The 279148-nt window shown below is 41.7% G+C and overlaps 2 protein-coding genes, 1 non-coding gene and 2 pseudogenes across 12 annotated transcripts; 2 read left to right on the top strand and 3 right to left on the bottom strand.

Moving 5' to 3' along the window:
* Positions 1–82921: 82921 nt before the first annotated feature.
* LOC126945889 (coiled-coil-helix-coiled-coil-helix domain-containing protein 2-like) lies at positions 82922–86044 on the bottom strand (annotated as a pseudogene).
* An 8727-nt stretch (positions 86045–94771) lies between these two features.
* On the top strand, positions 94772–94833 carry LOC126947005 (U7 small nuclear RNA). Its single transcript, XR_007722860.1, has one exon. It is a non-coding gene; the product is annotated as a U7 small nuclear RNA (small nuclear RNA).
* Positions 94834–98667: 3834 nt separating this feature from the next.
* Positions 98668–99235, bottom strand: LOC126946704 (histone H3.3A-like). The gene has a single exon (XM_050777346.1). The coding sequence runs from the start codon at positions 99128–99130 to the stop codon at positions 98720–98722; it is 411 nt and encodes a 136-aa protein (XP_050633303.1). The 5' UTR covers positions 99131–99235; the 3' UTR covers positions 98668–98719.
* A 41981-nt stretch (positions 99236–141216) lies between these two features.
* On the top strand, positions 141217–273032 carry THOC2 (THO complex subunit 2). 10 transcript variants are annotated; one of them, XM_050777333.1, is made up of 39 exons: positions 141217–141347; positions 162031–162089; positions 168059–168150; positions 171500–171551; positions 176848–176918; positions 177756–177877; positions 178447–178580; positions 188510–188676; positions 201317–201409; positions 204773–204928; positions 205807–205979; positions 207260–207455; positions 227024–227065; positions 227499–227629; positions 227732–227833; positions 231776–231872; positions 233387–233480; positions 234293–234373; positions 236247–236343; positions 238364–238481; positions 240360–240539; positions 241543–241707; positions 245339–245614; positions 246641–246782; positions 247230–247387; positions 248628–248756; positions 249106–249237; positions 249327–249511; positions 250009–250187; positions 250432–250534; positions 251992–252422; positions 252616–252674; positions 254088–254204; positions 259440–259577; positions 259920–259989; positions 260072–260229; positions 262121–262197; positions 262673–262718; positions 269851–271748. In XM_050777333.1, exons 1-38 carry the CDS (start codon positions 141277–141279, stop codon positions 262698–262700), a joined length of 4875 nt encoding a protein of 1624 aa, XP_050633290.1. In that variant the 5' UTR covers positions 141217–141276; the 3' UTR covers positions 262701–262718; positions 269851–271748. The 10 variants fall into 10 exon arrangements, 9 of the variants coding, with proteins under 9 accessions (XP_050633290.1, XP_050633297.1, XP_050633296.1 ...); XM_050777340.1 differs by lacking the exon at positions 269851–271748 and adding an exon at positions 272261–273032 and having other exon boundaries at positions 141234–141347; positions 231776–231860; positions 254169–254204; XM_050777339.1 differs by lacking the exon at positions 269851–271748 and adding an exon at positions 272261–273032 and having other exon boundaries at positions 141234–141347; positions 254169–254204.
* LOC126945888 (tyrosine-protein kinase Fer-like) lies at positions 269852–273239 on the bottom strand (annotated as a pseudogene).
* Positions 273240–279148: the final 5909 nt, after the last annotated feature.

The following is a 279148-nucleotide window of genomic DNA, read 5'->3' as shown; positions in this document are numbered from 1 at the left end:
GAGGAGGAGAAGGGGCGAAAATGTTGAGTTCTTACTATAGATCAGGTACTGTGTTAGGCATATAACGTGGTCTTTGTTGTAATGTTGACAACCCTGTAAGATAAGCACTATCTCTGGGGATTTAATAAGCCCATTTTACAAAGGAAACTGAGACCCAGAGGGGATAGCTATCCCAGTATCACGCGGCTAGTAAGGTAACTGAGGTTAGAATCGGATCTTTTTCCAAGAAGGAAAGGATGAAGGGGATGACAAGAAAAGGAGACCCTGGGGGAATGGCGGGGGTTAAGATTGGGAGGTGAAGGGAAAATTAATAGAGGAAAAAGAAAGCAGATGGACAGGAAACAAAGGAAGTCTGTGTACATAAAATGCTGAAATAAATCCTGGATTTATTTCAAATGCGTTGTAGGATTGTCAGATCAACATAGGAATTTTTGTTTCAGGAAAATGGGATCTTACAGGGTAATGTGGTGAAATGATGGATTCTGAATATTTCATTTCAAATGAAATCAAGTGATGCAAGATATGATCCTCCCTTCACAACAAGGGAACTTGGGAGGGAGGAGAGGAAAGACTTTTCTTAAAACTCTTAGTTGCATGTTTATTCTCCCCTTGGGCACCCTACCCTATCTTCTAACAAATCAGAACTACTCGTTGTGCCTGCCCCCCCATCCTCGTACACAAAGCCTTCTCTGATTTTCTTAGCTGAAGTTAATCCCTTCATGCTCTGAACTCTAGTGGCACTTCTCTAATTTTTGTTTTTGCTTTTTTTTAAGCACTGTTTTTTTCTTGTGGTAAAATGTACATGACATAAAATTTACTGTTTTGGCTGGGCGCGGTGGCTCACGCCTGTAATCCTAACACTTTGGGAGGCCGAGGCGGGTGGTTCACCAGAAGTCAGTAATTCGAGACCAGCCTGGCCAATATGGTGAAAACCCGTCTCTACTAAAAATACAAAAATTAGCCGGATGTGGTGGTGTGCACCTGTAATCCCAGCTACTTGGTAGGCTGAGGCTGGAGAATCGCTGGAACCCGGGAGGCGGAGGCTGCAGTGCCGAGAGCACACCACTGCACTCCAGCCTGGGTGACAGAGCCAGACTCCGTCTCAAAACAAAGAAATAAATAAAAATACATAGGACGGCCACGGTGGCTCACGCCTGTAATCCCAGCACTTTGGGAGGCCGAGGCGGGCGGATCACGAGGTCAGGAGATGGAGACCATCCTGGCTAACATGGTGAAACCCCGTCTCTACTAAAAATACAGAAAATTAGCTGGGCGTGGTGGCAGGCGCCTGTAGTCCCAGCTACTAGGGAGCCTGAAGGAAGGAAAATGGCGTAAACGTGGGAGGCGGAGCTTGCAGTGAACAGAGATAGCGCCACTGCACTCCAGCCTGGGTGACAGAGCAAGACTCCGTCTCAAAATAAAGAAAGAAAGAAAATTTACCATTTTAACCATTTTTCAGTGGCAATAAGTGTATTCACATGGTTGTGCGACCATCTCCAGAACTTTTTTGTTATACTTGGCACTTAAATTTGTCCCTCTATTATGGAGCAGAGTGCTTTCTGCCATGTAGTATATATGGCACATGTGTACACACCTTATCTCTCCTATGTTGTAAGCTCATTTATGGCAAGATCTATGTTGAACTCATTTTTGTAATTCCTATTCCTCCAAAACCCTTAGAAGTCATCTTTAATTCCTTTCTCTCATATCCCACATCCAATCCATCAGCAAATCTTGTCATCTCTATCTTCAGAATGAATCCAGAATATAACCAATTCTCGACTCCACCATTATGACCTTAGTGCATCTCTCTCGGACTGTAATAGCCTTCTCACTGGTCTCCCATTTACATCCTTGCTCCTCTCCAGTCATTTCACACAATGGCCAGAGTTATCCTCATGAAACATGTCAGTTCATGGCCATTTCACTGCTCAGATCCCTTAATTGGCTTCCCATTTCCCTCAAAGTAAAAGCCACAGATTTATAATGACCTACCAAGGCTATCATAGCCACCAAAATGACCACCAATGGTCTTCACCTCTTGCTATTTACATCCCGGGGTAGTTCTCTTCTATAATGAACCAGGGCTGACTGTGTCATCAGTAGTATATGGTAGAAATGATAGCATGTGACTTACAAGACTAGGTCATAAAAGGCATTGTGGTATTTGCCTTGCTCCGTTTTTTGATTGGTTGCTGTAGGGGAAGGCAGCTATCATGTCATGAAGATACTCAAACAGCATGTGGAGGTTGGTTTGAGTGAAGTGGTGTTTACAACCAACTGATCACAACTAGTTACAGATTTCTTTCTTCCTTCTCTATTCTCACTGCTTTACTTCACTAGCCTTTTTTTAAAAACAGCAGGTAGGCCGGGCACGGTGGCTCACGCCTGTAATCCCAACACTTTAGGAGGCCAAGGTGGGTGGATCACCTGAGGTCAGGAGTTCAAGACCAGCCTGACCAACATGGAGAAACCCCGTCTCTACTGAAAATACAAAATTAGCCAGGCATGGTGGCGCATGCCTGTAATCCCAGCTACTCGGGAGGCTGAGGCAGGAGAATCACTTGAACCCAGGAGGCGGAGGTTGCGGTGAGCCGAGATCACGCCATTGCACTCTAGCCTGGGCAAAAAGAGCAAAACTCCGTCTCAAAAAAAAAAAAACAGCAGGTAGAGACCCACACAAATAGAAACAAAGTCCTTCCCACTCCTCACCCCTTCCTCCCCCATCAACAACCAGCACCAATTTGCCAACCATGTGACTGAGCTGCCTTGGAAGAAGAATCTTCAGGCACAGCCTTCAGAAACTGCAGCCTCTTGGGACCCAGAGCCAGAACCCCCAAGCCAAACCACTCTTGAATTCCTGTGTATTATTGTCAATAGCCAAATTTTAGGGCAATTTGTTACACAGCAGTGGATACTTAATACAAAGACCCTAAACTCTGTTACTTTTATATCTTCATTTCCTACTATTCTCCTTCTTTCTTTAGTTTTCCTGCCTCAGGGTCTTTGACCTTGCTGTTTACTCTGTCCGGAACACTTTCCTCAGATAGCGTATCCTTCTCCTTCAAGTCTTTCCTTAATTGTTATCTTCTCCAAAAGACCTACAGTGACCACCATATTTAAAATTATAGTTCCACCTCCCAGCACTCCCAATCTCCCTTCCCCTGCTCAACTTTCTCCTTTTTCCACGGCATCTGTCACTTTCTTTTTTTGGTTTTTTTTTTTTTTGCTTTTGTTTTTTTGTTTTTGAGACGGAGTTTCGCTCTTGTTGCCCAGGCTGGAGTGCTAATGGCACGATCTCGGCTCACCGCAACCTCCACCTCCTGGGTTCAAGCAATTTTCCTGCCTCAGCCTCCCAAGTAGCTGGGATTACTGGCGTGCACCACCACACCCGGCTAATTTTGTATTTTTAGTAGAGACAGGGTTTCTCCATGTTGGTCAGGCTGGTCTCAAACTCCCGACCTCAGGTGATCCGCCCACCTCGGCCTCCCAAAGAGACGAGCCTGGCCAACATAGTGAAACCCCGTCTCTACTAAAAATAGAAAAAAAATCAGCTGGGCGTGTTGGCTCATGCCTGTAATCTCAGCTACTGAGGAGGCAGAGGCAGGAGAATTGCCCAGGAGGCAGAGGTTGCAGTAAGTCAAGATTGGGCCATTGCACTCCAGCCAGGCAGGCAAAGCGAAACTCTGTCAAAAAAAAAAAAAAAAAACAAGAAAAAAAAGAAAAAAAGAAAGGCCGGGCGCGATGGCTCATGCCTGTAATCCCAGCACTTTGGGAGGCCGAGGCAGGTGGATCACGAGGTCAGGAGATCGGGACCGTCCTGGCTAACACGGTGAAACCCTGTCTCTACTAAAAATACAAAACAATTAGCTGGGCGTGGCAGTGTGCGCCTGTAGTCCCAGCTACTTGGGAGGCTGAGGCAGGAGAATGGCGTGAACCCGGGAGGCAGAGCTTGCAGTGAGCCAAGATAGCACCACTGCGCTCCAGCCTGGGTGACAGAGCAAGACTCCGTCTCAAAAAAAAAAAAAAAAAAAGGCCGGGCACAGTGGCTCACGCCTGTAATCTCAGCACTCAGCACTTTGGGAGGTCAAGGCGGGCGGATCACCTGAGGTCAGGAGTTTGAGACCAGCCTGACCAACATGGTGAAACTCCATTTATACTAAAAACACAAAAATGCGTGGTGGCAGGTGCATGTAATCCCAGCTACTCGGGAGGCTGAGGCAGGAGATCGCTTGAACCCAGGAGGCGAAGGTTACCGTGAGCCGAGATTGCACTATTGCACTCCAGCCTGGGTGACAGAGCAAAACTCCATTTAAAAAAAAAAAAGAACAAAATGCAATTATAAATTAAAGCCCAAATAAATATAATAGATAAAAAGCAAGAGCTCGGGGCCTGGCACAGTGGCTCACACCTATAATCCTAGCACTTTGGGAGGCCAAGGCAGGTGGATCGCCTGAGGTCAGGAGTTTGAGGCCAGCCTGACCGACATAGTGAAACCCTGTCTCTACTAAAAATACAAAAAAATTAGCTGGGCGTGGTGGCAGGCGCCAGCTACCGGAGAGGCTGAGGCAAGAGAATCGCTTGAACCCGGGAGGCGGAGGTTGCAGTGAGCCGAGATCACGCCATTGCACTCCAACCTGGGCAACAAGAGAGGAACTGTGTCTCAAAAAAAAAAAAAAAAAAGCAAGAGCTCTTTGAGTGAAGCGGGATGGGGTGAGCCCTGACTTTCAGGCCTTGTCCTCAGAGCCATCAGCTTTATGAAACGTCTTCTATGAGTAGGGAAATAACAACAATAAAAAACGAAACTTCTTCTGGGAGAAAGGGGTGCAGACTTGCAGAGAATTACTCTTGCCTCACCAGTAAGCAAGCAGCCTTTGTGATGAGCATTCATGTCAAATAGCATCTATTGGCAGCATCTGCCCCTCAGTCTCCTGATTCGTGATCCAGTATCTTGGTCACTAACCTCTCATTCCCTCTTTGCTGCCAGAAAGACTGCAATTGTAATTTCCTCTCTTTGAGTAGTCATAAAGATGCCTGCCCTTAGCTTGTGCTGGCAAAGCTAGCATCTCTAGCCAGCACCTCCTTTCCTTTCTCTGCTTTTATCTTCCTGGGACCCAGTCATACAGAAAAGACCTGTTGCTTGCTTGGGGCGAGGACAGAAGATTACACTCTCATCTCAAACTAATGGAAAAATGCACCTGAGCTTTCTATTAATATACACTAATCTATTCCTATTGTTATACCCAATCTATTATTGTGCAAAAATCCAACAATCCAACAACAATGTCAAGGTCAGAGTGTTGTCATGTTGTCATGGTGTGTCTTGAGTAGGGAGGAGGTGAAAGCTACTGGAGTTGAGGTCCAAGAGAAAGGCTGGCATGTTGGAGACATCATCATCTAGGATGGTAGTAAGATTTGTGTTTAGAAAGGAAGACTGTGATGTCAAAGACCTAATGTATGTAAGGGAGTATAAATAATAATAGTTATTTACACTCCTCTAAATATAAGTAATAATGGTTAGCATTTACTGAATGTTTGCCATATGTCAGGCAATGTCTTAAGTGCTTTGCAAGCTTTATCTCACTTTATCTCTTTAATCCTCTCAGTAACCCTCTAAGTGTTTTTTTTTTTTGTTTGTTTGTTTGTTTTTTGAGACAGAGTCTTGTTCTGTTGCACAGGCTGGAGTGCAGTGGCATGATCTCAGCTCACTGCAACCTCTGCCTCCTGGGTTTAAGCGAGTCTCCTGCTTCAGGCTCCTGAGTAGCTGAGATTACAGGCGTGTGCCATGATGCCTGGCTAATTTTTTGTGTTTTTAGTAGAGATGGGGTTTCACCTTTTTGCCTAGGCTGGTCTTAAACTCCTGAGCTTAGGCAATCCACCTGCCTCAGCCTCTCAAAGTGCTAGGATTGTAAGTGTGAGCCACCATGCCCAGCTGCTAAGTGTTCTTTTTATTCTTATTTTGATTCAGAACCTATGATGCCTGGCATATAGTAGATATTCAAGGCAAGTCAGGTCACTCCTCCACCTAAAACCCTGTAGTGGTTTTTCACTTGGTGGAGGCAGGCACAGGGTGCAGTGGGAGCCCAGAGCGGGGACCCAGATCAGAACTGACTCCAACAGGACTTGTGTTGAAAGACAAGGGAGAATTAGCTAGGTGAAGCAGCAGGAGAAAGGCATTCTAAGCGGACTCCTCAGAATGTGCTAATGCATAGAAATGGAATAAAATAGCATGTGCGTGGGGCATGGCTGTTAATGTCTTATGGCTGGAGTGTAGCTGCTAACGTTTACTGAATGTTTATTGTGTTCACGCTGTGTTAATTATGTTACATAGTAACAAAGACTCTCTCCTTGACCATACCTGAGTCTGGGTCCTCTGAGCCCTCTTTCTGGCTAAGCTCCAACCTTGGGTTCTGTCCTTAACCCACTTAATCTAGTTTTAGCAAAAATACTGCTGAGCCAGTTTAGTAAAAAATGCCTGCCCTCAGTGTCTGATCAACCTCAATATCTGATCAAATTCCTCATCCTCTACTCTCCATATCTTTCGTTTTTTAGATTTTTTTTCTCTGTGTGTGGGTGTGTGTGTGTGTGTCTGTGTGTAACAGAGTTTTGCTCTGTTGCCCAGGTTGGAGTGCAATGGCACAATCTCGGCTCACTGTAACCTCTGCCTTCTGGGTTCAAGTGATCCTCCTGTCTCAGCCTCCCGAGTAGCTGGGATTACAAGCGCCTGCCACCGCGCCTGGCTGATTTTTGTATTTTTAGTAGAGACGGGGTTTCACCATGTTGACCAGGCTGGTCTTAAACTGCTGACCTCAAGTGATCTGCCTGCCTCGGCCTCCCAAAGTGTTGGGATTACAGGCATGAGCCACCACACCCGGCCAGATTTTTTTTTTTTTTTTTTTTTTTTTTTGAGAGATGGGGTCTCCCTATGTTGCCCAAGGTGATCTCGACCTCCTGGCTCAAAAGATCTTCCTGACTTGGCCTCTGAAAGTGCTGAGATTACAGGCATGAACCACCATGCTGGCCTACTCTCCATATCTTATCATTCTAGCCTGCCTTCAGCAAGAATCCTGAGTCTACCTAGCAAGATTTCCCCTAGCCTTAAAACAAAGAAAGAAAAATAAGATAAAATAAAGAGATCCTTCACCTGAACAAGGAGAAAACAGAAGAAAAAAATTCCCCTATCCTTGATGTCTCCTCTTAGTAACTTTCCATTCACTGACTCCTATCCTGTTCCTTGGCTATAAATTCTCATTTTTTCTTGTCATATTTGGAGTTGAACCCAGTCTGTCTCCCCTATTGCAAAATCTCATTGCAGTGGTCCCTATACCTGTCACCATAGTCCTGAATAAAGTCTGCCTTGGCCTGACATGGTTGCTTATACCTGTAATCCTGGCACTTTGGGAGGCCAAGGCAGGTGGTTTGCTTGAGTCCAGGAGTTCAAGACTAGCCAGGGCGACATGATGAAACCCCATCTCTACAAAAAATACAAAAATTAGCCAAGGATGGTGGCTCACGCCTGTAGTTCCAGCTCGTTGAGAGGCTGAGATGGGAGGATCACCTGCGCCTGGGAGGTTGAGGCTGCAGTGAGCCAAGATCATGCCAGTGCTCCCCAGCCTGGGCAACAGAGAGACACTGTCTTGAAAAAAAAAAGAGGGAAAGGGAGAGGGTGAGGGAGAGGGAGAGGGAGAAGAAAGAAGAAGAAGGAGAAGAAGAAGGAGGAGGAGGAGGAGGAGGAGGAGGAGGAGGATACAAGAAACTCCTAATTCCTAGACACTCCTGTGATGCACATTTGGTCAGTTTGGGTTATGTTTTGGGAAAATGTATGGCCTCCTCAACTTCTCAAGCTGACTCTGATACAGCCAGGTTTGAGAACCACTTCTGGAGGCAAGAGAACCATCAAGGCCGGGCACGGTGGCTCAAGCCTGTAATCCCAGCACTTTGGGAGGCCGAGACGGGCGGATCGCAAGGTCAGGAGATCGAGACCATCCTGGCTAACATGGTGAAACCCCGTCTCTACTAAAAAATACAAAAAAATAAGGCTGGGCGCGGTGGCTCAAGCCTGTAATCCCAGCACTTTGGGAGGCCGAGGCGGGCGGATCACAAGGTCAGGAGATCGAGACCACAGTGAAACCCCGTCTCTACTAAAAATACAAAAAATTAGCCGGGCGCGGTGGCGGGCGCCTGTAGTCCTAGCTACTCAGGAGGCTGAGGCAGGAGAATGGCGTGAACCCAGGAGGCGGAGCTTGCAGTGAGCCGAGATCGCGCCACTGCACTCCAGCCTGGGCAACAGCGTGAGACTCCGTCTCAAAAAAAAAAAAAAAAAAAAAAAAAAAAAAATAGCCGGGCGAGGTGGCGGGCGCCTGTAGTCCCAGCTACTCGGGAGGCTGAGGCAGGAGAATGGTGTAAACCCTGGAGGCGGAGCTTGCAGTGAGCTGAGATCCGGCCACTGCACTCCAGCCTGGGTGACAGAGCGAGACTCCGTCTCAAAAAAAAAAAAAAAAAAAAAAAAAAAAAAAGAGAGAACCATCAAAAGAGTTTGAAGTAGGGTAGTGAATTGATCAAAGCTGGGTTTTAGAAAAATCAGCCTGGTAGGGTAATATACAGGAATGGATCAGAGGGAAGGGGTGGGGAGATGACTTAAGACACTATTGCAGTAACCCAGGAAATGAGGAAGCTTCCAGCAGAGGTAGTGGCAGTGTTAATGGACTGTAAAGGAATGCTTTTAAGAGTTGTGAAGAGGAGCTATTTGTGGGAGGAAGAGAGAAAGGTGGGGACAAGTGAAACAGCAGACTTCCCATCTAGGCCAGGCCCCTTTAAAGACCCTTCCCATAAGCCTTATCGTATTTGCACTTACACTTCATTGGCTATTCCCTGCTGCAAGGAAAAATGGAAAGTGTATTCTTTTTTTAATTGCTCAATTGTTCTAATTTTTTTGTTTTTGTTTTTTAAAAATTGATACATAGTTGTCACGCACGTTTGTAAACACCTGTAATCGCAGAACTTTGGGTGTCTGAGGGGGGCGGATTACTAGAATCCAGGAGTTTGAGACCAGCCTAGGCAACGTGGTGAAACCCTGTCTCTACAAAAAAAATACAAAAATTAGTCGAGTGCGATTGTGTGTGCTTGTAATCCCGGCTACTCCGGAGGCCGAAGGATCGCCTGAGCCCTGGAGGTCAAGGCTGCAGTGAGTGGCGATCACACCACTGCACTCCAGCCTGGGTGACAGAGACCATCTCAAAAAAAAAAAAAAAAGATACATAATAGTTGTACTTATTTATGGGGTGCATGTGATATTTTGATACATGCATACAATGTGTAATGATCAAATAAGGGTATTTAGGGCATCCGTCACCTCAAATATTTATCATTTGTGTTAGGAACATTTCAAATCTTCCCTTTTAACTATTTTGAAATACACAATAAATTATTGTTAACTATAGTTACCCTACTGTGTGTGCTTCAAACTGTTATAAATAGTTTCGGTGCCACAAAAGAAATAGTACTCGAATATAAAATTTTCTTTTTAATTCTCAGCAAGGCAAGGTACTTCTACAGAAGGGTCTGCCCTTACAGATGGAGCAATGATGAGCGCACACCTGGACAAGGGAGGGAAAGGGGTTCTTATCCCTGACACACGTGGCCCCTGCTGCTGTGTCGTTTCCCTATTGGCTAGGGTTAGACAGCACAGGCTAAATCAATTCCGATTGGTTAATTTAAAGAGAGTGACGGGGTGAGTGGTTTGGAGGGAAAAAATAGTTATGCAGGGTGGAGAATGAGTCAGGGCGGAGCAGGTAGCAGGTAATCAGAATGAGTCAGGGTAGGGCAGGTGATTGAAATCAGTCAGGGTGGAGCTGGTCATGGAAAAGGGTTGCTTTATGAGTAAGTTAAGTTTAAAAGAAGAAGGCAAAGAATTGAACATACTGACATATTGATTCTTTGAAAAGAAATTTAGAACTCATACCTAACAAAACACTAGAACTTGTAAACCAAAGAGTATGTGTGACAAGTCTCAATTTAGAAAGTTTATTTAGCCAAGGTTAAGGATGCACCCATGACACAGCCTCAGGAGGTTCTGACAACATGTGCCCAAGGTGGTCGGAGCACAGACTAGTTTTATACATTTTGGGGAGACAAGAGACATCAGTCAATATATGTAAGATGTGCATTGGTTAAATCCAGAAAGGCGGGACAACTTGAAGTGGGGGAGGGAGCTTCCAGGTCATAAGTAGGTAAGAGACAAACAGTTGCATTCTTTTTTTTTTTTTTTTTTTTTTTTTAGATGGAGTCTGGCTTTGTCACCAGGCTAGAGTGCAGTGGCGCAATCTTGGCTCACTGCAACCTCCGCCACCCCGGTTCAAGCGATTCTCCTGCCTCAGCCTCCCATGTAGCTGGGATTACAGGCATGTACCACAACGCCCAGCTAATTTTGTGTATTTTAGTAGAGAAGAGGTTTCACAATGTTGGCCAGCATGGTCTCGATCTCCTGACCTCGCGTGATCCGCCCGCCTTGGCCTCCCAAAGTGCTGGCATTACAGACGTAAACCAACGCGCCCAGCCGGTTGCATTCTTTGAGTTTCTCATTAGCCTTTCACTGAATAGGCAATTCACGGAAATACTCCCCCCTTAGTCTGCCTTAGTGAAGCAGTAGGGCAAAGGAAGCAATTGGATATGCATTTGTCTCACATGAACAGAATGCTTATTTGGGGAGAATGGAAGGCAGGTTTGCCCTGTGCAGTTCTCAGTTTACTTTTCTCTTTGACTTAGTGAGTTTGGGGTCCCGAGATTTATTTTCCTTTTACAAACTTATTCCTCTTTTTTTGTTTGTTTTTGTTTTTGTTTTTTGAGGCGGAGTCTCACTCTGTCACCCAAGCTGGAGTGCAGTGGCATCATCTCGGCTCATTGCAACCTCCGCCTCCTGAGTTCAAGTGATTCTCCTGCCTCAGCCTCCAGAGTAGCTGGGACCACAGGCGCACGCCACCGCACCTGGCTAATTTTTTATATTTTTAGTAGAGACGTGGTTTTGCCATGTTGGTCAGGCTCGTCTCAAACTCCTGACATCAGGTGATCCGTCTGCCTCCGCCTCCCAAAGTGTTGGGAATACAGACGTGAGCCGCCGCACCCTGCCCAACTTATTCATTCTATCTAACTGTAGGTTTGTACCCACTAACCAACCTCTCTCTTCATCCTTCCCCTGCTCCTACCCTTCCCAGCCTCTGGTAACTATCATTCTCCTCTCCACCTCAATGAGATCAACTTTCGTTTTTCTTTTTCTTTCTTTCTTTCTTTCTTTTTTTTTTTTTTTTTTTGAGCCAGACTCACTCTTGGCACCCAGGCTGGAGTGCAGTGGTGCGATCTTGGCTCACTGCAACCTCCACCTCCCGGGTTCAAGCCATTCTCCTGCCTCAGACCCCCAAGTAGCTGCGACTACAGGTGCCTGCCACCACAACCGGCTAATTTTTGTATGTTTAGTAGAGACAGGGCTTCACCATGTTGGCCAGGCTGGTCGAGAACTCCTGACCTCAGGTGATCCCCCTGCCTCGGCCTCCCAAAATGCTGGGATTACAGGTGTGAGCCACAGAGCCTGGCCAAGATAAACTTGTTTAGCTCCCACATATGAGTGAGAACATGCAATATTTATCTTTCTGTGCCTAGCCTATTTCACTTAACATAGTGACCTCCAGTTTTATCTATGTTGCTGCACGTGACAGGATTTCATTCCTTGTTTTTTTTTTTTTTTTGAAATGGAGTCTTGCTCTGTTTCCCAGGCTATAGTGCAGTGGTGCAATCTCAGCTCACTGCAACCTCCGCCTCCTGGGTTCAAGCGATTCTCTTGCCTCTGCCCCCATGAGTGGCTGGGACTACAGGCCCCCACCACCATGCCTGGGTAATTTTTTGTATTTTTCTTTTTTTTTGAGACGGAGTCTCGCTCTGTTGCCCAGGCTGGAGTGCAGTGGCTGGATCTTGGCTCACTGCAAGCTCTGCCTCCCGGGTTTACGCCATTCTCCTGCCTCAGCCTCCTGAGTAGCTGGGACTACAGGCGCCCGCCACCTCGCCCGGCTAGTTTGGGGTTTTTTTTTTTTTTGTATTTTTTAGTAGAGACGGGGTTTCACCGTGTTAGCCAGGATGGTCTTGATCTCCTGACCTCGTGATCCGCCCATCTCAGCCTCCCAAAGTGCTGGCAATACAGGCTTGAGCCACTGAGCCCGGCCCAATTTTTTGTATTTTTAGTAGAGATGGGGTTTTACCATGTTGGCCAAGCTGGTCTCGAACTCCTGACCTCAGGGTGATCCGCCCACCTCGGCCTCCCAAAGTGCTAGAATTTCAGGTGTGAGCCACTGCACCCAGCCAACACTTGATTTCATTCTTGTTTATGGCAAAGTAGTATTCCATTGTGTATATATACCACATTTTCTTGATTCATTTGTCTGTTGATAGACACTTAGGTTGATTCCCTATCTTTAGTGTTGTGAATGGTGCTATAATATCCCTTTGATTTATTGATTTCTTTTCCCTTGGATAAATACCAAATAGTGGGATTGCTGGATCATATGGTAGCTCTATTTTTAGTATTTTTTGAGCAACCTTCATACTGCTTTCCATAATGACTGTATTAATTTACATTCCCATCAACAGTGTATGAGTTCCATTTTCTCCATATCCTCACTAGTGTAATCGCCTGACAAGTTCTTCCCACCCACTACACAGACAAAATCAGTCCACTGAGACCATGGCTTTGCAGTAGAGAGTTTAATTGGCATAAGGCCTTGAGGCTGGCCCATGTAGGAAAACTGGGGTTAACACTCAAGTCAGTCTCCTCAAAGTCTCAGATGTTAGCTGGGGTTTTTTGTTTTGTTTGCTTTTGTTTGTTTGTTTTTGAGAGGGAGTCTTGCTCTGTCACCCAGGCTGGAGTGCAGTGGCTCGATCTTGGCTCACTGCAACCTCAGCCTGCCGAGTAGCCAGGACTACAGGCGTGAGCCACTGTGCCCAGCCAATGTTAGGGTTTTTATGGACAATTTGGTGGGCAGGAGGCTATCCAATGGGCGCTGCTGGTTGGTTGGGGATGAAATCATAGGGGTGTGAAAAATGGTCCTCATGCACTGAGCCTCTGTGTGGGGCTACAGGACCTAATGAGTCATGAGCCACAAGTCTGGGTGGGGTCAGTCTGATAAATATCTCAAAACACCAATTTTAGGTTTTACAGTAGTGATGTTATCTATAGGAGCAATTGAGAAAGTCATGAATCTTGTGACCTCTGACCACATGACTCCTGAGCAATAAGGGATTATAGAAACTGTGCCTACAATTTAGTAGAGTTCAGGCCCCTCCCATAATCCTATTCTTGTGACCTTTCATTAGTCTCACAAAGGCAGTTTTTTTTTTGTTTGTGTTCTTTTTGAGACAGAGTCTTGCTCTGTTGCCCAGGCTGGAGTGCAGTGGTGCGATCTCGGCTCACTGCAAGCTCCACCTCCTGGATTCATGCCATTCTCCTGCCTCAGCCTCCCAAGTAGCTGGGACTACAGGCGCCCACCACCACGCCTGGCTAATTTTTTTTTTTTTTTTTTTTTTTTGTATTTTTAGTAGAGATAGGTTTCACCGTGTTAGCCAAGGTGGTCTCAATGTCCTGACCTTGTGATCCACCCGCCTCAGCCTCCCAAAGTGCTGAGCCACCGCACTCGGCCAGGCAGTTTTTGATTTATGAGCAAGGAGGGCATTAGTTTTAGGGAAGGCCTATTATCATCTTTGCTTTCAAGTTAAACTGTAAACTAAATTCCTACCAAAGTTAGCTTGGCCTATGCCCAGAAATGACCAAGGATGGCTTGGATGTCAGAAGCAAAACGGTGTCAACTATGTCATATTTCTCTGTCGTAATTTTGCAAAGGTGGTTTCACCAGCGTTTGTTATTTTTTTGCCTTTTTGAAAGCGTATTGTTTTGTCTGAGCACATTGCCACCCAGACTACATCAGGGTTCTGTTAGGAAGAAAGGGAGAATGGTGGCTCACACCTGTCATCCCAGCACTTTGGGAGGCCAAGGTGGGAGGATAGCTTGAGCCTTGAAGTTTGAGATAGCCTGGGCAACCTGGGCGAGATCTTGTCTCTACTAAAAGAAAAAAAAAAAAAAAGCTGGGCGTGGTGGCTGATGCCTGTTAGATATGAGTTCTAAATTTCTTTTCAAATAATCAATATTTCAATATGTTCAATTCTTTGCCTTCTACTTTTAAACTTAACTTACTCATAAAGCAACCCTTTTCCATTACCTGCTCCGCCCTGACTCATTTCAATCACCTGCCCCACCCTGACTCATTCTGATTACCTGCTACCTGCTCCGCCCTGGCTCATTCTCCACCCTGCATAACTATTTTTTCCCTCCGAACCATTCACCCCGTCACGCTCTTTAAATTAACCAATCGGAATTAATTTAACCTGTGCTGTCTAACCCTAGCCAATAGGGAAACGACACAGCAGCAGGGGCCACGTGCGTCTGGGATAAGAACCCCCTTCCCTCCCTTGTCCAGGTGCGCGCTTACCATTGCTGCATCTGTAAGGGTGCATCCTTCTATAGAAGTACCTTGCCTTGCTGAGAATTAAAAAGAAAATTTTATATTCGAGTGCTATATCTTTTGCAGCACCAAATCTTTATAACACGCCTGTAATCCCAGCACTTTGGGAGGCCGAGGCGGGCAGACTACCTGAGGTCGGGTGTTGGAGACCAGCCTTACCAACATGGAGAAACCGCGTCTCTACTAAAAATACAAAATTAGCCGGACATGGTGGCACATGCCTGTAATCCTAGCTACTCGGGAGGCTGAGGCAGGAAAATCGCTTGAACCCAGGAAGCGGAGGTTGTGGTGAGGCGAGATTGCACCTCTGCACTCCAGCCTGGGCAACAAGAGTGAAACTCTGTCTCAAAAAAAAAAAAAAAAGAAGACAAAAAGAATGGATTTTAGATTGGGTAACCATCTGTCTTTGCCACAATATTCATGGATTGGTGAACTCAATATCATAAATATATTTCCCCAGTGAATCTAAATACAGATCCCGTTGGAATTCCAATAAAAATCCCAACAGATTTTTTTTATTTTTTATTTTTATTTATGTATTTATTTATTTATTTATTTTATTATTTTTTTGAGTCAGAGTCTCACTCTGTCACCCAGGCTGGAGTGCAATGGTGCGGTCTTGGCTTACTGCAACCTCCACCACCTGGGTTCAAACGATTCTCCTGCCTCAGCCTCCAAAGTAGCTGGGATTACAGGCATGCTCCATCATGCCCGGATAATTTTTTTTTTTTTTTTTTTTTTGACACCAAGTTTCACTCTTGTTGCCCAGCCTGGAGCCTTGGCCTGCCTCAGCTTCCTGAGTAGCTGGGATTTCAGGTGCATGCCACCACGCCTGGCTAATTTTTTGTATTTTTTTAAGTAGAGAAGGGATTTCACCATGTTGACCAGGCTGGTCTTGAATTCCTAACCTCAGGTGATCCTCCCACCTTGGCCTCCCAAAGAGTTGGAATTACAGGCGTGAGCCGCCTCGCCCAGCCCTACTTTTGTTTTTTATCATTTCCACACTGTATTCTTTGGTTGAAAGTTACTATGCCCAGTTTTTAGTAGGAAGTGGGTAGTTGTGTGCTCCATCTCCTGAAAGGTAGAGTATCTACATACATTATTTAGAATACTCCTGCATGGTGTACTTATTCCTTCTCCTTCATTACTTTTTCTTCTTTTAGAGACAGAATCTCAAGAGCCCACTGCAGGCTTTGAACACCTGGACTCAGGTGGCACTCCCACCTCAGCCTCCCAAGTAGGTGGAATTGCAGGTGTGTGTCACCATGCCTGGCTTCATTTCTTTATTTAATCATTTCTTTTTTTCTTTCTTTCTTTTTTGAGACAGAGTTTTGCTCTTGTTGCCCAGGCTGGAGTGCAATGGTACCATCTCGGCTCACTGCAACCTCCACCTCCCAGGTTCAAGTGATTCTTCTGCCTCAACCTCCTGAGTAGCTGGGATTACAGGCATGTGCCAACACACCCGGCTAATTTTGTATTTTTAGTTTAGATGGGGTTTCACCATGTTGGTCAGGCTGGTTTTGAACTTCCAACCTCAGGTGATCCGCCTCCCAAAGTGCTGGGATTATTAGGCGTGAGCCACCGTGCCCGACCTCAATCATTTATTTCTATCAGTATGCACTCATGGAAAAATACTACTTTATTTTGTTGCTCAAATTGCCCAGCTTTGGCTGAAGGGAATTATTTCAGCTGACTCCTGTGTTCCTTTCACATACCTCCATCATTGTGGGTTTTTTTTTTTCCCTTTGTTTTCTTATTTCTTTTTAGCACATCCTTACTTTCTGGCAGTACAAGATGGTCCAGGCTCACCTTATATATTTCCTGTACCATTTCTGGAATTAGCTATTTCTCCAAGGAGCCCTGGTTCCTTTTAGTGGGGAGTGGGATTAGAAACCAAGATCTGAGTGGTAGGTGTGCCTGTTGCTACTGGGTTGTCATTGCTTTTAGACTCAAATAACAGAGCAAGAAGATATGTGTGTATGTCTACTAACCCATGTATATACACATACTCGAATATTTCTGATGTAAACATCAGTATCTATCCATCTATATATATACACATATACATATATACACATATACATATATATACACATATGTGTATCCACCTTGTGATCCACCCGCCTTGACCTCCCAAAGAGCTGGGATTACAGGCGTGAGCCACCACGCCTGCATAATTTTTTGTTTTGTTTTGTTTTGTTTTGTTTTTTGAGACGGAGTCTCGCTCTGCCGCCCAGGCTGGAGTGCAGTGGCCGGATCTCAGCTCACTGCAAGCTCCGCCTCCCGGGTTCACGCCATTCTCCTGCCTCAGCCTCCCGAGTAGCTGGGACTACAGGCGCCGCCACCTCGCCCGGCTAGTTTTTTGTATTTTTTTTAAAGTAGAGACGGGGTTTCACCGTGTCAGCCAGGATGGTCTCGATCTCCTGACCTCGTGATCCGCCCGTCTCGGCCTCCCAAAGTGCTGGGATTACAGGCTTGAGCCACCGCGCCCGGCCTGTTTTGTTTTTTGAGACAGAGTTTCTCTCTTGTTGCCCAGGCTGCAGTGCAATGACATGATCTCAGCTCACTGCAACCTCTGCTTCCTGGGTTCAAGAGATTCTCCTGCCTCAGCCTCCTGAATAGCTGGGATTACAGGCATGGGCCACCACACCTGGCTAATTTTGTATTTTTAGTAGAGACAGGGTTTCTCCATGTTGGTCAGGCTGGTCTCAAACTCCTGACGTCAGGTGATCTGCCCGCCTCAGCCTCCCAAAGTGCTGGGATTACAGGTGTGAGCCACCACGCCCAGCCCCGGCTAATTTTTTTTTTTGGTATATTTAGTAGAGACGTAGAGATGGGGTTTCACCATGTTGGACAGGTTGGTCAAGAACTGCTGACCAGGCCGGGCGCGGTGGCTCAAGCCTGTAATCCCAGCACTTTGGGAGGCCGAGGCGGGCGGATCACAAGGTCAGGAGATCGAGACCACAGTGAAACCCCGTCTCTACTAAAAATACAAAAAATTAGCCGGGCGCGGTGGCGGGCGCCTGTAGTCCCAGCTACTCAGGAGGCTGAGGCAGGAGAATGGCGGGAACCCGGGAGGCGGAGCTTGCAGTGAGCCGAGATCGCGCCACTGCACTCCAGCCTGGGCAACAGCGTGAGACTCCGTCTCAAAAAAAAAAAAAAAAAAAAAAAAAAAAAAAAAAAGAACTGCTGACCTAGTGATCTGCCAGCCTTGGCCTCCCAAAGCACTGGGATTACAGGCGTGAGCCACCGTGTCTCGTCCCCCCCTTTTTTTTTTTGAGATGGAGTCTCACTCTGTCACCAAGGCTGAAGTACAGTGGCACAATCTTGGCTCATTGCAACCTCTGTCTTCCAGGTTCTAGTGATTCTCATGCCTCAGCCTCCCCAGTAGCTGGAACTGAAACCACAGGTGTGCACCACCACATCTTGCTATTTTTTTTTTTTTAATTTTTTTTTTTTTTTTTTTTTTTTTGAGACGGAGTCTCGCTCTGTCACCCAAGCTGGAGTGCAGTGGCCGGATCTCAGCTCACTGCAAGCTCCACCTCCCGGGTTCACGCCATTCTCCTGCCTCCGCCTCCCGAGTAGCTGGGACTACAGGCGTCCGCCACCTCGCCCGGCTAGTTTTTTTGTATTTTTTTAGTAGAGATGGGGTTTCACCGTGTTAGCCAGGATGGTCTCGATCTCCTGACCTTGTGATCCGCCCGTCTCGGCCTCCCAAAGTGCTGGGATTACAGGCTTGAGCCACCGCGCCCGGCCTCCACAATTTGTTTACCCATTCAGATATTGAAGTTTACCTTGGTTTCTTCCAGTTTTTGGCAATTATGAAAAAAGTGGCTATAAACCTTCACATGAAGGTTTTTTTGTGGGCATAAATGTTTAAATCAGTTGGGTAAATACCTAGGAGTATGACTGCTGAGTTAAATGATAAGAATATACTTATATTAATAAGAAACTGAGGCCAGGCCAGGTATGATGGCTCACACCTGTAATCCCAGCACTTTGGGAGGTCGAGGCAGGTGGATCACCTGAGGTCGGGAGTTCGAGACCAGCCTGACCAACATGGAGAAACCCCGTCTCTACTAAAAATACAAACTTAGCTGGGCTTGGAGGCATATGCCTGTAATCCCAGCTACTTGGGAGGTTGAAGCAGGAGAATCTCTTGAACCCGGGAGGCAGAGGCTGCAATGAGCCAAGATCATGCCGTTGAACTCCAGCCTGGGCAACAACAGCAAAAACTCCATCTCAAAAAAAAAAAGAAAAGAAAAGAAAGAAAGAAATTGAGTCCAGGCACAGTGGCTTAGGGCTGTAATCCCAGCACTTTGGGAGGCTAAGGTGGGTGGATCACTTGAGGTCAGGAGTTCGAGTTCAGCCTGTTCAACATGGTAAAACCCCGTTTCTACTAAAAATATGAAAAATAGCTGGGCATGGTGGTGCACACCTGTAATCCTAGCTACTCGGGAGGCTGAAACAGAAGAATTCCTTGAAGTCCGGAGACGGAGGTTGCAGTGAGTGAGATTGCGCCTTTGCACTCCAGCCTGGGAGACAAGAGTGAAACTCTGTCTCCAAAAAAAAAACTGTCTCAAAATATGTGTACCATTCTGTATTCTCACCAGCAAAGGATGAGAGTACATCCTCACCAGTAAGTGGTATTGTCATTTTATTGTATTTTTAGCCTTTCTATTAAGTATGTAGTGTTCTGTCAGTGTTTTTTTGTTTGTTTATTTTGTCAGTGTTGTATTAATTTGCATTTCCCTAGTGATGCAACATTGCTTTTAATAGTGACATATTGAAAATGACCTACATATGTACCAATACTAGACTGAGTAAATACATTGTGATATATTTATACAATGGAATTTTTTTCTTTTTTTTTTTTTTTTTTTTTTTTTTGAGACAGAGTCTCCCTCTGTCGCCCAGGCTGGAGTGCAATGGCACGATCTCGGCTCACTGCAACCTCCGCCTCCCAGGTTCAAGTGATTCTCTTGCCTCAGCTTCCCAAGTAGCTGGGATTACAGGTGCTCACCACTATGCCCAGCTAATTTTTTTTGTTATTTTTAATAGAGACAGGATTTCACCATGTTAGTCAGGCTGGTCTCGAGCTCCTGACCTCACGTGATCTGCCTGCCTTGGCCTCCCAAAGTGCTGGGCTTACAGTAGTGAGCCACCATGCCCAGCCTGGAATTTCATATGATAGTTGAAGGAATGACTTGCATGTGGCTGGGCACAGTGGCTCATGCCTGTAATCCCAGCACTTTGGGAGGCTGAGGAGGGTGGATCACCTGAGGTCAAGAGTTTGAGACCAGCCTGACCAAGATGGTGAAACTCTGTCTCCAGTAAAAATACACAGAAAAAATTAGCCAGGCGAGGTAGGGGGCGCCTGTAATCCCAGCTACTTTGGAGGCTGAGGCAGGAGAATTGCTTGAACCCGGGAGGTGGAGGTTGCAGTGAGCCGACATCCCACCATTGCGCTCCAGCCTGGGTAACAAGAGTGAGACTCCGTCTCAAAAAAGAAAAAAAGAGTTGCATGTGGTGGCCAGGCATGGTGGCTCATGCCTATAACACCAGCACTTTGGGAGGCCAAGGAGGGCAGGTCACCTGAGGTCGGGAGTTCAAGACCAGCCTGACCAACATGGAGAAACCCTGTCTCTACTAAAAACACGAAATTAGCTGGGCGTGGTGGCACATGCCTGTAATCCCAGCTACTCGGGAGACTGAGGCAGGAGAATCGGTTGAACCCAGGAGGCAGAGGTTGTGATGAGTTGAGATCGTGTCATTGCACTCCAGCCTGGGCAACGAGAACCAAACTCTGTCTCAAAAAAAAAAAAAAAAAAAAAAGGGCATCCCGCTCGGGTCCTCTTCCACACTGGAAGCTTTGTTCTTTTGCTCTTCACAATAAATCTTGCTGCTGCTCACTTAAAAAAAAAAAAAAAAAAAAAAAAAAGAGTTGCCTGTATCATGATCAGGTGAGGTGACTCATGCCAATAATCCCAGCATTTTGGGAGGCCAAGGTGGCCAGACTGATGGAGCCCAGGAGTTTGATACCAGCCTGGGCAACATGGGGAAACTTCATCTCTACCCAAAATACGAAAAATTAGCTGGGGATGGTGGCAAGTGCCTGTAGTCCCAGCTACTTAGGCAGCTGAGGTAGGAGGATCACTGGGGCCCAGGATATCGACACTGCAGTGAGCTGTGTTCACACCACCGCACTCCAGCTTGGGTGACAGAGCAAGACTTTGTCTCTAAAAAATAAAAAATAAAAAAGAGAGAGAGAATGAAACATATACCACATATACTACAAGATGCATATACTATAAGAAAAACGGATACCAAGTTACAATTATGCATCTATAACTATGTATACAAATGATAGATACCAAATTATTCTAGTGGTGTTTTTGGGGGAGGGAGAGGGAAATGGGATAGAGAAGAGATACACAAGACAATTTAAGTCTATTTATACTTTTCTTGTACTATTAATGTTTTGTTTTTAAAACAATCTGAAGCAAAAATGGCAAAATGTAGGCCCAGGTGCGGTGGCTCACCCCGGTAATGCCAGCACTTGGGGAGGCCGAGGTGGGTGGATCATGAGGTCAAGATATTGAGACCATCCTGGCTAACATGGTGAAACCCCGTCTCTACTAAAAATACAAAAAATAGCTGGGCATATTGGCGCGCATCTGTAGTCCCAGCTACTCAGGAGGCTGAGGCAGGAGAATCGCTTGAACCCAGAAGGTGGAGGTTGCAGTGAGCCAACATTGCGCCACTGCACTCCAGCCTGGCAACAGAGCGAGACTCTGTCTCAGGAAAAAAAAAAAAAAAAAAAGGCAAAATGTTGAGATTTGTTAAAATTGAGTGGAATAAAAAAGAAAAATACTTAGATATAAACCTAACAAAATATGTATAAAAGTTATGTGAAGAAAACTACAGGTCCAGGCGTGGTGGCTCCAGAAGGCAGAGGTTGCAATGAGCTGAGATTGCGTCACTGCCCTCCAGCCTGGGCAACAGAGCGAGACTCCATCTCAAAAAAGCAAAAAAAGAAAAGAAAAAAGAGAAAACCACAGGTGGGGTGCAGTGGCTCATGCCTGTGATCCCAGCACTTTGGGAGGCTGAGGTGGGTGGCTCACTTGAAGTCAGGAGTTCTAGACCAGCCTGGCCAACATGGTGAAACCCCGTCTCTACTAAAAATACAAAAATTAGCTGGGCATGGTGGCGGAAGCATGTAATCCCAGCTACTCAGGAGGCTGAGGCAGGCAAAAGTGCTTGAACCGGGAAGGCGGAGGTTGCAGTGAGCCTAGATAGCACCACTGAACTCCAGTCTAGGCAACACAGTGAGACTCCTGCTCAAAAAAAAAAAAAAGGGGCCGGGCGCGGTGGCTCAAGCCTGTAATCCCAGCACTTTGGGAGGCCGAGACGGGCGGATCACAAGGTCAGGAGATCGAGACCATCCTGGCTAACACGGCGAAACCCCGTCTCTACTAAAAACACACAAAAAAATTAGCCGGGCGAGGTGGCGGCGCCTGTGGTCCCAGCTACTCGGGAGGCTGAGGCAGGAGAATGGCGGGAACCCGGGAGGCGGAGCTTGCAGTGAGCTGAGATCTGGCCACTGCACTCCAGCCTGGGCGACAGAGCGAGACTCCGTCTCAAAAAAAAAAAAAAAAAAAAAAAAAAAAAAAAAAAGGAGCCAAAGACCTGACAGATAATCTCAACAAATAAGACATATAGATGTCAAATAAACATATTAAAAGATGTTCTACATCATATGTTGTTAGCTGAATGCAAATTAAAGCAACAATGAAATACCACTGCATACCTAGTTAGAGTGGTCACAATTCAGGACACTGACAACACCAAATGCTGATGAGGATGTGGAGCAACAGGAACTCTCACTTCTTGTTGGTGGGAATGCAAAGTAGGACAGACACTTTGGAAGACAACTGACAGTTTCTTAGAAAACTACACATATTCCTACCACATAATCCAGCAATCATGCTCCTTGGTATTTATCCAAATCAATTGAAAATTATTGTCCACACAAAAACCTGCATATGTGTGGTTTATTTTCTTTTTTCCTAGTCCTTAACCAATCACAAATAAAACACATATGTATGTTTATAGCAGCCTTATTTATAATTGCCAAAATTTGGAAGAAACTGAGATGTCCTTCAGTAGATGAATGGATAAATAAACTGTGGTATATCCAGACAATGGAATATTATTCAGCACTAAAAAGAAGTGAGGTGGCCGGGTGCAATGGTTCCTGCCTGTAATCCCAGCACTTTGGGAGACTGAGGTGGGCAGATCACCTGAGGTCAGGAGTTCGAGACCAGCCTGGCCAACATGGTGAAACGCCATCTCTACTAAAAGAAAAAATACAAAAATTAGCTGGGCGTGGTGGCAATGCCTGTAATCCCAGCCACTCAGGAGGCTGAGGCATGAGAATCGCTTGAACCCAGGAGGCGGAGGTTGCAGTGAGCCAAGATAGTGCCACTGCACTCCAGCCTGGGTGACCAATAATGAAACTCAGTTTCAAAAAAAAAAAAAATTAGGCCAGGCGCGGTGGGCTCCTGCCTGTAATCCCAGCACTTTGGGAGGTCAAGGCTGGCGGATCACAAGGTCAGGAGGTAGAGACCATCCTGGCTAACACGGTGAAACCCCGTGTCTACTAAAGATACAAAAAAAAAAATTAGCCAGGCATGGTGGTGGACGCCTGTGGTCCCAGCTACTCAGGAGACTGAGGCAGGAGAATGGCATGAACCCGGGAGGTGGAGCTTGCAGTGAGCAGAGATAGTGCCACTGCACTCCAGCCTGGGGGAGAGAGCGAGACTCTGTCTCAAAAAAAAAAAGAAAAAGAAAAAAGAAAAGGAAAGAAAAAAAAAAGAAACAAAGAAATGAGTTGGCTGGGCGCAGTGGCTCATGCCTGTAATCTCAGCACTTTGGGAGGCCAGGGCGGGCGGATCACTTGAGGTCAGGAGTTCAAGACCAGAACATGGTGAAACCCCATCTCTACTAAAAATTTAAAAATGGCCAGGCGTGGTGGCTCACTCCTGTAATCCCAGCACCTCGGGAGGCTGAGGCAGGTGGATCACCTGAGATCGGGAGTTTGAGACCAGCCTGACCAACATGGAGAAACCCTGTCTGTACTAAAAATACAAAATTAGCTGGGCCTGGGGTGGCACATGCCTGTAATCCCAGCTACTCGGGAGGCTGAGGCAGGACAATCACTTGAACCTGGGAGGCGGAGGTTGCGGTGAGCCGAGATCGTGCCATTGCATTCCAGCCTGGGCAACAAGAGCGAAACTCCGTCTCAAAAAATAAATAAATAAGTAAATAAATAAAAATAAATAAGTAAAAAGGGGGCTGGGCACGATGACTCACGCCTGTAATCCCAGCCCTTTGGGAGGCCGAGGCGGGCAGATCACGAGGTCAGGAGATCGAGACCATCCTGGCTAACACAGTGAAACCCGGTCTCTACTAAAAATACAAAAAATTAGCCGGGCTTGGTGGCGGGCACCTGTAGTCCCAGCTACTGGGAGGCTGAGGCAGGAGAATGGCGGGAACCCGGGAGGCGGAGCTTGCAGTGAGCCGAGATCGCGCCACTGCACTCCAGCCCGGGGGAACAGAGGAAGACTCTGTCTCAAAATAAATAAATAAATAAATAAGCCCGGCACGGTAGTGGGTGCTTGTAATCCTAGCTACTCAGGAAGCTGAGGCAGGAGAATCACTTGAACCTGGGAGGCAGATGTTGCAGTGAGCCAAGATCGCCCCCCATTGCACTCCAGCCTGGGTGATAGAGTAAGACACCATCGAAAGAAAGAGAGAGAGAGAGAGAGAGAGAGAGAGAGAGAAAGGAAGGAAGGAAGGAAGGAAGGAAGGAAGGAAGGAAGGAAGGAAGGAAGGAAGGAAGGAAGGAAGGAAGGAAGGAAGGAAGGAAAGAAAATTATTAAACCATGAAAAGACATATAGGAACTTTTTTTTTTTGAGTCGGAGTTTCACTCTTGTTGCTCAGGCTGGAGTGCAATGGCACCATCTTGGCTCACTGCAACTTCTGCCTCCTAGGTTCAAGTGATTCTCCTGCCTCAGCCTCCCGGGTACCAGGGATGATAGGCATAGCCACCATGCCCGGCTAATTTTGTATTTTTAGTGGAGACAGGGTTTCTCCATGTTGGTCAGGCTGGTCTCAAACTCCTAGCCTCAGATGATCCGCCCGCCTTGGCCTCCCAAAGTGCTGGGATTACAGGCATGAGCCACCACGCCCGGTCTAGACATGTAGGAACTTTAAATGCATATTACTCCCTGACAAAAGCCAATCTGAAAAGTCTACATATTGTATGGTTCTAACTATGTGACATTCTGGAAAAGGCAAAACTATGGAGATAGTGAAAAGTTCAGTGGTGATCAAGGGTTAGGAAGGAGAGAGACAGGGATGAATAAGCAGAGCACAGAGGATTTTCAGAGCAGTGAGACTATTTTGTATGATATTGTAATGGTGGATACATGCCATTATTCATTTGTCCAAACTCATAGAATATACAACACAAGGCCAGGCGCGGTAGCTCACGCCTGTGATCCCAGCACTTTGGGAGGCCGAGGTGGGTAGATTGCTTGAGGCCAGGAGTTCGAGACCAGCCTGGCAAACATGGCAAAACCCCGTCTCTACTAAACATACAAAAATTGCCAGGCGTTGTGGCAGGCGCCTGTAATCCCAGCTACTTGGGAGGCTGAATCAGGAGAATTGCTTGAACCTGGGAGGCATGGATTTCAGTGAGCCTAGATCATGCCATTGCACTTCAGCCTGGGCGACAGAGAAACTCCGTCTCAAAAAAAAAAGTATATACAACACAAAACGTGAACCCTCACTTAGTGTCAGAAACAGCAACAGCCTCCTGTAGAAAGGAGTAATCAGACGTTGTCAATGGAACCAACTGTGTTGTCTTTTTGTTTTGTTTTGGGTTTTGTTTTTTTGTAGAAATGGGGTCTCACTATGTTACCCATGCTGGTCTTGGAGGCCTAGGCTCAAGTGACCCTCCTGCCTTGCCCTTCCAAAGTGCTGGTATTACAGGTACGAGCCTCTGTGCCTGGCCCCAACTATCTTCTTCACCTGTCACGCTTTGGACTCAATCACATCTTGGTTGTGTGGACTGGTTTAAGGGTTGTCAAGCTCACATATAAGACAAGGTAAGGGCCGGCCAGGCGTGATGGCTCATGCCTGTAATCCCAGCACTTTGGGAGGCCGAGGCAGGTGGATTACAAGGTCAGTAGACCATCCCGGCCAACATGGTGAAACCTCGTCTCTACTAAAAAAAAATGAGCCGGGTGTGGTTGCATGCGCCTGTAGTCTCGGCTACAGGAGTGTGAGACCAGCCTGGCCAACATGGTGAAACCTTGTCTCTGCTAAAAAAATATATGAAAATTAGCTGGGTGTGGTGGCATACTATGCCACCTCAGGAGGCTGAGGCAGGAGAATCGCTTGAACTCGGGAGGCGGAGGTTGCAGTGAGCCAAGATCGTGCCACTGCACTCCAGCGTGGCGACAGAGGGAGACTCCGTATCAAAAAAAAAAAAAAAAAGGGCAAGGCAAGGGCCAAGATCTGACTAATTTAGCTGGTAAAGAAACAATGAGTCATTCTAGATATAGACATTTTATTACTTAGACAGCAAAAAGAAGACGAAACCCAAGGTGAGAGCTCCCTGTGAATCATTGTCCCCAACACTAAAAATACAACACTGGCTGGGCATGGTGGCTCACACCTATAATCCCAGTGCTTTGGGAGGCTGCGGCTGCAAGACCACTTGAGCCCAGGAGTTCAAGACCAGCCTGTGCAACATAGTGAGACACCGTCACTACAAAAAATAAAATAAAAATTAGCTAGGCATGGTGGCAGGCACCTGTGGTTCCAACCACTCAGGAGGCTAAGGCAGAATGATCGCTTGAGCCCAGATTTCAAGGCTTCAGTGAGCTGTGATTGCACCATTGCATTTCCAATCTGGGCAACAGAGCGAGAATCTGTCTCAAAAACAAACAAAAAAACACGACAATGAGGCAAAAAGGGGCCAGATGACTGCAATGTGTGTTGTGGGACATTATATTTGGGAGGAGTCCCTTCACAACTGCCACTTGGAGGTTTTATATTCTGCAGCTTTATAGTATGCAGGATATATATTTGTATAAATTTATATTTAATATTTATACAAAATGTGCATTTTATAAATTTTTATTTATATATTATATTTAAAAGCAGCTTTATATTATGTGGGAGTGAGGCAGAAAGCTCCATTCCTCATCAGAAGCTGAGAGCTGATGGAAAGTTGTCTGACAGCCTCCCATGGGAGATTTGAGAGGTGGGATATGGCCTTGTAGACTCAGGCCTCTTGTGATTGATCAGGCGATGACCTGGATTGGTCATTATTTGGAAGAAATCCAAGTTCAGACTTTTCAGGTAACTGGCTACAAATTCCTAGAATCCTTATGTTGTCCTAGAAATTGCTTCACTTCCCTTAGCCATTTCTTGCTAAGGACGAGGAGGAATTAGTGGTAGTTCATTAGTTCATAAATTAGCCTTTACGTGAATTGCAATATGCTTTAATTTTTTTTTTTTTTTTTTTTTGAGACAAAGTCTCACTCTGTCACCCGGGCTGGAGTGCAGTGGTGTGACCTTGGCTCACCACAACCTCCGCCTCCTGGGTTCAAGTGATTCTCCTGCCTCAGTCTTCTCCTGAGTAGCTGGGATTGCAGGCATAGCATGCCACCACACCCAGCTAATTTTCGTATTTTTTTAGTAGAGAAGGGGTTTCACTATGTTGGCCAGGCTGGTCTCGAACTCCTGACCTCAAGTGATCCACCCTCGGCCTCCCAAACTGCTGGGATTACAGGGGTGAGCCATAGCGCCTGGCCTCCTTCTGGTTTGCTTTAGAAATTCCTGAGCAAAGATCTGTTCTGTGTGAAGTAAAGAGCTCTTAACTGGTGGATGGGCTTAACTCAGTTACAGCCAGGTTTCTGACCAGAGAGAGCAGACTGAGTCAACAATCCTGCTTCGGGATGGTATCTGAACAAGGCTTATTCCTGTTTGGGTATGCCACATGTTACTAGACCTTAGGACAAATTAAGATTAACATTCAAAAAGTCAATAACCCACAGGAAGCCTGCGGACTACTTTAAAAATACCTTATTGGAAGCCTGAAAAAAATGTATGCCAATGATAAAAAATACTATGCACTTGGGAAATAAAACCTGCAGCTTGGTGAACTAGCAAAGTGAAAGAGGCTATTGTAAGGGGGAAAAAGTGTTTTTCAAAAAATGGAAATATAGCCGGGCGCGGTGGCTCACGCCTGTAATCTCAGCACTTTGGGAGGCCGAGGCGGGCGGATCACAAGGTCAGGAGATCGAGACCACGGTGAAACCCCGTCTCTACTAAAAATTACAAAAAATTAGCCGGGCGCGGTTGTGGGCGCCTGTAGTCCCAGCTACTCGGGAGGCTGAGGCAGGAGAATGGCGTGAACCCGGGAGGCGGAGCTTGCAGTGAGCCGAGATCGCGCCACTGCACTCCAGCCTGGGCTGGGCGACACAGCGAGACTCCGTCTCAAAAAAAAAAAAAAAAAAAAAAATGGAAATATAGTTTCTAATGGGGAGAACGGGGAAGTCTGGAAAAGATGGCAGCTCATATACAAAGTAGAAATTACATAGGCTAAAAATGAATGATGAGTTCTTTGCCAGGGACTCTAAAGCTCCTCTCTGAAATATATCCAAGAGAAAGCCAGCTAGAGAATCAGTGGGATAACAAGGCTTAAAAAGGGATTTGACATGTGGCAGGAGCCTGGGAGGTGGGGGTTTCAGGTTGCTGGTGGCTTAAATGAAAGGGCTTTGGCACAGCTTTTGGTGAGGCCCTGGAGAGGTGACTGAGTAAGAAAAGTTTTATCTTTTCCTCTCTCTAAATCTCTTCTTTCCTCCTCCTATTTCATTCTCTCCCTGGCCTTTTCCTGATTCAGCTTTTTTGCTCTTCTTTGCCTTGAACATTCTTTTTCTGTTTTTCCTTGACCTTATCTTGGTCATTTCCAAATTTCCATGTCTAGGGAGACTGCGGAACTGAGTTTAGTCTGTAGGCAGGCAATTCTCACCTAAAATGGGTACTAAGATATTTCTGGGCTGGGTGCGGTGGCTCACGCCTGTAATCCCAGCACTTTGAGAGGGCGAGGTGGGTGGATCACCTGAGGTCAGGAGTTCGAGGCCAGCTTGGCCAACATGGCGAACTCCCCGCCGTCTCTACTAAAAATACAAAAAATTAGCTGGGCATGGTGGCACACGCCTGAAGTCCCAGCTACTCGGAAGGTTGACGCAGGAGAATCGCTTGAACCTGGGAGGCGGAGGTTGCAGTGAGCCGAGATTGCGCCATTGCACTCCAGCCTGGGCAACAAGAACGAAACTCCATCTCAAAAAAAAAATTGATACTGATATTTGTGCACCTAAGTAGCTCAGAAAAGGAATAGGTGAAAGGCAAATCATCACATCAAGATCCTTTGCTCTTTCCTCTGGTGTTGGAGAGGATAGACAACCTGGCCACCCTTCACCTGGTAGGGTTTGGCTAGGGGAGGCTGACACCTGGTGGTCACATTTGGGAGGTGCAGAGAGTTCATAATAGCCTCATGCCTTTACCGTTTACTGACCATATATATATATTGAGCTATTTGCTGTACATTAATGCTCTCCTTTAAAACTCAAAACAATGTTTCCCTGTGAAGTGGGTGTCATTACCTCTACTTGATATTTGGATGATTTATGTTAAACAGTTATGAACTAATTTGAGCAATGGGATAATGTGGTCTTTTCTTTCTCCTTTGTTCTCAGCTTCTGGGACAGTACCTAGCATGTAGTAGGCTCTCAGGAAATATTTGATGAAATATTGTTTTATTTATCAACATCATGGAACTTTAATTCAATGTCATCCCTTTGTAATAGAGTTGATTTGAATACATTCTTGCCTAGACTGTCTGCTGCAACTCTTGCTTAAACACCCTTCCCAGACACTTCCCCATATAAGATACTTGGATATCTAGTCAGCCGCTGAAAAAAAATTCAGAATTTTTTTTAGAACTGACATCATCCTCTACTCTCTATACTGGACAACACAAGACTGAGTCTCTGTTCAAATGCAGTACTTTTATAATGAGAAACCACCAAGAAACCAGAAGGTTAAGTCGGTGAAGGCTGTTCAAATGCTGACATCTTAGACTCCCCAACCTGGACATTAAGTGCCCAAGATGGATGTTTATTGATAAGAACACTGAAGTCACCCAGGTTGATGGCCAATTTAGTAGAGAGGAAAGAGAGGAAGACTGTGATACAGGTGCAACATATCCAGTGAGAGACTGACTGGTAGGTTGTTAGATGACTGCAGTGAAGAAGAGAAACTGAGTGGCATGAACTTCAAAGACACAATGTTGGAAGAGTTACAGCTTGGAAATAGTGACAAAGTAGTAGGAGCATATCAACCCTACCTCTGGGTCTTTTTTTTTTTTTTTTTTTTTTTTTTTTTTTTTACAGAGTCTCACTCTGTTGCCCAGACTGGAGTGCAGTGGTGCAATCTCAGCTCAATGCAGCCTCCGCCTTCCAGGTTCAAGTGATTCCCCTGCCTCAGTCTCCCAAGTAGTTGGGACTACAGGCATAAGCCACCACGCCTGGCTAATTTTTGTATTTTTAGTAGAGACGGGGTTTCGCCATGTTGGCTAGGCTGGTCTCAAACTCCTGACCTCAAGAGATCTGCCTGCCTTGGCCTCCCAAAGTGCTGGGATTATGGGCGTGAGCCACTGCGCCCACCCTCTGGGTCTTGTAATATGTAGAAGACAAATAAATGTGTGGCCTCCCCTGGAGGGAGATGCAGGGCAGTGGTGTCTTGAGAGAAGAGCAATGTTTCATTTAAAGCTGGAAAGTCGGAAAGTTTCCATGGAAAGGAGTTTGTCTGTCTTTGAATGAGAATTCCCCATGGTGCAGTGGAAAAATCTGAGAGGGAGAGGTGCATTGTGGATTTGTGTTGGGGAGGAAACGGAACAGTGTGGAGATGAAAGGAAGGGAAAGGATAGATGATCCGAGGGGCTTCTCTTGGCCAGTGACCAAATGTGATAGAATGTAAAGAACAGGCCGGGCGCGGTGGCTCAAGCCTGTAATCCCAGCACTTTGGGAGGCCGAGACGTGCGGATCACGAGGTCAGGAGATCGAGACCATCCTGGCGAACACGGTGAAACCCCGTCTCTACTAAAAAATACAAAAAACTAGCCGGGCAAGGTGGCGGTCGCCTGTAGTCCCAGCTACTCGGGAGGCTGAGGCAGGAGAATGGCGTGAACCCGGGAGGCGGAGCTTGCCGTGAGCCGAGATCGCGCCACTGCACTCCAGTCTGGGTGACAGAGCGAGACTCTGTCTCAAAAAAAAAAAAAAAAAAAAAAAAAAAAGAATGTAAAGAACAGTGGTATGCTTTCCTCAAAGCTGAGGCAAGGGCAGCTATGGTGGGGGATGGGACATTTGGAGCCATTATTTTGAAATTTATCAAGGAGGGGTCTGGAGTCATCAGGATAGGAATGGTGGTTGCAAAGATAAAATCAAAGCCATCTGCTTTACGCCTGTAATCCCAGCACCTCAGGTGGATCACCTGAGGTCAGGAGTTTGAGACCAGCCTGGCCAACATAGGGAAACCCCGTCTCTACTAAAAATACAAAAATTAGCCAGGTGTGGTGGCGGGCACCTGTAATTCCAGCTATTCAGGAGGCTGAGGTAGGAGAATCGCTTGGACCATTGTGCCATTGCACTCCAGCTTGGGTAACAGAGCAAGACTCAGTCTCAAAAGAAAAAAAAAAAAATCAAAGCCATCTGAGTGATTAACCTTGGAAGGTAGAAAAGCTAGGGCTCGGAAGGTGAGGAGTACCTTTAAAAGGCTGAAGAATGAAAGTCTTTACATATTGGGCGACCTTATATGAGAAAGAAGGGTATTTTTCAGAAATCAGTAAGCTGCCCCACAAGAAACAATTATGTTGTTTTTTGTTTTGTTTTGTTTTGTTTTTTTCATTCAGCTGAATTTAAGATTCAAAAATGTTGGTCGGGCGTGGTGGCTCACACCTGTGATCCCAGCACTTTGGGAGTCTGAGGCAGGTGGATCACTTGAGCTCAGGATTTTGAGACCAGCCTGGGCAATATAGCAAGTCACCATCTCAATTAAAAATAAGTAAATACAATAAATAAGATACAAAATATTATGCTTTTAACCCGGAAACCTTATTGGGCTCCTTGTCTTCTGATTTTAGGATCTCCTTTGGGTGAAAACTTTCTGAATTTTCTTGGAAGGCTCTTGGTGCTTCCTTTTAGACATCTCTTTTGATCCTCCTGGACTCTATTAAAGGTGTGTGCTGGCCAGGCGCTGTGGCTCATGCCTGTAATCCCAGCACTTTGGGAGGCTGAGGCGGGAGGATCACCTGAAGTCAGGAGTTCAAGACCATCCTGGCTAACATGGTGAAACCCCGTCTCTACTAACAATACAAAAATTAGCCAGGCGTGGTGGCAGGCTCCTGTAATCCCAGCTACTCGGGAGGCTGAGGCAGGAGAATCACTTGAACCCGGGAGGCGGAGTTTGCAGTGAGCCAAGATCGTGACATTGCACTCCAGCCTATGTGACAAAAGCGAAATTCCATCTCAAAAAAAAAAAAAAAAAGGTCTGTGCTTCTTGAGACCATGGACTGAGTATGTCTGTCTCTCAGATGCCTCTTTATTTCTGTCTCTGTCTAGTTAATATTTTTTCACAATTGGAGCAAAGGAAGTGAAGCAGAAAATTTCCAGAGAAATTTTGAGATGGGTAAGAGAGGAATTGGGGAAGCTTATGTTGGATGGGCTCCTTCTTTCCCACATTATGGAAGGCATGATCATTGGCGGAAGGCGAAGCGGTAATTCATGCTTCATAGGGTTGTGAGCTAGGGATAGGGATGTGATGCATTTAGTAGAGTGTGTGACTCAATATACAGGAGTTTTAAAAAGCTCCCAGTGGGCCAGGTGCGGTGGCTCACACCTGTAATCCCAGCACTTTGGGAGGCTGAGGCAGGTGGATCACCTGAGGTCAGGAGTTCGAGACCAGCCTGACCAACATGGAGAAACCCTGTCTCTACCACAAATACAAAATTAGCCAGGTGTGGTGGCACATGCCTGTAATCCTAGTTACTCGGGAGACTGAGGCAGGAGAATTGCTTGAACCTGGGAGGCGGAGGTTGCGGTGAGTTGAGATCATGCCACTGCACTCCAGCCTGGGCAACAAGAGCGAAACTCCGTCTCAAAAAAAAAAAAAGCTCCCGGTGGGGCCAGATGTGGTGGCTCACACCTGTAATCCCAGCACTTTGGGAGGCTGAGGGGGGCAGATCACAAGGTCAGGAGTTCAAGACCAGCCTGGGCACCATGGTGAAACCCCGTCTCTACTAAAAATACAAAAAAGTTTAGCTGGGCGTGGTGGCCCACGTCTGTAATTCCAGCTACTCGGGAGGCTGAGGCAGGAGAATCGCTTGAACCCGGGTGGCAGAGGTTGCAGTGAACCAAGATTGCGCCACTGCACTCCAGCCTGGCGACAGAGTGAGACTCCGCCTCAAAAAAAAAAAAAAAAAAAAGAAAAGAAAAGAAAAGAAAAAAAGCTCCCGGTGGAGAAGTTAAAGTCCTGACTTAGTGTGGAAGTAGTCAAGGCAACCGACAAGGGTTGGGCAAGGTTCAGTAACTGGAAAATGGTGTGGGTGGAATAGATGGTGCGGCATGTGGCGTGGGGCAGCACTCAGCAAGGGATGAGTGAACAAACAGAAACTGAGACCTGAGCAAAGAGTAATCAGTAAGCTACAAGAGTTAAAGGAATACGTTCAAGTTCCACCTTAAGCCGTGGGTTTTAAGTGATGCATGGATCCTGGCAAACCATTTGCTAGCCAGGAGGCTGTCTTAGACCCAAAGACTATTCCTTTCCAGAGTTGGATGTTAAGGGCTATCCATTGAGAACCTGACTTTGTATGGAATCTGGGCAGTATGATTAGAATTTCTTTCTTTTTGAGACAGTCTCTCTCTGTTGCCCAGGCTAGAGTGCAGTGTCGTGATCTTGGCTCACCGCAACCTCTGCCTCCGGGGTTCAAGAGATTCTCCTGCCTCAGCATCCCATGTAGCTGGGATTACAGGTGAGTGCCACCACGCCTGGCTAATTTTTGCATTTTCAGTAGAGACGGGGTTTTGCCATGTTGGCCAGGCTGGTCTTGAACTCCTGACCTCAGGTGATCCACCCACTTCGGCCTCCCAAAGTGCTGGGATTATAGGTGTGAACCACTGGGCCCGGCCTGATTAGAATTTCTTTCAGAACACTTAGTAGGTAGGAAGATAGTCAGTCAGGCACTGTGGTGCACTCATATAGTCCCAGGAATTCTGGAAGCTGAGGTGGAAGGATCACTTGAGCCCAGGAGTTAGAGGCTGCAGTGAGCTATGACTATGCCTGTGAATGGCCACTGTCCTCCAACCTGGGCAACACAGGGAGACCTCATCTCCTAAGAAAAGAAAAAGGAGGTAGGAAGATGAAGGAGAGAAATTGTGATGGGGTGGAAGACTGTCAAAAAGGAAAGTGAATGAGATAGAAGCCATATTGTTGAAGTGTTTGATAATCAGATGAAGCCAAAAGAGGGAAAGCATTTTGAAGGATAAGAGATGACTATAAAAAGAAAGGAAGGAAATGGAATAAGATGCTGTATATTTGGTTTTCCTCCATCAAATATAGTATCTAGACCCCAAATATGTAATTGCTGGAAATTTAATTCTAAATAAGAACACTACAAATCCATAAAATATGAAGTAAATTTACCTATTAAAATGGATTAAAACTACACTATCATAATTACTAAGGTAAAAAAACAGAGCAAGCAGGATGGATGCAAAATATTTCCCCTGATGTTAAAATGGAGAAAGGTCTTTATTTATTAATTATTATTATTATTATTATTATTTTTCGTGACAGAGTTTCCCTCTTGTTGCCCAGGCTGTAGTGTAATCGCATGATCTCAGCTCACTGCAACCTCCACCTCCCGAATTCAAGTGATTCTCCTGCCTCAGCCTCCCGAGTAGCTGGGATTATAGGCATGCGCCCCACACCTGGCTAATTTTGTATTTTTGGTAGAGACAGGGTTTCTCCATGTTGGTCAGGCTGGTCTCGAACTCTTGACCTCAGGTGATCCGCCTGCCTCGGCCTCCCGAAGTGCTGGGATTACAGGGGTGAGCCACTGTGCCTGGTCTTATTTATTTATTTATTTATTTATTTATTTATTTATTTATGAGACGGAGTTTCACTCTTGTTGCCCAGGCTGGAGTGCAATGGCATGATCGCGGCTCACCGCAACCTCCGCCTCCTGAGTTCAAGCGATTCTCCTGCCTCAGCTTCCCGAGTAGCTGGGATTACAGGCATGCACCACCATGCCTGGCTAATTTTTTGTATTTTTAGTAGAGACAGGGTTTCTCCATGTTGGTCAGGCTGATCTCGAACTCCCGACCTCAGGTGATCCGCCAGCCTCGGCCTCCCAAAGTGCTGGGATTACAGGCGTGAGCCACCGTGCCTGGCCTATTTATTTATTTATTTATTTTGAGACAGGTCTCAGTTTGTCTAGGCTGGAGTGCACTGGCGCCATCTGGGCTCACCACAACCTCTGCCTCCAGGGTTCAGGCGATTCTCTTGCCTCAGCCTCCTGAGTAGCTGGGACTACAAGTGCCCGCCAGCACCCCTGGCTAATGTTTGTATTCTTAGTAGAGATGGGGTTTGCCATGTTGGCCAGGGTGATCTCAAACTCCTGGTCTCAAGTGATCTGCTTGCCTTGACCTCCCAAAGTGGCAGGATTACAGGCATGAGCTACCGCACCTGACCTTTCTCAGGAATTTTTTTTTTTTTTTTTTTTTTTTTTTTTTTGAGACGGAGTCTCACGCTGTTGCCCAGGCTGGAGTACAGTGGCGCGATCTCGGCTCACTGCAAGCTCCGCCTCCCGGGTTCCCGCCATTCTCCTGCCTCAGCCTCCTGAGTAGCTGGGACTACAGGCGCCCGCCACCGCGCCCGGCTAATTTTTGTATTTTTTTTTTAGTAGAGACGGGGTTTCACTGTGGTCTCGATCTCCTGATCTTGTGATCCGCCCGCCTCGGCCTCCCAAAGTGCTGGGATTACAGGCTTGAGCCACCGCGCCCGGCCTTTTTTTTTTTTTTTGAGATGGAGTTTTGCTCTTGTCCCCCAGGCTGGAGTGCAATGGCACAATCTTGGCTCACCGCAACCTCCTCCTCCCAGATTCAAGTGATTCTCCTGCCTCAGCCTCCAAGTAGCTGGAATTACAGGCGTGCGCCACCACGCCTGGCTAATTTTTTGTATTTTTAGTAGAGATGGGGTTTCTCCATGTTGGTCAGGCTGTTCTCGAACTCACGAACCTCAGGTGATCTGCCTGCCTCAGCCTCCCAAAGTGCTAGGATTACAGGCGTGAGCCACCGCGTCCGGCCCTTTCTCAGGAATTTTTAAAGGTCTTTCTTTCTCAGAACAAGTTTGTGTGCTTTAAATCTGCGGTAAATTAAACATTTTACTTGTTTTACTATTAAAAAAAAATATCTGCTGGGCGCGGTGGCTCACGCCTGTAATCCCAGGACTTTGGGAGGCTGAGGCGGGCAGATCACCTGAAGTCAGGAGTTCGAGACCAGCCTGGCCAACATGGTGAAACCCTATCTCTACTAAAAATATAAAAATTAGCCGGGTGTGGTGGCGGGCACCTGTAGTCCCAGCTACTCAAGAGGCTGAGGCATGAGAATCGCTTGAACCCAGGAGGCGGAGGTTGCGGTGAGCCGAGATCACACCACTGCACTCCAGCATGGGTGACAGAATGAGACTCCATCTCAAAAAAAAAAAAAAAAATTAGCTGTATTCTAAATTGGTACCACTTGGTACTATTTCAGCTGTCCTAATTGCTTCACTAATGAAGATGTTTGATGAAATCCAGTTGGTGGCCGGGCGCGGTGGCTCAAGCCTGTAATCCCAGCACTTTGGGAGGCCGAGATGGGCTGATCACGAGGTCAGGAGATCGAGACCATCCTGGCTAATATGGTGAAACCCCGTCTCTACTAAAAATACAAAAAACTAGCCGGGCGAGGTGGTGGGCGCCTGTAGTCCCAGCTACTCGGGTGGCTGAGGCAGGAGAATGGCGTAAAACCCGGGAGGCGGAGCTTGCAGTGAGCTGAGATCCGGCCACTGCACTCCAGCCTGGGCGACAAAGCGAGACTCTGTCTCAAAAAAAAAAAAAAAAAAAGAAATCCAGTTGGCATTATACTCACTTTTTCAAAGAGGAATGAACTTACTAGTGAACTAGTGAAAAAAAAAAAAAAATCCTTGGTGTTTAGACAGGGTCTAACCAAAAAGAAAGGAAATAGAAACAAGTTGTATTAGTTTCCATAGGCTGCCATAACAAATTCCCCCTGAGTGGCTAAAAGCAACAGACATTTATTATCTCTCATGGTTCTGGAGGCTAGAGGTCAGAAATCAAGGGGTCAGCAGGGCCTCTAGGGGATGATTCATCCTTGCCTCTTCTTAACTTCTGGTGATTGCCACTAACCCTTGGCATCCTTTGGCTTGTAGACACATCACTCCGATCTCTTCCTTCACATGGCATTCTCCTCTGTGTGTCTACATCCAAATTTCCCTCTTCGTGTATATATATATATACATATATTTATTGAGACGGAGTCCTACTCTGTTGCCCAGGCTGGAGTGCAATAGCAGGATCTTGGCTCACTGCAAACTCCGCTTCCCGGGTTCAAGTGATTCTCCTGCCTCAGCCTCCTGAGTAGCTAGGATTACAGGCATCCCCCACCACGCCTGGCTAATTTCTTTCTTTCTTTCTTTTTTTTTTTGAGATGGAGTCTCGCTCTGTCGCTCAGGCTGAAGTGCAATGGCACGATCTCAGCTCACTGCAACCTCTGCTTCCCAGGTTCAAGCGATTCTCCTGCCTCAGCCTCCTGAGTAGCTGGGATTACAGGCACACACAACCACGCCCAGCTAATTTTTGTATTTTTAGTAGAGAAGGGGTTTCACCATCTTGGCCAGGCTGGTCTTGAACTCCTGACCTTGTGATCCACCCACCTTGGCCTCCCAAAGTGCTGGGATTACAGGTGTAAGCCACCGTGCCTGGGCCTTTTTTTTTTTTTTGAGATGGAGTTTCGCTCTTGTTGCTGAGGCTGGAGTGCAATGGGGTGATCTTGGCTCACTGCAACCTCCTCCTCCCGGGTTCAAGCAATTCTCCTTCCTCAGCCTCCTGAGTAGGTGGGATTACAGGTGTGAGCCACCGTGCCCGGCCACATTTTCCTCTTCTTAGAAGGACATCAGTCACATGGGATTTAGGGCTTACTCTAATCTGATATGACCTTCTTTTCACTTGATTACATTTGCAAAGACCTATCCACAGGTTCTGGGTTGACATGAATTTTGGGGGGCACTCTTCTTCCCACCTGTTAGGGAAAACTAACCATGTTTGGATTCTTCGGAAAAAACTCTCAAACAGGTTTTTCCTCTGCTCTCACACCAACACAGCAACAATCAATGCAGAAGAATTCTGTGACCAAATGTAGGGGATTTCTCCTCACCAACAAACAAGCAATCAATTCTGCAGCTGACACTAACTGGGTGTCCTCTAATTCAATTCTAACTTTACCCTGAGATAGCATCAGATCCCATATATTTTGAGGGCTGAGTCCCCAAAACTGCCCCCCACCCCAGATACCAGTCGCAAGTCCAGGCCTCCAGAACTTCTGACTAACCGGCTTCAAGTTGGGGTTCCCACAACTGCCTCTTTGGGTTTAATTTGCTGGAGTGGCTCACGGAACTCAGAGAAACATTTACATTCACTGCTTTATTACAAAGGATGCAGATGAGATACATAGGGCGAGGTATGCGGGAAGGACTGCAGAGCTTCTGTACCCTCCTTGGGCACACCCCACTCCAGGAACTCCCATGTATTCAGTCATCCAGAAACTCCCTGAACTCTGTCCTCTTGGGTTTTTATGGAGTTTTCATTACATAGGCATGATTGATTAAACCATTGGCCGCTGGTGCTCAACTTGACCTTCAGCCACTCTCCACTCCCTGGAGGCTGGCCTTTGTCTTTCGGGTGAGTCATATCCTGAAGCTATCAGTCAATCATTAGCATACAAAAAACACATAACTGGAGAGTCCAAGGATTTTAGTAGTTGTATGCCAGGAAACCGGGAGGAAGACCAAATATATATATTTCACAGTATCACACCGGTACACACGGGAACCAGGACGGTAAGTATGTACTCTGAGTTTCTGAAACTACCGTGGGGAATGACAGCAGTGACTGATAGAGAAACTAAAGAAGGAAGGCAGAGAGTTAATGATAGCAGAGAAAGGGATCATACTTGTTACTTGTTTGCTCTCCAGATTTTTTAGTATCTAGGCATAATGAATGTTTAGGAGTACTCCTTGGCCCGCAGGTTGAAGCTATTGATATGACAGACGTGGCCAGAGTAAAGTATTGCGCGTGGAGACAATAACTGCTTTAGGATGGGTCTGCTCTGTGGAGTACAGGGTTATGCTGTTCCAGCAGAAATTGAGAGTGTGAAAGAGAGCAGTTTGGTTATTTTTTTTTTTTTTTTTTTTTTGAGACAGAGTTTCGCTCTTGTTACCTAGGCTGGAGTGCAGTGGTGCGATCTCGGCTCACTGCAACCTTCGCCTCCCAGGTTCAAGCGATTCTCCTGCTTCAGCCTCCTGAGTAGCTGGGATTACAGGCACCTGCCACCATGCCCGGCTAATTTTTGTATTTTTAGTAGAGATGGGGTTTTGCCTTGTTGGCCCGACTGGTCTCGAACTCCTGACCCCAGGTGATCCACTCGCCTCGGTCTCCCAAAGTGCTGGGGTTACAGGCGTGAGCGACCGCGCCCAGCCTGGTTGCACTTCTGATGGAAAGTGTAGCACCCACCCGGACAGGGACCCGTATTCTGCCACCACTCAGCATATTAAAATATAGCCCCTTCCCAGAGCTGGGTGGGCCTATAGCTATACCACTGCTTGAAAAACTATGAGGCTCACTCTTGCCCAAACACAGACTCAGGCCCATGCATAAAAGATCACTTAACTTTTCAGGGCCGCCGGGCGCGGTGGCTCAAGCCTGTAATCCCAGCACTTTGGGAGGCCGAGACGGGCGGATCACGAGGTCAGGAGATCAAGACCATCCTGGCTAACACGATGAAACCCCATCTCTACTAAAAAATACAAAAAAAAACTAGCCGGGCGAGGTGGCGGGCGCCTGTAGTCCCAGCTACTCGGGAGGCTGAGGCAGGAGAATGGCGTAAACCCGGGAGGCGGAGCTTGCAGTGAGCTGAGATCCAGCCACTGCACTCCAGCCTGGGCGACAGAGCCAGACTCCCTCTCAAAAAAAAAAAAAAAAAAAAACTTTTCAGGGCCAACCTGGTCCTATGTCCCACCTCTAGTCAATATATTGCCAGGCAGTTCATGTAGGATCCCTACCACGATTCAACAAGTCTAAGTCAGGTGCTCATGCACTGACCACAGTATGTACACATCTCACCTCTCAACACATGTGGAGACAGCCCTATCTTGTGGGAACCTACACTGACTTCAGCCTTCTTTTTTTTGAGACAGAGTCCCGTTCTGTCGCCCAGGCTGGAGTGCAGTGGCGCCATCTCTGCTCACTGCAACCTCCGCCTCCCGGGTTCAAGCAATTATCCTGCCTCAGCCTCCTGAATAGCTAGGATTACAGGCTTGAGCCACCATGCCTGGCTAATTTTTGTATTTTTAGTAGAGACGGAGTTTCACTATGTTGGCCAGACTGGTCTCGAACTCCTGACCTCAGGTGATCCGCCTGCCTCTGCCTCCCAAAGTGCTGGGATTACAGGCATGAGCCAACACACCTGGCCGACTTCAACCATCTGATCTTCACACTGAGAACAGTCTCCTGCTTAAAAGAGGAGCCAGACAAGTGACCAGTTGGTACAGACAATGTTATCTCAGAGGGTATGGGGTTATGTCTCACGGTGGGTAGGTTTATGCACACCTGCCCCAAAGTGCGAGGCAGTTCACCTTGATAGAGCCCTGCTCAGATCACTGCTCATACTCGTGCATTGTTCAGCAAATTATGAGACAGCTCTTGCCTTAGAATCAGGCCTCTACCCATCCATCTTAAAAATTTTCCATGAAATAGCCTTCTGCCAGGCTGGAATCTATGTTCAGATATTCAGATGTGCGTAGCACATCAGGGAACAGATGAACTCAAACAGGAACACTAGTCATACTACTATGTAGCAAGAGCTTAGTACACAGACTTGCTTCAGCACATCATGGGAAGGATTAGCACAAAGACCAAAACCTATCTGTACTTTATCCCAAACTCAGTGTTCTACAGAACGTACAAAGCAGAGACCAGGAAACACACTTATCTGGGCATTCAGTAAATCAACAGGAGCTCCACATCCAGAGCAATCATCAGGAATCATTCCCTCACTCATTACACTAGAAGACCTACCATAACAACACTATATTGCAGATCACTTGTCAGCAAACCAAGAGAAAAAAGTCTTATACGGAAAAGAGATAATACTATATATACTGCCATTGAACACCATAACATGAAGTCCTTGTTGACCAAGACTGATAACTATACTCACACTTAGCCCATCAGGAAACAGCTCTCACTTGGATAAAGGTCTACATCTATACCATTAGATAGATCAAAACTGAAATCTGAACTAGGCCATAAAACTCCCCACTAGGAGAGATTCATGAGCCGAAATGGGGCCTAGATGCCTATTCAGAAAAGAAAGAATGAGCCCTGGCTGGGTGCGGTGGCTCACGCCTATAATCCCAGCACTTTGGGAGGCCGAGGCAGATTGATCACCTGAGGTCAGGAGTTCGACACCAGCCTGACCAACATGGTGAAACCCTGTCTCTACTAAAAATACAAAAGTGGCCCGGCATGTTGGCTCACACCTGTAATCCCAGCACCTTGGGGGGCCGGGGTGGGTCGATCACCTGAGGCCAAGAGTTCGAGACCAGCCTGTTCAACATGGTGAAACCCTGTCTCTACTAAAAATACAAAAATTAGCCAGCCGTGGTGGCAGACTCCTGCAGTCCGAGTTACTCAGGAGGCTGAGGCAGGAGAATTGCTTGAACCCAGGAGGTGGAGGTTGCAGTGAGCTGAGATCATGCCACTGCACTCTAGCCCGGGTGACAGAGCGAGACTCCGTCTCAAAAAAAAAAAAGGAATGAAGAGATTTATTGAAAATGAAAGTACACTCCACAGTGTGGGAGCGGGCGTAGGGGCTCAAGAGCCCCGTTATAGAATTTGTGGGGGTTTAAATACCCTCTGGGGGAAAAAAAGAAAAATTAAAAAAAAAAAAAAAAGAACAAAGAAAAATAAATAAATAAATACTCTCTAAGGGATTCTATTGGTTACTTGGTGTATGCCCTATGTAAATGAAGAGGATGAAGTAAAGTTACAAAGTCATTTTCTCAGCGTACACCCTATGGAGAAGATATGTCCTGTCATAGCTGAAATGTGTATTGGCCTTATGTTACCTGCTTCCAAACCCCATTTTCCTGCCTCATTGCCACACCAGTATGTGGGCCACTGTGAGACAGCACCAACCTAGAAACAGAGACTACACCATGCCACGCATCCAGCACACCAGAAGACCAGAAATCAGTCCCTGCCCAGACGACCCTTTGTGGTAACATCAAGACTGGCACATACCAGGACAAAGCACTCACAGAGAAAAACGAACTTATACCATCACTCAGCCCATATGGTGATCCCCACTTCTCAGCTACCATAGGATCTAGAGCACATATTCTCATTTTCTCTCAGCACCACTGCTACCTACCCCTTCTCAGACAAAGGTCAACATCCACACCATCACTGTGCACTCAAAAAAGCAGCATCAGGCCGGGCGCAGTGGCTCACGCCTGTAATCCCAGCACTTTGGGAGGCCAAGGCGGGCAGATCATGACGAGGTCAGGAGATCGAGACCATCCTGGCTAACACGGTGAAACCCCGTCTCTACTAAAATACAAAAAAATTAGCCGGTGTGGTGGCACGCACCTGTAGTCCCAGCTACTCGGGAGGCTGAGGCAGGAGAATCACTTGAACCCGGGAGGCAGAGGTTGCAGTGAGCCAAGATTGTGCCACTGCACTCCAGCCTGGGTGACAGAGTGAGACTCCGTCTCAAAAAAAAAGAAGAAAGAAAGAAAGAAAGAAAGAGAGAGAGAGAAAGTAAGAAAGAAAAGCAAGCAAGCAAGCAAGCAAGCAAGCAAGCAAGCAAGAAAGAAAGAAAGAAAGAAAGAAAGAAAGAAAGAAAACGCAGCATCTGCCCTCGGAGAGACCATTCTTTCCTTCCCACACAAATGTTTCACACATAAGGAAATAGCCCAGACGAAACCAGGGTCTACACCACCATTTGATGAACCAAGAGACAGCTCTGGGCAAAAGCAGAGCCCAGGAACACATCTCTGCTCAGTGAGTCACTGGATAGTTGGGGTGATCAGATCACTGATCTGCACACTGAGAACAGTTTCCTGCCTAAAAGATGACCCAGGCCGGGCGCGGTGGCTCACGCCTGTAATCCCAGCACTTTGGGAGGCCGAGGCGGGCGGATCACGAGGTCAGGAGATCAAGACCATCTTGGCTAACACGGTGAAACCCCGTCTCTACTAAAAATATAAAAAATTAGCCGGGCATGGTGGCGGGTGCCTGTAGTCCCAGCTACTGGGAGGCTGAGGCAGGAGAATGGCGTGAACCCGGGAGGCGGAGCTTGCAGTGAGCCGAGATCGCGCCACCGCACTCCAGCCTGGGCGACAAAGCGAGACTCCGTCTCAAAAAAAAAAAAAAAAAAAAAAAAAGATGACCCAGACAAGTGAACACTTGGTACAAACAGTGTAATCTCAGATGGTATAGGCTTATGTCTCATGGTGGGTAGGTCTGTGCAACCTGCCCCAAAGTTCGAGGAAGCTAAGGGGCTGAGAAAGAGGCTGACAAATCCACTTTCTTATTTTTTTTGAGACAAAGTCTTGCTCTGTCGCTCTAGAGCCGGCAGGTAACCTTTGATATGCAAATGCAGGCCATTGGAAACTGGGTCCACCCAATATGGGGATTCCCACCCTTGTCCTCTTGCCCTTTGCCCCCACCTGTGCCTGGCAGTGTAGTCTTCCTCACACCGGTAGAACATCACAGGGCCCTGCATTTGCATATTAAAGGACTAGGGTGGGAGGGACAGTTTTTTCCACGAGCTACGTGAATGACACACCTGGTCAAACCAATCCCCTGAGCCCTATACAAATCAGACACCGCCTCCTCCAGCCCCTCATATAACTGGCTGGTGTCTGCATCCTGCAGGGTCTCCACTCTCGGGTTTGGAGCCCCCCTCCCTCTTTCTCTGTAGAAGGGAGCTTCTTTCTTTCTTCTCCCTTCTTTCTTGCCTATTAAACTTTCTGCTCCTTAAAACCACTCCACGTGTGTCCATGTCGTTTTATCTAATTCTCCTCAATAGGAAAAACCCTGGTGGTCCTCCACTCATCAGAGCCGTATCAAAATGACGCCACTGCACTCCAGCCTGGGCAACAGAGTGAGACTCCGTCTCAAAAAAAAAAAAAAAAAAAGGAATTTATGAACAAAAGCCAGGTCTGTGTTTTGGGTGACAGCAAGACAAAATGGTGGATCCCTGCACCATTTTCCCCAGACCTAGGGTTTATGTACCATAGGGTAGAGGGTAGTTCAGAAGGGATGTGTAGGACAGCTGAAGTATGACAACATCAAGGTTGTTTGACCTAAGGGCGGGATTTACGGTAAACATTAGTACATGTTCCTACACTAGGATCAATACATAAACTGGAAATCTTAGAGACCTTCCTTGAATAGGGGTTGATGGGAAGCCAACACGGTGAAATATCTTCCAAGATAGAGTTGCTTTAGCCTCCACGGGCTAAGTTCACACACTCTCATTTGGCATGCCAGGAATTATCAGAATATGAATCATACCTGAGCCATTGCTCAGGACACTATGAGGGCCTCCCTGTAAATATCATGGCCCAGTGTTCACCAAACATGACACAGCTCCTAGACATACCCCATGTGACCACTTGATCAGCAGATCAGAACATGATGCGGGTTCTGACACTGCCATTGCAAAATGGTAACTGAGATAGTGAAAGTGATCTAACCTAACCAACCCCATCTTGCTTCTAACCTCCAAGTTGTCCTTGTTCATTCCTGGCTGTAGGCTGAAGTAATTTTTGGGGGAACCTAGTTTATAATTTAATTTTGGAACAAAGATTATAACAGCTCTTTCCCTTTTTGCCTGTGGACTAGACTGTCTTTGTAGGATTAATAAATTAGCCAAAAGATGAGAAATTATGATTTAGGCTGCCGGGGGGGTGGGTGGATCATGCCTGTAATCCCAGCACTTTGGGAGGCCGAGGTGGGCAGATTATTTCATCTCAGGAGTTTGAGATCACCCTGGGCAACATGGCAAAAACCCATCTCTACAAAAAATAAAAAAATTAGTCTGTTGTGGTGGTACATGCTTGTGGTCCTAGCCACTCAGGAGGCTGAGTTGGGAAGATGGCTTGAGTCCCAAGAGGTCGAGGCTGCAGTGAGCCAAGATTTCGCCACTGCACTCCAGCCTGGGTGAGAGAGGGAGACACTGTCTCAAAAAAAAAAAAAAAAAAGAAAGAAAAGAAAGGAAATTATGGTTTAGGAGTCATGCAGCTGGAGGCTACAAGATTCTGACCCTCCCCACTGCTCCTAAGATCAGTGCTTGACATATTTTTCAGACCCTGCACCTGGCACCACCCAGATCGATAAACTGGATTATCTGATCTTGTGGCCCCCATCCAGGAACTGACTCAGCACCAGAGGACAGCTTCAACTCCCTTTTATTTCATGTCTAACCCAACCAATCAGCACTTTTGACTCACTGGCACCCCACCCACCAAATTATCCTTAATAACTCTGATCCTGGAATGCTTGGGGAGACTGATTTGGGTAATAATAAAATTCTGGTCTCCCATGCAACAGGCTCTGAGTGAATTTACTCGTCCTCTATTGCAATTCCCCTGTCTTGATAAATCGGCTCTGTCTAGGCAGCGGGCAAGGTGAACCCATTGGGTGTTTACAGTTCCAACACCAGCTGAGACAACTACCTGCAGGACAGCACTCTACCTATATCCCTGCCCAACAAGGCACAGGACAATACTTAGGCCAGGATCTGTACACATGTCAACCCTCAAGCAAACTCTATGATAGCCAGCTCTTTCTCTGTACAGGGACCCAGTGTTCTCAGCTGCTCAGATAAAGAATAAGAGACTTGGTTCAACACATGATGTGAACTCTTACTACCTTGCAGCATACCTGGACCCAGCCCCCAACAAGAACCTTCTCTCTATCTCTTCATTCATTTTATTTTATTTTTTTAGATAGAGTCTTGCTCTTGTTGCCCAGGCTAGAGTACAATGGCACAATCTCGGATCATTGCAACCTCTGCTTCCCGGGTTCGAAAAAGAAAAAGAAAGAAAGAAAAGAAAAGAAATTATGGTTTAGGAGTCATGCAGCTGGAGGCTACAAGATTCTGACCCTCCCCACTGCTCCTAAGATGAGTGCATACCTGGACTCCCTGCCTCCCTCCTGCCTCAGCCTCTTGTGATCCACCTGCATTGGCCTCCCAAATGGGATTACAGGTGTGAGCCACCGCACCTGACCTATCTCTTCATTCTTTATTCACTTTCACTCCTTTTCTACTGCATCCTTCCCCAACCTCCTCCTCCTCCTCCTCCTTCTTCTTCTTCCCCTTCCCCTTCCCCTTCTCCTTTTTTTTTTTTTTTTTTTTTTTTGAGCAGCAGCAAGATTTATTGTGAAGAGCGAAAGAACAAAGCTTCCACAATGTGGAAGGGGACCCCAGCCGGTTGCCCTAACTTCCTTCTTATAATCAACTACATCTCTTCCACTTGAAATCCCAAAGTTAGCTCTTCCCTCCCTCCCTCCCTTCCTTCCTTCCATCCTTCCTTCCTCTTTCTCTCTCTCCTTCCTTCTGATTCATGTGTCCGTGTGAAGGGACCACCAAACAGGCTTTGTGTGAGCAACATGGCTGTTTATTTCACCTGGGTGCAGGTGGGCTGAGTCTGAAAAGAGAGTCAGCAAAGGGTGGTGGGATTATCATTGGTTTGTATAGGTTTTGGGATAGGCAGTGAAGTTAAGAGCAATGTTTTTGGGGGCAGGGGGCGAAGCTCATCAAGTACATTCTCAAGGGTGGGGAGAATTACAAAGAACCTTCTTAAGGGTGGGGGAGATTACAAAGTACATCGATCATTTAGGGTGGGGCAGAAACAAATCACAATGGTGGAATGTTATCAGTTAAGCTATTTTCACTTCTGTGGATCTTCAGTTGCTTCAGGCCATCTGGATGTATACGTGCAGGTCACTGGGGATATGATGGCTTAGCTTGGGCTCAGAGGCCTGACACCCACCCTTCCTTCCTTCCTTCCTTCCTTCCTTCCTTCCTTCCTTCCTTCCTTCCTTCCTTCCTTCCTTCCTTCCTTCCTTCCTTCCTCCCTTCCTCCCTTCCTCCCTTCCTCCCTTCCTCCCGCCCTCCCTCCATCTCTCCCACCTCCCTCCCTCCATCTCTCCCACCTCCCTCCCTCCATCTCTCCCACCTTCTCTCCTTTTCTTCTTTCCTTCTTTCTTTTTTGAGACAGAGTCTCATTTTGTTGCCCAGGCTGGAGTGCAGTGGTGCCATCATGGCTCACTGCAGCCTCAAGCTCCCAGGCTCAAGTGATCCTCCCACCTTAGCCTCCTTAGTAGCTGGGACTACAAGCGCACAACACCAAGCCAGGATAACTTTTGTATTTTTGTAGAGATGGGGTTCTGCCATACTGCCCAGGTTGGTCTCGAACTCCTAGGCTCGAGTGATCCACCAGCTTCAGCTTCCCAAACTACTGAGATTACAGGCATGAGCTACCATGCTTAGCCCCAAAACTAGGACTTTCTATTTCTATGTCTATAAATGTCAGAGCCAAGCTTTTAGAAGAGCAGTCTGTAGCCCCTGTCTCTTCATTCCTGTTCACCACTCTACCTCCTGTAAGCTGGCCTCTGCCTTAATGCCTCAACTGTGAAACTCCTCTCCTAAGATCAACACTTGCTATATACCCAAAGGCTGCTTTTCCAGCCCTCACATACTGGACCTGATGGGGATGGGACATGTGGGCCCCACCTTCCTCCATGAAACGCTCTCTTCCCTCAGATCCCCGGAATCTGCTCCTGCCTCTCCCACTCTGCAAGTTCCCCTCCCCTGCTCCCATGGACACGTCTCTGGGCCCCTGAAGACCTCCCCCGCTACTTCACACAACTCCCAGGTGACCTGTGAGTCTCTGCTCAGGTGTCCCCTCCTCGAGAAGCCTTGGACGGTCCTACCCACAGCACCTGGACTTGCCTCTGTGTCACAGTGTGACCGTGTGTTCCCGGGCGCCTATCTCTCTTTTGAGAGCTAAGGTCTTCAAGGGCAGGAAACCACTGCCACTCTCCTCCAGGTCTCCAGCGCCGAGCATGGTGCCCGGCTGTGAGCCAAGGCTCCATAAAACTGGGTGCCTCTTGAGCTGGAAGCCTGCGTGTGTGGAAGCTCAGGGAGCAGCTGTGACCTGCACGTGGGATTCCTGAGCTCCCATGAACGGGCAGGAGAGGAGACACAGGCCTGCACGTTGCTGTGGAAAAAGCCTTTGCAGAAGGCAGGAGGGGCTGTCAAACCAGGCTTGCTCTGAAAATGTGGCAGCAAGGGCCGCCTCTAATAAACCCCGTAAAGGCTCAGTAAACGTGTGTTGAATCAGCAGAGAGGCGTTGCTGCAGACTTAGCCATCATGAGAGGGATGAAGGGCCCTTGAGTTCCTCTGTTAGTAAGGATAACTTAGCAGGCAGAAGAGAGGGAGGCTGCATCAGTGGCTTGTAGGGAGAAGCACTCGGCGCAGCAGAACGGGCAGTGATGGCCCAACAATTGCAGGTCAAGTGATGGCTTCTGAACACACAGGGGATCCAGGCCCCTCCCTGCACGCAGAGGGGGAGCACTCTCTGCAGTAGCCGGTGACACACATTTCATCACAGGGATGAGGAGTGGCTTCAGGGTGACTGACTGTCTTGGCTTTGCTGGTACTAGGGGATTTCCTGAGTAGCCAGACTTTCCAGTTTAAAGTCAGGCCAGTTCCGGGCAAACCGGGACAGCTGGTCACCCTCTGTGGCATTGGAGGGCATGTCAGCCTCAAGCAAGGGTCTCTTTCCTTCTGCTGTTTAGAGTGGAGGAAGTGAAGGGGCCCTGGGTCTGAGTTGTAGCTCAGTGGGACTATGGGCCTGCATCCAGTTCTAATGGGGGCTCCTGGAGGTGGCATGGGTTGGGCCCTCTTCTGGAAGGCTTGCCCTAAAGGGGCTTGGTCTCAGCTCTGCTATGGGCACACTGTGCTTGACAGTTATGCTGTGAGGGTTAATGCATGTATTAACTCTCTGTAAAAGCCATGCCTTATATGGAGATGGCATATATTGAGGTATGCAACAAGGCTGAAATTAGCCTGAGCGTTTTGCCAAAGTTCTTGACTGGCACTGATTCCTGGTCAAAGCATTCAACATATTATCTAATAGTGTGGCTTTGTACCCATGGGTCTGATGAGTTTCAGGGTAGTTTGTACTACAATGACATCATTGTATTGTTTATTGATTTATTTGTTTTGGATGATTCGCATAACATAAAATTCCCCATGTAAACCATTTAAAATGCACAATTCGACCGGGCGCCAGCACTTTGGGAGGCTGAGGTGGGTGGATCACCTGAGATCAGGAGTTCAAGACCAGCCTGGCCAACATGGGGAAACCCCATCTCTACTAAAAATACAAAAATTAGCCAGGCGTGGTGACTCATGCCTGTAATCCCAGCTACTTGGAAGGCTGAGGCCGGAGAATTGCTTGATCCCAGGAGGTGGAGGCTGCAGCGAGCTGAGATCACATCACTGCACTCCAGCCTGGGCAACAGAGTGAGACTCAGTCTCAAAAAAAATAAAAATAAAAATAAATAAATAAATAAAATGCACAATTCAGTGGATTTTAGTATATTCACAATGTTGTAATCACACCTATTTAACTTCAGAATATTTTCATCACCCCAAAAAGAAACACTGTGCCTCCCAATTTCCCCCTCCTCACATCCCCTGACAACAACTAATCTACTTTGTCTGTATGGATTTTCCTTTTTGTTTTTGTTTTTGTTTTGAGACAGAGTCTTGCTCTGTTGCCCAGGCTGGAGTGCAGTGGTACAATCTGGGCTCACTGCAACCTCCACCTCTCAGGTTCAAGCAATTCTCCTGCCTCAGCCTCCTGAGTAGCTGGGACTACAGGTGTGCACCACTACACCTGGTAATTTTTGTATTTTTAGTAGAGACGGGGTTTCACCATGTTGGTCAGGCTGGTCTTGAACTCCTGAACTTGTGATCTGCCTGCCTTGGCCTCCCAAAGTACTGGGATTACAGGCACGAACCACTGCACCCAGCTCCTTTTTTTTTGAGACGGAGTTTCACTCTTTTGTTTTTGTTTTTGTTTTAGATGGAATCTCACTCTGCTGCCCAGGCTGGAGTGCAATGGCACGATGTTGGCTCACTGCAACCTCCACCTCCCAGGTTCAAGCGATTCTCCTGCCTCAGCCTCCCAAGTAGACAGGATTACAGGCTCACCCCATGACATCCGGCTAATTTTATATTTTTAGTAGAGATGGGATTTCACCATGTTGGTCAGGCTGGTCTCAAACTCCTGACCTCAGTGATCCACCTGCCTTAGCCTCCCAAAATGCTGGGTTTACAGGTGTGAGCCATCGTGCCCGGCTTTATTTTCCTTTTTTGAAAAAATATAGCCATCCCAGTGGGTATTAAGTAGTATCTCACTGTGATTTTGGTTTGTATTTCCCTAATGATTAATATGTTGGACACATTTTCATATAATTGCCAGCCATTTGGGTAGCTTCTTCGGACATATATCTTTTCAGATGCTTTCTTTGGCCACTTTTAAATTGTGTTGTCTTTTTTATTGCTGAGATTTAAGTCTCCTTTAGATATTCTGGATACTAGAGGATTTACTTTCATTACTAGTGAGATTAACAATGCTCCCTCTCCTTCCTCTCCCGCACTCCCAGGGTTCTGGGGTGGAACTTCTGTGGTTATTGCTGGGTGAAGTGGCTCATGCCTGTAATCCCAGCACTTTGGAAAGATCATTTGAGCCCTGGAGTTTGAGACCAGACTGGGCCACATAGCAATTCCACATCTCAAAAAAATAAATAAACAAACAAACAAATAAATAAATAAACTAGCCGGACGTGATGATGTGCACCTGTGGTCCCAGCTACTTGGGAGGCTGAGGTGGGAGGATTACTTGACCCAGGGGGTCAAGGCTGTAGTGAGCCATGATAGTGCCACTACACTTCAACCTGGGTGACAGAGCAAGATCCTGTCTCAAATAAATAAATAAATAAAAACTTAAAAAAGAGGAAAATAAGAAGAACTTCTGTGGTTCTTTATCTCAGAGATAAAACGCATCCTCCCAAGGCCATTACAGAGGAGGACAATTGGAGCTTGCTCCTGGCTTCTCCAGACCCCTTGCTGTGAGACAGCCTTTGCCTATGATGCATATCCTTCCTTTCCTGCTATATGTATCATTCTGCTCTAATCCACTGTGCATTTGTGGGTTTTTTTTTTTTTTTTTTTTGGACAGAGTTTCGCTCTTGTTGCCCGGGCTGGAGTCTAATGGTGTGATCTCAGCTCACCGCAACCTCCGCCTCCTGGATTCAGGTGATTTGACTGCCTCAGTCTCCTGAGTAGTTGGGATTACAGGGGTGTGCCACCGTGCCGGCTAATTTTGTACTTTTTAGTAGAGATGCTGTTTCTCCATGTTGGTCAGGCTGATCTCGAACTCCTGATCTCAGGTGATCTGCCCATCTCGGCTGCCCAAAGTGCTGGGATTACAGGCATGAGCCACCGTGCCTGGCTCAACTGTACATTTGTAAACACTGTCATGCTGGGTCTCCTGGGTCTGCTATAGCAATCCAACCCTGTTTAACTATTGGGAACTTATAGTAGGGGAGTTGTGCCTGATTCTTGTCTGTTAAATTTTGGAAGCAGGAGAATTGTAGAACTAAGCCACACCAGTGTGGTATGAAAGAATTGTAATGTGACATCTAGACACTTAAACATCTAGACACAAGAGAGGCCCAAGATCACTCTGATTAATTATCTGTACTGCCTATCTTCTTGTTAAGAATTTCTGTCCTGAAAGAATTCTTCCCGTTTTACACCCTTGTCTCGCTTCTCGAAACTGATGCTTGGCATGGTTTTTCCTCCTTTCTTCCTCTCTCCCTGCTTTCCTCTCCTTCTTTCCTTCCTATCTTTCTCTCCTTCTCCCTTCCTTGCTTCTTTTTCTTTCCTCCTTTTTTTGAGACAGAGTCTTGCTGTCTCGCAGGCTTGAGTGCTATGGCACAATCTGGGCTCACTGCAACCTCTGCCTCCCAGGTTCAAGTGATTCTCCTGCCTCAGCCTCCCAAATAGCTGGGATTAGAGGCACCTGCCACCACGCCCCACTGATTTTTGCATTTTCACTAGAGATGGGCTTTCACCATGTTGGTCAGGCTGGTTTCGAACTCCTGACCTTGGGTGATCCACCCACTTTGGCCTCCCAAAACGCTGGGATTACAGGCATGAGCCACCATGCCCAGCCCTTACTGGGTATTTTTCATGGATTCCCCTTGCCTCCAAAATTTCTTCTCCATCCTTCTTCCTCTTGCTCCAAGAAGCTAACTTTTCCATGATGTATGTCACATGAGCTCCCCTGCCCATTGGCTTCTGACTGGGTTTGGCCAGTGGCAGACACTGACATGAGTTTGGAGGGTAGAAAGAAAAAGAAGTCAGGATGTTTATTCTCCTTGTTCCCTTCCTGTGCAGCCATGGTTCTGGAAGGGGCAGGATTCCTCAGTGGCCACAATGGCCATTAAGCCTTTCTCTTCCACAACTGCATCTCTCACCAAGCTCTGATAGTGCTTTGCTCTCATTGACTCTTCTGAGAGAGGGGTGGTAATAAGTTCCCTCCATAACTAATCCATGAAGACTTTGATATCCCTTATTGCTTCCCTTATTCTTACTTCATTCAACTCGCCTCAGATAAATCCTTTCAATGTGGTGTCTGTTTCCTGCTAGGACCCTGCCTCATACAAGTAGGGCAAAAAGGTGCCCTAAACCCAGGGCCAGGATAGTGGCATTTCAATTAAGCATGGGGCTCTCCTTCCCATCAAGTGAGCCATGAGATTGGGTCCTAGAAAAAGAGATGAATACAAGGCCGGGCGCGGTGGCTCAAGCCTGTAATCCCAGCACTTTGGGAGGCCGAAACGGGCAGATCACGAGGTCAGGAGATCGAGACCATCCTGGTTAACACAGTGAAACCCTGTCTCTACTAAAAAAAATACAAAAAACTAGCCGGTCGAGGTGGCGGGTGCCTGTAGTCCCAGCTACTTGGGAGGCTGAGGCAGGAGAATGGCGTAAACCCGGGAGGCGGAGCTTGCAGTGAGCTGAGATCCGGCCACTGCACTCCAGCCTGGGCGACAGAGTGAGACTCCGTCTCAACAAAAAAAAAAAAAAAAGAAAAAGAGACGAATACAAATCTGAAGTATGGCTGTAAGAGCATTGATTCTTTCTGATAAAGCTCTGGGACTTTTTGTGAAAAAGTGAAGTGAGAAGGTCAGGCTTTGCTGAGACTATCAGATCCTAAACAAAGAGGATGGTACAGAATCACTATTCTCCTGCTTGTCTCTGGATGACTGGTTTGTCGCAGAAATGCTCAGGAGCTCTCAAATCTACACTTCATGGGAATGAATAATCTTATCCAAATCAGAGAGTGATAAATCAAGATGTCATTTTAGTCTTTATACGGCAGAAATGGTACTGGATGTTGCCTTTGGACTTGGCAACGGGCCTGCATTATTCCCAAGCCAGGTATATGGCGTCCTCTATGACCTCCTGGAATGACAGTAATCATCTAAAAAGATAACTATTATGAACCTCCTGGTTTATGTAATTGTTCCCATGGCTGGAATTGAACTGTTTGGGCATGTCTCTTGACTTGGAGGAGTAGGCAACTCAAAGATATTATTTGGAACAGTATCAAATTGCATAGTGCACCTATGTAAAGGAAGTTTGAATGGGCACCTGGGGAAAGATGAAAATAAAGAGGACGGTACCTTATTTTTCTTGGGTATTGATTTCCCTGCCCAGCCTCAGAGACATATTTGAGCCCTATGGAGACGGAGACAAATCACAAAAGCTGATGGATCACGGATCTAGTTCCTAGCTGACATCTGATAGCATGGGAGGGAGCACTTTCCTGACACCTCAGTAATTTGCAATTTCAGCAATATAAAAAGTACACAACCTTGGCACTGATGTTGTTTTTTTTTTGAGACGGAGTCTTGCTCTGTCACCCAGGCTGGAGTGCAGTCGCACAATCTTGACTCACTGCAACAACGTCCACCTCCTGGGTTCAAGAGATTCTCCTGCCTCAGCCTCCTGAGTAGTTGGGATTACAGGCGCCTGCTACCATGCCTGGCTAATTTTTGTATTTTTAGTAGAGATGGGGTTTCACCATATTGGTCAGGCTGGTCTCGAACTCCTGACCTCAGGTGATTGGCCTGCCAGGGCCTCCGAAAGTGCTGGGATTACAAGCATGAGCCACCATGCCTTGCCTAATTTACTGCTTACTATTGATTAAGATCAAGTCTCTGTCAATTTGCATATTAACTTGCAGACTTCTTTCATGCAAATGTTTTCTGTCTGGTGGAAAAGATAATCCCAAAGCTAACAGCTGTGTTCCCCTATGGGATATCAACCAGTGTTGTATCTAATTTAGTAATCTTATTCTAAAATTCTTTTAGTATCAATATCTATCTTTCAGATTTTCCTCTGAACCTACTTACCATACTGCTGTATCCTCATTAATGAGTTAAATACGAATTTTAAGGCTGGGCATGGTGGCTCACGCCTGTAATCTCAGCACTTTGGGAGGCCAAGGCAGGTGGATTGCTTGCACTCAGGAGCTCAAGACCAGCCTGGCCAATATGGTGAAACCCCGTCTCTACTAAAAATACAAAAATTAGCTGGGTGTGGTGGCACGTACCTGTAATCCCAGTTGCTCGGGAGTCTGAGGCAGGAGAATCGCTTGAACCCAGGAAACACAGGTTGCAGTGAGCAGAGATTGTGTCACTGCACTACAGCCTGGGAGACAAAGCGAGACTCCATCTCAAAAAAAAAAAATTCATTGGTGCTCGCTTTATATTTTGTATGAGTCAGATTTTTAACTTCCTAAAAACTATACTTTGACAGTGAACACTAACTGTGGCAAGGGTAAGGCACTCAGGTGTCTTATTGAACTATCCATATCAGTGAGAGGGCTGCAGCAGATGAGGAGAATGGTGGGTGCTACATGTTCACTATAGCTAACAGGTTCATGAGGTTCATGAGGACATTAAAAACACCTCCTGAGGACTCCCAGACATAATTTGGTAAAGCAAATATTTTACCCAGACTTCCTGGTTTCATCTTGATTGTGAAAGCAAAAGGAAATTAGAAGAGGGAGACTGTCCACGTTTCTTTTTTCTTCTTCTTCTTTTTTTTTTTTTTTTGAGATGGAGTCTCACTCTGTCGCCCAGGCTGAAGTGCAGTAGCACGATCTGGGCTCACTGCAAACTCCGCCTCCCTGGTTCAAGGGATTCTCCTGCCTCAGCCTCCTGAGTAGTGGGGATCACAGGCGCGTCACCACGCCTGGTTAATTTTTGTATTTTTAGTAGAGACAGGTTTCATCATGTTGGTCACGCTGGTCTTGAACTCCTAACCTCGTGATCTGCCCGCCTCGGCCTCCCAAAGTGCTGGGATTACAGGTGTGAGCCACCACGCCCGGCCTTTTTTTTTTTTGTTTAAGATGGAGTCTCCCTCTATCGCCCAAGTTGGAGTGCAATGGCGTGATCTCGGCGTACTGCAACCTCCGCCTCCCGGGTTTAAGTGATTCTCCTGCCTCAGCCTGCTGAGTAGCTGGGAGTACAGGCGTGAGCCATCACGCCTGGCTAATTTTTGTAGTTCAGTAGAGACAGTGTCTCACCATGTTACCCAGGCTTGTCTTGAACTCCTGAGTGCACAGAATCCACCTGCCTTGGCCTCCCAAAGTGCCGGGATTACAGGCTTGAGCCACCACTCCAACCAACTTTTGCTAATTCTATCTCATAGACATTTATCTCTTTTTGTCCAATCTTCCTGCTACTGCCTTCTTAATTCAGTTCTTTATCGCCTTTTATTTTCTGAGCCTCCTTACCTGCCTCTGGTTCTACCATTCTTATCACTTATTCTCCTAGTCTAATCCATACAACATTGCCAGTTTCCTCTCACTAAAAGAAAATTATAATTCTGTTACTGCCCTGATTAAAAAACCTCAAGGTTGCCGGGCGCGGTGGCTCAAGCCTGTAATCCCAGCACTTTGGGAGGCCGAGGCGGGTGGATCACGAGGTCAGGAGATCGAGACCATCCTGGCTAACATGGTGAAACCCCGTCTCTACTAAAAATACAAAAAACTAGCCGGGCGTGGTGGCGGGCGCCTGTAGTCCCAGCTACTCGGAGGCTGAGGCGGGAGAATGGCGTGAACCCGGGAGGTGGAGCTTGCAGTGAGCCGAGATTGCGCCACTGCACTCCAGCCTGGGCAACAGAGCGAGACTCTGTCTCAAAAAAAAAAAAAAAAAAAAAAACCTCAAGGTCCAGGCACAGTGGCTGACACCTGTAATCTCAGCACTTTGGGAGGCTTAGGTGGGTTAATCAATTGAGCTCTGGAGTTTGAGCTCAGCCTGGGCAGCATGGTGAAGCCCTGTCTCTACGAAAAAAAAAAAAAAAAGATTAGCAGGGTGTGATGGCCTGCGCCTGTAGTCCCAGCTACTTGGGAGGCTAAGGTGGGAGGATTGCTTGAGCCCAGAAGTTCGAGGCTGCAGTGAGCCATGATTGCACCACTGCACTCCAGCCTGGACGATAGCATAAGAGCCTGTCTAAAAAAAGAAAAAAAAAAAAAAGGGTGTCGGGTACAGTGGCTCACGCCTGTAATCCCAACAGTTTGGGAGGCCAAGGCGGGGAGGTGGATCACCTGAGGTTGGGAGTTTGAGACCAGCCTGACCAACATGGTGAAACCCCCCATCTCTACTAAAAATACAAAAATTAGCTGGGCGTGGTGGCACATACCTGTAATCCCAGTTACTCGGGGGGCTGAGGCAGGAGAATCGCTTGAACCCGGGAGGTGGAGGTTGCGGTGACCTGAGATTGTATCATTGTGCTGCAGCCTGGGCAACAAGAGCGAAACTCCGTTCCCTGCCTCCGCCAAAAAATAAAAATAAATAAAAAAAAAATTTTAAAAACCCTTCAAGAGGAGCCATCGTGGAAGTAGAGTTGATGGAAACTGATGACTGAGTGAATATGGCAATATTGCAATCAAGGGTGTGGAAAATATCTTCAAGGGTTTCTTCCTGCCTCTAGGATAAAGTCCAGGCTCTTAGCACCTAATGCAATTCATAACCCAGCCTCCGCCTATTCTATTAGCCTCATCTCCAGGCTCTCCCTAACAAACATTCTCTACTTCAGTTACATTACACTTTTTCACAATGCTCTTTCATGCTTCCTTGCCTTTGCACATACTGTTCCTTTGTCCTGTCTTGATCCTCTGCTAGGTGTATACCTATTCACCTATCAGATATCAGACTCCTCCAATCAGAGTTCACTAGTGTCTCCTTGAATTTTGCGCCCAATATGCCTTACCTCACCCTAGTCCTGACATTAGTAGACCTTAAAATATCCCTATTTGGCAGGGCATGGTGGCCAAGGTGGGAGGATCACCTGAGGTCAGGAGTTCAAGACCAGCCTGGCCAACTTGGCAAAACCCTGTCTCTACCAAAAACCCAAAAGTTAGCCGAGCATCATGGTACATGCCTGTAATCCCAGCTTCTCGGGAGGCTGAGGCATGAGAATCGCTTGAACCCAGGAGGTGGAGGTTACAGTGAGCTGAGATCGTGCCACTGTACCCCAGCCTAGGTGACAGAGCAAGACTCTGTCTCGAAAAAAAAAAAAAAAAAAAAAATTCCCTATTAATGTTAAGCAAAAGAAGAAAACGAAAAAGAGTGTATGTAGTAGTTTTCCATCTGCTCAACAAAGAAGGAAAAATAAGAAAACAGTCATATGTCTGCTTATCTTTAGGAAAAGAAACACAGGACAAATAAACCAAAAAACAACAATGCAGATCACCACACAAGAGGTTGGAGGAGCAATGGTACAGAAAGGATATGGATGGGAGGAAGTGACACTCCTGAGTATGAATTATTACATATTTTTGACTTCTATAAGCATATTAATGTTTTATATAATCAGAAAATTCAATAAAGGCCGGGTGTGGTGGCTTACACCTGTAATCCAAGTACTTTGGGAGGCCGAGGCAGGTGGATCACCTGAGGTCTACATCTCTACAAAATTAGACGGCGCATGCCTGTAATCCCAGCTACCCGGGAGGCTGAGGCAGCAGAATCACTTGAACCCGGAAGGTGGAGATTGCGGTGAGCTGAGATAGGGCCACTGCATTCCAGCCTGGGCAACAAGAGCGAAACTCCTTCTCAAAAAAAAAAGAAAGAAAGAAAGAAAGAAATTAATTCAATAAGAATTGGAAGGGGAAAAAAACTGAAAGAAAACTGAAACAGGCCTGGCACAGTGCCTCAAGCCTGTAATCCCAGCACTTGGGGAGGCCTAGGCTGGTGAATCACTTGAGCTCAGGAGTTCGAGAATAGCTTGGGCAATATGGTGAAACCCTGTATTCAGGGTTTTTGTATTTTGTAAAAATACAAAAATTAGCCGGGCGTGGTGGCTCAGGCCTGTAATCACAGCTACTAGGGAGGCCAAGGCACCAGAATCGCTTGAACCCAGGAGGTGGAGGTTGTGGTGAGCCGAGATCGAATCACTTCACTCCAGCCTGGGCATCAGAGCGAGACTTCGTCTCAAAAAAAAAAAAAAAAAAAAAAAAAAAAAAAGGGCCAGGCGTGGTGGCTCATGACTGTAATCCCAGCACTTTGGGAGGTCGAGGATGGCGGATCACGACGTCAGGAGATCAAGACCATCCTGGCCAACTTGGTGAAACCCCGTCTCTACTAAAAATACAAAAAATTAGCCGAGCATGGTGGCGGGCACCTGTAGTCCCAGTGACTCGGGAGGCTGAGGCAGGAGAATGGGGTGAACCTGGGAGGTGGAGCTTGCAGTGAGCCGAGATCACGCCACCGCACTCCAGCCTGGGCGACTGAGCGAGACTCTGTCTCAAAAAAAAAAAAAAAAAAAAAAAAAAGACAAAACAAAAAATTAATACCTTCATTAGGGTACTTATATTGTGACTATGGCTCCACTAGTCTGTGAGCAATCACAGACGCGAACTATGTCTTACTCATCATTGCCAGGGCCTTGGTGTGGGAGGGTGTCTTCACAGGACAGGACAAATAGTAGGTGCAGTAGGAATGTTTGCTGATTTATTGACCAGAAGCATCTGCAAATGAATGCCCTGAAAAGTGTGTACTGATGAGTATTATTTCCTGAGTGATGTGTTAGGTAAGGGCACAACTAAGTCAAGGATTCTCTGCTAGTGCTCTATCAAAAGCATTTACAGGTTTCTTAATGTTATTACCTTTTCCCTTCAGGGACTCATTTGATATTACAGGCACACCCCTGCAAAACATGTGTTATGAGTTCCTCAGCTCTGAATAAGGCTTTAAGGCTTTCCTAAAGTCCACACAATTTTGTTCAGGCTATGTTGAAATTTACCATCTCATGTTATCTTTATAATTAAGCAGACACCCTGAAAAATTTGTGAACACTCCCACACCACCTTCACAAAACGATATAATTGTAAGCCATAAATAGGTCACATGATTCACTAAGGACGCTATCCAAACAAATGCCTGCCTCATCACATCTGCGTGTAATTAAGAGAGTGACTCATCAGTAATCCATGATGGTTAATTGTTGTTATTACTACTTTTGACTTTTTTTCACTCATTAAACTTAAAAAAAAAAGTCAAGTATCTACTATTTGAGAGTTACCGTCCTCATCCCTGAGGATACAGCACACAACAAAACAGACATGTCCCTGTTCTAACAGAGTCATGGAATTTAGTAGGGGACATAGACATCAAATAAACACATCAGAGATTATCTTTGTGAAATTCAACATTTTAAAAAAGATATTAGGCCGCGCATGGTGGCTCACGCCTGTAATCCCAGCACTTTGGGAGGCCAAGGCAGCCGGATCACTTGAGGTCAGAAGTTCAAGACCAGCCTGGCCAGCATGGTGAAACCCCCATCTGTACCAAAAATACAAAAATTGGCCGAATACTCAGGAGACTGAGGCAGGAGAATCACTTGAACTCAGGAGGCGGAGGTGGTGGTGAGCTGAGATTGTGCCACTGTACTCCAGACTGGATAACAGAGCAAGACTCCGTCTCAAAAAATAAATAAATAAATAAATAAAAATAAAAAATTTAAAAGATATTACAGATTCCTGAGCTTAGAACTCAGGAAAAAAAATATGATTTCTTTTCTTTTCTTTTTTTTTGAGACGAAGTCTCGCTCTGTCACCCAGGCTGGAGTGCAGTGGTGTGATCTCGGCTAACTGCAACCTCCACCTCCTACGTTCAAGCAACTCTCCTGTCTCAGCCTCCCGAGTAGCTGGGACTACAGCCATGTGCCACCACGCCCGGCTAATTTTGTATTTTTAGTAGACATGGGGTTTCTCCATGTTGGTCAGGCTGATCTCGAACTCCCGACCTCAGGTGATCCACCTGCCTTGGCCTTCCAAAGTGTTAGGATTACAGGCGTGAGCCACCACACCCAGCAATTTTTGAATTTTGGTACTTTTTTTTTTTTTTTTTTTAGATGGAGTCTCGCTCTGTTGGTAGGATTATAGGCGTGAGCCACCACATGCCAAATTTTTGTGTTTTTTAGTAGAGATGGGGTTTCACTATATTGATCAGGCTGGTCTCCAACTCCTGACCTCAGGTGATCCGCCTGCCTTGGCCTCCCAAAGTGCTGGGATTACAGGCGTGAGCCACCGTGCCAGGCTTTTTTTGTTTGTTTTTGTTTGTTTGTTTGTTTGTTTGTTTTGAGACAGAGTCTTGCTCTGTTGCCCAGGCTGAAGTGCACTGGCAAGATCTCGGTTCACTACAACTACTGCCTCCCAGGTTCAAGCAATCCTCCTGCCTCAGCCTCCCGAGTAGTTGGGATTACAGGCTTGCAACACCACACCTGGCTAATTTTTGTATTTTTAGTAGAGACAAGGTTTTACCATGTTGGCCAGGCTGATCTCGAACTAATGACCTCAAGTTATCAGCCCATCTTGGCCTCCCAAAGTACTGGGATTACAGGCGTGAGCCTCCGCACCCAGCCTGGATATGATTTCTTTAGGAAATTTGGGTGTAAACATTTTGTGGTTTCACATTATTAGAGTGTCTTTTTATATATCTCTTCCTTGAATTGAAAGTTAATGAGTTGTCATTTAATAGAAGTAATGGAATTATTTTGTAAGGAATTTTCTCAGTAATACAAAAAGGAGTTCTGGATCAGTTAAAGTCCAGTAGGAACAGATGGCCTAACCAATTTTTTTGAAAGAAGCACTGAATAAAACAACGATTTACAACATTTGCTTTTTATTTTTTTATATTTATTTATTTATTTATTTATTTATTTATTTGAGACGGAGTCTCGCTCTGTGCCCAGGCTAGAGTGCAGTGGCCGGATCTCAGCTCACTGCAAGCTCCGCCTCCCGGGTTTATGCCATTCTCCTGCCTCAGCCTCCCGAGCAGCTGGGACTACAGGCGCCCGCCACCTCGCCCGGCTAGTTTTTTTTTTGTATTTTTTAGTAGAGACGGGGTTTCACCGTGTTAGCCAGGATGGTCTCGATCTCTTGACCTCGTGATCCGCCTGTCTCGGCCTCCAAAAGTGCTGAGATTACAGGCTTGAGCCACCGCGCCTGGCCTTTTATTTATTTTTTTGACACAGTCTCACTCTGTCACTCAGGCTGGAATGAAGTGGCGTGATCTTGGCTCACTGCAAACTCCGGCTCCCAGGACTAACAATTCTCGTGCCTCAGCCTCCTGAGTAGCTGGGATTACAGGCCTGTGCCACCAAGCCTGGATGATTTTTGTATGTTTAGTAGAGACGGGATTTCACCATGTTGGCCAGGCTGGTCTCAAACTACTGGTCTCAAGTGGTCCACCCGCCTCAGTCTCCAAAAGTGCTAGGATTACAGGCTTGAGCCACCGCTCCCGGTTTATTTACAACATTTGTATAGGATGTAGAGAATCCATAAGTGATATTGCAGAACCTAGGTTTAACAAAGTAAGAGGCAAAGGAAGGGGGTGGTTTCTTGCATTTGGGTTGGAGAAGAGCAAATATTGTATGGAAAGGGCTAATTCACAGGAGAAACTATGACCTTTATTCAGGTGAGAGAAAGGGCCAGCCAGCATGCTGGAAACCCCTCAGTAAAAAAGTCAGGGAATAAGTACCCTAACTTCATTCTCTGCCCTTTCTGAAAGTTCTTGCCAGTCTCTCCCATTGACCAAACTCAGCTGGAGAGGCTGGGCGTGGTTTCTCACGCCTGTAATCCCAGCACTTTGGGAGGCCAAGGCAGGCGGATCACCTGAGGTCGGGAGTTCGAGACCAGCCTGACCAACAAGGAGAAACCCCGTCTCTACTAAAAATACAAAATTAGCCAGGCATGGTGGCGCATGCTTGTAATCCCAGCTACTCGGGAGACTGAGGCAGAAGAATCGCTTGAACCCAGGAGTCGGAGGTTGTAGTGAACTGAGATTGAGCCACCACACTCCAGTCTGGGCGACAGAGTGAGACTCTGTCTCAAAAAAAAAAAAAAAAAAAAAAGAGAGAGTGGATCTAGAGGAGCAAATCAATAAAGGACATGCAGCACAGGTCCCTACTACTCTTTCCTCTTGTTTTTGCTTTGTTTTGTTTTGTTTTGTTGTTGATTTTTTTGAGATGGACTGCAGTGGAGCAATCTCGGTTCACTGCAACCTCCACCTCTTGGGTTCAAGCAATTCTCCTACCTCAGCCTCCTGAGTAGCTGGGACCACAGGCACAGGCCACCATGCCCGTATAATTTTTTTATTTTTAGTAGAGATGAGGTTTCCCCATGTTGGCCAGGCTGCTCTCTAGCTCCTGACATCAGGTGATCCACCCACCTCAGCCTCCCAAAGTGCTGGAATTACAGGCCTGAGTCACCACACCCTCTCCTCTTTTTTCAATTCAGCCCGGGTCTTGAGCTGTTTGCCTCAACTTATCTTACATTTTCTTTTCTTTTCTTTCTTTTTTTTTTTTTTTTTCTGAGATGAATAGATTAAGATCACCATGAACAAAGACACTGAACTCCAAACAACCAGGTTCAAAGGCTACCTCATCAGAGGAGGGATGAAAACGATTGGAGAGACTATATGAACTTGAAAAACTAGTATTTCTTGCCTATGCTGGATGATGAAATTAAAAAAAAAAAAAGGCAGGCTAGTTAAGAGTTCTGGCACACACAGGAAAGATAAGCTCCAATTTCAGAATAGTGGTTACCACTGGAGAGAGAAGGAAAAGAGATCCAGAAGTAAACCGGGAGTTTCAACTGAGGCTGTATTTTAGTATTTTTTATTTTTTTAATTTTGATTTTAATTTTTTTTTTTGAGGTGGAGTTTCACTGTTGTCGCCAAGGTTGTAGTGCAATGGCACGATCTGGGCTCACTGCAACCTCTGCCTCCCAGGTCCAAGTGATTCTCCTGCCTCAGTCTCCCGAGTAGCTGAGATTGCAGGCACCTGCCAGGGCACCCGGCTAATTTTTTTTTTTTTTTCAGACGGAGTCTCACTCTGTCGCCCAGGCTGGAGTGCAGTGGCTCAATCTCGGCTCACTGCAACCTCTGCCTCTCAGGTTCACGCCATTCTCCTGCCTCAGCCTCCCAAGTAGCTGGGACTACAGGCGCCTGCTACCACACTCGGCTAATTTTTTGTACTTTTAGTAGAGATGGGGTTTCACCGTGTTAGCCAGGATGGTCTCGATCTCCTGACCTCGTGATCTGCCCGCCTTGGCCTCCCAAAGTTCTGGGATTACAGGTGTGAGCCACTGCAACCGGCCAATTTTTGTTTTTTTGTTTTTTTTGAGATGAAGTCTTACTCTGTCGCCCAGGCTGGAGTGCAGTGGTGCAATCTCGGCTCACTGCAACCTCTGCCTCCCGGGTTCAAGCGGTTCTCCTGTCTCAGCCTCCCTAGTAGCTGAGATTACAGGCGTGTGCAACTACGCCTAGGTAATTTTTGCTTTTTTTTTTTTTTCTGGAGAGACAAGGTTTCACCATGTTGGCCTGGCTGGTCTTGAACCCCTGACCTCGTGATCCACTCCCCTCGGCCTCCCAAAGTGTTGGGAATACAGGCGTGAGCCACCGAGCCCGGCCTGTATTTTATTTTTTAATAAATGAGATTCTGAAGCAGATATAAAAAAAATGCTAGAATTTAATAATAGTTAATAAATAAGTGTTACTTATGAAATTCTTTGTTCTTTCTTATTAGAGACAGGGTCTTGCTCTGTCACCCAGGCTGGAGTGCAGTGGGACAATCATAGCTCACTGCAGCCAAGTGATGTTCCTAAGTAGCTAAGTCTTTGTCATTTTCTACGTGTGGAGCGTATGGCTGAGGAAAGTAGAACAGGGAGGCCTTCACAGATGTGACAAGGGAACTCAGATAGGATGTAAAGAATAGCGCAATTATTTGTCTGCAAGGGTCCAGATGTTGCACTGGAGCATGATGCTTTGGTCCAGCTGAGGCCTCAATTAACTCTGGAATCATGATAGTGCTAGCAGGGTGGAGGCTGTATAAAGGCTGCATGTCTAGCCTTCTTTACAAAGGAGACAGTTCTCTGTAGTAGATAGGAGCCAGTCTATAAAGCCAGCCTGTTTGGGGCCAGATCTTGATTCTGGCACTTACTAGCTGTGTCACTTCACTTCTCTGTATCTCAGTTTCCTCATCTGTGAATGTGATGAGAACGTTACCCTACGTCAACGGGTTGTTGTGAGGATTATGGCCATGAACTAAATTTTATGCTCTTTTTTGCCATCTATTATCCTTCCAGATGAGCCGAACAAATGGAAATGGAAACAGTCCTCTAGCATAAGGATTGGCAAACTTTAAATTTCCTTTTCCTTCCTTCTTTCCTTCCTTCCTTCCTTTCTTTCTTCCCTCCTTCCCTCCCTCCCTCCTTTCTCCCTCCTTCCTTCCTTCCTTCCTTCCTTCCTTCCTTCCTTCCTTACTTCCTCTCTCTTTCTTTCCTTTTTTCGAGACCGAATCTCACCTTGTCACCCAGACTGCAGTGCAGTGGCAAAATCACTGCAGCCTTGACCTCCCGAGCTCAAGCAATTCTCCCACCTTAGCATCTTGGGTAACTGGGACTACAGGTGCTCACCAGCATGCCTGGCTAATTTTTTTTTGAGACATACTCTCACTCTGTTGCTCAGGCTGGAGTGCAATGGCACGATCTCAGCTCACTGCAACCTCCGCCTCCTGGGTTCAAGTGAGTCTCCTGTCTCAGCCTCCCGAGTAGCTGGGATTACAGGCATGCACCACCACGCCCAGTTGATTTTTGTATTTTTAGTAGAGACGAGGTTTCGCTATGTTGACCAGGCTGGTCTCGAACTCCTGACCTCAGGTGATCTGCCTGCCTCAGCCTCCCAAAGAGCGAGACTCTGTTTCAAAAAAAAAGAAAAGAAAAAAAGTGGTGAACAGCCTAGATTATTTGGGGTGAGTGATACACATGCCTAGGCTCTGTTTGGACCCTTACTAAAAACTATACCATCCCTTTCTTCAATAAAGAAGACATTTTGTTTCCTTAATACAAACTGGGGACCAAATCTCCACCATTGTGACCCTCCCTAAGCAGATTCTGCTCGTATCCCTCCAGTTGCATTACCCCAAGATTCAGGACTTGCTTTCAAAACAGGATCTCCTCAGTCATACCATTAATACTTCAGAAAACTCTCCATCCTGTTGAAGAACTATAGAGAGTCTCAGCCAGGTGCGATGGCTCACACCTGTAATCCCAGCACTTTGGGAGGCAGAGGTGGGTGGATCACTTGACCTCAGGAGTTCAAGACTAGCCTGGCCAGCATGGTAAAACCCCGTCTCTACTAAAAATACAAAAATTAGCTGGGCATGGTGGTGCACGCCTGTAATCCCAGCTACTCGGGTGGCTGAGGTGGAAGGATCACTTAAACCTGGGAGGCGGAGGATGCAGTGAATTGAGATTGCACCAGTGCACTCCAGCCTGGGCGACAGAGCCAGGCTCTGTTTGAAAAAAAAAAAAAAAAAAAAAGAAGAAATACAGGGAGTCTCTAACAGGGACACTTGAAACCTGCCCAGAACTCAGGTTGCACAGCCCACGCAAGTTCTAAATCACAGCATGAGTCAGCCATTATGGTCAGGGACAGACATGGACTATGAGACAGACATTGTCTAGAAAAGGGTAAAAATTACCACTAACATGCCAGGGGACTGCCACAGTACATATCTTTATCTCAGGAGACACCACCAGCCAAGATGACACCATGGCACATCAGTGCCAAGGACATGATCTACATATATACCCACAGAGAGCACTTTCCAAACCAGCTCATGGCTACACCAGGGTTTATGGCCAACCTTCAGCTAGGCATACTGAGACAGCTGCCCCTCAGATACCTGCTCATGCTTCCACTTAGGGGGCAGGCTTTGTTGAGACAGGATGTGGACATCTCCCTGCTCAACAAACCATGACACTGACTTGACACAGGCCTGCACACACACTGATCCCTAAACCAGTCCAGAGTGCATAACCATAACAAGATTAGGGATTCCCCAAGACAGACTTTGGCCATACACAGAGCCCAGTTTAGGACAAGACAGACCGGTCTTAGCTCAGTCTTGGGTCATTATGAGTACACCTGCCAAGAACAATGTGCCCATAGCAGAGCTGAGACCAAACTTTTCTAGGGCAAGCCCTCCAGAACAGGGCCCAACGTTCCAGGCATGGGTAATGTCAGCACTTTGGGAGACTGAGGCAGGAGGATTGCTTGAGCTCAAAAGTTTGAGACCAGCCTCAAAGGCAACATAACAAGACATCGTCTCTACTAAAATTAAAAAATATATATAGCACCAGGCATGGTGGTACGCACCTGTAGTCTCAGCTACTTGAGGGAGTTGGTGGCTGAAGGAGGAGGATGACTTGAGCCTGGGAGATCGAGGCTATAATGAGCTCTGATGGCACCACTGCAGTCCAGCCTGGGCAACAGAGAGAGACCTGTCTCAATAATTAATTAAAAAAGAAAAAAAAAATCGCTGGGCGCGGTGGCTCACGACTGTAATCCCAGCACTTTGGGAGGGTGAGGTGGGTGGATCAGGAGGTCAGGAGATCGAGACCATCCTGGCTAACACAGTGAAACCCCATCTCTAACAAAACTACAAAAAAAAAAGAAAAAAAATTAGCCGGTTGTGGTGGCGGGCGCCTGTAGTCCCAGCTACTTGGGAGGCTGAGGCAGGAGAATGGCGTGAACCCTGGAGGCAGAGCTTGCAGTGAGCCGAGATCGTGCCACTGCACTTCAGCCTGGGCGACAAAGCAAGACTCCGTCTCAAAAATAAAAAAAGAAAAAAGAAAAAAGAAAAAAAAGAAAAAGAGGGCCCAACCCATGCCACCTCCAGGCAGTCCCCATTAGAACTGGATGCAGGCCCATAGTCCTGCTGAGCTACAACTCAGACCCATGGCCCCTTCACTTCCTCCACTCTAAACAACAGAAGGGAAGAGACCCCTGCTTGCGACTGACATGCCCTCCAATGCCACAGAGGGTGACCAGCTGTCCTGGTTTGCCCGGGACTGGCCTGATGTTCAACTGGAAAGTTTGGCTTCTCAGGAAATCCCCTAGTACCAGCAAAGCCAAGACAGTCAGTCACCCTGAAGCCACTCCTCATCCCTGTGATGAACTGTGTGTCACCAGCTACTGCAGAGAGTGCTCCCCCTCTGCGTGCAGGGAGGGGCCTGGATCCCCTGTGTGTTCAGAAGCCATCACTTGACCTGCAATTGTTGGGCCATCACTGCCCGTTCTGCTGCGCCGAGTGCTTCTCCCTACAAGCCACTGATGCAGCCTCCCTCTCTTCTGCCTGCTAAATTATCCTTACTAACAGAGGAACTCAAGGGCCCTTCATCCCTCTCATGATGGCTAAGTCTGCAGCAACGCCTCTCTGCTGATTCAACACACACTTACTGAGCCTTTACGGGGTTTATTAGAGGCGGCCCTTGCTGCCACATTTTCAGAGCAAGCCTGGTTTGACAGCCCCTCCTGCCTTCTGCAAAGGCTTTTTCCACAGCAACGTGCAGGCCTGTGTCTCCTCTCCTGCCCGTTCATGGGAGCTCAGGAATCCCACGTGCAGGTCACAGCTGCTCCCTGAGCTTCCACACACGCAGGCTTCCAGCTCAAGAGGCACCCAGTTTTATGGAGCCTTGGCTCACAGCCGGGCACCATGCTCGGCGCTGGAGACCTGGAGGAGAGTGGCAGTGGTTTCCTGCCCATGAGGACCTTAGCTCTCAAAAGAGAGATAGGCGCCCGGGAACACACGGTCACACTGTGACACAGAGGCAAGTCCAGGTGCTGTGGGTAGGACCATCCAAGGCTTCTCGAGGAGGGGACACCTGAGCAGAGACTCACAGGTCACCTGGGAGTTGTGTGAAGTAGCGGGGGAGGTCTTCAGGGGCCCAGAGACGTGTCCATGGGAGCAGGGGAGGGGAACTTGCAGAGTGGGAGAGGCAGGAGCAGATTCCGGGGATCTGAGGGAAGAGAGCGTTTCATGGAGGAAGGTGGGGCCCACATGTCCCATCCCCATCAGGTCCAGTATGTGAGGGCTGGAAAAGCAGCCTTTGGTGCTGAGCAGCGGTCATTACAGAGGTCTCGCTCCAATGATTATTTCTTATATGGTGAGTGATGGTATAGTGAGTTTGCCTGGAGGCTATCACATTCTGTGCTGATCTTTGGTGTGTGAGTGTCTCCTCTGTGGAACAAGGGCTGCATTTGTGTGTGCTGGGGAGTGGATGGTGCATGGGCCTCATTCTTAGTGAGAGCCATCATGTAGCTGCTATGTTACAGCAAGTGTGTGTTTGCGTGTGTGTGTGTGTGTGGGTCTCAGGCCTGGCATTTCCATGATATGCTTGGTATGTATAGAGGCATAGATGCAACCTGAGTGGGAGACTGTGTCCTGGTGGTACCTGTATTGGCTCTGATGTATACCATGGTTCACTCTTATTTGAAGAGCCATGGGGTGGGTACAGGGTTAAGCCAGGCCATGTGGTATCTGTTTGTGGTCTGAGTTATTCTGTGGGCGTGAGCTTAGGTCTGTGTGGGGGTCTGTCCCCTGTCTCACTGTGTGATGTGTATGTGTGAGTGTGAAACTTATAGGAGTAGGTGCATAGGAGTTTGCTGGTATAGATACAGCTGCTTGTAGATATAAAGCCTCACCAGAGTGGTCCCTTGTCAGTGTGCTGAAGCCTGCTGTGCTTCAAGGGCTCTCTGTGAAGCAGTGAAGAGGTGTATTTGATGTTTAGGTATTTTGGGGGGAAAAAAACATTTTTGAAATGGTAGAAGCACACAGTGTCTCTAGTTTTTTTGTGTGTGTGTTTTTTAATTTTTTTGTCTCAAACTTCTGGCCTCAAGTGATCCTCCCACTTCTGCCTCCCAAAGTGCTGCGATTACAGATGTGACGCACCAGGCCGAGTCTCTTTCTAGTTTTGTTAATGAAACAAAAGTCACTCTTCCCACTCTGCATTGCTAGGACGTGCATTTCTCCATGGCATGGGAGAAATCCATTGATAGCCAGTGGAAGCTAGAATGCTTGATTTTGTAGGACTCAAGAAAGGATTAGGGGAGCAAAGACTTATGATCCCATGGAGAGATTGCATACATCCTAAGGACAGAGTATGAGGACAGGTGTGGGAGAATGGCTTTTCTTTTTTTTTTTTTTTTTTTTTTTTTAGACGGAGTCTCGCTCTGTCGCCCAGGCTGGAGTGCAGTGGCGCGATCTCGGCTCACTGCAAGCTCCGCCTCCCGGGTTCACACCATTCTCCTGCCTCAGCCTCCCGAGTAGCTGGGACTACAGGCGCCCACAACCGCACCCGGCTAATTTTTTGTATTTTTAGTAGAGACGGGGTTTCACCGTGGTCTCGATCTCCTGACCTTGTGATCCGCCCGCCTCGGCCTCCCAAAGTGCTGGGATTACAGGCGTGAGCCACCGCGCCCGGCCGAGAATGGCTTTTCAATGGGTAACAGCTTAAAAGGGAACTATTATCTGGGGAAGGAGAGAAGGGGAAAGTTAGAGAAGAGTTTCCCAAATGGTGTGCCTCTGCACACTGGTGTTCCCCCTATGGATTATAGGGGTCCCAAGGTATTGGCCTCCTCAGTCCTCAGGACTGCCCTGCAGGGTCTGATACGGCAGAGCCCCCAGGCTGATTGTCTTTGGCTATGAGCTTCCTGTCCATTTATCACAGCGTGCCCCAAAAGACTTATTTATTTTTATTTTTTATTTTTTTGAGACAGAGTTTCACTCTTGTTGCCCAGGCTGGAGTGCAATGGCCCGATCTCAGCTCACTGCAACCCCTGCCTCCCAGGTTCAAGCAATTCTCCTGCCTCAGCCTCCTGAGTAGCTGGGACTACAGGCGTGCGCCACCATGCCTGGCTAATTTTTGTATTTTTAGTAGAGGCGGGTTTCATCATGTTGGCCAGGCTGGTCTTGAACTCCTGACCTCAAGTGATCTGTCCGCCTCGGCCTCCCAAAGTGCTGGGATTACAGGCGTGAGCCACCATGCCCAGCCCAAAAGATCTATTTCTGTGAATACTATGATAAGAAAACAACCTGGAAGCACCATATTAGGAAACAGGACATACCCAAGGCACCACTCCTGATCTTTCTACCAGCCCGAAAGCCTTAAGTCAAGAGCTGTTTAAGGTCTTCCACATCAGGTGAAGGCAGACCAGGTAATTCAGACCAACCTTATCTTTACTTTCTTTTTTTTCCTTTGTTTTTTTTTTGTTTTGTTTTTTTGTTTTTTGTTTTTTGAGACGGAGTCTCGCTCTGTCGCCCAGGCTGGAGTGCTGTGGTGTGATCTCGGCTCACAGCAAGCTCTGCTTCCCAGGTTCACGCTATTCTCCTGCCTCAGCCTCTTGAGTAGCTGGGACTACAGGTGCCTGCCATCACGCCCAGCTAATTTTTTGTATTTTTAGTAGAGATGGGGTTTCACCATGTTAGCCAGGATGGTCTCGATCCCCTGACCTCATGATCCGCCTGCCTCAGCCTCCCAAAGTGCTGGGATTACAGGCGTGAGCCATCGCGCCCAGCCACCTTATCTTTACTTTCTAAAGATAAGTAAAAAATTGATCAAAGCACAAGAAAAGATGTTTAGAATCATCAAATAGCTACTAATGAGCAATTTATTGGTTCAAGATCTAAGAGATAGATAATAAGAGGATAATATCACCAACTTTATGTCGTAAGCTAACATGTAAATAAAATGGATAAGTTCCTTGAAACACAACTTATCAAAATTGATACGGAAAAAATAGAAAACTCAAATAAAAGTAAAGCTCCAGATCTATACGTCTTTACAGTTGAGTTCTACTAAACCATTGAAGAAGAAATAGTTCCAATCTTCTCCAGAGACTAGAAATAGATAGGCTATTCATCAACTCACTTTATGAGGTTACTATAATCTTGATACCAGAACCCACAAACAGTTTGAAAAAGGGAACAGACATGTCAATTTCACTTATAGGTGCAAAAATCCTAAACCAAATTTTAGCAAACCAAGTCCAGTAATATATGAAAAGGATAATATATCCTGAATAAGTTGGGGTTATTCCCAGAAATGCCAGGATGGTTTATTATTAAGGACTCAATTGTTTTAATTGGTCATCTTAACATATTAAAAGACAAAATCATATGGTAATCTCAGAAGATGAAAAAAAAATACTTTCTACAACTCAATATCCCACTCATGATAAAACTAATGGCAAAATAGGGATGTAAAGAAAAGTCCTTAATTTAATAAAGATATTCAAATGACTTACAGCCATTATCATACTTTATCATACTTACAGCCATTATCATACATTATCATACGAAACAAAAGGTTTTTCCTTTGAGATCATGAACATGACAAAGATGCTCACTACAATCATTTTTCTTCAACATTGTAGCTGAGGTCTTATGCAGTGTAGTAAGGGGAAAAATAGCATAAGGTTTTGCGAGGATATGCCAGAATTTTTGTTATTTGCATAAGATATGACTATATATGTAAACATTCCAAAAGTATATACAGATCAATGATTATTATTATTATTATTATTTGTGATGGAGCCTTGCTCTGTCACTCATGCTGGAATGCAATGGCATGATCTTGGCTCACTGCAACCTCCACCTCCCAGGTTCAAGTGGTTCTCCCACCTCAGCTTCCCGAGTAGCTGGGATTACAGGCACCTGCCATCATGCCCAGCTAATTTTTGTATTTTTGTAGAGACAGGGTTTCACCATGTTGAGCAGCCTGGTCTCAAACTCCCGACCTCAGGTGATCTGCCTGCCTTGGCCTCCCAAAGTGCTGGGATTATAGGTATGAGCCACTGTGACCAGCCGGGTTTAGACTTTCCGGTCCAGTGCTGGCTCATGAGTAAGGCTTATGTAGTTTGGGCCTATTATGAGTAGGGACTACCCTTTGCTAAAGAGTTATATGGATATACACCTTAATCTAGACAGAAGAAGTGTCCAGTAAGATTTGGGCTTACCTGTAGTCCTGGGTTGAGAGAAACTGTTTCATAGTTTTTGTTGTTGTTGTTGTTGTTTGAGACAGCGTCTCACTCCGTCGTCACCCAGGCTGGAGTGTAGTGGTGTGATCTCGGCTCACTGCAACCTCTGCCTCCCAGGTTCAAGCAATTCTCCTGCCTCAGCCTACCGAGTATCTGGGATTACAGGCACGGGCCACTGCAATTAGCTAATTTATGTATTTTTAGTAGAGACAGGGTTTCACCGTGTTGGCCAGGCTGGTCTCAAACACCTGACCTCAAGTGATCCTCCTACCTCAGCCTCCCAAAGTGCTGGGATTACAGGTGTGAGCCACTGTGCCCTGCCTGTTTCATGTTATGCTACTCTTTGTCTAATCAAAGTTTGCTAAATGGCTATGATGAGCAGAGCCTCTCTGCTGAACTGCATTGGATATGTAACAAGAACAAAAAATAAACCTTTGTAGTTTTAAGCCATTAAGATTTTTTTTTTTTTGAGACACAGTCTTGCTCTGTTACCCAGGCTGCAGTGCAGTGGCACGATCTTGGCTTACTGCAGCATTGACCTCCCAGACTCAAGGGATCCTCCCACCTCAGCCTCCCAAGTAGCTGGAACTACAGGTGTGCACCACCATGTCCAGCTAGTTTTTGTACTTTTTGTAGAGACGGGTTTTGCCATGTTGCTCAGGCTGGTCTCGCACTCCTGGGTTCAATTGCTCCTCCAGCCTCAGCCTCCCAAAGTGCTGGGATTACAAACATGAGCCACCATGCCTGGTCACCACTAAGATTTTTCAAACTTGGTATAATCTAGCCTAACCTGATTGATACATCAGCTCTCACCATACAAGACATTCTGTGTTCAAAACTAATCCCATAGGTGATGCCCCCATTCTTCCATTGCTATAGTAATACTGGACACAGGGTAATTTATACAGAAACGATGTTTAATTGGTTCATGGTTCTGCAGGTTGTATAGGAAGCACAGCAGCTTCTGCCTCTGTAGAGGCCTCAGGAAACTTATAATCATGTTGGATGGCAAAGCAGGAGCAGGCACGTCTTACATGGCTGGAGCAGGAGGAAGAAAGAGATGGGAAAGGAGCTACACACTTTTAAACAACCAGATCTCGAGAGAACTCTATCACGAGAACAGCTAAAGGGGGATGGTGCTAAACCATTAGAAACTGTCCCCATGGGCCGGGCGCGGTGGCTCAAGCCTGTAATCCCAGCACTTTGGGAGGCCGAGACGGGCGGATCACGAGGTCGGGAGATAGAGACCATCCTGGCTAACACGGTGAAATCCCGTCTCTACTAAAAAAATACAAAAAACTAGCCGGGCGACGTGGCGGGCACCTGTAGTCCCAGCTACTCGGGAGGCTGAGGCAGGAGAATGGCGTAAACCCAGGAGGCGGAGCTTGCAGTGAGCTGAGATCCGGCCACGGCACTCCAGCCTGGGCAGCAGAGCGAGACTCCATCTCAAAAAAAAAAAAAAAAAAAAAAAAAAAAAGAAACTGTCCCCATGATCCAATCACCTCCCACCAGGCCCCACCTCCAGCACTGGGGATTACTTTTCAACACGAGATTTGGGTGGGGACACAGATCCAAACTATATCACCTACCTAAAGGTAAGTGTATGGATTCAGACTACAGCCCATTCTCATACCATCACTCAGCTTAGTGTGAAACAGCTATCAATATATCGAGTTCCTGTATCCATGCCATAGTTCAGAAAATCATGACAAGATATAATTCTAGGTTTGTTGTTGTTGTTGTGTTTTTTTTTTTTGAGACGGAGTCTCGCTCTGCCGCCCAGGCTGGAGTGCAGTGGCCGGATCTCAGCTCACTGCAAGCTCCGCCTCCCGGGTTCACGCCATTCTCCTGCCTCAGCCTCCCGAGTAGTTGGGACTACAGGCGCCCGCCACCGCGCCCGGCTAGTTTTTTGTATTTTTTAGTAGAGACGGGGTTTCACCGTGTTAGCCAGGATGGTCTCGATCTCCTGACCTCGTGATCCGCCCGTCTCGGCCTCCCAAAGTGCTGGGATTACAGGCTTGAGCCACCGCGCCCGGCCTAGGTTTGTATATAATGAACTGTGAAGGGTCTATCTCAACACTCTAAAAATGATCTGTCTAGTGCAGACTGTATCATGTGTAGTGAAAGGGTAGGATGAATATAGGTTTTTGGTTTTTATGTATTATCTTCTGATTTGCCAAATAGTGGCGTGTTTATGTATCATGATCTATGAAGATCCTGTTTCAAAGTCTATTGAGTAATGAATTGGGGATATCTATATGACCACTATTTTTGGGGATGCTGTCTTCATTTTGACTGAATATAGGTAGAGGATTAGGCCTATATCTGGATAGGTAGCTGTATGGCCATATTCTTGGAGAGGACTGTCTGATAGTTGCTGAGCAGCAGGATTACTAGTTCAGATGTCAGCAGGTAAATGAACAAATACTGTAGGCTGAGTATCTACACATTTAATTGCAGAGGAATATTAATTACTTTCACAAAGAAATTAGCACTGCCCCATTTTTCCTGAAACACTCACCCCTCATGGAAACGGGTTCAGAAAACAACCTGTAATATGAGAGAAAAATAAACAGTATAGGCTGGATGTGGTGGCTCATGCCTATAATCCCAGCACTTTGGGAGGCTGAGGCGGGTGGGTTACCTGAGGTTGGTAGTTCAAGACAAGCCTGACCAACATGGAGAAACCCTTCTCTACTAAAAATATAAAATTAGCTACGAGTGGTGGTGCATGCCTGTAATCCCAGCTACTCAGGAGGCTGAGGCAGGAGAATCGCTTGAACCTGGGAAGCAGAGGTTGTAGTGAGCTGAGATCATGCAACTGCACTACAGCCTGGGCAACAGAGCAAGACTCCATCTCACAAAAGACATAAAACAGTATTTATTATTATTATTATTATTATAATATTTAGTGGAGATGGTAGAGATGGGGTTTCACCATGTTGGCCAGGCTGGCCTTGAACTCCTGACTTCAAGTGGTCCACCCACCTCAGCCTCCCAAAGGGCTGGGATTACAGGCATGAGCCACCACGCCTGGCCTCTTTTTTAAAAATTATTATTATTTTTTATTTTATTTTTATTTTTTATTTTATTTATTTATTTATTTTTTTTGAGACGGAGTCTTGCTCTGTCAACCAGGCTGGAGTGCAGGGGCGCCATCTCGACTCACTGCAAGCTCCACCTTCCAGGTTCACGCCATTCTCCTGCCTCAGCCTCCCAAGTAGCTGGGACTACAGGCACCTGCCACCACACCCGGCTAATGTTTTGTAGTTTTAGTAGAGACCATGTTATTCAGGATGGTCTCAATCTCCTGACCTCATGATAGTGATCTTCCCACCTCAGTCTTTCTAGTAACTGGGACTACAGGTGCACACCACCACACCTAACTAATGTTTAAATTTTTTGTAGAAATGTGGTCTTGCTATATTTCCCAGGCTGGTCTTGAACCCTTGGGCTCAAGCAAATCTCCCACCTCTGCCTCCCAAAGCACTGGTGGCATGGGCCACTGTGCCCTGCCATAAATATTCTGATTTTTAAGTCTTGGTTCAATTTGAAAAGGGGCTGTGTGTGGTGGTATACTCCTGTAATCCCAGCACTTTGGGAGGTTGAGGCAGAAGGATCACTTGAGCCTGGGAGTTCAAGACCAGCCTGGGCAACATAGCAAGACCCTGTCTCTACAAAAAAATTATTAAGAAAAAAGAAACATTGTGTGTGGAGAAAAGTGTGCAATGTGTATCAAGAATCCACTCAAGGATACCACTTTGCCATTCCTGATATAGATGCTGAGTGGTGTCTATCTCCTATCGAACTGTGTTAGGGGTCTGGACCTTGGCTGAATTGCTAGTGTCTGCTCAGAGGATTGTCTGCTTAGTAATTTGGGGAGCATATGTCTGTATGAAGATCCTCAACCAGACAGAGGGTAATTTCCCACCTTGCTGGCTCCTATTGTTAAGGACTGTGAACTGTGTGAGGGCTCCTTTGTGTTGGACCAAGACATGGTATGTGAAGGAATCCTGAACTGAGCAGGGACCATGCATGGGATGATGGGCTGTGCTATGTCTTTGGGCTCTGTATCCTGATAGTGATGGTTTGGAAGGGGAAAAAAAAATCAGTCAAGAAAATGGGGTTGCCGGGCGCGGTGGCTCACGCCTGTAATCCCAGCACTTTGGGAGGCCGAGGCGGGCGGATCACAAGGTCAGGAGATCGAGACCACGGTGAAACCCCGTCTCTACTAAAAATACAAAAAATTAGCCGGGCGCGGTTGTGGGCGCCTGTAGTCCCAGCTACTCGGGAGGCTGAGGCAGGAGAATGGCGTGAACCCGGGAGGCAGAGCTTGCAGTGAGCCGAGATCGCGCCACTGCACTCCAGCCTGGGCGACAGAGCGAGACTCTGTCTCAAAAAAAAAAAAAAAAAAAAAAAAAAAATGGGGTTGCTCAAAATAAGTTTGATGAAATAACTTAAAAATATTGCTGGCTGGACGTGGTGGCTCACGCCTGTAATCCCAGCACTTTGGGAGGCCGAGGCGGGTGGATCACCTGAGATCAGGAGTTTGAGACCAGCCTGGCCAACATAGTGAAACCCTGTCTCTACTAAAACTACAAAAATTAGCTGGGTATGGTGGCAGACACCTGTAATCCCAGCTACTCGGGAGGCTGAAGCACGAGAATCACTTTAACTTGGAAGGCAGAGGTTGCAGTGAGCCAAGATTGCACCACTGCACTCCAGCCTGGGCAACAGAGTGAGATTCCGTCTCAAAAAACATATATATATGTGTATATATATACATATAAATATCTGCAAAAACCCTGATATGATATTTAACAACAACAACAACAAAAATTGTGCACTAACCATGGCCAAGTGGAATTCATTCCAGAAATTTAAGAGATGGTTCAGTATGATGAACTATATTAATTTTATAGTATTTATTATATTAATAGACAAAAGGCAGAAAACCACATGATCCTCTTGATATATGCCAAAAAAGGCACCTGATAAGTTCAATGTTTATTTATGATAATAGTTTTTAAAAACCTTAGTAAAACAGGCTCAGATGGATATTGTGTTAACATGATAAAAAAAAAAGACTAAACAAAAAGCCAACGTCATCTTTTAGTATACATTTTTTTCTGAACAACCTCCTGTCTGCTCTTCCATGGCTTGAGTAGCAAGCAACTGAGTAAGCCCTAAAGCAAACAGTTACTATTTAGAATTTAAACAAAAATCTTGGTTGGGCGCGGTGGCTCATGCTTGTAATCCCAGCACTTTGGGATGCCCACGCAGGCAGATCACCTAGAGATCAGGGGTTTGAGACCAGCCTGGCCAATGTGGTGAAACCCCATCTCTACTAAAAATGCAAAAATTAGCTGGGCATGGTGGTGGAAAAAAAAATTAGCCGGGTAGCAGAGTGTGCCTGTAGTCCCAGCTACTCAGGAGGCCAAGGCAGGAGAATGGCTTGAACCTGGGAGATGGAGGTGGCAGTGAGCCAAGATCGCATCACTGCACTCCAGCCTGGATGACAGAGTGAGACTCCGTCTCAAAAAAGGAGAGAAACCACAAGGATCAGAGCATGAACAGGCTTACAGGATAGATGAGGTGGTCGATACCAGCATAGCTAAGGGTCTCAGCTCTTAGCCCTCATCTTTCTTTCTTTCTTTCTTTCTTTCTTTCTTTCTTTCTTTCTTTCTTTCTTTCTTTCTTTCTTTTTCTTTCTTTCTTTCTTTCTCTCTCTCTTTCTTTGTTTCTTTCTTTCTTTCTCTCTCTCTCTGTTTCCTTCTTTCTTTCTTTTCTTTCTTTCTTTCTTTCTCTTTCCTCTTCCCCTTCCTTCCTTCCTTCCTTCCTTCCTTCCTTCCTTCCTTCCTTCCTTCCTTCCTTCCTTCCTTCCTTCCTTCCTTCTTTCTTCTTTCTTTCTTGACGGAGTTTCACTCTTGTCACCCAGGTTGTAGTGCAATGCCACAATCTCGGTTCACTGCAACCTCCACCTCCCGGGTTCAAGCCATTTTCCTGCCTCAGCCTCCTGAGTAACTGGGATTACAGGCACCTGCCACCACACCTGACTAATTTTTTTGTATTTTTAGTAGAGATGGGGTTTCATCATGTTGACCAGGCTGGTCTCGAACTCCTGACTGCAGGTGATCCACCTGCCTCGCCTCCCACAGTGCTGGGATTACAGGCGTGAGCCACTGCGCCGGGCCAGCCCTCATTTTTCTTACCTAGGTTTTTACTATTTGGTTTCCTAATTTTTTATTTTTTTTAGTTAATTTTTTTAAGAGATGGAGGTCTTGCTACATTGCCCAGGCTGGTCTACGAACACCTGGGCTCAGGCTTAAGTGATCCTCTGGCCTCAGACTCCCAAAGTGCTGGAATTGCGGGCGTGATCCTCTGTGCCAGGCTGGTTTGCTTGTTTAAAAGATATGCTTTAACTTTCACCTTTTACCTGTGCTTAATCATTGAGCTTATCCTTCTACATTTCTTCTTTGCTCCCATTTTTAATTGTATTTCTACTTTGCCAGAGAACATTCATCAGCACTTATTCTTACATTTGTTTTAGTCTTAGATTTATATAATTGAACATGTTCAATTCTTAAGATCTGTTTTTTTTGGCTAAAATTTTTCAAACATCTTTTAGTTGCATGAAACTTGACTCCTAGTAGAATCCTCAGAAAGAGTCCTTGAATACAAAATTACTTGAGTTCTTGAAAGTTTAAAGATGGAATCTTTGGCTCACACTTTTTTCTTTTTTTTTTCTCTGATATGTTTGAGTCTTCTGAAACTCAGACTTTTTAAAAACTTGAGTTTCTTCAAGAGATTTCTTCACTGTTATCTTACTTTCTATAATTCTGTCAAGTACTTTGATGCCAACTGATTTTCTTTTCCTGTAGGTCACTTAAGTGTTTTTTTGTTTATTTTGCCTATAGAGTCAAAGGATTTTTTTTTCTAATCACTATTGTCTGTTTTACTGAGCTATGTCTCAGAGTCCTTAAGTACACCATGGAATCTTTAAATATGTAGAAGTGGATGTTGCTTTATTTCTAGAAAGTTTTAAGTTATAATTTTAAATATCATAACAGTTCTGTTCCATTGTTTGTTTTGTTTTTGTTTTTGTTTGAGACAGAGTCTTACTCTATTGCCCAGGCCGGAGTGCAGTGGCACGATCTCAGCTCACTGAAACCTCCATCCGTTGGGTTCAAGCGATTGTCCTGCCTCAGCCTCCCAGGTAGCTGGGATTACAGGTAGGCGCCACCACGCCCAGCTAATTTTGTATTTTTTTTTTCTTTTTTTTTGGTAGAGATGGAGTTTCTCCATGTTGGTCAGGCTGGTCTTGAACTCCTGACCTCAGGTGATCTGCCCGCTTTGGCCTCCCAAAGTGCTGGGGTTACAGGTGTGAGCCACTGTGTCTGGCCGTTTGTTTTTTTCTTAAGAGCTTTCAGGCTGGGCTCGGTGACTCACGCCTGTAATCCCATCTCTACTAAAAATACAAAAATTAGGTGGGTGTGGTGGCGTGTGCCTGTAATCCTAGCTACTCGGGAGGGTGAGGCAGGAGAATGGCTTGAACCTGGGAGGTGGAGGTTTCAGTGAGCCGAGATCACGCCACTGCACTCCGGCCTGGTGACCAAGCGAGACTGTCAGTTTGCTCTTTGCCCCTTTAATTTGTTTTGGTTGTCTTGGTTCTTTTTTTTTTTTTTTTTTTTTTTGAGACAGAGTCTCGCTCTGTCGCCCAGGCTGGAGTGCAGTGGCCGGATCTCAGCTCACTGCAAGCTCCGCCTCCCGGGTTCACGCCATTCTCCTGCCTCAGCCTCCCGAGTAGCTGGGACTACAGGCGCCCGCCACCTCGCCCGGCTAGTTTTTTGTATTTTTTTAGTAGAGACGGGGTTTCACCGTGTTAGCCAGGATGGTCTCGATCTCCCCACCTCGTGATCCGCCCGTCTCGGCCTCCCAAAGTGCTGGGATTACAGGCTTGAGCCACCGCGCCCGGCCTATCTTGGTTCTTTTTTATTCACATTCTTTCTTTCCCTTTACGGCATTTTTCAATGATACCAATTCTCCCTTGGGCACCTCGTAATTGAGTTTTCTCTTCTGAGATGATTTTGTCTTTTTCTGCAATTTCTTTCCTGAGTTCAGTCAGCACGCCACATGTTCCTGTTGTTTGTTTCTATTGTGTGTGTGTGTGTGTGTGTGTGTGTGTGTGTGTGTGTGTGTGTGTGTCTTGAGACAAGAGTCTGGCTCTCTCGCCCAGGCTGGAGCACAGTGGCGCAATCTTGCCTCACTGCAGCCTCCACTTCCCAGGCTCAAGCAATTCTCCTGCCTCAGCCTCCTGAGTAGCTGGGATTACAGGTGCACGCCACCACACCTGGCTAATTTTTGTATTTTTAGTAGAGATGGGGTTTTACCATGTTGGCCAGGCTGGTCTAGAACTACGGGGCTCAAATAATCCACCCACCTCAGCATCCCAAAGTGCTAGGATCATAGGTGTGAGCCGCTGTGCCCAGCCTTAAATTTTTGATTCACAGTAGTCTTTCATATCTGCAATTGCGTGTTTAATTATATTTAAGGTTTTCTCTCCTTTACTATGCTTTTTTTTTTTTTTGAGGGTATTTATTTTCATCAGCTGAAAAGTTTTGGTTCTTGCTTTTTTACCCCCTTATAGTAACTCTGTGAAGATAATCATTTTCTGATTATTGTAAAGTATCCTGGATTTTCCTGATTCGTTCATAACGTTTTGATTAATTCTATGTGAAGAAAAGGATTCAGATACCTTATTTGGTTTATTGGCTCAAGAGCACCCTCTTCTGTTGATACAATAAAGTATAGTGGCTTTAATAAATGATACTTTTGGAGAGAAGGATCTTTTGATCTTCTGAATGCTATTCCTCCAATGACTACTTCTTCATGTCTTGCCTTCACAAGACTACTGTCTCTTGTACTGTGCAATTCTTAGGCTCCTTCCTTTTTTTTTTTTTTTTCCTAACACATCTTTCTTTTTCTTTTTTCTTTTCTTTTCTTTTCTTTTTTTTTTTTTTTTTTGAGATGGAGTCTTGCTCTGTTGCCCAGGCTGGAGTACAGTGGCACAATTATGCCTCACTGCAACCTCTGCCTCCCAGGTTCAAGTGATTCTCCTGCCTCAGCCTCCCGAGCAGCTAGGACTACAGGCATGCACCACCAGGCTCAGTTAATTTTTGTATTTTGACAGGGTTTCACCATGTTGTCCAGGCTGGTCTTGAACTCTTGACCTCAAGTGATCCACCCACCTCGGACTCATGAAGTGTTGGGATTACAGGGCCACTATACCCTGCCAACACATCTTTCAAATACCACCCTTCCGGTCGGGCGGAAGGGTCACAATTTCTGCTTCGCATTTCAAATAAATGGAACTATATAATATGTGGTCTTTTGTGAGTGATTCCTTCACTTAGCATAATTTCTTTGAGATTCATCCATGTTGTAGCATGTATCAGTACTTCATTCCTTTTTATGGCCAAATAATATTCCATTTAATGGAATAAGTGGAATATTTGGTATAAATATACCACATTTTGTTTATTCATTCATTAGTTGATGGACATGTAGATTGTTTCCATTTTTTCCAAAGTAGCTAGATTATTTCACATTCTCACCAACAATGTATAAGGGTTCCCATTTCTCCACATTGTCAGCAACACTTGTTATGTCTTTTTTGGGCGAAGAAAATCACCTTATTCTAATTAACTCACAAACAAAACAACAACAAAAAAATCACAACAGCTGGTTTAAGGAGGCCACACAAACATTTGACAAGCCCCAAATTCTATACTATCTTAATGAAATTCTACCAAATAAGAACACTCTCTTCTATTGCAATTCTGAAGCAAGAAAGTAATGAATGACAGAGGATTGGTTTAACTGATGGTTTTACACTTTATACCTTCACTATTAAATATATAAATGTGTGTATATATATGTGTGTGTGTATATATATATGTGTATATGTGTGTGTGTGTGTGTGTGTGTATATATATATATATATATTATTTTTTTTTTTTTTGAGACGGAATTTCGCTCTTGTTGCCCAGGCTGGAGTGCAGTGGTGCGATCTCGGTTCACCACAACCTGCAGCTCCTGGGTTCAAGTGATTCTCTTACCTCAATCTCCTGAGTAGCTGGGATTACAGGCATTTGCCACCAAGCTAATTTTTAGTATATTTTTTTTTTTTAGTAGAGACAGGGTTTCTCCATGTTGGTTAGGCTGGTCTCGCACTCCCAACCTCAGGTGATCCGCCCGCCTTGGCCTCCCAAAGTGCTGGGATTACAGGCGTGAGCCACTACGCCCGACTATCAATTATATTTTTACACTAAATTAACTTAGTTATGAGAGCTGATTTTCCATTTCTTCAATTTGAACTTCTTGATTAGATAAATCCATTTGCAAGTCTGCACTGCTTCGACACCTCATGGAAACCCTCACAGAACTTTGTCTCCCTAATTCTGGGCACATTCCAAAAACCATTTTATCTCATACAAGCAAGGTTACTGCTGCTGGGCCGGCTGGGTTCCCTGAGGCTCCTGGTAAGTGATGTCACCACTTGTGGGCTCAGCATCATTTGCTCCACTGAAGCTCCCATTGATGGCATGACCCAGTGTGTGCCCCATAGCAGAGTCCACAGCCATGCTTGCTGCAGTGATTGCCACCTGGGCCATCAGACCTTGCTGCCGGGGAGTGCAGCAGCAGGAGAGCCAGCTGCAGAGGGTGGGGCTGATGCTGGTGGCTGACCTGCTGGTGCTGGACTGGGTGTAGTTCTTATCTGAGGTGCTCAGCTGGCCAGAGGGGCCACGTCGGGGGTGCAGCTTCAGCTTCCACATGACGTTGCGAATGTGGAGCGGCTCAGCGTCTAGACTTGTGAAACTCTATCTTTTTAAAATTATAGCTATTCTTCTGCATGTAAAATGGTATCTCGTGATTTTGGTTTGCATTTCCTTAATGATTAGTGATGTTAAACACCTTTATTTTATTTATTTATTTATTTTTGAGATGGAGTTTTGCTCTGTCACCCAGGCTGGAGTGCAATGGCTCAATCTCGGCTCACTGCAACCTCGGCCTCCCAAGTTCAAGCGATTCTCCTGCCTCAAGTAGCTGGGATTACAGGCGCCCGCCACCATGCCAGGCTAATTTTTGTAGTTTTTGGTAGAGACGGGGTATTGCCATGTTGGCCAGGCTGGTTTCAAACTCCTGACCTCAGGTGATCTGCCCGCCTCGGCCTCCCAAAGTGCTGGGATTACAGGTGTGAGCAACCGTGCCCAGCCTTATTTTTTGTTTTTATATGGAGAGAGGGTCTCACTATGTTGCCCAGGCTGGTCATGAACTCCTGGGCTCAAGATATCCTCCCACCTTGGCAGCCCAAAGTGCTGGGATTATAGGTGTGAGTCACCACATCTGGCCCTGAACATCTTTAAATGTCTTTATCGGCCATTTGTATATCTTCTGTGAAGAAATGTCTACTTAAGCCCTTTGCCGCCCAGCCCCCCGCCAACTTTTTTTTTTTTTTTTGAGTAGGAGTCTCACTCTGTCCCCCAGGCTGGAGTGCAATGGGGCGATCTCAGCTTACTGCAACCTCTGCCTCCCAGGTTCAAGCAATTCTCCTGCCTCAGCCTCCTGAGTAGCTGGGATTACAGGTACCCGCCACCACGTCCAGCTAAGTTTTGTATTTTTAGTAGAGACAGGGTTTCACCATGTTGGCCAGGCTGGTCTTGAACTCCTGACCTCGTGATCTGCCCACCTCAGCCTTCCAAAGTGTTGGGATTTCATGCGTGAACCACCGCACCTGGTCCCTGGTTATCTTTAGTTATGTGTTGGATATCCTATTTGAATTATCATTATTATTATTATTTTTTGAGATGGAGTCTTGCTCTTGTCACCCAGGCTGGAGTGCCGTGGCGCGATCTTGACTCACTGCAACTGCGTCTCCTGGGTTCAAGCGATTCTCCTGCCTCAGCTTCCCGAATAGCTGGGATTACAGGTGCCTGCCACCACGCCCAACTAATTTTTGTATTTTTCGTAGAGATGGGGTTTCACCATGTTGGCCCAGCTGGTCTCAAACTCCTGACCTCCAGTGACCCACCTGCCTTGGCCTTCCAAAGTGCTGGGATTACAGGCATAAGCTTCTGTGCCCGGCCCTGAAGAATTATTTATAGAAATAATTTGAGACTTGGAATAATATTATCTTTTCCCAGAAAGGATTTTTTTTTGTTTCTTACCAAGTGCCTGGGGCACGAATAGTATGGGAAAACTATGGGATTACCTTATTCCAAGTTTAAATCTTGATATTTTGTGGGCCATTCAAATGATAAATCTGGTCTATGGAGGTCATGAAGGCGAATTTACTTCTGGTTCGTTCTTACTCCTAGGGTGTAGCTATCTAGTTTCCAAACCCAAAGCAAGGAACAGTACCCCTTAGATTCCACCTTTTGCCCCCAGCCCCATAAACCAACAAATGAGCAGCTCAGCTTCTCACATACCTCTTTGGAATGGTCAAACACCTTAAGGTTAAAAGCTATCCCTGCATGCTATGCTAACCTCTCTGGGTTTCTGGCCTCTCTCAAAGCTTGCCTTAGTCATGACTCACCATCTGAAAGCATTAATGATCTGGAAACAAAGCTTGAGGATTTTTCTGTTTCCATATTCCAGAGCGTAGTCCTTTGAGTTCTCTCTGCACAAGAGTGTAATTTGCGCTAGGAGTCCCCTTTGGCTGGTGCACAGCTTCAGCTGCTTTCTTCAGTTCCCAGTGTCCACCCCAAAGCATTGCTTGCCTATCAGTTGTTTCCTGGGGTAGGCAAATGACCCCTAGGGCAAAGACTACGACAGAATCCTAGTTGAGTGTGTGTGTGTGTGTGTGTGTGTGTGTGTGAGAGAGAGAGAGAGACACACACACACACACACACACACACACACACACACACAGATATTACCCAGAGTCCAGGGTCTACTTTCCTGGCAGCTGCAGGTCACTAACTCATTGCCTCGTGTGTCCCTCTCACTTAAGGAACACCTCTTGTTTGGTAAATGCCTCTGGATGGAAGAGGCCCTGGCTCACTTCTTTCTGTTCTGAGCACAAATTACCCTCCCCACCACCCTGGCTCAAGCTACCATCATATGTATCTCCTGGATTTAACTGAGTTCCCAACTTCCACCTTTGCCATTCTATTCTCCTCATAGAAGTGACAGTGATCCTTTAAAAGAATAAATCAGACATGTCGCTTCTTAGTTTAAAACCTCCCAGTGCCTTTTAAACCCACTCAGAATAAAATCCAAAATCGTTCTCATGACCTACAAGGACTTATATATAACCTGGTCCCTGGTTAGCATTCAGATCTTATCACCTGTACTTCAGTCATACTAGCTTCCTGCTGTTCCTCAAACAAGCCAGTCACGCTTGAGCCTTAGGGCTTTGTACTTACTGCCTGCAATGCTCTTTACCTTGATATCCTCATGGCTGATTCATTCACCTCCTTTAAGTTTCTGCTAAAGTTTTACCTATCAGAAAGGCCTTCCCTGATCAGCCTATGTAAAATAGCATTCCTTTCCTTTTATTCTTTATGCTCTTACCTAGGTTTATTTTCCTTATAACACTTGTCACCAATTGTCATATTATATTTGTTTTTAATTTAATTTTATTTTTTTTGAGACAGAGTCTCACTCTGTTGCTCAGGCTGGAGTGCAGTGGTGCGATCTCGGCTAACTGCAACCTCTGCCTCCTGGGTTCAAGTGATTCTCCTGCCTCAGCCTCCTGAGTAGCTGGGACTACAGGCGTGCACCACCATGCCCGGCTAATTTTTGTATTTTTAGTAGAAACGGGGTTTCACTATGTTGGTCAGGCTGGTCTCAAACTCCTAGCCTCGTGATCTGCCCGCCTCGGCCTCCCAAAGTCCTAGGATTATAGGCATGAGCCACCGTGCCCGGCTGTTTTTTTGTTTTTTGTTTTTTGTTTTTTGTTTTTTGTTTTTGAGACGGAGTCTCGCTCTGCCGCCCAGGCTGGAGTGTAGTGGCCGGATCTCGGCTCACTGCAAGCTCCGCCTCCCGGGTTCACGCCATTCTCCTGCCTCAGCCTCCCAAGTAGCTGGGACTACAGGCGCCCGCCACCTCGCCCGGCTAGTTTTCTGTATTTTTTAGTAGAGACAGGGTTTCACCGTGTCGGCCAGGATGGTCTCGATCTCCTGACCTCGTGATCCGCCCGTCTCGGCCTCCCAAAGTGCTGGGATTACAGGCTTGAGCCACCGCGCCCGGCCCCGGCTGTTTGTTTTTAAAAATGTTGTCTCCCTCCCCAGCTAGATTGTAAACTCCATGAAAACAGGGATATATTCTTGTATGTCCAGCATACAAGAATAAACAGTGCCTTGCACATTACAGGTGACTCATAAATACGATATTAATGAAGAAATTGTGTAACACCTATACAAAGGAGACTAAAATTAATCCAGAGGGACAGCAAAGGATTGAATTTTGCAAAAGTAGTAATTATTCCCAAATTAATTTATAAATTTATCACCATTCTGATTTTAAAACTCCACAGTACTTTTTGGATAGCTGACAAAATCATCTTAAAGATTCATCTGGCCGGGCGCGGTGGCTCAAGCCTGTAATCCCAGCACTTTGGGAGGCCGAGACGGGCGGATCACAAGGTCAGGAGATCGAGACCAGCCTGGCTAATACGGTGAAACCCCGTCTCTACTAAAAAATACAAAAAACTAGCCGGGTGAGGTGGCGGGCGCCTGTAGTCCCAGCTACTCGGGAGGCTGAGGCAGGAGAATGGCGTAGACCCGGGAGGCGGAGCTTGCAGTGAGCTGAGATGCGGCCACTGCACTCCAGCCTGGGCGACAGAGCGAGACTCCGTCTCAAAAAAAAAAAAAAAAAAAAAAAAAAGATTCATCTGAGTGGAAATATGCAAGAATGTCTAGGAATTTGTAAAAATAAGTTTAATAGAGAAAAATCCAGCTCTACTAGGTATTAAAACTTATTGTAAGGTGACAATTTTATTTTATTTATTTTTTTCAGATGTTTCTGAAAACAAGCTTATTTAAATAAGGGTTTAAATACATTATGGCTGGGGGTGGTGACTCTCACCTGGAACCCCAGCACTTTGGAGTGCTGAGGTGGGAGGCTCATTTGAACCCAGGAGTTTCAGACCAGCCCGAGCCACATAGCAAGACCTCGTCTAGAAATAAATAAATGAACAAACAAGCAAATAACACACAACATTAAAATCAAAGGGAAAAAAACCCCCAAAAACCAGTTTGTTACTGCTGCTAATTTAAGTTGAAAGCTCTATAGCTAGCTAGCTACATGACTGATTTCATCAGTTTGAGGTTTGTTCTCCTGTCAAAAGTTTAAGTCTGATGGGAGGTTGGCCTCACATTCCGTTGCTTGGACATCCCTTAGCTAGGATATGTCTGGTCAAAAAGATCTTTGTGGGCCGGGCGCAGTGGCTCACGCCTGGAATCCCAGCACTTTGGGAGGCCGAGGCGGGCGGATCACGAGGTCAGGAGCTCGAGACCATCCTGGCTAACACAGTGAAACCCGGCTCTACTAAAAATACAAAAAAAATTGCGGGCTGTGGTGGCCGGCACCTGTAGTCCCAGCTACTCGGGAGGCTGAGGCAGGAGAATGGCGGCAACCCGGGAGGCGGAGCTTGCAGTGAGCCGAGATCGTGCCACTGCAGTCAGCCTGGGCGACAGAGCGAGACTCCGTCTCAAAACAAATAAATAAATAAAAAATCTTTGTGGCAAGCCAGATATCCTGTCACCTCACCAAAGGGTTAGGTTGGAGACATCAGGGGATCTTTCTTTTACCACCAAAGGCTCCCTCTAGTGGTACTGCTGCTGTTGCTCTCAGCAGGTGGTGACATTCTCTTAGGGCAGGGAACTGCAGAAAAGGAGCTGAGGAGCTTCCGGCCAGACACAGCCTAGTCGTCTGTGATCTTAGGACTCTGGGCTTGGGTGAAACATCACGTTATTGCTTTGTTTCAGGCTTGATACTACCAGTTGCCTACTCCTTGACCTCTGTTTAAATGAGGAACTTCAAGAATAGACAATTTCACGCGCATCCGTGTGAAGAGACCACCTAACAGGCTTTGTGCGAGCAATAGAGCAATAAAGCTTTTTAATCACCTGGGTGCTGGCGGGCTGAATCCGAAAAGAGAGTCAGCGAAGGGAGATAGGGGTGGGGCCGTTTTATGGGATTTGGGTAGGTAGTGGAAAATTACAGTCAAAGGGGGTTGTTCGCTGGTGGGCAGGGGCCGGGGACACAAGGTACTCAGTAGGGGGAGCTTTTTTTTTTTTTTTTTTTTTTGAGACGGAGTCTCGCTCTGTCGCCCAGGCTGGAGTGCAGTGGCGCGATTTCGGCTCACTGCAAGCTCCGCGTCCCGAGTTCACGCCATTCTCCTGCCTCAGCCTCCCGAGTAGCTGGGACTATAGGCGCCTACCACCACGCCCGGCTACTTTTTTGTATTTTTAGTAGAGACGGGGTTTCACCGTGTTGGCCAGGATGGTCTCGATCTCCTGACCTCGTGATCCGCCCGCCTCGGCCTCCCAAAGTGCTGGGATTACAGGCGTGAGCCACCGCGCCCGGCCTGTAGGGGAGCTTTTGAGACAGGATGAGCCAGGAGAAGGAATTTCACAAGGTAAGGTTCACAAGTTAAGGCAGGAATAGGCCATTTACACTTCCTTTGTGATTCTTCAGTTGCTTCAGGCCATCTGGATGTACACGTGCAGGTCACACGGGTTATGATGACTTAGCTTGGGCTCAGAGGCCTGACAGACAACATGACTCTTTTCAGTTTATTGCATGAAGGAGTTACACTAGTACAAATTAAAAGTAGATCACAGCCAGGCATGGTGGCTCATGCCTGTAATCCTAGCACTTTAGGAGGCCCAGGAGGGTGGATCACCTGAGGTTAAGAGTTCGAGACCAGCATGGCCAACATGGTGAAACTTCGTTTCTAATAAAAATACAAACATTTGCCAGGAATGGTGGCAGGTGCCTGCAATCCCAGCTACTTGGGAGGCTGAGGCAGGATAATTGCTTGAACCCAGGAGGCAGAGGTTTCAGTGAGCCAAGATCATGCCACTGCACTCCAGCCTGGGTAACACAGTAAAAACCCCATCTCAAAAAAAAAAAATTTTTTTTTTAAATTAAAAGATTAGGCGGTTATGGTGGTGCATGCCTATAGTTCCAGCTACTCTGAAGACTGAGGCAGGAGGATTGCTTGAGCCCAGGAGTTCGAGGCTACAGCGAGTTATGATCACACCGCTGCACTCCAGCCTGGGTTACAGAGAGATTATCTCTTAACTGCAACAGCAAGGACAACAACAAGAAGCAAAAAAAAAAAAAAAAAAAAAAAAAAGCAGGTGAGGGGTTTCTAAGCATGACAAAAGCCAAGAAGTTTTTTGTTTGTTTGTTTGTTTTTGAGATGGGGTCTTTCTCTGTCTGCAGGCTGGAGTGCGATGGTGCGATCATTGCTCACTGCAGCCTCGGCCTTTTGGGCTCAAGCTATTCACCCAACTCAGCCTCCTGAGTAGCAGCGACTACACTTCAGGTGGGCACCACCATGCCCGGCTTTTTTTTTTTTTAATTTTTAATTTTGTAGAGACAGGGTTTCCCTACTTTGCCCAGGCAAGTCTTGAACTCCAGGGCTCAAGTGATCTTCCTGCCTCAGCCTACCAAATTACTGGGATTTCAGGCATGAGCCCCCATTCCCGACCCCAAGAAGCTTTGAAGGAAAAAAAGATGTAAATTCAACTACACTAAAAAAAAAAAATCTTGCACAGCATAAGGCAGCACAAATAAATATTTTAAAAAACAAATTGTGAATAAATACTTGCACTACAGGCCAGGTGCGGTGGCTCACACCTGTAATCCCAGCACTTTGGGAGGCCGAGGTGGGCAGATCACGAGTTCAGGAGATCAAGACCATCCTGGCCAACACGGTGAAACCCCATCTCTACTAAAAATACAAAAAAGCAGCTGGGCGTGGTGGCGGGCACCTATAGTCCCAGCTACTCGGGAGGCTGAGGCGGGAGAATGGCGTGAACTCGGGAGGCGGAGTTTGCAGTAAGCAGAGATCAGGCCACTGCACTCCAGCCTGGGCAACAGAGCAAGACTCCATCTCAAAAAAAAAAAAATTTGCACTACATATGAGAGAGAAAATCTTATTTACTTAATACAAAAAAATTTCTTACAAATCAATGACCAATGACGCATTAGAAAAATAGACAAAGGTTATGAGAATATACATATACAGATGGCTAATGTATGAAAGACACTGAACCTCATTAATAACCAAATAAATGCTAATCAAAATATTTCTTTTTTTTTTTTTTTTGAGACGGAGTCTCGCTCTGTCGCCCAGTCTGGAGTGCAGTGGCCGGATCTCAGCTCACTGCAAGCTCTGCCTCCCGGGTTTACGCCATTCTCCTGCCTCAGCCTCCCGAGTAGCTGGGACTACAGGCGCCCACCACATCGCCCGGCTAGTTTTTTCTATTTTTTAGTAGAGACGGGGTTTCACTGTGTTAGCCAGGATGGTCTCGATCTCCCGACCTCGTGATTCGCCCGTCTCGGCCACCCAAAGTGCTGGGATTACAGGCTTGAGCCACCGCGCCTGGCCCCTCTAATCAAAATATTTCATTTGATCTGTCAGATTAGTAAAGATTTGAAATATTGACAGTTTCCAGGGTTGGCTTGAATATTGATAAATAGCCATTCTTTTAACACTGTCTGTAGGATTATACATTGGGTTAATATTTTGATGCCATTTTATCAATATCTATAAACATTTTAAAGGTATAGACCTTTTTTTTTTTTTTGAGACGGAGTCTCGCTCTGTCATCCATGGTGGAGTGCAGTGGCACAATCTTGGCTCACTACAACCTCCGCCTCCTGGGTTCAACCAATTCTCCTGCCTCAGCCCCCCGAGTAGTTGGGACTACAGGCGCATGCCACCATTCTCGGCTAATTTTTTGTATTTTCAGTAGAGACCGGGTTTCACCATGCTAGCCAGGCTAGTCTTGAACTCCTGACCTTGTGATCCGCCCTCCCCGGCCTCCCAAAGTGCTGGGATTACAGGCGTGAGCGACTACGCAGGGTCGGTATAGACCTTTTGATCTAGCAACTACACTTTGGTGAATATATCTTGTAGAAATACTTAAAAACGGATACATAGTAATGATCATTGTAGAATTATTTGTAACGATGAATACTTGAAGGAAGAAGCCCTAAATATAGGGCACTGGTTAAATAATTTTTTTTTTTTTTTTTTTTTTTTTTGAGACGGAGTCTCGCTGTGTCTCCCAGGCTGGAGTGCAATGGCGTGATCTCGGCTCACTGCAAACTCCGCCTCCCGGGTTCACGCCATTCTCCCGCCTCAGCCTCTCAAGTAGCTGGGACTACAGGCGCCCGCCACCACGCCCGGCTAGTTTTTTGTATTTTTAGTAGAGGCGGAGTTTCACCATGTTAGCCAGGATAGTCTCGATCTCCTGACCTCGTGATCCACCCACCTCGGCCTCCCAAAGTGCTGGGATTACAGGCTTGAGCCACCGCGCCCGGCCTGGTTAAATAATTTATAGTAATCCATGTAGTACAAATGACAAAACCATTAAGAAAATTAATAAACTATTTTTTTTGAACACTTTTAGGTCTACGAGGAAAATTGAGTGGCCACAACTTTCTCTTGGTATTGTAGGGATAAAAACCTTCTTCTTCGCTAATGCTTTCTCATGGAGTGCTAAATGTTGATATGAATATAAGTCATGGTTGTATCAGAGATTGGCTCCTAGTAAATTAAGTGATGGTACGATGGCCTTGATTTTAAAAGGTGCTTTTACTTGATGTGGTGAAAGTTGGTATGGGTTTTATTCTGGTGCTATGAGTAGGGATCTCAGTAGTACTACCTTATGGTTTTCTTGAGTAATCAAAAGAGTGGTGATGTAATTCCTCATTTTTTTTTTGTTTTTTTAGATGGAGTTTCACTCTTGTTGCCCAGGATGGAGTGCAATGGGATGGTCTTGGCTCACCGCAACCCCCACCTCCCAGGTTCAAGTGATCCTTCTGCCTCAGCTTCCCAAGTAACTGGGATTACAGCCACCACCCCCGGCTAATTTTTGTGTTTTTAGTAGAGACAGGGTTTTACCATGTTGGCCAGGCTAGTCTCAAACTCCTGACCTCAAGTGATCTGCCTGCCTTGGCCTCCCAAATTGCTGGTATTAAGCCCGGCCATAATTCTTCATCTTATTGCAGCCTTTTTACTGTATGGTGAGTGGTGGCATGGGTACAGGTTCAGCTCTAAATGTTGGTTGTATTGCATTGTGGTTAAAAATGTAGCTCTGGTTTGGACTGCATTTTTGACTGCAATGTACGCTGGAGCTGAGTAGCTTGCCTTCTGGAATTTGCTGCCATCCTCACCACTCATACAGTGAATACTTATGCATTTATACTTGGTCCCTTCCTTCACATACTTACCTGCTTGACCCTAGTCTTTGAGTTTGCCACCCCTGCTTCAAGTATTTCAGTTTAGTCATTAAGATGTTGGGCCAGGCGTGATGGCTCATGTCTGTAATCCCAGCACTTTGAGAGGCTGAGGCAGGTGGATCACTTGAGGCCAGGAGTTCGAGACCAGACTGGTCAAAATGGCAAAACCCCGTCTCTACCAAAAATACAAAAATTAGCCGGGTGTGACAGCACATTTGACTCACTCTGTTTATTCTACCCTCAACAGGGACTGTGCAGATATGCTGCAGTGACCACTCTGTAACAATGCAACCCCATCAAACTCATGCCTGCTTTCTCTAACCCGACAATTGGAAGGGAACTCTGATTTGATAGTATCCTGGGCCCCAGTGAATGACTCATTGCATAGGTCTTCTCTGTTTCTCACTCCCCTCTCACTGGTTTGACAATCTGCTTGTTGGCACCCTTCTTCTCTCTGGGATCTATGAGTAATAAACTCCTTTTGTTTTTCATGTGTTTTTGTTGTGTTGTCTTCTCTGTACCTCACCTGACTGACACACACAGACCTAATTTTACTCCCAGTGAAAGCTCTCCTAAAGAGTGGCTATCTTGGCAGGAATAAACTGAACACAAGTCAGGCAAGGACCTCAAGGGCAGTTGACAGTATAAACAAGTTTCCTATGAGAGGGACACCTGACCATGGGTCAGATACCTAGGTATTAGTCCATCTGATAGGATAAAGAAGTATCCTGTGAAAGGCACAGTGTAAATATCCGCAAAGAATCCCCTGGAACCTGATCAGGGCAGGGCTAGAGTTTATACTTCCTCTGCAGAGAAAGATCTCAAGATCAAACTAAAGAGAAATACAACATAATTTTTAGGTCTTGGAAAACCAATAGCAATGCTATTCCTACTTTCTTTCATTCTTCTCTTTGAAATTAGCTTGGCTGCAATGTTTCTATAGTATGGAAGGTTAAACAAGGAAATAGTATCCTCAAGTTCTGGGATGATAAAAGCTTGAATAAATGTTCCTGATACACTCTTCCTCCTGAATCCTGCTGGAGAGTAACTCAACAGTCAGGATAGGTAGCATGATGGAGCCTAAAATCTGTATTTAAGGCTATATTTCTTTTAGTATTTTCTAGTGGGGATGGAGAGTAGATTTGAGTAGCATCCAGCCTATGACTGCATAAGGCAGTGATGTTAGCATCTGACCATTTCTGCCCAATGTGGGACACTTCATTTTATTTTTTAAATTTATTCTAAATTAAATTAAATTAATTAATTTATGTTTTGTGACAGGGTCTCACTCTATCACCCAGGCTGGAGTTCAGTGGCGCGATCTCGGCCCACTGCAGCCTCTACCTCCTAGGTTCAAGTGATCCTCCCATCTCAGCCTCCTGAGTAGCTGAAACTACAGGCATGCACCACCACACCTGGCTAATTTTTGTATTTTTTGATGGAGATGGGGTTTTGCCATGTTGTCCAGGCCGGTCTCAAACTCCTGACCTCAAGTGATCCACCCAACTCAGCTTCCCAAAGTGCTGGGATTACAGGCGTGAGCCACCACGCCTGGCCAGTGAGACACTTCAAATAGACAATTTTGGCTCTGGAGTTCCCCTGCTGAATTGGCTGAGACTGATGTGCTTAGTGCCAGGAGAGAGTCAAGGAGTAGTGGTAAGGGCAGGGTATCTCTCTTAAAACCTTTGGGGGGGGGGGACGTGTGTTACAGCTCTTTTAGAATTTGTCTAGCAGGCTTTCCAGTAAACACCGGAAAGCCCTCAATGAATTAAAAAAAAAAAAAAAAGAAAGAAAGAAATCTGGAACAAAGACTGATTCTGCTGTATGAAGCCTGTTCTATGAAGGTTCAACCTGCTCACCTGCCTTCCTGAAGACCTAAGGGAACTGACCGATTCACATGACCATGATGGAACTTGAGGAAAATTATTTTGCTGGCCTGAATTACTTTCAGCTCCTATGATTGGAAGAGATTGCCACGTATGCTCAGGGAGGCTTGGGGCAAAGAGGCTTCCTTCCTATGTCTCAGCAAAGGCATTATATCTCTTCATCTAGTTTACTTCTCACATACAACAGCAAAAACTACTTAGTCTTCCACCATTCACTGGTTTACCACTGTTCAGGAGACCCTAATCTGACCTAACTGCTAATAAGTCAAAACCATGAGCAGGTAAGGAGAAATGACCCCTTTGAGGACATTTGTTAACCAGAGGGAGGAAGACTAACTCACACAACTAGACAGATGGCTTCTATTGATGCAGAATCACAGGAAGAGTCAGAGAGAATTAGTAAATGATTAAACAAGTTAATATTTGTAAAATGTTTAGAACAGTGCTTGGCGTATTTTATATACATGTGTGTCAAATGATAAAGTGTAACAAGTAATGAAAGCTCTCAAGGATGTGCAATTAGAGCACAATAAAAAGACATTCTAGAACTGGAAAACATGATTTCAGAATTTAAAAAAATTAGTGCACAAACTGGAAAAGAGGATGATCCTTAACTGAGAATCAAATTAGTAATCTGTAAGATCAAGCGGAATAAATAGCTTTCAACAGAGAACAAAAATGTAAAGAAATAGAAATCATTGAGGATTAAGAAACTCAGGAGATCTGTTGTGAAAATGATAGGAGTCCAGAAGGACAAAGTGAATATAAGGAAGCGAAAACCTAACTAGATAAATAATAGAAGAAAATTTCCCTGAGATGAAGAAAGATTTGGGTTTGCAGATTAAAAGTGTTCACTGAGTCATATGAATGATAATCAAAAAAGACACACATCAAAATTTATCCTTGTGAAATCCTTGAATTCCAAGTATAAAGAGAAACCCTTGTTAAGTTTCCAAACAGAAAGAACACATTCTGGCTTCCAGCTGGCTTTGGCCACTGGGAGGCACTGGTAAAAGGCTGAAGACTGGGAACAAGTAGAAGCTTGGATATTTCCGTAGACCTTCCTCTCTGTGTTGGGTAATATGTCTGGTACTGGTTGCAGCTCCTCTGTAACCCCAGATCCTGCCAGACAGGCTTGCACTGGATAACCCTGATTCTTGGGCTCTGGTAACACCACTTTCTTCCCCTCCCTTCTTTCCTTTCCTTTCCTCTCCTTCCTTCCTTCCTTCCTTCCTTCCTTCCTTCCTTCCTTCCTTCCTTCCTTCCTTCCTTCCTTCCTTCTTTCCTTTCCTTTCCTCTCCTTCCTTCCTTCCTTCCTTCCTTCCTTCCTTCCTTCCTTCCTTCCTTCCTTCCTTCCCTCCCTCCCTCCCTCCTTCCCTCCCTCCCTCCCTCCTTCCCTCCCTCCTTCCTTTCTTTCTTCTTTTATTTTATTTTTTTTTGACAGTCTCGCTCCCAGGCTGGAGTGCAGTGGCGCGATCTCAGCTCACTGCAAACTCTGCCCCCCACCGTTCACGCCATTCTCCTGCCTCAGCCTCTCGAGTAGCTGTGACTACAGGTGCCTGCCACCACACCTGACTACTTTTTTGTATTTTTAGTAGAGACAGGGTTTCACCATGTTAACCAGGATGGTCTCGATCTCCTGACCTCGTGATCTGCCTACCTAGGCCTCCCAAAGTGCTCGGATTACAGGTGTGAGCCACTGCGCCAAGTCTTGTCTTGTCTTTTGTTTTCTCTTCTTTCTTTTTTTTTTTTTTTTCCCAGGGTTTCACTCTGTCACCCAGGCTGGAGTGCTGTGGCGCGATCACAGGTCACTGCAGCCTCAACATGTCCAGGCTCAGGTGATCCTCCTGCCTCAGCCTCCCAAGTAGCCAGGACTACAGGTGTGCACCACCATGCCTGGCTAGTTTTTTTTGTATTTTAAAAATCTACAACACAGAAAGGTACAAAACAGTGGAATACCATCTGCAGAAAATTGGGAGAAAAGAACTGTTAATTAAAAATCCTGTATCTTGCTCATATTCTGTCTCGGGCTCTTCCTGAGTGATTACGCTGATGCAGAGGGCCCCCTGGCAAGGAACTGAGGCCTTTAGTCCAACAGCCAGCAAGAAGCTGCATCCTTCCAGCAACCATTTGAGTTATTTTGGAAGTGCATCCTGTCACAGTGAGCCTTGAGATAAGACTGCAGCCCCAGCTGACACCTTGATTGCAGCCTGTGAAAGACCCTAAATGGACACCTTGTTAGCAATCTTATAAGAGAAACTGGAGCAGAAGACCCAGTTAGGTCAGGCCTAGAGTCCTGACCTACAGAAACTGTGAGGTTATAAATGTGTTGCTTAAGCCATCAAGCTTTATTAGAAAAAAGTGGAATTCAAGATCAAATGCATTAAACAAGACAAAAAGGGGGCATAAATGGTTCAATCCTTGTTGAAGTGATGAATCACAAACTTTTATGTACTAAATTATTATAGCAGCTTAATATTTACAGCAAACTCTCAGAAACCCAAGAATATTTTGATAGAAAACCACCACCATAATGGGAGATTATAATATATCTCCTTCAGAACTTGAATGATCAAGTAGATGAAAAATAAGCTAGAGAATAGATGATTGAATAATGTGACAAACAAGTTCAACATATAATCATATATATGTATATTTCCACACACATTTTAAAATGTAAACTATTTTGTTTTCCAGCTCTTGGGAACTTGGAAAAAATTTTTTTAATGTAAATTATGTTCTAATGTCCATCGACTGTGTGCTTCATCACAGAGGAAAACGTCATGAATTTAAAGAAGCAGCGATTTGTACAGGCTACACCTTCTCATTATAATCCACTAAAATTTAAAATAAATAATAGAAGATGGTCAAAATATCTTTACTACTTAGAAACTGAGGAACAGTCCCCTAGATAGCCCTAGATCATGGCTGGGTACAATGGCTCGTGCCTGTACTCCCAGTACTTTGGGAAGCCAAGGTGTGAGGATTGCTTGAGACCAGGAGTTTGATACCAGTCTGGGCAACATAGCGTGACTCCTGTCTCTACAAAAATTTTGTTCAAGATCGAAGCCTGGGCAACATAGTGAGAGCCCATCTCCAAAAAAAAAAAAAAAAAAAAAAAAAAAAAAAAATAGCCAGGCATGGTGGTGCATTCCTGTAGTCCCACGTACTTTATTTTTTAATTTTATTTTATCTTATTTATTTATTATTATTATTATTTTGAGATGGAGTCTTTTTTTATATAGTTTAATGTATTTTAATAGCAAACTTACAGGAACAGCACAGAAGACAGACAACATTAAAAACACGTACTTGTATGTAGGACAACTCAGAAAAGTATAGTGAATGGATGGAATCTACTGTATGATAAAAATGCTACAAACACCATTTAGTTGCCGTCAATAAGAAATTTACTTGTTTTAAAAAAAATCCAAATGCTGGCATTGTCCAGAAAAATTTAACAGGTTTATTTATAATTATTATAAAGTTGAACCGCTGAAACTTGTTCACTGAAACATTTTAACTTGCATTAATGCTTTACGCCTCTGCATTTATATTAAAAATTCACACACAAATGAAAATGGAAAAACTGCCAATACCTGATTTCTGTCCCCTATTTTTCCACTCGCAATCATATACTTAAGTACCTTTTGACCCCATGGAAAAAAAATATCTAACGTTCAGAACTACCAATAACAGGAAGAAGATAATTTGTTTTTTTTTTTTTTTTGAGAATGAAATGTTTCCCATCATAGTGGATTCTTAAGCACGTTCTCCACGTATGTGGCGTGCTAGCTGGATGTCTTTTGGCATAATTGTTACACGTTTGGCATGGATAGCACACAGGTTGGTGTCTTCAAAAAGGCCAACCAGATAGGCCTCACTTGCCTCCTGCAAAGCACCGATAGCTGCGCTCTGGAAGCGCAGATCTGTTTTAAAGCCCTGAGCAATTTCTCGCACCAGACGCTGGAAGGGAAGTTTGCGAATCAGAAGTTCAGTGGACTTCTGATAACGTCTAATTTCACGGAGCGCCACAGTACCAGGCCTGTAACGATGAGGTTTCTTCACCCCTCCAGTAGAGGGCGCACTCTTGAGAGCGGCTTTTGTAGCCAGTTGCTTCCTGGGTGCTTTACCACCCGTCGATTTGCGGGCAGTCTGCTTTGTACGAGCCATGGTACAGAGACCTCCTTACTTACCTCCCTTCTCCTTCGGCTGGAGCTCGGCGAGAGAGAGGCGGCGCTGGCGTTAGAGAGCGTCGGACGCGCGGCGGCGGCTGCGAACACAGTTCGAGACCGAGTCTTGCTCTTTCGCCCAGGCTAGAGTGCAGTGGTGCGATCTCGGCTCACTGCAAGCTCTGCCTCCTGGATTCACGCCCTTCTCCTGCCTCAGCCTCTTGAGTAGCTGGGGCTACAGTCACCTGCCACCACACCTGGCTACTTTGTTGTATTTTTAGTAGAGACGAGGTTTCACCCTGTTTGCCAGGATAGCCTCGATCTCCTGACCTCGTGATCCATCCGTCTCGGCCTCCCAAAGTGCTGGGATTACAGGCTTGAGCCACCAAGCCCGGCCGAGAAGTTATAAATTTTGTAGGAAGTAACAAAAAGGTAAATGCTTTGTAACAAAACCTATGGGATCATCTAAGTCTCTATTTAGAAGAAAATGTGTATCTTTACATCAGGAATCACAAATGTGTCCAGGGCCTATGTAGGTGATGTAGAGGTAGGAAGTGGTTAGATGTAAAAATAGGGAGAGGAAGGGCCTATGGAGAATTGGAGAGTACGTGACTGCCCTAAAAGCATTCAAATCCAGCGGTTTGCAATACTCCACTATAAATGCTCTTATTACTAAAAGTGGAAAATATGTACACTGAGTAGTATACTATAAGCACAGTTGCAAAGCCACAAAATTATCCAAAAGAAAATACAAATAGGGAATTAATGAAAGAAAAAGCTCAAATGAATGAACTAGAAACTCCTCACAGGTTGGGTTGTCAGGGAAACAGATACCAGGGAGTTAAGGGTACAAAAGGTTTATAGAGAAGTAATATCCATGAAAAAAAAAAGGTCAGGGGGTGTTGTACGACTGCAATGTAGACCTGAGAAAGTCTCTGTCAGTCCACTGGGGAGCTCTGGAGCAAAGATTGTCCCTCAGATGAGTTCTGCATTGAGCAGAAAAGGCTATATCCCAATACCTCCTTTTGCTCCATCGTTAGCCATGGGCATCCTGAGGATGATCTCAGCTTAAAACCTGAGGTGGTCTGACCTTGGAGCTACTAACAGCTGATGGCAGTAACAGCTAACCACACTCCTTGCAGCTGGACAGTGAGAGCCTTCATGAAGTGGGATCTCAGTAAGCCTCTCTGTTTCTGCCACAAAAATAAACAAAAATGCATAAAGCCAAAACCCAAAAGTTAGCTTTTAAAAAAAGTCAATTCAGGCCGGCGCGGTGGCTCATGCCTGTAATCCCAGCACTTTGGGAGGCCGAGGCAGGCGCATCACTAGGTCAGGAGATCGAGACCATCCTGGCGAACACGGTGAAACCCCGTCTCTACTAAAAATACAAAAAAATTAGCCGGGCGTGGTGGCGGGCGCCTGTAGTCCCAGTTACTCAGGAGGCTGAGTCAGGAGAATGGCGTGAACCCGGGGGGAGCGGAGCTTGCAGTGAGCGGACATCACAGCCACCGCACTCCAGCCTGGGCGGCAAAGGGAGACTCTGTCTCAAAAAAAAAAAATAAAATAAAATAAAAATAATAAATAAATAAATAAAACATAAAAAAAGTAAATTCAACCTATTAATGCTTCCACCATTTTGTGTCTCTGTGCAATCTGCAAAATTGTTCAAGTGGAATTCATGTGCACAAATTTTCAAAGAGTGGACATTCATTAAATTATATTAGGCAGGCCGGGCGCGGTGGCTCACGCCTGTAATCCCAGCACTTTGGAAGGCCGAGGCGGGCGGATCACAAGGTCAGGAGATCGAGACCACGGTGAAACCCCGTCTCTACTAAAAATACAAAAAAAATTAGCCGGGCGCGGTTGTGGGCGCCTGTAGTCCCAGCTACTCGGGAGGCTGAGGCAGGAGAATGGCGTGAACCCGGGAGGCGGAGCTTGCAGTGAGCCGAGATCGCGCCACTGCACTCCAGCCTGGGCGACAGAGCGAGACTCCGTCTCAAAAAAAAAAAAAAAAAAAAAAAAAAAAAAAAAATTATATTAGGCAAAAAGCAAGTAGCATTTAAAGGGCTGCCTGCCATGGTGGGAACTGTAAGTCAACATATTTTCATGTTGGCCTTTCTTCCACTGCCCTAAACGAGGAAGAAATTTGTAATCAATTCAAATTTTAAAAGGACTACTCCTGCTAGAAAACAAGAGAACATTCTATTAGTTTGAGGTTTCAGTGTCCCCTAAGATCAAAAACAGTATTTTGGGAAGGGCAGGGCTGGGCTGGGCTGGGACCGTGGACAGAATATGTGTACATGCAGTGGCATCCCTGAGGATCCAGAGCTTCAGTGCTCCAGCTGCCCAACTTATTGGGCTTTCCCGCCAATTTCTACACTGGGCTGAGTGGGCATAATTCAAGCAGGAAAAGGTCATAGTTGTCTTAATATTCTGGAGCTCCATGAGAGCATTTACTGACACCCAATGGGATATATTTCACATATTGTAGTATTGTATTTCTTTAACTGCTAAAATATATGTGGTCCAGTTGCTCTGTAGTACTTACTCTTACATGTTTTATCTAGATTAGATTGTAGATAGTCAATATCTTTTCTTTTTCTTTCTTTTTTTTTTTTTTTTGAGACGGAGTCTTGCTCTGTCCACCGGGCTGGAGTGCAGTGGCCGAATCTCAGCTCACTGCAAGCTCCGCCTCCCGGGTTCACGCCATTCTCCTGCCTCAGCCTCCTGAGTAGCTGGGACTACAGGCGCCCGCCACCTCGCCCGGCTAGTTTTTGTATTTTTTAGTAGAGATGGGGTTTCACCGTGTTAGCCAGGATGGTCTCGATCTCCTGACCTCATGATCCGCCCGTCTCGGCCTCCCAAAGTGCTGGGATTACAGGCTTGAGCCACTGCGCCCGGGCTTTTTTTTTTTTTTTTTTAAGATGGTGTATTGCTCTGTCACAGAGGCTGAAGTGCAATGGCACGATCTCAGCTCACAGTAACCTCCACCTTCCAGGTTCAAGTGATTCTCCTGCCTCAGCCTCCCAAGTAGCTGGGATTACAGGCGCCTGCCACCATGCCCGGCTAATTTTTTTTTTTTTTTTTTTGAGACAGAGTCTTGCTATGTCGCCCAGGCTGGAGTGCAGTGGTGCCATCTTGGCACCCAGGTTCAAACAATTCTCCTGCCTCAGCCTACCTAGTAGCTGGGATTACAGGCATGCGTCACCACACCCAGCTAATTTTGTATTTTTGGTAGAGATGGGGGTTTCATCATGTTGGCCAGGCTGGTCTTGAACTCCTAACCTCAGGTGATCCACCCACCTCAACCTCCCAAAGTGCTGGGATTATAGGCGTGAGCCACCTCGCCTGGCTTGATAGTCAATATGTTTCTAAGTCTCTCCTGGAGATTCAGCAGAGTAACTGTCCAGAACTTTTGATCTCAATGGCAGAAATAGAAGAAAGAGCACTGTCCAAAATGGTGGTTGCTATTGAGTACCTGGAATGCAGCGAATCTAATCTGATTGGAAATGTGCTGCAAGTGTAAACACAGACAAGATTTCAAAGACTTAGAATGCAAAAAAAAAAAAAAAAAAAAAAAAAAAAAAAGGTAAAATATCTCACACTTTTCATATTAATCGATTATGATCTATTTTGGATATGTAAGATTAAATCTATTACGATTTGGCCAGGTGCGGTGGCTCAAGCCTATAATCCCAGCACTGGGAGGCTGACGTGGGTGGATCACCTGAGGTCAGGAGTTTGAGACCAGCCTGACCAACATGGTGAAACACCGGCCCTACTAAAAATATAAAAATCAGTCAGGTGTGGTGGCACACACCTGTAGTCCCAGCTTCTCCAGAGCCTGAGACAGGAGAATTGCTTGAACCCAGGAGGCGGAGGTTGCAGTGAGGTGAGATCGTGCCACTGCGCAACAGCCTGGGCGACAGAGCGAGACTTAATAATAATAAATCTATCAAGATTTATTTTAGCTGTTTAACTTTTTCTAATGTAACTACTAGAGCATTTAAAATGACACTCATAGCTCACGTTTTTGGCTCATGTTATCTTTCTATTGGATAGTGCTGCACTAGCTACGTATTGTAGAGTTTCCTATATTCCTCTTTTGACTCACTCAAAGTTCCAACCAGTACAGAAATGATGGTAAGCTCATTCTTATGGTTCTCCATGGCTTTAACAGTATAAGGCCAATGTATGCCATACTGTGTTCAATTTTTGATTCTCCGTACATCTTTTGCTCAATAGGGAGCTCATACAGAGGTGTCCTGTCCCCATACCAGAAAGTGCACATCGACGGGGGACACATGATGCGAAGGCCATAAGCACCGGCAACAAAAAGACCCATGGAGTGCGATAATGGCTCTAGAGTCTTTTTGTTAATCGACCCTGTGAAAGTCACCCTTCTAGCTGTGCTTTCAGTTGAGGTCCTGAGACTGACTGCCACTGTGTACAGCCTCATCACTCGATTGGCCATCTGGTGCAGGAGGATGAACCGAGTGGCCGAGGCGGCGGCGGCGGCGGAAGAAGCGGCTCCAAGAGGAACCAGGCACCGCGAGCCCAGCGCGGGAGGAGGAGAGGGGGGAGGCGGAGACAAAGGAGGATAAGATGACATCCGGGGCGGCGACGCCGGAAGATGGGGCCCGGAAAACCCTAGGTCCGGCCCTAGGAATTCTCCTTGGCGGGGCTGAGTCCGCGGAGCCGCCTCGGTCGCTCCTTCCTTCGGCTCAGACTGGCGTCATCTCCCGACTCTCAACTAACGCAGCTCTCTACCCTGGACTGAACCCTCCCACCCAGCCCCTAAAGCAGGTGTTTTTTTGGCTTTTTTTTTTGAAAGGACTAATAAAATAGACAAACTGTCAGCTAGCCTGACTGAGGTAGGAAGAAAAAAAAAAAAGGAAAGAAGGGGAAAAGAGGGAAAAAATTAGTAATGAGCAAGTCGATAAAAGCACAGATATATGATAAAGATGTTAAGAAACTATTGTGGGTAACAAATGTGAATATGTAGAAGAAATTATTGCTTTCCTAGCAAACTATGAACTACCAAAATTGACCCCAAAAGTAGAGAACCTGAAAAGAGCAATAACCATAGAAGAGAATGGAGAGTCACCAGGTCTAGTTGGGTTTTAGCTAAGTTTTAGTTAACCTTTTTTTTTTTTTAATGCTTTGATTAGAAAAAAAAAAAAAGAGAGAGACTATGTTCCTCAGGCTGGTCTTGAACTTCTGAGCTCAAGTGATCCTCCCACCTCCGCCTCCCAAAGTGCTGGGATTACAGGCGTGAGCCGCTGTTCCTGGCCAATTTTAGCTAACCTTTAAAGAACAAATAATTTCAATGTTACCTGGTCCATTCTAGATAGTGTTTTTCTTTTTCTTTTTTTTTTTTTTTTTTTTTGAGACGGAGTCTCGCTCTGTAGCCCAGGCTGGAGTGCAGTGGCCGGATCTCAGCTCACTGCAAGCTCCGCCTCCCGGGTTCACGCCATTCTCCGGCCTCAGCCTCCCGAGTAGCTGGGACTACAGGCGCTGCCACCTCGCCCGGCTATTTTTTGTATTTCTTAGTAGAGACGGGGTTTCACCGTGTTAGCCAGGATGGTCTCGATCTCCTGACCTCGTGATCCGCCCATCTCGGCCTCCCAAAGTGCTGGGATTACAGGCTTGAGCCACCGCGCCCGGCCTAGATAGTGTTTTTCAAAATATCTGCAGTGAAGAACAAGTTTTTTAAAACTTAGAATTATTGTGGACATATACTTTTGCCATTTCTTTCTTTTTTTTCAGACGGAGTCTTGCTCTGCCACCCAGGCTGGAGTGCGGTGGCACGATCATAGCTCACGGCAACCTCTGCTTCCTGGGTTCAGGCGATTCTCATGCCTCAGCCCCCTGAGAAGCTGGGACTAAAGGTGCGCCACCACACCCGGCTAATTTTTATATTTTTAGTACAGACAGGGTTTCGCCATGTTGCAAAGGCTGGTCTCTAACTCCTGGCCTCTGCCCACCTCGGCTTCCCAAAGTGCTGGGATTACAGGCAAGAGGAACCGTGCCTGGCCTACTTTTGCCAATTTTAATTTAAAAGACTAGAAAAATTAAATATTAAGCAGACATAAAGTACAAGGCCAATTTTCAAATTTTTAGAACAATCAGAAATAAAATTAAATTTTCTTAAAAAATAATCAAAATAGGCCGGGCATGGTGGCTCATGTCTGTAATCTCAGCACTTTGGGAGGCCTAGGTGAGTGGATCATGAGGTCAGGAGATCCAGACCATCATGGCCAACATGGTGAAACCCCATCTCTACTAAAAATACAAAAATTAGCTGGGCGTGGTGGCCCAAGCCTGTAGTTCCAGCTACTCAGGAGGCTGAGGCAGGAGAATCACCTGAACCCGGGAGGCAGAGGTTGCAGTGAGCAGAGATTGTGCCACTGCACTCCAGCCTGGGCGACAGAGCAAGACTCCATCTCAAAAAAGAAAAAAAAACCAAAAAACAAAAAAAACTTAAAAAAAATAATAATCAAAATAAATTTAACATAGGGCCGGGCACGGTGGCTCATGTCTGTAATCCCAGCACTTTGGGAGGCAGAGGCACATGGATCGCCTGAGGTCAGGAGTTCGAGTGCAGCGTGGCCAACACGGTGAAACCCCATCTCTACTAAAATTACAAAAATTAGCTGTGGGGGGGGGCACGTGCCTGTAATCCCAGTTACTCAGGAGGCTGAGGCAGGAGAATTGCTTCAACCTGGAAGGTGGAGGTTTCAGTAAGCCAAGATCGTGCCACTGTACTCCAGCCTGGGCAACAGGGCAAGACCTCGTCTCAAAAAATAAATAAATAAATAAATAAATAAATAAATAAATAAATTGATCAAGACCATCCTGGCATCCTGGCTAACATGGTGAAATGCCGTCTCTACTAAAAAATACTTAAAAAAAAAAAAGTTAACATAGGGACAAATAAGATAATTACAAAACCTGAATACACTACTCTTTGATGAGTCCGATGATCACTGCTTGGATGTCATAATGATGTTAAATTGCTATAACAGTTTCTAAACCCTCTCAATTTCTGTATTTATCTCATTATAGATGGTAACAGGTTAGGGACAGGCACCAGTCCTCAGACCACAGAAAAAGATGAAAAGATCCGAAATTTATTTTGTAAAGCTAGCATAGCCTTACATGTGGGAATATTAAAATATGACAATATTTGCACAAAAGATACATGTAGAAATTCAAAATAAAATATTAATAAACTGAATCTAGCAGTGTAGCAAAGAATAATATACCATGACTAAACAGAGTCTATTTAAGGAAAGCAAAAAAAAAAAAAAAAATTGCTGAGCACAGTGGCTCACACCTGTAATTCCAGCATTTTGGGAGGCCCAGGTGGGAGGATTGTTTGAGGCCAGGAGTTTGAGACCAGCCTGGGCAATGTAGTAAGATCCTGCCTGTACAAAATATAATTATAAAAATAAAGAAAGCAAAAATGATTCAAAATTAAGAAACCTATTAACATTGCTGGGCATGGTGATATGTGCCTGTAGTCTCAGCTACTCAGGAGGCTGAGGTGGGAAGATTGCTGGAGGCTGGGAGTTCAAGGCTGTAGTGTGTACTATCAATGCACCTGTGAATGGCCACTGCACTCCAGCCTGGGCAACATAGTGAGACTCCAAAAAGTCTATTAACATAATTCATGACCTGAAACAATTAAAGGAGAAAACTCATGTTATTATGTCAATAGAAACTGAAAAAGCATCAAAAATTCAACAGCCATTTCTAATAAAACTTCAAAGTAAAATAGAAATTAAAAAGAAACTACAGGCCAGGCATGGTGGCTCACGCCTGTAATCCCAGCACTTTGGGAGGCCGAGGTAGGCAGATCACTGAGGTGAGGAGCTCGAGACCAGCCTGGCCAACCATTTTGTCTCTACTAAAAATACAAAAATTAGCCAGGCATGGTGGCACATACCTGTAGCCCCAGCTACTCGGGAGGCTAAGGCACAAGAATCGCTTGAACCCGTGAGACAGAGGTTGCAATGAGCCAAGATCGTGCCGTTGCACTCCAGCCTGGGTGGCAGAGTGAGACTCTATCTCAAAAAAAAAAAAAAAAGAAAGAAACTGTTTAAACATGATAAAGACTCCTTTCCGAAACTCAACAGCAAACATTATGCTAAATGAAAATGTGAAGCCATTTTCACTAAAATCAGGAACAAGAGAAGGATGCTATCACCACTATTATTCAACATTGTTTTGTATGTTCTGAACAATCCAATAAGACAAGAAAATGAAGTGATATGTGTAGAAGACTGTTAGTTGTCCTCCAAAATCTATTCTCCCCTTCCTCCTCAGAAGTACGGCTTTAAAGCACATGACTGAGAGAGACTACATTTTCCAGTTTTTCTTAAAGCTACCTGCAGCCACATCACCGTGTTTGCATCAGTAGAATATGCACAGAAGAGATAGGTTTCAATGTACCCCTCAATTGCTTAAAAGGAAATTGCTTGTCCTAGACTTTTCTCCCACCCTGCTCCCCACAGGCTATAATATAGGTACAACTGTAATTTAGCTCCAACCATTCAGATGAGCACAATACCCCAGTAGATGGCTGGACAGTAATGGATCACTGAATAACCTAGTGGAGCAAGGATGTCCCACCAGCCTGAATTGGTCATATGGATATGTAATAAATAAATAAGCTGGACAGGTGTGGTGGCTCATGCCTGTGAGTCCAGCACTTTTTGAGACAGAGGTGGACAGATTGCTTGAGCCCATGAATTCAAGACCAGCCTGGGCAATGTGGTGAGACCCCATCTCTATTTTAAATAAATAAATAAATAAACAAGCAAATAAATAAACTTCTATTTTATTTTCTCTCTCTCTGTCTCTCTCTCTCTTGCTCTGGCTCTCGTTTAGCTTTTAGTAAAACTAATATAATAAGAATAATTATCAGAAAAAAAGATCCAGAAATTATCAAATTTTTATTATATTCATAGAAAACCTAATAGACTCTGGTTTTACAAAAATTTCCAGAATAGTTTTCCTCACACTATTGACATTTTGAAAAAACTACTAGAATTAATAACAGTTCTTGGCAAGGTGGTTAGCTACATGACAAGCAAAAAACCAGTAGAATTTCCTAATGTTATGAATAACCAGCTAGAAATAGCAATGGGAAAATATTCCATTCACAACACCAAAAAAAAAAAAAAAGTAAAATAACCTAGGAATGAATGGAACAGGAGATATACAAGATTTATATGAAGAACATTATAACTTCTTTTGGAAAAACATAAAACAAGATCTGAGCAAGTTGAAAGATATAAAAACACTAATCCTCCCTCAAATAACCAATACAATAAAATTCAAATAGGAATATTTGTAAAAATCTCATTGAACTGGATAAAACAACTTTATATTATAATTATTATAGAAATTATAATTGTATTTATTATTTTGAATGAGTAAAATTTTCATATCATTCAAATTCAAAAGGTATCAAGAGGGATGCAGTGATAAAGCTCTTTTCCGGGCCTCCCTCAGCCACTCAGTCCACTCCACATAGGCAGCCTAGGTCACCAGTTTCTCCCATAAACTTTTAGAGATATTTACATCATTATTATTATTATTATTATTTTGAGACTGAGTCTTGCTCTGTCACCCAGGCTGCAGTGCAGTGGCACAATCTTGGCTTACTGCAACCTCTGCCTCAAGTGATCCATCCACCTTGGCCTCCCAAAATGCTGGGATTACAGATGTGAGCCACTGTGCCCCCACCGTGCCCAGCCTGCATCATATTTTTTTACACAGGTGATAGTGTGATATACAGATTGTTCTGCATATTGCTTTATTTGTCTTAGCAGTGTAACTCTGAGATGTACAGAGCTTGCTTCTTTTTTTTTTTTTTTTTTTTTTTTTGAGACAGAGTCTCACGCTGTTGCCCAGGCTGGAGTGCAGTGGCGCGATCTCGGCTCACTGCAAGCTCCGCCTCCCGGGTTCCCGCCATTCTCCTGCCTCAGCCTCCTGAGTAGCTGGGACTACAGGCGCCCGCCACCGTGCCCGGCTAATTTTTTGTATTTTTAGTAGAGACGGGGTTTCACTGTGGTCTCGATCTCCTGACCTTGTGATCCGCCCGCCTCGGCCTCCCAAAGTGCTGGGATTACAGGCTTGAGCCACCGCGCCCGGCCCAGAGCTTGCTTCTTATTTCTTTTTTTTATTTCTATACATTTATGTCTATGATGCTGTATTAGTCCATTTTCATGCTGCTGGTAAAGACATACCTGAGACTGGGCAATTTACAAAAGAAAAAGGTTTAATATGGACTTACAGTTCCACACGGCTAGGGAAGCCTCACAATCATGGCAAAGGAAGGGAGGAGCAAGTCACATCTTTTTTTTTTTTTTTTTTTTTTTTTTTTTTTGAGGCGGAGTCTCGCTCTGTCGCCCAGGCTGGAGTGCAGTGGCGCGATCTCGGCTCACTGCAAGCTCCGCCTCCCGGGTTCCCGCCATTCTCCTGCCTCAGCCTCCTGAGTAGCTGGGACTACAGGCGCCGCCACCACGCCCGGCTAATTTTTTTGTATTTTTAGTAGAGACGGGGTTTCATTGTGTTAGCCAGGATGGTCTCGATCTCCTGACCTCGTGATCTACCCGTCTCGGCCTCCCAAAGTGCTGGGATTACAGGCTTGAGCCACCGCGCCCGGCCGGAGCAAGTCACATCTTACATGGATGGCAGCAGGCAAAGAAAAAGAGCTTGTGAGGGAAAACTCCCCCTTATAATACCATCAGATCTTGTGAGACCCACCCACAACCATGAGAACACCATGGGAAAGACCTGCCCCCATGATCCAGTTACCTCCCACTGGGTCCCTCCCACAATAAGTGGAAATTAAAGGTGAGATTTGGGTAGGGACACAGCCAAACCATATCATTCTGCCCCTGGCTCCTCCCAAATCTCATGACCTCACATTTCAAAACCAATTATGTCTTCCCAACAGTCCCCCAAAGTCTTAACTCATTTCAGCATTAACTCAAAAGTACACAGTCCAAAGTCTCATCCCAGACAAAGCAAGTCTCTTTTGCCCATGAGCCTGTAAAATCAAAGGCAAGTTAGTTACTTCCTAGATACAATGGGGGTACAGACATTGGGTAAATACAGCCATTCCAAATGGGAGAAATTGGCCAAAACAAAGGGGCTACAGGCCCCATGCAAGTCTGAAATCCTGTGGGGCAGTCAAATCTTAAAGGTCCAAAATGATCTCCCTTTACTCCATGGCTCACATCCAGGTCAAACTGATGCAAGAGGTGGGTTCCCATGGTCTTGGGCAGCTCCACCCCTGTGGCTTTGCAGGGTATGGCCCCACTCCAAGTTGCTTTCATGAGCTGGCTGAGTGTCTGTGGCTTTTCCAGGCGCATGGTGCAAGCTGTAGGTGGATCTACCATTCTGGGGTCTGGAAGACAGTGGTCATCTTCTCATAGCTCCACTAGGTAGTGCCCCAGTAGGGACTCTGTGTGGCAGCTCTGACCCCACATTTCCCTTCTCACTGCTCTAGCAGAGGTTCCCCATGAGAGCCTCGTCTCTGCAGCAAACTTTTGCTTGGACATCCGAGTGTTTCCGTAAATCCTCTGAAATCTAGGCGGAGGTTTCCAAACCTCAATTCTTGACCTCTGCTCACCTGCAGTCTCAACACCACATGGAAACTGCCAAAGCTTGGGGCTTGCAGCCTCTGAAGCCATGGCCCGAGCTGTAACTTGGCCCTTTTTAGTCATGCCTGGAGTGGCTGGCACACAGGGCACCAAGTCCCTAGGCTGTGCACAGCACAGGGACCCTGGACCCAGCCCACAAAACCATTTTTTCTTCCTAGGCTGCCAGGCCTGTGATGGGAGGGGCTGCCGTGAAGACCTCTGACATGCCCAGGAGACATTTTCCACATTGTCTTGGGGATTAACATTCGGCTCCTCATTACTTACACAAATTTCTGCAGCTGGCTTGAATTTCTCCTCAGAAAATGGGATTTTCTTCTCTATCACATTGTCAGGCTGCAAATTTTTCAAACTTTTATACTCTGCTTCCCTTATAAAACTGAATGCATTTAACAGCACCCAAGTCACCTCTTGAATGCTTTGCTGCTTAGAAATTTCTTCCACCAGATACCCTAAAACATCTCTCTCAAGTTCAAAGTTACACAAATCTCTAGGGCAGGGGCAAAATGACGCCAGTCTCTGCTAAAACATAACAAGAGTCACCATTGCTCCAGTTCCCAACAAGTTTCTCATCTCAATCTGAGACCACCTCAGCCTGGATCTTATTATTCATATCACTATCAGCATTTTTGTCAAAGCTATTCAACAAGTCTCTAGGAAGTTTCAAACTTTTCCACATTTTTTCTGTCTTCTTCTGAGCCCTTCAAACTGTTCCAACCTCTGCTTGTTACTCAGTTCCAAAGTTGCTTCCACATTTTTGGTTATCTTTTCAGCAACAACTAATACAATTTATTGTATTAGTCCATTTTCACGCTGCTGATAAAGACATACCTGAGACTGGGCAATTTACAAAAGAAAGAGGTTTAATGTGGGCTTCCAGTTCCACATGACTGGGGAAGCCTCACAATCATGGCAGAAGGCAAGGAGGAGCAAGTCACATCTTACATGGATGGCAGCAGGCAAAGAAAAAGAGCCTGTGCAGGGAAACTCCCCTTATAATACCATCAGATGTTGTGAGACCCACCCACAACCATGAGAACACCATGGGAAAGACCTGTCCCCATGATCCAGTTACCTCCCACTGGGTCCCTCCCACAACATGTGGAAATTAAAGATGAGATTTGGGTGGGGACACAGCCAAACCGTATCAGATGCATATTCTTACTTTCCTGCTATGTTGTATCATTGTCCTCTAATAAACTGTACATTCGTAAGCACCCTCATGCTGGGTCTCCTGGGTCTTCTATAGCAATCCAACCCTGTTTAACTATTGGGAACTTATAGTAGGGGAGTTGCGCCTGATTCTTGTCTGTGAATTTTTTTTTTTTTTTTTTGAGACAGTGTCTCACTCTGTCGCCCAGGCTGCAGTGCAGTGGTGCAATCTTGGCTCACTGGAACCTCTGCCTCCTGAGTTCAAACGATTCTCCTGCCTCAGCCTCCTTGGTAGCTGGGACTACAGGATCATGCCACTATGCTTGACTAATTTTGTATTTTTAGTAGAGGCAGGGTTCCACCATGTTGACTAGGCTGGTCTCAAACTCCTGGCCTCAAGCAATTTGCCTGTCTCAGCCTCCCAAAATGCTGGGATTACAGGCATGAGCCACCACGCCTGGCCCTGGCTGATTTTTAATTTTATTTTATAAGCAGTACTCTTGTTGGCTTCTATTATGGGCTGAATTGTGTCCCCCTCAATATCATATGTTGAAATTCTAATCCTCATTTCCCCAGAATGTGACTGCATTTGGAGACAGAGCTTTTAAAGAGGCAATTGAGGTAAAAAGAGATCTTATAGGTGGGCCCTAATCCGATATGACTGGTGTCCTTAGAGGTAAGAGATTAGGACACAGACAATATGGAGCCCATGGGGCAACTATGTTAGGACAGTGAGAAGGAGACCATCTGCAAGTCAATGAGAAAAGCCTCAGAAGAAACCAAACTGTCCCCACCTTGAATTGGACTCCTGGCCTCTAGAACTGTGAGAAAATACATTTCTATTGTTTAAGCCACCTGTCTGTGGTATTTTGTTATGGCAGCCTTAGCAAATTAATTTAGCTTCTCATCTATCTTGTTCCTGGGAATGCCAGTTTATTAACCATCTCTGCAGACTCCTGCAGGTCATAGTTCCATCTTTGCCATTCCAGACTTGCTGTCCATTCTGGTTATTACATTCACCTTGACTCTGACAGTTAACTGCAACTACCTGGCCTCTGCTCTTTCCGAATCCTATTATCTTCATTGACAGACACCAAGGAGCCTAATTACATAGTAATCTCTCCTATCATGCACCCTGACCCATAGAAGACAGCCACCATGGAGTTTTTCAATATTGCTAGTAGCACGTTCCTTATTGCCTTAACAAAACAAGTGTCCTCTGGGCCCTCTCAGGAGACATTGTCCACTGATGTATTTTCTGGTTTTACATAAGCAAGCTGTGCTAATTTGCCTACCTTTCTGGCCTTTTGACCCTTCTCTCAAGTCAAGGCAGTTCCAGCAACTCCCCTTCATTTACTATAGAGGCATTGTTTTCTCCAAGTTTCAAGGAGCCATTCCAGCAGCGTACTAGGATTGGCTCCAGATGCCCTTGCCAGGATGCTAAATCCTGAGTCATGGGAGAGTGTTCCAATAACTATAAATTCTCCCATATCCAGCTTTCTATCCCTTCCTGGTCCAGCACCCTCAAGATCTATTCCCAGTTTATTCTCCTGATTCCTGCAAATAGAAATTTTCCAAGACTGACAACTCTTCAGTGGATAATCTATTTTCTCCCATAGTAGAAACACTGTTTCTCTTCTTGGGCTATGCTAAGAATCATCCCTTGTTATTTGTCTATAGAAGAAATGTGCTGAGGTGGGGGCAGATCTTGTGGAAGACAAGTATCATTCTTCTGTGTAAGTCCATCACTCTCACAGTTGAACCTGGGGTCTATTAGAATAGACTATTCTTTTCTGGAAGAGATAAAAAAAAGATACAATTTCTTATGAAGGCCTTTTGCTTTTACATCATTCTTTAAAAAAAATATTTTTTTTTTTTGAGAAAAGGTCTTGCTGTGTCATCCGGGATGGAGCACAGTGGCATGATCACAGCTCACTGCAGCCTTGACCTCCCAGGCTCAAGCAATCTTCCCACCTCAGCCTTGTGAGTAGCTAGGACCACAGGCATGCACCACCATGCCTAGCTATTTTTTAAAAATTATTTGGAAAAACAGAGTCTCACTATGTTTTGAGACCTGCCCAGGCAGGTCTCAAACTCCTGGGCTCAAGTGACCATACCACGCTGGCCTTCCAAAGTGTTAGAATTACAGGTAAGCCACTGAGCCTGGCCCACACTATTCCTTGAGTTAATAGCTGGCTGACCATGGCTGGGCGTGGTGGCTCATGCCTGTAATCCTAGCACTATGGGAGGCCAAGGCGGGTGGATCGGCTGAGGTCAGGAGTTCAAGACCAGCCCGGCCAACATGGCGAAACCCTGTCTCTACTAAAAATACAAAAATTAGCCAGGCATGGTGGCACGCACCTGTAATCCCAGCTACTTGGGAGGCTGAGGCAGGAGAATTGCTTGAACCCGGGAGGCAGAGGTTGTGGTAAGTTGAGATGGTGCCATTGCACCCCAGCCTGGGCAACAAGAGCAAAACTTCATCTCAAAACAGCAACAAAAAAAATGTTGGCTGACCAAACTTATCATTTTCTTCCTTTAGGGTTTCTATGGCCACTAGCAACAGGAAACTAACTCCATGATTCTTAAAATTTCCACTTTTCAAGTGCTAGAATTATTGCATAAACTTCCTTTCACTTGTACCCTATACCAATCTCAGCAATTGTGAGACGACAGCATGCTGGGGATTACCAACACTCTGCTTACCATCAGTATTGAGGTTCTTGTTTTCATACATTCTACAAGTGATCCGATTCCAGAATTCCATTCTGAGGGTCTATTTTAAATGACCACTTCTGGTACCAAAAGTCTTACTTGGGGTGAAACAGGCCCTGAGGTAAATGTTTGAGAGCAAGTGGTTTACTTGGGAGGTAATCCCAGGAAGCAATGGAAGGAATTGAGATAGGGAAGAAATGGAAAACAGTACATGGTCTGCCAAGAAAAGAAAAGAAAAAAAAAAAAAAGGCCATATGCAGTGACTCACTCATGTAATCCCAGCACTTTGGGAGGCCGAGGTGGGCAGGTCACCTGAGGTCAGGAGTTCGAGACCAGCCTGGCCAACGTGGTGAAACCCCGTTTCTACTAAAAATACCAAAATCAGCTGGGCATGGTGGCGGGCACCTGTAATCCCAGCTACTTGGGAGGCTGAGGCAGGGGAATCGCTTGAATGTGGGAAGTGAAGGTTGCAGTGAGCCAAGATCATGCCACTGCACTCCAGCCTGAGCAACAGAGTGAGACTCCGTCTCAAAACGAAACAAAACAAAACAAAACACATGGTCTGCTAATGAACAAATTACACTGAGGCAACTGGGACTCAATTACACTGGGACCTCAGGAAGGGTAGATAGGACATGCATCAAGTTTTCTGCCCAGGGAACAAGGAAGCTGGGGGGCATTTTCCCTTCATTTGTGTCCATCATTGATTGAGGGTTTCTCCCAAGGGCCTTAACTCCCTGGCACTTCTGGCCTGCCTTGTATACTGGCTAAGCACACTCCTGTGGTCAGAAAACCCTTAGGCAGAGAGTCACAGGTGCTTGCAGTAAGAAAACAGTGGCCTGTACAGAAACATTGAGTGCCTAGAGGATATTGGGAGAAACATCCAGAGTCTGTTATGAGGGGGGATGGTGAGGAGGAATTATTAAGTTTTTTTTGTTTTGTTTTGTTTTTGAGACAGAATCTTGCTCTGTTGGCCAGGCTGAAGTGCAGTGGCATGATCTTGGTTCACTGTAACCTCCACCTCCCGGGTTCAAGGGATTCTCCTGCCTCAGCCTCCCCAGTAGCTGGGACTCCAGGCACCTTCCACCATGCTTGGCTGGTTTTTGTACTTTTAGCAGAGATAAAGTTTCGCCATGTTGGGCAGGCTGGTCTCCAACTCCTGACCTCAGGTGATCTGCCTGCCTCAGTCTCCCACAGTGAGGGATTACAGGCATGAGCCACCGTACCTGGCCAGAATTGTTAAATTTGTTTTTAAATAGCCTTGTTCCCTTTTTCTGGTTGAGGTGAGCTTGTGCCTGTACACTGGTTGCCATGGAGCAGCTAGATGGAAGATTTTCTCATTTAGATTTTGAAGTAGGAGTTTCAGTACTACAAAGCTGTACATACTGGGGGATTCTTCCCCAAATAGGGAGAGGGATTGGATGTTGAGCAGCAGTCAGTCAATCAGTCAATAGAACAAGAAGAAGAAATAAAAATTGGAAAATTCTACTACCCACATTATTCATAACTACCAGTCCAAGTTTCTGTTATATTCTCTCATAGCCTCATACTTTTACATTCTTATCACTCAGAGGTGTTTTTGTCTGTAACAGAATATCTACCTACAATGGCTTTAAAAAATGGATTTCTGGGTTTATTTTCTCACAGAACTGGAAAGCTAGAGATCAGGAGCTGCTAGCAGTTGTTCAGCAGCTCAACAATGTTAGGGCTGATGGCTTTACCGTTCTTTTGGCCTTTTCCTCAATGTCGCTAGATGACTTTTACAGCTCCACATTGAAGACAAAAATAAGAAAGAAGAGGGAGAGATGGTGCCTGTTATCAGGAAAGCAAAAGTTTTCTGAAAGAACCCCTGCATTCGTTTCCCATGACTGCTATAACAAACTACCATAGACTTAGTGGCTTAAAAGAACACAAGTTAGTTAGTTAGTTAGTTAGTTTATTCTATTTTGTTTATTTGAGACGGAGTTTCACTCTTGTTTCCCAGGCTGGCGTGCAATGGTGCGATCTCAGCTCACTGAAACCTCGGCCTCCCGAGTTCAAGCGATTTTTCTGCCTCAGCCTCCCGAGTAGCTGGGATTACAGGCATGTGCCACCACGCCCGGCTAATTTTTGTATTTTTAGTAGAGACAGGGTTTCTCCATGTTGGTCAGGCTGGTCTCGACCTCCTGACCTCAGATGATCTGCCCGCCTTGGCCTCCCAAAGTGCTGGGATTACATGTGTGAGCCACCAAAACTGGCTATAAGAACACAAGTTTAATATCTCACAGTTCTGGATGTTGGAAGTCTGAAATGGCTCTCTCTGGGCTAAAATCATAGTGTCTGCAGGCCTGTGTGCCTTCTGGAGGTTCTAGGGGTGTATTGGTTTCCTTTTCTTTGCCGACTTCTCAAGGGTGCCCATATCTCTGGACAGGGAGCTCCCTTTCGCCTTCACAGCCAGCAACAGCAATCACAATCACATCGCTTTTGACTTTTTTTTTTTTTTTTTTTAAGATGGAGTCTTGCTCTGTCATCCCGGCTGGAATGCAATGACAAGATCTCAGCTCACTGCAAGCTCCACCTCCTGGGTTCAAGCGATTCTCCTGCCTCAGCCTCCCAAGTAGCTAGGATTATAGGCACCCACCACCACGCCCAGATAATTTTTGTATTTTTACTAGAGATAGGGTTTCACCATGTTGGCCAGGCTGGTCTCAAAATCCTGACCTCAGGTGATCCTCCTGCCTTGGCCTCCCACAGTGCTGGGATTACAGGTGTGAGCCACTGCGCCCAGCCTACATCACTTTGACTTCTGTTTTCATCATCACATCTCCTTCTCTGACTCTTCTGCTGCCAGCTATCTTCCACATTTAAGGACCCCTGTGATTATTTTGGACCCACCTGAATAATTCCAGCTGATCTCCCTATTTTAAGGTCACCTGATTTGCAAACTTACTTCATAATTCTCCTTTGCCACGTAACCTAACATATTCACAGGTTCTGGAGACTAGGACATGTACATCTTTTGGGGGCCATTATATTGCCTACCACAACCCGCTGTGTCTCTTTAGCCAGTATTCTAGCTGGGAGGAGGCTGGGGAAAATGGGACTGGGAGTGAGAGTTGGGTCACTGAACAACAGTGTCTCCCATACCTTGCTAGAACTTTAGACAGTTTTTTACTAGGTACTAATGGTATGATACTCTCCCCAGTAGATTATATGTTCCATAAGAGCAAGAATCATGTCTGTTTTGTTAGTCATTGTATTTTCAGCACATAATACAGCACCAAACACATAATAGCGACTCAATAAACTTATAATGCGTAAAGGAATGCATGAACAAGTACATACACACACATATACACATGCCTGTTACAGCATTTCTTTCTTTTCTTTTTTTTTTTTTTGAGATGGAGTCTCACTCTGTCACCCAGGCTAGAGTGCAGTGGCGTGATCTTGGCTCACTGCAACCTCTACCTCCTGGGTTCAAGCAATTCTCTTGCCTCAGCCTCCCAAGTAGCTGGGATTACAGGCGCATGCCACCACGACTGGCTAGTTTTTGTATTTTTAGTAGGGACAGGGTTTCACCATGTTGGCCAGGAATGGTAACAAACTCCTGACCTCAAGTAATCCCCCCACCTCGGCCTCTCAAAGTGCTGGGATTACAGGTGTGAGCCACTGCGCCCAGCCTGCTACAGCATTTTTGAGGTCATAGCTAAGACCTGGAAACAATTTATTCATCTATGGGAAACTGATTAAAGAAATAATTGAGGCCAGGCGCGGTGGCTCAAGCCTGTAATCCCAGCACTTTGGGAGGCCGAGACGGGCGGATCATGAGGTCAGGAGATCGAGACCATCCTGGCTAACACGGTGAAAGCCCGTCTCTACTAAAAAAAATACAAAAAACTAGCCGGGCGCGGTGGCGGGCGCCTGTAGTCCCAGCTACTCGGGAGGCTGAGGCAGGAGAATGGCGTGAACCCGGGAGGCGGAGCTTGCAGTGAGCTGAGATCCGGCCACTGCACTCCAGCCTGGGCAACAGACCAAGACTCCGTCTCAAAAAAAAAAAAAAAAAAAAAAGAAAGAAATAATTGAGGCCAGGTGCAGTGTCTCACACCTGTAAATCTCAGAACTTTGGGAGGCTGAGGCCGGAGGATTGATTGAGACCAGGAGTTTGAAACTAGCTTGGCTGTAGTATGACCCTATTTCATTTATATATATATAAAAGTTATAGTTGAGCAAAATTAGTTGGGCATAGCGGCATGTGCCTGTAATCCCAGCTACTCAGGAGGCTGAGTCAGGAGAATCACTGGAACCTGGGAGGCAGAGCTTGCAGTGAGCCGAGATCGTGCCATTGCACTCCAGCCTGGGCAACAAGAGTGAAACTCTGTCTCAAAAAAAATAATAATAAAATAATAATAATATATTTTTTCCCCCAAATAAATCCCTAGTGCATTTATATTATAAAATACTATGCAATCGTTATAAGCCATGAGGCAGATCTTAAATGTAGTGACATGGAAGGATGTTCATGATTTATCATTAACGGAAAACGCAAGTTGCAGAACAGCATGTATTGTATGACCCTATTTATGAGATAGAGAATAAACTGAAGCTTATTGCCCAAGGGAGAAAAAAACACAAAGAACCAGAAAGAACAAAGAATCAAATTCTTGGCCTTGAGTTATTCCAGGAACACATACCAAGCATATTCCTGTCTCATGGGTTTTGCACTGATTTTTCTTTCTGCCTGTGATACTCTTCCCTCACATATTAACATATTGACATGAATTATAATTAATAGCTTGCTCTTTGTTCATTAAGGTCTCTGTCCAATGTTTTCTTCTTTTTTTTTTTTTTTTTTTTTTTTTTTTTTTTTTTGAGACGGAGTCTCGCTCTGTTGCCCGGGCTGGAGTGCAGTGGCCGGATCTCAGCTCACTGCAAGCTCCGCCTCCCGGGTTCACGCCATTCTCCTGCCTCAGCCTCCCGAGTAGCTGGGACTACAGGCGCCCGCCACCTCGCCCGGCTAGTTTTTTGTATTTTTTAGTAGAGACGGGGTTTCACCATATTAGCTAGGATGGTCTCGATCTTCTGACCTCGTGATCCGCCCGTCTCAGCCTCCCAAAGTGCTGGGATTACAGGCTTGAGCCACCGCGCCCGGCTCAATGTTTTCTTCTTAGAGATGCCTGATTTGACCACTCTATCTAAAATAGCATTCCCTATCACTCTTCATCTCATTGCTCCACTTTATTTTTATGATATTTTCTTTCTATTAGTTTAATTGCTTATTGTATCTCTTCTCCTTTAAAACTGACACCTCAGGAGGCCAGGGTTCTTGGTGATTCGGATTTAGGTTGCTGGAGTATCTCACTTTAAGAACCACTTTTTTTTTTTTTTTTTTTTTTTGAGATGGAGTTTCGCGCTTGTTGCCCAGTCTAGAGTGCAGTGGTGCGATCTCGGCTCACTGCAACCTCTGCCTTCTGGGTTCAAGCGATTCTCCTGCCTCAGCCTCCCAAGTAGCTGGGATTACAGGCATCTGCCAAAGCGCCCAGCTAATGTTTTGTATTATTAGTAGAGACGGGATTTCACCATGTTGATCAGGCTGGTCTCGAACTCCTGACCTCAGGTGATCCACCCGCCTCGGCCTCCCAAAGTGCTGGGATCACAGGCATAAGCCACCACGCCCAGGCTTTTAAGAACCACTTCTAATGTTTAGGGCAGCAGTTCTCAAAATATTGTCTCTAGACCAATAGCAGGAGTATCCCCTGGGTACCTGTTAGAAATGCACATTTCAAGACCCACCCTGGACCTACTGAATTAGAAACCCTGTGAGTAGGGCCCAGCGGTCTGTTTTAATAAGCTTTCTAAGGGATTTTAATAAGCTTTCTAAGGGATTCTGGTGCACACTAAAGTTTGAGAACCACTGACTGAATAAAAAAATTAGCCGGATGCATTGTAAGTACCAGCTACTCAGGAGGTTGAGGAGGGAGGATTGCTTGAGCCCAGGAGGTTGAGGCTGCAGTGAGCCATGATCACAGCACTGCACTTCAGCCTGAGCAACAGAGAGAGACCTTGTCTCAAAAAAAAAAAAAAAAAAAAAAAAACGTTGAAATCCTGTGTTTAACTTAAGTTTAATTTTTTTGAGTGTCTAGACCTCTCATTACTGATCCCCTTTTCCTTCATGAGTTTCACTTTCCAGTAAACTCCCTGCACTCCTAATTTCTGCTTCTTCTTCCTAAAGAATGCTATCGGCTTGATGACCTCTTTGCTAGAGGAAATGGGACATTTTTAATGTGTGGCATGAATTGAATGGTGATTACTTAAATTATCACCCATGGTGGCTTCAAATGGGATGCAATTGTAAGACAAAGCTTTGCAAAATGAAATGGCTAGAGCACTTAGTCCCTATGGTGACAATGGTGATTGCTAACGTGGCTAAGGCTGTTTCTGATGACCATAAAGAACTTACATTGAAAAGAGGACAAATTGAAAGACTTGAATGCACACCTCATACCCCAATGGAAAATCAAAGAGCCACAATGCCAGCATTAAAGTAGTCTTAATTTTCCTGGAACTGCAGGACAGATATGCCTGAAGATCACACTCAGGGACTGATTATAATTTTTTTATTTTTTTGAGATAGAGTTTCGCTCTTGTTGCCCAAGCTGGAGTGCAATGGCACCACAAGTGATTCTCCTTCCTCAGCCTCCCAAGTAGCTGAGATTACAGGTGTGCACCACCATGCCTAGCTAATTTTTTGTATTTTTTTTTTTTTTTTAGTAGAAATGGAGTTTCACCATGTTAGCCAGGCTGGTCTTGAACTCCTGACCTCGGGTGATCCACCCGCCTCGGCTTCCCGAAGTGCCGGAATCACAGGGGTGAGCCACCGCACCCAGCCGGGACTGATTATAAATGTTGCAGATGTGCGGCATCAGTTAAAGGTACAGGCTTGCCAGGACTCAGGCTAAGTTAAAGGCACTTCTGGAGAAGGAATAGGACCCTAACACATTGGATGGAATTATTTGGGCATAAACAGATGAGGTCGAGAAAAATTTAACTTCCAACTCCCCTTCCTTGCCTGTAGAAGCAGCCCTATATTCCTTGTCTAAAGGTACCAGGCTTCCCCTGCATAAAAACCTTTTATGGCCAGGCACGGTGGCTCACGCCTGTAATCTCAGCACTTTGAGAGGCTGAGGTGAGTGGATCACCTGAGGTCAGGAGTTCAAGACCAGGATGGCCAACATGGTGAAACCCTGTCTCTAGTAAAAATACAAAAATTAGCCAGGTGAGGTGGTGAACGCCTGTAATCCCAGCCACTTGGGAGGCTGAGGTAGGAGAGTTGCTTAAACGCAGGAGGTGGAGGTTGCAGTGAGTGGAGATCATGCCACTGCATTCCAGCCTGGGTGACAGAAAACACACACATACACACAAAACCACAAAAAGATCTTAGTGTAGCCTAGATGCTCAAATGCCCAAGGGGAAGGGAATGTTAAAGTGGGATTATTATATGCCACCTGCTCAGTGCCTACTTGCAATTATATTCTCAGAAGAACTGGGTGATGGGGTGACCCACTCTCTTGATTTGCCTAGGACTTACAGGTTTCCTAGGTTGTGACATTTTCAGTTTAAAAGCGGTACAGTCCCAGGAAAATTTGGACAAGTTGGTCACCCTACTGGGAGGGCAGTCTCTTCAATAAGGCATCAAGAAATACACTGATGAAATGAGCATTAGTATTATTGAAAAGCTCCACAGAATATCCTTTGTAGGCCAGGGATGATGGTGGGAGAAGCTTCAGTGGGAACAATAGGGTCCAAAAGGGTACAGTGCATGTGATGGTACTTAACTTTGAGAACTAAGGTGGGTGCAAGTAACATAATAAAGTGCAGGGATAGGATGACAATAGAGTGTTTTTGCCTCCATCTGTTGCAGTGGTTGATTATTTATGGAATTCCTTTGGAATAAAATAGATATGACTTTCAGAAGCAGAAAAATTCTAGGTCTAATAGGCAGAAACTTTGCAGACTCCTTGACTCTTACTCTGTTCCCAGATCTACTAAGCCAGTTCACAGATCTGGAGCCCATTGATTAAGAGGGAGGCTGGATCTCTCTGAGAAAGGACTCTGCTTTGATGCTATCACAGATGTATATTGCAAATCTTCTAAATCTCCATCAGACTGGGACCTGTGGCCATTTACTAGGGGACTATGACCAAGAAAAAGGAAATACCCAGAACTTGTTGAAAATTATTAGATACTGTCTCTGAATTGATGCTAATTCTTATAGACATAGTTTGCCACTGTCGTCCACCACCAGAGTGGGGATTTATTGAGTCAGGTGCTAAATAAAGTCTTGGTGTGAGTCAATTTCAGTGGGAACTTGCACCCATCTTTGCAGAATCACCACACATTGTTTTTCTGACCCACATATCCACAGAGGGAAAGCTCTTATTATAGGGAAGTAGCAAATAGTAACCATTTTAACTGTACCTCCTCCTCTCACCCCTACCACTAAAGCAATACCAAATCCCTGACACAATGCAAGAGATTGGAACCAAAACCAAGGATTTGAAAAATGGAAATGTGAAGATTCCAACTACTTACCCCTGTTTAACTGACCCGTTTGGCCTATGGAAAATGCCATATAGGTTTTGGAAAACGATTGTGAGCTACTGTTAGTCAGGTAATGATGCCGGTCACGGCTGTGGTTCCCATTTACTGGAGCAAATGAACATCGCCTCTGGCACCTAATTCCCTAGCAAATGTTATCAGCAAAGATCATCAGGAACAGTTTATCCTCATTCTCTTACCTCAGGGCTATCTTAAACTATGTTGTTTTCTGTCATACTCTATTTCAAAGGGAACTGCTGTCTTTTCATCCCACAGACATAATGCTGGTCTATTACATTGATGACATAATGATAACGATTCCTATGAGCAGCAACAATCAAGCACCCTAATTGACTAGTGGTCACAGGCTAGGAGACGAATACTGTGAAAGTTCTGATTTTTGCTAAATAGATGACATTTCTAGGGGTCCAGTGGTCTGGAGCATGTCAGGATACCTCCTCTTAAATACAAGACAAATTGTTTTTCCTTGTATCGCCCACCGCAAAGAAAGAAACCAATCCTCTGTGGGCCTCTTTAGATTTAGGTGGCAATGTATACCATATTTGGGCATGCTGTTCTGGCCTATTTACTGAGTAACCTGTAAGGCTGCCAGTTTTGAGTGGGATTTGAAGTAAGAAAAGGTTCTGCAGTAAATCTAGGCTGCCCTGTTGCTTGGGCCTTATGACTCAGCAGACCGAATGGTTTTGGAAGAGTGTGGCAGAAATGTTCTGTGAAGCCCAATAAAATTCTCACAGCACAGAATCTTAGGCGATTGAAGTAGGGCTATACTTCCCCTTTTTATTTTTTGAGACAGGGTCGGGCTCTGTTGCCCAGGCTGGAGTGCAGTGGTGCAATCTTGGCTCACTGCAACTTCCACCTCCCAGGCTCAAGTGATTCTCCCGCCTCAGCCTCCAGGGTGGCTGGGCCTACAGGTGCACACCACTGCCCCTGGCTACTTTTTGTATTTTTTGTAGAGATGCAGTTTAACCATGTTGCACAGGCTGGTCTCGAACTCCTGAGCTCAAGTGATCTGCCTGCCTCCGCCACCTAAACTGCTGGGATTGCAGGTATGAGCCACCACACCTGGCCAAGACTATACTTTCCTTGCTTGACAATTATTCTCCATTTAAAAGGCAGCACCTGGTTTGCTACTAGGCCCTTTTTCCTTTTCTTTCTTTCCTTCTTTCTTTCTTTCTTTCTTTCTTTCTTTCTTTCTTTCTTTCTTTCTTTCTTTCTTTCTTTCTTTCTTTCTTTCTTCCTTCCTTCCTTCCTTCCTTCCTTCCTTCCTTCCTTCCTTCCTTCCTTCCTTCCTTCCTTCCTTCCTTCCTTCCTTCCTTCCTTCTTTCTTTCTTTCTTTCTTTCTTTCTTTCTTTCTTTCTTTCTTTCTTTCTTTCTTTCTTTCTTTCTTTCTTTCTTTCTTTCTTTCTTTCTTTCTTTCTTTCTTTCTTTCTTTCTTTCTTTCTGGATCTTGTTCTGTTGCCCAGGCTGGAAAGCAGTGGTAAAATTATAGCTCACTGGAAACTTGAACTCCTGGGCTCAAGGGATCCTTCCACCACAGCCTGCCGAGTAGCTAGAACTACAAGTGTGCACCACCATGCCCAGATAATTTTTATTTTTTTTGTAGAGACAGAGTCTCACTATCTTGCCCAGGATGGTCTCAAACTCCTGTCCTCAAGTGATCCTCCTGCCTTGGTATCTCAAAGTGTTGGGATTACAGGTGTGAGCCATCACTGTTGGCCATGACTGAATTTCTGACTATGGAACACGAAGAGATTTTGTGACTTGAACTGTCCATCATTAAACTGAGTGTTATCTAACCCATTCAATCATCAAATGGCCATATGCAGGCAGCATTCCATTGTTAAATATAAATTGCATATAATATTGAATCCTAGAAAAGTGGGAAGGTAGAATTAAACTGAAGGAGTAAGTGGCTCAGACTCTCATGGTACTTGCAACTACTTCTCCATAAGTCCATACATACAGCCTCAAAGAGAGTTCTCTATGACCATTTAAGAAAGCAAGAAAATGTAGGTCTGTGGGTCTATGGATGTGTTTGCATAGTTGGCTTGCAGCTGCTGGAAGTGGGCAGCAGTTGTCTTATAGCCCCACTCAGGAATGGCCCCTAAAGACAGAGGTATAGGAAAATCTTCCCAAATATGACATCTGATTGTTTACATTGAAGGAAAGAGAAATGTCCTCATATACTGATCTATGCAGATTCATGGGCAGAGGCTAACAAGTTGGCTGGCTAGTGAAGAGTGTGAAAAGGACAAGGTAAGAATTTGGTGATGAGAAGGCTTAGGAGAGAGATACATGGATGGGCCTCTTAGAGTAGGCCAGAGTGTGAAGGTGTTTGTATTCCTCGCAATTGTCCCCAGAGGGCATTCTTTGTAGAGGAGACTTTCAGCAATCAAGTGGATGAGATGATCTATTCTATTGATGTTAGCCAACCTTTTCCTTCAGCTACCTTAATGTTTGCTCAGTAGACCCTTGAACAAAATGGTCATGGCAGCTGGAATGGGGCCTATATGTGGACTCGACAGCAGGTTCTTCTCACTGGAGCTGATCTCTCTAGCATCACTGTTTAATGGGCAATCTGCGTATCAGCAGAGACCAAAGGCTGAGGCATCAGTGTGATTCCATTCCACAGGGAACCAGATAGTCATCTGGTGGGAGGTTAGTTACACTAGACTCCTTTCATCATAGGAGAAGGCACAAAATGTCTTTACAGGAATAGATACATAATCTGAATACAAATTTGCTTTTCATACTTGCAGTGTTTTTGCCAGCACCACTATGTGGACTCATGGAATGCCTTATTCATCAACATGGCATCCCACCGAACAGTGCCACCAACAAAGGAACTCATTTTATTTTAGAATGAAGAAAATGTGATAAGCTCATCTCCATGGGATTCATTGATCTTATCCTGTGTCCCATCATGCAAAAACATCTGTCTTGATATGTCAACTGAAGAATCACATCAACTGAAAAATGATGAGGTTTATACATTTGGAAAGGAGAGTTTTTATGGAACCTCACTCCATTGCCCAAGATGGAGTACAGTGGCACGATCTCAGCTCACTGCAACCTCCGCCTCCTGGGTTCAAGCCATTCTCCTGCCTCAGCCTCCCAAGTAGCTGAGATTACAGGCACGTGCCACCACACCCGGCTAATTTTTTGTATTTTTAGTAGAGACAGGGTTTCACTATGTTGGCCAGGTAGGTCTCAAACTCCTGACCTCAGGTAATCCACCCACCTCGGCATCCCAAAGCGCTGGGATTACAGGTGTGAGCCACTGTGCCCGGCCGCTGAGAGTTTTGTTTCTCAAAAGGGGGTTGTGACCTGCAGGCTGGCAATCTTGCACGCTGAGAAGCAAAGTCTCTAGCTGGACACATCAAGGGAGGAGTAGAGGGAACAGGAATTGAAGCGAAGCAGATTGGCTAAGTATACACATTCGACAGGTTATAAGAGGAGCTATGATTATTCATGAAGGAGAGGCACAGGCATGTGTAGTAAGCTAACATGTAGGCAACAGGAGTCCCATGTTCACATTGGGATAGAGACTTAACATTTAGATGTATTACAATTAGGCTCTACACATCAAAAAGTGAAGCAGAGGACATGAAATTCCTCTGTGTGCAGCCTCTGTAGACTAGTCAGAACTACCCCACGGTCAGTGGTCTCTGATCAGGAAGAAATTCTAGTCAGTTGTATCAAACCACAAAAGGGAGGGGCAGCATCATGTGTCAGGTGGTTGGTTGATATCAGTGGTGGAGCAAATCTTTCAAAAGCGCTGGTTTCTGTTTAACTCTTAGGGAAGAAAGCTTAATGGCAGTTAGCGAGAGAGGGGGTAAAATGAGGCGTGTCCTATCTCTTATCCCATTATGGCTGGGAACTAAGTTTTGAAAGTTTCTCTGGGACCCACTTAGCCTAGAGAGGGGCGGTTTAGTTGGTTGCAGGAATTGGTGGGGGGCATAGAATTTTATTTTATTTTATTTTTTGAGACAGAGTCTCACACTATCAGCCAGGCTGTAGTGCAGTGGTGCAATCTCAGCTCACTGCAACCTCTGCCTCCCAGATTCATGTGATTCTCCTGCCTCAGCCTCCCAAGTAGCTGAGATTACAGGTGCCTGCCACCAAGCCTGGCTAATTTTGTTGTATTTTTAGTAGAGACGGGGTTTCTCCATATTGGTCAGGCTGGTCTCGAACTCCTGACCTTGTGATTCGCCAGCCTCAGCCTCCCAAAGTGCTGGGATTACACGCGTGAGCCACCGTGCCCAGCCTGGATTTTATTTTATTATTTTTTATTTTTTAATTTTTTTTTTTTTTTTTTTTTTTTTGCGACAGAGTCTCGCTCTGTGGCCCAGGCTGGAGTGCAATGGCACGATCTTGGCTCACTGCAACCTCTGCCTCCTGGGTTCAAGTGATTCTCCTGCCTCAGCCTCCCGAGTAGCTGAGATTACAGGCGCCCGCCATCATGCCCAGCTGATTTTTGTATTTTTGTAGAGATGGGGTTTCACCATGTTGATCAGGCTGGAATCTAACTCCTAACCTCAGGTGGTCCACCAGCCTAGGCCTCCCAAAGTGCTGGTATTACAGGCGTGAGCCACCGCACCCGGCCAGGATTTTATTTTTATTTCTTAGAATGGTGAAATTTCCTGCTGAAAGCTCAGTAATGACACCAACTGGGTGGCAGCACCCAGCAAGTTTGGGATTCTGTCCTATTGAACCTACTACGTGCTTTACATCATAGGCCAATATGTCATATTCTCTCCATTGTCGCCATAATGTATGGGTCCAAAATTCAAGGAGTAGAGGTAGGAGTGACCCCTCTCACTGAAAAAATACTTGCTTTCCATTTCTACATTTTTTTTTTTTTTTTTTGAGACACAGGCTCGCTCCGTCTCCCAGGCTGGAGTGCTGTGGCGCGATCTCGGCTCACTGCAAGCTCCGCCTCCCGGGTTCAGGCCATTCTCCTGCCTCAGCCTCCCGAGTAGCTGGGACTACAGGCGCCCGCCACTGCGCCCGGCTAATTTTTTGTATTTTTTAGTGGAGACGGGGTTTCACCGTGTTAGCCAGGATGGTCTCGATCTTGGACTCAGTGGGTTAGGAAGTTCTAGTGCAGGAGAAATGCTTCCACCAGGGAATGTGACAGGATTCGGATATTTGCGAAGCTGACACCCTGCTCTCTGGCCATTTTATGCTCCTCAATACGTCGAATAGCAGCATGATGAACAGGGGGCAAATAAGGAGTCACTACTGAGCAGGGTGGTCTACTTTGACCACTACACAATGAAAGAAGAAGGACTGTGTCTAGAACCAGGGGCTTTCAGTGGGCTTCCTCTCATCATTCTCTTGCTCAATAGTATTGGTCAATGAAAACTGGTAATTCAATCAAGGCAAGATTATAAGGACCCAGATTCAGTGGGGATAAAGGTTTCAGGAACTTCATCTGGTAATGTATCCTGTCCTGCTGAGATGCTGGAAGAGGATAAGGGAAACATGGAGTGAATGGTAGAAAAAAGAGGTATGATTATCAAGTGAAGGCTTGCTTCCCGTTCTAGAAGCAGGGATTGTAGCTATTATGCTTATGTTAATAGCTCCTCCTTTCTCTTCTACTTTATGTAAAAACCACTGGTGGTGGCTAATATTTTAGATTTCATGTGGGAGTATGAATGAATCAACATCACCCTGTAATGATACAGTAGCTGATAGGACTTTGCACATTCTGTTTTGAGTACAAGAGTTTTTCATCCAGACAAAAAGCAAGAGTGGATGTAGAGGGGACAAAAGGAATGGGCAGTACTGGAAATTCTGTTTTCCCTTTCAAGATCCACTTTTAACCTTTCTCCACCCTGCTCTGTCCCCTGACCCACAAAAATTGCATTCACCAGCATTTTTTGCACTGTGACTTCTTCTGTCCTTTAGCCCATGGGAGGTATCAGCAGGAGATCAGATGGTGAAGGAGAGAAAGATTGGGGTATTTTCCAGACTCCCTCCCTGCTGGGATATGAATTGGTAGTGGCTATATTTCTCTACAGAAATCCACAGTTCCCATTGGGTGTTCCTTTCCTTACAGTTACTGCTACAGCTCTCACTAGTTTTTGGTAAACGACTCCCTCCCCTTGCCCCTTGAGGCTTAGGAGTGCTAATGTTTTCTAGTGTTGCTATCCCAGAGGTGCTTCACCACCTCTTGTAGGTTTCCCTTAATCCTGCCCATATCCTTGTGCATGGTTATTTCATTAAACTCTCTTTAATTATTCCTTTTGAGTATGTCATCTGCTTTCTGTCATGAACCCAGTGATATAATTCCTAGTACTGGTTTATATGTACCTTCTCTCTTCTTTTTATGATCAGTCTTGCCAGAGGATTGTCAATTTTATTAGACTTTTCAACCAATCAATTTTTTGTTTTATTGATCATTTATCATGGATATTTTCTTTTTCATTAATTTTTTAAAGATACCTGCTTATTCTTAGCCAGGCATGGTGACTCAATACTATAATCCCAGCACTTCGGGAGGCCAAGGCAGGTGGATCGCTTGAGGCCAGGAGTTAGAGACCAGCCTGGCCAACATGGCAAAAAACCTGTCTCTACTAAAAATACAAGAAAACTATCCCAGCTACTCTGGAGGCTGAGGCATAAGAATCGTTTGAACCCAAGAGGTGAAAGTTGCAGTGAGCCAAGATTGCACCACTGCACTTCAGCCTGGGTGACAGAGCAAGACCCTGTCTGAAAAACAAACAAACAAGCAAACAAACAACAAAAAACCCCCCTGCTTATTCTGGAATTTTATGAATATTTGCTATTTTAAAGTTTCTTTATTTCTATTTTCATTTACTCTGTTTACTCTGTTATTGGATGCTTAGCTTTTGAATTTTCAACCTTTTTTCTTTAATAATACAAAGGTGTAAGAGCATATTTTTTTTAAAACATCACTTTAGCTGCAACCCATAATTTCTGCCATTAGTTGTGATATGTAATATTTTTGTTATTATTTGGTGCTAAGTATTTTATAACTTTTGACTTTTTCTTTGACCTGCGATTTATTTCAAAATATGTTTTTAAATTTCCAAAGATGGTCATTGTCTTTTTTATAATTTTCTTTCTTTATCTTTTTGTTATGGATTTACAATTTAATTGCATTGTGGTCAGAAAATGTGAACTGGTTAAGATTGATTCTTTGAAACTTGTTGACTTTTTAAAAATTTTTTTATTTTTATTTTTCTTTTTCTTTGAGACAGAGTCTCACTCTGTCACCCAGGGTGGAGTGCAGTGGCGCAATCTCAGCTCAGTGCAACCTCCACCTCCCAGGTTCAAGCAATTCTCCTGCCTCATCCTCCTGAGTAGCTGGGATTACAGGCTTGTGCCACCACCCCTGGCTATTTTTTTTTTTCTTCTTTTTTTTGGTAGAGAAGGGGTTTCACCATGTTGGCCAGGCTGGTCTCAAACTCCTGACCTCAAGTGATCCACCAGCCTCTGCTTCCCAAAGTGCTGGGATTACAGGCATGAGCCATTGCAGTTGGCTGACATTTGTTTTTTTTTAAACCTAGTATATGGTTAATTTTTTATATGTTTGATGTGCTGGACCACCAGGATGACACATTGCCTTTGTATGAATTAGGAAAATATGCTCTATCTTCCAGCTAAATGCAGTACCACACTTGAACATGTGGTTTGGTAAGTGGAGCATGGCATGGAGTTTGGCCCCCACTTTCCCCTTTGACGAGGTCCCTTTGATCTGTGAACACGGCCCTGCTTATTTGTTTTTCTTTTTTTTCTTTTCTTCACTCCCTCCCTCTACTTCTGTTCATGTGTTCTTGTAAAGGATGTTTATTTTCCAGTTGCTAGGTACAGTGTTCTATGTATAGCTACCAGATCAAGCATATTCATTTGTTCAAATTTTCTACATCATCACTGATTATTTTGTCTGCTTCATCTGTCAATTTCTGAGAGACATGAACTAAAGACCCTGTCTGTGGTGGTGAATTTGTCAATTTCTTCTCCTAGTTCTGTTAATTTTTGCTTCACATGTTTCAAAACTGTAATTGAGTACATTCAAGACTAGGATTGTTATATTTTCCCAGTCAATTGAAACTTTTGTGAATACATAGTAACCCTCCTTAAACATAGTAATTATGTTTCTTTTACTTTCTTTACTTTTGAGACAGAGTCTCACTCTTGTTGCCCAGGCTGGAGAACAATGTTGCCATCTCTGCTCACTTCAACCTACGCCTCCTGAGTTCAAGCGATTCTCCTGCCTCAGCCTTTCAAGCAGCTGGGATTACAGAGATGCACCACCATGCGTGGCTAATTTTGTATTTTTAGTAGAGATGGAGTTTCACAATGTTGGTCAGGCTTGTCTCAAACTCTTGACCTCATGTGAACCACCACCCTTAGCCTCCACAGTGCTGGGATTACAGGCGTGAGCCACCGCGCCCAGCCTTCTTTTTCTTTCTTTCTTTTCTTTTGTTTCTCTCTCTCTCTCTCTCTCTCTCTCTCTCTCTCTCTCTCTCTCTCTCTCTCTCTCTTTCTCTCTTTTGAGATGGAGTCTCGCTCTGTCGCCCAGGCTGGAGTGCAGCAATCTCAGCTCCTTGCAAGCTCCGCCTCGCGTACTCACGCCATTCTTCTGCCTCAGCCTCCCGACTAGCTGGGACTACAGGCGCCCGCCACCACACCCGGCTAAATTTTTGAATTTTTAGTAGAGATGGGGTTTCACCGAGTTAGCCAGGATGTTCTAGATCTCCTGACCTCATGATCCACCCGCCTCGGCCTCCCAAAGTGCTGGGATTACAGGCGTGAGCCACTGTGCCCAGCCTTATTTTTATTTTAATGTTTATTTTATCTGATTTTTACCTTAATATCAAGAAGAAATTGAAAGACAATTAAAAGAAATTAAGTTACAACAGCTTAATTTTTGTTGATCTTAGTATTTGGCTGGTGTATTTGCCCCATCATTTCACTTTCAAACTTCTTGTGTCCCTGTGTTTTAGGGATGCCCCTTAAAAATAGCTAGATTTCAGCCAGGCACAGTGGCTCACGCCTGTAATCCCAGCACTTTGGGAACTCGAGGTGGACAGATCGCTTTAGCTCAGGAGTTTGATGAGACCAGTCTGGGCTGTCTTCACAAAAAATACAAAAATTAGCTGGGTGTGGTGTCCCAGCTGTTCGGGCGGCTGAAGCAGGAGGATTGCTTGTGTCTGGGAGGTGGAGGTTATAGTGATCCAAGATCACACCACTGCACTCCAGCCTGGATGATAGAGCCAGACGTTGTCTAAAAAAAAAAAAGCTAGAGTTCTTTAAACCCAGACTGATAATCTTTGCTTTTCAGGTGGAACATTTAGTTTATTTGTATTTCATGCAATTACTGATATACTTAGGTTTAAATCTTCCTTTATTCTATTCTGCCACTTTTCCAAAAATTTTTCCTATTTTCTTGTCGTCTTTGGATTGATTGATTTTTTCTTTCTTTCTTTCATTTTTTTCCCCTTTGCTGGTTTGAAAGATACACTTTTATGTTTGTAGTGGTTATCCTAGAAATGTTAATATTTATATTTAACTTAACTAAGATTAGTTTTAAAAAATACATTACCAATATCCAGCATTCTAGGAGACAGTCCCACACAGACTACAGTTTATAACAATGTTCAGCATACCAAAGACAGGTCCTAAGCACATTAAAGAACATATCCACACTACTGTGGAGTCCATTAGCAAACAACCCCTGCCTATGCATAGGGCTAGGTCTAGATATTTTGAATCCTTCTAATCAGTTCTGTGGGCTCATCTCCTGTCCTGTGTGATTTTCTTTTTAAAGTCTGGCACCATCAACCTTCTTTAGCAGACTGCCATTGGGCTACAAGAGCAACTTATTGCTGTAAATATGTGGAGAGCTGGAAGTGTCTAGGAGTTTATGTTTCTGCTGGGATAGCCTGTAGCCAACTGGCCAACTCCTGTGAAAGTATGAAAGCTTTCTTGCCAGCTCCCTTGCCTCAAGCTGGACAAATCCTGAATAATCTATGTTCCATATATATCCTGACAGGATCAAGCAGAGGCTGGCACTTCATTTTGCACCCATGCTTGGTCTCATCCTCTCTTCTGTCCTCTTTTCCTCACTCCCTTACCTGTTTCTCCTGGGAGCACTTCCTTAATAAGCCACTTATGCTCAAATCTTCATTTCAGGGTATGTATCTGTTTTTTTTTTTTTTTTTTTTTTTGACAGAGTTTTGCTCTTGTCGCCCAGGCTGGAGTGCAATGGCACAATCTCAGCTCACTGCAACATCTGCCTCCTGGGTTCAAGCGATTCTCCTGCCTCAGCCTCCCAAGTAGCTGGGATTACAGGCGTGCACCACCGCGCCTGGCTAATTTTTGTGTTTTTAGTAGAGACGGGGTTTCTCCATGTTGGTCAGGCGTGTCTCGAACTCCCGACCTCAATGATCCGCCCGCCTCGGCCTCCCAAAGTGTTAGGATTATAGACGTGAGCCACTGCACCAGGTCAGGTGTGTATCTGTTAAACCTGACCTAAGACAGAGCCTATGCATATGACAAAGCTTAGTGTACCATACAGCTCCCACCCAAACAAAGACTGTTGGCCTATACAAACAGTCTCCATGCAGCGCACATAGAGATGTATCATTCTGGTGAGGGTGAAAAGTCTTTCTCTATAGATTAATATTAGTTCCTTTCCCTTTGCTCTCTCCCTCCTTAATTTCTCCACCCTTCCTCCAACTGCCTTCCTTCAGGAGGCATGACTTACTTGATGGATCCTTTTTGGAAAAAGAAACTGGGCATGTGTAGCCCAGCCTTTACCTCTCTATATAATCTTGGGAAGAGAGTAGTTGTTCTGCTCTGTTCTGCTCTTGTCCAGTGCTGCATGTGACTTGGTGGGTCAGTCTATTTCAGGAGTTTACTATTAGGAGGCCCAGTTGCTTGGAGATTTAACCACATTCTCCTAGATACTTCATCCTTTCCTCTTTTTTTTTTTTTTTTTTTTTAATTGATTTAGAACTTGGACAAAGAAAAGGAGTGTGTCATTTGGACTCCTCCAATCCCAGTGGATACTATTACCTTCATTTGATAGAGGAAGAAACAGAGGTATAGAGAAGTCAATTAATTTGCTAAAGGTCATGCACCTAAGTGGTAGAATCTGGGTTCAAACTCCTGCAGTGTAGAGTTAAGAATGTGGGCTCTGGTCTGGGCGTGGTGGTTCCTGCCTGTAATACCAGCACTTTGGGATGCTGAGGCAGGTGGATCACTTAAGCTCAGGGGTTCAAGACCAGCCTGGGCAAAATGGCAAAAACCTGTCTATACAAAAAATACAAAAATTAGCCGGGTGTTGTGGCACACACCTATGGTGCCAGCTACTTGAGAGGCTGAGATGGGATGATGGCTTGAGCCTGGGAGGTGGAGGTTGCAGTGAGATGAGATCACGCCATTGCACTCCATGCACTCCAGCTTGGGTGACAGAGCCAGACCCTGTCTCAAAAAAAAAAAAAAAAAAAAAAAAAGTGGGCTCTGGAGCCTGACTGCGTGAGTTTGAAGTAGGAGAGAAGAGGTAAATGAAATGGAAGGGCAGGGAAAACGACAATAAAAAACTAAGAGGAGACAATGAGAGTTTTTATAATCTGGGCCCTATTTACACCTAGAAGACAGGTAGTTCTAACACCTCACCTCTCACTTGCCAAACTGTGGTCATCTCTTCCCTGTGACCCTGACAAACCTCTCCCTCACAGGGGTCTGGACCAACCTCTCTGCCGCCCCTCCCAGGCTCAAGTGATCCTCCTGCCCCAGCCCCCTAGCAGCTGGGACTACAGGCACACACCATCATGCCCAGCTAATTTTTTTCTTCAATTTTTATTTTAAATACTGGGGTACATGTGCAGGGTGTGCAGGTTTGTTACACAGGTAAACGTGCCATAGTGGTTAGCTGCAGAAATCAATCATCAACTAGGTATTAGTATGTCTGGGCATGGCATGACCCTTCTTCCCTCTCTGCCTCTTTTGTGGGATTCCAGTTCCCACCTGAAGGTCTAACTCTACCACCTGGCACAGATAATGAAAAGACCTTTTTCTGGCCAGGTGTGGTGGCTTATGCCTGTAATCTCAGCACTTTGGGTGGCCAAGGTGGGCAGATCACCTGAGGTCAGGAGTTCAAGACCATCCTGGCCAACATGATGAAACCTGTCTCTACAAAAATACAAAAATTAGCCGGGCATGATGGTGGGTGCCTGTAACTCTAGCTACTCTGGAGGCTGAGGTGGGAGAATCGCTTGAACCTGGGAAGCAGAGGTTGCAGTGAGCTGAGATCGTGCCATTGCACTACAGCCTGGGCTTTTATTTTTTGAGACTCTGTCTCAAAAAAAACAAAACAAAACAAAACAAAACAAAAAAAAAACAACAACAAAGAAAGAAAGAAAGACAAAGGAAAAAAGAAAAGACTTTGTTTTCACCAAAGGAGCACTGTAGACGGGAAGGAGACAGTAGATTGGTTTGGCATAAACAGCCTTAGCATAAAATGCAGAAATTATCAGGTAGTTTATTCTAAAGAACTTTTCTTCATTTTAAATCTCAAAAAAACCCTTTGCATTCATTCTTTAATTATTTTGTTATTTTGTCTTGTTTTGCTTTTATGTGCTTCCTTTTTGGTCCCATTCTTTGTCTTTACTGAGATGGTAGGTTATAAGATTGCTTGACCTTACAGTAACCTAAAATCGACCTATCATTCCATGCATCAGACTGTCAACATTGAAACTACCCAATCCCTGGCCTCCACCACAGCCCTCAGTCCCTGAATAGCGCATTGGTATCCATGAGCTTGTGAGATCACCAGAGAAAAATCCCCCCAGCTGTTGAGATAATACCAGATGCAGATAGCAAAGAGCAGGCAAGCCAACAACAAGGATGCAGAAGATTTCATAGCTTTGCAATCTTATAGATCAAAAAGCCAATTAGCTCTGAGTAATTCCTAAAGGAGTCATCATACCATGTAAAAATAGTTCTGCAGTTTCTGGAAGAAGAGAAAACCAGGCCTCAAAGGGCATCATTGCACTCAGGTCATATCACAAGTGTGACATATTGATTACTATGCATACTGCACAGTTCAATGTTTGGAAGAAGAAATCACTGTGATACGTGGCAAGGTAAGTCACAGTACAGGAGAATACTGTAGCTCAATGGTTCTCAAAAGGGGACTATTTTGCCCTCTGGAGAATTTTAGCAATGTCTGCAAATGGTTGTAATAACTGGTGTGTGTGTGTGTGTGTGTGTGTGTGTGTGTGTGTGTGTGTGTATGGAGGCTGATACTGACATCTAGTAAGTCAAGTACAGTGATGTTGCTAAACATTCTACAATGCAGAGGACCCCTGCCCCCTAGCCCCCATCCCCCCTATTCCCACAAAAATGTATCTGACCCAGGTTGAAAGCCCTTGCTGTAGATTACACAGAGAAGTATACATAAGTAGCAAGATAGTGCTTCTTGTATCACAGAAGCTACCTTGTAATAATGACTTCAAAGTTTTCCAGGGGGGATGATGGTACACGAAGATTCATTGTATCATTCTGTTTGCTTTGTATACATTTTAAATTGTCCATAATAAGGAAACATTAAAAGATCAGAGGGCACTATATTTGACCCCCCTCGAAATGGCAGAAGGTTTTTACAAGCAGAAATCACTGAAATTGAAAGGTGGATATTTTCTAGTGCGTGGCTTTAGAATTTCAAAGTCAGACAGGACACTAGAAGACTAGATACAACTGGTGAAAAACAACCATAAACAATGGAGCATTTTCCCAGAACCAGTTCTGAATACAGCACATAACTTAAATAGTTTTTCAATGCAAGTGAACCTGGTTCATCTGACAAAACTTGCCATATTTAGAAGATACTAGCTCTAAAGTTCATATATAGGGTAGGATTTCTTCATTTGGATTGTCTGTGTTTTCTGCCAAACATGTGTTTTTTTAAAAACACCTTTTATTTTGAAAAGTTGCTGTAGGGGTCAAGGGAAAACTTTCCTTTCATCCTCTGAAAGCTCACTGAAAAAACAATTACCAAAAGGCAGATTAATTGGAGAAAAGGCATACAAATTAATTTAACGTGTATACATGGGAAGAACCACAGAGTGATCACCGACCCCACAATGTGGTTCAGGTCTTGGTCAACCAGATTCTGGGAGAGTGGAGACGAGAAATTCTGTTGAGTGGATTACTGGGACGAATGAGTGGATCAGGAAACAGAGATTAATTGTACATTATCTTGTGAAAGAGTCTTTTCAGGTGTGGTTGCATTCTTGGTCCTACAGGGAAAGGAAAAATAGACAATTATTCTTTTTGGTGGGTCTGAATCTTAGCCAGATAAAGGTTTGGGGTGAGGCAGTGGGGAGTGGAAAAGGTCAAGAGGCCTTGAGGCTTCTTCAGTTCAGCATGTCAAAGTGCTGAATTTCAGGGTATCAGCTTCTGAGCCCCAATATTGCACAAGTGGAACAGAGAATCCCTATATGTCCTTCATTCCTTCATCCTGTAGGGTAGGGAAAACTTTTCCTTTACTCTCTGAGGATTCAATAATTGAGTCTATGAAATAAACTGATTGTAGACAGATTAAGAGGAGAAAACGTATAACAATTCATTACATGCATGGGGGTATGTCATGAAAGAAAAGTGAACAGCCCCAAACCCAGTAGATTTAGAGGTTTATATACCCTTTTCATAGGGGCGAGAGGAGGGAGGATATAGGGAACTTAGGATAGAATAAATGATTTTGGGAAAAGATGAGTGGGCCCTCAGAATAGGTGACAGACTGTGACAAAGTCTGTCTGGGCATGGCATTGACTTCCAGTCTCCTCTCCTGTTTAATTTTCTCTGGTTGGTGAGATTCCTGGGGAGGAGATTCATGATAACTGAGTTAGTTTTTGAGGATCTGTCTTTAGGCAGATTGAGGAAGTTCAGAGAAAGCCTCTCCCTGCATTTGCTCTTCCCCAAGAGCCCTAAGTTTAAAGTAATCAGCATACTAAAACAGCATATTTTGGGATGGTATTTACAGAACTCCTTCAATCCAGATTCCTAAAGTTAATAGTTTACATTTGCTTAATCATCCTATTACTTTTTTTCTTTCTTTGAGACGGAGTCTCACTCTGTCACCCAGGCTGGAGTACAGTGGCACGATCTAAGCTCATTGCAGCCTCCACCTCTCAAGTTCAAGCAGTTCAAGCAATTCTGGTGCCTCAGCCTCCCGAGTAGCTGGGATTACAGGCATGGGTCACCACATCCAGATAATTTTTGTATTTTTGGTAGAGATGGGGTTTCACCATGTTGGCCAGGCTGGTTTGAACTCCTGACCTCAGGTGATCTGCCTGCCTCGGCCTCCTAAATTCATAGGATTACAGGTGTGAGCCACTGTGCACGGCCTTATTACTTTTTTTCTAAAATATTTTAGAGTAAGTTGTAAAATAATGCCCCATTAACTCTAAATACTTCTGTGGTTGTTCTTTATTTTTAAAATGTAAAATTTTTAATTAATTTTTTAAATAGACAGGGTCTTGCTCTGTTGCCCAGGCTGGAGTGCAGTGGCCAGATCATGGCTCACTGCAGCCTCTAACTCTTGGGCTCATGGGATCCTCCCACCTAAGCCTCCTGAGTAGCTGGGACCACAAGTGTGCACCACCCCTTATGGTTAATTAAAAAAAATTTTTTTTTTTGTAGAGATAGGGTGGGTCTGTTGATGTTGCTCAGGCTGGTCTTGAATTATGGCCTCAAGAGATTCTCTTGCCTCAGGCTCCCAAACTGCTGGGATTACAGGCATTAGCCAGCATGCCCAGAGGTATATTCTTTTTTCTTTTTCTTTTTTCTCTTTTGAGACAGGGTCTTGCTCTGTCACCCAGGCTGGAGTGCAGTGGCATGCTCACAGCTCACGGCAGCCTCAACCTCCCCAGCTCAAGCAACACTTTTACATCAGCTTCCTTAGTAGTTGGGACTACAGGCGTGCACCACCAAGCTGAAATAATTTTTGTATTTTTTGTAGAGATGGGGTTTCACTCTGTTGCTCAGACTGGTCTTCAACTCTTGAGCTCAAGCAATCCACCTGGCTCAGCCTCCCAACGTGGTAGGATTACAGGGGTGAGCCACCACACCCGGTTCCAGAGGTGTTAACTCTAAATACGTCAGTGGGTGTTTTCCCATCACCATGGCACACGTTTATCTACATAACAAACCTGCACGTCCTGTACATGTAGCACATGTATCCCAGAACTTTAAATTAAATTTAAAACAATAAATAAGAAAGAAATTGCCACAACAGCAGCCATCCACATTGAGACAAGACCCTTGACCAGCAAAAAGGTTATAACTCTCTGAGGGCTAAGATGACTGTTAGCATTTATTAACAATAAAGTATTTTAAAATTACAAAAAAAAAAAAAAAGAAAAACACGATGTTGTAGTATGTCAAAAAATTGCATAAACTTAATTTAATCGTGAAGGAACATCAGACAAACAAATACTGAGGTACAATCTACAAAATTACTGGCTTGCACTCTTCGAAAATGTCAAGGTTGTGGAAGACAGACTGAGGAATTCTTCCAGATTAATGGAGATGTGATAACTGATACGCAGTCAGAAAAAATTTTTTTTGTTGTTGCTATAACAAGCATTATGGAGGTGGGGTGGGAGCACATGTTGTCAGGACTTCCTGAGACTGTGTCATGAAAAAAAAAAAAAAGTATTATTGGGGTGAGCAGGGTGGCTCACGCCTGTAATGCTAGCATTTTGGGAGGCTGAGGTGGGCAGATCACTTGAGGCCAGGAGTTCCAGACCAGCCTGGACAATGTGGTGAAAAACTGTTTCTAGAAAAATACAAAAAATTTAGCAGAGCCTGGAGGTGTGCATCTGTAGTCACGGCAACTCAAGAGGCTAAGGTGGGAGGGTAGCTTGACCCCAGGCAGGTAGAGGCTGCAGTGAGCCATGATTGTGCCATTGCACTCCAGCCTGGGCGATAGAGTGAGACCCTGTCTCAAAAAAGAAAAGAAAAGAAAAGAAAAGAAAAAAAGATCAAATTTGAAATATCTGTAGATTAAGGAATAATACAGTGTTTGTCTTTTTTTTTTTTTTTTTTTTTTTTTTTTTTTTTTTTTTAAGATGAAGTCTCACTTTATTGCCCAGGCTGGAGTGCAGTGGCTCCATCATGGCTCACTGCAGCCTCCGCCTCCCGAATTTAAGCGATTTTCCTGCCTCAGCCTCCCGAGTAGCTGGGATTACAGGAGCGTGCCACCACGCCCGGCTAATTTTTGTATTTTTAGTAGAGGCGGGGTTTCACCATGTTGGCCAGGCTGGTCTCAAATTCCTGACCTCAGGTGGTCCACCTGCCTCGGCCTCCCAAAGTGTTGGGATTACAGGCGTGAGCCACCGTGCGCGGCCCATTTTGTTTTTCATGGTACTTAGTCCCTAGTTTAGCCTAAGGTAACAATGATAGCAGGCCAACGCAGCGTGTCAGAACTCGTGGATCCATGTTTCCCACGGTTAGGTCGTATCCCTCGCATTAGCGTAATGCTTGGCACACAGACAATGGCTACCACCTTCCCGATTATTTCCTTTTATCTCAGCAGTCAGCAGGGCGTAATGTAATTTATCTGCTTATATTTATGTCTTTCCCAAAGACTGTATTATTTCTCTATCCCCAGTGTCTAGCACATATTAGGTGCTTGAAAAATGCGTGTTTGTATTAGTGGTTGGGGTAGATACTATGGAAGAAGATAAGGTCTACTTGTTGGCCCGTGGATGGCATTTTTCTGTTCTAATGGAAAGGCTGAGGACTTCGGACGGCGCAGCCCGCGGAGTAACTTCGCAAAGGAGCCCGCGAGTCTCCACGTCGTTGGCTGCCGGGCCTCGGGTTTCCGCTGGGTGGGGAGGAAAGTGGGGCGGGAAATCGAAAAACGAACTCTCAGCTCCCGGCATTCCTCGTGGGCGGTGCTCCCCTTTGACCCTTCGCTCGCGTGCTACACATCCGGGCCTCTGCTACTAGTGAGAGGAAGATGGCGGCCGCGGCTGTGGTGGTTCCTGCAGAGTGGATAAAGAACTGGGAGAAATCAGGGAGAGGCGAATTGTGAGTGTTCGGGCCGGAGGCAGGCGCACTGCCGGGCCGGGCCAGGGCGTCAGCTGCACTCTCACCTGTGGTGGGAGGTTGGGGGGGGAAGATGTACCCCCTCCCCCACCCGGGCGGCGGGCGTGGATGGTCGGCTAGGAGTTTCGAACTCGGGGAGAGGTGCTGTTAACCGCCGCGGACCTCTTTCCTTCCCTGGCCTCCCAGAAATCGCTACTGCCTGCGGTAGCTCGGCTTTCTTTAGCCTCTTAGTAGAACTCCTGTTCCGCCCCTGCAGGTCTCTGCGCTCCCTCTTGGTCTCTTTTTGTGTCCCCCTTTTCGCTTGATCTCAGTGGGCTCCTTTATCTTTATGGGGCTGCGCTGGGGCGATTCGGACTTTCCATCTCTCTCTGTCCCATTTCTTCACTCTGCACCCGTTGGACTCCGCAGTTTGGAGCTTGGCGCCTCCTCTGCCTGAAGTCCGAGGAGGGCGAACCGTCCCGGATTCCCTCCCCTTCTCTTCGCCCGCTGCCGCGAAGCCCGGGGCGCCGCGAAGAACCCGGTTTGGCACCTCTCGTCCTCCCGGGGAGCGGTCTCTTGACTGTCCCGGCCTCGCGTAGCGCCGTGGGGAAGTGTGGCAGGGATTGCCGCTTTCCCTGAAGAACTACAGACATTTCTTTGCTCCGTCTGTTCACCTTAGAGCTATTTAGGGTTGGATTTAACTTTCGTCATTAAATGTTCCCTAAACCCCATTTTATCCTGGGACTGCAACTAATTCTGGCAACTCTCCAAGCTTCTCGAGTACCCAGGATAACGCGTTTCCTTTAGTCGTGAAACTTTTCCCCCGTAACGCCGAAAACAGTAATTTGCCATACCCCTAGTCTTCTCGCCCCCACATTAGAGCGCTCCCTCCTCCCCTCTCCCTGAAAAAAGTCGTTTAAGCAGCAAAGCAAACCTCAGATTTAAGAAAACATATTAATAACAGCTTCTCATTTCCTTCTCTGGATCGCTTTTAGATGCTAACGCTCAACCCTGGATGAAATTAACTCTTGTTAGCCATTTTTGTCGTCCTTGCCCACCCCTCTCCATTTCTAGTAGCCAGTTTACCGTGGCTCATGCTAAAGATTCAGATCTTTGTAACTTCATTACTTGGAACGAAACACGAGGAACGCGTTGCCGGATCCCGCGCTTGTAATAGTGCCAGCCTATGTGGCTTCCTCCCCCGCACCCCCCGCACTGCTGTATGAAGTCTTAACAGTGCGAGCGCTAGAATTCCCTAAATAAGCGGCTGTCTTAGCCACTTAACTAGCCGAGTGACCTTGGGTAAGTTCCTTAACCACTTGGACTGTTTCCCCTTGAGTAAATTGGGAATAATAAGTACTCTACTCAAAGGATTGTTGTGAAGACTAAATAATGCCTGTAAAGCACTTGGCTTATAGTAAGTGCTCAAGTGATAGCTATTAAAAGTAATATTATTCCAACCTTTAGATATTTAAACTTCTCAGGACAGCTCATGCACTTAAAGTCTGTACCACTCTGGTTAGCAATTAATTGGTCTCTGACTCCTTCATGTGTTTTTACTCTTGCACTGTAATGAATTGAGAGGCCCTTGAAAGATAGGGACTATGTCTCATATTTCTTTCGGTTCCATGCACGCCCACCCCCCCCCCCCCCAGCATATGCTTAGAGTGCTTATTGGTTTATTAATTGTCAGAGAAGACTATTTGATAAACCTTCGTTTTTAACTGTAATGAACATTTTACAAATCCTCATACATGCTAGTTAACAAATAGCTATCAAGTTTGTTAGCTAGTTGACAAATAGCCATCACGTTTGATAGCTAGTTGACAAATAGCCATCAAGTTTGGGGAAGGCAAGATGGGAAGTTACCCAGCCAGACCATCATCTTCATCCATATTAGGGTAATCCACCAAAACTCGTAAAGCAATTCACTGTTTTGTTTACTTTTAAAGCCAGCTCATTTATTTAGGGGCTGTTATCTTTGTAGATTGCTCAGCTTCCTCCTTTCAGCTACTGTTTTTTGACAGTTTTGCTTTTCTTTTTTCCCCTTGAGACGGAGTCTCGCTCTGTCGCCCAGGCTGGCGTGCAGTGGCGCGATCTCGGCTCACTAACCGCTGCCTCCCGCGTTCAAGCGATTCTCCTGTCTCAGCCTCCCTGTCTCACCCTCCCGAGTAGCTGGGACTACAGGCACGTGCTACCACGCCCGGCTAAGTTTTTGTATTTTTAGTAGAGACGGAGTTTCACCGTGTTAGCCAGGATGGTCTCCATCTCCTGATCTCGTGATCTGCCCGCCTCGGCCTCCCAACAGTTTTACTGTTATTGCTCCCACCTTAGAATGAGTGGTATTAGGGCTACAAGGTGAAATTCTGCTTGGCTTCTGACTGGTAATGGTTGGAGAAAAAGTGATGTAGGAGGTCGAAATACCTAGAAAAAATGGAATTTTAGGTTCACATTATGTGTATTTATATAATACATGCTACCTGTCATAGTTCTTATATTTGAAGAGCTGCTTCAAAACTGTTATTAGAAGCCGGGTGAGGTGGCTCACGCCTGTAATACCAGCACATTGGGAGGCCGAGGTGGGTGGATCACCTGAGGTCAGGAGTTCGAGACCAGCCTGACCAACATGGAGAAACCCCGTCTCAACTAAAAGTACAAAATTAGCCAGGCGTGGTGGCACATGCCTGTAATCCCAGCTACTCGGGAGGCTGAGGCAGGAGAATCGCTTGAACCCGGGAGGCGGAAGTGGCGGTGAGTTGAGATCGCAGCTGTCGCACTCCAGCCTGGGCAACAAGGGGAGCGAAACTCTTTCTCAAAAACAAACAAAACAAAAATAACAACAAAAAAACTGTTATTAGAACTTACATGTATGTAGTTATTGCATGACTTGTGGAATGTGGATTGAATTATAGTAGATCCAAATCAGTATAGTCAGTTTTATGATTGCATTCTGTTACAGGAAGAGAGTTTAAAATTGTGTAACATAATAAGCTATTTTAAATAGTTAAACACATCACCATTCAGTACTTAGTTTCAGTTTATTTGACCTGTTTTCCCTCTATGAAAACTTTGTTGCATGTAGCATGTCTTTGGAGTTTTTGTATCTTCTTAAAGATAGGTGTTAGCATTTTCATATTACTAGGCAGAATACGTGGTGGTGCAAATATATTACAAAAAACATTTTTCATTTGTCTGAAAACAGCCTCTGAAATATAAAAGAGCAACGGGAAAATTTAAAAATGAAGGTAGTGTGCCACCAAATTATTAGTGAATCTATTTATAGATTTGGCGTTTAGAATATGACCAATATTTAAAATTATACCTTGGGTGAATTTTTCCTTTTTAACAAGATAAATTAGCAGATAAGCTTTAACTTGACTGAAAATTACCTTTTTTAAAAATAATGTGATGTATTTCATGAGGTTGTTAATTCATTTCTTGTCTGTCAGTTCTTACCACCATAAATCTTTTCTGGGGGTGGTTGTCAACTAGTGTTGAAAGCAACATATGAGATGTATGGGATATTTTATAACTTTCAGATAGGGCAAATTCTTAATTGTATGCCATGAAAAACAACTGTCTATTAAATGGAAGGTCTTGGCTTTGAAGAATGTTTTATTAGGTAATTAGGGAGAAAAGTAAAACTGTATTTTGCCTATCTGAATGGTCCATCCATCGCATACCTAGATATCCCATTATGTTTCCAGATACCAATTATGTTTTTAATGCTAAATTATAGAACTCTTAAAGAATGACCTTTTCCAAGAGGGCTCAGAAGGGCAAAGGAGGGCTACCAAAATGTAATTGTAATTTCCAATAATACTTATATCTAAATGCAAACTCTTTCAAATTCTGAAAGATATGTATTTGATCACTTAATTTTGGAATTAGTTTTAGTTTCTTGATTATTTTATATTGACGTAGAACTTGCCATGATTAAGCTAATAAACTTGCATGTACTGGTAGATCCGGTGGAGAATTCTGGTTTTGATAGAAATCATTAACACAGTGAACTCAACATTTCTTTATCACAAGCAACCTTAATGGAGAATTGATATTCGAAGCTCTTAATCTGAAGATGCTAGCCTCATGTTAATACTTAGTCTAATTTTGAAATACTTATGTTTGTTGAATATCATCTGTTTGTTTGAATAGCTTATTTTAGGTATCTCAATTAGAAAGTTTTGTTAGGTCTTACCTTATTAATGGTAGTTATAATAAAGTTTTAAAATTTAATTGCCAAATGTTTTGATTGCTACTCTTTTTCTTCTGCTGCTACGACATTATTTTAAACATTCTAGAACTTATTTAAGTACATTTCGTTGTTCAAAACATGCCATATGATCTGAATTTCTTGGAGAATTCTAGGTAGAGGGTTATAATCATTCTAAGAAATTTTAGTCTTGGTGGTTGAGTCTTTTTTTCCTCGCAAAGTTGCTCCAAATTCAGCCAAAGCTTTATCTGAAACCTTTTCTTGATGTCTCAGTTTTCATTTCGTATTTAATTTCCCATTTCGACCTGTATTCATAAACTAAGTATAAGTCTTAGTCTGTTTTCCTGGGAAGAGAAACATTCTTCAAGAAATGTTGAAGCAATGTCAGGAGGTTGTATAGGCTACTGCCTTGTTTGTTAAAAAAAAAATATATATATATATATATATTCTGTAATGCTTTAATGTTTAGGTAGGGTGAGTGCTGTCAATATACTTGTGCTTTTTTCCTGCTGTAAGTGCGGCAACTCCTGTTGTCTTTTTTTCTTTTTCTTTTTTTTCTTTTTCTTTTCTTTTTTCTTTTTTTTTAACATTTCCTGTTTCTTTTTCTTTTAAATGCATGTTTCTACAAGATAAAACTATATTGTCCCAGTATTCATTTTTGTGGGTTTTGTTTCTGTTCTACAAATGATAATAGAGGTAGCACTTTGCTTAACTACATTTAACCTTTTTGTTGTCTTGTTTTAAAGAATTAAGTGAAGCGTAAATAGCATCAGCTTTTTATATATGAAAGCCACATTTGCGATGTGAGCATAATCAAGTAATTTAAGCTTGTGACTCTGTTTCCTTTTTACTGGAAAATGGGAACAAGTAAGATGAAAAGCCGTATACCCATGTTAAGAAGTATTCACAAAATACCTTTTAAGTCCTTGAAGGAACCTCAGACATTTTATTCAGTTTTCCATACATCTTTTGACAGAAAGTAGATTCTGTCCTCGTTCTCAGGGACCTGAGACAGCATCTCCATAATAGCACTAAACAATTTTAAAAGTGGAAAAAAACGAATGCCTGGCATGGTGGCATGTGAGGTGGTGGTGGCGTGCACTGTGGCACACACCTGTAATCCCAGCTACTTGGGCAACTGAGGCAGGAGGAAGGATCGCCTGAGCCCAGGAGAGCTCTGGGTGACATAGCGAGAACCTGTCTCTATTTTTATTTAAAAAAATAAAAAGTGGAAAAATGGTAAACTCAAGTATTTGAAAGTTATTAAGGGATTAAAATAATTTCAATTTGGACTAAGACAGAAAATTTGATTATTTTTAAGCCATATTAAAGTGGGCAACTATTAGAGGTAGTTTTGTTTGTTCCTTTCCCTATAATTTAGGTTAGTGACCTAAAACCATTAGGCAGGTGTATAGTAAGACAAATGTAACGTTCAGAAACAGTTTCTTTAAGAATCCTTGGTGGGCTTCTGTTAGTGAATCACTTAGGGAGAAGAGCACAGATACATCTACTTGTTGGCGGAAAATTCTTAGTGTTTGTTTTTAGTTTCTTGTTATAACTAAGGAATACCTGTTTTATTTTTTTATTAAAAAAGTTATTTTTAACTAATTTTTTTTTTTTTTTGAGACAGGGTCTTGCTTTGTCACCTAGGCTGGAGTGCAGTCATACGATCACGGCTCACTGCAGGCTTGACCTCCCAGGCTCAAGGGATTTTCCTGCCTCAGCCTCCTGAATAGCTGGGGCTACAGGAGCATGCCACCATGCCTGGCTAATTAAAAACATTTTTTTTGTGTGTGTGTATGTATAGGGATGGGGTTTTGCTATATTGCCCAGGCTGGTCATAAACTCCTGGCTTCAAGTGATCCTTCCCCCTCACCCTCCCAAAGTGCTGGGATTACAGGCATGAGCCACTGCGCCCAGCCAAAGGAATACCTCTTTTATACTAGGGAAATATAAGTATCTATTATGCAAACAAATTGCCTTGTTGTAATAACCTTTCAATGGTTCCATATGCAACTTGAGCAAATCTTTGAGATTCTAATAGTTCATGATGACATTGTCATCTGTGTCCTAATGAACATGTTTGTAGCCTGGTGACTGACAATATAGAATTATATTTCAGTTATTTCTTAAAGTTATGTAATGATGACTGTACCATTAGTCTAGGTAGGAGTTTGCAACACTGACGCAACCTCTTCCCCCCAACCATTGGAAGGCTTTTTGCAAAAGATGTGCATTAAGATTGTTAAATAGAAATAAAACTGTTGGAAATGTGAGGAAGCAAATGCGTTGTTATAAGGAGAAGTTTTTTTTTTTTTTTTTTAAAGACAGGGTCTCACTCTGTTGCCCAGGCTGGAGTGCAGTGGCATGATCTTGGCTCACTGCAGCCTTGACCTCCCAGGCTCAAGTGAATAAGGAAGAATTTTAAACAATTATTTTGTTTCTCTTTCTTTCTCATCCTTTCCTTTTCCTTTCCTCTTTTTATTTTTCCTCTTTTTCTATATGAAGGAATATTTGAAATTGCATTTTAGTAGCCTGAGTACAAAGGGAAAGATGAGTTACTTTATTCTCTTAAATTCTTCTTTCAAAGACATGGTGCTTCCTGCTATTATTATTATTATTATTTGAGGCAGAGTCTCACTCTGTCGCCCAGGCTGGAGTGCAGTGGTGCGACCTCGGCCCACTGCAACCTCCGCTTCCTGGGTTCAAGTGATTCTCCTGCCTCAGCCTCCCGAGTAGCTGGGGTTACAGGCATGCTCCACCAAGCCTGGCTAATTTTTGTAGTTTTAGTAGAGACAGGGTTTCACCATACTGGCTAGGCTAGTCTCCAGCTCTTGGCCTCAAGTAATCTGCCCTCCTCGGCCTCTTAAAAGTGCTGGGATTATAGGTGTGAGCCACTGTGCCTGGCTCCTGCTATTATATTCTAAAGGGAATTGACCCTATAGGGGAAATAGGAACCCAAAGAAGGAATTGTTTTAATACTTCATAGTAAATATTGAAGCAATCTTGATATACTTATATATCTCCTCTCCGCAAAAGACCTAGATGGCATTTTTAGGTTATATCTTCTGATGCTAATCTGAAGCAGATATTATTTCTATGTTGCCTACTGGAAGGAAGATTGATTTTGTTTTATATTCCAGATAAACTTAGGTTTAACATATTTTGTGAAAATAGAAGCTTAATCAGTGGTTTTTTTTTTTTTTAGATAGGGTTTCACTCTGTTCCCCACGCTGTCCAGGCTGGAGTGCAGTGGTAGGATCACCACTCACTGCAGCCTTGACCTGCAGGCTCAAGTGATCCTCCCAGCTCAGCCTCCCAAGTAGCTGGTACTATAGGCACGCGCCACCACACTCGGCTAATATTTTTTTTCTGTTTTTTTTTTTTTTTTTTTTTTGAGATGGAGTCTCGCTCTGTCACCCAGGCTGGAGTGCAGTGGCTGGATCTCAGCTCACTGCAAGCTCCACCTCCCGGGTTTATGCCATTCTCCTGCCTCAGCCTCCCGAGTAGCTGGGACTACAGGTGCCCGCCACCTCGCCTGGCTAGTTTTTTTGTGTTTTTTAGTAGAGACGGGGTTTCACTGTGTTAGCCAGGATGGTCTCGATCTCCTGACCTCGTGATCCGCCTGTCTCGGCCTCCCAAAGTGCTGGGATTACAGGCTTGAGCCACCGTGCCCGGCCTGTTTTTTTTTTTTTGTAGAGATGGGGTCTCACTTGTTGGCTAGGCTGGTCTTGAACTTCTGTGCTCGAGTGATCCTCCCACTTAGGCCTCCCAAAGTGTTGGGATTATAGGCATGAGCCAGCATACCCAGCTTTAACCAGTGTTCTTTTTTTTTTTTTTTTTTTTTGAGACGGAGTCTAGCTCTGTCGCCCAGGCTGGAGTGCAGTGGCCAGATCTCAGCTCACTGCAAGCTCCGCCTCCCGGGTTTACGCCATTCTCCTGGCTCAGCCTCCCGAGTAGCTGGGACTACAGGCGCCTGCCACCTCGCCCGGCTAGTTTTTTGTATTTTTTAGTAGAGACAGGGTTTCACTGTGTTAACCAGGATGGTCTCGATCTGCTGACCTTGTGATCCGCCCGTCTCGGCCTCCCAAAGTGCTAGGATTACAGGCTTGAGCCACCGCGCCCGGCCTTAACCAGTGTTCTTAACCAACTACTGTTCTCTTCTCAACCCATTAGAAGGCCTGTCTAGTCTCCAGGAAAGTAGTTGAAAGTGCTTGGGACCAAACTTACACCAGCTTACCATTCATAAGGTATTCTCAGAATAATTTTTTTTTAGTGAGAAATGTTTAATAGCTAAATGACATTTTCTTTCTTTGTTTTTGTTTTTGAGATGGGATCTTGCTCTGTCACCCTGGAGTGCAGGGTGGAGTGCAGTGGTGCGATCATGGCTCACTGGTGCGATCTTGGCTCACTGCAGTCTCAACTTCCTGAGCTCTGGCGATCCTCGCATCTCAGCCTCCTGAGTAGCTGGGACCACAGGCGCGTGCCGCCATGCTCTGCTAATTGTTTGTGTTTTTGGTAGAGACGGGGTTTCACCACGTTACCCAGGCTAGTCTTGAACTCCTGAGCTCAGGTGATGTTACCAGGCTGGTCTCGAACTCCTGAGCTCAAGCAATTTACCCAACTTGGCCTCCTAAAGTGCTGGGATTACAGGCGTGAGCTACTATGCCTGGCCTGACATTTTCAAACTAAATATTTAATTTAGTAAATGCTCTCCATTGCCCTTAGTTTTTATTTTTATTTTTTCTGAGACAGAGTCTCGCTCTGTTGCCCAGGTTGGAGTGCAGTGATGCAGTCTCAGCTAACTGCAACCTCTGCCTCCTGGGTTCATGTCATTCTTCTGCCTCAGCCTGCAGAGTAACTGGGATTACAGGTGCGCACCACCGCAACCAGCTAATTTTTTTTTTTTTTTTTTTTTGAGACGGAGTCTCACTCTGTCACCCAGGCTGGAGTGCAGTGGCACGATCTCGGCTCACTGCAAGCTCCGCCTCCCAGGTTCCCGCCATTCTCCTGCCTCAGCCTCCCGAGTAGCTGGGACTACAGGTGCCGCCACCACGCCCGGCTAATTTTTTTGTATTTTTAGTGGAGACGGGGTTTCATTGTGTTAGCCAGGATGGTCTCGATCTCCTGACCTCGTGATCCGCCCATCTCGGCCTCCCAAAGTGCTGGGATTACAGGCTTGAGCCACCGCGCCCGGCCATCCAGCTAATTTTTATATTTTTAGTGGAGACAAGGTTTCATCATGTTGGCCAGGCTGGTCTTAAACTTCTGACCTCAAATGATCCACCCACCTTAGCCTCCTAGACTTCTGGGACTACAGGTGTGAGCCACAGCTGCCGGCTTCCATTGCCTTTTTATTCTTTGGTTTTGAACATACTTTTGTGAAACCTGGAAGTGAATTGTTGACTAGCAAAAGTTTACTCTGCTGACTTTTAATAACCTTACCCTGCTCATCCTGATGATACAGTATTGACACAGTCAGAAGACACAGAGGTGAGCTGCAAGGTTACGTGTAATCTGCAAAGTAGATAATCTCTCTGTGGATGATTGTAATCTGGCATCTTATTTAGCCTTAGATGTGATATATAAGCAGGTTCTGTTAAGTCTTTTTTTTTTTTTTTGAGATGGAGTCTCGCTCTGTCGCCCAGGCTGGAGTGCGGTGGCCTGATCTCAGCTCACTGCAAGCTCCGCCTCCTGGGTTCACGCCATTCTCCTGCCTCAGCCTCCTGAGTAGCTGGGACTACAGGCGCCCGCCACCACGCCTGGCTAATTTTTTGTATTTTTAGTAGAGACGGGGTTTCACTGCGGTCTCGATTTCCTGACCTTGTGATCCGCCCGCCTTGGCCTCCCAAAGTGCTGGGATTACAGGCGTGAGCCACCGCGCCCGGCCGCTCTGTTAAGTCTTAAAATTATTTGTTTCATTGACTAGAAAAAGGATTACATGATATATAAACAGGTTCTGTTAAGTCTTAAAATTATTTGTTTCATTGACTAGAGAAAGGATTACTAGATACAAAAGAGTAAGAAACTCTTCTATATGAATTCATTGGCTCTCTTTAAAGCCTTGTGCACCTTGGAAGAATTTTTTTTCTAAATTATGAAATGTAACAAAAATACAGAGAAGTCATGAAACCTCAATATAGAGCTTAAAGAGTCATTGTAAGATGCACCCCCATGTAACTTACACCCAGGTTAAGGCAACATACCATTTGTTCCCAATCAAACCTTTCCCACCTCCCATGTAGTAACCATTATCCTGACATTTATGGTTTTCCTCTTTCTTGATTTTTCTCTTTTTTTAACCTTGCATCTTCAGCTCAAAGGAACTTTCTTGCTTTTCTTTGCAGTGTCATTACCAAATATGTTTAATTTTTTTCTTGAACTTCATATAAATGAAATTGAATATTTATCCTACTGTATCTGGCTGCTTTTGCTCAACAGTTATGACTTTAAGATTCATCCATATTGTATGTTTGCAGTTCATTGATTTTCCTTTTTTTTTAGTTCATTCATTTTCATAGTTGCAAGATACTCCATTGTATACCAGTGTTTATTTTTATGCTGTCTTGTTGATAAACATTTTTGTTGCTTCTAGTTTTTGGCTATTACTAACAGTGCCAATAGAAACATTATACAACAGTTTTGGTGTATACAAGCATGTGTTTTTGTGGAGTATATACTAGGTGTAGAATCTCTGGGTTATAGGTTACACTTTAGCTCTGTTAGATATTGCCAAGCTATTTCAGTGTACACTCCCACCAGCAGTGTATGAGTTGACCTTGTTTCACATTGTCACTACATTTGATATTGTCAGACTTAAATTTTTTGTAAATATGTATGTAATTTTACTGTGGCTTATATTTTCATGAGCATCTTTTTATATGTTGTTGGTCATTTGGAGTACTTATTATTATTATTTTTTGTTGTTTGAGACAGAGTCTTGCTCTGTCGCCCAGTTTGGAGTGTGGTGGTGGCGCAATCTTAGCTCCCTGCAACCTCTGCCTTCCGGGTTCAAGCGATACTTGTGCCTCAGCCTTCTGAGTAGCTGGAATTACAGGTGTGTGCCACCACACCCGGCTAATTTTTGTATTTTTAGTAGAGACAGGGTTTCACCATGTTGGGCAGGCTGGTCTTGAACTCCGGGCCTATGGTGATCAGCCCACCTTGGCCTCCGAAAGTGCTGGGATTGCAGGCATGAGCCACCACGCCTGGCCTGGAGTTCTTGTTTCTTTTTGTGAAAGGTCTCTGTCATATCTTTTGCCTTTTTTGCTGTTGAGTTGCTTGAGTTTCTTTCACTGATTTGTAGGGGTTCTTATTATAGTCTGTATTTGAGCCCTTTTTGGGTTACACTGCATGTGTTACAACTGTCTTTCTTTTTTTTTAAATTTTACGTTCTGGGATACATGTGCAGAATGTGCAGGTTTGTTACATAGATACACATGTACCATGGTGGTTTGCTGCACCTATCAACCCGTCATGTAGGTTTTAAGCCTCGCATGCATTAGGTATTTGTCCTAATGCTCTCCCTCCCCTTGCTCCTCAACCCCCAACAGGCCCCAGTGTGATGTTCCCGTCCCTGTGTCCTTGTGTTCTCATTGTTCAACTCCCACTTATGAGTGAGAACATGTGGTGTTTGGTTTTTTGTTTCTGTGTTAGTTTGCTGAGAATGATGGTTTCCAGCTTCATTCATGTCCCTGCAAAGGACATGAACTCATCCTTTTTTATGGTTGCATGGTATTCCATGGTGTATATGTGCCACATTTTCTTTATCCAGCCTATCATTGATGGGCATTTGGGTTGGTTCCAATTCTTTGCTATTGTAAATAGTACTGCAGTGAACATATGTGTTTATGTGTCTTTATAGCAGCATGATTTATAATCCTTTGGGTATATACCCAGTAATGGGATTGCTGAGTCAAATGGTATTTCTGGTTCTAGATCCTTGGGTAATCGCCACACTGTCTTCCACAATGGTTGAACTAATTTACACCCCCACCAACAGTGTAAAAGCATATCATCAGCAGCAAATACTCTGCTGTTTTCCTTGAAATGACAGGCTCACTTGGTTCATTTTTGAGAAAATGCACGTGGAAGACCCATGTCTGAATAACCGTAGTTTGTTTTTCTTTCAAGTAAAAAATGGTGTTTCATAAAATCAAGCTGGTTCAGCTTACAATTCTAATAGTCGCACAGGTGCGTCACCTGTAGACAAATACTGTGGTTGTATTTGGGTGTGTGGCAGAAATTACTTATGCAAACTTCTAAATTTCATCACATAGGCTATTAAAAGGATGTGTTATTTTTAATTTTTAATTTTTTTTTGTTTTTTTTGGAGATAGAGTCTCGCACTGTCGCCTAGGCTGCAGTGTAGTGGCGTGATCTCGGCTCACTGCAACCTCTGCCTCCTGAGTCCAAGTGATTCTGCTGCCTCAGGCTCCCGAGTAGCTGGGACTACAGGCATGCACCACCATGCTCGGCTAATTTTTGTATTTTTTAGTAGAGATGGGGTTTCACCATGTTGGTCAGACTGGTCTTGAAGTCCTGACCTCAAGTGATCGACCCTCCTCAGCCTCCCAAACTGCTGGGATTACAGGTGTGAGCCACCACACCCAGCCAAAAGGATGTGTTCTTAAAAAAAGACATGCTTTCCCAGGCACAGTGGCTCACTCCTGTAATTCCAGCACTTTGGGAGGCCAAGGTGGGCAGATCACTTGTGGTCAGGAGTTCGAGACTGGCCTGGCCAACATGGTGAAACTCCATCTCTACTTAAAATACAAAAATTAGCCAGGCATGGTTGTGCACACCTGTAATCCTAGTTACTCAGGACGCTGAGGCGGGAGGATTGCTTGAGCCTGGGAGGCAGAGGCTGTAGTGAGCCAAGATCGTGCCACTGTACTCCAGCCTGGGTGACAGAGCAAGATTCTGTCTCAAAAAACAAACAAACAAACAAAAAAACCAAAATATGTTCTTAGGGTTCAGGATTTAACAAAATTAACAACTTTTTAAGTAACTTTTTTATTGTGGAAAAAAAACACCCAACATGAAATCTACCTTCTTAGCAAATTTTAAGTGAGCAGTACAATGTTGTCAACTCTAAGTACAATGTTAGCAGATCTTTTGATCTGATCTTTTTCATATTCTATGAGCTGAACTTCGTATCCCTTATACACCAACTCCCCATTTTCCCCTTCCTGCAGCCTCTGACAACCATCATTCTACTTTTCACTTCTGAGTTTGACTACATTAGATACTTTATATAAGTAGAATCATACAGTGTTTGTCCTGTGACTGGCTTCTTACCTTAGTACACTGTCCTTAAGGTTCATCCACGTTGTAGCACGACGGGATTTCCTTTTTTTTTTATGGCTGAATAATGTTTGCTTTCATTGATATACAACACGTTTTCTTTATTCACTCTTCTGTTGGTGGACATTTAGGTTGTTTCTACCTCTAGGCTATTGTAAATAATGCTGCAGTGAACATAGGAATGCAGCTATCTCTGTGAGATCCTGACTTAAATTTTTTTGGATAAATACCCAGAAGTAGGAATGCTCGATCATATGGTAGTTCTACTTTTCATTTTTTGAGGAATCTCTATACTGTTTTTCATAACAATTGCATTATTTTATTTAATTTTTTTCGAGAGACAGGCTCTTGCTTTTTGTCACCCAGGCTGGAGTGCAGTGGTGCAATCATAGCTCACCGTAACTTTGAACTCTTGGGCTCAAGTGATCCTCCTGCCTCAACCTCCTAAGAGGCTGGGACTATAGGGATGTGCCACCATGACCTGCTAATTAAAAAATTTTTTTTGTAGAGATGGAGTCTTGCTGGGTTGCCCAGGCTGGTCTTGAACTCCTGGCCTCAAGCAATTCTCATGCCTTGGCCTCCAAAAAGGCTGGGATTAGAGGTGTGAGCCACAGGCCTGGCCTATTTTTTTTTTTTTCTTTTTTGAGACAGGGTCTCACTCTGTTGCCTAGGCTGGAGTGCATGGCGTGATCTCAGCTCACTGCAGCCTTCACCTCTGGTGCTCAAGTGATCCTCCCACCTCAGCCTTCCAAGTAGCTGGGACTATAGGCCTGCACCACCATGCCTGGCTAGTTTTTGTTTATTTTTTGTGGAGACGAGGTCTCTTTGTTACCCAGGCTTATTTATTTTTTATTTTTATTTTTTGTTTTTGAGATAGCATTTTGCTTTGTTGCCCAGGCTGGAGTGCTGTAGTGAAATCATAGCTCATCATAACCTGGAAATCCTGGACTCAAGCAATCCTCCCACTTCAGCCTCCCGAGTAGCTAGGACTCACACCACAATGCCTATTTCTTTTTTTCTTTTTTGTAGAGACAGAGTCTTGCTGTGTTTTTCAGGCTGATCTCCAACTGACCTCAACGAATGTTCCTGCCTCGGCCTTGCAAATTGCTGAAATTACAGGCATGGGCCACTGTGCCTGGCTGGCATCACCATTTTCTTTTATTTTGAGAATATGTTTAATTTTTTAATTTTTTTTTTTGAGACAGGTCTCACTCTGTTGCCCAGGCTGGAGTGCAGTGGCTGATCTCAGCTCACTGCAAGCTCCGCCTCCTGGGTTCACGCCATTCTCATGCCTCAGCCTCCCGAGTAGCTGGGATTACAGGCGCCCGCCACCTCGCCCAGCTAATTTTTTTGTATTTTTTAGTAGAGATGGGGTTTCACCGTGTTAGCCAGGATGGTGTTGCTTTCCTGACCTCGTGATCCGCCCGTCTCAGCCTCCCAAAGTGCTGGGATTACAGGCGTGAGCCACTGCGCCCGGCCCCTTGACTTCTTTATATATTTTGGATATTAAACCCATATTTGATGTTTGGCTTGCAAGTGTTTTCTCCGAATCCATAGGTTGTCTCCATCACACTTAATTGTTTCCTTTCCTGTATAGAAACTTTTTTTTTTTTTTTGAGACAGAGTCTCGCTTTCCAGGCTGGAGTGCGGTGGTGCGATCTTGGCTTGTTGCAATCTCTGCCTCCTGGGTCCAAGCGATTCTCCTGCCTCAGCTTCCTGAGTAGCTGGGATTACAGGCATGCGCCACCATGCCCGGAAAATTTTTGTATTTTTGGTAGAGAAGGATTTCTCCATGTTGGTCAGGCTTGTCTTGAACTTCTGACCTCAGGTTATCTGTCCGCCTTGGCCTCCCAGAGTGCTGGGATTATAAGTATGAGCCACTGCACCTGGCCTCCTGCATAGAAACTTTTTTTGTTTGATGTAATCCCATTTGTCTATTTTTGCTTTAATCACTTGAGCTTTTGGGGTCAAATCTAAAAAACTGTAGCCCAGACCAATGTTGTGTAGCTCTTCCCCTGTTTTTTCTTTTAGGATTTTTATAGTTTCAGGTCTTACATTTAAGTCTTTAATTCATTTTGAGTTGGTTTTTGTATATGGTGTGAAGTAAGTGTCCAGTTTCATTGTTCTGTATGTGGATATTAAGTTTTACCAGCATTCTTTATTGAAGAGACTGCCTTTTTCCCCATAATGTGTTCTTGGTACCCTTTGTTGAAAATCGACTATAAATGCATGGATTAGTATCTGGGCTCTCTATTCTATTCCGTTAGTTGATGTGTCTATTTTTATGCCAGTGCCATGCTGTTTTAATTACCCTAGTTTTGTAATATATAGTTGGCTGGCCTTACATTTAGTTGGTTGGCCGCATCCACAGATTCAACCAACAACAAATCAAAAGCTGTGGATATGGAGGACTGACTGTAAGTGTTTTCTGTCTACAGTTGGTTGAATCCGCAGATGCGGAACCTGTGGACACAGAAGGATGACTGTATATATGCCATATATAAGGGACTTTTGAGCATCTGTGAATTTGGTGTGTGTGGCAGATGGTCCTGGAACCAATCCCCCTTGGATACAGAGGGCCAACTGTAGCTTGAAGTCAAATAGTGGGATACTTCTAGCTTTTTTCTTTTTGTTCAAGATTGCCTTGGCTGCTATTCGTTTTTTTTCTGGTTCCATATAAATTTTTAGGATTTTTCTGTTTCTGTGAAAAATGTCATTGGTGTTTTGATAGAGATTGCATTGAGTCTTTATATCTCTTTGGGTAGCATGGACATTTAAACAATCTTAATTATTATAATCAATGAACATGGAATATCTTTTCATTTATTTGTCATCTTCAGTTTCTTTCATCAGCATTTGATAGTTTGTGGTGTATAGATCTTTCACCTCCTTGGTTAAATTTATTCCTAAGTATTTTATTTTTTGTAGCTATTTTATTTTTATTATTATTTTTCTCTTTTTGCCATTCTTGCAATGCTATAGCTATTTTAAATGGAATTAAAATTATTTTTCAGGTAGTTCATTGTTAGCATATAGAATCACTACCTATTTTTGTGTGTTGATTTTTATATCCTGTAACTTAACCCTATTTATTATTTCTTTTTTTAAAATTTTTTTTGCCTTGATGGATACAGCATATTTATTTCTAACAATTTTATGGTGTAGTCATTAGGATTTTCTAAATATAAGATCATTTTGTCAGCAGAGACAATTTCACTTTTCTTGTTTGGATAACTTTCATTTCTTCTTTTTGCCCAGTTGCTCTGGCAAGGACTTTTAGTACTCTGTTGAATAGACATGGAGAGAGTGGGCATGTACCTGATCTTAGAGGAAAAACCTTCAACTTTTCACCATTGAATATAATGTTAGCTGTGGGCTTGTTATTTATGGTCTTTTTTTTGTGTGTGTTGAGGAACATTCATTCTATAGTTAGTATGTATATTTATTTGATAGGGAGTCTTGCTCTGTCACGCAGGCTAGTTAATTGTTGAGAGTTTTATCATAAAAGGGTATTGAATTTTGTCAAACGCTTTTTCGGAATCTAAGGAGATGATCAAGTGATTTTTATCCTTCATTTTGTTAATGTAATGTGTCACATTTAGTGTATGTTGTACCATCCTTGCTTCCCAGGGATAAATCCATTGTAATCATGGTGAATGATCTTTTTAATGTGCTGTTAAATTCCGTTTGCTGGTGTTTATTGAGGATTTTTTCATCTGTGTTTATAAGAGGCATTGACCTGTAATTTTCTTTTCTTGTAATGTTTTTGTCTGGCTCTGGTATTATGGTGTACTAGCCTCTTGTATTCCTTTTTGTTTCTGTGTAATTGGTTGTAATGTTTTTTCTTTTGTTTCTAATTTTGTTTGCATTTTCTTTTTCTTTATTAAATGTCTAGCTAAAGATTTGTCAGTTTTGTTAATCTTTTTTTAAAAAACAACTTTTAATTTTATTGATTTTTTTTTCTTTTTTTTTTGAGATAAGTTCTCACTTTGTCACCCAGGCTGGAGTGCAGTGGCACTATCTTGGCTCACTGCAGCCTTGACATCCTGGGCTCAAGTGATCCTCCTATCTCAGCCCCTCAAGTAGCTGGGACTACAGGTGTGGGCCACCATGCCCAGCTAATTTTTTGTGGTTTTTTTGTAGAGACAAGGTTTTGCCATGCTGCCCAGGCTGGTCTCGAACTCCTAAGCTCAAGCTATCTGCCTGCCTCAGCCTCTCAAAGTGCTAGGATTACAAGTGTGAGCCACCGCACCCGGCTGATTTTTGTTTTCTTTTTTAATTCTCGATTTCAGTTGTTTCTGCCCTAATCTTTATTATTTCCTTCCTTCTATTAACTTTGGGCTTAGTTTATTCTACTTTTTCTAGTTCCTTGAAGTTTTGAGTTAGGTGGTTTATTTGAGATTTTTTTAAAAAAAGGCATTTATAGTGCTGGCTTGGTGGCTCACGCCTGTATTCCCAGAACTTTGTTGGGCTGAGGTGGGCAGATTGCTTGAGCCCAGGAGTTTGAGAACAGCCTGGGTAACATGGTGAAACCCATCTCTTCAAAATATACAAAATTAGCTGGGCATGGTGGCATGCACCTGTGGTCCCACCTAATGGGGTGTTGGGGGTGGGTGCTGAGGCTGAGGTGGGGGGATCACTTGAGCCCAGAAGATCGAGGCTGCAGTGAGCCAAGATTTTGCCATTGCAGTCCAGCCTGGGTGACAGAATGAGATACTGTGTTTAAAAAAAAAAAAAAAATTATTGCTACAAATTTCCTCTTTTGAACTGCTTTTGGTATATCTTGTAAGTTTTGGTATTTATGTTTTCATTTTCATTTGTCTCAAGATAATTCCTAATTTCCTTCTTGATTTTGTTCTTTGATTCTTTGGTTGTTCAAGAATGTGTTTAATTTCTACATATTTGTGAACTTTCCAGTTTTCTTTCTGGTATTGATATCTAGTTTTATTCCATTGTGTTTGGAAAAGATACTTGGAATTTCTGTCTTTTAAAATGTGTTATTTTTTTGTGATATCTAATGTGATCAGAAGGTTAGATCACATGTTAGAGCCTGGAAAAAGGTTTGTGTGTGCTTGAGAAGAATGTAGTCTCCTTATCTTGGGTGGCATGTTATGGATAGGTCTGTTAAATCCATTCGGTCTGTAGTATTATTCAAGTCTTCTGTTTCCTTACTGATCTTTTGTCTAGATATTCTATGGAAAGTAGTGTATTGAAATTCCCTACTATTACTGTGTTGATGTCTATTTATTTCTTCAGTTCTGTGTCACATATATTCATATGCTTTTGTCCTCTGATGTAGTATGTGTATATATTTATAATTGTTATATTTTCAAAGTATATTTTGTCTAATATAAGCATAGGCACCCCTGTTCTCTCTTGGTTAACATTTGAATGGATTATCTTTATCCATCCTTTCACTTTCAGCCTGCCTGTGTCCTTAAATTTAAAAGAAGTTTCTTGTAGACAGCATACAGCTTTAAAAAAAATAGCTTGTCTTAAAAAATATCAATTTAGATACTTTGTCTTTTGAATGTGGAGTTAGATGTTACATTTAAGGTAATTAATTACTGACAGGAAAGGACTTAACTACTGCCATTTTGTTAATTGTTTTTCTGTCTTGTAGCTCTTCTGTTCCTCTTTTCCTCTCTTGTACTCTTCTTTTATATTTTATTATATTTTTCCTTGCAATTTGTTTGTTCAAGAGATTGGGTCACTCTCTGTTAGATTTTCCCACAGTTTGAATTTTGGTGACTGTATCCCTATGGTATCTCTTAATATATTTCTCTGTGGTCTTTTTCTGTAAATTGGTAGTTGGATCTAGATGGCTTGATCAGATTTTGATTTACACTTTCCCCCCCCCAAGACAATTTCATAGGTGGGTGATGCTTTCTTTTCTTTTTTCCCTTTTTTTCTTTTTTCTTTTTCTTTTTTTTTTTTCCGTTGCCCAGGCTGGAGTACAGTGGAGCGAGCAGTCATGGTTCACTGCAGCCTCAATTTCCTGGGCTCAGATGATTTTTTCACCCCAGCCTCCCGAGTAGCTGGGAGTGCAAGCGTGAGCCACCATGCCAGGCTAATTTTTGTATTTTTTGTTGAGACAGGGTTTCACCATGTTTCCCAGGCTGGTCTTGACCTCTGGGCTCAAGCTATCTGCCTGTCTTGGCCTCCCAAAGTGCTGGGATTACAGGTGTAAGCCACCATGCCCAACCTGCATGGTGTTTTCTTTCATCAGAATCTGGAGGCACATAATGTTTCATAGTCTCTTTTTCTTTTCTTTTCTTTCTTTCTTTCTTTTTTTTTTTTGTAGAGACGGAGTCTTGCTCTGTTGCCAGGCTGCAGTGCAGTGGCACAATCTTGGCTCACTCTGCCTCCTGGGTTCAAGCAATTCTCTTGCCTCAGCCTCCCTAGTAGCTGGGACTACAGGTGCATGCCACCACGCCCAACTAATTTCTTTTGTATTTTAGTAAAGACGGGGTTTCATTGTGTTGCCCAAGCTGGTCTTGAACTCCAGAGCTCAGGCAATCCTCCCGCCTTGGCCTCCCAAAGTGCTAGGATTACAGGTGTGAGCCACCGTGCCTGGCCTCTTTTTGTAATGTGAGCAGCCATTGGTAGATGCCTAGATTCTGTAATTTTTTTTTTTTTTTTTTGAGACGGAGTCTCGCTCTGTCGCCCAGGCTGGAGTGCAGTGGCGTGATCTTGGCTCACTGCAAGTTCTGCCTCCCGGGTTCACGCCATTCTCCTGCCTCAGCCTCCCTAGTAGCTGGGACTACAGGTGCCCGCCACCACGCCTGGCTAGTTTTTTTGTATTTTTAGTGGAGACAGGGTTTCACCGTGTTCGCCAGGATTTTCTCAATCCCCTGACCTCGTGATCCGCCCGCCTCGGCCTCCCAAAGTGCTGAGATTACAGGCGTGAGCCACCGCGCCTGGCCTAGATTCTGTAATTAATTAGGGATCTTAAAATGGTGATATTCTAATTTCATAATTCCTTCTTTATTACTACAGAGATAGTTTTAATCTTCTATGAGTTACCAGTGGTACAGTTTGTATATGAAAGGCAGAATAAATGCCTGATTAAAATTTTTTTTTTTTACTTGCCAGTTGATATAATTTGCTCTATAAGCATCATCTCATGTTATGGTGGAAATTGAAATGTTTTCTATTTTATTCTAGTTTGCATTTATGTCGGATCCTCAGTGAAAATAAAAGCCATGATAGTTCGACGTATAGAGGTAAGATTTTTAAAAGTATCTTAGTTATTTTTGGCTTGATTAAAATTAGTAACTGTCTGCTTTCTATTCATTGTTAGGTATGAAAACAAAAGGTGTAAGATAGTTCACATTACATAAAGGTTTTACATGGTTATATTATAGTCAGGATTAAAACTGTAATTACAGTAAGACTATATCTCTGTATACCGATGTTATTTGACCTGCATTATAATGATATGATATTGCTTGACTTTTGTAATTGGGGCTTGGTATATTTAGCTAAATTTCAGCAGTTGTTAGCTGTATCAATCATAAATATGACAGAAAAGATAGCATGGAAAGAAAAATTGTTCTGATCTTATTTGCACTAGAAAATTTCCAGAAACTGAGGTTCAGTGTTTTTACTACAGCTGGTTATGTTTAGGTGGTGTCTGGGGATCTTGTTAAAGGCAGTTGTCATGGAAAACATTCAAACAAAGGAGTTGTTTATTGCATATCACAGATATGATTTATTAAATAAAATATTATATAATTAAATAGTATATATTATAATTTTCCAGTATCTTTAGTTTCAAAAGATTTTACTATTTAACGTTTTATTAATTTAAAATTAGACATGTGGATTTGGCAAAGGAGGGACAAAACTAAAAGCGATTGTGTCTAGTAAGTGTAAAGCATTTACATTTGTAGTATTGTTGGGGGTAAAACTCACAGTATTTTTTTAAATTAGAAAATACATTTTTATAACTGATATTCTATTTGAAGGCAAAAGCATTAGATAAAATGTATTATGGTCATTTAAATTATGCTTTTGTGAATAGAAGATTAAGAACATAATTTTACATATATATATATATATATGCTTATTTTTGTTCCACCAAAAGTTATAACTTTCATAAGAGAGAATATATTTTCTTTTTTTTTCTGTCTTTTTTTTTTTTTTTTTTTTTTTTAAAGGAGACAGGGTCTCTTTCCATTGCCTAGGCTGTAATGCAGTGGTGGTGTAATCATAGCTCACTGCAGCTTCAAACTGGGCTCAAGCGATCCTGCCACTTCAGATTCCCAAGTAGCTGGGACTGCAAGTGTGCAACACCGCTCCTTGCTTATTTATTTATTTATTGTTTGAGATGGAGTTTCACTCTTTTTGACCAGGCTGGAGTGCAATGGTGCAATCTCTGCTCACTGCAACCTCTGCCTCCTGGGTTCAAGCGATTCTCTTGCCTCAGCCTCCTGAGTAGCTGGGATTACAGTCATGTGACACCATGCCTGACTAATTTTGTATTTTTAGTAGAGATGGGGTTTCACCATGTTGGTCAGGCTGGTCTTGAACTCCTGACCTCAGGTGATCCTCCCGCCTCGGCCTCCCAAAGTTCTGGGATTACAGGTGTGAACCACCGTGCCCAGCCTTATTTTTTTAATTTATTTTTTTGTAGAGATGAGGTATCTTGCTATATTGCCCAGGCTGGTCTCATATTGGCCTCAAGCAGTCCTTTCGCCTCAGGCTCCCAAATTGTTGGGATTACTGTCATGAGCCACCTTGCATAGCTGAGAATATACTTTTTAAAGAACATTTGGGCAGGGTGTGGTGGCTCATGCCTGTAATCCTAGCACTTTGGGAAGCTGAGGTGGGTAGATCACTTGAGGTCAGGAGTTCGAGACCAGCCTGGCCAATATGGTGAAACTCCATCTCTACCAAAAAAAAAAACGAAAAACCAAAAAACAAACAAACAAACAAAATAGCTGCGTGTGATGGCGTGCGCTTGTAATCCCAGCTACTCAGGAGGCTGAGGTACGAGAATCGCTTGAACCCGGGAGGCAGAAGTTGTAGTGAGCCAAGATCACACCACTCCACTCCAGCCTGGGTGACAGACCTTGTCTCATAAAAAGAACATTTGGATGTGTGAGTGAAAAATGTTTTTTTTTAACAAATGAAAAAGCCATTTTTTACCCTGTCATATGGGTAAGACCTGTTTTAAGAATTAACATTCCTAGCCTGCCATCCCCAAATTATTTTCTTGTTTATCCTGCTTATAAAATTGCATGATCACTCAAAAGATTTTTGAGGTTGATAGACAGTAATGTATTCTTGTTTAAGTTAGTTGACTGTCTGAAGTGTAAGAATGTACAGAAAGACTCCTTTCTAAAAATACTTGGGTACTTTATCTTTTTTCTTCCCCGTGTTTAAAATCAGTTTTTAACATCTCAGTTAACTTTGATCTTGTTTAATAGAAACATTAGGTGGATAAAATAGAAGAATTTTCAATAAATGATAGTGTAAATAGTGTAACAATGTGACTCTGGATCTTTAATAACTATTAGGTTATTGTTTATTTGCATGGTTCTGATTCACATGTGAAACCAGAAATAGTTATGAGTGTGGCCTTATTGGCAGAAGTGCCAGTGCTCTCCTTCTCTTACCCTTGCTTGTTTCCTTAACACATATACTCACTCCTTGGCTGATCTCTGTCAACAGTCAGGCTTTGGTTTGAGGGGCTCCAGTTTGTTGTCCTAGCAGGAAACTGACTGAATGTCATTCCTTCAGAATCTCTTTTCTGTCTTAGGGGTTTGTGTTTGGGCAGTGTTCCCTCTGACCTTTCTCTTTCTGCCCTTCCTTTGAATTAATTTCATTTCAGGCAGGCAGTTTCCCTTGCACACACTGCTTCTCCTTGTTTCTTTTATAAATCACCTTCCCCCCATCCCAACCACTGCCAATGAAACAACACTGTAAGGATGGCTAATAAACATGAGTAATTGGGGTACAGTGTGATATTTTGATATGTGTATATAATGTGTAATGATCAAATTAGTATAATTAGTGTATCACCTCAAACATTTATCATTTCTTTGTGTTGGGAAAATTCAAAATCCCTTCTAGCTATTTGAAAATAAACAGTACATTATTGTTTAAAAAAAACAAACATGAGTAGTACTAGTAATATTATTAGACATAACCAAGAATTGGTGTCTTCAACATTCAAACCCTGCAAAAACTAAGAATCTCTAGAAGTACCTTCTAGTGGCCATTCTTTTTTTTAATTTTTTTTTTTTTTTTGAGATAGAGTCTTGCTCTGTTGCCCAGGCTGGAGTGCAGTGGTGCGATCTTGGCTCACTGCAAGCTCCACCTCCTGGGTTCACGCCATTCTCCTGCCTCAGCCTCCCAAGTAGCCGGGACTACAGGCGCCCGCCACCACGCCCGGCTAATTTTTTGTATTTTTAGTAGAGACAGGGTTTCACCGTGTTAGCCAGGATGGTCTCGATCTCCTGACCTTGTGATCCGCCTGCCTTGGCCTCCCAAAGTGCTGGGATTACAGGTGTAGCCACCGTGCCTGGCCTCTGGTGGCCATTCTTAAAACTACTCTTTCTGAAGTGTTAGCGTTAAGATAAAATATTTTATTGAATTTTTTGTGGATAACTATAAGGGTTATAAGTTTTCCTCCTCATTGTAAATGTAAAGTTTTTCACCCGCAATATAGATTTTATAGGTTTCTGTGGAACTAGCCTGATAGTTTTAAACCACCACTTACAGTTTCTATGGATAAAACACAGTAGGAGTTCCCAACCATTCTTAAATAGGCATTTAGAAAACTCGTGAATTAGGCCAGGCATGGTGGCTCACGCATATAATCCCAGCACTTTGGGAGACCAAAGCGGGCAGATCACTTGAGGTCAGGAGTTCAAGACCAGCTTGGTCAACATGGTGAAGCCCTGTCTCTACCAAAAATATAAAAATTAGCTGGGCTTGGTGGCGGACGCCTGTAATTGCAGTCACTCGGGAGGCTGAGGCTGGAGAAGCGCTTGAACCCAGGAGGCAGAGGTTGCAGTGAGCCAAGATTGCGCCACTGTACCCCAGCCTGGAGAGCGAGACTGTGTCTCAAAAGAAAAAAAGAAAACTTGTGATTTGAGAACTATCGTTGCTGCTGTGTGGATCACAGTATGATTGTTTTTATGTCACTTTAGTGTCAGCAAAATGACCCAGGTCACTTGTTCTCTATTTTAATCTCCTTCTGTGATTAAGATTAGACTTCCCTGGTTCGCTATGAGTACCAGAGGACATATTCTCACGGGACCTTAGTTTTTGATAATTGGCTATTTTGTTCCTCTGATTGCTTAAAAAAAAAAAAAAAAAAAAAAAACCCACCTTAATTGTCTGGAAAATTTTAAATAAGTATTGTTTGTTGTAAAGCATTTTATTCATGGAAATACAAAGCATGAAGTTGACCTCTTATACCTACAATACCAAAAAATAGAAATTTTTTCCTTTGTTTTTATATTGTTTATTTAAAAGCACAATGAAGATATAGTTGTAAAATAGGCAGAATATATTTAATAAATAATTCTTCATAAATACTTGGAATAATTATTAGCAATAGCAATAGCAAATGATTTAATGAACAAGTTAATTTTACTGCAAAATAGTATTTTCATTAAGGGGGGATTTATATACATTTTGATTTCTATTATGTTCTTTTTTGTGGCTAGGAGTCATAGCAGGGGAGAAGTTTTTTTTAAATTTTATTTTTGAGACAGTGGTGCTATCACAACTAATTGCAACTTCCGGAAGTCTCCTGGGCACAAGTTCCCGCCTCAGCCTCCCAAGTAGCTGGCATAACAGGTGCACGCCACCACACCTGGCTAATTTTTTTTCTCTTTTTTTAGTAGAGATGAGGTCTCCCTATGTTGCCCAGGCTGGTTTCGATCTCCTAGGCTCAAGCCATCCTCCTGCCTTGGCTCCACAAAGTGCTGGTATTATAGGTGTGAGCCACTGCACCTGGCTAAGAAGATTTTTAAAATATTTGATTTTTTTTTTTTTTTTTTTTTTTTTTTGAGGCGGAGTCTCGCTCTGTCGCCCAGGCTGGAGTGCAGTGGCGCGATCTCGGCTCACTGCAAGCTCCGCCTCCCGGGTTCCCGCCATTCTCCTGCCTCAGCCTCCCGAGTAGCTGGGACTACAGGCGCCGCCACCACGCCCGGCTAATTTTTTTGTATTTTTAGTGGAGACGGGGTTTCATTGTGTTAGCCAGGATGGTCTCGATCTCCTGACCTCGTGATCCGCCCGTCTCGGCCTCCCAAAGTGCTGGGATTACAGGCTTGAGCCACCGCGCCCGGCCAAATATTTGATTTTTTAACTTGCTGTTTGGTTCTGAAAAAAATTTGATTCTGCTCAAAAGTAGATTATAAATAGACTTTATTTTACATTAGCATCTTTAAAGCTTCTTGTTTAACTACTTTCTCATGATTGGAAGGAGGTAGAGTTTTTAGTACATGGGACTTAAAAAAAAAAGATGACCAGAAAGAGGTGTTCACCTGGCCACTAACTACCCATTCCAAAACCAAAATATCTTTCTTCAGGAAAGGGGACTGTGGTAATTAATAGTGAATGTTGCTACTTGTGGTTGACAGTTATCATAGAACTACCATTTTATACATGTATTTTTTGTTAGATTTTTATGGGACAAAGAGATTTTAGATTTGGGGAGAAACTTCTCTCACTCTAGGGTATGGTTAAAACTCGGTAGTATATTTACTGCTACTCTTTATCTGTTGTCACTATAGCCCTGAGATTGAATTGAGAATATATCCGAAGTCTACTAGTGAGGAGAATGATTGGTTTAAATCCACTCGCTAGAGTTCATTGAAAATAATTAGAGAGACTTGAGTAGCATGAAAAAATGCTTTAAAAGTGTTTTGGGGGGAATCAGAATGCTATATGATGTGCATGGTGAATTTAAATATGTAAAATCTGTAGACATACAGAAAAAACTGGAAAGGAATGCTCAAGCTGTAGTTATAGTAGTGGAGAGGTGGTTAACATTTTTCTAACCTTTTAATTTTATGTTTTTGTGAAAAAGAAAAAAGTGCTAGAGGAAAAGTGTTAGAATTATATTTTTTCATTATTGATGTTTATAATAATTCTGAGAAGTAGGAAATATATAGATTTACTTTTCATGTTCAAGAGACTGTATCCTTACATTTATTTCTCTTATGTTCAACAGATTTCCAGCAAGCTCTCTATGAGTTGTCATATCATGTAATTAAAGGAAATTTAAAGCATGAACAGGCATCTAATGTTCTTAATGACATTAGTGTAAGTATGTATATACATATTTTTAAGTTAATAGTTGTTATATATCTTTTGCTTTGACACAAAGATCCCTGAAGTTTATAACTTGTATTTTATTCAAAATTATAGTAGTGGATGGATTTTTAAAATTTTCTTTTTTTTTTCTTTTTTCCCCTCAAAACTATGGAAGGGAGTAGTGGATGTTTTAAGATGATATTGGTAAGCCGTTTTTGCCAGACAGGAACACAGATAGTTTAATCTTTTTATCTGGTTGTTACTAAAGTAGGAAATATCAGGTAAGCTGGTAGGGGAAAAAAAAAAAGGCTGTGCTGTAATGAAATTAAGGTATCCATGGGTGGGGGTAGGGGAGAGGGATAGCATTAGGAGATATACCTAATGTAAATGATGAGTTAATGGGTGCAGCACACCAACATGGCACATGTATACATATGTAACAAATCTGCACATTGTGCACATGTATCCTAGAACTTAAAGTATAATTAAAAAAAAAAAAAGAAATTAAGGGATCCTTAATTAAAAACGCCACTCTAAAAACATAAATTGGCTAAAATATTTTTCTCTCAATATAAGTCATTTTTTTGTTTGTAGTTATGTTTAGAAATTAAATATATTTTAAAAATTGAGGATTAAATTATTTTAAATTGCTATTGCTTGGCTCTAACATTCACTTGGTGCCAGTTTTCATTTACTTATGGTTTAAAAAAAATTGACTAGATTAAAAAAAACCCTTTTACATGGTTATTCTGTTTCACTCTTTCTTTGGAGAATTTAAGTTAGATTCAGACCAAATGTTTTTCATGGTGGTTTGGCATTTGAATTGGAAGATGGGCTTTCACATTGTAAACCAGTAGTTAAGCTTGAGGTTTTATGAGTGGTGTGCTGTTCTTTTATTATTAAGCTGGTTTTTAAACTTGTATATGAATAAAATTATCTTGTGTGTGTGTATGTATATATACATTTATAATGAACTTGTATATAAATAAAATTCAGAATAGCTTTTATAATAGGTTTTATTAAGGTGTGGGAATTGAAGCTTCTTGGTCTCAATCTGAACTTCTCTTACTGTGTTTCTTTAATCTTCTGTAGCCTTTTTTTCTGTCAGGGGAGGTAATATTTGTATGTTTTTTGTGCTTTCCCAGGGATAGTCTTAAGGAAATTCTAAGTTTAGCTGTTGTGATTTCCACCCCATATTGGGGTGTATTTGAGCAGTAGGAATTCAGTGAATTTCCCTTTTGTCTCTAAATTATCTCCAACTGATAACAACAGCATTAGTTCATGCTGGAGTAGTCTATTTCCTTTTTTTTCTTTTAACGTTAAAAAAATTCAGTTGCTGCCAATCTTTCTTAAATAACTAATTTTTCATTTTTGAAAACTCTTATCTTACTATATTTCTGATCTTCAAGTGGCCTGAGTACTTGCATTTAAATAGACGTAACCAGAGTTCAGAGCCCTTAAGAAATTTGAGGCTAAAATCTGATTGACAAGGTTATTTCATTTTGTAAATTGAGCATTGGTATAGGTTTTAGTTTGTTTATGGGATCTGATTCTGATTCTTTTTCCATTTATTGAAAATGGATAGTTCAAGTGAATTTTATGTATGTATGTTTGGTTCTTACATAGCTTCTTTCTTTTGAATACTTAATGATGTTTTTATAGATACTTCTGCAGCTTAATTGTCTTTGTCATGGCTTTCTCTTAGTACTATACACTGTCCAGTATCTTACCCACAGAAGAGTATCTTGTGCATTTCTTTGCAGCTGCCAGATTTTTCTTTAGAATTTCCTTTAGTTTCTGAAAATAGGCTAATTTTAGGGTTGCTGTACTGCCAGCAAACTGTTAACTGCAATAAGTGAACTATGATCCCTTCTAATGGAAAATAGCCCTAAAATTGAGTGTGGGAGTAGAAAGTCAAGAGACAAGTCTAGAATAATACTGAAGTTTTTATTCAGAAACAGGAGGGTCCTTTTCTTTTCTTTTCTTTCTTTTTTTTTTTTTTCCCCAAGACGGTGTCTTGCTCTGTCACCCAGGCTGGAGTGCAATGACACAGTCTCAGCTCACTACAACCTCCGCCTCCCAGGTTCAAACAATTCTCCTGCCTCAGCCTCCCGAGTAGCTGGGATTACAGGCGCATGCCACAACACCCGGCTAATTTTTGTATTCTTAGTAGAGACAGGGTTTCACCATGTTGACCAGGCTGGTCTTGAACTCTTGACCTTGTGATCCACCTGCCTTGGCCTCCCAAAGTGCTAGGATTACAGGTGTGAGCCACTGTGCCTGGCCCGATTTTGGGTCATTTTCCCCAAAGGCTACAAGAGTGAATAAAGAAAATAAAGAGAACATTGAGCTCTAAAAAAGGGGAGAGGGAGGAGGAGGAATAAGGGTTGAAAAACTACCTATTCAGTACTGTGTTCACTATTTGGATGATGGATTCGATAGAAATCCAAACCCCAGCATTACGAAATATATTCATGTAACGAACCTGTACATGTACCTCCTGAAACTAAAAAACAACCCCCCCAAACCAGCTTTTAGCTTTTTAGCTGGTTTTGTATTTTCAAGATTTCTGTTTTTCTGATACCATTATGATTTTTGCATAGATCAAATGTTGACTCAGGCATGAGCACAACATTTAAAGTCTTGGGTGAAAAATGTACCATTTTTAACAGTCTTCCTTTAGGTAGGTATGAGGTACTCTAAATTCATGTGATTTCTAAAATGAAACCTCATTGGAAAAATGTTACTCGTTTGTGCTCTTTAATATTTCCCAAAGTGCTTGTTTAGGTTTCCGTTTTTTAATCAAGTTATTTCATGGCAGACATAAACATTTTTTGCAAACATTATCTTCGTCTTTGTTATGAAAGTTTACTTGAAGAATTTTAATATTTGTCAATATAATGATGGGGTTTTTGGTTTTTTTAAAAAATTTTTTCAGCTTCACCTGGAAATAAATTTTTTTTTTTTTTTTAAAGTCAGAGTTTCCTCTGTTGCCCAGGCTGGAGTGCAGTGGTGCGATCTTGGCTCACTGCAGCTTCCACCTCCCAGGCTCAAATGATCCTCCCACCTCAGCCTCCGGAGTAGCTAGTGCGCCATCATGCCTGGCTAATTTTTTTTTTTTTTTTTTTTTTTTTTTTTTGTAGAGATGGGATTTCATCACGTGGTCCAGGCTGGTCTCAAACTTTTGGGCTCGAGTCTTCTGCCCTCCTTGGCCTCCCAAAGTGCTGGGATTGCAGGTGTGAGCCACTGCTCCCAGCCGTTTTTTGTTTCTAAGTTTCACAGAAGAGTGTTATTATGAAACCCTAATACTTGCTGTGTGCTTTTTTGCTATTTACTGTAATTATATTTTTAAAATTAGGAATTTCGTGAGGATATGCCCTCCATTCTTGCTGATGTATTCTGCATATTAGGTAGGTATTAAGCCTTTATTTCACCTGTAATGTGCTGTTTGGTAAGTCAAATGTTTGTTAAATAAAATGTTTTAAACTAAGAATTTTACAAATGTTTCTGCAAATCTCGAAGCAAATTGATTCTTTGTAGAGAATATAGCAATATAAGTCAAATGTCATAATGTTATAAACAAGCTTTAGAGGTATAATTCAGATTGTTTGAGTTTTTGACAATGTAGATTTGTATAAATTTGAGCTAAATTAAGTTATTTCAAGTTAAAAGGCCAAGTTTTCTGAGATTTTGGTAACCAAATAATCTTATTTAATGCAGGTTTTCAATGAATGATGTCAGAATCTCATACTTAGGACACTCAAGAAATACTTTGCTATTGTACTCTTTTGATTCTTCTTAATTTTAGAAAGAGCAAGAAGAGCCAAAGTAATCAAAAGTACTTTTGTTTTGAGGATGAGAAACCAGCTTTGGGAATAGCAACTTCTTTATTTTTCCAGAATAAATACGGATTCATGCAAGATAAAAAAAGGAGTATTTCTGTGACTTAGAATGAAATGTAGTGTCCCATGGCATGGATTTAAAAAATAATGTTTATTATAATTTTTTTTTCTCCAATTTTAGATCTAGATGAAAATAACTGAGCACAGGTTTCCCATCAGTCAGTCCTGTGCTTTCTTTTCTTTTCTTCTCTTTCTCGAGACACGGTCTTACTCTTTCGACCAGGCTGGACTGCAGTGGTGTGATCTTGGCTCACTGCAGCCTCAACCTCTTGGGCTCAAGTGATCCTCCTATTTCACCACCACGCCCTGCTAATATATATATACACACACATACATACACACACACACCAAACATATATTTATATATAAACAAATATATAAATATAAATATATGTGTGTATATATATAAATATAAACAAAAAATGTATATATTTTAGTAGAGATTGGATTTCACCGTGTTGCCCAGGGTTGTCTGGAACTCCTGGGCTCAAACAATCTGCACACCTGAAGCTTCTAAAGTGCTGGGATTATAGGCATGAGCCACGGCACTAGGCCCAGTCTTGTGCTTTCTGTTACTTTGAATCTAATAGAAGACGTTGCCAAACATTATTGTATTCATTTTATTTATTTAGTTAGTTTTTAGAGGCAGAGTCTCGCTATTTTGCCCAGGCTGGTCTTGAATGCCTGGCTTCAAGTGATCCTCCCACCTTGGCCTTCCAAAGTGCTGGAATTATAGGTGTGAGCCACTGCACCCAGCCAATATTCACTTTAAAATAAGACATCCTCTGAGGGTTTGTGAACCTGGAATGAATTGTTTTAGCTCATTAATCTTAATTCTTAGAATTAGATACATTACTTAAATGTCTTACTGAGAATTTAGAATTTGTTCTTGACAAATGTAAATGCTGGTGCTTGATCCTTCAGGAAGTTTCAGATTTCATAAGTTCCCAGTAATGTTGGGAGTAGGTCAACATGTATGTGGACTGGGAGTGATAAATGAAAAGAGAAGACCGTTGATGAGATGAGCACATGTCCCAGTTTTGTTTTCACTGGCTAATTATTAATAGTGCCCCCTTTTACTCATATGTTCATGCTATCTGTTGGATTGATTTAAGCCAACCAAAAAACCTTTTAAGCTAAAATTTTTAGTGAGACACTAAAGATATTACCTTTTTTTTTTTTTTTTTTGCAAATAAATATATCATGAAACAAATTTCAGTTAAAAATATTTTTACTATAAATTTGTAAAACTGTAAGACTGATTTGTAGGTAACATTTTGTGGAAGCTATTGTTCCTTGATAGTGTCAGGAGTATATCTTTCTTTGGGTAATCATCAATTATCAGCTTATTGGCCCTAGTAATTTCTTTATTGACTTATTAGGTTATATTTTTCCCTTCGTAGTTATTTAGTAATATGAATTATTGTTACAAGTCATTGTCTTTTACTAGTAACATGAATTCATGAAGATGATGCTTGGTTGCTCTTGGGAAATTTCTCTTAGCCTATCCAGTCCATTTTTTGTTTGAGATGGAGTCTTGCTCTGTCACCCAGGCTGAGTTCAGTAGCACGATCTTGGCTCATTGCAACCTCTGCTTCCTGGGTTCAAGTGATTCTCCTGTCTCAGCCTCCTGAGTAGCTGGGATTACAGGCGCATGCCACCACGCCTGGCTAATTTTTTTGTATTTTTAGTAGAGATGGGGTTTCACCATGTTGGCCAGACTGGTCTCAAACTTCTGACCTCAAGTGATCTGCCCACCTAGGCCTCCCAAAGTGCTGGGATTATAGGAGTGAGCCACAGTGCCTGGCCTATCCAGTCCATTTTTATAAGCAATATTATGATGGCAAACTTGGGAAGAGGATTTTCCTCACCTGCCCCCTCACTCACCCACCCTCACCCTTGGCAGAAAAAAAATGATTAAAGTGTGACCCCAGATCAAGGCTGGGGAATAGGAGTAAGAATGTGAGCTACCTCTAATAATAATGATGATGATGATGATGATGATGATAATAATAATGATAATAATAACAATTTAAGTTCTGCTTTTAGAGTACCTTCCATGTTCTAGGCATTGTGTTAAGCATTTAATTTTTATTTTAATCCTTACATCAACTCCTGTAATGGTGGTAGGTGTACAGATCAGAAAAATGAGGTTCAGTGAAGTGGTGATTTTTCAAGGCCACACAAGCCAGTAAGGCAGAATTTGAACCTGGGTCCCTTTGGCTCCACAGCCTGTTATCTTTTTATTACATCATGTTGTCATTCTAAATGTTAACAGTTATAAGGGAAATTAGTGCTGCGCTTTCCAGGTTAAGATAGCAACTCCCCCCTGCCCCCCCAAGCCTGCCCCGAGATGGAGTTTCACTCTTGTTGCCCGGATTGGAATGCAGCGGTATGATCTCGGCTTGCTGCAACCTCCGCCTCCCAGGTTCAAGTGATTCTCCTGCCTCAGCCTCCCGAGTAGCTGTGATTGCAGGCATGTACCACCACACCCAGCTAATTTTTGTATTTTTAATAGAGACAGGGTTTCGCCCTGTTGGCCAGGCTGGTCTCGAACTCCTAACCTCAGGTGATCTGCCTGCCTTGGCCTCCCAAAGTGCTGGGATTGCAGACTTGAGCTACCGCACCCGGCTGATAGCGACTTTAATAGACTAATCATATGAAGGTGAGGGGACGTGAGAGCTATAGAAAGGGGGAGTCTGCTGTAACTTGGTATGCTGATGGGACCTCTGGGCTAGAGTAGGTAATTGGTGATACTGGGCACTAGAGTTGGAAATAGCTGAGGGCTTTTTATTAAAATCAGGGGAAATTAAAGAGAATTTATTCGAAGTAGAGGAGTCAGGGATAATAAATGAGTTTATTAGAATGGTGTTAATGAGTTAGAGCAAAAAGAATAAAGAAACCAGGGAAGGTACAGTTGGGATAATAGAGTCCTGTACTGATTGTTGAGATAGTTCAGCTAAGAAATTTACTGAGACCCTATTAAGCATTTCCTAACATTGTCAGAACCCAAGAGAATGGTTAGACATTTAAGTAATTTATCCAATTCTAAGAATTAAGATTAATGAGCTAAAATAATTCATTCCAGGTTCACAAACCCTCAGAGGATAACTGTCTTAATCAGGTTAGGTGGCTGAGAGGAGAGAGACTTGACTTGAACAGGATGAATCTGCCATCCGTTGCCTCTGATCTTAGGGACCTTGAGAGGTAGATCTTAGGGACTTTAGGGCCCTGGAGTATAGATAGATGTTGGGTAAAAGAATGAACTCAGTTTAGCCCCGGTCTCTTAAAATCAGTATCTTTAAAGTTCTAGACTGAGGAGGGACCAGAAAACCAGATAGCAGGGCAACAATTGGGAGTCCCTGAAAAGGATTGGTGAGGTACACATGGGTTAAAACTCTTAATGAGAAATTGAGATTATACTGTAATTTACATTGCATAAATTACACCCTAAAATTTCCTTAATACACATGAGCTAACTGCATGCTTAGCTACAGTGGCCAGGATATGTAGAAATGGCAACTGTCCAAGAAGGGAAAGTCAAGGGCCAGGAAAATGTGGATATGTTTGATGAAAAATCCCCTTCTCTTTTGATTCTCAATGTTGGCAGTAGAGCGTGTAGAGGACAATTTTTATTACTTCACTAAAACCAGTGCTTCTCTTTATAGCATATTCTAAATTATGAGTTGACTGTAAAATTAGGTTAATAGTATATAATCAGTTAAAGCAGTAATCCTGAGATTAGCCTTGTTTGTAATCCTGCCAATGCTGGTTGAAATTTTTGGTGCTTGGCATTTGGCACTGTTTTCTTTCTTCCACACTTCAGATCAGAAAAATTTTTGACAAATTTTCTGAATAATTTACTGAAACTCACAGTCTCAGTTTTTAAATATTTCAGTAGGAAGATAAAAATTTTGAATAATTTCTATTTACTGACTAGAATTATAATTCAAGATAAGATGTTATTTATTTTATTTTATTTTATTTTATTATTATTTTTTTTGAGACAGAGTCTTACTCCGTCACCCGGGCTGGAATGCAGTGGCATGATCTCGGCTCACTGCAACTTCCGCCTCCCAGGTTCAAGTGATTCTCCTGCCTCAGCCTCCCTAGTAGCTGCACTTACAGATGGGTACCACTGCGCCCAGCTGATTTTTGTATTTTTAGTAGAGACGGGGTTTCACCATGTTGCCCAGGCTGGTCTTGAACCCCTGACCTCAGGTGATCCACCTGCTTTGGCCTCCCAAAATGTTGGGATTGCAGGCGTGAGCCACTGTACCTGGCCAGAACTATTTTTTAATACTGTCTTTTCATAAGGTTGGTGGCCAGGTAGCTTGGTTAGGACATAGTAATTTGACCAGGGTGGCGAAAGTCATGGGTTTGATTTTCATGAGTATTAGGATCTTTAGAGTTAGAAGAAATCTTTGTTATAACCCTATTCAACTTTCCACCTAAAATAATCTTTTTTTTTTCTTTTTAGCATCTCTGACAAGTAGTCATTTAAACTTTGAGTGTTTCGTTTTTTGCGAACAATTTTTTATGAAGCTTTGTTGCTTCCAGTGCCATAGCAGGCAGCTCCAGTGTAATTGATGTACCATTTTATGGATCTGTCATAGGTCACAGGGTCAACCTCCAGTTTTAGGAGAAATTAAAGCATTCATATAATATTTCATGTTACCATAGTTTTGAATTTTTCCAAATTCAGATTGAGGCATTTTGAAATTAGTTTTTAAATAATTATCTTACTTTAGTGCTGGGGAGTGTAGAAAAATCAATCAAACTTTTTTCGTCTTCATCATTATAGATATTGAGACAAATTGTTTAGAAGAAAAAAGCAAGAGAGACTATTTTACACAGTTGGTATTAGCATGTTTGGTAAGTTTTTAAAAATATTTTTCCCTTTTAAAAATCTGCATTAAACAGCTGCGATAGAAGTTAGTCATGTTAATGGAGGAGGATATTGACATTCAGTTGACTTTTCTCATAAGGTGAGATTTGCGTTTTGAAATGGAATGTTTTGTGAAATTAGACATGCTGTTTCTATGAAATAAGCATGTAACCATATCCATATCACTCAAACTATCTAGACATTTAAAACCTTTGGTGATATTCCTGACCTAGTAAGTTCCTAAGAAAAAGGTAAGCATTTATAAAGTAAGTAGAAATGATTGTAGACAGCTTTTAAATGGATTTTTTTTTCTCATAAACTGATAAGCAAAGAGTAAAAGAGTAGAGGTAGTTTAAAAATGATAAACTCTAGAACTCGCCATGATTGTTGTCTGGTAAACCATTTGTGTTCATAAATTTAGAACCAGGGAGAACTGCCATGGTTCAGACCTGGAAGAAGGTGCTCGTCTTTGCTATACTAGAATTTAACTTCAAGTAGGAGGCTATTAAGTGCTGTATTAGGTGAAAATCCAGTTAAGCCAAATGCAATCATATTGAAAATTTCATCTGTAGTTCTTGTCATTTATAGGCAATATACAACATGCATATAATTTTGTAGGGAATTTTTTGAAAGCTATTTATAAAATATTTCAATATTTGGAGTCATAATATTTGTTAAATTGAACTTCCAAGCCTTTTTATAAATTGTAGGTTGTTATATAATGTTATTTTTGTATTCTTATTTAGGAAGCTTTAGTTTGAATATATTTAACGTTGCGGATGCAATGCTAAGGAATAAATGACTTTTAATATTTTTTAATACAGTATTTAGTTTCAGACACAGTTTTAAAGGAACGCCTGGATCCAGAAACACTGGAATCATTAGGGCTTATCAAACAATCACAGCAATTCAATCAAAAGTCAGTTAAAATCAAGACAAAACTCTTGTAAGTACACGTATCTTACGTTTCAGATCAAGTAGCTGAGTATGTTTTTTCATTCATATTTTGAATGCTAGTGGCTTCTAAGGGGACTTTGAAGACTGTTTTTTTGTTTGTGGTTAGCATGTCTTGTGTTTTTTGCCTTCTAAAAGTAGCCTAATATTATTGAGTCATCAGTGACCTTTACCTGTGTAAAACCAATGTTACTTTTGCCCATATTCAAAGTTAAAATAATACTCATGCTTTCATCATTAGCAATAAAATGATTTATGACTATGACTATACTCGGGGTATATTCTTAGAGATGGAAATAGTGATATGTTATTGTTCCCTGATATTAACAATATCCTTTTCTTGTGTTACTGGTTTTCCCCGTGTAATTAATATTGGGGGTTCTCATATGAACCACTGTTGTTTTCTACTCTAAAAGGCACACAAAGAAGTAAACTTTAAACAACTATTCTTACGATTGTTGTAGGTTGGAGATAAGAAAATTCAGTGAGAATACAGTACTCTGTGCAAGCTTGTTAATTGAGATTAATTTTATCCCCTTAATGGTATTTATCTGATTTCAGTTATAAGCAGCAAAAATTCAATTTGTTAAGAGAAGAGAATGAAGGTTATGCCAAGCTGATTGCCGAATTGGGGCAAGATTTATCTGGAAGTATTACTAGTGACTTAATCTTAGAAAATATCAAATCTTTAATAGGTAAGACATATATCTGTATAGTATGTGTTGTTAAGATAAGTTATTTTAATTGTTGGAGAATATCCATAAAGACAAAATGAGTGCATTCCATATACTTTTTTTTTCCTGGTTAAGGAATGGGAGAGGTGTTTAGCTTTTACTTTTAATGTTTTATCAGTAATTATAAAATTTAGCATGATATTTGTGAGAAATCTTTTTGTCACTATTACTTGTATGTTAATATTAGGTCCTGCTCTGTCTAGTCTTTCTTTTTTGTGGAGGGGATCCTGAGTGGTAAGCCAACGCTTTCAAAAGACAATGGATGACAAAGAACAGAATGGACTGTTCTGATACAGTGCCCTACGTTTCTCTGGTATTTCTATTTTTAAGTATTTCTCAACCATTTTATGGAGGACCGAAAAGCAAACATGAAAACTTTAATACAGTAAATCTTCAGTGAACTTTTGAAACCTACAGATGTGTAATTTTGAACTTTTTTCAAAATAACTTTACAAGGGACTTTGATGCATATTTTATCTTTATAATAGCCTTTTAAAGTAAGTGCAACAGCTGTTGTAAAAGTGTAACAGGAAAGTTTTTATTCTCCCTACCCTTTAAGTAGAATTCCTGTAGCATTACTTTTTTCTTTTTATTTGCATTGAGCATTTGGAAGAAGTAGTTGACTTCTTTTTTTTTTTTTTTTGAGACGGGGTCTCGCTCTGTCACCCAGGCTGGAGTGCAGTGGCCGGATCTCAGCTCACTGCAAGCTCCGCCTCCCGGGTTCACGCCATTCTCCTGCCTCAGCCTCCCGAGTAGCTGGGACTACAGGCGCCCGCCACCTCACCCGGCTAGTTTTTTGTATTTTTTAGTAGAGACGGGGTTTCACCGGGTTAGCCAGGATGGTCTCGATCTCCTGACCTTGTGATCCGCCCGTCTCGGCCTCCCAAAGTGCTGGGATTACAGGCTTGAGCCACCGCGCCCGGCCCAGAAGTAGTTGACTTCTGTGGAAAAGATGAACGAGCACCAGAAAAATAGGGTAATCTCGATTTTCCTAAGGTGGAAATAGTTTTTTCTATTATTTGCTAGGTGTTGTGCTATCGTAGGGAAGATTTTGCGGTACCTGGGTCTTGAGACCTGCCAGAGGAGTCATATTTTGTGCCTCACTAGTTACATCTTAGGGGTGCTTATCATCAGCTTCTTGATTCTTTCTCTGTTTTTTGGAGTTTATATATGACTACGAAAGAGGGAGAAGGTGTCCCAATCCTTATCTCCTTCCTCTGGTGCTTTGTGTAGGAATCCAATTAAAACTAGATTTACTATAATCACCCTTGTTCTTACCAGCAAGTAAGTAGCTTTCAGTTTATTTTTAAAATTTTTATTTATTTTTTTAAGAGATGGGGTCTCGCTATGCCCAGGCTGGTCTTGAACTCATGGGCTCAAGCGATCCTTCTGCCTTGGCCTCCCGAAGTACTGGGATTACAGGCATGAGCCACTGTGCCCGACTAAATAGCCTTTTGTTTAAATACCCTTTTCTTTGAAATTATCTAGTTCTGGCAGCTGATGTAGTTTCTTTGCTGTTTCTTCCAGTTGTCAATTTAACATCAAGATGGGTGGCCCCCTAGGGCTGTGGGACTCTTGCTTACCTGTGTGGCCGTGACTTATTTTTAGAAACCTTCCTGTGGTGGTTCCTTAGTTCCTTTCTGTTCGTTCTTTTGGCTTGGCTTGTCTTGTCTTTTCTTTCTATGGAGTCTCACTCTGTCGGCCAGGCTGGAGTGCAGTGGCACAATCCCAGTTCACTGCAACCTCTGCCTCCGGGGTTCAAGCAGTTCTCCTGCCTCAGCCTCCCGAGTAGCTGGGACTACAGGAGCCTGCCAACACACCCAGCTAATTTTTGTATTTTAAGTAGAGATGGAGTTTCACCATGTTGGCCAGGTTGGTCTCAAACTCATGACCTCAGGTGATCCGCCCGCCTTGGCCTCCCAAAGTGCTGGGATTGCAGGCTTGAGCCACTGTGCCCAGCCCCTTTCTGTTCTTTCTAGGGTAGGCACCACACTTTCCTGAGTGTTTTTTGATCTAGCTTGAGAAGCTTGTCAGTGCTGCTTTGCTATAAGTTTGTCTTTCCTTGTATCCTGTCATGTACTTACTTAAGATAGTATTCCCCACATAAAAATTCTGTGCTATGTTTTTTTTTTTTTACTTTATATCCTTTTTTGTTGACATCTGTTTCTTCTATTTCTTGTGAGTTTATACCTTTTCGTTCCTTCGTTATTTTGGGAACATTTCAAAGAGGGATTTTCTTGAAGGTGTGCTTTTATCTTACTAGAAAATGTACACTACTTACTTTTCTTGAACTTTGCTCTCAGGGAGAACAGGCTATGATCCTATTTCTGAAAAACAGCGTAACAAACACAATTGTAAGCTCATGAAGTATATGGACAGTCTATGAGTATAAACAATTTGATTTATTGGGCTAAACCTATATTCTGACCCACCAAGTAGTACTCAAATGTCACCTTCTTAGTGAAGCCTTCCCTGCCCACCCCTGTCAAAACTCCCTATTATTCCCTGATTATTTTTCTTTTTTGCACATATCACCATATAATATGCTCTGTACCTCCTCCCCCTCCCCCTCCCCCTGTGATGTAAGCTCTGTGAGGACTAGGGTTTTGTTTAGTACCTTATCCTTTCTTTTTTTTTTTAATTGAGACGGAGTCTTGCTCTGTTGCCCAGGCTGGAGTACAGTGGCGTGATCTCAGCTCACTGCAAGCTCCGCCTCCCGGGTTCACGCCATTCTCCTGCCTCAGCCTCCCGAGTAGCTGGGACTACAGGCACCCACCACCACGCCTGGCTAATTTTTTGTAGTTTTTTAGTAGAGACAGGGTTTCACCGTGTTAGCCAGGATGACCTCGATCTCCTGATGTCGTGACCCGCCCGCCTCGGCCTCCCAAAGTACTGGGATTACAGGCGTGAGCCACCGCACCTGGCCAGTACCTTATCCTTAATACTTGGTATGTAGGTGATAAATAAATACTGGGTATAAAAGGAATGAATATTTCCTCTATTCTTGTACAATCTATACTGACTCTTAGCCTCTTTTTCCTGACATGGAGAATTTTAGAAAGTTCATCTCCCTGTCTCAGTGTTTATTTATCTCTGACTAGGTGATTTCCTCCTCCCTTTAATTGTCTGAGAAATAAACTTTTATTTTTTTGAGACAGAGTCTCGCTTCATTGCCCAGGCTGCAGTGCAGTGGTACGATCTTGGCTCTCTGCAACCTCTGCCTCCCAGGTTCAAACGATTCTCGTGCCTCAGTCTCCCGAGTAGCTGGAATTACAGGCGTGGGCCACCCATGCCCAGCTATTTTTGTGTGTGTGTGTGTGTGTCTTTAGTTGAGACGGCGTTTCACTAAGTTGGCTGGGCTGGTCTCGAACTCCTGGCTTCAAGTGATCCGCCTGACTCAGCCTCCTAAAGTGTTGGGATTACAGGCGTGAGCCCCCACACCCGGCCTGAATGAAACTTTTCATTGATGTGAAAATAGAGGTTGAAACTTCAGTTCCAATTAGTATTCTTTCAATGTTGTTAGCATTTATTGGAGTCCCTCTTAGTGCATACTTCATCCAGGCCTTGTCTTATCTGTCCAGAACAGCTCACTGACCAGCATCCTATTTTTCATGGCCTCTTTGGATGGGTTTCTCTGTGTTTATTCCCATTGTTTTCTGTTTAGGAACAGTCTAGACAGGTAGTTTCTGACACCTCTTTCACCAGCCAGTGTCAGAAACTGATACCTAGTTTGGGCAGTATACATTTTAGGTGCACATACTTTCAGGGTACTTGGTCTGACCAGGATAAATCCTTACTTATCGTCCTTTAGTTAAAAGACAGTTATTTGGCTGGATGCAGTGGCTCAAGCCTGTGATCCCAGAACTTTGGGTGGCCGGGGTGGGCAGATCACCTGAGGTCTAGAATTTGAGACCAGTCTGGCCAACATGGTGAAACCCTGTCTCTACTAAAAACACAAAAATTAGTTGGGCATGGTGGCACGTGCCTGTAATCCCAGCTACTATGAAGGCTCGGGCAGGAGAATCACTTGAACCCAGGAAGTGGAGGTTGCAGTGAGCTGAGATCACGCCACTGGACTCCAACCTGGGTGACAGAGTGAGACAGTGTCTCAAAAAAAAAAAAAAAAAAAAAAAAAAAGGCAGTTATTTGCTCCTAAAAGATTCTGGCACATCAAAATTTTTATATTCTGCCAGATAACTTGGGGCTATTTAGTGCATGTGCAAGCAAGGAAGCAGAACCATTGTGCATCTGCATGGTGATTGTGATCTGACACTAAATTTGAACAACTTATTAAATAGTAATGAATAGTGAACAGTAGACTGTTGAGCTGCCAAGTCATAGACACCATACAAGTGACCATTGCTTGAAGATGGCAAAAAAAATCTTTTAGAAATAGAGGAAAGGATATCACAGGTGGACTCCTTTGTTTGCTGAACTAAACTGTAAGAACTCTTTTGGATGCCCTTCAAAAAAATCAGAGCATCATGCTGTACACTTTAAGTATATATAATAAAAACAAGTGGTTGCTAAGTGTTCTTTCCTTTCTTCTGAATCAGTGGTAAGCAAGTGTTTCTATAAAGGGTGAGATAGTAAATATTTTTTGGCTTTGTGGACCGTATGGTTTCTGTTGTAACTACTTAATTCTGCCATTGTTGTGTAAAAACAGCTATAGATAGTACATAAATAAAGTGACTGTGTGCCAATAAAATTTTATTTACAAAAACAGACAGCTGAATGGATTTAACCCACAAGCCATAGTGCTGATTCTTGCTCTAAATCAAAAGTTCTGGCTAACAACTAATTACGGAGCTAGCTTATTTGAGCGTAGCTTTAGAGAGTGAAAATGGTTCTTCCTGGTTTTAGGTTTTAGTGGTCCAAGACCTTTCTGGCGTAGGCTCTAACCCCTTTACCTTCGCTCGCAGAACCAGAGCTTTCTTCATCAAACCTCAAGACCTTCATTTGTTGCCTGGTGTCAAAGGGTACAGATTTGGCTAGGGAAGGGTAGAGTGAGAGTCTTTGCCTTTTCAGTCTCTCAAGTGACCAGAGTAACATTAAAAACAAGATAAATCCTTAAGCCAAACGATTTTTAGTTTTGGATAGATTATGGGACATTTTACCCCTTTGACTACATTATTTTGAGTGTACTTAGTATTTTATCTTTGGTTCAATCTGAATATAGGGTCCATTCAGCTTAGACACATCTTATTATGCCACCTTTCTCCTATTTCTTTGAAAGGGAAGTTGGCTGCCTTCTTTACTTAAGTTTTTACATTATTGAAGTTTCTTGGCTATATGTTAGAAGTTTTCCCTTTGTAGTATGAAAAAGAAGACAGCAATTGGTGTTTCCAACTATAGGGGTTTTTTGTTGTTGTTATTTATTTTATTTTTATTTTGAGACAGGGTCTGGCTCTGTTGCCCAAGCTGGATTGCAGTGGTACAGTCTTGGCTCACTGCAACATCTGCCTTCTGAACTCAAGCCATCCTCCCACCTCAGCCTCCCAAATAGCTGGTACTACAGGCACACACAACCATGCCCACTAAGTTTTGTATTTTTTGTAGAGACGGGGTTTTGCCATGTTGGCCTGGCTGGTCTCAAACTCCTGAGCTCAAGCTATCCACCTGCCTTAGCCTCCCAAATTGCTGGGATTACAGGCATGAGCCACCGTGCCTGGCCTTCTTACTGTTTTTTAGATCATACTTTTATTTTGTTATTCATTGGTTCTTGCTTTGACATGTGCAGGTTTTTTTTTTTGGTTTTTTTTTTTTTTGCAAATAGTGTTTCTTAGAAATAGTCTAGCATAGATTTTTATTAGCTTGCTTCTAAAGAAATTCTTTCTACATGATAGATCATTTCATTTTGTTAAAAACATGATTTTCTTTGTCTCCTAAGGTCCATTCTCTTATGAACATGATGATTGAGGCTATAATTCCGTTTTCTTGCCTGAAATTTATAGGCTGGACATCTCTCCTAGTTATGTCTGCAATACTCTCTTGGTCTTTTATTTTCCTGTTAAGATCTCAATTTGGCCTAATTTCTACAACGGTCATTGTCAGTTTGACCATATTTCTTGCCCCTAGTCGGTGTCGCTGTAACATACTGGCCATTTTTTCTATCTTTGGGAAACTCCAGTTGCTTTTTAGTGCATTTCTTCAAAGATATATCATTCAAAAGGTGTGAACTCTCCTCAAGGGTAGCGTAACCATTTTACTAATCGCTCTAAAATTTGAGCTTTATTGAGGCTTCATTGACATATAGTAGAATGCTTGTATTTAAAGTGTACAATTTGACTTTTACATCTGTGAAAACACCACAAACGAGATAATGCACATTCCTTCCACTACCCCTGAAATTTTCTCTTGCCTGTGTGTTTATCCCCCCTCTCTCCTCTCTTTATTTTCCCGGAGAATCACAAGCACCTGGCACATGGTGGGTAGTTATTTAATACTTATTTAAATGAAGGAGGGAATCTATGGCCGTTGTAGATTTGCAGTTTCTTTATTTTTCGACTTATTCTCTTTAAATATGGTTTCTTGTTTGTTCCTCAAAAGGCATAAAGGCATATGTGTGTGTGTGTTTGTGTGTGTGTGTGTATGTATGTATATGTAAATATATATATGTACATATATAAGTTTGTGTGTGTATTAATGTAGCTGGTGGTAAAGTTAGGGAGCTAGGTTTATGATCTCTCTAAAGATCACATGACTATCAGTGCTTGGGCTGGACAAAAGCCTTTCTAAGATGTTTGCATACAAGACTGCTTGTATTCTATTACAGCTGCCATTAGGGAAACATTTTGGATTTTCAAACTTACTGATTATTATTAGAGTCTCACTGTATATGAACTAGTTTAACTGTTACTTAAAACACTAAGACTTTAAAAATAATTTTCAGCTGGGCATGGTGGCTCATGCCTGCAATCCCAGCACTTTGGGGAGAGTAAGGCAGGAGGATCACTTGAGACTAGGAGTTTGAGACCAGCCTGGGCAACATAGTGAGACCCCATCTCTACAAAAAAGTTACCCAAGCGTGTTGGTGTGCATCTGTAGTCCTCGCAAATTGGGAAGCTGCGATGGGAAGATACTTGAGCCCAGGAGTGTGAGGTTGCAGTGAGCTATGAATGCACCACTACACTCCAGCATGGGCAACAGAGCGAGACCCTGTCTCTAAAAATAATAATACATAAAAATAAATGAAAATAGTTTTCTAAACCTTCAATTGGCTACCTTTTCTATCTGATGGATAAAATTAATTGGACTTACGGCACCTGAGATAGTAATAGAAAACTCATGAGCCAGATTTTCTGTAATGAAAGATGCAAAGGTGATACCTGTTATAAATAAAAGTGCATAACTCTTGTTTCAGATTACTGCATTAAATTGCACCTAGAAAGAAAGTGGGTAGTTGACAGTAAAGGTCACTGATAGAATAGCCTTGATGGAGTAATGCTGTTAAATAAAATATAATGCTAGTGGTTCACATTTCAGCATACTGAAAATGTAAACTTAAAAGCAATGTGAATGAAGCACTTAAAAGATTTTAATCTAACTTGTTGCTATTCTGTTCTTTATGAGTTTTGTGTATGTAGCTTAATGGGTAATTACAAGCCAGCCAGTTTGTCAAAAATTATATTCAGTGTCTCTTTTGTCTTCTATGATAGAGTGTTAATTCATTTTTATTTAGTGATTTTTTTAATATTTAGTTAATGTAGGAGAAGTTACATGATTTGAGAATTTGCTAGATCTTACTTCCATAATATATCATCAGTGTTACAGCAGTGTGAAGGCATTTTTCACCTTTGTTCAGGCTTCATTGACATACAATAAAATGCACATATTTAAGGTGTGCACTTTGAGTTTTAACATACATATACATCTGTGACAACACCACAAACAAGATAGTGCAGATTTCTCCCATTCCCCCTCAATTTTCTTCTTCTTGGCTCACTGCAACCTCTGCCTTCTGGGCTCAAGTAATCCTTCCGCCTCAGCCTCCTGAGTAGCTGGGACTACAGGCATGTGCCACCATGCCTGGCTAATTTTTTGTAGTGATAGAGTTTTGCCATGTTGCTCAGGCTGGTCTCAAACACCTGGACTCAAGTGATCTACCCGCCTTGAACTTCCAAAATGCTGGGATTACAGGCGTGAGCTGCCGTGCCCGGCCTGATCTGCTTTTTGTTACTGTAGATTAATTTGCTTTTTCTAGAATTTGTCTATAAATGGACTCATACAGTGTGTACTGTTTTTGTCTGGCTTATTTCATTCAGCATAATTATTTTGTGATTCTTTGATACTGTTGCCTGTATCAATAGTTCTTCCCTTTTTATTGCTGAGTATGTCCACTGTACTTATCCTTACTCCACTTATCCTATACGGCAAGTTGTTTATCCATTTATATGTTGATGGACATTTGAGGAGTGTTGTATATTACAAATAAACCTGCTGTGAACATTTGCGTACAAATCTTTGTATTGACATAGACATTTATTTCTCTTGAGTAAATGCCTAGGCTGGGTCATATGGTAGGTGTAAGTTCAAATTTTAAAGAAACTTGCCAATTTTACAAAGTGGTTGTACCATTTTACATTGCTATCAGCAGCATTTAAGGATCTTAATTGCTATTTTGGAATCACTTTTATATTCATAGGCCGTACTTTTTGGAAGTACAGGGGTAGATAAAAATATTTAGAAGTTTTCTTCCTAGAACTTCAGGGAAACGTCTTTTTGGAGAGTTTATGAAAATATGGAACTTTTTTTGAGTAAGACATGCTCACTGCCTTAGTCCTTTTCCTTAGTATGATGAGAAGCAGAAGAAAATGTGTTCTTAAGTTTGGATCTCATAAAAAGAGGGAAAACTTGCATTTGGAGGATTTGGTTTTCTAAGTGATTGCTAAGGTAGTATGAAACATGAAATGACATTAGTTTTATAGCATTTAATATGAGTAAGTGTGGAGTTAATAGAAGTAACTGGAGATACCATCTTACAAAAGGGTTTGGACAGGAATAGGTTATATAAGAATTTTCTTGGAAAAATCCCCTAACTCATCCATAAGGTATAAGTGTTCAGATCTAACATACGTCCCTAAATTTATCACAGTTCTTTTCTCCTCCAGTATTAGAAGAAATCAGTGTTTATTTTTTGGCCCAGTGAAGTGGTTAGCTTGCATTTAGGGACTGTGTTTAATGAAATATACATATTTTAAAATACTAGAATCCCATTCAGCTTGATGAAAGGCATGTAGGAACTGACGTAAACCAGGAGCCTCCAACTCCCTTGGTATTCTTTGATCTATAAGTATCAATAGAATACCACTTTTCCCTTTAGAATGCTACTAAAAGCCATGGATATAAATCAGTGTTATATTTTATAGTTCTGTAGTATATGTAAGATAAAATAAAAAAATGATTTTAAAAATGATTGTCCACTTTTGTGAACCTGGACTTTTAACTGTTTATCAATATTCCAAATACTTCTGCCTAAAACATTAAAAAAAAACCCCTTTAGTTGCTTAATTTGTAAAATGCATTGTTTGATTTTCGTGTTTTTCCAAGAATTAATAATGTGGACCTGTTTCAGTAGCTCGAGTAATCAAGAACTGATGAGGCAAAGTGTGGCATAGAGGAATGTTTATTTGACTGGTATCACAGGTCCTGGACTATACCAACCCAGGTCTGTCGTTAACCCGTTCTGTGATTCTGGGAAAGTCACATTCTTATCTGCAAAAATGTGTAGCGGATTTATTTCCTTCTGGGAGAGGGGAAGCAAATTTGTAAAGGAAGTTGTTTTTAAAATCATTTTTATCTTGCTATATGAGTTATCCCTGAAAGTTAATGGCTTCACTAGAAATGATGTATAATCATTTTTAAATTTTTGTATGTCTCATCTGTTGCAGGATGCTTTAATCTGGATCCCAATAGAGTTTTGGATGTCATTTTAGAAGTGTTTGAATGCAGGCCAGAACACGACGACTTCTTTATATCTTTGTTAGAATCTTACATGAGTATGTGTGAACCGCAAACACTGTGTCATATTCTTGGGTTCAAATTCAAGTTTTACCAGGTAAAGAAAAACGTGTATGTATGTATATTTAGAGATTAATTTCTTAATCTTGTTTGTATAATTTAAATTTGTTTTATTTGTAAATGATTGGTCTCATCTCAGACATTCTAGCAGAAGAGATAGATAAATGGATAGCTAACAATGCAATGGGATAAGTACTATATTGGTAGTATGAATGATGTTATGTGAAAGCCTAGAGGAAAGCATTATTAAGTTTTGCCTTGGGAGAGGTGGAGTCAGGGAAGACTTTGTAGATGTATCTTTTTTTAAACCTGGTCCTTGAAGGATGAGTAGGAGTTCATTAAGATTTTCTCTGCGTAAGTAACAAACAATGGGAGAATAAAGATGTGGCAGTGTGAATATATTTAAGAGATAGAAGGAATGGTTCATAGTCTAATGTGGCTGGGTTGTAAGATGGGAAAAGAAGGGACAGGAAATGAAATTGGGAAGGTATGTGTACTTTGGATGGTCACAGACTTTGAATACTGTGTTAAGAGTTAGAATCTTATTTTTATTTAATTATTTTTTATTTTGAGATGGGATCTCACCCAGACTAGTCTCAAACTCCTGGGCCGAAGTTATCCTCCCACCTCAGCCTCCCAGGTAGCTGGGACTTACAGGCATGTGCCACTGTGCTTAGATCAAGAATTTTATTTTATAAACAATGGCTATTGGAATTTTTTAGGGACATGAATAAATATTCAAGGCACATCTTGTATCATTTGCTTAAGCCACTAAAATAGCTGTCAAGCTAATCTGTGTCTCTGATTATTTCTACTTCAATCCATCTTTCATATTATTGTTACTGTTGCTTTCTAAAAGAGACCTAACTGAGGCACTTCACTGGTCAAAAACCTTTACTTGTAGGATGAAATTCAAACTTCTAAGTGTGGCAGAAATAGCTCTTCACAATTTGGCATTGTTCTTTCTGGCCTTATCTTTATAGTTATTTTTTTTTTCTTAAATCTAATATTCTAGTCATATTAAGTGACTAGCCATTTCTTGAACTTAGATATAGATATTGCTGTGAACCTTTATTCCTGTAGTTCTTTATAACTAAAAAACTATTCTTACCCAACCCTCTCACTTCTCCTTTCTTCATCTTGTGAACTCCTATTTATTCTTTAAGAGCAAATGCTGCTTGCTCTGTAAAGGCTTAGCTGACTCTTTACCCATGCAGAATTAGTCACTTCTTAATCTGTATTCTCCTAAAACTTGACACATAACTTCTAACACCCATCAGATTATCTTAGAATAAATTGTATCTATCTCCTTTGCCAGATTGTAAACCATATAGGGCAGGTTCTATGTTTTACTAATTCCTATGGATTAGTTTGTTGCCTAGCCTATAGTAAATGCTCACTAATTATAAATGAGTGATCTATGTTTTAGGAAGACAATTCTCTTGATAGCATGGAGGATTTTAATGTAATAAGGCCTCCATTTACCTTTTGGTATAACTCTGCTAATTTGTTTACTTGCCTGGGATAGTCAGCTAGTCAGAAAGCATTCATTGAATGTTTATGATTATGCTCTTTGCTAGGCACTGAGGTTACTCTGGTGTAGAGGAGTGTCTGTTTCTGTACTCTTGGAGTGTGAGGTCAGGTTAATAAGATAATTCCTTTTAGTATTCTTAAATGATATAGTACCTACTGCCTTTGCTAATCTTTTATTTTCTATGATCTGGGGTGCTGCAGCAGACAGAAGAGAAAGCAGACAAGAGTTTAAAAGCATATAGCTTTTCAATACCAAACAAGAGACATGGTAGGGTTTTTGGGCAGGAGCACAATACCTTTGTTCAAAAATGAGCAGTGGAGGCTGGGTGCAGTGGCTTGTGCCTGTAATCCCAGCACTTTGGGAGGCTGAGGCAGGCAGATCACCTGAGGTCAGGAGTTTGAGACCAGCCTGGCCAACATGGCAAAAACCTGCCTCTGCTAAAAATATAAAAAAAAATTAGCTGGGCGTGGTGGCGGGTGCCTGTAGTCCCAGCTACTCTGGAGGCTGAGGCAGGAGAATCTCTTGAACCTGGGAGGCAGAGCTTACCATGAGCCGAGATCGTGCCGCTGCACTTCAGCCTGGGCAATAAAAGCGAAACTCCGTCTCAGAATGTTCACTGTTGGTATTGGGAAAGAGATTCAAGCATTCTATCAGATTTTAAGAGCCACCATGATTGCTTTGGGCTTGAGTACATGAAGCCAACTGCTTTAGTGACAGGTTGGCTGAAATTTAACTTGTGCATGATTAATTAAAATATAAATTAGGGCTTTGGAGACTGTAGGTTTGAGAGCATATGACAGTGAATAATGATGACCTACTACATAACATCAAGTTAGTTGAATGTAAGTTTTAGAATTAAAATCTTTTTGTATAAAAACATTCCTTATAAATAATATAACTTTTTTGAGCTGAATTAAAATATACCCGGGGGGGTTGACAGTATTTGAATAATCCTTTTTTTTTTTTTTTTTGTAGACAATGACCATTTTTCTTATATAAGAAATGCTCAGCCAAGAAATACTTAATTTAGAAATAACTTGTTCTTGGAATGACTAACCCTCATATTGCTCTATGTAATACCATCCCTTTGTTTCTATTGTTAGAACTGTCTTATGGGCCGGGCGTGGTGGCTCACGCCTGTAATCCCAGCATTTTGGGAGGGCGAGGCAGGTGGATCACCTGAGGTCAGGAGTTTGAGACCAGCCTGAACAACATGGAGAAACCCCGTGTCTACTAAAAATGCAAAATTAGCTGGGCGTGGTGGTGCATGCCTGTAATCCCAGCTACTTGCGAAGCTGAGGCAGGAGAATTGCTTGAACCCAGGAGGTGGAGGTAGTGGTGAGCCGAGATCGCGCCATTGCACTCCAGCCTGGGCAACAAGAGCGAAACTCTGTCTTTTAAAAAAAAAAAAAGTCTTGTCATTGTGAGAATCTGCATTCTTAAGGGCCGTGGAGGGTAGGGGAAGAAATGTCAGATATTTTTGAAAAGTTGTGGCCTTGAAGGTAAAGTAAGGAAAGCTGTGAAAATCAGGAACTGCTTAGGTGATGTAACCTTGAGAGTTGGCTCCCAAGCATGTATGGCCAATCTGTGTATTGGTCCCTGGCGTAATTCCACCATCCATCCCCCTTTCCCATCACTACCGGAAAATGTTCACAATCCCTTTCTCCAACTCATATTTTGACCATCTGGGTCTTATTTGGATTAATAGGCTTCTTTTTTTCCCCCTTAATGCTAGTATTACACTATGGTATCAACGACAGTGAGAGGTTGAGCATCCCAAATCCACAAAGCTCCAAAATCCAAAACTTTTTGAGCACTGAATGATGTTCAAAGGAGATGATTGGAGCATTTTGGATTTTGGGTTTTCAGATTTGGGATGCTTAACCAGTATGCAAATATTCCAAAAGCTGAAAAAAAAAAAAAATTCCCAAATCTAAAACACTTCTGGTCCCAGGCATTTTAGATGAGGGATACTCCACTTGTACAGTAGAGGACTTGGGGACAGCATGAGAGACAGCACAGGAAGGGAGTACAAGAAAGTGTGAAGGTACCAGAAGACAAACTTGTCTGGATTGTCGTTACAGGAAAGGAGGAGGAGGTGATAGGTCTCATCTGTATTGCCCTTTGATTTCTGGATTCAACACACAGTAATAGTAATGGTAGTACCATGGTTCAGCCCTATTATACATACCCAAATTCATTCATTTAAGAAATAGAGATTGAGCATCTATATTTGTGCAAGGTAGAATACTAGGTACTAAGGCTTCATCTGTAAACAGAAATTCTTTTTTGATGTTTACATTCTGAGTAAATTATATGTTAGAAAATAATTAATGAGATGGGGAAAAATAGAGAGCAAGATAAGATCAGGAGTGGTAGGTTGCAATTTTAACTAGAATAGTGAGAATACTCATTGAAAAGATGAGATTTAAGCAAAGACATGAAGGATATGAGGATGTAAACTGTGTAGATGTCTGAGGAAGAGCCTCTAGGCTAAGGGAACAGTCACTGCAGTGGCCCTAAGGTGTCAGCATGCCTGACATGTTGAAGAAAAGTAAGGAGGTCAGTGTGGATGTATCAGAGTGATTGAGTAGAACAGTAGGAGATGAGGTCAGAGATGCAGGGGATGAGATCACAGAGTCAGTGCAAGGTTTTTGATTTTGATACTGTGTGAAGCCAGTGGAGGGTTTTGAGTAGGGTAGTGATGTGATCTAACTTAGCTTTACATTTTGTTTCTCTCTTATTTTATTGTGAACATTTTCAAATGTAGAAAAGAGTGAATAGTATAATGAATACTTATAACCCCATTATTTACAATTGAGTTTATTAACATGTTGCCATATTAAAAATTTTAATTTGTGTTACAAATATCATGAAAGCTTCTTCCTAAATACTATAGTTTACAGTTTTTAAAAGGAAGGGCATTTTCCTTTTTTTTCTTTTTTGAGATGGAGTTTTGCTCCTGTTGCCCAGGCTGGAGCGCAATGGTGCGATCTCAGCTCACTGCAACCTCCGTCTCCTGGGCTTAAGCGATTCTCCTGACCCAGCCTCCTGAGTAGCTGGGATTACAGGCGCCTGCCACCATGCCTGGCTAATTTTGTGTTTTTAGTAGAGATGGGGTTTCTCCACATTGGTCAGGCTGGTCTCGAACTCCTGACCTCAGGTGATCCTCCAGGTTCAATTTCATAACATAACTAGATTACTGTCATATAATAAACCTAGACTGTATTCATATTTTCTAAATTGTCCCCAAAATGCATTTTACAACTGGTCTGTTCAAATAATGATCTAATCAAAGACCACATGTTGTATTTGATTGTCAAGATTCTCCTTCTCTTTTAATTTAGAATAGTTCCCCACCTTCTCCATTTTTTCATGGCGTCGACTTATTGATGAGACTATTCCTAGAAGACCCCATCTTTTGGATTTATCTAATTGCTTTTTCATCTTATTTGTTCTTTATTTCCTGTATTTGTTATATACTTGGAGTGAGGTCTAAAGACTTGATTATGTTCAGGTAAAATATTTAATGGCAAAAATACTTTATAGATTGTGATATTATGTAACATCTAATGTTTGACTGTCTTTAAATGGTTCAGTAAGTTTGTGACAGTCTGATCCCTCAGTTATACAATGGCACTCCCCCTACCCCCATCCCCACCGTCTTTCCCTTCAATAACAAATTATCTGCAGGTTGATACTTTGGCAACCTGGGAGTATCCAGTTTCTCATCAACTTTACGTTAAATGGTTTAGAATCCATGGATGACCTTTGCTTGAGCCAGCTTTCCCTTTAGGGTTTCCAAATTGATGATTTACTAATTTTATCATGCCCTATATATTTATTAGCTGTCATTCTTCTAATAAAGAAGAGTTGTCCCTTACTAACTCAGGCTGTTTGCTTTCCTTGAAATACAGTTCCTACTGGAAAGGCAGGACAAATGATTAATATGTTCCCACTAATTGCGAGCTATCAGAGTAAGGAGTTTCTTTAATAGCAACCTCCAGTGGTGACGTGAGTCGGGGGTGTGTGTGTGTCTGTGATGAGAGAGAGACAGAGAGAGACAGAGAGAGAAAGTGTGTGTGTTTGTGTGTGTGTGATTACTTAGATTTTCAGTGGATCAGTCTATGTGTGGCAGCAGTGGATATCAATGAGATTCTGAATGTATTTGAAGGTAAAGCAATAGTGTTTGCTGATGGATTGGATACAGGATGTGAGAAAGTAGAGTTAAGGACTATGCTGAAGTTTTTTGGACTGAGCAGTTAAAAAGATAGTGTTGTCACCAACTTAGGGAAAATTTCAGGTGGATCGGGTTTGGAGTGTTGGAAGTGAGAATTAGGAATTCCCTTTGTGCATGTTAAGTTTGAGATGTCTCTTCGACATCCAAGTGTAGATAATCAATTTATGGATCTGAGTAAATAATTGGATATATGGACCTGGTGTTCAAGAGAATAGACTGGGCCAGAAATAGAAATGTGGGTATCAAAAGCATGTAGATGCTATTTAAAGATATGACATTGGATGAAATCACTAAGGGTTGTATACTGAGAGGCAAGAGAAGAGAGCCAAGGACTGTGTCTTGGGGCACTCCAGTGTTAAGGGTCTAGGAGAAGACGAGGAACCAGCAAATAATGTAGATGACGAACAACTTGTAAAGTAGGAGGAAAACAGAGAATGTGGCATTTTGGAAGCTAAATAGAGGAAGGAATGATTAACTGTCAAATGCCTCTGACAGGTCATTGAAGGACTGAAAATTGACCGTTGGAGGGAGGTCAAAACTAGCAGTTTTGGTGGAATTGGGTGATATTAAGAGATAATGGGAAGAGTAGAATTGGAGACATTGACAACTGACAACTTTATCAAGCAGTTGCTACAAAGGGGTACAGACTAAATGGGATGGTAGATGGCAAGGGAGTGGGATTGAGAGATTTTTTAAGATGAGAGAGAGAACGTGTTTGTATGCTGATGGATACGACTGAGTGGAAAGGGGAGAGCTGGTGATACAGGGGAGAGAGTTGAGAATTATTTGGAGCGGTGTTCTTGAGGATAGAGAAAATGGAGTTTGGTGCTTAAGTGGGTGGATTAACATTTTATAGGAGGATAGAGAGTTTATCATAAGAGGTATAAAGGCAATATATGTAGGTATAGTTGGGTAGGTGTGATTGGGAGTTTGTAGAAATCCAATTGATCTAATTTTCTTACTGAGAACAAGGACATCAGCTGTGAGGATGAGAGAGGAGGTATTGGAGGTTAGGAGAGGAGGTAGGGAAGTACAGTTATGTGCTGCACAATGATGTTTCGGTCAACAATGGACCACATATATGACAGTGGTTGCGTTAAGATTATAATGAAACAGGAACACATAGCTGAAAAAGAGGCCCAAGAAAAGGAAACTACAGGAGAACAACCCCCAAGAAAATTCACAGTAAAGGGTTTAGCAGAAGCTTTTCAGCAAGCTCCTTAAAAAATTTGAAAACATGGGCCGGCCTCGGTAGCTCACGCCTGTAATACCAGCAATTTGGGAAGCCGAGGCGGGTGGATCACTTGAGGTCAGCAGTTCGAGACCAGCCTGGCCAACATGGTGAAACCCCGTCTCTACCAAAAACAGAAAAATTAGCCAGGCATGGTGGTGCATACCTGTAATCCTGGCTACTAGGGTGGCTGAGGCAGGAGAATCACTTGAACCCGAGAGGTGGAGATTGCAGTGAGCCGAGATCATGCCACTGCACTGCAGCCTGGGTGACAGAGCAAGACTCCATCTCAAAAAAAAAAAAAAAAAAAAAAAGTTTGAAAACATGGACCCCAACACTGACCAAGGTTTTTATTAATAGAGAGGAATGTACATGGTGCATTATCTACTTACAAGCAAATCTGTGACAGGCAAACCATCATGGCATGGACATATTTCTGAAAAGAGTGGCACCTCCTCAAGAAGAGCCTCAGGTCCTTCAGGAGGTATTCCAGAAGAAGACATTGTTATCATAGATGACCACTTCATGAGTGGTATTGCCCCTAAACATCTTCTAGTGGGAAAAGATGTGGAGATGGAAGACAGTGATATTGATGATTCTGATCCTGGGTAGGGCCTAGGCTCATGTGTGTGTTTGTGTCTTAGTTTTTAACAAAAATGTTTAAAGAGCTTAAATCTTTTTTTTTTTTGAGATGGAGTTTTGTTCTCCTTGCCCATGCTGGAGTGCAATGGCGCAATCTCGGCCTCACTGCAGCCTCCGCCTCCCGGATTCAAGCCATTCTCCTGCCTCAGCCTCCCGAGTAGCTGGGATTACAGGCGCCTGCCACTAAGCGTGGCTAATTTTTTGTATTTTTAGTGGAGATGGGGTTTCACCATGTTGGTCAGGCTGGTCTTGAACTCCTGACCTCAGGTGATCCACCTTCCTCGGCCTCCCAAAGTGCTGGGATTACAGGTGCGAGCCACCGCACCTGGCCAACAAGTCTTAAAAATACAAAAAAGCTTATAGAATAAGGACATAAAGAAAAAAATTTTTGTACAGCTGTACAAAGTGTTTTAAGCTAAGCGTTATTACAAAAAAGTCAAAAAGTTAAAAAATATTAAAAAGCTTATAAGGTAAAAAAGTTACAGTAAGCTAAGCTTAATTTATTTTAATTTATTGAAGAAAGAAATATTAAAAAAATTTTAACCTAAATATATAGTGTTTATAAAATATAGTGTTAGTAGTGTCCAGCAATGTCTTAGACCTTCATATTCACTCGCTAACTTACCCAGAGCAACTTCTGGTCCTGCACGCTCTATTCTTGGTGGGTGTCCTACACAGGTGTACCATTTTAAATCTTTTATACTTGCTACATAATATTAAATATGTCCAGTTTTTTTTTGAGGTGGAGTCTCCCTCTGTCACCCAGGAGACCCTAAGCTTTCTCTTCTGGGTCTGAGTAGGCAGGAAGTGAAGACCGAGGCAGAGCTGTGAATGGTCTGGCCAAACTTTGAGGAGTCTTCTAATGCACTCTCTTTTCCTATTTATTTTTGCTCCAGGTCTTTAAAAAAACTGTCAATATACTAGTTGGTCACTAAGCTGACAGAACATAGATTCAAGTGGCCACACGTGATGAAGAATACAGACTTTACAAAAAGGGTTTATAAAAGTCACTAAACACACACACACAACAATAAATGAACAATGAGCAGCATCAACCAACCTCTGGGCATTTGGGGGTGGATAATAATCTGATCTCCATACTTGCTACATAATATTAAATATGTCCAGTTTTTTTTTTGAGACGGAGTCTCCCTCTGTCACCCAGGCTGAAGTGCAGTGGCACAATCTTGGCTCACTGCAACCTCTGTCTCCTGGGTTCAAGTGATTCTCCTGCCTCAACCTCCTGAGTACAACTGGGACTACAGGTGCACACCACCATGCCTGACTGATTTTTGTCTTTATAGTAAAGACGGTTTCACCATGTTGGCCAGGCTGGTTTTGAACTCCTGACCTCAATTGATCCGCCTGCCCCGGACTCCCAAAGTGCTGGGATTATTACAGGTGTGAGTCACTGTGCCCGGCCTAGATAAGGAATTTAAATCAATAGTCTTAAAATGCTTTATGAGCTAAAGGAAACCAGGAGTGTGCTGTCTCACCAAATAAATAGAGAACATCCATAAAGAGATACAAAATTATGAAAAGGAACCAAACAAATTCCGGAGTTGAAAAGTACAATAACTGAAATAAAAAATTCACTTTAGAGGTTCAACAGTAGATTTGAGCAGGCAGAAGAAGCCAAGCCAAAGAAAGAACACTGTAAGTAACTCTAGGTAAAATATAAAAGCCAGTATTATTACATTTGTGGTTTGTAACTCCTTTTTTTCCTATATGACTTAAAAGACAAATACATAAAATAATAATTATGAATCTTTAAAAAAATAATTTAAACTTTTATTTTAGACTCAGGGTACATGTGCAGATTTGTTACCTGGGTATATTGTGTGATGCTGAGGTTTGGGGTACAATTCATCCCATCACCCAGGTTATAAATCTGTCAAATGGCATACTATAAAAATGTAATTTGTGACTAACAATAGATGGGGAGGGGCAGAGATGTATAGGTGCAGAGGTTTTGTACACTATTGAAGTGAAGTTGGTATTAATTCAAACTAGGTTGTTTTAAGTTTAAAATGTTAATTATTATACCTAAAGGAACCACTAAGAAAATAATTAAAAACTAAACAGAAAAGAGAAGAAGGGGATCAGAATGGTGCACACACACAAAATCAAACAAAAAAGGCAGTGATAGAGGAAATGAGGAACAAAAATATGACAGAAAACAGCTAGCAAAATGATAAAGTTCATCCTTATCTATAATTATTTTGAATGTAAATGGATTAAACTCACCAATTAACAGGCAAGAGTTTGGCAGAATGTATAAAAAATCATGATCCAGCTATGTACTGTGTATGAGGAACTTGCTTTAGATTTAGAGATACAAATAGCTTGAAACTGAAAGTATGGAAACATACTTTGTGCAAGCATTATGCTGGAGAGACCTGGGGTGGCTATACTAATATCAAAGTGGACTTTAAGACAGTAAGTTTTTACAAGAGACAATGAAAGACATAATGATAAAATGGATAACCCATTGAGAAGATATAACAGTTATAAACATACATGTACCAAACAACAGAGCCCCAGAGTATTTGAAGCAAACATTGGCAGACTTGAAGGAAACATAGTTCTGTAATTATTGGACATTTCCATACCTTACTTTCATTAATGGTTAGAACAACTAACCATTACTTGACAAAAGATGAGTAAGAAAATAGAAGACTTGAACAACGTTATAAACCAATTAGACTTTTTATATATATAGAACATTACACCCAACAACAGAATCTACATTCTTCTCAATGCACATGGAACATTCTTTAGAATAGACCATATATTAGGCCACAAAACAAGTCTCGGTTGAAATCATACAAAATATCATCTCTGACCACAACAGATTGAAACTAGATTGCAACAATAGTGAGGGAGTAGTGAGTGATATGAAATTCAAAGCTGGGAGGATAGAGGGAGAATAGCCTGGAAGCAACAATAAAAAGCAAAAAGAAAACTGCCACATCACCTCTAGGCCTGGTAGTGTGAGGTGTCTGAGGAAAACAGCTACCATTTAACTGGGTTACAATGGCAGTGCTGTTCTCAGGGTGAACCAGGTTCTGTGTGAGCACCATGGTGAAAAGAACCTTTAGATGAGAGGTTTGGATATAGGGAATTTTGCTGAGGATGGATCATGAATTCCATATGATTCTGTGGAAGTATTTCAAGGATGTGGAAAGGTATGATGGGACAGAACAGGGATTGTGCATAACAGTATGTGGATGAGAGTGTGGGGCATATTGTGGTGATTTATTTAAACAAGAATGAAGGGAGTAATGAACATGGCTCTGGTACATTCAAGTCAGGTAGTGGAGGAGAGGTTGTCAATAAGTTAAATAAGCTTTTGTGAGTTTGTTTTGAAACCCTGGCAACAATTGGTTTTTATGGGAAAATGTTTTGATACTAAATAACCATTTATAAACATTTATTTTTATATGTTTTAAAAAGTTTTTTGAGATGGAGTCTCTCTTTGTCACCCAGGCTGGAGTGCAGTGGCATGATCTTGGCTCACTGCAACCTCCGCCTCCTGGGCTGAAGTGATTCTCCTGCCTCAGCCTCCCAAGTAGCTGGTATTATAGGTGGCTGCCACCACGCCCGGCTAATTTTTGTATTTTTAGTAGAGACGGGGTTTCAGTGTGTTGTCCGGGTTGGTCTGAAACTCCTGACCTCAGGTGATCTGCCCACCTTGGCCTCGCAAAGTGTTGGGATTACAGGCTTGAGCTGCTGTGCCTGGCCTGCAAACAAATTAGAATTAGGAAACTATTGTTACATTGAAGACATCTCATCTGTTTTTTAAAAATAGAGTGAAACAATGCCTTCTATAAATGATAAACATTAGTTTGGTTAGCTTTGTATTTTATTTGCGTAATATCACAATTGTGGGAAGAACCTTACATACAAAGGTCTCATTTTCAGTATTGAGTATAAAAAGAACATAGTGTATTGTTATTGTTTGCTTTTTATTTACATTTGGCCAGTTAGTTATTGCCAGTTATTCTCACGTCACTGTTCCATTCATCTGACCTCAGCAGTATGCAAATTAGATTTGAAAATTCATAGCATTCAAAGATTCTTATGTTTCTATGTAGGGTCCTCATGGCTAGCCTGGAATTGACTTTGACATTCTGTACTTTAAAACATCGATTTATTCATCTGTAATATTTACGTACACCTGTTTTGTGGGGAACATCAACTGACAGCCAGATATACTTAGTATAAAACCCAAGAAATAAAATTAAAGGAAGAAAAATATAAAGCAAACGCTGATGGTTCTTCTGCACTTGTCAGTTTGTCTCTCTGCGTCTCCACGGAGAACTAATTTGAAAAAGCAAGTTAAGAAAACACACATGTATCAGCCAGGCGTGGTGGCTCATGCCTGTAATCTCATCACTTTGGGAGACTGAGGTGGGAGGATCACTAGAGCCCAGGAGTTCGAGATCAGCCTGAGCGACGTAGTGAGACCCCATCTCTATTAAAAAAAAAAAAAAAAGTCGAGTGTGGGGGCATGTACCTGTAGTTCAGCTACTCAGGAGGCTGAGATGGGAGGATCGCTTGAGCCTGGGAGGTCAGGGCTGCAGTGAGCCATGATCATGCCACTGCACTCCAGACTGGGTGACAGAGTGAGACCCTGTATCGAAAAAAACCCCTAAAACCAAAAAACACACAAAGAACAGAAAAGAAAACACAGATATAAACAGAACTGCAGACTAAATCTTGTGCATTATAAAATATCACTCTATTCAGTTGTGAGGTTTTATTTAAATGTTAACCTGCACTGTAAATTGTGTCTATTTTTGAAATTACTTTCCTTGTGTTCTTCAGAAGATGTTCCAATGTGAAAAGGGATGTTGGCATAATAATCCTTGTATTGAATTCAGATGTTTGGTAAGATAAGGAAGAGCAGTGAAGCACTTTCTTGGCCTAGAGTATTTGATCTAATTGTTCTTAATTATTGGTAGGTGAAGGATGTTGCTTTAATTGTCCTTTCTGCACTAAGTGGAAACTTTTTTTTATATTTCTAGGAACCAAATGGCGAGACACCATCATCTTTATACAGAGTTGCAGCAGTACTTCTGCAATTTAATCTTATTGATTTAGATGATCTTTATGTACATGTAAGTCAAGTGGGCTGCTAAGAATATTTGGTTGTCTGTCCCAAGGGTAGGGAAGAGGAGTAGGTAGCCACATAGCACCCCCAGGATTGGGTTGGTTCTAGGTTCTCAAGTCTTACTCTTTGAAGCCCCACTACATTGTTGCTTTTTGTTTATTTTATAAAGTGAATGAATTTAGTTCTTTGGCAGTCTATGAAAATTACATACCTTTTTGGTCACCTTTACGGAGTTTGAGTTTGGATATGAAGTTCAAGTTCTTAACTGTCATCAAGGAGTAGCTCATGGGGAGAGAGGCCAAGTTCTAACCAATGTGGTTTTTTAAGCCTTTTTATTATCTACAAATGATGAGAAATACGGAGTTACCTATATACTGCTTCTTTCTCTCTAAACTGTTAATTTTAGGCATTCAGGATGAATGGGGAACTTCATTAGTGTATTTTTATGTTTAGTATATTTAAAAAATATTTTTCTTGTGTTATTTGTGTGCACTAAATGACTACTATTATGCTTTTATTGCTGGACCCAGGATGTAGAAGAGTTCATGATTGTGGCAGTTGATCTCTAGTGTAACAAAAATTTAGCCATCAGTTTGAAAATCTAGGCTAATAGTGTATAAATTCCTCTTCTATTAGGTTTTGCATTAGGATATCTATTATTTTAAAACAAATATGTCCAAAGGTGATATCATCTTCACTGCCTTTGAAATCACTTTATTAACATCATTGCCTATTTTTGTATACTGTGGCTACAGAGTTGAGTAAAACTTGGTCTCTACCTTGGAAGCAGTCATAGTCTAGCAAAGGAAAAAAAAATTTTGCATTATTTAATAGGTACTCTATTGGAGATATTCACAAAGCTCAGAATAGATAGTGACCATATCTGTCTTGGGGGGCTTTTGGAAGACTTTCCCAAACTAGTTATGTTGAACTGGGATCTTGATAGACAAGTAGGGTCATCTAGGCTGAAATGGTAGAAAACTTTGTAAGTAGAATTAACTGAGTATAAAGACAGGAGGAGTTGTTGTTGTTGTTGTTTTCTTGAGACAGAGTCTCACTGTTACCCAGGCTGGAGTGCAGTGGTGCGATCTCAGCTCACTACAACCTCCGCCTCCCGGTTCAAGCGATTCTCCTGCCTCAGCCTCCCAAGTAGCTGGGATTACAGGTGCACGCCACCATGCCCAAGTAATTTTTGTATTTTTAGTAGAGATGGGGTTTCACCGTGTTGGCCAGGCTGGTCTTGAACTCCTGACCTCAGGTGATCTGTCTGCCTCAGCCTCCCAAAGTGCTGGGATTACAGGCATGAGCCACCATGCCCAGCCAAGGCAGGAGATTTGAAAGGGCTTTTTTATCCCTTTATGGGACTGTCAGGAAGCTCAGAGTGGTTGGAGCCTAGGGTGATATATAGGGGGAATGAGGATGGAATAGAGAAGAGCTAAACTGCTAAGGGCTTAAGTGACATAGTAAAGAATCTGGATTTTTCTGTTGGGAGTGGAGAACCATTTAGTATTTAAAGGAGAGATGTGATGTAGAAACTGAGAATATGGAAAATTGGACAGAAAAGGGAGAATTTAAAAACCTAGGTATGACTTTACAGGGAAGTATAGACCGGCATATGTGGAAAGTACAAATTGATGATAGATTTATTACTCATTATGATTGCATTTAACAGTAAATGTAAGCAGACTAAGTGGTCCTGTTAATATGACAAAGATTGTCAAATGGAATTAAAAATGAGTTTATTATTTTTATGAGAAACAGCTTAAACCTAAGGATAATGAAATGTTGATAGTAAAAGGATGAGAAAATATATCAGCAAACTTATTATTGTTGGACAAAATAGACTTTTTGGCAGAAGGAGACAAAGAGGGCTACTTCATAATAACAAGATTGTGCTCACTAGGAAGATAAAAACAGTTCTAACTTTACATGTATCTAATGACATATTCTCAAAATACACAGAAATAAAAGTTGAGAGAACTATAAGAAGAAACAGTTTGCCCATTAGAGGGAGTTGTAATTGTCTGGGTAAAAGGTAAGGACCTATGGCCGGGCGCGGTGGCTCACGCTTGTAATCCCAGCACTTTGGGAGGCCAAGGCGGGCAGATCAGCTGAGGTCAGGAGTTGAAGACCAGCCTGACCAACATGCTGAAATCCCATCTCTACTAAAAGTACAAAATTACCCCGGGGGTGGTGGCCCATGCCTGTAATCCCGGCTACTCGAGAGGCTGAGACAGAATTGCTTGAACCTGGGAAGTGGAGGTTGCGGTGAGCCGAGATCGTGCCATTTCACTCCAGCCTGGGCAACAAGAGCGAAACTGACTCAAAAAAATAAATAAATAAATAAATAAATAAAAAATAAAACAAGAGGACCTGTGCCAGGTGTATAAGTACAGCAATAAAAATGTGTTTGATTGCCAGGGGAGAACATACAGAATGAGAAAAAGTCTTGCTTACTTCCTTGCACCAGTCCATAGTGACTTTTCTCTTTCCTTCCTTTTTTTTTTTTTTTTTTTTGATTAATGGAATGGAATCTATAATGTTTAATATTTCATTATTATTTTCATTTACTGTTTATGTTAAACCTAATTAATGAAATAGATTATGCATTTTTAGGGGGCAGGAACATTTCTTTTATAGTTTATAGTGACTAGCAGAAACTACTAAGTAATGGTTTGTTGCCTGAATTTTTCTTTGTGTTAGGGTTATTTTATAAATGTCTACATTAATCATCTTTCACTCATACAAGGTGACTGTACTTGAGATACTTGAGCCTTTTTCATAATGGAGGGTTGACTATGCACATAGTACTTTTCCTTTTGCAATAAACTAGTAACTGGCTTGTGACTTAAGTTAAATAAGCTTCTAGAAGAAGTGAGATGTCAAGTTACTAATAATTTTTCTACCTAAAATTTTTCATTTAGATGATTTAAATTTATCCCTTCGTGTTATTTAGTAGCTCACCTTTCCCATATTGGATCCATATTGCAATGCTTTATTTAATTTGGAGTTTAGCCTTTAATGGGGAAATTTGTAATGTTTTTAATGGAACTGCTATATATTTTCTTGGGCAAACTAATAAATTCAATGGAAAACATCACTGTTGTGGTATTATATTACTTTAGGGACTCTATCAGACAGAAGATGTGAAACTTTGAGCTGCGACTTGATTTTAAAAGGGGTACAGAATTCAGGTACTTAATTCTGTCAAATTATAAGAAAATAACTGGAATTTACTTAGAAGGCAAATGGTCATGAATAAGTTAGACTTCTTATTTTTAGTTTTATCAATTGAGAATAGTGTTTGCTTTTTATGTGAACAGGTAGTTGGTATTAGCTGTTTTATGAAATTTTAATGTACCATTTTTAGCTTCTTCCAGCTGATAATTGCATTATGGATGAACATAAACGAGAAATTGCAGAAGCTAAGCAAATTGTTAGAAAGCTTACGATGGTTGTGTTGTCTTCTGAAAAAATGGATGAGCGAGAGAAAGAAAAGGAAAAAGAAGAGGAGAAAGTAGAGAAGGTATGTAATTCATTCTAGTAAGATTAAGTGTCTTCTGGATTTTGAATTATGAAATTTAACTTCTAAATAGTCATTTATGGAAGAATAATTTCTTAGTTTTCATTTTGCTGAAACCTCATTTTCTGGATCATTTGCTCCAGTGGTTTTATTTTTAATCTGAATGGCTCCTTTTTAAGAGAAGCTGTCATATTTTTTTCTTGTATAAATTTCAAAATGTTTTCTAAGTAAAATCACAAGAGGTATTGACTTTAATTGTCCTCTGTGTATTAGTGGCCCTCAAATCCTAAAGGGATTCTCATAGATGATGAATTCTGGTTTCCTGTGGCACGACATAACATTAAGTAGAACTTAATTCCAAGTCTATGAACTGTAATGCCTGTGTCTGTTTTTTTTTAAAATTAATTTATTATTATTTTTGAGACAGGGTCTCACTCTTTCACCCAGGCTGGAGTTCAGTGACATGATTACAGCTCATTGCAGTCTTCTGCTTCCTAGACTCAAGTAATTCTCCCGCCTTAGCCTCCTGAGTAGCTGGGACTACAGGCATGCACCACCACACCTGGCTAATTTTTGTATTTTTTGTAGAGATGGGATTTTGCCATGTTGCCCAGGCTTGTCTCAAACTTCTGAGCTCAAGTGATCTGCCCGCCTCAACCTCCCAAGTTCCTGGGACTATAGGTGTGAGCTGCTGCGCCTGGCCCTGATGTTTTTTCAATAGCTAAAAATTTTGATTGTACTTTCAGGAATATATTGTTTAATTTCCCATGAATAACAAATATTTTTGATGTGTTGCTTAGGTCAATTTTTTAAGTGATGAAGTATTAAGATTTCTTGATGTCTGTATCCTGAGTATCTTAGTTTTGACTATTCATTTTTAGCCACCTGATAACCAAAAACTTGGCTTGTTGGAAGCCTTATTAAAGATTGGTGATTGGCAACATGCACAGAACATTATGGATCAGATGCCTCCATACTATGCAGCTTCACACAAGCTAATAGCCCTTGCTATTTGCAAGCTCATTCATATAACTATTGAGCCTCTCTACCGAAGGTATGTATCTGTATACTTTACTAATCATTGAGGTAGAAATAGCTTAGGACTACAACAAATTCTGTATTTATCTTATCTCCTCAAACCAAGCATGTATTATAGTACCTTTTATCAAAAGATAAGAACTATTCACAGAGTGTATCAGTCTGATATATATTAATCAGTGGCTTGTCTTCTAACGTCTACACCAGGGGTTCTAGAATGTGTGCTGCAGTGTAGTCTAAAAACTACAAGTTAGACTTCTAGGTTACGTTTGTTCCATTGAGAGTTGAAACCCCATTCTTCTGGTTTTGACTTTTCCTCCTCTCAGTGGTTGGGAGGGGCAAAGAAGAATTGCTGAAGTTTTTTCTTAGTGTAATTTTTCTCTATCCTGGCTGAGTGGCTCTGAGTGAGGACATTGCCTTTCTGATTCCCTTACCTTTCCTGGCATATAGGTTGCTGTTCTGGAAATTACTAGTGCAGCCTCTCTTATCATCCCTGGTTACTATGTCGTCTAGTCCTTTAGCTTTCTGCCTACTTGCAGGATACGTAGGAGCAGTATTGATAGCGGCTCTGGCTACAGCCCCATAGATGAGAGCCTGCCTCAAAAGCCTCAGCCTTGTGACTTTTGTGTAGCTGCTGGTTGCTGCCGTCAGTGTCACCTCATGGGCCATGGACCATGCAGGCTTCTTAGAGAGTGACCCCTGTGACTCCACAGTGGGACACCTGCTGAGCAGGTGGGAACTCTGGGTGTGATCTCCTGAAGTGACCCTCTTTAATTACGTGACTCACTTTCCCTACCACCACATTCTACATACTCTAGGTTGTGGAATCCAGATTGAGAAATGTCAATGTCAATTGACTTGAATCAGTGTTGTTATATCCATATTTTTCTGTTTCATCTTTCAGTGTGTCTTAGGTCCATCCCTTGTTTCCCATTCCCACATCCAAGTTCACGATACTGGCCAAGTTTAAAAGCAGATTCAGTTGGTGTATGTTAGATGTTCCTTGAAATCCGCATTTCTCTGGTTAAGCAGTTAATTTGGAACATTCTCCTCTGAGTTCTGATTCTTTTTTTTTCTCTAATGACTGTTGTTTTTATGTGTTTCTACCAGTTGAGAATTATCTGGTATAATAAAGTTAGGCACAATTGAAATGTAGAAAGCAAATATGAGCAAGAAAACATTTCGCTGATTAAGATAACTTTGTTAACTTAAAATGATAGATATTGTAGTGTGTGTGTATATAGTTATATTTATTATATATATGTATTTATTTATTTATTTTACTTTTTAAAATAGAGTTGGTGTTCCTAAAGGTGCTAAAGGCTCACCTGTTAATGCTTTGCAAAACAAGAGGGCACCAAAACAAGCTGAGAGCTTTGAAGATTTGAGGAGAGACGTGTTCAATATGTTCTGTTACCTTGGTCCTCACCTTTCTCACGATCCCATTTTATTTGCAAAAGTGGTGCGCATAGGCAAGTCATTTATGAAGGAGGTAAGTAAGATTTTTCTTACAAACCTAAATTTTGAAATGAAAATGTTCTGAGTGTACTTGTGTTATGAGTATCTTTAGAAATAAAAATATGAACCTCAGTTAATAAAGGGTTATGTTGAGTGAGGTTTGTGGAAAATTCCAGTGTGTCCTAACCATATACAGTCACATGTTGCTTAATGACAGGTGAGAAATGCATCATTAGGTGATTCGTCATTGTGCAAACGTCAGAGAGTGTACTTCTACAAGCCTAGATGGTGTGACCTACTACATAACCTAGGCTATATGGTATGACCTGTTACTCCTAGGCTACAAATCTGTACAGAATGTTACCATACTGAATACTATGGGCAGTTGTAATACACTGTTAAGTATTTGTGTATCTGAACATATCTAAACATATAAAAGGTAATACCTTGCACTAAGTTGTTAGGACAACCATGATATCACTAGGCAATAGGAATTTTTTAGCTCTAGTATAGTATTATATGACCCTGGTCGTATATGTGGTCCATCAACCGAAACATTGTTAAATGGTGCATAACTGTATATATTAATATAACCCAAATCTAGCTAGATTATTAGTTAAGTCCCTCACATGGGAAAATGTACTTCAGACAAGTGGCCGCTTTTTGAATTCCCTTATAATTAGTGGTTACCTTGCATTCTTTTCCTCTGCTTACCATCTAGTCATTTTCTTGAGTGTAGTTTTCAATCATTGCTGCTATGTGTAGTCTTTTCAGCCTCAGACTGTTGAGGACCCATTTTTTTTTTTTTTTTAGTAAGATTTTTATTGAAATAAAACATACATATGGAAAAATACAGCTCAGTGACTTTCCCTAAACTAAGCACCCATATGTCCACTACCCAAATCAAAAAATAGAATAGTACCTGCAACCTAGAGTCTTTCTCATACTCCATTCTAGTTATTATCCTAACATAAACATTTATGCTTTTTTAAAAAATCAACTTTGAGGTATAATTTAAATACAGTAAACTTCTACAATTTTAAGTGTACAATTCGATGAGTTTTGACAAATGCATACAGTTGTATGTTCACCACTACAATTATGATATAGAAGTTCCCTCCTTCCATTGCTGTTCCTGGCAACCTCTGATAGGCTTTCCATCACTATAGTTTTGCTTTTTCTACATCTTAATTAATAAATGGAATCATATGGTATATACTCTTCTCTGTCTAGTTTCTTCCATTTAAGCTTTCGAGATTTATCCAAGTTGCATGTGTCAGTAGTTTCCTTTATTGCTGAGTGATATTTTATTACATAGATGTACCGGAGTGTAGCCACCAGTTGATGGGCATTTGGGTTGTTTCTACTTGGAGGCTATTGTAGCGCTGCTTTCAATATTCTTGCACAAGCCTTTTGGGAGGCATGTGTTTTTGTGTCTCTAGGAGTGGGATTGATGGGTCATATGAGTAACTATATGTTTAATTTCATAAAAAATTACCAAACTGTTTCAAAGCGTCTGTACCATTTTGCATTCCTAAGAGCTGTTGTATGAGACTTCTAATTGTTCCACATTCCCACCAACACCTGGTGTTGTCACTCTTTTAAATTTTAGTCATTCTAGTGGGTATGTAGTGGTGTCTTGCTGAACTTTTAATTTCGTTCCGGTGACTAGGGATGTTGATCATCTTTTCATGTGCTTATTTGCCATTTATAGTTATCTTTAGTGAAATGTCTGTTCATGTCTCTTGCACATTTTTAGGTTGGATTATTTGTCTTTTTATTATTGAGTTGTAAGAGTTCTTTATTCTGGATGCAAGGCCTTACCAGACATGTGATATTTGGAAATTTTTTTCTTAGTCTGATTTGCCTTTTCATTTTGTTAACTATTTTTTAACAGCAAAAAAATTTTAACGTTTGATTAATTCCAATTTAGTAGTATTTTTCTTTTATGGTTTGCTTTTCATGCTCTAAGAAATCTTTGCCCAGCCCAAGGTTTTAAAGCTGAAAAGAATTATACATAGTTTCTTTAAAGTTGTGAAACATGACAACTGAAAAAACATCTAGACGTTGTTAAAAAGCACAAATGCAGGGTGTCTTCAGTGTTTGGTGATTATATCTAATTTGAATTTTCGACAACAGTAACTGTATAGAAATACTAATGGCTATTGTATATTAATTTCTTGACATCTGAAATATTTGACTTGCCTTTTTATACTTGGTAGTTTTTTTTGTTTGTTTTTGAGATAGGGTTGCACTTTGTCATGAAGGCTGGAGTGTAAGTGGCACCACCATGGCTCACTGCAGCCTTGATCTCTCACGCTGAAGGGATCTTTCTGCCTCAGCAGCCCAAGTAGCTAGGACCACAGGTGCATGCTGCCATGCCTGGCTAATTTTTTAAAATATTTGTAGAGACAAAGTCTCTCTATGTTGCCTAGGTAGGTTGTTTTTAGTGCCCACAAATTTAAATTATGTAAAGGTACTCTAAAGAAATCTGTTAAGTAGTTAATTATTACTATATATATTGCTTATTATGTAATATTCATATGAAATGAAAGTATATCATTTCTAAATGTTGGGAACATTCTAAGTCCTCTGTTCTAGCTATTTTGAAATATACAATACATTGTTAACTGTAGTCACCCTACTCTGCTATTGAACATGGGAATTCATTCCGTCAATCTAACTGCATATTTGTACCTATTAATCAACGTTTGTTTATTCCCCCTCACCCCCAGCCTCTGTTATCTGTCATTCTAGCCTCTCCCTCCATGAGACCACTTTTTGTTTTGTTTTGTTTTGTTTTTGAGATGGAGTTTTGCTCTTGTCGCCCAGGCTGGAGTGCAGTGGTGCGATCTTGGCTCACTGCAACCTCCGCCTCCTGGGTTCAAGTAATTTTCCTGCTTCAGCCTCCCGAGTAGCTGGGATTACAGGTGCCCGCCACCAAGCCCAACTAGTTTTTGTATTTTTAGTAAAGACGGGGTTTCACCATGTTTGCCAGGCTGGTCTCGAACTCCTGACCTCAGGTGATCTGACCTTCTTAGCATCCCAAAATGCTGGGATTACAGGCGCGAATCACTGTGCCCAGTCATGAGACCACTTTTTTAGCTTTCACATGAGTGAAAACATATGATATTTGTCTTTCTGTGCCTGGCTTATTTCACTTAACATAAAGACCTCTAGTTCCATCAACATTGCTGCAAATGATATGATTTCATTCTTTTTTTATGGCTGAATAGTATTCCATTGTGTATATATACATCACATTTTATTCATTCATCAATTGATGGGCACTTAATAGGTTGATTCCATAACTTTGCTGTTGTGAGTAATATTGCAGTAAACATGAGGGTACAGGTATCCTTTTGATATATTGATTACTTTTCCTTTTGATAAATACCTGGTAATGGGATTGCTTGTAACAAATTATCACATATACCCCACAAATATGTACAAATATTTGTACCAATAAAAAAATTTAAAGAAATTTAGGAAATATAGTAATGTTTCACTCTTGATTTTTATTATCTGAAAAGGATGATTCATGTTAGCTAGTGCCTGCTCAAGAAACAGAAGGGCTGTATTTTTTCCAGTGCATCATATCAGATGCACATGAAGTCACTTTGTTCCATTGCTAGTGATGTTAACTTTATCATTTGGTTAAGGTGATCTCTGCCAGGTTTCTCCACTATACAGTTACTGTTTTTTCCCTTTGTTATTAAGATACGTCTTGCGGGAAGATATAATACTTTGAGACTATATAAACAGCCTGTTTCTCCTCATACTTTCACCTACCTAAAGCTGCTCTTTTTACTTGAAAATCTTAATGTTCAGGTCTCTTGTTCTGAAATTCTTTGTTTGGTTACAAGTATGAAACTTGTGAGCAGGAGACCAAACCTCCAACTCATGGAAGTCCTGTACATAACCATATACAATATTATTACCAAGATACACACTTGGTAGAGCTGTCACACTTCCCCTCTTGCCTTCTCCATTGCATTCATCCTGTACACCCATTCTGCCCTAGTTGTGCCAGGTTCCTGCATTAACTCCAGTCTATTCTTGCAGAGATGAAGGGCAGAAGGGAAGAGAAAAATGTTAATTTTGACCATAGAGACCAGTGTAAGAAGAAATCTGCATTTTCTCATTACTAAGTTTGTGATGGAAAAGTAAATATTTACAGTTATCTGAGTTAGAATTTTGATCTGTTCTTACCCATAAAAGATTTTGCTGTGACAAATCATTTGTTCTGCGTTTAAAAGGGTTTTGTTGTCTAGCTTGGAATTCAAGCAGGATTTTTAAGATTGCTTCTAAAGGGTGAATATGACCTTAGTTCCAAATAATTTATTTACAATTACACTTCTTTAACAAATCTCATTTATAAGCTTAGGGTTGCTTTTATATACAAATTAGGCATTTTTTTTTTTTTTTTTTTTTTGAGACGGAGTCTCGCTCTGTAGCCCAGGCTGGAGTGCAGTGGCCGGATCTCAGCTCACTGCAAGCTCCGCCTCCCGGGTTCACGCCATTCTCCGGCCTCAGCCTCCCGAGTAGCTGGGACTACAGGCGCCCGCCACCTCACCCGGCTAGTTTTTTGTATTTCTTAGTAGAGACGGGGTTTCACCGTGTTATCCAGGATGGTCTCGATCTCCTGACCTCGTGATCCACCCGTCTCGGCCTCCCAAAGTGCTGGGATTACAGGCTTGAGCCACCGCGCCCGGCCCAAATTAGGCATATTTTTAAAAAGAGGCTTATATACTTATACCGGATATCACTTAACAGAATTATCTTCTAGCCCTATAGTTATTTGTAATTTATTTCTCTGATTATGTGTATATATGTTTCTTAAATTTGAGGTATGTAGTATATAGGACTAACTCCTAGTACAGTGATTCTCAAGCTTCAGCATGCATTGTAATCATCCAGAGGACTTGTTTTTGTTTGTTTGTTTGTTTTGAGACATTCCAGCTCTGTCGCCAGGCTGGAATGTGGTGGCACAACTTCGGCTCACTACAACCTCCACCTCCCGGGTTCAAGCTGTTCTCCTGCCTTAGCCTCCCAAGTAGGTGGGACTACAGGCATGCGCCACCACACCCAGCTAATTTTTGTACTTTAGGACGGGGTTTCGCCATGTTGGCCAGAATGGTCTCGATCTCTTGACCTCGTGATCCGCCTGCCTCGGCCTCCCAAAGTGCTGGGATTGCAGGCGTGAGCCACTGCGCCCGGCCGAGGACTTGTTAAAATAGATTGTTGGGCCCCATCCTTGGAGTTTTTGATTCAGTAGGTCTTGAGATGAGACCTTAGAATCTGCATTTCTAGTAAGTTCTTCTGTGATATTGATGCTCCCGGCCCAAAGACCAAACTTTGAGGATTCTTGTTCTAGTCTTAAGCGGTGGAGGAGTTTGGTGGCTCTAGAATTGTTTCATATAAAATGACACATTTTGCTATAATAACATTTTCTTTAATTGTAGAGCACTAACATGCTCATCTGACATACTCAAATGTTTTTGATAGCACCTATACACTTTTTAGACTTTATTTTTTAGAGCAATTTTAAGTTCACAGCAAAATCCAGAGGAAGGCACAGAGATTTGTTATATGCCACCTGTCCCCATATGTGCATAGCCTCCCTTGTAATCAACATCTCCCACCAGAGTGGTACATTTGTTACAGGGATGAACCCACATTGACACATCAAAGTCCATAGTTTACATCAGGATTTGCTTTGTGTTGTACATACTAGGGATCTCGTCAAATGTATAGAATATTATCACTGCCCTAAAAAATCCTCTGTGCTCTGCTCATTTATCCCTCTCTCCCCACAACCCCTGGCAACCACTGGGCTTTTCATTGTCTGCATGGTTTTGCCTTTTTCAGAAAGGCATATAGTTGGAATCATACGGTATGTAGCCTTTTCAGATTGTTTTCTTTCACTTAGTAAAATTATACACATTTAGGTTTCCTCTATGTCTTTTCGTGGCTTGATAGCTCATTTCTTTTTAGCACTGAATAATATTTCATTGTCTGGATGTATCACAGTTTATCCACTCACCTACTGAAGGACATGTTGGTTGCTTCCAAGTTGTGGCAATCAAGAATAAAGCTGCTGTAAGCATCTTTGTACAAGTTTTTGTGTGGACCTAGGTTTTTGATCTGCTCTGACAATCTATGTATTTTAATTGGTGCGTTTACACTGTCAGTGTTCGAAGTAATTGATGTATTTGGATTAATATTAGTATCTACCATTTTTCTTACTGTTTTCTAGTTTTTGCCCCTGTTTTTTGTTCCTGTTTTTGTCTTCCGCTCTTTTCCTGCCCTTTCTGGCCTTTTTTTGGTTAAGTTTTTTAGTGATTACCCCACAGTCTGCAATGTACATTTACAATTGATCCAAGTCCACTTTCAAACACACTATTTTGCCTCATGGGTAGTGTGAGTACCTTACAATAACAGCATAATCCTAATTCTTTCCTCCCGACATCACTGAAGTCATTCATTTGCTTACACACACACACACACACACACACACACACACACACACACGCACGCATATGCATATGTAATCAAATACATTGTTGCTATTCTTTTGAACAAACCATTATTTTTGTTATATTAGTTAAGCATAAGAAAAATAAACATTCTTATTTTACCTTCACTTAATCTTACTTCAGTGTTTCTTTTTTTGTTTGCTTATATGTGTCCAAGTTTCTGACCTATATTATTTTCTTTCTGTCTAAAGAACTTACTTAGTATTTCTTGCAAGGCAGGTCTACTGGCAACAAATTCCCTCAGTTTTTGTCTGAGAAAGTCTTTATTTCTCCTTTACATTTAAAGTATAATTTCACAGGGTCCAGAATTCTAGGTTTTTTTTTTTGTTTGTTTTTTTAATCTTAACACGTTAAATCTTTCACTCCACTCTTGCTTAGTTTCTGAGGAGAAATGTGTTGGAGTTCTTACCCTTGCTTCTCTATAAGCAAGGTGTTCTCCCCCGCACCCAGCTTCTTTTAGGATTTTTTTCTTTTTCTTTGATTTTCTGTAGTTATAACATGATATGCCTAGGTGTAGTTTGTTTTGTTTTATTATTTATTTATTTATTTTTTGCATCTGTCTTGCTTGGTGTTCTCTGAGTTTCCTGCATCTGTGGTTTGGTGCCTGATACTAGTTTGGGGGAAATTCTGTCATCATTGCTTCAAATATTTCTTCTCTTCCTTCCTCTCTTCTGCTATTTCCATTATGCATATGTTACAGTTTTGTAGTCCTACGGTTCTTGGATATTCTGTTCTGCCTTTTATGAGCCTTTTTTCTCTTTGCTTTTCAATTTTGCAGGCTTCTATGGAGATATCCTCAAGCTTAGAAATTTTTCCTCCTCAGCTGTGTTATTTCCTAGTAAGACCATCAAAGGCATTCTTCATTCTGTTACAGTGTTTCTGATCTGTAGGATTTCTTTTTGATTTTTTCCTTAAAATTTCCATATTTCTGCTTATATTGCCCCCTGCCCTTTTTTTTTTGAGGTGGAATTTTGCTTTTGTTACCCAGGCTGGAGTGCAATGGCATGATCTTGGCTAACTGCAACCTCCACCCCCAGGTTCAAGCAGATTTCCTGCCTCAGCCTCCCTACTAGCTGGGACTATAGGCATGCACCACCACACCCAGCTAATTTTTCTATTTTTAGTAGAGATGGGGTTTCGCCTTGTTGGCCAGGATAGTTTTGAACTCCTGACCTTAGGTGATCCGCCCACCTCAGCCTCCCAAAGTGCTGGGATTACAGGCGTGAGCCACCACGCCTGACTCCCCACCTTTTGTTTTTTTGAGACAGAGTTTTGCTCTGTCACCTAGGCTGGAGTACAATGGCATGACCTTGGCTCACTGCAACCTCTGCCTTCTGGGTTCAAGCAATTCTCATGCCTCAGCCTCCTGAGTAGCTGTGATTACAGGCACGTGCCACCATGCCTGGCTAAATTTTTGTATTTTTAGTAGAGACGGGGTTTCGCCATGTTGGCTAGGTTGGTCTAGAACTCCTGGCCTCGAGTGATTCACCTGCCTCGGCCTCCCAAAGTGCTGGGATTACAGGCATGAGCCACCGTGCCTAGCCGTAAGTTCCTTTTTTTTTTGAGACAGAGTCTTGCTCTGTCACCAGGCTAGAGTGCAGTGGTGCAAGCTCAGTTCACTGCAACCTCTGCCTCCCGGGTTCAAGCGATTCTTATAAATAAAATACATTTTATTTATTGTGTTAGGAATTGGGGTAGAGAGATTCTGTGTTTATGTTTTACTCTGCCATTGTAATTCATTTGTCTAGAAAGACTATGTGGCTATTTCATATGTTGGCCCTTGGTAAAAGCCAAAGTGTTCTAAATTGATTTACAAATAAAGCTTAGTAAAACCTGAAATTAGCCAGGCAGAATATACCCCAGACTGGGTATTAGATGACATTAGGAAATAGGTGAGATAGTGATCTTGTGGTAATGTGGAGGCATGTCCTTATTCTTAGGAGACATCCTGCATTATTTTGAGAAAAGTGTCATGCCTGCAAATTTTTTTGGTCTGCCAAAAAAAGGGCAAAATGTTAACTGTTGAACTTAGAAGGTAGGTATATATAGGTGTTTAGTATACTATCCTTTCAGTTTTTAGGTAAATTTGAAATTTTTCGTAATAAAAATTTGGATTGGTAGGAGGAGAATGTACCTTAGACCAGTAGTTTCAAAACTGTAGTTTATAAAACAAATGCTTTAGAACTTCGAGGCTGATGTTTACTACTTTTTGTTTTTTTGTCAGCTATTACAGGAGGGGGAGTCTGTGATTCTGCTTCATTCCACTTATTTGTTTTCAAAATTGAAAATCTGTCTTGGTTATGTAGCTTAAAACCCAAGATTCTTCATAGAGTAGTTTTAAGAAATAAATGCGAAGATTTTAGTCTGTACATGGCACACAGTGAGTACTAAATAAATTGTAGTAAGAATGAGAAGAAGGGGGAAGTTGAAAATAGTGTTTTAATTCACACAGACAGCTTCAGGTTCCAGTCTTTTCAAAAATCTTGTGTTTTTTTCCTCTCTTCTGAGACATAGTCCTGAGTAGTGTTTGAAATGTTTAAGGGGCAGAGATACTCAAAATAAGTCGTTATTAATAAAAAATTATCTAGTTATGTCTACAACTTTTCCATTTATTCCATGACTCTCCAAAAACCCTCCTCCTAATAAACCTATAAACCTATATATTTTTTGTGAGTCCTGTACAGTTATGCAGCTGGATCAGCTACTGTGTCTTTATAGGGCAATTTTGGAACTTGTTTTGGGCCATTCAGCTAATGGCCTATATGGGCGTAATTGTGTCTAGTTTTATTAAACCTTTTTTTTTTTTTTTGAGACGGAGTCTAGCTCTGTCGCCCAGGCTGGAGTGCAGTGGCGCAATCTTGGCTCACCGTAACCTCTGCCTCCCAGGTTCACGCGATTCTCCTGCCTCAGCCTCCTGAGTAGCTGGGATTACAGGCGCGTGCCACCATGCCCGGCTAATCTTTGTCTTTTTTTTTTTAGTAGAGAAGGGTTTTCACCATGTTGGTCAGGCTGGTCATGAACTCCTGACCTTGTGATCTGCCCGTCTCAGCCTCCCAAAGTGCTGGGGTTACAGGCGTGAGCCACTGCGCCCTGCCTATTCAAACTTAAAAATTCAGTTGCTCACAGGCAAGTCTGGTTTTTTTTTTTTTTTTTTAAATTATACTTTAAGTTCTGGGATACATGTGCAGAACATGCAAGTTTGTTACATAGGTATACACGTGCCATGGTGGTTTGCTGCACCCATCAACCTATCATCTACATTAGGTATTTCTCCTAATGCTATCCCTCCCCTAGCCCCCCACCCCGTTACAGGCCCCTGTGTGTGATGTTCCCCTCCCTGTGTCCTTGTGTTCTCATTGTTCAACTCCCACTTATGAGTGAGAACATGTGGTATTTGGTTTTCTGTTCCTGTGTTAGTTTGCTGAGAATGATGGTTTCCAGCGTCATCCACGTCCCTGCAAAGGACATGCACTCATCCGTTTTTATGGCTGCATAATATTCCATGGTGTATATGTGACACATTTTCTTTATCCAATCTATCGTTGATGGGCATTGGGTAGGTTCCAAGTCTTTGCTGTTGTGAAGTGTGCTGCAATAAACATACATGTGCATGTGTCTTTATAGTAGAATGATTTATAATCCTTTGGGTATATACCCAGTAATGGGATTGCTGGGTCAAATGGTATTTCTGGTTCTAGATCCTTGAGGAATCGCCACAGTCTTCCACAATGGTTGAACTAATTTACAACAGTGTAAAAGCATTCCTGTTTCTCCACATCCTCTCCAGCATCTGTTGTTTCCTGACTTTTTAATTATCACCATTCTAACTGGCGTGAGATGGTATCTCCTTGTGGTTTTGATTTGCATTCCTCTGATGACCAGTGATGATGAGCATTTTTTCATATGTTTTTTGGCTGCATAAATGTCTTCTTTTGAGAAGTGTCTGTTCATATCATTTGCCCGCTTTTTGATGGGGTTGTTTTTTTCTTGTAAATTTGTTCATTCTAGATTCTGGATATTAGCCCTTTGTCAGATGGATAGATTACAAAAATTTTCTCCCATTCTGTAGGTTGCCTGTTCACTCTGATGATAGTTTCTTTTGCTGTGCAGAAGCTCTTTAGTTTAATTAGATGCCACTTGTCAATTTTGGCTTTTGTTGCCATTGCTTTTGGTGTTTTAGTCATGAAGTCTTTGCCCATGCCTTTGTCCTAAATAGTATTGCCTAAGTTTTCTTCTAGGGCTTTTCTGGTTTTAGGTCTTACGTTTAAGTCTTTTAATCCATCTTGAGTTAATTGTTGTACACAGTGTATGGAAGGGGTACAGTTTCAGTTTTCTGCATATGGCTAGCCAGTTTTCCCAACACCATTTGTTAAATAGGGGATCCTTTCCCCATTGCTTGTTTTTGTTAGGTTTGTCAAAGATCAGATGTTTGTAGATGTGTGGCGTTATTTCTGAGGCCTCTGTTCTGTTCCATTGGTCCATGTATCTGTTTTGGTACCAGTACCATGCTGTTTTTGTTACTGTAGCCTTGTAATATAGTTTGAAGTCAGGTAGCATGATGCCTCCAACTTTTTTCTTTTTGCTTAGGATTGTCTTGGGTATATGAGCTCTTTTTTGGTTCCATATGAAATTTAAAGTTTTTTCTGACTCTGTGAAAAAAAGTCACTGGTAGCTTGATGGGGATAGCACTGAATCTGTAAATTACTTTGGGTGGTGTGGCCATTTTCACGATATTAATTCTTCCTATCCATGAGCATGGAATGTTTTTCCATTTGCTTGTGTCCTCTCTTATTTCCTTGAGCAGTAGTTTGTAGTTTTCCTTGAGGAGGTCCTTCACATCCCTTGTAAGCTGTATTCCTAGGTATTTTATTCTCTCTTTAGCAATTGTGAATGGGAGTTCACTCATGATTTGGCTCTCTATTATTGGTGTATAGAAATGCTTTTGATTTTTGCACATTGATTTTGTATCCTGAGTCTTTGCTGAAGTTACTTATCAGCTTAAGGAGATTTTGGGCTGAGACGATGGGGTTTTCTAAATATACGATCATGACATCTGCAAACAGAGACAATTTGACTTCCTCTCTTCCTATTTCAGTACACTTTATTCTTTCTCTTGGCTGACTGCCCTGACTAGAACTTCCAATACTATGTTGAATAGGATTGGTGAGAGAGGGCATCCCTGTCTTGCGCTGGTTTTCAAAGGGAATGCTTCCAGCTTTTGCCCACTCAATATGATATTGGCTGTGGGTTTGTCATAAATAGCTCTTATTATTTTGAGATATGTTCCACTGATACCTAGTTTATTGAGAGTTTTTAGCATGAAGGGGTGTTGTATTTTATCGAAGGCCTTTTCTGCATCTATTGAGATAATCATGTAGTTTTTGTCATTGGTTCTGTTTATGTGATGGATTACGTTTATTGATTTATGTATGTTGAACCAGCCTTGCATCCCAGGGATGAAGCTGACTTGATTGTGGTGGATAAGCTTTTTGATGTGCTGCTGGATTCGGTTTGCCAGTATTTTATTGAGGATTTTTGCATATATGTTCATCAGGGATGTCGGCCTGAAATTTTCTTTTTTTGTTGTGTCTTTGCCAGGTTTTGGTATCAGGATGATGCTGGCCTCGTAAAATGAGTTAGGGAGGAGTCCCTCTTTTTCTGTTGTTTGGAATGGTTTCAGAGAGAATGGTACCAGTTCTTCTTTGTACCTCTGGTAGAATTTGGCTGTGAGTCTGTGTGGTCCTGGGCTTTTTTTGGTTGGTAGGTTATTAATTACTGCCTCTATTTCAGAACTTGTTATTGGTCTATTCAGGGATTCTACTTCTTCCTGGTTTAGTCTTGGGAGGGCGCATGTATCCAGGAATTTATCTATTTCTTCTAGATTTTCTAGTTTATTTGCGTAGAGGTGTTTATAGTATTCTCTGATGGTAGTTTGTATTTCTGTGGGATCAGTGGTGATATCCCCTTTATAATTTTTTATTGTGTCTATTTGATTCTTTTCTCTTTTCTTTTTCTTTTTTTAGAGTTTTAATCTGCACTTTTATTTTGAGTGAGGTTGAGCATCCTTTTATATGTTTAATAGCCATTTGAATTTTTTTTTTTTTTTTTTTTTTTGGTGAACTGCCTGGTTGCATCATCTGCCCACAATTCTTTTTTTTTTTTTTTTTTTTTTTAAATACTTTAAGTTCTAGGGTACATGTGCATAATGTGCAGGTTTGTTACATATGTATACTTGTGCCATGTTGGTGTGCTGCACCCATCAACTCGTCAGCACCCATCAACTCGTCATTTACATCAGGTATAACTCCCAATGCAATCTCTCCCCTCTCCCCCCTCCCCCCTCCCCACTGGCCATCAGAGAAATGCAAATCAAAACCATAATGAGATACCATCTCACACCAGTTAGAATGGCGATCATTAAAAAGTCAGGAAACAACAGGTGCTGGAGAGGATGTGGAGAAATAGGAACACTTTTACACTGTTGGTGGGATTGTAAACTAGTTCAACCATTATGGAAAACAGTATGGCGATTCCTCAAGGATCTAGAACTAGATGTACCATATGACCCAGCCATCCCATTACTGGGTATATACCCAAAGGATTATAAATCATGCTGCTATAAAGACACATGCACACGTATGTTTATTGCGGCACTATTCACAATAGCAAAGACTTGGAATCAACCCAAATGTCCATCAGTGACAGACTGGATTAAGAAAATGTGGCACATATACACCATGGAATACTATGCAGCCATAAAAAAGGATGAGTTTGTGTCCTTTGTAGGGACATGGATGCAGCTGGAAACCATCATTCTTAGCAAACTATCACAAGAACAGAAAACCAAACACCGCATGTTCTCACTCATAGGTGGGAACTGAACAATGAGATCACTTGGACTCGGGAAGGGGAACATCACACACCGGGGTCTTTTCTTCTTTATTAATCGGGCTAGCAGTCTTATTTTGTTAATCTTTTCAAAAAACCAGCTCCTGGATTCAGTGATATTTTGAAGGGTTTTTTTGGTGTCTCTGTCTCCTTCAGTTCTGCTCTAATCTTAGTTATTTCTTGTCTTCTGCTAGGTTTTGAATTTGTTTGCACTTGCTTCTCTAGTTCTTTTAATTGTGATGTTAGGATATCGATTTTAGATCTTTTCCACATTCTCCTGTGGGCATTTGGTGCTATAAATTTCTCTCTAAACACTGCCTTAGCTGCGTCCCAGAGATTCTGGTACGTTGTCTCTTTGTTCTCATTGGTTTCAAATAGCTTATTTATTTCTGCATTAATTTCATTATTTACCCAGTAGTCATTCAGGAGCAGGTTGTTCAGTTTCCGTGTAGTTGTGTGGTTTTGAGTGAGTTTCTTAATCCCGAGTTCTAATTTGATTGCACTGTGGTCTGAGAGACTGTTATAATTTCCATTCTTTTGCATTTCCTGAGGAGTCTTTTACGTCCAATTATGTGGTCAATTTTATAATAAGTGTGATGTGATGCTGAGAAGAATGTATATTCTGTTGATTTGAGGTGGAGAGTTCTGTAGATGTCTATTAAGTCTGCTTTGTTCAGAGCTGAGTTAAAGCCCTGAATGTCTTAGTTAATTTTCTGTGTCGTTGATCTGTCTAGTATTGACAGTGGGATGTTAAAGTCTCCCACTATTATTGTGTGGGGGCCTAAGTCTCTTTGTAGGTCTCTAAGAACTTGCTTTATGAATCTGGGTGCTTCTGTATTGGGTGCATATATATTGAGGATAGTTAGCTCTTCCTGTTGCATTGATCCCTTTACCATTATGTAATGCCCCTCTTTGTCTTTTTTGATCTTTGTTGTTTTAACGTCTGTTTTATCAAAGACTAGGATTGCAACCCCTGCTTTTTTTGCTTTCCATTTGCTTGGTGAATCTTTCTCCAACCCTTTATTTTGAGCCTATGTGTGTCTTTGCACGTGAGATGGGTCTCCCGAATACAACACACTGATGGGTCTTGACTCTATCCAATTTGCTAGTCTGTGTCTTTTAATTTAGGGGCATTTAGCCCATTTACATTTAAGGTTCATATTGTTATGTGTGAATTTGATCCTGTCATTATGATGCTAGCTGGTTATTTTGCCTGTTAGTTGATGCAGTTTCTTCACAGTGTCGATGGTGTTTACAATTTGGTAGGTTTTTGCAGTAGCTGTAACCAGTCTTTCCTTTCCATATTTAGTGCTTCCTTCAAGAGCTCTTATAAGGCAGGCCTGGTAGTGACAAAATCTCTCAGCATTTGCTTGTCTGTAAAGGATTTTACTTCTCCTTCGCTTATGAAACTTAGTTTGGCTGGATATGACCTTCTGGGTTGAAAATTCTTTTCTTTAAGAATGTTGATTATTAGACCCCACTCTCTTCTGGCTTGTAAGGTTTCTGCTGAGAGATCTGCTGTTAGTCTGATGGGCTTCCCTTTGTGGGTAACCTGACCTTTCTCTCTGGCTGCCCTTAACATTTTTTTCTTTGTTTTGACCTTGATGAATCTGATGATTATGTGTCTTGGGGTTGCTCTTCTCGAGGAGTATCTTTGTGGTGGTCTCTGTATTTCCTGAATTTGAATGTTGGCCTGTCTTGCTAGATTGGTGAAGTTTTCCTGGATAATACTCTGAAGAGTGTTTTCCAACTTGGTTCCATTCTCCCTGTGACTTTCAGGTACACGAATCAAACGTAGGTTTGGTCTTTTCACATAGTCCCATGTTTCTTGGAGGCTTTGTTTGTTCTTTTTCATTTTTTTTTCTCTAATCTTGTCTTCACGCTTTGTTTCATTAACTTGAGCTTCAGTCTCTCATATCCTTTCTTCTGCTTGATCGATTCGGCTATAGATACTTGTGTATGCTTCAGGAAGTTCTCATGCTGTGTCTTTCAGCTCCATGAGGTCATTTTTGTTCTCTTAACTGGTTATTCTAGTTAGCAATTCTCTAATCTTTTTTCAAGGTTCTTAGCTTCCTTGCATTGGGTTAGAACATGTTCCTTTAGCTTGGAGGAGTTTCTTATTACCCACCTTCTGAAGCCTACTTCTGTCAGTTCCTCAAACTCATTCTCTGTCCAGTTTTGTTCCCTTGTTGTTGAGGAGTTGTGATCCTTTGGAGGAGAAGAGGCATTCTGGTTTTTGGAATTTTCAGCCTTTTTGTGCTGTTTTTTCCTCATCTTCATGGATTTATCTACCTTTGGTCTTTGATGTTGGTGACATTCGGGTGGAGTTTTTGTGTGAACGTCCTATTTGTTGGTGTTGACTCTATTACTTTCTGTTTGTTACTTTTCCTTCTAATAGGCCTCTCTGCTGCAGGTCTGCTGGAGTTTGCTGGAGGTCCACTTCAGACCCTGTTTGCCTGGGTAGCTCCAGCGGAGGCTACAGAACAGCAAAGATTGCTGTCTTTTCCTTCTTCTGGAAGCTTCATCCTGGAGGGGCACCTGCCAAATGCCAGCCAGAGCTCTCCTGTATGATGTCTGTCGACCCCTGCTGGGAAGTGTCTCTTGGTCCGGAGGCACAGGGGTCAATCACCCACTTGAGGAGGCAGTCTCTCTCTTAGCAGAGCTTGAGCGCTGTCCTGAGAGATCCGCTGTCCCCTTCAGAGCTAGCAGGCAGGAACATTTAAGTCTGCTGAAGCTGTGCCCACAGCCACCTCTTCCCCCAGCTGCTCTGTCCCAGGAAGATGGAAGTTTTATTTATAAGCCCCTGACTGGGGCTGCTGCCTTTCTTTCAGAGATGCCCTGCCCAGAGAGGAGGAATTTAGAGAGACAGTCAGGCTACACCAGCTTTGGGACGCTGCAGTGGGCTCTGCTCACTTTGAACTTCCCAGTGGCTTTGTTTACACTGTGAGGGGAAAACCACCTACTCAAGCCTCTGTCCCGGCTTGACTTAAGACTGCTGTGCTGGCAGCGAGAATGTCAAGCCAGTGGATCTTAGCTTGCTGGGCTCCGTGGGGGTGGGATTCACTGAGCTAGACCACTTGGCTCTGTGGCTTCAGCCCCCTTTCCAGGGGAGTGGATGGTTCTGTCTCGCTGGTGTTCCAGGAACTACTGGGGTGTGAAAGAAGACTCCTGCAGCTAGCTCAGTGTCTGCCCAAACGGCCATCCAATTTTGTGCTTGAAACCCAGGACCCTGGTGGTGTAGGCACAGAGGGAGTCTCCTGGTCTGCGGATTGTGAAGACTGTGGGAAAAGCTTATCTGGGCCAGAATCTACCATTCCTCACGGCACAGTCCTTCATGGCTTCCCTTGGCTAGGGGAGGGAGTTCTCCGACCCCTTGCACTTCCTGGGTGAGGCGATGCCCCACCCTGCTTTGGCTCACCCTCCGTGGACTGCACCCACTGTTTAACCAGTCCCACTGAGATGAGCTGGGTACCTCAGTTGGAAATGCAGAAATAATTCACCTTCTTGCTGGGAGCTGCAGACTGGAGCTGTTTCTATTTGGCCACCTTGCCAGCCACCGAGGCCATGATTTCTGAGAGTTCATAGAAATTAGGCTGATGAAATTTAAATAATTTGCCAGGTCTCAACAATTGATACAGCTTTTTTTTAAACTTCCCCTTTGATCTTCATAGATCTGCAGGTTTTATTTTCCATTTTCAAAACCTTTTTTTTTTTTTTTTTTTTTTTTTTGAGACGGAGTCTTGCTCTGTTGCTCTTAGGCTGGAGTGCAGTGGCGTGATCTAGGCTCACTGCAACCACCACCTCCCGGGTTCAAGCAATTCTCCTGCCTCAGTTTCCCGAGTAACTGGGACTATAGGCATGTGCCACCATGCCTGGCTAGTTTTTTGTATTTTTAGGAGAGATGGGGTTTCACCATATTGGTCAGGTTGGTCTCTTAACTCCTGACCTCATGATCCGTCTGCCTCGGCTTCCCAAAGTGCTTGGATTACAGGCATCAGCCACCATGCCTGGCCCAAGTATAGTTTTTGATCTTCAAGAGGTGCCAGTACTCTGTCCTGTTCATATTTGAATTCCCAATGCCTGGAATTTAGTCAGTAAATGAATGAATGAATGCATGAATGCATGTCTCTTGTTCTCCCTCCCTGTTTCTGTCTCCCTCCCATCTAGCTGGCATTCAATAAAACTTATAGTGTTGTGTGAGAATCTTACAGTTGCTTTGAATTAAAAAGCAAATTAAACTAAGAGAAAAAGTATCAAGGGAGTAGAATGTATTTTCCTACCAAACAAGAAAATTCCTTTTATTTGCATGTACTTCTTGATTTAATTTTGTACATTCTTGCTATAATTCGACTTTGATAGGAAGGTCTTTTACTGCTCTTCTAGTTGGTTTTATTTTGCTTCCTATATTTCTTTCCCCTTTTCAAATTTTCCTGCTTATGAAATCTAGAGAATTGATGCTTGAAATTGATATGAAATCTAGAGAATAGATGCTTGAAACTCATAAGAGTCACCTAGAAAGGGAATTAGGACAACTTAGTAAATAAAATGTTTTATTTCTGTGGGAAAAAAAACTGTGTGTTGCTTTATTAGGTTTGTTTAAATTATAGTATACCAGGAAAGGAGGAGCTTAACTGTCTTTATCCCCGACATAATATACCATAAACCTAGTTTTTCCAATTACAGGATACCTGTATTTTTGTTTCCCAATGTACATCCTATATGCCACCAGAATTATGTGTGTGCCACCTCACCACCCCCAAACCAAACCAAACCATCTGGCTTTTTTCTGCCAGGCCACTCCTCTGTAACCCAGTTCCTCTTTGCTTACCAGGATATATGTTGACTTAATAAATTATTTCTGTGAAAGGAACCATACCTTTTTAACCTGCCAATTAAAAACAAATTGAGTGTATGTATTTTCCCATAAAGGTAACATGGCAGGCCCTGAATTAGTGTTATGTGAAAATGTAGCATAACGGTTAGACTTTTCCTGTGGTAACATCCATTACTGAAGTGTGAAAATGTATGCATACACAAAACACCCTTATCTACCAAGAAAATAAGAAGCTTATTATCCGCATATTAGCTTTTCCCTCTTTCTCACTTGATATTGAGCTAAATTCTTGTCAGAAATCTAGATTGTCACTGGTTGTCAGTACTTTAGTTGTCTTTTTGTCTTCTACAGACTCCACCCGCTGTCTCTGTTTACATTCACACAAATATCATTCACTGTTTAATTTTGAATTAATAGACATCCTTGTCAAACATCACTTTAGGGGGCTCATCTGCAAATCTACAAATTGTTTATATAATACAGACCCAGGATTTTTCATTCAGTCTGTACAGTTTAAGCAATGGTTTTGTCTTTGTTAGTAATGTTATTGGTATTTTGGGCTTATCTTTCAGTGAGGACTTTGGGAGTGGTGAATTAAAAGATAGTTTTAAATTTCTTTGTGTTTAATTTGGCTTTGTTTTTGCTTTTTGTTGCTTTAGTGTTTGATTATACTAATTCCGTAGAAGAAAAACTATAATCTCTGGATGGAAAAATGCAAATGTATTATAATGAAATTATTGTACTGGCCACAATTTTTTTTTTCTTTTTTTTTGCTCTTGTCGCCCAGGCTGGTGTGCAATGGCACAATCTTGGCTCACTGCAACCTATGCCTCCTGGGTTCAAGCGGTTCTTCTGCCTAAGCCTCCCGAGTAGCTGAGGTTACAGGTGCGCGCCACTATGCCTGGTTAATTTTTGTATTTTCAGTAGAGACGGGGTTTCGCCATGTTGGACAGGCTGGTCTCAAACGCCTGACCTCAGGGGATCTGCCCACGTCGGCCTCCCAAAGTCCTGGGATTACAGGCATGAGGCACCATGCCCAGCCCTCACTACATTTTTATAATAAACACTTAGATCAATTTTAGGATGCGTTGGTTTGATAGGTTGAGAAAAGAATTGGTTTATAAAAATTGACACTTAAAATTCATGGATATCAAGTATGACTTAGAGGTTAGAAACATAGATAAAATTTAAAAAGGTTAACAGGCTATATTTAAAATCTACATATTTGTAAAAAAGTAAGAATCATGTGCAAGTTAAAGTTTTTTTCAAATTAGAACCTAAATTGTGACACCATAATCTTAGCCATTTTGTATTTTATTAGTTTCTTTTTTTAAATTATAGTTTCAGTCTGATGGAAGCAAACAAGAAGATAAAGAAAAAACGGTAAGAGACTAGAAAAATCCAATAATGTGTCTAATGTTTGTCTTGGTACAGTATACTACTAATTTTACTGTGAACAAGCTTTAATCATCTGTATGAGTAATTGTTTTATAATGTAGATGCTGATTATAGTTTTTGGCAGCTTATGCAAAGTTATCTTTTAAGATTAACATTTTTTCCCCTGAGGATTAATATGTTGAAAAACGAAGAGAGATAAAAGTTCCTCATTCCTTTGCTACCCCTTTCCTTTCCTCACCCCATTTTATGTCTTAGATGGAGAAACATAAATAAGCATTGTGAAAAAGGTGGGTGAGGAATGGGATATTGTGTGTTATGAGATTAAGAAACAGTAATTTTCCCAAGGCTGTCATAAATTTATTGTTGATTATATTAATATAGACCTCTTACTGAAATAACTTTTCCTTCTTTCTTTTAGGAAGTTATCCTTAGCTGTTTGCTTAGCATTACTGACCAGGTACTACTTCCATCTCTTTCTTTGATGGACTGCAATGCTTGTATGTCTGAGGAACTATGGGGAATGTTTAAAACATTTCCATATCAGCATAGGTAAATACATATTATTTTCATGTTTTTAACTATTAGTAATTCTAGTATATTAACCTCTAAGTGTTTAACTTTTCCTAATTCTTCATCTCATCGTTTTTTAAGATACCGTCTGTATGGCCAGTGGAAGAATGAAACTTATAACAGTCACCCACTTTTAGTAAAAGTTAAAGCTCAAACAATAGACAGAGCCAAATATATCATGAAGTAAGTTTTAATTTATTTTTCATATTAATCTAAATTATATCTGGAGCTCATTTATTTTCTTTCAGGTAGCTTGTCTGAGCCTCAGTTTTGAGAAAGCCTATGTGTTGTGAATGGTATAGCTGATTTATATACTACAGATGGAATGACTATTAACTGTGGTTTTAGCTCATTTTGACTACCAAGTTAATGTTTTCATAGTTGTCCTGTTTACATATGGATAAAAATCTAATGAAAATCCTCTTTAATACATGCATCATGTTATTGGATGAGGGTTTTGTTTTCTTCTTTTTAAGGACAGCCTGCTGTGGCCTTTGCTCACCTTTAGTGATTTGTGCAAGGTAGTAAAAGTTCTAGCAGTTTCCTCTGCTGAAAGTTGCCATAATAAATTTTTTTAATCTGTTAGGAAGAACTAATGAAATTATCCAGAACTATCTCTGCAGGGAGTCAACTTTTGAGAAATTTCTTTTTAAAAAAAATTTGTACACTTTTATTTTCATATCATTAAAAACATAAGAGTGATGTTCTACTTCCCAGTAGATTATTTGAAGTTTAATTATGAAAATCATATACTTCAGATTCGTATTAGTTTAGATACTTAATTACATTGCTGTATTGCAAGTGTTTTCAATGAGGCTATTGTCAGTTGTCATTCCTTTTTTAAATTCATGTGGTATGGTATTCTAATTAAAAGTAGTTCGTTCTCAGTTTATTGAGATTTAACAGTGTGTAATATCTGTTAAATGTTGTCTTTGCCCAGTGATACTGTTTCTGGTCACAGTCTACTGGGAAAACAGGTGTGTGCATGATCACAATCTATTTTTTTTCCCTGTGAGCCTATGAATTATATTGAAACAACCTAGTTTAATAGGTTATACATGTTATACAGCATGAATAAAGTGCTATGGGAGGATAGATGAGAGTAAATGATTTCACTTGGGGGAGTTTTGCTTGGCAGGAGACGATATTAGATCTGAAAGAGTTTCTGGACTTAAGAGTTCTCCAGGTACAGTTTCTAGCTTAACAACATCAGCTAATATTTAGGGGAGCTCTTACTATATGTGCCAGACATTGAACTAAGTGCTCTGCATGGATTGTTTAATAATACATTAAGCATTATTAAATACCTTAAATTCATCCGCTGTCTCTGCCACCACTCCCTTAGTTCTTTTATCTGGCGTATTACAGTGATTTGTATATTCTCTTACTTAAAAATCCTTTGGTGACTGACTTTACCTGAAGGTATATGTTAGGCTCTATGGCATGGTGATATAAATAAGAGGTCCTCCCTGGTTTGTCCCTCCCTGCATACAACCTCCTTTCCTGCCAATTCTACTTCCAGATGTGCTGAGCCTACTAATGTTTCCCTAAATGTACCACTCTCTCCTTAGCTTCTCTTCCCCTGTATATACTTTTTGTTTCCTCTGTTGGTACAGATTTTCCCTTACCTTCCTTTCCCCCTTTCCATCTGGTGACCTCATTCTTGGAGAGTGAGCTCCAGTGTTACTTCCAGTGAAGGCTTCCCTAGCATAAACTGCCAAGCACAATCGATCTTTATTTCCACCGCTATTTTTTATGCATATAATGTTATCATACCTCTAGGTACATTGATATGATTGTTTTTCTGTTTTTAATTATCTAATGTTTTGAATAGTTTATATGTTTACATGGGTTAAGTTTCAGTAAATATAAAAGGTATACATACAGCAAAACGTCTCACCCCATCCTCCATCTACTCAGTTCTTCCCCCCAAGGAAAATAAAGTAACCACTGTTTAGTCTCTTATTTATCCTTCCATATATTCTTATGTATATGCAAGTCAGTACGAATATATTTTCCCCCTTATTATTATATTAATATTGTTTTTTCTTTGTAAAAATGGGACCTCACTATGTTGCCCAGGCTGGTCTTGAACTCCTGGCCTCAAGTGATCCTCCCACCTTGACCTCTTAGTCTTAGTGCTGGAGTTACAGACGTAAGCCACCACACCCCAGCCACCTTTTAGATTATCAATAGCATATAAGTACTATTCTGTTGATTGCTCTTTTTAAGAATATTGAAATTTAATAAATGATTTTAAATCTGTCTCCCTCACTGGACCAGGCTTGAGAGCAGGAACTGTTATTCTGTTATTCATCCTTTTTTTTTTTTTGGGAGATGGAGTTTTGCACTGTCGCCCACGCTGGAGTGCTGCAGTGGCACGATCTTGGCTCACTGCAACCTCTGCCTCCTGGGTTCAAGCTATTCTCCTGCCTCAGCCTCCCAAATAGTTGGGATTATAGGCGCCCACCACTACGTCCAGCTAATTTTTTGTATTTTTAGTAGAGACGGGGTTTCACCATGTTGGCCAGGCTGGTCTCAAACTTCTAACCTTGTGATTCACCCACCTCGGCCTCCCAAAGTGGTGGGATTACAGGTGTGAGCCACTGCACCCGGCCTCATCCTTATATTTCTACGTTTGACCTTAGCCAAAAGGCTGAGAGACACAATCTTCCTTGTTTTTCTAATGCTTAGTACTTTGACTGTCATCGTAGGTATTAATATGAATGAATAAAAATATAATTTACTACAGAATAATATGTGCAGAATTTTTAATATACTTGGATTTTTGTTATATTCATAAGCTAAAACTATTTTACCAGGCTTAAACAATATGATTTTGTTACTGTTTGAAGTTTTTACATTAAGCATATAATGTATTAATTTATTACTTGTAGAATTTAATGAGTTTTGAATACTATTTAAAACATGAGCTTGCTATAGGGCATTTAATAATTCTTTCTACAAATGTTTGTTGTGTTCCATATGCTAGACACTGGTGGTTTGAGGGGAAGACAAAGACAAGAAAATATTTCTTTAATTTTTGTTTGTTTGTCCCTCCAGGGTGATGGAGGCAGAAGGGAATGGAATAAAAAACAGAGAGAGGAGGGGTTGACCTTGGCAAATAAAGGGAGGCACCTGAAATATTGGGGTTAGAAATAGGGACAGGTAGTGGTAAGTTGGAAATTTGAACAAAATACTGTATAGCTAACTGTTAAAACTAATGGTCTCTCTTTTCTATGAAACAAAAACTGGGATATGGAGAATTGGAAAGGGCAGCAGTTGATGATGAAATAATTTTGATTGATGGGGCCAGTTTTGTCATGAGAAATTAATTATAGCAAGTTTGTCACTTGGATAATGGTCACATCTCCTGAATTATAAACTGAATTCATAATTTACTTCATTATATTTTCATCCTAGAAAGCTTCCTTCCTGTCACTTGTAGCCTTTTCAAGTCTCTAGATTTATTATGTAATAATCTCAGCAGAGACATTTAAGATTCTGTATAATAATTGTTTTGAACTCTAAGAATTAATAAATATAAATTTGAAGAATGCTGGTAAAAGGATGATGAGCAAAGGAAGAAATAGGAAGGAAAGGAGTAGAATTTAGTTTCAAAACATTGTCTACCTTGAATATGAAAAGCAGATAACTTTACATATTGAGGAGTGCAGCATTACCTATTGCTGTGTTAGAGTCACTGAGCCAGATGGCATGAGGCATTTCATTGCTTGACACCAAATTTGATATCTTAATCCCTAAACTGATAAATGAGTCCTCCTAAATCTGAAATAATTTTGATTCTTTGTAAGAAGAGTTTTACGTACTTGCAGAGTACATTAAGAGTTTTACTGATTATCAGACTATTACTATGAAGTGGAAATGTGTATTTTATAAATGTTAAGCATTTAATATAAAATCTCAATACCCTCTGGGAGAATCCCTAACCAAAATAGCCCAAATCCTGCCATAAAGGATGTGATGAATGTGGTTGTTTGCATTAATCCGTTTTCGATATTTGGGGAATAATTGCTTTTTCCCCCACGATGATGTAACAAAGCTATCAACATTACAAGGAATGTTACTTAAGATGATCCCTGCCACCTTTTTCTTCCTCTGTAGGCGCCTAACCAAGGAAAATGTGAAGCCTTCTGGAAGACAAATTGGGAAGTTGAGCCACAGCAATCCAACCATTTTGTTTGATTATGTATGTTTTGAGGTTAATATTATTTTAAGGGATTTTTCTTTTTGTTGCCTTTAAATCAGCTCAGGTGGAAATAGAATGATGTTAGAAAATGAAACATCTTAAGGTTATACTAAAAACAAAATTACTACACAATATATGTAACACATTGATCTATTTTTCTATTAATAGTAACAGTGCTACTATTATAGGCAATATAATAGTTATTTTGTATATATAATGTTATTTTGTATACCACATTTTGATTTCTGGACTTACTGATTTTAGCTTTTAGAAACATTCAAATGACATTTCATTGTGATTTACATGTAATACTATCACTGCAATGTTTATTTATTTTTATTTATTTATTTTTTTTGAGATGAAGTCTTGCTCTGTCACCTAGCCTGTAGTGCAGTGATCCGATCTCGGCTCACCGCAACCTCTGCCTCCCGGGTTCAAGCGATTCTCCTGCCTGTCTCCCGAGTAACTGGGATTACAGGCGTGCGCCACTGCACTTGGCTAATTTTTCGTATTTTTAGTAGAGATGTGGTTTCACCATGTTGGCCAGGCTGGTCTTGAGCTCCTGACCTCAGGTAATCCACCAGCCTTGGCCTCCTGAAGTGCTAGGATTATAGGCATGAGCCACCATGCCTGGCCAATATTTAGAGATTTCTAAAACACATGAGAGAGACTAGACTCTTTCATTCCAAAATTCAGCTTTAGGCCAACTGGAGTTATTTCCTTTTTTAATTAATTTTTTTTAAGATTCAAGGGGTACATGTGCAGGTTTATTACATGGATGTATTGCATAATGCTGAGGTTTGGGCTTCTATTGAACTCCTCACCCAAATTGTGAGCATAGTACCCAGTAGGTAGTTTTTCAAACCTTGACAAGCCCCCCCCGCCCCCACTTACTTTTAGAGTCCCCAGTGTCTTTCTATCTTTATGTCTGTGTGTACCTATAGTAAAGTTTCAGGATACAAAATCAACATACAAAAATCAGTAGCATTTCTATACACCAATAATGTTCAAGCTGAAAACCAAATCAAGAGCACAATCCCATTTACAATAGTCACAAAAAAAGTGCCAAGAGATATATCTAACCAAGGAGGTGAAAGATCTGTATTAGAACTGTAAAACACTGATGAAAGAAATCATAGATGCTAAAAGCAAATGGAAAGACATTCCATGCTCTTGGATTGGAAGAGTCAATATAGTTAAAATGTCCATACCGCCCAAAGGAATCTACAGATTCATTGCAATTCCAGTCAGATTACCACTGTCATTTTTTTATAGAATTGGAATTATTTTCTAACTGAAAAATGTAGCCTAAGAAAATATTTTCTAAGCCAGTGTAAAATAGTAATTTCTATATAAATATGAAATATTTATACAGAAACCACTTTATTTAAATATTTATATAGGAAACCACTTTAATTATAAGCATTATTTCTTTTGAAAAATAAAAAGTGTAGCCATTACTTAGTTGGCACAGTAGAAATCCTTTGATCAGTTAATGCCTTCTATTATTTGTTGCTGTTTTCCAGATCTTGTCACAAATACAAAAGTATGATAACTTAATAACACCTGTAGTAGATTCATTGAAATACCTCACTTCATTGAATTATGATGTCTTGGCCTGTATCCTTTCAAATGAAGTAATATGTAGATTTCATATTTAATAGATCATATGGTAAATGTTTTATTTTCATTCTGTTTTCGTTTGGTAACCATCTGAGGTTGATTCAGGTGGCTGATCTGAAGTTTGGTCAGTCAGTAGTGTGTGTGTGTGTGTGTGTGTGTGAGAGAGAGAGAGAGAGAGAGAGAGTGTGTGTGTGTGTGTGTGTGTGTGTGTGTGTGTGTGTCTTTGTGTTGTATAAAGGGAGACATGAGGCTTACCAGACTTTTTTTTTGCGAGATGGAGTTTTGCTCTGTCGCCCAGGCTGGAGTGCAGTGGCACGGTTTCGGCTCATTGCAACCTCCGCCTCCTGGGTTCAAGTGAGTCTCTTGGCTCAGCTTCCCAAGTAGCTGGGATTACAGGCGGGTGCTATCACACCTGGCTAATTTCCTTGTTTTTTGGTAGAGATGGGATTTCACTAGGTTGGCCAGGGTGATCTTGAACTCCTGACCTCAAGTGATCCACCCACTTTGGCCTCCCAAAGTGCTGGGATTACAGGCATGAGCCACTGCACCCAACTGGCTTACCAGACATCTTGATATTGATGGAATCTATCTTGATTGCTGAAAGATGGAAAGGAGGCTAAAGAAGGAATGTTGGTACTACAATGAGTGTATTTTTCAATAATTAGTTTTAGCAACATCCCTGGTCTTGGAAAAAAAAGAAAAATAATTTGTAATGACCAACAATTTTGCCCCTATGGTGTGGCATATTTATGTTTTAAGGGTCTTTATTAGAGATGTAATGACTTAAGTTTTTTCTTAATGTATGAAAGATTGTATCATTGAAGCTTTAGCTAATCCAGAAAAGGAAAGAATGAAACATGATGACACAACCATCTCAAGCTGGCTTCAGAGTAAGTATTTTTATTTTTGAGAAAATGAAAATACTGTCTGTGGTAACTGCCATGTTATGTGTTTTATTACCTACGCTTAGAGACTTTTAGAAGCCTATTCGTTAAGAGTTGTTGAGAATATCTAGCTACTGAGTTTGTTCTACAGAGTCCTTGGCTACTTAAGGAGGTTGATATGGTACTTATTTATTTTCCTAACTTAAGAGACCATTATTGACTGTGATAGAATTTGGGTAAGCATTACTGGGGAGATGAAATCTTCTTCTTTTTATTTATTTATTTATTTTTTGAGATGGAGTCTCGCTCTGTCATCCAGGCTGGAGTGCAGTGGCGTGATCTCGACTCACTGCAGCCTCCGCTTCCCAGGTTCTAGCAATTCTCCTGCCTCAGCTTCCCTAGTAGTTGGGATTACAGGCATGCGCCACCATGCCCAGCTAATTTTTGTATTTTCGTTAGAGGCAGGGTTTCACCATGTTGGCCAGGCTGGTCTCGAACTCCTGACCTCAAGTGATCTGCCCACCTTGGCCTCCCAAAGTGCTGGGACTACAGGCATGAGCCACCATGCCTAGCCGAAAATCTCCTTTTTAACTAACATTATTTTATAGGAGTTGATCGTAAGGGAGCTAGTCTCATTTCTTCCCATTCCATCCTGAGGTTCCAGTCATCTTAAAAGAACAAAAACTTGACTTAGTTTAACCAAAAAAACTAACCATATTTCTTTTTAATTCTTGTACCTTTGGTTTCTAGCAGCCAGTTCCCTTTCTTTCAACTTATTGTATCTGATAGCGGAATCTTGCAGTGGCTCCCCATTGTCCTTTAAAGTCCGAAATGTTTAATAAGTCATACAAGTAAGTTCTTTTGAAATCAGGTCCTTTTGCACTGTTCTAGCCTCATCTTTTCCCTGCTTCCCAATATTCTAGATTCCATTAATACTGAACTTCTTGTACTTTCCATGAACTTTTGCCCATTATTCACTTAACTTGGAATACCCTTCATGGCCCACTCCGTGTTCTGTTTATTCATTAGATTTCAGCTTAGAGGTCACTTCCTCTGGAAAGCTTTTTCTGTTAATGCTCCCACCCACAAGTCTGAATTGGGTGTTCCTCTTTTATATTCCCATGGAGCATTTTGCTCATCATAGTTATTTGTTTACTTTTCTGTATCTTCCGCTAGACTCAGCTCCTTGAGGGCAGGACTTGAGTTTTGTCCAATATCATTTAGGTGCTTAGCAAATAGTTGTGGAATAGCTTGCAGAGTACTTGACTTTACTTGCATCTCCTACTCTTGTATTGGCTGGAGTTTCCTCCCTATTCATGGTATGATAAGGACCATTGGTTAAAATTGGTCTCTTGTCTGCTTCTAGGTCTGGTAATACTTTATTTTCTTGCACCTCCACAACTAGTAGCATGTTCTTAGATAAAAAGAGATTTTTTTTTTTTCCTTGACTCACATTCGGGGGCTGGCATTTTGTCATTTATTCGAGTTTACTGAGTGATCTGCAAGATTTTGTTATATCTTAGTTTCACAAACTCTGGAATCAGGCTGCAAAGATTTGACTTACTGCTCTACTTTGTACTATGTGACCGTGAGCAAGTTACATGACATATCTGTTCTGAATTTGCTTCATCAATAGGTGATACCAACCTAGGATAATAGTTGCAAGGATTAAGTGAGATAATCATGATAAAGTGCTTGGTACAGTGCTTGACATATGTATGCTCAATAAATATTGGTTATTGTTATTATTATGAAACTCCATTCAGCAGCATCAGCAATACAATTATTCCTATCTCATTTTATTTTAGAGGTTTAGTTGAAATGATACTTGTGCATTTTGTTTTATGAGTTGTTTTTACTCCTTTTTTATTTCATATAGGTCTGGCTAGTTTCTGTGGTGCAGTTTTTCGTAAATATCCAATTGATCTTGCTGGTCTTCTTCAGTATGTTGCCAATCAGCTAAAGGCGGGCAAAAGGTATTCATAGCAAATTATACATAACGAAATTCAATAGAGTACTTCTGGTGGTTTGGGGTTATTGAGACTCCTATTATCCTGAAAGACTACTTACTTGTTGGTTGTAGGCTCAAGTAGAATAGTTGCTCACTTATTTACATGAAATTCTTTAGTTAAGTGATAATACATAAATACACTTTTTTTCACGAATAAATGTACTATTTGGCTATATATGTTAATGCACTAAAAATATACTTTCATTTATTTTGACTGCCTATTGGGCTTTTGAGTAAATGCCTAATATGATATATTGTGTATCTTCCTATAACAAAACATACTGCACTAGGTCAGTATGCAGTAATTGACCTGTATCACATTGAACATCTGGTAGGAACATGTTTATTTTGAGGGTGTATATAATACCTTTAAAGCATAATTTTTGAATTTGAGTTTTAGAGATACATAAGGCTTCCATACCTTTTGGACAATGTCCTTTTTGCTTTATAAATACTGAAGTTTATTTTATTTTGGGCCAATATCAGTGCTTAGAGTTTGAATTAGTATGTATGTATATTAAACCTCATGAGAAGTAGACTGACTAGAATCAAAGAACCTGAAATTGTTTTCAGAAGCTTTCTGGTAGAAAGCAAACAAACAAAGCATTAAAAGCTATTTGGTGTTCCAAACAAGTATTACCTAAGTAATTATTGACAGATTCTTATTTTGGCTTAGGAAAAACTTAAAAAATATTTAAACTTATGTTTTTTTTTTTGGCACATCCCTTATGCTCATCTCTCTGCCTTTTCTATATATTTTTATTCTTCTTTATCTATAGGCCGGAATAACATATATCATTTTTAAAATCTGTAACTCAGCTTTCTGTACTATGAATACAGTTTTTGTGACCATCTAATTAAAACATAGTTTGAAGAAAAAATAAACTGTTTCATTGGTACTTATATACTAGTTTTCATGAGGGCTTTCTTTAAAAAACAAACAAACAAAAAAAAGCAACTAAGGAAAGCACGGCAAGTTGAGAAAACAAACCCTTAATAAGAATCTTAGAAAATGGTTCTTTTGTCTATTAGCTTGTGTCTTGGGTATGTCTGACTTTACGTTTGGAGAAACATCTAGAGTTTTTAGGAAAGAATGTTTTTACTTTGTTTAGATTAACTAATTAAAGAAGATCTTGGAGGACGTAAGATATTATTTTCATTGGTAGTCCTAAACTTTGACAATTAAAAAGCGTAACTGTTGGCACATTACTGAAATGTGCTCTGGGCTGGCCACTAAATTGTCATCTTTGGCTCGGATATCATAGCTTAGAACTTCTTTTTTTCCTTCCTTCCCTGCCTCTCTTCCAAGTGTATGTGACCATGCTGCATCTTTGTCCCTTTTTAGTAAACGGATTATTTAGAAATGGCTCTATACCATCAAAAATGTTTTGGCCATCCTGTATTGGAGGAGAAAAAATGCTGTGAAGGACTTTATTGGGTCAACTGATAAAATGAAATATCAATGGTAGATTTAAGTATTTTATCAGTGTTTGATGTACTAAAATGGATAACTGTGCTGTGGTTATTTAAGAGAACAGCTCTCTTAGGAAATGCAGTCTTAGAAATTTTAGGGGTAAAAGGCCATGATATATAAATTTCCCTCAAATGATTAAAAAATTGAGTGTCTGACTATGTATGTAGAAAGGGGCTCCAGAGAGGGAGAGGAAATGCAAATGATCAAGCAGGAGTAAAAATGTTACCAGGTGAAGTTGAGGTAAAGGATATATGGGTGAGTTTTGTACTGTTTTTATTTTTCCATCCAATCTGTAAATTTGAAATTATTTCCAAGTAAAAGTTAAAATGAACTTAACACACCAAGTATTTGTCAATATAGTTCTAGGAATGCAGTTAAAAACTGCTTCCGCCCCTTCCCCCATATTTATATACAAATAATTTAGGGTTTCTCAGTATATTAATTACAATATATTGTTACTTTTATATTTGAAGTTCTAACTATAGACTGTTTCTTTTTTCTTTTTGAATAGTTTTGACCTGCTTATATTGAAAGAAGTGGTGCAAAAAATGGCAGGAATAGAAATTACAGAGGAAATGACAATGGAGCAACTAGAGGCTATGACTGGTGGAGAGCAGCTAAAAGCTGAGGTAAGAATTGCTATTTTTGTTCATCAACTTTTAAAATTCATAATGTATGCATGGTCATAGTAAAGAATCCAAACAATATGTAAGTTTATAAAACCAAATGTCAAAGCCATACATACCTTCCTTTCACAACCACCCCTACCCCCCTTTTGAAATTGAGATACAGTAATTACTTCAACTTTTTAAAAAAGCTGAAACAAAGTATAAAAGACAGCAAGTATTTCTCTGATGGCTAGTGATGATGAGCATTTTTTCATGTGTCTGTTGGCTGCATAAATGTCTTCTTTTGAGAAGTGTCTGTTCATATCCTTTGCCCACTTTTTGATGGGGTTGTTTGTTTTTTTCTTGTAAATTTGTTTGAGTTCTTTGTAGGTTCTGGATATTAACACTTTGTCAAATGAGTAGATTGCAAAAATTTTCTAGCCATCAGAGAAATGCAAATCAAAACCACAATGAGATACCATCTCACACCAGTTAGAATGGCGATCATTAAAAAGTCAGGAAACAACAGGTGCTGGAGAGGATGTGGAGAAATAGGAACACTTTTACACTATTGGTGGGACTGTAAGCTAGTTCAACCATTGTGGAAGACTGTGGTGATTCCTCAAGGATCTAGAACTAGAAATACCATTTGACCCAGCCATCCCATTACTGGGTATATACCCAAAGGATTATAAATCATGCTGCTATAAAGACACACGCACACGTATGTTTATTGTGGCACTATTCACAATAGCAAAGACTTGGAACCAACCCAAATGTCCATCAATGATAGACTGGATTAAGAAAATGTGGCACATATACACCATGGAATACTATGCAGCCATAAAAAAGGATGAGTTCATGTCCTTTGCAGGGATGTGAATGCAGCTGGAAACCATCATTCTCAGCAAACTATCGCAAGAACAGAAAACTAAACACTGCATGTTCTCACTCATAAGTGGGAATTGAACAATGAGAATACTTGGACACAGGAAGGGGAACATCACACACTGGGGCCTGTTGTGGGGTGGAGGGACGGGGGAGGGATAGCATTAGGGGATATACCTAATGTAAACGACGAGAACGACGAGTTAATGGGTTCAGCACACCAACATGGCACATGTATACATATGTAACAAACCTGCACATTGTGCACATGTACCCTAGAACTTAAAGTATAATAAAAAAGAAAAAAAAAAGACAGTAAGAAATGCATCCATAAGGAAAATAATTACCAAATAAGGCCGGGCGTGGTGGCTCACGCTTATAATCCCAGCACTTTGGGAGGTGGGTGGATCACTTGAGGTCAGGAGTTCGAGACCAGCCTGGCCAATATGGCAAAACCCCACCTCTACTAAAAATACAAAAAATTAGCCACACGTAGTGGTGGGCACCTGTAATCCCAGCTACTTGGGCGGCTGAGGCAGGAGAATTGCTTGAACTTAGGAGGCGGAGGTTGCAGTGAGCCAAGATCTTGCCATTGCACTCCAGCCTGGGCAAGAGAGTGAGACTCTGTCTCAATAAATAAATAAATAAATAAATAAATAAATAAAATTACCAAATAATTACTAAATCTTCTGTGATCTTTGATATCCTCACTCCCTTAAGTCTTAGTTGCTCTGTTGAATCTGTGCCATACTGAATAACGAATAATCCTTTATGACGGACTGCAAGGTGGAAAATGGAAAATTTGCAAAAATTTAAATTCAATTGACATTTGCTTTTAAGCCAGTGACTGTAGTCTGTAATAGTCACTGAAATAAATTTGTGTAAGGGAAGGAATGTGGAATGTAGGAGTTTTTTATATTAAGGATTCTAACTCAACTTTTTTCTGCCTTTTTTCAAATTAGCATGGGTTATGTACTGTACAGTGGTAAACTTGTGTCTTTTCTTGTGCAGGGTGGTTATTTTGGTCAGATCAGAAACACTAAAAAATCCTCTCAGAGATTAAAGGATGCTCTATTGGACCATGATCTTGCCCTTCCTCTCTGTCTGCTTATGGCTCAGCAGAGAAATGGGGTAATCTTTCAGGAAGGTGGAGAGAAACATTTGAAACTTGTGGGAAAGCTCTACGACCAGGCAAGTTAAAGTGGCTTTTATGTTTATGTACATGTTTTTAATCCTGTTAAAGGAAGATAATGTGTTATAATTTGAAAAATGTCATTTTTGCACATCATGTGAATATGAGACATCCTAATCTAATGTGAAAGACATTCTGGAAATAGGGCCTATTTCTATGTAAATTATGATATTTAAGAGATAGCTCCAAGATATGTTATGTGTAAGGCTGTCAATTAATTAAATATTACATCATTAAATTCCTGCAACTTCAAGTTGTTTGCATCTATATCTTTCCTGATCTCTGGAAATCTCAGTCATAACAGAATAGATGCTTGCTTGCTTGCTCACTCATGCATGCTCGCTCTCTTTTCCTTTTTTTTTTTTAAGACAAGGCCTCACTCTGTTACCCAGGCTAGAGTGCAGTGCATGATCTCGGCTCACTGTATCCTCTACCTCCCTGGCTCAAGTGATCAGTCTACCTGAGCCTCCCGAGTAGCTGGGGACTATAGGCATGCACCACCATGCCTGGTTAATTTTTGGATTTTTTTTGTAGAGTCAGAGCTCTGCCATGTTGCCCAGGCTGGGTTGCTATCTCTCTTTTTCTTTGCGTTGTAGTTGATGATAGTTAAACACATTTTGTGGGCTGATCTTAAGTTTTGGTACTTAATATTTATAAATATATTCTGTAAATAAAGTTTTCTTCTTTTAAGGGCAAAGGAATTGACTTCTGTTTGTCTATGGTTATTATCTTATTTGATTTAGGTAAATATATTCCACTAAAAGTGATGAACAACAGCTTGACATTTAAGAGACCTAGTTGGCTAGTAAAGCCTTGGATTAGTCAACCTGTCAGGGCCTTGGCATCTTTTTTCGTAATATGGTCATGTGATTATACTTGTAGATGGTCTCTAAAGTCCTTTTAAGTTATAAAATTTGGATTCTTAATTGTTAAAATATTCCTGAAATGACTTCTTAATCACTTTGGAAAATATGTTGATTTTGTCTTATTTTTTAAATTTAGTGTCATGATACCCTGGTGCAGTTTGGTGGGTTTTTAGCATCTAATCTGAGCACAGAAGATTATATAAAGCGAGTGCCTTCAATTGATGTACTCTGTAATGAATTTCATACACCCCATGATGCAGCATTTTTCCTGTCTAGGCCAATGTATGCGCATCATATTTCGGTAAGTACAAGTGTCTTTTCTGCCGCTCAAGAACGATCCAAATTATTTCTTAACTATTTTATCTGTAAGTACATTTCACTACAGATTTTGGGGGAAGGTTTTGGCCCTTAAACTAGGATTCCTTCTTTGTTTCCAATAGGGGTACAGAGCTGTGTGGTAGAGGTATACAAAAAAGGTGATGAGAAATTTGGAGTCTAATCATTTAATCAAACATCTGCTGTTAGTGTTTACATATCAACTGCTACAGTCTCTCACTTCTTTCCTAACTGTTACTTGATTTAATTATCACTTTGTTAGCACTATGCAGGAATTCCTGTGTTATGTATACACTCTGAAGGGGAAAAGACAATAAGGGAGTGGTGTTAGGCTAGCTTCTTCCCCTTTAGATCCTCTCAATCCAGAGAATTGTATGCTGTCTTTGTGTAATGTCTTACTGTTGTCACACCCCATGGTAGATCATTCTCAGCTGTACAAGAGAGTACCTGATTTCTTGACAGACAGAGGTGGGAGAGTTGCTTCATCTTAGGAATTCTGACCTGCCCTGTGCTAAGTGAACACACTAATCAGCAATATGGAATCCTAGCAAACAGGAACACCTGATTGTCTGAGATTGGCTGAACTTTGCCAGGTCAGAAAATGGAGCAGGTCATTCTAGCCAAGTCAGATATAAATCTTGTATCTGTAGGCAACATGCCACTCTCTGGAAAAGGGGTTTCCCAGCAACCTTGTGGTTGCACTGGATGGGCATCCAAGCTGCCCTGGGATCCTTGCTTTTGCTTCTTGAGTGAAAACCGCTGTTGAAGAGGTGACTGCTATGTCCCCTCTATAAATTGACTATCAGCAGGCTCTCTTGGAGATAATTCAGCCAAACGCTGCTCAGATTTTTTTTTTTTTTTTTTTTTTTTTGAGATGGGGTCTCACTCTGTCTCCCAGGCTGGAGTGCAGTGGTGTAATCTCAGCTCACTGCAACTTCCACTTCTTGGGTTCAACTCCTATCCCAAGCTCCCAAGTAGCTGGGATTACAGGTGCCCACCATCACACCCAGCTAATTTTTGTATTTTTAGAAGAGATGGGGTTTTGCCATGTTGGCCAGGCTGGTCTCAAACTCCTGACCTCAGGTGATCCGCCTGCCTTGGCCTCCCAAAGTGCTGGCATTACAGGCATGAGCCACTGTGCCTGGCCTGCTCAGATTCTTGAGATGAGATTTTTGAACAATAGTGAGAAGTACAGCAATAATTGTAGATATCAGTTCTATTCCATAAGTCTAGCTCCCCAGGCGATTTGAAATGCAGAACTGTTATGTCTCTTCATTTGACTGAAGGTGTGAACTTGAAGTGGGAGTTAAACTGACTTTAGACAAGAACATATTCATCCTAGGTAAATATGAAGTATAGCCTTCTTTTCTGACCAAGCCTGTTTTTCTAACTAGATAGTGACTATGGGGTTCCTAACAATAGAAATCACAGATTCAGACCCAGAGGAGGGAGACTGGAGCTATCATGTAACCCTCTCATACCGAGAAACTAATTTTTAGTTTTAACTGTTGAGGTTGTGGTCCACCTTGAGACACAGTTCTGAAAGATAGGCTTTTACCTAGTTCATATCCTAGATCTTGCCCAGAACAGGTAGCTAGGCTGTCTTTTATGCAGATAGCATCAGCCCTATTTTATCCCGTTTTGTTAGAACCTTAGAAGTCATTCTGCTCATCTAGATTCATATTAGTTACCTTCAATAAGACCTGTCCTCTAAATTAAAAAAAATTCTCTGTTTTCCCAACTGCTATTCCCTCAGGTTTCTGATGCAATTGGGACTCCTTTTTCATAACTAATGTTCTTTGTAACTTTGTCACTTATGTGGTCTCAGTGGTTGTCAGCATGCTCTCTAAAATGGGAGTAACGGAGCGTAAATCTTCCCACTTCTAGAACAATTGTAAAATTCTAGAACAATTGTAAAATTGAGCAGTCAGGAAGGAAGGCAGGTAACTGAGCTGTAAGGAGCTGAGACTCTTTTGCCTATCACAGTGTAGGATTGGAAGCAGAACCTTTGATCATCTCATTTTGGGTTATGTGTTTAGCACAAATAGAATGATTTAAGTCATTTTCTAACATAAAGAAGTAACTAGTTTTAGGACATCCTTTAGGTTCGTATTAAGGGTGATACCTAACCCAAACAAAATTTTCTGCATGAGAGCTCATTCGTCCTAAAGAGACTGAAGGATGTGAAACAATAGCAGCAACTCTGTGTTATCTTCTCTCATATATATATATATATATATGTTCATATATATGTATATATATGTTCATATATATGTTCATATATGTGTATATATGTTCATATATATGTTCACATATATGTTCATATATATGTTCATATATGTATATATATGTTCATATATGTATATATGTTCATATATGTATATATATGTTCATATATGTTATCTTCATATATAGAGAATATGTATATGTATATTTTTTTGTGTGTGTATATATGTATAATATATTTGGCATACACATATCTCTACAGCCCCTCCCATTGTACTAACAATTTTTTTTCTCACAAAATTAAGAATATGGCATTCTTCTGACTTTTCCCCCAAATTAGGTTAAATCAGTTAAGCAAAAGAAGCTGCAGCATCAGTTCTCACATGCTTTAAACTTCAATATACCAAAGCTTTTCACAGAAAAATTTATTTGGCTTAGCAATAGAGTAACCAGTTGGTTCCGGTTTGCCTGGGATGTTCCCAGTTTTGGCACTGAAGTATTAAATCCCCAGAAACCCCCAAATCCCCAGAAAACCCTGACAATTGGTCACCCTACTTAGCAGTCTTAAAACAAATTTCTTGTAACTTTTCTTAATGTTGATCCAGCTTTTTTTTTTTTCTTTTTCTTTTTTGAGACAGTCTCCTTCTGTTACCCAGTCTGGAGTGCAGGGGCATGATCTCAGCTCATTGCAACTTCCGCCTCTGGGGTTCAAGTGATCCTCTCACCTCAGCCTCCGAAGTAGCTGGGATTACAGGCATGTGCCACCACACCTGGCTAATTTTTCGTAGAGATGGGGTTTTGCCATGCTGGCCGGGCTGGTCTTGAACTCCTGACCTCAAGGGATCTGCCCTCCTCAATCTCTTGATCCAGCTTTTTAATTGACGAATTTTAACAGTTGGTAGGGTCTACATGTAGTGATACTACGTTCTGTCCTAGTTGACTGTTATTAGTTCCATTCTTCCTCTTTTCTCATGTTAAGACCTTCTATTTGTTCCCTTGAATATCTCAAAAGCAGGACTGGAAACCCTACATGTTCAATCCCTGATACAGCAGCAAGAGGGAGTAGGGTGGAGGAATGGAAGAGGGGGACATGCATATACCCTGTTCACTTTACTCAACAGGTCAGATTAGATAAGAGCCCTTATCTCCTAGTTGGCACACAGTACTAAAGATTGGAATATCTTCCAGAGATGATTTATCTTAAAATAAATGTTGTTGGTAAGAAACTAGAATTTCTATAACAGTTTTGAGATTGGTCATCTTTTGATTCTTTAGAAGGGAATATAGATTTTTATACCATGAAAGTCAAAGCTATAAATTATGTTGTGTGTGTATGTATGTATGTATGTATTTTTACTTTTTATCTACAGTCAAAGTATGATGAACTTAAAAAATCAGAAAAGGGAAGTAAACAGCAACATAAAGTTCATAAGTACATTACATCATGTGAGATGGTGATGGCGCCTGTCCATGAAGCAGTGGTCTCCTTACATGTTTCCAAAGTCTGGGATGACATCAGCCCTCAATTCTATGCCACATTCTGGTCATTGACAATGTATGACCTTGCAGTTCCACACACCAGCTATGAACGAGAAGTCAATAAACTTAAAGTCCAGATGAAAGCAATTGATGACAATCAGGAAATGGTAGGTTTTTGTTCTAGTAGTTCAAGTGCAATAACTTTATGGTCTCACCTATATTTTGAAATTATTTTAGCTCTGGTTCCTTAAAACAGTGATCTTGTTGCTATATAATATTTTCTTAAATGGGGTTTAATAGTTATTCTGAGTGGAGGGCCAGGAGGTTGGTGACTAGGTGGAGATTATGATTAATCAAAAATTATTTGAGTGTCCTTTTCTACTGATGACTATGCTGGTAACTTAAAGTGATTCGTGTGACTCTAATAGCAAGATCAGTAGTTCTCAAGAAGTGAGTGCTTTAGGAGAAGACTGTTGAAAAGCTGAGTCTTGAAATGGACCGGCCTTGAAGGTAGATTAGGTTTGGAAATATGGAAGCAGATAGGGAGGTCACCATAGGGTTTCAGCAAAGACAGGAAGTACATTGAGGTTTAGGGAGATCACGTTTACTGATTCACTTTCACATAGTGAATATACTTAGTGATACATATGAATATGATGGGGCCATATTATGTAGGGCATTGGAAGTCAGGGAGAAAAATAGACTTGGTAAAATTGAGGGCTATTTTAGATTCCTGAGCAGGGGAGTAATGTAAAAAATGGTACTTAAAACAGATTACTCATGACAGCAGTGTGAAAGATGCTTTTGATAGGGGAAGGGACTAGCATTAGGCTAAAGACCAGCTAGGTGGCTTTTTAGGCAGTCTATTGTGAGAGCATAGACTGATGGAGGTAGTGGCAGTGTACAAGGCTTGTAAACCAGTCTTGGTATAAAGGAGAAGGAAGAGTCAAAGATGACACCATGCCTGAGACTGATAGTATCAGTGTTGCAAATGTAGCCTGTTTTGATGGTGTGTGAAGATGCCATGACAGTGTTATGAGTGTGTTGAATGAAGATAAAAGCACATTCAGGTGGACCTATATTCATGTTAAAGTAGTTATAAACTGTCAGCCTTTATCTCTTTAAACTTTTCAATTAAAAGAAGAAAGGTAATGTGCATATATTTAGAAAAGTATCTGATTTATTCTTTGTAGCCCCCAAATAAAAAGAAAAAAGAGAAGGAGCGCTGTACTGCCCTTCAGGACAAGCTTCTTGAAGAAGAAAAGAAACAGATGGAACATGTACAGAGAGTTCTACAGAGATTGAAACTGGAAAAGGACAACTGGCTTTTAGCAAGTAAGTTGTTGGAATTGTTACATTCCTGATGCTGGTGAATTGCAGAAAACAAAACATAACTTTACAGGTGTTACAGTGTATTATGTTTGTATTTCAACTCAGTGTTCTCTATCCCATTCTTTGGTTATTTGTTAATGCAGAATCAACTTCACGTTCACTAGAGGAACTGATATAGTTTGCTGGTGAAGTTAATTAACTTTTAACTACATATTGGCAGCTTGTCATTCAACTTTTCTGTATAAAACATATTTCTGGAGAAAGATAGAAAAAAAGTCCACATAGTAAAAATGATAATCATGACCAGGCATGACATTTGGTTACAAACTATAAATAGTTTGTGGTTTTATAGTATTCTCTACACTAAAGGTAATATGTTGTCATGTTTAGTGGCTTTGAGGCACTTGAGGAAGAAGTTTACCACTTAATATATTCTTCCTTTATTTTTAGAATCTACCAAAAATGAGACCATCACAAAATTTCTACAGCTGTGTATATTTCCTCGATGTATTTTTTCAGCAATTGATGCCGTTTACTGTGCTCGTTTTGTTGAATTGGTACATCAACAGAAAACTCCAAATTTTTCCACACTTCTTTGCTATGATCGAGTAAGTTTTTATTGCAACCTTTAAAAAATTCTCACACAAAGATAGCTAACATTATAATTTATAGAGGTATTATTGTGTGTTTGGTTAAAAAGCATGAACTCAGGAACCAAGTGTCTGAACTTGAATCCTAGATCTACTATTTTCTAGCTGTATGATCTTTGGCAAGTTATTTAACCTCTCTGTGCCTGTTTTCTTATCTGTAAAGCATAAGTACCTGCTTCATAAGATGGTTGTGAGGATTAAATGAATCACTACACATAAAAAGCACCTGATATGTAATAGTCACTCAAGGTTAAACTATTAACTATTTGAGTTTACATGTTGTATCATAATAGGTAGAACTTTCTTCTCCATTCTTAACCTTCACTTCTCAAAAAAAAAAAAAAAAAAACCCAAAAGTTTACACCTTCACACACATATAAAAGCAGGGAAACTTTTTAGTATGGTCGTATTTACATTTTGCATTTAGCTTTTTTCTTATTAGTACATTTTGTGGTTTAAAAACATAATGTGGCCGGGCACGGTGGCTCATGCCTGTAATTCCAGTACTTTGGGAGTCCGAGGCGGGTGGATCACGAGGTCGGGAGATTGAGACCATCCTGGCTAACACGGTGAAACCCCGTCTGTACTAAAAAAATACAAAAAAAAATAGCCAGGCGTGGTGGCGGGTGCCTGTTGTCCCAGCTACTCGGGAGGCTGAGGCAGGAGAATGGCGTGAACCCGGGAGGCAGAGCTTGCAGTGAGCCGAGATCGCACCATGGCACTCCAGCCTGGGTGACAGAGTGAGACTCTATCTCAAAAACAAACAAACAAAAAAACCCCCACAAAACATAATGTTTGTTACAGCATGTCAGCTGCCTATTTTTAATTTCTATTAGCATCTCCTCTGTTTACTCTCCCCATAAACCCAGTAATATGTATGGCTAAGTGGTTAAGAAACTATTATGTAATAAAAAAAACTATTATGTAATAATAATGACAGTTTTTTTTTTTCCCCCTGTCACTGTAAATCAGCTTTCTATATAAAAGTTCTTGTTTTGGGTGGTTGTTTTATGAATTCACTATTTCCCCACAAAAGCCCAAATCTCCAAAGGTCTCTGCAGTGTCATTATATAAAGGGAATATACATTTCGACTAAGCTTACCTGTTTATTATGACTTGCTATAAGAGAATCTTCTAATATTTTTAAATGATTTTGACCTTGATTTGTTTATATTTTTTAAACATTTTTTTCCTGTAGGTTTTCTCTGACATAATTTACACAGTTGCAAGCTGTACTGAAAATGAAGCCAGTCGATATGGAAGGTTTCTGTGCTGCATGTTAGAGACTGTGACCAGGTGGCATAGTGATAGAGCCACATATGAAAAGGTATGATTAATAAAAACCCTTATATTTTACCCATGTATATAATGACCACATCCATTAATGTCTAGATTGTTGAGTTTTAAAAGAGAAGCTGAGTTTAAGATTCAGTTGTAAAACCGTGTTTATAAGCACAATTAATTCATTATTAGAAAGTTCTGTATAGTTTTTTATTCTCTCTCAAACTGACGTTCCAAATTAATATCTTTGTATAAGTTGAACTTTTTGTGACTACTTATCAAAATACGCATGATGGTTTTATATGGAAACATTGATCTAGTCTACTTAAGTTTCAGTTTCTGCGATTTTGTGGATCATAATTTTTCCTTAAAAGTGACAAACATTGTTTCCTTAGGAATGTGGAAACTATCCAGGATTCCTTACCATATTACGGGCAACTGGTTTTGATGGTGGAAATAAGGCTGATCAATTAGACTATGAAAATTTTCGACATGTTGTACATAAATGGCATTACAAACTAACCAAGGTAAAAAAAAAAATTGGGTTTTTCAAAGGCAGATTTTTCTCTTTATACTTGTACTTTTATAATAATGGATCTGAAAATGTTTGTTGTAGGCATCGGTACATTGCCTTGAAACAGGCGAATATACTCACATCAGGAATATCTTGATTGTGCTAACAAAAATACTTCCTTGGTACCCAAAAGTTTTGAATCTGGGTCAAGCTTTGGAAAGAAGAGTACACAAAATCTGCCAAGAAGAAAAAGAGAAGAGGCCAGATCTATATGCATTGGCTATGGGGTAACAAAATTATATTTTAATGTGATTTACAAGACTAGATGACAGAAGGATTCTGAAGACTTTAAAATGTTTTACAGTGTTGAAGTTTATCTTCTGCCTTCAGGAGATTATGGGAGATTATGCGATCATGTTCCCACAGGCTGGTGAGAGTTACCACTTCTGATTATCAACTTCCGGTCTATACTGGATGATAGTTTCAAAAGTCATATATAATATTTCTTGATTGGGAGGAAGTATAATTTTATCATCATAGTTAACAGATCTTCAAGAGTAAAAGAAAAAAGCCATCTTAGTTTAAGGATTAGTTTATAGTGAAATTGTAATTTTTAAGAAAGTTGGGCATTCTATAAAAACCTTCAAGAACTTACTAAAAATTGGTATTTTTTTAATTCTCTAGAACTACATAGTAGAATGAATAACTTGCTAATTCTTAAAAACCTCATGTTTATGTTTTTTGATTTGTGTTTGTATATTTAAACACTTTGTGCGACTTTCAGCTACTCTGGGCAGTTGAAAAGTAGAAAGTCATACATGATACCTGAAAATGAGTTTCATCACAAAGACCCCCCTCCGAGGAATGCAGTTGCCAGTGTGCAAAATGGGCCTGGTGGTGGGCCTTCTTCATCATCAATAGGAAGTGCATCTAAATCGGATGAAAGCAGTACTGAGGAGACTGGTATGTTTATTTGTAGAAACTTATAAGTAATATATTTTATTTCAACAAAGTAAAATGTTTAATATCACAGAATTAGTACAATGCTGGCTTAGTATTACTTTTTATTCCCTAGATAGGAGTATATAAACGTTAAGAAGTAATCAGCCTGCTGTTTCTTTCTAATTATTCTCTAATCATTTTGCTGTGAAATTGTAGCTTATTTACATTTAGGGGCTTGTTAAATAAAACCTTACTTTTATTTCAGATAAATCAAGGGAGAGATCTCAGTGTGGTGTGAAAGCTGTTAATAAAGCTTCTAGCACCACACCTAAAGGGAATTCAAGCAATGGAAATAGTGGCTCTAACAGGTAGGAACACTGTGCCATGTGTCATAATTCTAAATTCTTTTTAAAAATGATATTTATGTATTTTTTTTGAAATGGGGTCTTGCAGTGTTGCCCAGGCTGGTCTCGAACTTTTGGCCTCAAGCGATCCACCAGCCTTGGCTTTCCACACTGCCGGGATTAGAGGCATGAGCCATTGCATCTGGCCCTCATAATTCTAATTTCTTATATGAATCCTCATGAGTAGAAGGGGAGTGGTTGTTGAGTAATGTGAAAAGTCATTTATGTTGGACTTTGAAATTTTTTATGTACCCTATTTTGCTGATATGCTTTACATCCTAATTATGTTTTGTAGAATTATGCTTGTATAACAACTTTGTTTCTCCTGCTGGGATACTCAGGGGAATGTAGGTATGAAGTTAAAAAAAATAGTTTAGGTTAGAGTGACTGCTGTGAACAATCTGAGTAAGGACAGATATAAGAAAAGCCTACACTAATTTAAGTAGTGATCCATCCAGCTAAGTAATCCATTTCCTGATAGTAGTTCCCTTGGTTGATTTGTGGGATATATTTTTGGTTTTTACCGTTTATTCTCATAGGTCATACATGTATGCCAAAAAAGAACCTGAGATGATTTTAATAATTATTTTTTTATTTTTTTGAGACAGAGTCTCTTTCCATCACCCAGGCTGGAGTGCAGTGGCGTGATCTCGTCTCACTGCAACCTCTGCCTCCTGGGTTGAAGTGATTCTTGTGCCTCAGCTTCCCTAGTAGCTAGGATTACAAGCGTGTGCCACCACACCTGGCTAATTTTTTGTGCATTTTTAGTAGAGACGGGGTTTTGCCATGTTGATCGACTGGTCTCAAACTCCTGACCTCATGTGATCTGCCTGCCTTGACCTCCCAAAGTGCTGGATTATAGGTGTGGGCCACCGCACCCAGCTAATAATTCTTTTAAATCTGCAATTCATGAATTTGTTTATGATTTACTGGATAAAGAAATACTTCCTTTTTTTTTTTGAGATGGAGTCTTGCTTTGTCACCCAGGCTGGAGTGCAGTGGTGTGATCTTGGCTCACTGCAACCTCCGCCTCCCAGGTTCAAGTGATTCTCTTGCCTCAGCCTCCAGAGTAGCTGGGATTACAGGTGCCCACCACCATGCCCAGCTAAGTTTTTTGTATTTTTAGTAGAGATGGAGTTTCACCATGTTGGCCAGGCTGGTCTAGAACTCCTGACTTCAAGTGATCCACCCTCCTCAGCCTCTCAAAGTGCTGGGATTACAGGCATGAGCCATTGCACCCGACCATTACTTCTTCCTTTTTACTTGTCTTAAAGTTGTCCTTTAGTTTTTGAAGGACTCGCCCTTAGTTCTAATATTTTTGAAGTTAGTCAGAAACCCTTTATGATATATTTTATCATATATCAGACAAGGGATACATTTTATGATTATTTGTGTTAAAATCCCATGTTTTTGTTCTAAAGCAACAAAGCTGTTAAAGAAAATGACAAAGAAAAAGGGAAAGAGAAAGAAAAAGAGAAAAAAGAAAAGACTCCAGCTACTACTCCAGAGGCCAGGGTACTTGGTAAAGATGGTAAAGAAAAACCAAAGGAAGAGCGGCCAAATAAAGATGAAAAAGCAAGAGAGACCAAGGAAAGAACGCCAAAGTCTGACAAAGAGAAAGAAAAATTCAAGAAGGAAGAAAAAGCTAAAGATGAGAAATTTAAGACCACTGTCCCCAACGCAGAATCAAAATCAACTCAAGAAAGGGAAAGAGAGAAGGAGCCATCCAGAGAAAGAGATATAGCAAAGGAAATGAAATCAAAGGAAAATGTTAAAGGAGGAGAAAAAACGCCAGTTTCTGGGTCCTTGAAATCACCTGTTCCCCGATCAGATATTCCAGAGCCTGAAAGGGGCAAGTTTACCTTTATATGTTCTTACCTTTTGTTATTTTAATGTATAGTTGGTTATTGTCTCCTTGTTTTGGCAGGTTATATAGGGATTTTGCTAGGGGAACTTGATTGCCATGCAAATTTTTTTTTTTTTTTTTAAGTGTTTGGAAAACTAGAAATATACCTTATTCTGACTATTTCTTTTTGTCTTAACAGAACAAAAACGCCGCAAAATTGATACCCACCCTTCTCCATCACATTCCTCCACAGTAAAGGTTAGTATAGCCTGAGGAAGGCAGCGTCCATGTTAGGCTCACCTGTTTGGAATACCAGTGTCCTGACTTCCTTCAAGTCTTATGCCAAGCATTCACTGGAGCCACTGGAGGTTTTATATTGCATTAGAAAATGAATTTTTCTATATTGGTGGACTGATTTTTTTTCTATTGAGTATTTTTATTATAAAAATGTTAAAACTTCAAGGACTTAGCACTAATTTTGTAGTGTTTCAAAGTGCAAGAGAAATTTTACCCAGAAGTGCCTCAACTGCTTTAAGCAGTCTTTTTTGGAGTGCAATGGTAGCTACAAGCAAACGAATCTTTTCAGCAGAATGAAGCCTATTTTTCAGCATATTGAAGAATATATAGCACTGAAGACTTCCTGGATGATACAGGATAAACAAGTTACCTCTGAATTCAAGCTTCTTGATGAGCATCATACCGATGTGTGCCTTCTAAGAAGGAGTCTTGAAAGGAGTTCCATTTTAAAGTCTCCTTGGTGATCAGTTCTCCTGTAGTTGTGTATATTCAGTGAGCATGCAGCTTCTGTTTATCTTCCCTTGGAGGTTTGTTTATACCCAATGGGTTCCCAACAAGTTGAACCTTGCGTTACGATAAAAGCAGATGTGGCATCCAATCCTACCACCCAGCAAAGAGAAACCCCAGGCATTCAACTGCAGCACAAAATCGTGGGTGTAGCCTTCTTGAAGACTCAGGGTAGCCATTCCTTGCTCCATATTTAATTTTAATTCTAAAGTCATCTAATTTCATGGAATCTTTGAATTTGCAGTACGTTGAACTTTTAAAAAACTGTAAGTTATTAATTCTTCATCAAGAGCACTGTGGTGGAATATCGTAGTTGATTTCTTTTTCTTTTTTTTTTTTTTTTAATGATTTCTTTGTGTGTGGGAGATTTACCATGATAGGCACTTTGCAAAAAAAAAAAAAAAAAAAAAAAAAAAAGAAGTGATTACTCTTATATATTTTGTTTTCTTGTTAATACAATGCCACTGAATTTTCCAGCTAGGATTTAAAATATATATATTTATATTAGAGTTACAAGTAAAGTAAAATGTGAATCCTCCCAATTAAAGAAAAACTATGAAAAGTATAAGGCAATGTTGTTCTTCCACAGTGACTTCCAGTATTTTAAATTTTTTGTGGAGAAAAAACTGTTTTGCTTTCTTAAACCTCTTACGTTACATATAGCTTAAGTAGAGAGATATGAAAAATGTGGCATTGACATTTATTTTTAAATTCTGAGCAGAGAAAGATTTTTATTTCTTACATTGAGTACATTTAATTTAGTTTTTAACATTACAATTCCATTACATTTTTTTTTATTGTTGATATTCATATTGATAATGACATCATGAAATTTATCCTCACAAGAAGTAGCTGGTTTATTTCCAGGTTACAGCCATACTTCCCAAAGTTCCTCTGGGTTCTGAGAACTATGCCAGCTCACCTGTCATCTCCATTCATTTTCTACAGGACAGTCTCATCGAACTCAAGGAATCTTCAGCAAAGGTTTGAGTCTTTTAAACTCATCATGCCTAAGTAAACCAAATGTTCTTTACTTATTTTATTTAGTAGATGTCCTCACATCTAGCACATTCAGTAAGCTGAAATCAGTGGGATAAAGTACTCTGCTTACATTGCATAACCTTCAAAAATATTAAATGTTAAAACTGAAACAACAGACGACAATGATCCCTTTTAATGAGATTGTTATAAAATGTGTGTAATGTAGCAACATTTCTATCATCTCTCCTTGCTTGCTGTGTTATACATCCTCCTTTTATGCTTCAAAATCTGGAAATAAGTTTAACATTCAGGGAAGAGGTTATTGGATTGTTTTGGGTTTATTTAATTTTTCAAAATAAATCTGCCAGGCTGTCTGACTGTTTAGACAACCCAAAATACCAAAAAATAAATTTGATGCATTCACATATCTGTTTTAAAAATGGAACTCATCTCAATCTATAAAAATTCTTTATATATCCTCTGCTGAGGTACCTTTTTGGTAGTTGTAGCACAATATCAGGAGATACAGTTAATGTGAAAGAATCATTCCCCTGGAGGGGAATACTTGGTGGTTGCATTTACATGTCAGTATTGATTCTTACCTATTCTACTTTCTTGAATATTCTGCTACTAAAAATAGTGTGCAGTTTATGTATCTTATTACAGAGTTTATTTCAGTATACTTGAATTGTCCATTGTTCATGTTGTTTTGTCTTTGTTATAAAACGTGTATCCTTCTTTGATTTTCTACTTTGCCTCCTCTTACAAGCTACAAGCAAATGAATCTGCTTAGCAGAATAAAGCCTATTTTTCAGCATAAATATTGCTTACCATGATTAAAATAGAAATCAGCTAAGCTTGATTTCTTTACTGGTGGACCAAATGAAATTTTGAAACAGAGCCAGTTGACATTACTAACTGCTTTTAGATGTATAGATTTATAATGAAATGTCTGTGGATATTGGGGAAATAAGCACTAATTTTTAAGTTTATATTAGCCAGTGTACCTGTGTCCTAAAGTTGTAGCATTGTTTTTTAGAATATACTGTATTAATCAAAAGTCTCAGCTATCCCAGGAGGACTTCCATTTAGTTAGTTTTTTTTTTTTCCTGATTTGAATGAATGTTTTATTTGAAGTAGATATTGAGATTATTCTGTAATATGCTATTGAAGAACAAGTCAAAATAACACATTAGACACAACATCAACTTAATGACATTATTTTTGAAAATTCTAAACGTCCAACGTATTTTTGTTTTTTTGATGTTAGCCATAACGTCACAATACTAACAGAGTTCTCCATACCTAGTAGGAGTTACAAAAATGTTGATATCAGGTTGGAATTATATATTGCTATTTTTTATTACATGGAATTATTATTTAAAATGATGTTCCTATTTAGGATAGTTTTAGAAAACTTAATTTATATTCCATTTCAATTTTGATATCTATAGAACTTTCATTTAATGTAAAGTTTTTGTTGGCTAACTTAAATACATACTGCAATATAGTAGGTTTTTATAACCAGTTTCAAATTGTTTATGTCAGTCTTAACCATCAGTGGCTTGTATGGGCTATTTTAAATTAATGGGCTAACAGTGTTACCTTCTGAATATTTGTTTACTGAAACATACTTTGAAGCAGTTTGTAACCTGCTTTTAAAATTAACTGAATTTTCTAACCGATGATAGTTCCTCACATTTGTGAAAAGGCCTTTTGAAAATATGTACTGTCTCATTTCATGCTCTTAACAGTGTTGTGAGGTAGACAGGGCAGGTGGATAGTGTCTTTTTGACAAATGAGAGACTAAAAGTTCTTTAGCTTTCCCAGTTACATACAATTTGTTAGTATCAAAACATGAACTAAAATTAAGGTTCCTTGATTCCTAGCACCACCCATTTCAACAATAGTTGAAAGGGTTTTTCTAGCTCCTTTAGTGTGTTTGCCTTGGTTTTTAAAAATTACAGTGATTCAGCTCAATCTCCCACATCCCCCCTTTTAAAAAATGGTGTTTTGTGGGCCTTTAAAATTTAATAGATTTATTCCACATGCAACCAGAAAAATTTGAAAATGGCATATACATATGCTTCTAAAAATTATGTGACTTCTACTACTTTTCAGATATTTAGTGCTTAGCATGGTGCCTGGCAGTAAGTTTAGGTATTCAATTAATATTTGAAGTGATTTCTTAAGCCTTTGCACTTTGGTAAAGCATGCAAAGTACTGGTTTGCATAGTAGCTGATGTTGCATTTTTATGTGTCTAGAAAGTTTAATAGTATATGAATGTCTTAGAAAAACAAATTCATTGGACTTTGAGTGATCTCCAAAGTTGATTATCTTTAGCCTGTTTCTGAGGTAGCTTTTACTTTCTAGAGGGTTTGGAAGATATGCATCTATTTTCATGTTATCTTGTCACTTGTACCTATAAGATTCTCTCCCCGCTTTAGTTTGACTTTTTAGTTATGCTTTGTCTGTGGGATTCTCTTTATTATTTATTTGCTATTTTTACTTTCTAATTTGTGGTAAAAGCAATACTTGGATTTTAGCTTTTCAAATGAGATTAGCTAAAAGAAGAAAAATCTAGCTTAGTATCCAAATCTCTTCTGTCAGTTTACCCTTTACCCCTAATTTTCAAATAGTGTATTTCTAGTTTTGATCAATTGTGTTTTGATGTAGCAATTCTAGCAGCTACTTTTGATGAAGAAAGGGTAAAAAAAAAAAAAAAAAAAAAAAAAAAAAAAAAAAAAAAGCAAGTTCCACTAAGCAGCCCTTCTGTAATTTAGGAGGGCATCAGTAACCACCTCAAGAGAGAATTTAGCTTTTAATTTGTTCACCATCTTAAAATGAGGATTTACAGCCAAACCCAAGCCTAAAAGTGAGGCCATCTTTATGTAATATAGTGAAGCTTTAATAAAGTCAATGGAGCAGTGTTTTCTGAAACAGATTTTGAAAATCAGTCAAATTCTTTTTTGGACCTTAATGATCCCAATGTCAAGAATAAAAGCCAATCAAGAACAAAACCCAGCCATGCTACATACAAATCCATTTAATGAATCCTTAATTTTATTTGTCAAACTTATGAGAACTCACTGTGTGTACAAGGTACTAGGAAGTATGTAAAAGTAGAAAGGCGCCTTAGCTCTCCTACCATACTGGAAACTGTTATGGACAAAAATGTGTGACATGAAGTTAATAGGGAGCACTTGTCATAAAAAAAGTAAATATGAAATAATGGAAAGTGAGTTGCAGAGTTGAGAAATGGTTGAATACTGATGACTTTGAGCCATCTTTGAAGGCTAAGTAGAGTTTTAGGAAGTTAAGATAAAACTGAACAACCGTTCTAGTAATGAGAACTGCTGGAAAGGACAGATGTTAGGGAGCGGTGATAGCCACAGCATAGAGTGCACTGGGTTACTATAGCGGGATATAATTGTGAAAAGATGGTGGAGAGTTTGGAATGTCTAAACTAAGGAGTATGCATTTAATTCATTAGGCAATGAGAAACTCTTTTTATGCAAAAAGAGTATTGTGATCAGAACTATTCTAAAGAAGGAATTGAATTGGGTGCATTCCGAACTAAGAATTTCTGATTGTGTATCAGTTGAGCTATGTGACTTTTTATGTCAGGAATGAAGTATTTGAACATTAATGCCAGAAGTTCTAGAAAATTTTCTCAATTCCTTGCAGTACAGAAAGAAAGTAAGCACAGTTCAAAACTTCATTATTAACAAGGGTTGTGTGTATGTGTGTGTGTATGTATGGATTTGTGATTACAAACTTTTTTTTTTTGCTTTTATTGGGAAAAAGTTAATACTTAGAGAAGTCTTCTTTGAGTATTGCAGTCATATTTCCTTTGTCTTAATCATTTTCATAAATAATGTTAAGATATGAATAAGCCTCATGATTAGAAAAATCTTGGTGTCATTTAAGGCATTCTAGCCAGCAAGAGTATCTTTTAGATAAGTGCTTTTATGACTATCATTCTCTTGCTCTTTATTAATAAGCATTTTGTCTATTTCAGTTTATCAACTTTTAAACATTGAAATTTTAAAGAATCTACTTCTGCATTGCTATGGCAGTATTTCTGAGCCAACTGAATTGAAAATGTTTGGTGGTGTTAAAAAATAAGTGTTTATCAAACTGATGGTCTTCATTTTTCATGTATTCCTTTGAATACCAAAGGATTTCTTCATGTAAAAATATTTGACTTTTGACTAACTATTCTATTTGTTCCTAAGGTATATCTAGCATTGTATAGTTGTGTAATGAGTTATATTCAGTATTCTGCTGCATAATACTTTTAATGTCTTAAATTAAACATAGGCTTGTAGCACAGATATAAATGCCATAAGGTTAGGTATCTGATTATTTCCTGACTACTTCCTAAATATTTTATGTTACAGCATATTTCCATATTTACAACTCACCTAAGAAGGGTTATCTCTTAATTATTTAGTTAGAATACCCTTGATGACTGGCTGTTTTATTGCATATAGTCCTTTCGGCAGAGAAAGGATAGGCAGAGGAGAATATTGGTTCATTATTTTTTAGTCTTTTGAATTGTTTAATCATCCTCAGCTGACTAGATGGCTTTCTGAAGTATTTAGAACCAGGAAGACAAATTTCACAGTTAATTGTGATTATTTTGATAGAAATTGGAGTGCTTTCAGCAGTACAGAACATGCAGCCTTTACATTTGTAAAAATAATTTGGGATAATCTTTGCATGGTTCACACTGAGGCAGAAAAGAATTATTAGCAAAATCATGGCTAGGTTTTATATTTATACTTTTGCCCATTGCCATTATTGACTTCCTGTCAGTGGATGGTAAGACTATTTAAAATTTTCATGATTGTGTAGAGGTGTTTTTCTTTCTTTTTTTTTTTTGACAATAGAGAAAGTCCAGTCACTATTGTTCATATATGGACTCTTGTAATGGTGGTTATAGGTCTTTACAATAGAGCTATAAGGAATACTCTAGTTTGTGAATTTACTAATGAGTCTCAGTTGAGGCACAAATGAACTGATGGAGTTTAAATGGTAATTTTTATAAGGCCAAGAATTGAAGGCTTTGTATAATTTGTGCCATGCCCTTTTATTTTACCTCTTGTAATCCAGATAGCTGACCAGTTTTGACTTTGGGTATAATTCCCAATTGTGTTTCATTTAATAAACAAACAAATGATGCCAATACTGGAAAACTAATAATCTTTAGTAATATTGCCTTGATTTAACAGCTCTACATTAATCATACTCCTCCACCACTGTCCAAGAGTAAGGAGAGAGAAATGGACAAGAAAGATTTGGACAAGTCAAGGGAAAGATCCAGAGAAAGAGAGAAAAAAGATGAAAAGGACAGGAAAGAGCGGAAAAGGGTTTGTAATTTTTTTTAAACTAGTTTGGAAAGCTCATTGTCATGTACACCAGTGTGTATGTTGCCTTTTAAAAAATACTAGTTTGTTCCATAGTTGTCTGTTTTTTCATGATTTTATTGATATTTTTACCCCGAAGTATTTGCATCTTCTACATTAATAAGGATCTTCAGCCTAATAATCTCTATCAGCTCTGCTTGTCTTTCATGCCATTTTTATCAAGTGTGTGAAACTACTGCAAATATTCTCCATTGCTAGTTAGCTATGCCCTTCTCATATAAAAGTAATATTTTAAAACAAAAACAAAAGCCCTTGGTCAATGTAGTTCACAATTCTTGGTTCTAGGATCACTCAAACAACGACCGTGAAGTGCCACCGGACTTAACCAAGCGACGTAAAGAGGAGAATGGAACAAGTAGGTAGACTTATTCATATCTTTGAAGGTATCATCGAAGTGAATTGGAAAAGGCTTTCATGATTTTCTTTTGTAATTTTAGTGGGGGTTTCAAAACATAAAAGTGAAAGTCCTTGTGAATCTCCTTATCCAAATGAGAAAGACAAGGAAAAAAATAAGTCAAAATCTTCAGGCAAAGAAAAAGGCAGTGATTCATTTAAATCTGAGAAGATGGATAAAATCTCCTCCGGTGGCAAAAAGGTAAATTAGGAAAATAAAGGAATAATATGCTTTATCTTAAAAAAATCAACTCTGAAAATTTAGTAAATATTGAATTTTTTTCCTAGTCATACAGTCTTTTGTTCATTATTTAGGGGTGGGAAGAAGAGGTATTGAGGGAGGGCAGGTTATGTGTTTGGGGAATTTGAGTCAGTTCAGTCCCAGATTACTAGGAGGGTAGAGTTAGTATACCTCTGAGATTCCTTTCCCCTCTCCATTCCATTCCCACCTACTTCTGTTGATTGAGTTTCAGCTGTTCTTTGCATTTTCTTTTTTCTCCACCAACTCTTTGCTTTTAGTTTCTCTTTATTCCTGAGATTAAAATACGGTCACGTGTATTCTCTCTGACCATCATAGCGTCAAAAAGTCTTGATTGTGATTTGAAACATTTTTGTAACGTTTTCTCCTAATAAACTCATTTGTTTGAAACTTGTATTTGATTTAAAAATTGAGTATAAGATACATTCTCTTACATATTAATGGTTGACATTTAAAATGAATCTCATGCATCTGCCATAAAGTAATAAGCAAACCATTACTAAAGTGTAAATTGTTTATAAAACATTGTTATATATATTGAAAATATATGCCTTTTATTCATAGTTCATAAAAACAGCTTTAGAAAATTATATAAGGAACATTTTAATTCTATGCTTTAAAAGATAGGCTGTTCTTTTAGGTGTTTTTTAATTGAGGTAAAATTCAAATAACATAAAATTAATCATTTTAAAGGTATACATTTAAGTGACATTTAGTATATTTACAGTATTGTGTAATCATCTCTACCTAGTTCCAAAACATTTTTACCACCTCCAAGAGAAAACTCTATACCCATTTAAACAGTCACTCCCATTTTCCCCTTCTCCTTAGCCCCTGGGAACCATAAATCTATTTTCTTTATGGATTCACTCATTCTGAATATTTTATATAAATGAAATAGTACAATAATGTGGCCTTTTGTGTCTGATGTCTTTCATTTAGCATAATGTTTTTTTGAAGTTCTTCCATGTTGTAGCATGTGTCATTTACTTCATTTCTTTTTATAGCCAAGTAATATTTCATTATATGAATATACCACATTTATTTATCCATTTGTCAGTTGATAGACTTTTGAGTTGTTTCCACGTTTTGGCTATTGTCAGTAGCTGCTGTGAACATTTGTGTGGGGCTATAAGTATTTGTTCAAACACCTGTTTTTAATTATTTTGGGTACATGCCCAAGAATGGAATTTCTAGGTTATATGGTAATTCTATGTTTAACTTTTGAGGAACCACCAAACTCTTTTAGACAGTGGCTGTACAGTTTACATTTCTACCAACAAAGTATGAGGGTGCAGATTTCTCTACATCCTTGTCAACACTGGTTATTTTCTGTTTTTGTTTTTTTATTATAGCCATTCCAGTAAGTGCGAAGTGGTGTCTCATTGTGGTTTTGATTTGCATTTTCTTAATAACTAATGATGTTGAACATATTTTCATGTGCTTATTGGCCATTTGTTTATGTTTCAAGAAATCTGTTCAGATACCTTGACCATTTTTTATTTAGAGGGTTTGTGTTTTTGTTGCTCAGCTGTAAGAGTTCTTTATATATTTTGGATACTAGATCCTTATGAGATATGTGATTTGCAAATTTTTTCTCCAGTTCTATAGTTTGTCTTTTCACTTTCTTGATAGTGTTCTTTGATGAATGAATATTTTTGCTTTTGGTGAAGTTCAATGTATCTGTTTTTTTCCTTTTGTTGCTTATGCTTTTGGTGTCATATTAAGTAAGTTTTTGAAGACAAATTATAGCTTGTGGGTGACGAAAAGGGGTTTTGAGCTGGCTTTTATATTTGGTTTTCCCTTCCCCAACTAATTCTACCATTTCTTATAGGAGTCCAGGCATGATAAAGAAAAGATAGAAAAGAAAGAGAAACGGGACAGTTCAGGAGGAAAGGAAGAGAAGAAACAATATCCTTTTCATTTTGATGTTTTCAGTCAGTATAATGGAAAGCTTTGATACTGGTCATGTTTACAATTGTACTCTTTTAGTATGTGGTTTAAATGCTTAAGGGCTTATTAGTTTTGAAATGGTCTTTCCAATTAACTCTCTCAAAATGTATGAAATCTGGAAGTGGGATACTTGATGTTCTTGATATTTAAAAATACTTCTTTGGTGACTGAGTTTTATGCCACTAAGGGATTTATAGTCCTTCAGGTTATATTATCACAGAGAGGAAGAAAGGGAACAGAGAGTGCCTAGGGCCGGGGACATTGGGAATAGAAGGGCAAAATGATGAGGCAGACAAGCAGAGCTGGTAGAGTTTGAGGCTACCAGGCTGGTCAGAGCCCATATAGGCCTGCAAGCTGAGGTGCTGTACTAAAAGGGGAGATGTTCTTCTTTCCGCCATTCCCAAAAGTTGTTTTCCCTTAATTTGTCATCTACTCATAAGTCCTCGGACAAGCACAGATAATAAAGACTTTCCATCAAGGTGAGTGTTCTCTCACCACCTTTTCATTTAATGATAGAAACATAAAACGAGGTCTGACAGTGTTGAAAAACTAGATGCATTTTACAAGCTACAACTACTTGATTTTTTCACCTACATATAATGACCAAGTCTTTGGGTATAGAAGCAAAACAAGATTCAGAGTTATTTTTAAGCTGTTTTCATTTTAAGCTTGCTGATTAGCCACACATTTTTTTTAAGCACCAAGATATATTTAAGAACATCTGGCTTTATCTTCACCACTTATTCCCATCTTCTCTGGATAATTAATTATGTTTTTAAAGTCCTTATAGCCTTGTAAATGATGGTGGTGGTATCTGCATTTTACAGGTGAAGAAACAGACTCTGAGAGGTTAAGTTGAAGAGGGTTATAAAGATATTAGTCAACAGAGCCAACACTCAAACCTCGGTCTTTCTATCCTTTAGTGTTTTCTGTTCCTTTTGCTTTCTCGTGCTGATGTGTTATCCAAAGATTTTTAAGTTTTTGTGCCTTGTTTTTTTTTTTTTTTTTTAACCACTGCCCATGTTTTGCAACAGAAAATATGGTCTGTGTTTTTAGTTCTGGAATCTACAATGTGTAACTTTTTTTTTTAGGTAATGCACTTATGATTTATGTGAGATTTAAAAAGTATTTTACCCATCTTAAATAAATTGTATTTCCATCACAGTGGATACAGTGTTCAGACCCTAATATTGCCTTTTTTGAGCACTTAAGATAATCTGAATAGTTACTGTTTGGTGATACCTTGGTATTATTGAAGTACGTAGGACAATTTGCCCCCTAAATGTAATGGTTCCAGACAGCTGTATTTTGAGGCTGTTGATTCTGCCTTGATTGATTGATTGATTGATTGATTGAGACGGAGTCTCACTCTGTCTCCCAGGCTGGAGTGCAGTGGTGCGATCTCAGCTCACTGAAACCTCTGCCACCCAGGTTCAAGCGATTCTCCTGCCTCAGCCTCCTGAGTAGCCGGGATTAGAGGTGCTTGCCACCGCGCCCGGCTAATTTTTGTATTTTTAGTAGAGATGGGGTTTAACCATGTTGGCCAGGCTGGTCTTGAACTCTTGACCTCGTGATCCACCTGCCTCAGCCTTCCAAAGTGCTGGGATTACAGGTGTGAGCTACCGTGCCCGGCCGACTCTTGCTTCCATGTTAGCTATCATTTCTTAATATATTAAGTATACTTGTTTGTCTATACCTTCTTAATATATTAAGTATACTTGCTTGTCTATACCTCCCCCCTAATATTATTGGATGCTTCTAATCTTTTATGAGACCAGATAGATAAGCAAGGCTATTTACCAGTGTTTAAATTATAAGTGAGAAATGTCTGAGAGCCAGTTCTGTATAAGGGTATGGGCTTAAAGGTATGGATTTTGTCATCTTTATTTTGGCTGCAAAGCAGGGATTTGAGAGGTTGCCATATAGTCAACACATGATGAATGGTGTGCTTTTCCTGCTTTTTTGGTGCTTGTTATGTAAGTAGAGTAGGGTCAAGTAGGGTAAATGAGAGTTAAAAAAGAACATTTAGAATTTAATAGATTTAAAAGGAAATATTACTGCTAATTCTTGAATTCTAGCTGCTCCTACCCCCATTCCAACCTTGACAACTATCTTCTCTGGTGAGCCATAAACTCTTAATCCTCATTTTAACCTTTCTTTTAATCTGGCATTTTGCTGTCACATGTGGTCTCCCTATTAAAAGAAAAACAAAAAGCCCACCTTTCATATCTTCATGAGGAGTGAGCCAGCCATTGTCACTGACAACTTTCACAGTGATTTTATATATCTCTCTTTACTCAGTACCTAAATATTATTTTTTTGTATGTGAAGGTTATGCTACAGATTTGAGTTTTTCTTACACTGACCATGAATTTGTATTTTACTCCTCTGTATAATCTCTTAGGAACAAAGGGATAACAAAACTGGTCAGGGTTAGATATTTGGCTTGTGGTCTTATAGCAAAGCTTCTAGATTCAGATGTTCTTTTAAAAGTACATCTAGCTGGATGTCCATCCTGTTGAATTCCTCATTGACAACTTTGTATGATACTTTCTTCTTGGGTAGACTCTTAATTCTGTGAGACTCTGGTTGATAGTTTCTTTTTTTTTTTTGAGACAAAGAAGTCGTGCTGTTTTGACCAGGCTGGAGTGTAATGGTGCAATCTTGGCTCACTGCAACTTCCGCCTTCCGGGTTCAAGAGATTCTCCTGCCTCATCCTCCTGAGTAGCTGGGATTAACAGGCATGCACCACCATGCCTGTCTAATTTTTGTGTTTTTAGTAGAGACAGGGTTTCACCATGTTGGGCAGGCTGGTCTTGAACTCCTGACCTCAGGTGATCCACCTGCCTTGGCCTCCCAAAGTGCTGGGATTACAGGTGTGAGCCACTGTGCTGGGCCATCTGGCTGATAGTTTCTTTTTCTTTTTCTTTTTTTTTTTTTGAGATGGAGTCTCGGTCTGTCACCCAGGCTGGAGTGCAGTGGTGCAGTCTTGGCTCACTACAATCTCTCCCTCTTGGGTTCAAACGATTCTCCTGCCTCAGCCTCCCTGGTAGCTGGGACTATAGGCACACGCCACCATGCCCGACTAATTTTTGTATTTTTAGTAGAGACAGGGTTTAGCCAGGTTGGCCAGGCCGGTCTCGAACTCCTGACCTCAGGTGATCCACCTGCCTCGGCCTCCCAAAGTGCTGGCATTACAAACGTGACCCACTGTACCCGACCGATAGTTTATTTAAAAAAAAAAATAAATTATAAGTATAGATGGGGTTTCGCCATGTTGCCCAGGCTAGTCTGAAACTCCTGGACTCAAGCCATCTGTGTGACTTGGTCTCCCAACATGCTGGGATTATAGGCATGAGCCGCCGTGCCTGGCCGATAGTTTCTTTTTCTGGTTGTTGACTGCTGCCTTCTATTTGGATACATTCCAGGGTTGGTCAGGTCTGTTTTTCTTCCTTTTCTTTTAGAATGTTATCATTTCTGATTGGAACCATCTCTTTACAGGCTACTTTGAAATCTGCTGCCCTCCCCCACTCCCCTTTTATTTTCTGTTCTTTAGAAAGGATAGCTCTTACATATGTCATATTTCCATGATTGAAAGATGTCATTACTTGTAAGATTTCATTATTGTTTTTAGAACAGTTTTCTTGAGGAGGGTTGGTAGAGAAGTAACACACTGATTTGTAAGTATCATCCTGATTTTCACAAACGTTAAAACAATCACATTAGAATTAAGATACAAGGCCAGGCATGGTGGCTCATGCCTGTAATCCCACTGTAAGAGGCTAAGGCAAGAGGATTGCTTGAGGCCAGGCGTTTGAGATCAGCCTGGGCAACATAGCGAGACCCCATTTCTAATAAATAAATAAATAAATAAATAAATAAAATAAATAAAACTTAGCTAGGCATGGTAGTATGCACCTGTAGTACCAGCTCCTTGGGAGTCTGAGGCTGGAGGATTTCCTGAGCATAGGAGTTCAAGGCTGCAGTAAGCCATGATTATGCCACTGCACTCCAGCGTGGGTGACAGAGCAAGACTCTGTCTCTTAAGAATTAATAAGATACAGTATATAAATATGACCATAATTAAATTCCTTCCAGTCTTCTGTCATCTTCTCTTGTCTTCTATATTTGGTTGCAAAACTCTGTTCCTTCTCTGCATTGTCTATTTCCCTTAAAGTCTTTGTCCAAATTCATCTTGCCTCTCCTTGATTTAGTCTCTTGAAGATTACTAGTTCCTTTGCCTTTAACCTTTCTTCCTGCTGTAACTTTGTTTTTTTTAAATTCCTGCTTATAAAATTATCCTCTGAGAGCCACCACCCTTTGGCTTCTCAATTTTAATTTGATATATGTGATCCTCAACTCAGGGATGTTGAGTTCAGCAAACTTTTCAAAGTCCTTTTGTGAACCAGATGCTATGCTAAGCTGACATTTGCTCCCAGGCCTTGAGATGCTCAGTCTCCTTGCTTTTTATTATTTTGGATGTAGGACTTTGATTTTAAAGAACATAGCAGTTAGCACTACTTATTCATAATCTGTATTTTTAATCTACTACATTCCTATTCTCATCTTCCATTCCAAGAAGGCCAAATATATTTTGCAGGTCCATTCCTTCTAGTCTCACATGTGTAACCTAATTTTTATCCTCTAAATCCTAGGTTGCAAATTATCAGCCCTTGGGCAGAATGTGGCTTGTTAAATGTACTTTCTTATTTTATTTTTCATTTCATTTCATTTCATTTCATTATTTCATTTCATTTCATTTCATTTCATTTCATTTCATTTCATTTTTGAGACAGAGTCTCTCTCTGTCGCCCATACTGGAGCGCAGTGGTGCGATCTTGGCTCACTGCAACCTCTACACCCCGGTTTCAAGCGATTCTCATGCCTTAGTCTCCCAAGTAGCTGGGATTACTGGCATGTGCCGCTGCGCCTGGCTAATTTTTTTGTATTTTCAGCATAGGCGGGGTTTCATCACGTTGGCCAGGCTGGTCTCAAACTCCTGACCTCAAGTGAACCGCTCTCCTTGGCCTCCCAAAATGCTGGGATAACAGGTCTGAGCCACTGCGCCAGGCCTCTTTTTTTTAAAATTTTTTTGTAGAGACGAGGTCTCACTATATTGCCCAGGCTGGTATTGAACTCATGGGCTCAAGTAATCCTGCCCTCTGCCTCTCAAAGTGGTGGGATTACAGATGTAAGCCACCACCACCAGCCAAATGCACCTTCTTAACCTCACACGATATTTCAAAATTTTAAAAATCTGTTTGTTTTTAAAAATCAGAATTGACAAAATCCAAATTTCAGTTTTTCTTGAAGGACTGGAACATCTGGTAACATTGTGTTCTGATTTCTGCATAGCAACATTGTATCCTGGTTTCAGCTACACTTGTCTAGGTGCTGCCCCCCCCATTTAGAATAGAGCAAGGGCCTTTTTAAAAAGAGTTCACCTCAGTCAGTCCCCACTCAGCTCGTTTCTTTTGTTTTCATTATGTTCTTGGCCTCTGTAGACAATTGATTTTGTAATTCCAGCTCTAAGCCTTTCTTTTGTATTGTTGTTTTCCCTTCAGCTCATACTTTGAAACTGACCTCCTAAGCTCCCAAAGATTTCTTGTTAAAATAAGCATTGCCATTTTGAGGCTTATTCCTAGATGTTGACGATAGGTATTGGGATAGGGTATGGGATAGGGAACTCATCAATGTTCACATCAATGCCAGAGAAACATTTAATATCTCTGTGTAAGTGCAACATTGACTTTTTTGCTACCAAACACACCATTTTATAGGAGAGAAACCGAGAAACCTATACTGATTAAAAGAGCTTGCTTATTTGCTGCAGCACATTTTTTGAGGGCAGATTTAGTATGCTCTCATTTTGGTCTGTATGTAGTAACCATTACATGTATACTAGACTCTTGTTAGGAGTTTGAAAATGACAAACACAAATCATTTTTCTCTTCATTATCATCTTTTATACTTAAAAATACTGAGTATAGGTTTTGTGCACTGATATTCATAGGCACCAAACAGTTGAAGAGGGCAGGAGAAATTTTCTGTTTCCTTACTGTTCCACTTATAGTAGAGCAAATATTCATTTATATGCTGCTTTTAAAAATCTTGACATAGGCATGAGCACTTATAAAAGGCTTCCATGCAACATTTGCCCTAAGTGTGTCTTTCCCCTAGGCACGTAATTATCCTGAGAAGCATCCCTGGGTGCAGTTAAGATGCAGCTCAACAGAATCCACATCTTAACTCTGTTACATTTTATCCACATGGAACATCTCAGGAACTCTGTTTGCTATAAGAATTCCTAGGTTGCAGTATAAGGGTAAATGAAGGAGTAAAGTGGATTTAGGATAGCTGTCCCCATGTCTTTCTCCTCATAACTTTTTTCTTCCTTATCAATATTTGTTTGACTTTTTAAATGTCAAGTGCATCCGTATATGCCTTTCTACCTGGGGTTTATGTGCAAAGAATGAGAGAATGAGAATGAAATTCTGACAGTTTCAGACACTAGTAAAAATGCATGGAATGCAGTTCTGAGATGCTTCCTTTGAAGTGAAGACACTTAACCAAAAATAATATATTATTTTGGTGGGCTTGTATTTTATAGTTTCTCTTAAAAATTGTTTGGTTGCCATCCAGAGGGCTCTTTTATGAAGAATCTATATAAACTACTAAAATATTTCTTAGGACCTTTTTGGTGAATTTGATCATAAAATTAAAAAGCGTGTATGTGTTTTATAAAGGCATACCTCTGTTAAGAAGGCTGGTTTTATGTTTGCCTTTTCTTCTCTACTTTGATGACCACCCTAGCTGTTCCTTTCTCCAGACCACCGTACTTTTCAAACTTGATTCTTCTTGTCACAGCTCTCTATAACATCAGTTACAATCAGCTGCCTCAACTCTTTGAGGATTTTTGTGCATAGGATGGCATTGTGAAACATAGGGAAATGGCAGTCTTACTAACAAAACAGGACCTATCTCTGGCCAAAGGAAAAAAAAAAACTAACAACTTAGGAGGTCCAGATAATTACCAATATAAAATGGTGTTCACAGATAAAATCTTGTCTCAGCAGAGTAGGAAGGCCTTCTTCTGTTGGCGATGTTCCCTACAAATATTACCAATACAGCTTATAGCACCAATAGGTGTCTGTGATGGAGAAGAGCAGACTATGAACTGAGCCTGGAGTAGAAAATTTTTGAGAAACAGCAACAGTCCTAGATGTGAAAAAGATAGATCTGTGTGATCCCTTACATTTAGAACTTATACTTTCTTATTTACAATGGTTAAAGCAGCACATATTTTTCAAAAATAGTTAATGGGAGAATGTTGCAGGTAATGTGGTATAAATGTTAATGAGAAGAGAAATACTGCTCTGCTGAAAATAGAGTCCTGAAGGCTGAGTTTGGCACTGTTTCATCACTGTGCAACTTTCTTCTTGATGGCAGCTAGCTCTTTCTGAAGTTCAGTAAAGTTGGGGGCGGTTTTCAAGTTTGTAATCCTAACACCTCAGCATTATTTTGTTAAAATACTCTCTGGACACTGCCAAGAGACTGATATCCAGTATCTTCTTTCCACTTGCTCTTGTGCTTGCTGATTTGTCATTCCAGGCTATGGACAGACCCCCTAAGCTGAAAGTCTCCCAGAGGAGGATGCCAAAGCTCCGTGCGTCACTCTCAGAACGATATCTCCCATAATTAAGAGCTTCTGGTGCTGTCCATTTAATGGGAATCTGCTTTAAGTCAGAAGATGAATACACACCACCATCCTCTTGACGAGACATTCCAAAGTCACTGATTTTCAGAACATTATTTTCACCTCCAGGCAGTTTCTTGCAGCAAGGTCCCTGTGTATACATTTTTTACTCGAGATACGCCATCCAGAATCAGCATCTAATGAAAATTTCACTAACTGAGTTTTAGTTCATTCTTCTTTCTCAGAAAAGGAGAGGAAATCGCCTCCTGGAACCAGTTCCTTAATGATGTAGATAGGCCGTCTTTGTGTGCGAACTCCTATACGTTTGACAGTACTGGGATGATTATATTGCTTGAGGATTTTGGCTTCTAGTAAAAATTTTAATTTCAGTTCCTGGGGAAGATGTTCTTGACATATTTTAACAGCAACAGCAATTTTATCCTTTAATGTGCCCTTAAATGTGTCACCAAGATATCCCTTGCCAAGTAATTCTTGTAATGTGACACCTTTATGATTGAGAGCCCATTTCTTATTTTCCTAGTTATGACCACACTGTGATACCATGATGCTCTTAATTGGAACATTGACTTTTTTTGCAATTTAAACAATTGGGATAAAATTCATATAACTTCAAATTTGCCTTTTACTTTTATTTTATTTTATTTTATTTTATTTTTGAGACCAAGTCTCGCTCTTGTCTCCCAGGCTGGAGTGCAGTGGCGCGATCTCGGCTCACTGCAACCTCTGCCTCCTTCCTGGGTTGAAGCAATTCTCCTTCTTCAGCCTCCTGAGTAGCTGGGACTACAGGCGTGCACCGCCACGCCTGGCTAATTTTTGTATTTTTAGTAGAGATAGGGGTTTCACCATGTTAGCCAGGATGGTCTCGATCTCCTGACCTGGTGATCTACCCACCTTGGCCTCCCAAAGTGTTGGGATTACAGGCGTGAGCCACCACGCCCGGCCTCAGATTTGCCATTTTAAAGTGTACAATTCAGTGGTTTTTAGTATATCCGCTGTGTTGTGCAAGCATCACTGCTGTCTAATTCTGGAACATTTCTATCACCCCAAAAAGAAACTCCATGCCTATTAGCAGTCACTCCCAATTCTTCCCTTCCTCAGCCCCTGGAAATTAGTAATGTACTTTCTGTTTCTATGATTTTGCCTGTTTTGGACATTTCATTTAAATGGAATTATGCAATAATTTGTGGCCTTTTGTGTTTGGCTTTCACTTAGCATCATGTTCTCAAGGCTCATCCATGTTGTGGCATGTATCAACTCCATTCCTTTTTATGGCTAAATGATGTTTCATTGTATGAGTGTGTACCACATTTTATTTATCCATTCAGCAATTAATGGACAGGAACAATGGCTTTTAAGTATTAAATTGTAAGTTCAACATTAAATGTATCCACAGTTATTGATAATGTCAAGATTATACATGGTGTGAACAGAATGCTGTGTAGAAATGATATGTAAATTATTTGTCAGCATTTCATGTAAGTGTGATTATTTTCTAAGGACCCTTCTAGCCCTGGTTTTAAGAAATATGTGAATGTAGTATTTTCATCAATAAAGTTTAATGCATTAAGCATTAGCTTAAAATTTGAATGAAGGCAGATGTGAAGATATTTGCCACATGTTGTAATAATCATGTTTTGAAATTATTTCAATATGAAGTATTTGAAAAATGTCAATACATAAAGGAAAGGAAATGAGTATAATTAAGTCAATATATTTTTAAAGCAATTTTTATAATTTAGCAGACACTGCATCTTAATATAAGTTACTATTAAAATTGTGTCCTTGTGAAAAATGTGATGTCATTTTTCTTTTTTTGTTGACCATGTAAAATAGGTTACTTTTCTTTGCTACATTTTCTATTTACTTTTGATAAGCTATTGCTTGCCCCTGTGGAAAGTTTTACTTGTTGCTCCATTTTTTTCTCCCTACCCCCACCCCTCTCTCCCACATGCACACAATGTTCAGTTTTTTTTTTTTAAGTCATCATTAGTGTGTTTATCTTTAATGGTTTCTAAGAATGGACAAAAAAACACACAAATATTTCATCCTTTTCTGGGGACTCAAGTCTTTGTTACTGATGGAACTCATTAACTTTTCTTTCTTTCTTAAACCTTCCTCCCTCCTTACCTTTTCCTCTTCCTTCCTTCTTCTCTTCTTCCTTTCTTCTCCCCTCCCTCCTTTCATTCTCCTTCTCTCCTTCTCCCTTCCTTTTCTCCTACCTCCTTTGACTAACTGTCCCTCCCCTACTCCCTCCTTTCCTTCCTTCCTTCTTCTCTATCAATATAATCACTTTGTTTCTTTCAGGTGAGATTGGAGTGGAACTGTTCAGCTGCGACCAGAAATTTATTTTCCTGAGTAAATTGCCAAGAATTAAGAATGAAGAGGGCCATTTGCATCTCCTTAAATTATTCAGTTATCTGCTTTATTGCTCCATGTGGAAAACTTAAAATTGTTAAGTTGTGCATTACTGTATTTTAACTTGTTGCTTAGTTTCTACATGTTTATTTTCAGTAATGGCTGAAAGTGTTAACTGTTCCATACTTATAGCACAATGTGCTGCATAAGGTTACCTGTGTACAGAGTTTTACTTTAGTTTAACTAAATATTGCCTGGGTTCAGTTTTTATTTCCATTCTGAAATGCTTCCTTTTTATTGTTTGAAACTGAAAATAAACAATTGTTGAACCATTTTGATTTTACCTCATTTTAAAACTCAGTTTTAATTTATTATTTGGCTTGTTCTTAATATTAGTCACTAAAAGCAATGGGAGCATTGTCTTATGAAATGCTTAGGAATCATTTTATATAGTACATGTACAACATTAAACGTGTTTAAAAAAGAAAAAGGTACCAGCGCTCACTTGTCCCTTGCCATTTTTTCTTGTAATTATGTTAGACAAATCTTGGCGGCGGGGGGATCAAAACATAATTGTTTTAATTCTACAGCTATAGGAGCTTTGTATTGCTAAACTTTCGTCTGGAAAAGTTTCACAGTGACATTTTTAAAAGAGAATTTTTTTATCTACCGAATTCTACCAGTGTAACCTTTTTTCTAAATAAACAATAGTTTTCTCAAATGGTTGTATATTATTGTGTATATTGTTGCTTATTCAAAATGACATAGCAAAGATAATTCATTAAGGTTCCTAGCCCTTCTCAGTTCTTATTCCGTGGGCTACATTATTTTCAAATGACATATCATCCGATAATAGGAAAATATCCTCTTTGATTACCTCTATAGTTGGAGTAAACAGTGGACTGATATCATGCCTGGATTTGTCCATTTAGTCTTCAGTTCCTTGGAAACAATACCTATGCAAATTAAAATTTTCAGAGAATGACAAAAAGGATATACTTTTTTAAAGAACTGAGAAATGCTGAGCATATTTTAAATGAATTGGCAAAAGGGTATAAATCTTGATACCCTTTTCAGGTAATTGTAATTTGCAAAAATCGATGAGCAGAATATTTATGGGAGGGTGATGTATTCAGTGACTGTTGAGTGCTTATAATGTGCCTGACATAAAAATAGATGTTTTGTTAGAGTGACTTCTGACTTTGAGAAGATAACTATGGCTTATGTCAAAATTATTTGTCTGAAAGATATCAGGAAGAACTTTCCAGTTGTTAAATATGCATTCATATTTTAAAGGTTTCATGATTGTGATTTTGAACTAGAAAGTTTACTACTAATTAGATAGCATCAGTATACCTTCTTCCTGTTGCCCCAAATCATCAAACACAGGTAATCAGTTCTGGCCTTGCTAGAAATGCATTGATGATGGAAAATACTGTCTTTGGATTAACTATGTAAAAATAATATATATTGGAAGTAGGAAATCTGTTTGTATAGTGCTAGCTATTTTAGGGCATCTACTCTGTTCTAGGTCCAAAGAAGTATAAGACCGGTCTCGAGAGTGCTTCCAATCTAGTTTGGAAAACAAGAACCAAATGAATGCTATAGGGGGCCAGCAAACTTTTTTTGTAAAGGGCCAGATAGTAAATATTTGTGGCCTTGCAGGCCATGTGGTTCCCATTGCAACTACTAAGCTCTGCCACTGTATTGTTGATGCAGTTATAAATAATATGTAAGTGAATAAGCATGGCTGAGTTAAGTAAAAGTTTATTTACAAAACAGGTGGAAGCCTACATTTGGCCTGCAGGCCATAGTTTGCCAACCCCTTCTATAAAGAGTAGAGAGTCCTATAGGGTATTCATTAAAAAATATTTGAGGGTGGGAGATGGGTGAGGGATAAAAGACCACATACTGGGTACAGTGCACACTGCTTGGGTGATGGGTGCAGCAAAATCTCAGAAATCACCACTAAATAACTTATTCATGTAACCAAACACCACCTGTTCCCCAAAAACCTATTGAAATATATGAGTGCCTCTTATGTATCAGAGGTGCAGCCATGAGCAAAACAAACCCCTGTCCTCATGGAACTTCCATTCTAGTCAGTGGAGGCAGACAACAAATCATGTTACTTGGAGGGAGGTCCTCTGAGGAAGAATAAACCTGGATAAGGAGACTGGGGTGAGGCCGAATTTACTACTGATTACACAGTGACTATGGAGTGAAGATGAACGAAGCAGGACATTTTGAGGCAGTTATCACAGTATGAATATTTTATTATCGAGTAATGTGTCTGATTCCCAACCCATCTTTGAACCTTTTACATGAAAGTAATATGCAGGATCTCTCTCTCTCTCTCTCTCTCTCTTGTTCTAGTGGGTGGCATCTAGCTTGCCATTTTCTAGAAAGGAGTTCTTGACTAAAGGCTCATGAATGAGCTTGGGGGATATTTACGGGCCTTCCAGAATCCCAGAAATTGGGTACAAGTTTGTGTTATGTACACTTTTCTGAGTCTATAGCTTTTGCCAGATTCTCAAGAAAATAGGCCTAAGGTGGTATGTTTGTTTTTCTGGGTCTTGTTTCAAAGGTGTCTGAGACCTTTATAACTAACGCTGAATTTTTGGGGGGATGGTGAGAAGGTGGAAGACAGTTGTCTGTATATCTACCTTGGATTATATGGTAGGGGCTAAAGTTAGAGCAGCAGCCTTCCTTGCCTTGGCAAATAATCTAGAAGTGATTTGCAATTTGTTGGAAAGTAACTGGTCCATGGTATAGGACCATTTCCTCTTTTAAGGAGGCACTTTAGCCAAACATGGGCAGACATCCTAGTAGCCTTTTTTTTTTTGACAATTATGTGATTGATTTATTTCTACTGTACTATGATCCAAAAATGATTTATGAAAAAAACAGTGCAGTATCTTTAAATGAGAAAATTTGTTTCTGGGTGAAATTAATAACCTAACTGAAGCTATTACCCCAAAATGTCGTGTATAAGTGGGCCATGGAGAAACTGGCAGGCCACAAAGAGAAGGTAATGTGATTAGTTATAGGAACTAGTGTCCATCAAATATAAAGTTAGTTGCAGCGGAGAAGAATGTTTCCTGGCACCGAGGCCTGAAAGAAACTTCTTTGCATTCACAAAGCAGTCATGTCTTTTCAGTGGATAAAACAAAGGAATGTGCCTTGTAAATGATCTTGAGTATTACCCGATGGCCAACACCTTAGTTCATTCTAGTAAGGTTATTCTACAATGACACTGGAACATGCGGTCCAGGCATGCGGGTCTCTGATGATTTGTTTCAGTCCAGGAAAACATTTTTAAATATTTGGGACAGGGTTTGTACACTGGGATTTATTATAGCCTTGTTTTTTATGTTTGTAAAGATTAGGAAACTCATGCAACTGTTGTTTGGTTCCCATGATGCAAGTAATATGAACAAGACCTGTTTAGTGTAAAAGCTTTGCCTGCCCTTTGTTTCATTTTTATGGATGGTTATCTCTAAGGCTGCCTCTTAGATAGAATGAAGCTTGTAATACTGTAACTGCTTAATGTTCTATCTCACTACTTATCAGAAATGTGGTTTAAATGCTTAAGTTGGTTGTTTTCATTTTTTTTGAGACAGGGTCTCACTGTTGCCCATGCTGGAGTGCAGTGGTGCGATCTTGGCTCATGGCAGCCTCCACCTCCTGTGCTCAAGTGATTCTCTTGCCTCAGCCTCCCGAATAGCCGGAATTATAGGCACGTGCCACCATGCATGGCTAATTTTTGTATTTTCAGTAGAGATCGGGTTTCACCATGTTGGCCAGGCTGGTCTCGAACTCCTGACCTCAAGTGATCCGCCCACCTCGTAAATGTTTAAGTTTTAAAAATTGAAGTAACATTTCTACAGACACTATCTTTCAGGGCCAAGGAGATTTTATTGGGTCCAGAGCTGAGAATAAAAAAAGGAGCTGCTTAAAAGATGGTAATTCATGCTAATCGAACACAGATTTTCTTCTATTTATAGACACGAGTAGACATAAGAACAAGAGGAGGGATGTTGGAAGTAGTGATTAAAGGAAGTGTGGCAACCTGAGAAAATAAACCTTAATGTAAAAAATTCTGGTTTTGTTCCTGATTCTTAGGTACTGTTTTAAGCTGTAATGAATGGCCATTTCTAAATGGATCAGGATTAAAAAGCTTAATTCCTTTGATGTGTTGCTAAATGGATGTGGTTAACAGAGGAAGGAGAGGGAACAGAGATGATTCTGATTGGGCACAGGGCACATAAGCTTGAGAAATACATAATTGCAGATGAGAAACAGCCTTCATTTCATGGTTAGGAGCTAGAAAATGACCTGGCACTTAACCTCTAGCTTAGTCTGACCTCTGATTTTTGTTAGATGACAGCTAGATGTCCTTGGGCTCGAGTATCAGACCAATGGACAGCTATTATTACCTCTATCCTCACAAAATTTTCTTATATTTTAACCAGAATGATACTGTACTTTGTTCAAGGCTTTCTTGATCCTAATTTCATGTGGTATGTAATAGTACTTATCTCCTATTGCATATATCATCATTATCAAAGAACGCTTCTGAATTGTAATTGGATATGCCATTGCTAGGTACTATTATACAGCATCTTTTCTGCTTTCTGGAATAATTGATCCAAGACATCAGTAAGACAGACAAACATGCTAAGCAAGAAACAATATGTAAAATGAGTAAGGTATCCATACCACGTGCAGCTGGGGACCAGGTGGTACATTTTAAGAGTTGGTGAATAATCAGTAAGAATTACCTCAGACTAAGTGTGATTTGAGAAGTTTTTTGTCCACAACAGGTTCATCTAGGAAAATTTTATAAAGGATTTGGGCTTTAAGGAAGCCAGTTGATTTCTACTTAGACCTAGAGGGTATAGGTCTTTTGGGGTCTCGTTTAACTCTTAAGTTGGCACTGGCAGAGAGTGAATGTTGAATTTGGAATTCTGAACAATTCTGGTATTATGCAGAATCTTTGAAGCCAATTTGTTATACTAGCCCAGGAATTGATCAGATTTGAGAGACAAATGGTCTCTACCTCTTTGGGTACTTTTCCATGCTGTCTCAATATTTTCCCCCTTTTTTGGTCTTAAAAAAACCCCTGACATCATCAGTCTTTTATTGCTTTAACCAGTGTTAATCACACTTTTCATATCTTTACAGGTAATTAAAAAGTTGTTGTCTCTATGTCAAGATGACTTTCCTTATCCATTTCTATTCCTCTGAGTGGGGATGAACTCCACTGAAGCTTCTTAAACTTTCTCGCTTGATCTTCACAATGCCCTTCTGCTAATGAGTTAAATCTAACAATACGTGTCAAGTACCTAAAACAGGACCTAGTACCTGGCAGGTACTCAATAACTAGTAGCAGTTGTTGTTATTAGTGGTAGTATTTATACCAGTACTTTCCACACTGAGAATTATTAGAATGAATTGAGAAACTTTTGGAGGTCCCCACATCAAGTATATTGAATCAGATTTTCTTAGAGTGGTGGCTTGGAGTATTTTTTACAAACAGTTCCTCAGGTGATTCCAAAGTAAGGATAACATTTGGGAATTACAGAGTTAAACCATCACACAATCCCCACATCTCTGTTCTTAATTTTGGACAGAACTCAGAGACTTCTTATTTCTGGAGGTGATAAGTATATTATGTCCCAGAGACAACCCATGCCTAGAAAGGAATATTGTAAAATCGATAGCAATAGCCTCTGTCCTGGTATCAGAGTTTATCAACTTTGCTAGCCCATGCTACTCTTGTTCACGGACCCCCTGACTTTTCCAGTGTTCCTTTACTGACCTTTCTGGATCTCACCTCTTGTTAGATTAGCTGTATATTGTCAGCAAGCATCTGCTACTGAAATAAGCAGTTTCAAGTTCAGAACGTTTTTTGATACCACTTACACCTCCTTTAACTTTATCTGTAGCAGTTCACTTTTATATTATTGGACTTGTGTTTAGGACTGGATTTTGTCCTTCATTCCTTGTTTTTCCTTGCAAAACAAACTGATGGTGAAGGGGTGTATGTATAAATGCTTAATAATTTAATGCTATAAATTTCCCTCTAATCACTATTCCAACTAGATCCCACAAATTTGATGTGTGACATTATAATTTTCATTCAGCTCAAAATGTTTTCCAATTTCTGTTTACTTTTTCTTTGACCCATGTGTGTTGCTTGATTTTCAAGTATTTGCAGATTTTCCAGATGTCTTTCTGTTGTTATCTAATTTAGTCTTATGTGGTCAAAGAACATACTGTGAATTATTTAAATCCTCTCAAATTTACTGGGACTTGTTTTATGGTCTAGTAGCTGGTCTTCTATGGTGAATATTCCACATGCCCTTGAAAAGAATGTGCATTTTGTTGTTGTTGGATGTAGTATTCTATAAATGCCAATTAGGTCAAGTTGGTTGGTGGTGTTCCAAGTCTTCTGTATTCTTGCTAATTTATTTTCTGCTTGGTCTGTCAATTACTAAGAAAAGCATGTTGAAATCTGCAAATACAATTGTGGATTTGTATTATTTCTTCTTTTGGTTTTGTCATTTCTTTGCTTCATGTATTTTGAAACTTTGTTATTAAGTATATACACATTTAAGATTATATACTCTAGGTGAGTTGACCCCTTTATCAAAATGAAATATTCCTCTTTATCCCTAGTAATACTCCTTATTCTAAATTCTACTTTCATATTAATATAACCTCTCCAGATTTCTTTTTCTTGTATTTGCATAGTATATTTTCTATTCTTTTTCTTGAAAATGAGTTTCTTGGTTTTTAATCCAATTTGACAATCTCTGCCTTTAGTTTGAA

The sequence above is a fragment of the Macaca thibetana genome, chromosome X (assembly GCF_024542745.1).
Source record: "Macaca thibetana thibetana isolate TM-01 chromosome X, ASM2454274v1, whole genome shotgun sequence".
NCBI lineage: Eukaryota > Metazoa > Chordata > Mammalia > Primates > Cercopithecidae > Macaca > Macaca thibetana.
This window is presented reverse-complemented; position numbering and strand designations above follow the sequence as displayed.

Bases quoted from the DNA above. Each gene is read 5' to 3' on its own strand.
- LOC126946704 (XM_050777346.1), bottom strand. From the start codon at position 99,130: ATGGCTCGTACAAAGCAGACTGCCCGCAAATCGACGGGTGGTAAAGCA.
- THOC2 (XM_050777332.1), top strand. From the start codon at position 141,277: ATGGCGGCCGCGGCTGTGGTGGTTCCTGCAGAGTGGATAAAGAACTGG. The intron at 240,540-241,542 runs GCAAGTTAAAGT...TTTTAAATTTAG, and splicing joins TGGGAAAGCTCTACGACCAG to TGTCATGATACCCTGGTGCA. The intron at 262,198-262,672 runs ATATCCTTTTCA...TTTGTCATCTAC, and splicing joins GGAAAGGAAGAGAAGAAACA to TCATAAGTCCTCGGACAAGC.